The sequence below is a fragment of the Cucurbita pepo genome, chromosome 12, assembly GCF_057944985.1.
Source record: "Cucurbita pepo subsp. pepo isolate OVF chromosome 12, ASM5794498v1, whole genome shotgun sequence".
Taxonomy (NCBI): domain Eukaryota; kingdom Viridiplantae; phylum Streptophyta; class Magnoliopsida; order Cucurbitales; family Cucurbitaceae; genus Cucurbita; species Cucurbita pepo.
The window spans coordinates 2,010,079-2,248,479 of NC_141809.1; the positions used below are offsets into that span (position 1 = coordinate 2,010,079).

At 35.6% G+C, this 238,401-nt stretch overlaps 35 protein-coding genes and 1 non-coding gene across 52 annotated transcripts; 22 read left to right on the forward strand and 14 right to left on the reverse strand.

Annotated features, from left to right (window-relative positions):
• Nucleotides 1–1,514: 1,514 nt before the first annotated feature.
• On the forward strand, nucleotides 1,515–3,010 carry LOC111806992 (zinc finger protein 6-like). The gene has a single exon (XM_087128961.1). It carries the CDS (start codon nucleotides 1,914–1,916, stop codon nucleotides 2,271–2,273), a length of 360 nt encoding a protein of 119 aa, XP_086985087.1. The 5' UTR covers nucleotides 1,515–1,913; the 3' UTR covers nucleotides 2,274–3,010.
• Nucleotides 3,011–5,051: 2,041 nt separating this feature from the next.
• LOC111807277 (uncharacterized) lies at nucleotides 5,052–11,630 on the forward strand. The gene is made up of 7 exons (XM_023692935.2): nucleotides 5,052–5,296; nucleotides 6,205–6,419; nucleotides 6,504–6,562; nucleotides 6,641–8,485; nucleotides 8,648–8,801; nucleotides 8,889–9,581; nucleotides 10,901–11,630. Exons 2-6 carry the CDS (start codon nucleotides 6,308–6,310, stop codon nucleotides 9,551–9,553), a joined length of 2,835 nt encoding a protein of 944 aa, XP_023548703.2. The 5' UTR covers nucleotides 5,052–5,296; nucleotides 6,205–6,307; the 3' UTR covers nucleotides 9,554–9,581; nucleotides 10,901–11,630.
• On the reverse strand, nucleotides 10,933–17,434 carry LOC111807278 (transcription factor MYB8). The gene is made up of 3 exons (XM_023692936.2): nucleotides 17,051–17,434; nucleotides 16,669–16,798; nucleotides 10,933–11,669 (listed from the first exon to the last, which is right to left on the reverse strand). The coding sequence occupies exons 1-3, from the start codon at nucleotides 17,181–17,183 to the stop codon at nucleotides 11,087–11,089; spliced, it is 846 nt and encodes a 281-aa protein (XP_023548704.2). The 5' UTR covers nucleotides 17,184–17,434; the 3' UTR covers nucleotides 10,933–11,086.
• A 2,488-nt stretch (nucleotides 17,435–19,922) lies between these two features.
• LOC111807626 (AMSH-like ubiquitin thioesterase 3) lies at nucleotides 19,923–25,277 on the reverse strand. Of its 2 annotated transcripts, none has more exons than XM_023693430.2 (14): nucleotides 24,910–25,277; nucleotides 24,590–24,654; nucleotides 24,419–24,494; nucleotides 24,134–24,334; nucleotides 23,811–23,896; nucleotides 23,042–23,144; nucleotides 22,903–22,946; nucleotides 22,403–22,718; nucleotides 22,156–22,245; nucleotides 22,005–22,067; nucleotides 21,639–21,713; nucleotides 20,733–20,795; nucleotides 20,436–20,488; nucleotides 19,923–20,361 (listed from the first exon to the last, which is right to left on the reverse strand). In XM_023693430.2, the coding sequence occupies exons 1-14, from the start codon at nucleotides 25,006–25,008 to the stop codon at nucleotides 20,187–20,189; spliced, it is 1,509 nt and encodes a 502-aa protein (XP_023549198.2). In that variant the 5' UTR covers nucleotides 25,009–25,277; the 3' UTR covers nucleotides 19,923–20,186. The 2 variants fall into 2 exon arrangements, with proteins under 2 accessions (XP_023549198.2, XP_023549197.2); XM_023693429.2 differs by having other exon boundaries at nucleotides 23,811–23,911; nucleotides 24,910–25,275.
• A 988-nt stretch (nucleotides 25,278–26,265) lies between these two features.
• LOC111807386 (uncharacterized) lies at nucleotides 26,266–29,168 on the reverse strand. 2 transcript variants are annotated; one of them, XM_023693097.2, is made up of 7 exons: nucleotides 29,037–29,168; nucleotides 28,749–28,815; nucleotides 27,731–27,799; nucleotides 27,606–27,653; nucleotides 27,015–27,071; nucleotides 26,564–26,626; nucleotides 26,266–26,438 (listed from the first exon to the last, which is right to left on the reverse strand). In XM_023693097.2, the coding sequence occupies exons 2-7, from the start codon at nucleotides 28,803–28,805 to the stop codon at nucleotides 26,430–26,432; spliced, it is 303 nt and encodes a 100-aa protein (XP_023548865.1). In that variant the 5' UTR covers nucleotides 28,806–28,815; nucleotides 29,037–29,168; the 3' UTR covers nucleotides 26,266–26,429. The 2 variants fall into 2 exon arrangements, with proteins under 2 accessions (XP_023548865.1, XP_086985027.1); XM_087128901.1 differs by lacking the exon at nucleotides 26,564–26,626.
• A 2,411-nt stretch (nucleotides 29,169–31,579) lies between these two features.
• On the reverse strand, nucleotides 31,580–37,134 carry LOC111806604 (beta-D-xylosidase 1). Its single transcript, XM_023691980.2, has 6 exons — nucleotides 36,699–37,134; nucleotides 35,286–35,567; nucleotides 35,009–35,178; nucleotides 34,833–34,930; nucleotides 33,663–34,427; nucleotides 31,580–32,242 (listed from the first exon to the last, which is right to left on the reverse strand). The coding sequence occupies exons 1-6, from the start codon at nucleotides 37,110–37,112 to the stop codon at nucleotides 31,647–31,649; spliced, it is 2,325 nt and encodes a 774-aa protein (XP_023547748.2). The 5' UTR covers nucleotides 37,113–37,134; the 3' UTR covers nucleotides 31,580–31,646.
• Nucleotides 37,135–41,891: 4,757 nt separating this feature from the next.
• LOC111806660 (calmodulin-binding transcription activator 5) lies at nucleotides 41,892–52,237 on the forward strand. 4 transcript variants are annotated; one of them, XR_002816862.2, is made up of 15 exons: nucleotides 41,892–42,046; nucleotides 42,119–42,255; nucleotides 43,121–43,246; nucleotides 43,479–43,594; nucleotides 44,614–44,702; nucleotides 44,863–44,908; nucleotides 45,677–45,812; nucleotides 46,728–46,847; nucleotides 46,950–46,993; nucleotides 47,363–47,752; nucleotides 49,147–49,847; nucleotides 50,300–50,849; nucleotides 51,225–51,527; nucleotides 51,614–51,800; nucleotides 51,990–52,237. XR_002816862.2 is itself a non-coding variant. In XM_023692036.2 (14 exons), the coding sequence occupies exons 2-14, from the start codon at nucleotides 42,180–42,182 to the stop codon at nucleotides 51,659–51,661; spliced, it is 2,745 nt and encodes a 914-aa protein (XP_023547804.1). In that variant the 5' UTR covers nucleotides 41,892–42,046; nucleotides 42,119–42,179; the 3' UTR covers nucleotides 51,662–51,984. The 4 variants fall into 4 exon arrangements, 1 of the variants encoding a protein (XP_023547804.1); XR_015423153.1 differs by having other exon boundaries at nucleotides 45,683–45,812; XR_015423152.1 differs by having other exon boundaries at nucleotides 41,906–42,046; nucleotides 42,161–42,255.
• A 229-nt stretch (nucleotides 52,238–52,466) lies between these two features.
• On the reverse strand, nucleotides 52,467–54,759 carry LOC111806662 (small COPII coat GTPase SAR1A-like). The gene is made up of 3 exons (XM_023692040.2): nucleotides 54,473–54,759; nucleotides 54,253–54,384; nucleotides 52,467–52,998 (listed from the first exon to the last, which is right to left on the reverse strand). Exons 1-3 carry the CDS (start codon nucleotides 54,599–54,601, stop codon nucleotides 52,678–52,680), a joined length of 582 nt encoding a protein of 193 aa, XP_023547808.1. The 5' UTR covers nucleotides 54,602–54,759; the 3' UTR covers nucleotides 52,467–52,677.
• A 945-nt stretch (nucleotides 54,760–55,704) lies between these two features.
• LOC111807835 (large ribosomal subunit protein eL29z) lies at nucleotides 55,705–56,323 on the forward strand. 2 transcript variants are annotated; one of them, XM_023693718.2, is made up of 3 exons: nucleotides 55,705–55,806; nucleotides 55,908–56,011; nucleotides 56,109–56,323. In XM_023693718.2, exons 2-3 carry the CDS (start codon nucleotides 55,910–55,912, stop codon nucleotides 56,190–56,192), a joined length of 186 nt encoding a protein of 61 aa, XP_023549486.1. In that variant the 5' UTR covers nucleotides 55,705–55,806; nucleotides 55,908–55,909; the 3' UTR covers nucleotides 56,193–56,323. The 2 variants fall into 2 exon arrangements, with proteins under 2 accessions (XP_023549486.1, XP_086984946.1); XM_087128820.1 differs by lacking the exon at nucleotides 55,705–55,806 and having other exon boundaries at nucleotides 55,813–56,011.
• A 1,064-nt stretch (nucleotides 56,324–57,387) lies between these two features.
• Nucleotides 57,388–58,150, forward strand: LOC111807834 (large ribosomal subunit protein eL29z-like). Its single transcript, XM_023693717.2, has 3 exons — nucleotides 57,388–57,533; nucleotides 57,608–57,711; nucleotides 57,824–58,150. Exons 2-3 carry the CDS (start codon nucleotides 57,610–57,612, stop codon nucleotides 57,905–57,907), a joined length of 186 nt encoding a protein of 61 aa, XP_023549485.1. The 5' UTR covers nucleotides 57,388–57,533; nucleotides 57,608–57,609; the 3' UTR covers nucleotides 57,908–58,150.
• Nucleotides 58,151–59,436: 1,286 nt separating this feature from the next.
• Nucleotides 59,437–65,658, reverse strand: LOC111807385 (dihydrolipoyl dehydrogenase 2, chloroplastic). Its single transcript, XM_023693096.2, has 15 exons — nucleotides 65,179–65,658; nucleotides 64,622–64,768; nucleotides 64,320–64,454; nucleotides 64,002–64,110; nucleotides 62,813–62,937; nucleotides 61,928–62,053; nucleotides 61,749–61,829; nucleotides 61,433–61,495; nucleotides 61,265–61,339; nucleotides 61,104–61,182; nucleotides 60,922–61,022; nucleotides 60,601–60,714; nucleotides 60,389–60,502; nucleotides 60,084–60,155; nucleotides 59,437–59,839 (listed from the first exon to the last, which is right to left on the reverse strand). The coding sequence occupies exons 1-15, from the start codon at nucleotides 65,476–65,478 to the stop codon at nucleotides 59,792–59,794; spliced, it is 1,689 nt and encodes a 562-aa protein (XP_023548864.2). The 5' UTR covers nucleotides 65,479–65,658; the 3' UTR covers nucleotides 59,437–59,791.
• Nucleotides 65,659–67,412: 1,754 nt separating this feature from the next.
• On the forward strand, nucleotides 67,413–80,437 carry LOC111806829 (uncharacterized). 3 transcript variants are annotated; one of them, XM_023692315.2, is made up of 24 exons: nucleotides 67,413–67,767; nucleotides 69,411–69,491; nucleotides 69,718–69,817; nucleotides 69,972–70,056; nucleotides 70,137–70,186; nucleotides 73,259–73,338; nucleotides 74,147–74,206; nucleotides 74,328–74,427; nucleotides 74,519–74,596; nucleotides 74,963–75,030; nucleotides 75,161–75,229; nucleotides 75,310–75,387; nucleotides 75,459–75,554; nucleotides 75,731–75,801; nucleotides 75,943–76,020; nucleotides 76,468–76,561; nucleotides 76,994–77,095; nucleotides 77,694–77,908; nucleotides 78,003–78,117; nucleotides 78,399–78,530; nucleotides 78,611–78,718; nucleotides 78,802–78,914; nucleotides 79,155–79,256; nucleotides 79,327–80,437. In XM_023692315.2, exons 1-24 carry the CDS (start codon nucleotides 67,723–67,725, stop codon nucleotides 79,868–79,870), a joined length of 2,664 nt encoding a protein of 887 aa, XP_023548083.2. In that variant the 5' UTR covers nucleotides 67,413–67,722; the 3' UTR covers nucleotides 79,871–80,437. The 3 variants fall into 3 exon arrangements, with proteins under 3 accessions (XP_023548083.2, XP_023548085.2, XP_086985191.1); XM_023692317.2 differs by lacking the exon at nucleotides 67,413–67,767 and adding an exon at nucleotides 68,688–68,763; XM_087129065.1 differs by lacking the exons at nucleotides 67,413–67,767; nucleotides 69,411–69,491; nucleotides 73,259–73,338 and having other exon boundaries at nucleotides 69,762–69,817.
• An 803-nt stretch (nucleotides 80,438–81,240) lies between these two features.
• Nucleotides 81,241–83,935, forward strand: LOC111807190 (outer envelope pore protein 16-2, chloroplastic). Its single transcript, XM_087129343.1, has 7 exons — nucleotides 81,241–81,455; nucleotides 81,579–81,630; nucleotides 81,846–81,917; nucleotides 82,209–82,240; nucleotides 82,343–82,376; nucleotides 82,725–82,792; nucleotides 83,527–83,935. Exons 1-7 carry the CDS (start codon nucleotides 81,354–81,356, stop codon nucleotides 83,668–83,670), a joined length of 504 nt encoding a protein of 167 aa, XP_086985469.1. The 5' UTR covers nucleotides 81,241–81,353; the 3' UTR covers nucleotides 83,671–83,935.
• A 1,618-nt stretch (nucleotides 83,936–85,553) lies between these two features.
• LOC111807191 (uncharacterized) lies at nucleotides 85,554–87,304 on the forward strand. Its single transcript, XM_023692794.2, has 2 exons — nucleotides 85,554–85,713; nucleotides 86,235–87,304. Exon 2 carries the CDS (start codon nucleotides 86,259–86,261, stop codon nucleotides 87,063–87,065), a length of 807 nt encoding a protein of 268 aa, XP_023548562.2. The 5' UTR covers nucleotides 85,554–85,713; nucleotides 86,235–86,258; the 3' UTR covers nucleotides 87,066–87,304.
• A 542-nt stretch (nucleotides 87,305–87,846) lies between these two features.
• ALDH22A1 (aldehyde dehydrogenase 22A1) lies at nucleotides 87,847–96,016 on the reverse strand. Its single transcript, XM_023693104.2, has 14 exons — nucleotides 95,769–96,016; nucleotides 95,618–95,661; nucleotides 94,865–94,969; nucleotides 94,290–94,417; nucleotides 94,034–94,156; nucleotides 93,571–93,724; nucleotides 92,728–92,831; nucleotides 92,572–92,650; nucleotides 91,814–91,909; nucleotides 91,577–91,714; nucleotides 90,537–90,752; nucleotides 89,692–89,883; nucleotides 88,455–88,598; nucleotides 87,847–88,370 (listed from the first exon to the last, which is right to left on the reverse strand). The coding sequence occupies exons 1-14, from the start codon at nucleotides 95,878–95,880 to the stop codon at nucleotides 88,194–88,196; spliced, it is 1,812 nt and encodes a 603-aa protein (XP_023548872.1). The 5' UTR covers nucleotides 95,881–96,016; the 3' UTR covers nucleotides 87,847–88,193.
• Nucleotides 96,017–97,242: 1,226 nt separating this feature from the next.
• Nucleotides 97,243–101,793, forward strand: LOC111806365 (uncharacterized). Of its 4 annotated transcripts, none has more exons than XM_087128773.1 (13): nucleotides 97,243–97,362; nucleotides 97,468–97,613; nucleotides 97,695–97,743; nucleotides 98,572–98,718; nucleotides 98,803–98,936; nucleotides 100,026–100,095; nucleotides 100,187–100,277; nucleotides 100,360–100,429; nucleotides 100,526–100,621; nucleotides 100,732–100,831; nucleotides 100,907–100,993; nucleotides 101,074–101,180; nucleotides 101,269–101,793. In XM_087128773.1, the coding sequence occupies exons 1-13, from the start codon at nucleotides 97,314–97,316 to the stop codon at nucleotides 101,443–101,445; spliced, it is 1,323 nt and encodes a 440-aa protein (XP_086984899.1). In that variant the 5' UTR covers nucleotides 97,243–97,313; the 3' UTR covers nucleotides 101,446–101,793. The 4 variants fall into 4 exon arrangements, with proteins under 4 accessions (XP_086984899.1, XP_023547405.2, XP_086984900.1 ...); XM_023691637.2 differs by having other exon boundaries at nucleotides 101,101–101,180; XM_087128774.1 differs by having other exon boundaries at nucleotides 101,273–101,428.
• A 2,267-nt stretch (nucleotides 101,794–104,060) lies between these two features.
• Nucleotides 104,061–106,257, forward strand: LOC147789803 (TPD1 protein homolog 1-like). Its single transcript, XM_087129329.1, has 2 exons — nucleotides 104,061–104,305; nucleotides 105,825–106,257. Exons 1-2 carry the CDS (start codon nucleotides 104,128–104,130, stop codon nucleotides 106,124–106,126), a joined length of 480 nt encoding a protein of 159 aa, XP_086985455.1. The 5' UTR covers nucleotides 104,061–104,127; the 3' UTR covers nucleotides 106,127–106,257.
• A 1,140-nt stretch (nucleotides 106,258–107,397) lies between these two features.
• On the forward strand, nucleotides 107,398–107,940 carry LOC111807571 (pectinesterase inhibitor). The gene has a single exon (XM_087129121.1). It carries the CDS (start codon nucleotides 107,398–107,400, stop codon nucleotides 107,938–107,940), a length of 543 nt encoding a protein of 180 aa, XP_086985247.1.
• Nucleotides 107,941–108,278: 338 nt separating this feature from the next.
• Nucleotides 108,279–108,821, forward strand: LOC111806993 (pectinesterase inhibitor-like). The gene has a single exon (XM_023692549.2). The coding sequence runs from the start codon at nucleotides 108,279–108,281 to the stop codon at nucleotides 108,819–108,821; it is 543 nt and encodes a 180-aa protein (XP_023548317.2).
• Nucleotides 108,822–115,595: 6,774 nt separating this feature from the next.
• LOC111807639 (ATP-citrate synthase beta chain protein 2) lies at nucleotides 115,596–121,656 on the forward strand. Its single transcript, XM_023693442.2, has 17 exons — nucleotides 115,596–115,796; nucleotides 116,646–116,763; nucleotides 116,873–116,975; nucleotides 117,257–117,322; nucleotides 117,410–117,533; nucleotides 117,697–117,831; nucleotides 118,161–118,221; nucleotides 118,303–118,379; nucleotides 118,638–118,793; nucleotides 118,898–119,026; nucleotides 119,127–119,259; nucleotides 119,358–119,485; nucleotides 120,119–120,224; nucleotides 120,309–120,385; nucleotides 120,482–120,552; nucleotides 120,663–120,947; nucleotides 121,321–121,656. Exons 2-17 carry the CDS (start codon nucleotides 116,664–116,666, stop codon nucleotides 121,394–121,396), a joined length of 1,827 nt encoding a protein of 608 aa, XP_023549210.2. The 5' UTR covers nucleotides 115,596–115,796; nucleotides 116,646–116,663; the 3' UTR covers nucleotides 121,397–121,656.
• Nucleotides 121,657–125,665: 4,009 nt separating this feature from the next.
• On the forward strand, nucleotides 125,666–131,037 carry LOC111807112 (uncharacterized). 2 transcript variants are annotated; one of them, XM_023692687.2, is made up of 15 exons: nucleotides 125,666–125,852; nucleotides 125,940–126,084; nucleotides 126,207–126,719; nucleotides 126,894–127,308; nucleotides 127,386–128,046; nucleotides 128,340–128,380; nucleotides 128,550–128,618; nucleotides 128,737–128,837; nucleotides 128,942–129,020; nucleotides 129,216–129,314; nucleotides 129,411–129,479; nucleotides 129,585–129,634; nucleotides 129,721–129,802; nucleotides 129,971–130,065; nucleotides 130,591–131,037. In XM_023692687.2, the coding sequence occupies exons 3-15, from the start codon at nucleotides 126,256–126,258 to the stop codon at nucleotides 130,715–130,717; spliced, it is 2,352 nt and encodes a 783-aa protein (XP_023548455.1). In that variant the 5' UTR covers nucleotides 125,666–125,852; nucleotides 125,940–126,084; nucleotides 126,207–126,255; the 3' UTR covers nucleotides 130,718–131,037. The 2 variants fall into 2 exon arrangements, with proteins under 2 accessions (XP_023548455.1, XP_023548456.1); XM_023692688.2 differs by having other exon boundaries at nucleotides 125,667–125,852; nucleotides 126,272–126,719.
• Nucleotides 131,038–131,791: 754 nt separating this feature from the next.
• LOC111807113 (DNA-binding enhancer protein-like protein) lies at nucleotides 131,792–133,792 on the reverse strand. Its single transcript, XM_023692690.2, has 4 exons — nucleotides 133,498–133,792; nucleotides 133,166–133,221; nucleotides 132,206–132,272; nucleotides 131,792–132,077 (listed from the first exon to the last, which is right to left on the reverse strand). Exons 1-4 carry the CDS (start codon nucleotides 133,624–133,626, stop codon nucleotides 131,997–131,999), a joined length of 333 nt encoding a protein of 110 aa, XP_023548458.1. The 5' UTR covers nucleotides 133,627–133,792; the 3' UTR covers nucleotides 131,792–131,996.
• A 1,411-nt stretch (nucleotides 133,793–135,203) lies between these two features.
• On the forward strand, nucleotides 135,204–137,420 carry ECHIA (enoyl-CoA hydratase/isomerase A). Its single transcript, XM_023692692.2, has 3 exons — nucleotides 135,204–135,876; nucleotides 136,039–136,321; nucleotides 137,121–137,420. Exons 1-3 carry the CDS (start codon nucleotides 135,467–135,469, stop codon nucleotides 137,220–137,222), a joined length of 795 nt encoding a protein of 264 aa, XP_023548460.1. The 5' UTR covers nucleotides 135,204–135,466; the 3' UTR covers nucleotides 137,223–137,420.
• Nucleotides 137,421–140,448: 3,028 nt separating this feature from the next.
• On the forward strand, nucleotides 140,449–146,179 carry LOC111807115 (putative protein phosphatase 2C 42). Its single transcript, XM_023692693.2, has 4 exons — nucleotides 140,449–141,061; nucleotides 142,432–142,793; nucleotides 143,814–144,050; nucleotides 145,433–146,179. Exons 1-4 carry the CDS (start codon nucleotides 140,743–140,745, stop codon nucleotides 145,646–145,648), a joined length of 1,134 nt encoding a protein of 377 aa, XP_023548461.2. The 5' UTR covers nucleotides 140,449–140,742; the 3' UTR covers nucleotides 145,649–146,179.
• Nucleotides 146,180–150,647: 4,468 nt separating this feature from the next.
• Nucleotides 150,648–153,365, forward strand: LOC111807117 (uncharacterized). Of its 3 annotated transcripts, none has more exons than XM_087129332.1 (3): nucleotides 150,648–150,790; nucleotides 150,870–150,992; nucleotides 151,296–153,365. In XM_087129332.1, exons 1-3 carry the CDS (start codon nucleotides 150,713–150,715, stop codon nucleotides 151,743–151,745), a joined length of 651 nt encoding a protein of 216 aa, XP_086985458.1. In that variant the 5' UTR covers nucleotides 150,648–150,712; the 3' UTR covers nucleotides 151,746–153,365. The 3 variants fall into 3 exon arrangements, with proteins under 3 accessions (XP_086985458.1, XP_086985460.1, XP_086985459.1); XM_087129334.1 differs by having other exon boundaries at nucleotides 151,398–153,365; XM_087129333.1 differs by having other exon boundaries at nucleotides 150,921–150,992.
• A 5,704-nt stretch (nucleotides 153,366–159,069) lies between these two features.
• LOC111807116 (transcription factor bHLH148) lies at nucleotides 159,070–167,193 on the forward strand. 2 transcript variants are annotated; one of them, XR_015423274.1, is made up of 2 exons: nucleotides 159,070–159,264; nucleotides 165,675–167,193. XR_015423274.1 is itself a non-coding variant. In XM_023692694.2 (2 exons), exon 2 carries the CDS (start codon nucleotides 164,416–164,418, stop codon nucleotides 165,022–165,024), a length of 609 nt encoding a protein of 202 aa, XP_023548462.1. In that variant the 5' UTR covers nucleotides 159,070–159,264; nucleotides 164,282–164,415; the 3' UTR covers nucleotides 165,025–165,412. The 2 variants fall into 2 exon arrangements, 1 of the variants encoding a protein (XP_023548462.1); XM_023692694.2 differs by lacking the exon at nucleotides 165,675–167,193 and adding an exon at nucleotides 164,282–165,412.
• Nucleotides 160,084–160,223, forward strand: LOC147789804 (small nucleolar RNA Z247). Its single transcript, XR_015423299.1, has one exon. It is a non-coding gene; the product is annotated as a small nucleolar RNA Z247 (small nucleolar RNA).
• A 12,681-nt stretch (nucleotides 167,194–179,874) lies between the features above and the next one.
• LOC111806651 (putative WRKY transcription factor 48) lies at nucleotides 179,875–181,825 on the forward strand. The gene is made up of 2 exons (XM_023692029.2): nucleotides 179,875–180,243; nucleotides 180,337–181,825. Exons 1-2 carry the CDS (start codon nucleotides 179,933–179,935, stop codon nucleotides 180,845–180,847), a joined length of 822 nt encoding a protein of 273 aa, XP_023547797.1. The 5' UTR covers nucleotides 179,875–179,932; the 3' UTR covers nucleotides 180,848–181,825.
• A 3,360-nt stretch (nucleotides 181,826–185,185) lies between these two features.
• LOC111806931 (flowering time control protein FCA) lies at nucleotides 185,186–195,212 on the reverse strand. 2 transcript variants are annotated; one of them, XM_023692465.2, is made up of 18 exons: nucleotides 194,689–195,212; nucleotides 193,999–194,069; nucleotides 193,301–193,379; nucleotides 190,419–190,501; nucleotides 190,291–190,342; nucleotides 189,867–189,934; nucleotides 189,518–189,584; nucleotides 189,056–189,135; nucleotides 188,900–188,964; nucleotides 188,627–188,686; nucleotides 188,226–188,370; nucleotides 187,638–187,709; nucleotides 187,028–187,528; nucleotides 186,739–186,909; nucleotides 186,477–186,671; nucleotides 185,982–186,047; nucleotides 185,856–185,904; nucleotides 185,186–185,557 (listed from the first exon to the last, which is right to left on the reverse strand). In XM_023692465.2, exons 1-17 carry the CDS (start codon nucleotides 194,936–194,938, stop codon nucleotides 185,863–185,865), a joined length of 2,067 nt encoding a protein of 688 aa, XP_023548233.2. In that variant the 5' UTR covers nucleotides 194,939–195,212; the 3' UTR covers nucleotides 185,186–185,557; nucleotides 185,856–185,862. The 2 variants fall into 2 exon arrangements, with proteins under 2 accessions (XP_023548233.2, XP_023548232.2); XM_023692464.2 differs by having other exon boundaries at nucleotides 188,226–188,373.
• A 797-nt stretch (nucleotides 195,213–196,009) lies between these two features.
• Nucleotides 196,010–198,767, forward strand: LOC147789805 (protein REDUCED WALL ACETYLATION 2-like). The gene is made up of 7 exons (XM_087129042.1): nucleotides 196,010–196,575; nucleotides 196,770–196,861; nucleotides 197,466–197,606; nucleotides 197,701–197,757; nucleotides 197,867–197,939; nucleotides 198,199–198,357; nucleotides 198,564–198,767. Exons 1-7 carry the CDS (start codon nucleotides 196,543–196,545, stop codon nucleotides 198,750–198,752), a joined length of 744 nt encoding a protein of 247 aa, XP_086985168.1. The 5' UTR covers nucleotides 196,010–196,542; the 3' UTR covers nucleotides 198,753–198,767.
• Nucleotides 198,768–198,793: 26 nt separating this feature from the next.
• Nucleotides 198,794–201,792, forward strand: LOC111806932 (protein REDUCED WALL ACETYLATION 2). The gene is made up of 9 exons (XM_023692467.2): nucleotides 198,794–199,073; nucleotides 199,152–199,273; nucleotides 199,629–199,715; nucleotides 199,795–199,883; nucleotides 199,967–200,029; nucleotides 200,111–200,167; nucleotides 200,734–200,830; nucleotides 200,925–201,083; nucleotides 201,517–201,792. Exons 1-9 carry the CDS (start codon nucleotides 198,818–198,820, stop codon nucleotides 201,520–201,522), a joined length of 936 nt encoding a protein of 311 aa, XP_023548235.2. The 5' UTR covers nucleotides 198,794–198,817; the 3' UTR covers nucleotides 201,523–201,792.
• Nucleotides 201,793–204,224: 2,432 nt separating this feature from the next.
• Nucleotides 204,225–206,644, reverse strand: LOC111806877 (desiccation-related protein PCC13-62). Its single transcript, XM_023692387.2, has 3 exons — nucleotides 205,549–206,644; nucleotides 204,766–204,991; nucleotides 204,225–204,684 (listed from the first exon to the last, which is right to left on the reverse strand). Exons 1-3 carry the CDS (start codon nucleotides 205,872–205,874, stop codon nucleotides 204,295–204,297), a joined length of 942 nt encoding a protein of 313 aa, XP_023548155.2. The 5' UTR covers nucleotides 205,875–206,644; the 3' UTR covers nucleotides 204,225–204,294.
• Nucleotides 206,645–206,909: 265 nt separating this feature from the next.
• LOC111806878 (desiccation-related protein PCC13-62) lies at nucleotides 206,910–208,854 on the reverse strand. Its single transcript, XM_023692388.2, has 3 exons — nucleotides 208,076–208,854; nucleotides 207,640–207,865; nucleotides 206,910–207,557 (listed from the first exon to the last, which is right to left on the reverse strand). The coding sequence occupies exons 1-3, from the start codon at nucleotides 208,399–208,401 to the stop codon at nucleotides 207,141–207,143; spliced, it is 969 nt and encodes a 322-aa protein (XP_023548156.1). The 5' UTR covers nucleotides 208,402–208,854; the 3' UTR covers nucleotides 206,910–207,140.
• Nucleotides 208,855–209,321: 467 nt separating this feature from the next.
• RFC3 (Translation elongation factor EF1B/ribosomal protein S6 family protein) lies at nucleotides 209,322–211,579 on the reverse strand. The gene is made up of 5 exons (XM_023692389.2): nucleotides 211,247–211,579; nucleotides 210,781–210,835; nucleotides 210,613–210,669; nucleotides 210,322–210,399; nucleotides 209,322–209,917 (listed from the first exon to the last, which is right to left on the reverse strand). The coding sequence occupies exons 1-5, from the start codon at nucleotides 211,529–211,531 to the stop codon at nucleotides 209,439–209,441; spliced, it is 954 nt and encodes a 317-aa protein (XP_023548157.2). The 5' UTR covers nucleotides 211,532–211,579; the 3' UTR covers nucleotides 209,322–209,438.
• A 621-nt stretch (nucleotides 211,580–212,200) lies between these two features.
• On the reverse strand, nucleotides 212,201–219,520 carry LOC111806957 (uncharacterized). Its single transcript, XM_087129299.1, has 11 exons — nucleotides 219,086–219,520; nucleotides 217,509–218,417; nucleotides 216,960–217,089; nucleotides 216,410–216,864; nucleotides 216,017–216,097; nucleotides 215,822–215,920; nucleotides 215,445–215,597; nucleotides 215,250–215,336; nucleotides 213,057–213,128; nucleotides 212,558–212,955; nucleotides 212,201–212,527 (listed from the first exon to the last, which is right to left on the reverse strand). Exons 2-10 carry the CDS (start codon nucleotides 218,307–218,309, stop codon nucleotides 212,641–212,643), a joined length of 2,193 nt encoding a protein of 730 aa, XP_086985425.1. The 5' UTR covers nucleotides 218,310–218,417; nucleotides 219,086–219,520; the 3' UTR covers nucleotides 212,201–212,527; nucleotides 212,558–212,640.
• A 1,810-nt stretch (nucleotides 219,521–221,330) lies between these two features.
• Nucleotides 221,331–228,227, reverse strand: SFR2 (Glycosyl hydrolase superfamily protein). Its single transcript, XM_023692885.2, has 10 exons — nucleotides 228,026–228,227; nucleotides 227,333–227,672; nucleotides 227,042–227,180; nucleotides 226,592–226,758; nucleotides 225,341–225,562; nucleotides 224,721–224,889; nucleotides 224,340–224,573; nucleotides 222,101–222,250; nucleotides 221,876–222,005; nucleotides 221,331–221,662 (listed from the first exon to the last, which is right to left on the reverse strand). The coding sequence occupies exons 1-10, from the start codon at nucleotides 228,195–228,197 to the stop codon at nucleotides 221,466–221,468; spliced, it is 1,920 nt and encodes a 639-aa protein (XP_023548653.2). The 5' UTR covers nucleotides 228,198–228,227; the 3' UTR covers nucleotides 221,331–221,465.
• Between the last annotated feature and the right edge of the window lie 10,174 nt (nucleotides 228,228–238,401).

Consider the following 238,401-nt stretch of genomic DNA (forward strand, 5'->3'; position numbering starts at 1 on the left):
TAATCGATTGTCGTTTTGATAGAACCCTTCCCACTTTCCCTCTCTCCCATCTCACATTATTGGTTTAAACTCACCCACCACAATAACCAAATAATTGGATCTAAATTATAAGATAAAGTCATTAAACTCGGTATAGCATCTCGACATTTTTACAAGTCTGAGTAAAAATCGACAAAAAAATAACAAGAAATCTAAGTCCACTACCTTATAAGAAATGGCCCGTTTCCTCTTGGGGGCCAGCGTTCTCGTTAGCACACTGCTCGGTGTATAGCTCTGATACCATTTGTTACAATTCAAGTCTACTGTTAGTAGATATTGTCCATTTTGACCCGTTACTTATCGTCGTTAGTCTCACAATTTTAAAATGCATCTGTTATAGAGAGATTTTCACATTCATATAAGAAATTTTTTATTCTTTCCTCTAACCGACGTGAAATCTCATAATAGAAATTCAATCGGATATGCTTTAAAAAATTCAACCCAGACGATAAAGGAAGATAATGGGAAGAATTTAGAAGTAAAAGCGTTTGGTTTTGGGAGACCTCTCAAAATGGAACACGAAACCCTTCCTCCACACATAAATTAGAATGTGATTTTATAAAGTGAATTGAAAGGACATAAATGGAAATTTGGCTTTGTAATTTTAAAATATTTAAAATTATTTTTATAGAATTTTAATTTGTTCCCAAATTTGTATTTAATCATCCAAAATTAATTTTTGAATTATTGTTAAAAGATATAATATTTAAAGAATATATTAATAATTAAATATATCTTAAATATTATATTTTAATTTTTTTTTTATTTTATGATTATTTTATTTTTAATATTTAATTCATTTATATTTTTATTTATTTATTAGTATTAGTTCGTATCTTATTTAAAGGTTATAAATATCCATTATTAAAAATATATTTTATAATTATTTTAAAAATGACAAAAATAATTTTACTCATTTAAAAAAAATACTTGAAAAGTTTTTTTATTTCATTTATAAATATTTATGAATAAAGTTGTCAATTTGAAAATAATTTTAAGATTTATTATTATTATTATTTTTTTTTTTTTTTTATTTTTATTTATCATCTTACTCCGACCATAAATGAATTTAAAATAATAATAATAAGAAAGAAAATACAAAAAAATGGATATGTCTTACCTAATGGATGTGATCGATTCTTTGAACTCTTATCTTTTAGAGTCATATCCCTCTAATTTAAGGGCCAACTTAGAAAATGACAAAATAGGTTTAAGAAAATTAATTTAAAAATAATTATTATTAGAAAGATAGTAAATGCCTAATTGTTCTAAAAATAGAAAAATAATTTATTAAATTTCACACAATTTTAAGCCTTCCAAATTATTGGAATATACATCACGCAATTAACATGTCAAAAGTATTTTATTAATTAAAATGCTTATTTATTTTTAATTAATATTTTATTTATCTAAAATAATTTATTACATGTTCTTTTATTAAAATATTTTGAGCATTTAATAATTATTTAGGTCTCCTATACACCAAAATATCTGTTGGAGAGGGGAACAGATCATTCTTTACAAAGAGGTAGAAACCGAAACCTCTCCCTAATAGACACGTTTTAGAATTAAGTCTGACGGCGATATGTAACGAACCAAGGTGGATACCTGCTAGCGATAGGTTTGAACTATTATAAATAGTATTAGAGCTAGATATCGGGCAGTGTGCCAACGAGGACACTGGGCCCCGAGGGGGGTGGATTATGAGATCTCACATCAGTTTTTAAATCGTGAGATTGACGACAATACGTAACGAGCCAAAACGGACAATATTTTTTTATGTCGGTTAAGCTACTCAAATGAGGAGTCAAAAGTATCTGAGGGTCTATAAAAACATGTAACGTCGGCGTTGGAGAAGTTGTAGAAAGGTGACGATGAAGCTGTTTGGTTATTCAGTGACCGCTAGTGCCGAACCCAGCTTGGGTGCGCCATGTGCGAACCACATCAAGAGATTCCAGTGCCAATTTTGCGGCCGTGAGTTCGCCAATTCTCAAGCCCTCGGCGGCCACCAGAACGCCCACAAGCGCGAGCGCCAGCTCGCCAAACAACTCCTCCCTCGTAATTTTTTCACTCCCACGCCGCCGCCCTCCGCCGCCGGAAGATCTCCTCCGCCAAATTATGAAATGCCGGTGGAAGCGCCGCCCTCGGTTGGCGGCGGTGAAATTAACGGCGAAAATAATGGCGTTGATCTCCATCTCAGTCTCGCACCGTCCTCGACCAGGATCTTCTCTTAACTTAATTTTTTTTTTCTTTAGCTTTCTCTCTCTTATTAATAATAAGCATTTTAATATATTTAAAAATAATAAAATAATTGTTTATTAATTTAAATACTTTTTTGTTTTAAATAACTTAAAACAATTAAGTTAAAAAATAGAAAAAATTCCATAAAATTATTCGACACGTGTAACATCACTAACCAATCAAATTTCATAAAATTACATCATAAAAATATTTTTAAATTATTTAATTAGTCCTAATTAAAGAAATCAGTTGAGTATTTGCGGTCCCCAAAATGTCAGGCGACAGTCAAGGGGTTACCCCCACCGGCGTTTGCCGGTAACCACTTCTCTATTTCTCTCATTATTTGCCTCGTCCACACCTCAATTTCAAATCCCAAAAAAATAAAAAATAAAAAAACTCAAAATTCATTTTCCCCTTTTTGCCCCTGGCTCGCTCGTGAATTTCCAATGGCTGCCAACGGAAACAGAGGCAGAGGAAGAGAGCTAAAAAAACCTTGTAGATCAGATACGTACGTAAGCAGTGAGAACCACCAGCTACCGGCGGCTTCAACGGCGGCGTGCCACGATGAACCGGAGGCTAAAAGGCAACGGCGGGTTGCGAAGTACAAGGCCTACGCCGTCGAAAGCAAATTCAAAGCATCGCTTAGGAATGGGATTCGGTGGGTTAAGATCAAGTGTAGTGAGCTTCTTAACCGTTGATATTTTAATTGAATTATTTAAAATTTTATCAATTTATTTGCTTACATTATTGGTCTTCTCACGCAAAGAAATTTAGAGATTTACCTGTAAATGATATATATTAGCCTTTGTAACCTTCCATATTGGTGGGGAAGAGAACAAACCACAACACAAGAGTGTGGAAACCCCTAACAGATGAGTTTTAAAGCTTTGAGGGAGCCGGAAAGTTCGAAAGGGAAAGTCCAAAGAGAACAATCTGCTAGTGGTGGGTCTGGTCGTTACAAATGGTATCCCTCTCTCCCGAAGGGGGTAGACACGAGGCGGTGTGCAGGAAGGACGCTGGCCCAAAAGGGGTGGATTTGGAGAAACGAAAAAGTGTCAGCTAGGACGTTGGCCCCGAAGGGGTAGATTGTGATGTCCCACATCACATTGGTTTGGGGAGGAGAACAATCCACCCTTCATAAGTTCATAAGGGTATAAAAACCTTCCCCTGTTTTAAAGCTTTGAGGGAACCCGAAAAGTAAAGTTTATAGAGGACAAGATATATATTTATATATATATATATTTTTTTTTCTTTTTTCTCTAACTTATTATTATTTACATTTTTCAATTTAGCAGTGAATCTGTCTAATTATTTTCTCCTCTAAAACTTTATAAATTCACTATAAGTTTATTATTAACAAAATTTAATTTTTACGAACAGCTTAATATTGTTTAATATATATTTTTTAAATTAGGTGAGAAAAATTATTGTAAAACTAAATTATAGAAAATATTTCTAAATATTTACTTTTTTTTTTCTTTATTAATATCCATAAAACTTAAAAAAAATTATTAATACATTTTAATTTTTTTAAAAAAATTCTGACAAATTAAAATAGAATTTTTAAAAAATAAGTGATTTAATTAGATTCATGTTCATAAATATAAATATATATTTGATAGCAAATAAATTTTGAATCCCAATTTAATCAATTAAATTTTATTTACAATATCGATCTTAGTTTAGTAATGGAAAAGTTAGATTAAGTTGAATTTTTTAATTATTTAAAAGAAATATTACTTATTTATGTTAATAACTAAAATTTTATAAATTTAACGTCAATTATAAACGTTGTCATAAAAATCAAATTTAACATCAATTATAAATGTCAAATACATATTTTTGGGTTAGTTGTGTTGACTTAACAAAAAAAAAACCCGCAAACCAATCCAAGTTTTCGATTTTAATAAAATTCAACCTAATCCAAATCTCAGAAAAAATTATAAGTTGAGCCGGTAATATTGGTCGTGTTCTCGATCATATGAACATCTCTATTAGAGGTTTCTCTGCTTATTTATATAATGAAACCGTATGTATTTTAAATGACAAATAACCTAATAATTTTAAAAATTATTCATTTTTTTAAGTTGGAGATTTGTACTTAAAAATGTATTAAAGAGTTAAAAAAAAAATAATAGAAAAAAAAATGTTTCCACAAATTTTCTAAATTTAAAAATTATTAAATTACACCTAAAACTTATAAATATTATTATATTAACCTTTTAATAAGTTTTGTCTCTAAATATAATTAAAAAAAAGTTTAATCTAACCTGGATTTTGTTTCCTTTTAAAAACAGGAATATTTATTTATTCACACGCTTATTAGTTATATGTTTTAATAAAATACCTAAATTAATTAAATTTAATTTCTTGTTAAATTTTGTTACTTTTTTATTTTTCTTTTGAATTTATTTGTTAAAGCAAAGTAGAGAAAAATATTAATTTCGCGGTGAGGTTTGAAAATTTTGTGTGCTTTCTACTCCTTCATACGACACGTTGCTATTCGTGAGTTGGGATTAGCCAATTAAATCTTCAGGAACTGCCCGTCACTAATCGTAGAGACCGTTATCCGTTTGAGGCAGGTGATTTTATCATTGCCTTTCTCCACCAATCAGTGGGTTCCAGCGTTTTGAATTTGAAATCTCTCTCTCTCTCTCTCTCTCCCTTACGATCTAAAGAGACGTTATGAATAAATAAATAGATAACTTTTGAATTTATATATATATTTTTTAAATTAGTTTTTGAAATTTGTGAAAAAGAATACAGAAATAACGTTCTCATTTCTTCGGAGACCCACTTCCTCTGTGCGCCCGTAGTAACCATTAAGAGAGCTTTCGCCTGTTCGATCTCTCTCTCTCTCTCTCTCGACTGCGGCCGATCAGTCTACACTTGTTCCGATTTGCGAATCTCTGTGAATCTTACTCGATTGAAGTGCACTTTGAGGAGAAAGAAAGAGATAGCAGAAGCGAGAAGAAGAGCGCGAAGCTTCTGATTTTGGTACTTGTTTCTGTGTAAGGTATGGCTTTGAAATCTTCCTGTTTAATTTTTGGATGTAGATTATCACTGCTTGATTTATGTAATTCTGTGAACAAAACATGAAACGAGAAGGCTTAGTCGATTGATTCGCCTGTTCTGTTGCTTTCCTTGAGTTTGTTGATAACTTTCTATTCGTTTTCTGCGTTTTTTTCTTTTGTCTTTGAATTTTTTGGACTGGTTAGCTACTGTGAAAGATGTAGTCGTAGTAAGTTTGAAATGATCAATTGGTTTCTGTTCCATCAAATTGGATTAAGAATCTGTGAGTCTGTGGTTTAGATGAGCTGTTGTCATTGCGTTTACATCAATGAGTACTAGACAAGAAGCATTTCCACTAGAAAGAAAGAGATAGCAGCCAGAAGAAGAACGCAATGCTTAACTGATCTTACTTTTATATTTAGGTTTTGGCTTGGAAATCTTCTCGATTAATTTTTGGATTGTAGAATCTCATTGTTTGATCTCTTCGATTTTTCTATGTTAGGTCATTCAATTAACTCGCTCGTTTTATAGTTTGAGTTTCGTCCTGGCTCTCGATTCGTTTTCTGCGTTCCTTCAGTTTCTTTTTTATAATTTTACTGATTCTTATACTTTAAAAGAGGAAGTTAGATAAAGTAAAAAATGATTAAGTAGACGTTATTCCGTCGATTTCGGATTTCGGATTTCGAATTAGTCGCATTTTGGTTTAGTTGAGATGTTACCATCACCTCTACATCGATCGATGCAATAGATGAAATCAAAACGTCCATATCTCATTTTTTTTACTGTGTTTCCATCATGTGTTCGCGGATTATTCGAAAGGCTAACCCTAATTAAATTCTGGATTCGGTAGAATTTTGACAGTTGATGGACTGAAATGCTATTTCATATGCTAATTCATTACGAAATGAACAGGTTACAAATCCAGATGGATCGGTGGACAGAACCATCGATTACTGTATCCTATCTTGTTTCTTTTCCCCGTATCTGCTGATGACCTCTGTTTTCATATAAGAAAATGGGAGTTGAGAAAGAAGGTTTGAAAAGTGGTGTTGGAGGATTCTTCCAGTTGTTTGATTGGAGTGCTAAATCGCGGAAGAGATTGTTCTCTAGCAAACCGGACGTACAAGGTACTATATCAATTTCTGAAGTGCAGTATATGCATGTATATATGTTATATTGTCTTTGAACTACACCTTTGCTTCTCTCCGCAGAGCGTTCTAGACAAGGGAATAGAAGTGCTGGAAACTCTCCATTGTCACAGGTTCATCTGGTAAGTGGAGCACCATTTGTATTTTGATTTCTTTTCCGTTTGTCTAGATTTCTGGTTGATTTCTTCGAATATTTCCAGATAGATTTGGATGAATGTGGAAAAAGGAAAAGTATTAAAGGAAGCAGTGATTATAGTTGTTCTTCATCTGTGACTGAAGATGAAGGATACGGAGTTAAGGCCCCTGGGGTAGTCGCTAGGCTTATGGGATTAGATTCACTACCGTCATCCCATTTTTCAGAGTCCTACTTTGCCCCATCATTTGATACTCAGTCTCTTCAAGAAGCTCACAGTCATAGGGGAAGTTTCAATTATGGTCATGACCGCCAAATCATGTTCTCTGGTAATTTGCTTGATCAGGTTGATGACCGTGCAGCTGCCCTTGCCAGGAAACCTTCAGAACCAAAACCTCAGAAAACTCTCAGCAGGCCAATAGAGAAGTTCCAAACAGAAATCCTCCCTCCTAAATCAGCAAAATCAATTCCAATTACTCACCATAAGCTTTTGTCCCCTATTAAGAGTCCTGCTTTCATACCAAGTAAGAATGCTGCTCTCATAATGGAAGCTGCTGCAAAAATAATAGATTCTGGACCTTCAGCAACTACCAAGAGTAAAATGTCTCTGATTGGATCTTCTTCAGCACCCTTGAAATTACAAGCTCCAAAAGAAAAGATAGATATACCACAAAGACTGCCTTCAGTTAGGTCCTCTTCAGTTAGCTTGAAGGTCAAAGAATTAAAAGAAAGGACCGAAGCCTCTCATAAATCAACCAGGTTTCTTGAAACTTCTAGAAAGCCTACTGAATCAAATGCTTCCAGGCTTTTGAAGGGACAATCTATGAACAAAAGCTGGGATGGATCTCAAGATACATCATCATTCAAGGTCTTACCTGATGTGGAACATGGTTCAAAGAACAAAGGAAAATCCATATCACTTGCAATACAAGCAAAAGTTAATGTACAAAGAAGAGAAAATGTGAATACCGATAGCCATAGAAATTTTACCGGCCAGAAACAACAGACTGAGGTCAAGTCAAGCCAGCCCTTTAAGACACAGACAAACACTAGGAAAAATCTGCATGTGCAATCCTCTGCTTGCAATGCTTCTTGTAACCAGCCTCTCAAGCAGAACAACCAGAAACAAAACTGCCATGTTGATAGAGTAAAATCAAAGAACTCAATTTCCAACACTGAGGGCCAGAAACCGCTTACTGGAGATTCGTCTTTTGGACGTCGAAGAAATGTAGGACGAGCTTTCGTTGGCTCAAGAGTTGGTGTCAGGAAGTCAGCCTTAGAAACATCTGACAGGGAAAAGGAAGACTTGAATTCTAATGCAAAAAATCTCCCTAGGAAGAAACGGTCAATAGATAGAGATCAACGCTTTGACAAGAAACAGGCCACGGAGAATATGTTAAATGATAAAAACCAGATGTCAGTTCATTCAAATAATATTGTTGATAGATCTTCTAGTAGTTCGGCTCAAGAATGCAGAAAAAATGGCACAGATGTTGTTTCTTTTACATTTACTGCACCACTTACAAGGAAGGTGCCCGGATCTGACACTTCTGGGCACATTGAATCAAAATTTAAAGGGTCGCTTGGACCAGATAGTTTGAAGTCATCCTCAATGGAGTGCAATATTATTGGAGAAAATGCCTTGAGTGCACTTTTAGAGCAGAAGCTAAGAGAATTGATTGATAAGGTCGAGTCCCCTAGCCTTGGATCCATCGTTGGGGGATCTGAGAGTTCTTGTTTATCGACGTCTGATTATCTTTCACACTCTCTTGATACACTCGATACAATGTCATCAGAGTTGAATGAGAGGAACCAACACAGTAGTTCTGTTCACAGCAAGCCGGCTGCCCAATATAATTTTGATTGCGCTTCAACTGATTCTTTGTCACAAGGATTAAAGCATGAATTCCCGGTATGTGAACTTTGTTTTCATCTTCTTGAAGATTCATTTGTTAGTTTCATTCAATTCCAGGGACAAGCAATTGTTAATTATAGTTCTTCATGAGTGTTGCCTTAAAATATATCCTTGATATGCTAAAGATCATCTATTTGTTCTGGAACATCGTTTTTTCAGTTAGTTGATGAGATTGAAGAATGTAGCAGCAGTAATAGTATTGTTCCTCACACTGGGCAGTCGCTCAAAGTTCGACATCCGAGTCCCGTCTCGATTCTTGATCATTCGTTTTCTTCAGAAAGCTGTGACTCATCAGATAGTAACAGCAGAGAAGGTAGATGATTTTTCTGTACTAAGAAAAATTTACTCTTGTTTGCATTACTCCAAGTTGATCATTCGTTCTGAATCTTCCAATTTACAGGAAACAAGCTTTGTTCTTCAGTCCAAGGTCAAGATGTTCTTGGCATAGGTTTCTTCAAGTTTAATCCAGTTACTGCTGACACAGAGTTACTAGATTCTGCATCCTCCATAACCGACGAAGCTTCAGCCAGTAAGTTCACTGCTTCATCTACCTCGAAAGGTACGAAACGACAGATCGAATGGGAACTTGAATACATAACGGATATACTCAGCAATGTGGAGTTGATGTTTAAGGACTATGTATTGGGGCGTTCTCATGAAGTTATAAATCCTTATCTATTCAATATATTAGAGAATCGAAACAAAGGATCGGGACAAAGCTGCGACGAATCGAGGCTTAGACGGAAGGCGTTATTTGATTGTGTTCGTGAATGCTTGGACTTGAGATGTAGACAGTATGTAGGTGGAGGATTTAAAATGTGGGAGAAAGGAGTGGGAGTTTTGGGAAGAAAGGAGCAGTTAGCCAAAGAGGTTGTGAAGGAGATTTCAGATTGGAGAGGAATGGGGGATTGTATGGTGGATGAACTGGTAGATAAGGACATGAGTTGCTGGTATGGAAGATGGATGGACTTCGACGTTGATGCGTTTACGATCGGAGTCGAAGTCGAGACTCAAATTCTCGATTCTTTAGTTGAAGAAGTGCTTGCTGATATTGTGCTTCCTTGAATTAAACTCAGCCAACCATATTTTCCAGGTATTCTCTTCCCCCTCTAAATTAAACTGTATTTTGTGAAGTATTTCTGAAATTTTGCTTAGTTGGTGCACAAAGTAGAACTTAGTTGGTGCACAAAGTAGAACTTGCCCCGTGATATTGTCCACTTTGAGCATAAGTTTTCATGACTTTTTGCTTTGGGCTTCCCCAAAAGGTCTCTCGTACCAATGGAGAGAGTATTCTTTTTTTTATAAGCCCATGATCATTCCTTAAATTCATTCCCTAAATTAGCCGAGGTGGGACTTTCATCCAACACCTCTCCTCGAACAAAGTGCGCCTCCTCTTAATCGAGGCTCAACTCCTTTGGAGTCTTAGTCATTTTTTACTGTCTTCGAGGAGGTTTGACTCCTTTTCTTTTAGAGTTCTTTGTTCGACATTTGAAGATTTACCTATCTATTGGCACGATTAAGTTTAGGGCATGGTCCTTATGGCTCTGATACCATGTTAAACTAACACGACTCTCCACAATGGTACGATATTGTCGACTTTGAGCATAAGTTCTTATGGCTTTTTGCTCTGGGCTTCCCCAAAAGGCCTCATACCAATGGAGAGAGTATTCTTTGTTTATACACCTATGATCATTCCCTAAATTCATTTTCTAGAGAGTATTCTTTGTTTATACCCCTATGATCATTCCCTAAATTCATTTTCTAAATTAGCCGACGTGGAACTTTCATCATCAACGCCATTTACACACTCATCCTAGCCACTATTGATAGTTTTTGAGGGCAGGGTACCATAATTTCGTAGGTTTCTTTTTTAGTTGGGAGACATCGTAGGCCCGAAAATTATTGAGAATGCACATGTTTTGTCCACTGTCTTCCATGCTCCTGATAAAATTTGTTGAAATATAACGGAAACCGAAAAACTTAAGCTTTTAGGTTAATGGGTGGTTTAATTTAGTATAAGGCAACAGGTCATGTGTTCAAACTTCTGCAGCGTCGTTTCATCCCTATTTAATGTTGATATTCTCTTGTTGGGATTTTTACAAAATTTTAAGGCAACAAGCGAGCAAAAATATTAAATTTTCAAACCCTATCTAGTGAAGCTTTTGGATGGATTTGTTGAACCATTAAGAGCAAAGGACGACATACAACCAATTCTTCAATTGAAGTGATTTCGTTTTATCTTAAATTCGAGAAATCTAAATTGTGGGAGGAGTCATAACTGTTGTCATGTGAACATGAACAGGTGGATCAAATCCGTGAACTTTGCAAAACTCTTCTCATTTGAATGAATGAGATCGATAATCCAAAAATGTAGATATTAACCAATCCCTGGTCTGATATGTTTCGGTGCAGGTCACGAGGGTGGTACTAGAAGAATCTTCGACTCTATCGAACATGAAATTGGGTGAGATAAAATAATTATTGTCCGGGGGGACACTGGTCATTTTCAAGGACAGTACTTTGACCTTATTACAGCAAATTTGAAGAGCCTATTGACCTTATTCCTTTCCCCATTGGGAGTAGTATTATATTTAGCCCTTAACCTAAAACCCCATCATCTTCCCACTCCCAATTCAGCCATTCATTATTATTAAAGCTGGAATTCATCGATGAAGGCCAAGCAGAGTAGCACCATTCCACACTCTCCACAATTGTGAACCCGTTACCTCGTTTCTCAGCATCAGCCGTGAATTCACATGATCCCAGGTCCCAATTTTCTTCCTCTAGCTTTGGATCCTTCATAGTGGAATTATGGGTCTCTAGTTTTTTCTCCTCATCGTCACAGTCCAATCGAGAAGTGGTGGTGGTAGCCTGTTCTTCTTCTTCTTCTTCTTCTTCTTCTTCTTCTTCTTGATTAGGCTTGGATGTTTCAGGTCCCTCAGGTATGGAATTAGGTTGGGCACCTTCTTCTTTTGGTATGGCCTTCTTCATGTTCTTCTTCTGTAAAATAGATAGTTTGATGCTGCTTGGTTGTTGACCTCGGCGGCTGCTGGTGGTTCGCTTTGGAATGCCAGAATTCTTTTTGGGGGAGCTGTAGAGTTTCTTACTCAAATGAGAATTCCAGTAGTTTTTTATTTCGTTATCGGTTCGTCCGGGTAAATGTCCAGCAATTAGTGACCACCTACACCAAATCATCCACAAGTCATTGCATGAGCACAAAATTCTAGGGGAAGGAAAAAAAAAATAAGATTTTTATTTTTATTTTCATTATTTTACTGTCTGAAAAAAAAAAGTATGGATTTTGGTAGCAGTTTTTTAGTTTTAAATAATTAGAAAAGGAAAAAAAAAAAAAAAAAAAAGGAAAAAGTGAGCTATTTTGTTTTAACAATTATTTGATTTGGTTTTTAAAATTCCTTATATTTAAGAAGTATGGTTTTACGAGATGGTTTTATTGATAAATTAAAGGGTTTGGTAATTGAGATGCGTTTAATAATTTTTACATTAAATTTTAGTTCGTGTGAATCAAACTTGTCCTCTATTATGTCTCTTATTGCAGGATGATTAATCTTAGATTAAATTTTTCGATAAAAACTCTCATAAATTGACCGGAGCCATACTATTTATAAAATAAAGTAGAAATTCTTATTTTGCTAACCATAAATAAGAATAAACCTTTATCCAACCATAGTTGTGACTAAATTTTTATGTACTATGCATCTTATTTATAAAATAAAAGTAGAAATTCTTATTTTTGAAACCATAATATTACCTTTCTCCAACTATAATTGTGACTAAATTTTTATGTACTATTGATGTATTAGGTTAATCTTCCTATCTCTATTTATTGCATTAAGAGAACAAAAATCGAAAAAACTTACTTTTATGTAAAGGGATTAAAATAAAGTTAAAAAAAAATAAAATAAATATGAAAATAGTATTTTGATTAAAAAAAATAAATTAGTTATTTTTATAGCAGCAATAGTAATTCATAATTATTTCTCGAACTATTAAACTCCTTCCAAAAAAGGACAGTAAGTAAGAAAGCGATTGACTCTACAACATTATACTATCACATTCAATACATTACACCAAACAAAAATATACTATCACATTCAATACTCATCTAAAATTATCATATTTTCTTGAGACAACCAATTAAAAATTTTATGTTTAGCTCAAACTTATATAAAAGCTACCAATTTGAAGATTTATTGAAAAAAACATAACGAAAAATTTAAAAATACATATATATATATACTAAAAAAATAATACTTAAATGATGACAAAAAAAAAAAAAAGAATAACATAAAAAAATGAACTAAAATAAAATAAGTTTATGAGCTCTAGACGATTTATTAAGCTAAGTAAATAATTAAAGAGGCCCAGTACTCTTTAATTAGCTGGCATCCATGAATGAGCTAACCACTAAATGACCACACGTGTGGAAAGTTGAAAAATTACCAAAAATACCAATAATAATTATTACTAAAAGAGAAAATTCTCCCTCCGACAAAAATATAAATAAAAATAAAAATATGAAAACTTTTAATAGCACATTTGATTGTTTTAAAGGAGGAGGAGGATGATGAGACACGCAATTCGAAAGGGCATGAAAGTGATGCCTCCTTTCTAGCTTTAGGCCCGTGAGCCCAACACAAAAAGGAAATCTTTATGGCATTACATGGAAAATGTGTTACACGTGGTCGTGTCCTTTTTTCGAAAAAAAAAATTAATTAATTTTATTATCTTTCTTTATAATGTCAAGACATTTAATATGAAAGCGTGAAAAGACTAAACACGACACTCATTAATTTACAACCAAAATGAAGTAAATTTAGTTTATGAATTTAATATAGATATTTATAAAATTTTATTGTTTTATAAACATAAATCTTATAAATTAAATTTTTTAAGTTTATTAAACTTAAAATTATAAATTTATAATTAAATAAACACAAAAGTCAAAACTTAAAAACTAAATTTAAAAATCTCATTTTAATATGAATGTTTAAATTTGATTCATATATTTTAAACTTTTAATAAGTTTTTTTTTTTTTTTTTTTTTTGAACTCTAATAGTAATTTTCATTTATATAATTTTTTTTTAAATGTTAACAATACTAATAATACACACTAATTTTAAGATTTATGAAGAAAAAAAAATAGGAATCAAGAGACAAATAGAATAAACAAGCAAGAGAATCAAATTTATATTTTAACCGAATAAAAAAAACAAAAAAGAAAAAACAACCAATTTTTTAGAGAGGGAAAATAAATTAATTATGACTGCTGGAAAATAAATTAAATAAATTAATTGCCTCAATTTCATGAGCTACAAAACATAAGTACAATTAAAGTTAAATTTAAATTTGGGGAAAAAACAACATTAAACTTAGATTTTTAATTAAAACTTATGAATTAAAGAAAAATTATTTCATAGTTTAGTAATGAATTTTTCAAATTTAATTTTATGCAAAAACTAATGAATTTATGAAGAGTATTACAAAACCTTCCTTGTTTCTAACATCTTCTAACATCTTCCTTGTTACAAAACCTTTCTTTTTAGAGTAAATTCATTTTCAAGTTCAACTGTTTCAGAACGAATTTCATGTTATTATCCATGTTAAACCTAAAATAGATCATAACTGTATATACTAAAATAGTCTAAGATTTACTAGTTTATGATTTGAAGGGTTTGTTACCAAATCTATGATTTTATGGTTTGTTACCAAATCATAGATTTGGAATGTAATCTTCATTATACGCATCTATAAATACATGAGGTCGTGACCCATATAGGTCATCGTGCCATTCAATCTAACATGGTATCAGAGCACGCCTGGTTGCTAAAGGTTTTAAACAGCAGTATGGCGTCGATTATGATGATACCTTTAGTCCAGTTGTTAAGCCCACTACCATTCGGCTCTTATTATCTCTTGCTATTTCTCGTGGTTGGGCTATTCGGCAGATTGATATTCAAAATGCTTTTCTTCATGGCCTTCTTAATGAAGATGTTTATATGAAGCAGCCCCCTGGATTTGTGGATTCTCAACACCCTGGTTATCTCTGCAAGCTGGATAAGTCGCTTTATGGCCTTAAACAAGCTCCGCGTGCCTGGTTTTCTCGCCTTAGCTCCAAACTATTACAGCTGGATTTTACACCTTCAAAGGCTGATGTCTCTCTTTTTATTTTTAACAAAACGGGCATTCAGATGTATATTCTCATCTACGTTGATGATATTATTATCATCAGCTCATCTTCTACGGCTACTGAGAAACTTCTTACACAGCTTCAGGATGATTTTGCCGTCAAGGATCTTGGTATTTTGAGTTATTTTCTTGGGATTGAGGTCCGCCATACTTCTAGTGGACTTATTCTGACACAACATAAATACATTCGAGATTTATTAGCCAGAACCAATATGCTCACCTCCAAAGGTGTGCCCACACCTATGCTTCCCAGTGAGAAGTTGTTATTGAATGGTGGTGAAAAGCTCTCACCTGAGGATACTACTCGCTATCGAAGTGTCGTTGGTGCTCTCCAATATTTGTCTCTGACACGTCCTGATATATCCTTCTGTGTCAACAGAGTGTGTCAGTTCATGTCCTCTCCGACTTCTATACATTGGGCGGCAGTCAAACGAATTCTCCGTTATCTACATGACACTATTGATATGGGTTTGTGTCTTACAAAGTCCAGCACTGATTTGTTGAGTGCCTTTTCAGATGCTGATTGGGCTGGGAATCCTGATGATCGTCGAAGCACTGGAGGCTATGTGATCTTCTTTGGTGGCAATCTTATCTCTTGGAGTTCGAGGAAACAATCGACAGTTTCTCGTTCTAGTACGGAAGCCGAATATAAGGCGGTTGCTGATGCCACTGCCGAATTAATTTGGATCCAAGTTCTCTTGCGTGAGCTCGGGATCTCGCAAGCGCGAGCGCCTAGCCTATGGTGTGACAACATTGGTGCCACCTACCTATCCGCCAATCCAATCTTTCATCGACGGACGAAGCATGTTGAGGTTGATTATCACTTCGTTCGTGAACGAGTATCGACTCGTCAGCTTGATGTTCGACTCATATCTTCCAAGGATCAGCTCGCCGATATCATGACAAAGCCACTGCCAGCTCCTTCTTTTAGCTATTTTAGGCGCAATCTGAACTTAGTAGTACATCGTCCAGATTGAGGGGGGGTGTTAAACCTAAAATAGATCATAACTGTATATACTAAAATAGTCTAAGATTTACTAGTTTATGATTTGAAGGGTTTGTTACCAAATCTATGATTTTATGGTTTGTTACCAAATCATAGATTTGGAATGTAATCTTCATTATACGCATCTATAAATACATGAGGTCGTGACCCATATAGGTCATCGTGCCATTCAATCTAACAATCCACAGATGAATTTCTTTGAAGTTCATAAGGATGTCCTATGAGAAGTTATTAATGAATAGACTATAAAATTTTAAAAAATGTGCAAAACAAATTTATCGATTTCTGTTGATAACTTCGACTAAATTCTTTAATACTATATGTATGAGTCATGCATTGGGATTCTGTCTATAATAATTTTGCAAAATCAAAAATAAAAAGTAAATGATAGTAAAGACAAGTTAAAATGTGCCTAAAAACTGATTATGATGATTAAAAAAAGAGAGAGAGAGAACGATGTGGACAAGAACAACAAATCAGAAGTCAGTTAGTGAAGCTTCAAATGAGAATCTCAAAAAGAAGGGAAAAAAGGAGAAAAAAATTAAAGAAAAGGATCGAATGTGCCAAAAGAATGATTATCGTCAAGAAAGTAACGACTTAGACCAGAACAATGAAGTTGTCAGTTGTAAAGCTCAAAATGAAAATCAGAAGTGGAAAAAATAATCGTACAAAAAAAGAGAATAAAGAAAATGAAATTAAAAGTTCAAATGTGCCAAAAAAAAGTATGATGATCAAGAAGAGAACGATTAGACAAGAACAACAAAGCAAAATGTCGGTTGTTTGGAGTTTCAAATGGTGATTACCTCATACAAATGCCGTTTATTTGAAATTTTATACTCTAATTAAAACCTATACGATTATTTCATCAATAATTATAATCGGGCAGTAAAACTGTTTTGAAAAGAATGGCAATGAGATGCGCAAGAAATTCCATGCTTAATTAAGAGAGGAGAGAGAGAGACGAACCGGTTGCCTAAAGTCGTGTGCAACTTGAGAATAGTTTCGTCTTCCTGAGGAGTGATATTCCCTCTCTTCAAATCCGTTCTCAAGTAATTAATCCATCTCAACCTACAACTCTTTCCGCACCTCAACAGCCCTAAATTTTCACGCGCATATACTCGGATCAGTTCATATTCTCACATAGAACTAGAAGAAGCAATTTCAGATTAATTCATAATCTCAGATAGAACAAGAAGAAGCAGTTTCAGATCAATTAATTCACAGTCTCAGATGGAACGAGAAGAAGCAGTTTCAGATCAATTAATTCACAGTCTCAGATAGAACAACCAGAGGAATCGCAGCAGTTAATTGCACAAAAAATCAAACAGCAAATCAAAATCAATCTCACCAGCATTCTTCGGCAACGATTTCCATGAACCTTCTCCGTTCGCTTCGATATACTTCTTCAGTTTATCATCTTCCTCCGCCGTCCAACGGCCTCTTCTCAGCCCTTCCTTCGCACAGCACGGCGTTTTCCCCATCCTCTTAAACTAAACAAACACTGCCTCAAATAAGATCGACAAAACCTTCTCAAAACGCCTTACAGAGTCTCTTCATCTTCCTCCACAAGCCGCATCAATGGAAGATCTCTCTCTCTCTCTCTCTCTCTAACTTCTCTCTCTAACTTCTCTCTCTGAAATCTCTCTCTCGCTCACTGTGAAATAGTGGAAATGCTCGTGAATGGAAGAGGCAGCAGTACGACTAAGCTTTAGCAATGAAAATGGCTAAGCTATGAGTCTATGAACCTATTCTTTTATATAAAGCAATTTTAATTGGCACTGCCATTGAAAGTTTAGAGACCCTAAAAATTCTCGAGGACAAATTTGCCCTTATAGTCTCATTTAATTCTTTTTTTTTTTCTTTTTTTCTTTTTACTTTTTACCCCAATAATTATTAACTCTAATATCTATTTTAATCAATTTAAATGGACCAAAAAGCTTTGAATTTCCATTGTTTTTTATTTTTATTATCGAAGTCCACCGGTTGGGTTGGGTTGGATTGGATTAAATCGGACCAACTTGACATTTCGGGTTGGTTGAGTTGAATTGTCCGATTTTTTTATTATTATTTAAAAAATACTATTTATCCACGATACATGTTACATTAATGACTTAAAACTCAAATATCAAACATTTACGAGTTACAATGCATTAATAACATTAGTCACAAATGTCAAATATTCTTAATTTTCATAAAAGTATAGTAGGGTAAGGTTAGCTTGTAACATTTTTTCGGGTTGATCGGGCCACCCAACCAAAAAAAATGTCAACTAGCAAACTAACCCGAATTTTCAATTTTAAAAAAATTCAACCATCTAACCATAAAAAAAAAAAAAAAAAAAAAATCAAACTAAATCTGAAATTTGTGGTTTGAATCGAGTAATCTGGGTTGGTCTGTCTTAAGTAATTTCAACCGTAACTTTTATAATAAAAAGTATATTATCATTTTAATTTAATAAATAATTATATATATATTTTAAGTTTAAGTTTAAGGGTATTGTATTAAAGATATTTTTGAGATAAAATATAAAATTCAATGTTTTTTTTTTAATCTAACCTATTTTCGTAATTAGGATAGGCCTTCTACCTCCATGCGACAATGCTCCGTCAGGCTTTCGCCCATTGCAAAAAATTCTCCACTGCTGCCTCCAGTAGGAGTCTAGGTCGTGTCTCAGTCCCAGTGTAGCTGATCATTCTCTCAGATCAATTACTGATCATCACGTTGGTGAGGCGTTGGTAAGCTATTGCCTCACCAACTAGCTAATTAAACACAAGCCCCTCCTCGAGTGGATTCCTGCTTTTGCTCTCAGCGTACGGAATATTAGCAGTTTTCCAGCTATTGTTGCCCATTCCTCTCTTTTCTTTTTTCGCCCCCATATCGGTGTTAATCTAACCAATTTTCGCAAGTAGGATAACAAAAAAAAAAAAAAAAAAAAAAAAAAAAAAAAAAAAATTAGAAAATTAGAAAATTAGAGCAAGTGCTAAATTATATATATATAATTTTATTTTGGATCCATCAACTTTATACTAAAATTCAAAATCATTCATAAATTCGATTCTTTCAAATATTATTTTATTTGCAAGACTTTATCTTAAAAATTATAATTTCATTTATTATTAAATATTGTGTCACATTCATTTTTTCCTTTCTTTAGAAAATCATAATTAATTATCATTCAATAAATTAGTAAAAAACACATCAATAATAAATATAATTCTTATGCATAATCTTTTTAAAAAATGCAATAGGTAGAATGTGGTCCTAATTCTAATATATATTTTCTGATTTAATTTTATCCTATTTCCATTCTAAGCCTTAATCGTAGCGTGCAATTTTGGAGGTGCCACGTCACCCCTAGGTTGCTCATTAATAATGAATCCTAATATTTGCTCTTACATTTCCCACGTGTCAATATTATTATTATTATTATTTATTTTATTTATTTTTTTTTTTTGCTTCAAATCATAAATTCTTAGCTGACCCTTAGATATTAGCTTTTCCATTAATATTATAAGAAAAGTTAATCTCAAAACATAAATTAGAATGCCAAATTTTTTAATTTTTAATTTTCTTTTCTCTATGAGTATTAAAATATTTAAAATTAAATAAATTAAGTTATATTTTTATAATATTAAATTTTATGTCTAATATTAGCTTTAAATTCACAAATTTTAAAAAATATATTAAATAAGTAAAAGTTTTCCTAAACAAAAAAATAAATTTAAAATTTTTATTTGACATAAAATTGAAGGTTTAAAAACTTTTCGAACACCATTTCAAAATTTAGAAACCAAATAAATATCAGAGATATTAAAAAAAAATTAGAAGCTTTTTAAAAATAAAATCAAATACGCCATATTTTCACATATCAACTACCACCGTGGCAATATCCATCCCCAACGAGAAGAAATTTAGAGTCGAAGAATACTTTTTGAAACAAATTTCGAGGTTTAAGGGTAAAAGTAAAATTTATCGAAATTTAGAGACACAACTGAAATGTACTTTAAAATTGACGTGTATTTTGTATAATTTAATCAAATTGAAGAAAGGAAGCGAGTTAAAAGTGTGTTTTCCTTTGACCCGAAGGCTTCATAAATCAAACCGACGACTAGGGCACGAGATTTAAATCTATAACTTGTTAGACAAAGTAGTTAAAAAAAAGTAGAGATGCAATATAACCCAAAATAATATAATCACAAATAACAACAGAAGCTTACATGTAAAGAAGGAAGTCGTCATCTATATTTATATAACTTAGGCTATTCTTTCAACAAAGAGAAGCCTTCAGGCAGTGAGATCTCGGCATAACAATGGCGTCATGGCCAATGCCTGAGGTCTCCCAACAATGGAAGTAACTCAACTGGATTTGTAAATTACAAAATTTACAGAGCAGTCTGTTGGAGTGGGTGAGTGAGTGAAGCTTTTACCCAATTCCATGGTGCTATACAAGTTCTTCCTTTTAAGTAATTTCAGCCATCGAAATCTTACCTCAAGTCGATAACGTCAAACTTCGCATTCGGATTCATCAAAACATGAGAGCAGTGTTCATAGAGTGGACTCCCATCTTCAGGCTCCTCGTGGGGATGAAATCCACGTTGTTGGCAGTTGCGGATGACCGACACGCCACCTGGGTCGGACAAATGAAATATTCCATATGGGCTGCACAATGATACAAATACAAGGTCAGAGAATTGAGAACGGTGAATGTTGAATGAATGGAGGAGAAAGAACACCTTGACGCATCGGTTGGAGCCATGACGATTGCAATCGCTTCTGGTAGCATAATCTGAAGAAGCGAAAATCTCCTTAAAAGAGGCCAAAGAAACTAGAACAGGAAGAACAAATAATGCAAACAGGCAAAACCACAAAGCTTTTCCGTTGATTGTAATGGTTAATGTCTTCACAAGTTGGAACTTCTATTTCATGATGCAAACTTTCTACATTACCAAAATGACCAAACCTGTTCTTTGATTGAACACTCAGAAAAAACACATTCTGAATAACAAAAATCGGTCGAATTGTCATCTTACCTGGTACGAGTAATGCGTGTGCAAATCCACAGATGACATGAAACAGGTTTGTGATGGATGTGTCTGAGAATCAAACAAGAATCAGGGACAAGTAAAAAAAATGTTTCTTGTATAACTAATACGACCAAATCGAAACGTTAAAAACCAAAATTTTCTATATTCTCAAGAACAAAGATTCCAGTTTTATTTAGAGCATTTATCTCAAGACATCACTACAGAGCAAGTCAACTTAAGTAACACTATGCAAGGCTTATTAATAATAAAGAACGGTTGTTCAGGATAGTAAGAAGTGGACTGCTCAATCCAAATAATATCCGATAAGCTAGTGTATGATAACAATTTTAATACAAACTGAAGTCTCCCTATTTACATATTCCTTGAAGTTCTGCACATAAAATCGCAAAGAGTTGGAAAATATTTCTCAAGGAAACTCAAGGTTAGTACTAGGTCACTCGATCAGATGACCGATGAGATGACGGACTACTGAAAGGGTGAATTATAAAATACAAATGACACAATATAATCAGATGAGTAATCTACTGAATCCTATGAGAGGAGCAAAACCAGCGTCCGTTAGACCTCAAGCCTATCACAACTATGCTACGAGGCAAAGATTGTGAAGAAGACTAGAAAGGGTGAGAAAAGTCAGTATTTCGGGTGGTTTTGAGCTGTTATGGGTGGTTATAGACAGTTATCTTGTAGGTAGCTCCGTTGACTTACGTTTATCTCTAGGGTAGTTATGTTTGTCTATACGTGGTTGTTCGTCCTGTTCTATCCGTATTCATAGTGAGACTATGAAGAAAATATGATGAACAGTAAATACAAAGGAAGATTACTTCCAAAGTTTTGTGTTCCCAAATTCTGTAATCATAAACTATCCATTGCATAGAGAGCCAGAAAGCTTACATGGATCCAACCAAGGGGAAAAAGTGATAATCTGTCTTGAACCTCGAATATTTCCTCTTCGTTCAACGTCTGGCACTGAACATTACAAAAAATGATTTCTAAGTTTTGATTAAAGGCAACAGTCGTAACTAGCTGAAGCTAAATCAAGTAATCCTCAAGTCAGTTATTACCATATACGAATCAATAGCATAGGGATGTACATAAAGTAACAAAAGATGAACAATATAAAACAATTAAAACTCAAACATATGCACAACCTAATCAACAGTCAAATGAAAACCAAAATTCAAAAGTACTGAAAATCAATGACATGGGAGGAATGGCTAATTTAAACTTGAAACAGATGAAAAGTAATTATATTCTTACGGAATCTGATGTTGATTCTTGCTTTGGGATTATGAGCGTAGATATGTAAAAAACCCTGTTTTTCTGCAAACATATGATGAAGTATGAGAGCAATATAAGAAAATCTTTCCAAAAAAAAAAACGAACATTAAACCGTTACATTGCTCCTTACCAGAGAGCCAGCTAGAACACCACAAGTCTCCAGATTCTTATTTGTATTTTCTCGAGCCAATCTCAAGAAATCATCCAGCATTTTTACTGGCTGCGGGAATGAGTAAAAGTAACCAATATCATATCGCAAGGTAAACATGTTTGCAGCATAGATATGACAAAAGGAATTACTACATAGCAAAAGAAACTAGTGAACAATTAATTGCCTTTTGAAGTTATATAACGAAAATGAAAAGGAAAAGGCCTACAATGTGTAAACGTTGGAACGACTCGGACTCATCCACCGATTGTTTTGCCACTCCAGGCCTTGGATCCGCAACTTTAGATGGGGGAATTGCCACATATTCCTGCTGAACCTTTGCAAGAACAGGAGGAGGAGGAGGTTGTTTAACCAATGGGAAAGGATCCTCCCTTACTTCTGTTATCAATGGAGTAATAGATATGTCTGCAGGATAAGGCCATCTACCATCATCTAGTGAGAGCACTGATTCCATCATCGACACGACACCTCCTGGACCACTATCTCTATGCGCCACTAGATCACATTGTTCAATTTGATTCAGTCTGAAAGAATTCGAACGTTCCACATGAATATTTCAAGAAAAGATGATCAAAGAAAAAGTAAAGCAACAACACCAAGATATTAATATGATTACGTGTTTGTCATCAGGAAAGTAAACATTAAAAACACAGAAGACGAAAATTTTTAAATTTGCAGATAGTTATACAAGTTATACACGCCTCTAACCTTGAATCTAAAGGAGTAAAGTCCTGATTTCTTGGATAGTGAATCTGTACACAACAATAGGATTAACCAGTTATGGATATCACAATTGGCAGAAACAAGAGAAAACAACAAAATTAAAAAGAATGTGCAAAAAACTCACCTTATCTGTACTTGGTCCCTTCCATTGGCCCTGAAAACCACTAGGTCCCAAAATAGAGTGTCTTGACAGAGTTTCGGGTTTCGGAAGTGGTACATTAAGAGACCTGCAAATTCCCAGCACCAATTATAAGATCATTCGTGCATGTTTATTAGAACAGGTTACTAGATATACGCCCAGAATTGAATTTCTATGGCCTCCATCAGAGAAGAAGACACAAACATTCAAGATATGACAATATATGATTTATAGCACTTGTTCTGAAGACAGTGTCCTAATCAAACATGACACCAGTTGCAGAAGAACTTTGACATCATCATATGTAACGGCTCAGGCCCACCGCTAGCAGATATTGTCCTCTTTGGGTTTTCCCTTCCGGGCTTCCACGTCTGCTAGGGAGATGTTTCCACACCCTTATAAAGAATGTTTCGTTCCCCTCTCCAACCGATGTGAGATCTCACAATCCACCCCCCTTCAGGGCTCAGCGTCCTCGCTGGCACTCGTTTCTCTCTCCAATTGATGTGGGATCTCACATCAACATACTTTCTTTTTTTTTTTAGTCAACTATGTTAAGAGTCGAGTTGTAGCCATTGAAGTTTCTGACTTCAACTCTAACTAGCTACATAAACTACAAAACGACCTTTTGGCTCACACTAAAACATAAATATTGGAATGATTTAACTCCATACATCATCAGAGGAGTATGTAGTACTATGCCGTTAATGGATTCATATAAACAGGTACGAAATAGATGGGCAAAAATTATACTCACAGATTTGATAACCTATTCTCAATCCTTGAGTAACTTGATTGAGAAACTTGACCTCGGCCATCATGATACCTCCATGAAGATTGTGGCTGTGAATTGGCATGCTAAGAATCAAGAGGAGAGGGGAGGATGTGAATTACTAGAGTTAAATCACAAGCAATATAACAATAATCACATGTCCATGGGAAAATTTGTAAGTAATACAAGAACAGAAACCGTAAACAACAAGAATTAAACAAAAAACCTAAATAATTGGTGGAATTTCCATGAACGATTGATACACTTACAAGAATAGAAAGCATCATTAAAAAAATTTGAGTTGATACCTGCTTTTGATCCAAGGCCAATGAATAGTTTCCATTTGCATAGGGCTGTATCATAGAAGACGGCCGCAGACTGTTTGAAACTCCTCCCTGCTCATCGGATAGAGGAAGACGAGGCCGTCCAGACACTTTCTCCAGTTCATTTACTCGGCGATCAAATTCAGGTTTCAAGGACTCAAGTTCATCTACTACACTCAGCAGTTTCTAGTAGGACAACATGAAACAATATTACACAACATTCATACACCGTTCTTGAAAAAAGGAGCGAGATGTGGCGTTTTAACTCACCTTCTTGTAAAATATCTTCTCCTTTGGGAAAAAAGCCTGGTAATCACGATGCCGTGGTATGGTTTCGGAAACCAAGCTGAGAAAACAAGAACAAGTTGAGAAGCGTGTTCCCTACACAAAGAATCGGCATCTCTAGGCAATGGAAAACACAAGTATCAACCATATCCTTACCTTGAAAACCTAAGAAGTATAATGAACAAATCCACAACATTATTCTCCTCCCGATAAATATCAGCCTGCCATTTTAAGGAAAACAACTCAACAACATCAAAATACAATGAGAGGCAAGTAGAAATGGATCCATGGCAATTAGTGCGCAATTCTAATACTTAAACCACCGATAAAGGAAACTGCATTGAAGATCACTTCAACATCCATATATAGAGAAAGAAACGAAAATTAGCAAAACTTCTAATTAATCATCAACTATTAACAATTCAGCATCAATAATCAATTAGAACAATTACGAATAACAGTTCCGAAAAGATCACCTGTTTTAAGAGATTATCGGCGATCCGGAAGTAATTCCGGAGAGGAATTCGATTATCAACCGCAACTTTTCGTGCCTCCCTATCGATGTTGATTTTCATTTTCAATTGAAGGCAAAAGCTAGCAATCAATCTGAAGAACTCCCCGTAGAAACTCGTCTATGAACGGTGTATCTAAACCAGATTATTTGGGGCTGAAGAATTGAAGTTGAAGCTGTCACTCGAATCCCAACATGATGAGGTTGCAGCCTGCAGGAGAGGGCGCGCGGCGCGGGCTTTGGCCGTGAAATTTTCGAGCAGCGAATTCACAAACGCGACTCGCCACCGTGCTCCTTTTTGACTTCTCACGCCACACGCGATGCCTTGATGCAACCAGGACCCGTCCTTCGTTATAAACGATATGTCGTACCACTTTTCGACATGTAGTTTTGTGCGAGAATATCTTTCCCTCCGCTGTAGACCTTTTTAGTCATTTTCTACTTTGGCCTTGAGATACTGTTTACTTACTTTCCTTAAAAAAAAACAAAAAGAATAATAATAAAAATAAATATTTATTTTGGTTTAAAATCTATCTCTATACTTTCAAATTTATAATTATCTAATTTTTATTACTAACGACTCGATCTTTAAAATTTAAAAATAAAATTTAATTATTAATTAATTTATCAAATGAATAAAATAAAGAAATAAAAATAATGTTGATGAGCCCCAAACCTTCAAGGATTTATGTGACAAAAAAAAATTTGAAAAGTCAAAATATTATTTAAAAATAAAATTTTAAATTTATTATTATAAAGTTAAACATTTTTAAAAGTCTGAAAATTTTAAAATTGTTTTCAAAATTGTTTCTAATTATATAAAAATCACATTTAGTTCAATAATAATTAAAGATAAAATAAATAATTTTTTTAAGTGAATAGATTGAGATATTGCTTACTCGTCAAAAGTTTATGGGGGCAATGGACACTTGGAGTGTGCACTGAGAGAGGCCCGATGAGGACAGTAGGACAGTCTATGGGGGCATTTACACAACAGGCATTGTAAATATGTCGTCGGGTGGTTCTTTTGAGGGTAAGGTCCTCAAGATGTCCCCGCTTAGTTGTTCTGAGAAGGTCTATCTGTCCACCCACTTGGTCCGTAGTTACTTCCGTTTGTCCTATTGGGGCTTCCATTTCAATGACCTAGCAGTTTATATGTTTTGGCCCTAGTGTTTGAGGCCTGTGTTGTTCTTCTTTGGTAACTCGCTTCGTTTCCAAAGTGTAGGAGTCTCTCGGCGCTGACAATTACGCTAGGTCTTGGACCTTTTTCTCGTATATTTTTGTTTTACGTTAAATTACAAATTTAAACTTTTTAAAACTATTAATCAAATGTCATTTTTCTCAAAATTAAAATCATAAAATATCTCAAATTCGATTTCGACCATACAAATAATTGCAACAAATTTCATAAAAAAAATTAACAAAAAAAAATCAATGCTTCCAAAGATGTTTTCCTCTAGGATGCCACGTCGCCTTTTAATTTATCTATTCTACCTGCGTTACCATAAAACTCAAAGTCAAATTTTACTAGAAGAAAAAATAATAAATAAAGTTTTATCATTAGAAAATAAACAATTAAGAGCTTTAAATCAGTTTGTTTTTGTTTTTTTTTCCCTTACAATATTGCCCTTCTCAGATGTGCATACCGGCCTCCTTGGTGGAAGCCGTGGCTTAGGGGTCCTCTGGTAATTATCAAGAGAGAAAAAAAAATTCAGGTAATATTTGTATATAAATGTAAAGAATTCTAAATTAATAAAAATACCGCTAAATTTATACTTTACCTCAAAAATTTTAATAATAAAGAATTTAGAAAATACTTTTAAAGTTAGTTTTAAATGAAAAATGTTAATATTTTATTTTTAAAATACCCTAAAAATTAAATAATATTTTAAAAAAATATTCTTAAATTTTATTTTAGTAATATCAAAACATATTCTTACCTTTAATATTATATTTAAAAAAATATTTATTAAATTTTAAACGTAATACTAACACATTTACTTTTACAAACAAAAAATAAATAAAAAAACTAATAATAATAATAAATAATTATGGAAGCCATATGATCACCTGAAGTTTAGGCTGGAGCTTTTCTACGGCCACACTGTTACAGAGCCCTGCTCCTTGCTGCTTACAACACCAGAACACAAACAATTCAAATTTTCCTTTCTTTTACCATGGTTAATAAGGTTGAGTCGATCGATTCTCAACTCGAGTAACTAGTTAAAGAGGACAATTCAATCTAAAACCAGCTCTTATACTTTCGAGCTTCCCGTCTTTTCTTTCTTTATCGGGGTTAAATTGGTCTTTTCATTCTTTATTGGGATCAAATGGGACAATGGGACAAAATGGTGATTTTGGCCCGATAAAAAATGCTTGATATTCGAGAACTAGTAGACGATGAACTTGACAACACGAGGTCAAGAGACTCATGGTCATGACTGACGAACAAGAGAAAGAGAGGGAGAGATCGAGACGAGTGACTAATTGTGGCTGCGAAAAGAGAAAAATCGTTGAACCAGAAAATTGACTTTTTAACGGGTAAACTGGATCGAATCATTTAGTTCTAAATAATCTAACCCAATCCGGTCATTATGATAATTTTTTTTTTATTATTATTTATTTAGTAAAAAACAAAAAAGTGTGGGATGAAAAGGGTACCTTGCATAATGCCCAATCAGCAGAGTCAAAGAAGGCTCGTTCATGGTCCTATATAAACCCCAAATTATGTAAGCAAACGGACTCACAAAGCCCCAAAGGCGAAACCACTCATTTATTATTATTACCTTTGAAATCAATGGCTTCTTCTTTGGACCAAGTCCTCCATATCTGTTCCCACTTCCTGCCGTTGCTTCCTGTATTTAATTTACTTTTTACCATATAAACCTCAATAATATTTACATTAAATCCTAAAAATTGCTCGTAAATTTTGAGACAAATTTCAATTATACCCCTACACAGCTTAACTCGAAAAAGCTTTGTAAAAAATTAAAAGGTAAACATGACATCATTTACCGTATTTATTACTCCAACAACAAACAAAGCTTTTAAGCAAAAATATTTTTACGTGCTGACTTCAACCCAAAGAAACTTACTCACTTGAGAGGGAGAAGCAAGTAACTTTTTTCCCTTTTTTATCCAGTTTTTAAGTCAAGATTGTTTTTTTTTTAGTAAAAATAAAGATACAAAATCGTAATATTTTAAGAAGGAATAATACATTATAATTATGTCAATCATTCAATTTAGAAGGTCGAGGATTATTAGGAGTGAGTCCCACATTGGCTAATTTAGTGAAAGATCATGAATTTATAAGTAAAAAATACTATCTCCATTAGTACGAGACTTTTTAGGAAGCACAAAGCAAAACAGGAGAGCTCATGCTCAAACTGAACAATATCATACGAAGATTTCATAATTTCTAACACAAAATATACTGAATAATTTTTTCATCAAAATAAACTACGGAATAGTTATGGGGCCCACTAATCATAGCCACGCAACATTCATTGGCGGTCACGTATTTGGCATTTTTCTTTTTCTGTTTTCGCAAAAAAAAGAAAAAAAAAATATATATATATGGTTTTATCGCGATTATTAATATTTTACTAAAATTAATAAAAGTATTAAACACTAATTATATAGCGGTTAATATTAAATTAGGTTAGGTTTAAATTTTATTTTAATTTTTTTTTAATTAAAAAATTTATTAAATAAAATTTTTATATTTGTCGTCAATAAATTCATAGAATTTTAATTTTCTAAATAAATTAATAAAAGATGAAAAATAAATTGAATTGAACGTACCTGGTTTTGACGGAAGGGGAAGGAGTTTTCTTCTCCGTCGCTTTGATGATCCGCCATGACTGATTTCCTGTAAGAAAAAAAGAAACGAAATCAAGAACGCCGCCATAGTTAACCAAAAGGATGAAGAAATTCACCGATTCATAAACAAAAACTGAACTCGACTCGGCCGAGTCATCTTAGGGCAACGACTCGCTCTGAAATCGAACTTTATTTGATCGATGAATCGATTTCGTTCGAGTTCGGCCATGGCGAAAAGGAAGAACGAATTCTAGAGAGAGGAGTTCGTACCTTGAGAGAGAGAGAGAGAGAGAGAGAGCGGAAGCGGCGAGGGAGAGATGAAATGAAGAAATGGATAGATGTGGAAGGGGGAGAAAAATAACGGGCGGTTGAGTAAAGAGGATATCTCACAAGAAATTCTACAGGATCCCTTTGAGGTTATATACTTTTTCAGTTTTTTTTAAAATATATACACAATATTTGAAATAAAATAAAATAAAAATTTGTCGGTGACATTAGTCTATTTTTTAATAAATACATAAATAAATAAAATACATACCTACACTAAAAACTATATATATAAATTATGAATGAAATTATACATATTTAAATGAAATTGATTGTAATGATATATAAATTATGATGAATATATGCTTAAAATAATTTATAGTACTACGTATATCAATAAAGTACATCTTAATTTTAGATAGATAAGTTAACTCCAAAACATTTTGAATAAAGACGGAGCGTATGATGTTGAGGATTATTGGGAGTGAGTCTTACCTGGGTTAATTTAGTGGAAGATGGAATACTATCTTCATTAGTATGAGGCATTTTCGGGAAGTGCAAAGCAAAACCATGAGAGCTTATGCTCAAAGTGGACAATATCATATACCACTGGAGAGTCTTGACTTCTAACATGCTATTAGAGTCATGCCCTAAACTTAACCATGTTAATAGAATTCTCAAATATCGAACAAAGAATTTTGAGCCTCGAAGGAGTAGTCAAAAGTGACTAAAGTGTCGAACAAAGGGTGTACTTTGTTCGAGAGCTCTAGAGAAAGGAGTCGAGTCTCGATTAAGGGAAGGTTTATAGTGTACTTTGTTCGAGGGGGATTGTTGAGGATTATTGGGAGTGAGTCCCACGTTGGTTAATTGAGTGGAAGATCCATTGTGAAGTCAAAAAATAAATTTGTAATTTTAAAAGAGTAGGTTTAAGTTTAAATAATTATAGAAATTAAAAATAAATATCAAATTCACTATTGTTTTGACGGATCCAACTTCGAGAAATAAAAATGGCGTTTGAAATGGGTGGTCAAAAAATAAACACGTATTATTTTGAAAGTTAGGCGGAATTAGGAGATTCATGACTATGGTTTCCTTTTAAGCTAAAAAAGCATTTACTTCACCATTAAACCGTCTAAATTCATTTAATGAAAAATATTGTTCGAGTTTTATTGGTAAAAGAAATCTCTCAAAATTTATTAAATAATAAAAACGTTTAAATGTATGAAAAATATTTTCAACATCATTCACTTCGATTTAATTCCATTAATTAGCATATTATTTATTTTTGTTTTTTTTTTTCATGTATCTTTTTTTTTATAAATTCTTAATTTATCATTTTTGAATAGGTGCAATTGAGGTTTGATGAGATGCAACTCTTCGAGTATATATATATGTCTGGTGAGTCGAATAAATACAACCAGCCGAATGCAACTATTACGAGAGAAGAAATTAGAGTCGGTAACTTTTTAATTTTGATTATTTATATTACATTAATTTTAGGTTTTGTATGTTTGTGGATCTCATTTTAAATTTTGTAAATTCAGTTATATTTCTAAAAAAAAAAAAGAAAAAAAAGTTATTTAAAGTTATAAAAAAATAATTTAAATGCATTATATAATTTTTGGATATGTACTTTTGTTTGATAAATCTAGAATTTGTGAGGCTTATAGCACGTGAGTTTTTATTTATTTATCTCATTTATGAGACCCTCTTTATTTTACTTTTTCATTTTAGTTTTGAGAAGAAAAAGAACCTTTCTAAATATTATTTTTAAAATTTTAAATTAAAACTTCAAATTATTACTAATCATTAAAAGGTCAAATAGTTGACCGGATATTGAATTGAATTTTATATATATATATATATATATATATATATATATATATACACACAAAAATAATTATTTATTTATTTTTATTATCTAATTAATTTAATGATAATTATTAAGATTTATTGCAAACTAACCTAAAATTTAAGGTATCATATAACATTAAATTAAATTGTTTTAATAATTTAGAATAAAAATAAAATAATTGACAATAATTGTGTAAAATATGTGTGTCATTTTAAATTATTAAAACAATTTAATTTAAAATTTTACACAATTAATTATTTTGACTCCAAAGGAGTTAAAACACCCTCTCCGCAATAGTATGATATTGTCCACTTTAAGCATAATAGAAGATATTTGAGAATTTACAAATCTATCGGCACCACCACTAAGTTTTAGGTACAACTCTGATACCATATTAGCCCAACACTACTCTCCAACAAAATTAGAGTTTAGGGCATAACTCTATACCATATTAGACTAACACTACTCTCCAACAAAATTAGACGGTAAAATCTTACCTAGAACAAAGATATTTAACTTCAAACATTCTATTTTTAACTATATTTTGTTAAAAATGTTTGAAAATTTGCACCAAATACTAATTTTATAATAAAGCACTTCTTAACATTGAACATGATTATAGTTCCAAATTTCTTCCCAATCAATCATTCCCCCATTCTTCTTCAACCTAATTGATTTTATCCACGATCAATTCTGTAATTTAGCTTTATGTAATTAGGGCAAAACACCATCAACATTTCGACATTGTTCATACTCGATCAGAATTTAACGTTCTTTAAATCAGCGTGAAGAGAAATCAAATGAGTAAGATCTCCAATATGGAGTTTATGCTCACCAGTCGGAATTCTTCGAGTTCCAAACTGATCGACTCGGCTGAGATGATCGCAAACACGGATTCCGATTCGAACTCGCTGCAGAGATCCGGCCATCAGATGAACCTTTTCGAATCGGATCAAGTGCTTTTCCGGCGACCAGATCTCATTTGGAGCCGAGGCGAATACAAGAATGGTGTGAGATCCATCGGCGGTTCCGGTGTTCTTGACGTCGATTTGAAGGCCGAGATCGGAGATGGCGGCGCAATCGATGTGTGAGACTTTGATTGCGTCGAAAGAGGAGGTGGAATTGGGAGAGAAAATTGAGAGAGGAAGTGAGATTCTTGTTGGGGCTTCGGCTATGGAATGGGAGAATTTTGAGTAGCTTAAACCGAACCCGAATGGGAAGACGACTGGGCCCTTGTAGAACCGATAGGTTCGACCCGGGTAGCCGGTTGATGGGTCGGGTCTTAGGCCCATATTTGTCATTGGGACCTTCGCCAGGTAGCTCTGTGGGTACCAAGTCATTGGCAATTTTCCTCCTGAAGAATTCCAAGAGATCGTTAATATAAAGATATTTTTTTTAGACACACGACTATCTAGGCTTTCTGAAAAAAGGCTCATACTAGGCTTTCCCCAAAATCGCTCATACTAAACGAATGGAGAGAGTATTTTTTTATTATAATCTCATGATTATCCCTAAATTAGTCGGGACTTTCCTCATCTAGGAGGAACCCATGATCATTCCCTAAATTAGTCGGGACTTTCCTCATCTAGGAGGAACCCATGATCATTCCCTAAATTAGTCGGGACTTTCATCATCTAGGAGGAACCCATGATCATTTCCCTAAATTAGTCGGGACTTTCATCATCTAGGAGGAACCCATGATCATTCCCTAAATTAGTCGGGACTTTCATCATCTAGGAGGACCCCATGATCATTTCCCTAAATTAGTCGGGACTTTCATCATCCAGGAGGAACCCATAATCATTTCCTAAACTAGCGGACGCGAGACTTTTATCATCTAGGGGGAACTCATGATCATTTCCTAAATTAGCGGACGTGAGACTTTTATCATCTAGGAGGAACCCATGATCATTTCCTAAATTAGCCGACGTGAGACTTTTATCATCTAGGAGGAACCCATGATCATTTCCTAAATTAGCCGACGTAAGACTTTTATCATCTAGGAGGAACCCATGATCATTTCCTAAATTAGCCGACGTGAGACTTTTATCATCTAGGAGGAACCCATGATCATTCCCTAAATTAACGGACGTGGGACTTTCATCATCTAGGAGGAACCCATGATCATTCCCTAAATTAGCTGGGACTTTCATCATCCACTCCCCAAAATGGCTTATACTAATGGAGAGAGTATTCTTTTATTATAAACCCATGATTATTTCCTAAATTAGCCTATGTGTACTTTCATGGTCGAGGAGGAACCCATTATCATTCCCTGAATTAGCACGGACTTTCATCATCCATTCGAGGAGGAACCCATGATCATTCCCTAAATTAGCCGGGACTTTCATCATCCATTCGAGGAGGAACCCATGATCATCCTCTAAATTAGCTAATGTGGGACTTTCATCATCTATTCGAGGAGGAACCCATGGTCATTCTCTAAATTAGCCGATGTGGGACTTTCATCATCCATTCGAGGAGGAACCCATGATCATTCTCTAAATTAGCCGATGTGGGACTTTCATCATCCATTCGAGGAGGCTCGCCTCATTTTCTTTTAGAGTCCTTTGTTCGACATTTGAGGATTTACCAATCTATTGGCACAACTAAATTTTAGGGCATGACTCTGATACCATGTTAGACGAACACGACTCTCCACAATAGTACGATATTCCTTAAATTAACTGGAACTTTCATCCTCCAACAATTTTTATTAATTTATTCTATATCAAAATTTAAAAAAATTAAAAGAAGAGGAAATGAATGAGTACCAGGATTAGTGGCCCCAAACAACACATCGGCAATGGCTGCGCCACCGGCTTGCCCGGGATACCCAACCCAAAGAATGGCACTGATTTCGGCATCATTTTTCGCAAACGAAACATCAATGGGCCCACCCGACATCAAAACCACCACGGTCGGCCCTCTACAAGCCCTCGCAACTCTCGAAACCAATTCCTGTTGATGCCCGGGCAAAAGCAGCCCATTTCTATCTCTAAACTCCGCTTCAATGGACTGGTCCAAACCCACCACCAGCACCGCCGCATCTGCCCCACGCGCCGCCTCCTCCGCCGCAGTGATCAGCTGATCCCCACCACACCCCACGTCGGTACAACCTTTCTCATGGATAGTCTTAACATATTTCGAGATTCCTTGTAGCGGCGAAGTGTATTCACATGCCACTCCTGCGTAATTCCCGATCATTGTTTCGGTGGCATCGGAGTTCGGGCCAATCACTGCCACTGTGCGGTGGCGCGTGGGGGAGAGTGGTAGAGATGCCGCTCGGTTTTTGAGAAGGACTATGCCTTGTCTTGCAGCTTCGAGGGCTAGCTGTTTGTGGGCCGGCGTGCAGACGTCTTTTGGGCCCAAGTTGCCGTAGGTTTGGGCCGTGGGCTCGCCGTCGAACATCCCGAGCCTCATTTGGACGGAAAGTAAGTTGGCTAAGGCGTTGTTGAGATCAGCTTCTTTTAGGAGTCCTTTTCCCACCGCCGTTGCTGTGTGCACCGCCAAGAATGGTCCACAGTCCAAGTCCAAGCCTGCAAATCATTTCTACAATTAGGGCCTTTTATTAATATATATATATATATTAAGCGACGTATGCTCGAGCCTCTGGCCTCAGTTTAAGAGATGGTTTTAGAAAACGAGGGCAAAGAGAGATTTTCGATAGAGACATTATATAAGTAAGCAAGAGAGTAACAACAACGGCTCACAGTATATAACTTTGGGTATGTTAAATTTCTTAGAGGCCTGTTTAAGATATTAGATAGAGGCATACATAAATTATAATTTTTTTTGAACCAATTGTGTTGGGTTGGTGACCTGAACTGAGGTTACAACCTAATCCAACTCAAACCCTCTATTTTTCTATACGGGTCGAGTTAGCCCAACCAAACCTGCCACGTAATGTTGAACTAAGTCAATTTCGAAAGAAAAGTACTTACCAGCTTTGATTGTGGAAGCAGCAGCTTCTTCTGGGGTGCGAGTAAAATGTTGGCTACCGTACAAAACTCCAACAGAATCGCAATCAGATACAATATACCTATTTCACGTGACCATCCGTCAATAAAAACGAGTAATCTAGTGTGATGATGTGCATAGCAATTCCATGGTTACTCACCCATCAAGCCCCCAAGCGCCCCGGATGGTGTTTTTGAGTAAATCACGGTCAGCACAAGTTGGCTTCCCGTTGACCTGATTATAAGAGCACATCACACTCGCCACTTTTCCCTCCACCACACACGCTTTGAAAGGCACATTATAAGTGTCCTCTAAATCCTGTTTACTCACCTGCCCAACATGCAAAAAGCCCATTAAGATTTGGATGAGGAAATGGGCTTAGGCCCATTAAGGCCTTCCGTTTCACTATATGGGCTTTCAAAAGCCCAATATCATACCTTAGCGTTGAAATGGTACCGGTCAACGCCATTCCAATTGTCAAGATCATAGGCAGTATAATGCTTGCAACAAGCCGCCACCTTAAGCCTCTTCCCTCCAGCATTTCCCTGCAGCCCTCGGACATAGTTGGTCGCATATTTCCCGGCCAAGATTGGATCCTCGCCCGGAGTTTCTTGGCCCCGCCCCCACCGTGGGTCTCGGAATATGTTCACGTTCGGGCTCCAATACGTTAAACCTGCCATTCCTCCGTTATACATCGCTCTCGCTTCGTCTGAAACCACCTGTACAGTGTAATTCAACTAGTTTCTGTAAATACCTAAACTTAAGAGACATACTATCTGAACACCTCTCGTGAAAAATAATAGAGTATAAAGCTTAATTTAATTTATATTAAATTAAGCCCAGGTCGTCAGATCGAACTGCATATTCATCCGAACAAAGTACACTATAAGCCTCTCCTTACTCGAGACTCAACTCTTTTTTCTGGAGCCCTCGAACAAAGTATACAATTTGTTCGACACTTTAGTCACTTTCTATTGACATGATTAAGTTTAGGGCATGACTCTGATACCATGTTAGGAATCACGACTCTCCACAATGGTACGATATTGTTCACTTTGAGAATAAACTCTCGTGATTTTGCTTTGGGCTTCCCCAAAAGGCTTTGTAGGCCTGTGGGACTCACTCACAATAATCTTCAACAAATTGTTGGCTATCCAAAAAAATAATTATATTTATAAAAATCTATTTAATATTTATGTCTACATTTTAAAAGTAACATTGAGATTAAAAATTCACGTGTAAGAAATGGAAATACAGTAAAATTTAACTTTTAACCTCCGTAATTTTCCTCACACGTGGGACACGCAAGCTCTGTCAATTCTGAATTTGATAGCAAGACAGTGTCCGATAAATCAATATTATTTATTAAACTTAAATAATATATTTGACAGAGGAATTTTATTAGTATTAAATTCTCAAAATTGGCACTAAAATAAAATCTAAAAACTAATAATATTTTTATTTACTATTTCAATCATCTCAGGGCTAAAATGGTAATTTAACGTGAAACAGTGTTTTAAATATTTATTTAATTTTTAGAAAAATATTGTATTATATTTACAATATTAGTTGAAAATATTTTAAATCTCATAAAAATTATTTAATAAAGTCGTCGTAATGTGAAAAATAATTTTTTATTATTATTTTATATGCTATTTGATAATATTTTTTATTTTTTAAAATTGTGCTTTATAATCAATTTCTATCCTTACTATAAAAAAAATATTTAAATTTTTAAGAAAAAAAAAAAAACAAAAATAAACTATATAATTTCTTTTATATAATAAAGTAATTCCAAAACGAATAATATGAGAGTGAATGTGAAGGGATAAAGAGGAGAGAATTCTGACCCGTCCGATCTCGTGCCAAAGCGATTGATTGAAAGAAGCAACGGTGGTGATGACTTGAGGAAAGCTAGTGGCCCCAGGGAAGGGCCCACCAAACTTAGTACCGGGGCCCACATTGGAGACTCCGTGAAGAGCTTCGGACCACCACTCATAGCCTCTAATTCCAAGCCGCGGCACCGCGACGGCGTTGTTAACCAAAAGCCTTATTTTTTCCTCCGCCGTTAATCTTCCGATCAAATCCTTCACTCTCTCTTCTATCCCCAACGACGCCTTACAAAACCCCATGTTTCTTGTCCCCACATTCCTCCCGTCGCATGTAAACGCCGCCGTCTCCTCCGCCGTCCCCGCCGCCGCCGCTATCACCACCACCACCACCACCGAGATCGCCACCGACTTTCTAAAACCACAATCCATCATAATAATAATAATAATAATAATAATAATATCCTTTGGAGCGAGTGGGCTTTGAATCACGTAAGTGAAAACCCCACCGGGTTTTTATAGGAAATGGGAATTTTCTTTTTTCCTCTTTTATTTTATTTTTTATTTTTGGTAAAAATGTTTTAATCTTAAAATTTTCCAACAAAAAAATCATTTATTAAAATATAAATAATATTATGTTGGATGATGAATGTCCATGTAAGCTACTTTAAGGAATATTCCTGGTTTATAATCAAATAATACTCTCCATTGCTACGAGACCTTTTGAGAAGCCAAAAGCAAAATCAGGAGAGCTTATGAGATAATATTATATCATCGTGGAGAGTCGTGTTCATCTAATATATTGAACGGTACGAAAGTTAAAAGTAATAATTAAAAATTTAATTTTGTTTCAAAAGCTTTTATTATTATTATTTTATTTTATTTTATTTTTTTAAGCTATTCCAAATCCAAATGGTTAATTATCACTTTTTGGAAAAAGAAAATTGTTTAAAATAATAAAGTGAAAATAAAGGGGGAAAATAACTTTTCCTTTTTATCTTTTTTTAGGATAAATTTTCTTTCTTTCTTTCGTTATTTTATGCCAAAGGAAAAAGAATCTCAATTTTTCTCATTGCACTTTGAAAATTCATAAATGTGAGCTCTACTAAGTCCCTATAATTTTAAATATTTTGCAATAAAGTTATTTTTTTTTAATTACTTTGTTAAAAAAAATATTCTCAATTTTGTAATAGCGTTTAAAAAATACTCTTGAACTTTAAAAAATTTCATTAATATCCCTCAATTTTTTAAAAAAGTTTAAAAAAATACATTTATAGTTAGTACCGTGTTTAAAAATACAAAATATATATATATAGCATTGACACAATTAACTTTTAAAAAAAATTTAAAAAGAAAATCTTACCATCAATATATATGAACATAAGACGGTCTACCTCGTAAATTTTTTAAAACTTTGAAAAGTTAATTATTTTTGAAAAGCGGTAACAACATAAATGTTTTTTTTTTTTAAAGAAAATGCTTAAGATATTAGTGACATTTTTTAAAATTAAAAGAATATTATAAAGATATTTTTAAAATTAAAGATATTTTTGTGACTTTTTAAGGTTTAAGAATTTTTTTAAATTTTTTTAAATTTAAGAGTATTATTGAAATTTTCCATAATTGTTTTTTTTTTTTTATTTAGTAAAATTGAAGAATATTATAATATTTTAGACCTTAAATCCAAAGAATTGAAATAAAAAATAAGAATAATAATAAAATGAAAAAAAAATAATTAAAATTGAGGGCGACCAATGAATGAAGTAGGAGGGCAGAGGCATTTGGGTTTGAAACAGTAAAAAAGTCAAAGACATTTGTTAAAGCCTTCTCGTGATGATCTGATTCCAACAGACTAAACTTCTGAAACACTGTGTACTTTGAAAAACAACCAGCCTCGTGAAAAAATAATTATTTTTTTAAAAATTAATTTTCACTCTAAATTTTATTTCTATTTAAACATTAAATTTTTAAATATAATTTCTATTATTTTATAGCAATAACTTATAAGTAATTTAATGAAATTTAAATAAATATTTAAATTTATCCTTCAAATAAAAAATTTAGAATCAGAATCAATACTCTGACACATTTATGGTCAGAATAGATACTCTGACAAATTTATGGTCAAATTTGATTTTTTCGTAAAATTGTTCAATAGTTGAACGGTACAAAATTTAAATCAATTTTACTTTTTTTTCTTTCCTTTAGTAGATTGAACGGTACAAAAGTATGAACGATTTTATATGATATAAATTTTAGTTTCGATATAATGAAATGATTGGTTGTTGTTCAAAAATCATTTATTTTTAATACGAAAACAATCCAAATCAAAATAAATTACATTTTGACCATAGATATGTTTGTAATCACGAGAGTTACTATAAATTCAAGAATTCAAAATTGCTAATTCTTAGACTTAAAAACAGACATAGATAATTTGTAAATTTTATAAAGTTCGGCATGTATGTATGTATTAGAAGTGGCATCGTTTGTAAAGAAAATCTACAGTGTGAACGTACAGCATATCATGCTTTCATAGAATAAAAAAAATTGTATTGTTTTGTTCGTAAAAATTAATCTCGAGATGTAGTCTTTAAAGGGTCAATGCAAAATTGAGGGACGGTTAAAATTGAAATAGATTGAAATTGAGATTCATGTTGATATTTAATTTTTTTTTACTATTCTCAAATTTATTCTTTTAATTTAATTTAATTATTTCTTTTATGTCTAAATTTTAAAAGTATTTAATAAATTATAAATTTAAAATAAAGATTTTAAAAATTAGTTGCTTTTTTTAGATATTAAACTTTAAATCTTTTATTTAAAAATTTAAAAATGGATAATTTAATAATTTAATAATAAATTTAAGGATTAAAATTTTAAAAATAAAAATAATTAAGATTTAGAAGATGCATAATTGTTATTTTTATATATTGAAATATATTAAAATTCGAAGAAAAAATAATTATAATAATAGTTAAAATAGTTTCGATAGACTTTGTTCAACCATTTTTGTTTCTACTAATGAAAGAGTGCATGAATTGTCGCTCTCACCCGAATGAACGAATTGAGGAAGAGGAGGAAGTATCTCGATTCAAGCACCAACGACGTTCAAGTTGGGTTAGGGTTCTCCACTCTCGTTTCCATCGGGAGATTATTTTCAAGAAACGAGTTTACTTTTATTAAAAAATAATAAGTAAATGATCAAAACAACTCGAACCATCCTAACCCAAAAATAAATTTAGGCTGTGTTGGATTTATTATTTAATAATAATTATTTGAGTTGAAAAAATTTTATTCGATACAAATATAAATTTATTTGTGCTCGATTAATATGTCATAATTTAAACACGTATTTATTTTGTAAATAGCTTTTGTAAAATAAATTGTTATTTAATTTATTTAAAGTGTAAATAAAAAAATAAAAAAAAGAAAAGATTCGTGTTTATGACGCGTCTCTATCTATGCTCCCGAAAAGATAGGCAATAAGTTGAATAAACGTTTTTATAGAAAATTGAATAAATATAATTTGTTTGAAAAATAAAAAAATAAAAATATCTTAATCATCAAATGAAACACATGTCCACGTCAACAATATAATATGTAAGAAAAATAAATGTTTCTTATAAAAATACAAATGTCACTAATAATAAGTTTAAAATTATTTAAAAGCGTTAAATATTTGTTTTTAATTTAATATTTTAAATAATAATAATAATAATAGTAATAAATTATTTATACATAAATTATTTTTAATTAAAAATTGGGAATATAATTCCTATCGACGTGGAATTATGGATATGAACAATTAATGCATCCAAAGAAAATGTGATTTGGTCCAGAATTATCGGCCCACGAACGGCCAATTTCCGACACGTGTGTAGCTCTGGTTCCGTACGATGTCGTTTTACCGAAATTGACCTTTCCATATGAATTTCTTTTTTAAAAAAAATTAATATGTATCCTTAAATTTTATTTTCATAATATTATCTATTTAAATTATTTAAATACATAGATTAAAGTAAAATATAAATAATCGAGGGATTTTAAAAGTTAAAAAATGTTTTAAAATGCATATATATATATATATATATATATATATATATATATAACTAAAAATTAATCCAAATAAATTAAAAACTATATTTTTTTAACCCAAGAAATTTAAAATAAAAATAGATATGAAATTGTTAAAATTTAATTACCACAGTTCAATAAATAGAATATTTGTTACATCTCATGAATGTTGATGATTGTATTACGTAACTTGAATGTGTGAGCGTAAACACATATAATTGATGCTAGTGGTTCAATTTTTTTTTTACCTTCCATATTCTCAAATGACACGAGCCCCTTTGTTATTATACGTGTGACTCTCACTGCATACAGCTCGCACGAAAGACTCATAAATCCATCCCGAACCTTTTCCTCCACTTCTCCTCTTTGATCATCAATCAAACTTGCGTTCTATGGGCGAAATGGGGATCTTTATTTTTGCTGCGTATGTATTGGCTTGGTTTCGTGCATAACTAAGAAAGCAGTCTGACGAGTGTGTGCATTTAGGAAAGGAAGGTCGACCACTACATAAGCTAAAGCACAACGATTATAAACAAAATCAGAAGCTACTCGCTTCTATTATGGTTGGGATTGCGTATCGATGAGAATCGGTAGATCTTAGTATTTCGCCAACCTCGTAAACTGAAATACAATACAATTTCACTTAACGCCTAAAAAAAAGAAAGAGCGGAACAATATTGGACCTTCGACATATAATAGTTCCGAATTGAATATCTTAATTCAGAGTATCATTTCCTATTCGATCCCTTTAAATTCATCGTTTATTTTTTCAACCCAATCGCTCTCGAGAGAAGAGAGGAGCTGAGGTGGTCCCCCCGGACCGCCCGGTGCTCTAAATTTTTTAGGGTTTTGATGTGTTATATATTCTCGAATTAAAAAAATATATATTCTATCAACCATTATAAGATAAACTGAAATTGTACGGTACATTTGAAACGGTAACGGATGGTTTATATATATATATATTCAATTTAAGCATTATAAAAACAAGGGTAAAAGCAAGCTTTTTAAGTGATAATTGATTAATTATTCGAATTATATCTATTAATAGATATGAAAATTAATAATATAGAATTAAAAATAAATACATTTCCCTAAGAAGAAAGAAAGATAAAAAGAAAGGACTAAAAATAAGGCAAGGCCCCGCCAGCCCGACCCAGGTAGACGGCAGCCACCGTCTATTGCTGAGTTCCTGTATAGAGAGAGAGAACAGGGAGTCAAAAAGAAGACTATAATTGTGCTGCGAATTCTTCCATCTATTTCGGTCCCAAATCAATTCTGTCCGTAATCAGGTAATCTGCACTGATCGCCTCTGCTTGATTCTGCCGCTTTGTATCATACTCTTCAGTATTCTTTGCTCGCAGGTTCATGTTTTGAAAATCCGATGCATTTGTGTTGAGGTTCAGCTTCTAATAGGAATCATCGATGTCTCTTTCCATGAAAGATGATGTTCAAGGAAGCCTTGTTGGCTCAGAGATTCATGGCTTCCATACATTGCAAGGTACTGTCGTGATCGTAGCCTGTTTACATGTTCTGATTGTGTAGCTTTTTGAATGGCTGTCGGCATATAGGCGTTGAAGTTTTGCGCTCCTGAACTGCGATGGAGTTTTTTTTGAAACTTCTGTGTGTCACTTAGACTGTGCTTAGGAGGACTTTTTATTGTTTCTTAGTTTTGAGTGAGTTGATTGACAAAAGCAAAATCAACGTACTGCTAACTGCTATGCTTAATGGCTACATGCTACTGTTTATGGAATTCGTATTTTTTTTCATTGAACAATTGTTTCGGTTTGGGTTAAAATTTTCGTCATGTGTGAGTTCAGTAGAATTAGGCATGTGTATTTGATTGCTAGAGCTTAATTATTTAAGTCCGAAGTAATATGTGCAAATACAGCACAATAATCATCAACCAGAAGGATAATAGAGAGGGCGAAGAATTGATCTTCCCAGAATGCTTTAAGTTTAGACGAGAAAGAAGGAAATACTCGAAATTTCTGAAGTCAAATCTGGGAAACATTTGAGTTTTGATTTTTGAGTTCGACATATACCCTGCTAGGGGCATGAGAGAAATCATAGAAAAACAGTTAAAAGTGTTTCAAGGTAAGTAAAAACTATCATTTTAGGTTAAACATGCCCAGAGACTAGACAGGTAAAGAACATAGTGGCCATTGGCAGAATCATCACCTCCAAACAACAAGGGGATCCTAATAACCTTTATCGGGCAGGACTTGAAGCTTTATCGACAAGTTAATGAACTACTTTGAACAATTATTGTAATTATCTTTAATTGTTCACATTTAGTATATGTTATCTGCGTTGCAAAAATGCTAGTTTATGAATTCATCAGTTGTTTTCTCTTCTGTGAACAGATTTGGATGTTAAAAACATCAGGGAGGAAGCAAGTGCAAGATGGCTTCGTCCAAATGAAATCCATGCAATACTATGTAACTACAAATATTTTGTCATCCATGTCAAGCCAGTGAACTTGCCCAAAAGTAATTTCGCGAGATTGTGCTCTGCAACTCCTTCCAACTCTATTTTACTAGTAATAAATTGTACTAAAAGAATTTTACTGTTTAATGTCTGATGCAAGTTATATCATATTCAATTATAAGTCTTCCTTGCATTTTGCATGATAATCACATTTATATTTCGATATTGAGTAATATAGAAAACTGGGTGTAGGCAGTGATGTCTCAGAAATCTAATGTTGGAAATGCGCAACAGGTGGAACCATTGTACTATTTGATCGCAAGATGCTTAGGAATTTTCGCAAAGATGGACATAATTGGAAGAAAAAAAAGGATGGAAAGACAGTAAAAGAAGCTCATGAACACCTAAAAGTGAGCATGTCTTGTTTTATTGGGCACTATTTCATAATTGAAAAGCTGGTGGAGACCTCAGATCTGTTTTCATTCTTTACATATACATTTTTCTGACTCAGATGGTTGCATTTATGGCATATGGTTAATTCAATCTCCCCCCTTTGAAATGTTTAAACAAGGAACACAACACTCTTAAAGATTATCTGAAGATCTGATAAAAATATGTTGTCCTAGACTTAGTGGTGGCAGGTGAGGAAGTAAGTCGCGACTCTTTTAACGTTGAAGTCATCAATTAGTTCCAAATGGACTATTGGAATTTGTCTTTTGGTGATATATACTAGCTTGACGTCTTTAAATTTTTGGAGTGACCAATGCTTAAATAGCTCGATGCTTTTGCATATTGTGAAAGAATTTGGTCAGATATGAGGAAGGGGTTTATGAGTTAGGTTACTTCCATTACCTTCAGCATTACCATTGATATATGTGGGTTCGTGTGTTTCTGTATAAATAATTAGATGCTCTTTTTCTATAATATAATTTATATGTCCTTTTTCTCCACAAATTTGAAGTAATTTCTATTGTTTCTGCCAATATTCTCCAAAGCTTATTCGAAGTATAGTTGTATAATCATGTCTGTTTGGATATAGAATATATTAAATAGTTAAACTGAATGTAGTTAATCAGCTTAAGCATTTGAGTCTAGAGTCTATACGAGTGAAAAAATATATAAATTCAAACCCCTACAATTTTATTTCGTAGATCTTTTCAATTTTCTCAGTTATCATCTTCATTTCATATATCTTGTCTACTAGCTATGTCTCATTAATCAACCACCATACGATTCCACAATGTGAAGGGAAGTTGTTGGATATCATTTAAAGTAATTCAATTTATTACTAGTCTTTTCTCGAGTCTATTGGTTGGTCAATGTCTAGTATTAACTGTGTTTAGATTTATGGTAATTGTTCTTCTGTTATAGCATTAATCACCAAGGAAAAACGCTGTTTTGATAAATTTTTTTTCTTTTTCTTTGGCAGGTTGGTAATGTAGAAAGGATACATGTATACTATGCCCATGGCCTTGATAACCCAACCTTTGTTCGTCGATGTTATTGGCTCCTTGATAAGTATGTTATTGTTGAACTTACATTGGTATATTGGTTGCCACCAGTTGTTTTAGTGGGTTTATCCCAATAATGCCACTGGCAAAGAAAAATAAAATCAAACTGTGGCTGTGTAGTATGTCATATTTGTTTAGTTGATGATTTGTTGATGCTTTTTGTTTAGGTCTCTTGAACACATTGTCCTTGTTCATTACCGCGAAACAAAAGAGGTTAGTTTCAGCATAATGCATCTGCAGCTATTGAAATATTATCATGAGATGAGCCTCTATCATTTGGACTACTTCATCTATTTAAGATTTGCTGATTATTCCTCCATGGCTATTATTATTTTCATTCAAAATAGTGTTATCTTATGTTTCTTTAATTTTTTTTTCTTGTAGTCTGGCACCATATAGCAGTCGTGCATGCATCTCTCTCACTCTCTCTTCTCCATTCAAAAACTGGAAAATTACATGTTTGTGTTGTATTTCGATGATTTAATCCAATATTTGTTGAGGATAAAGTCAACCATTGAATACATGTGTTTCCTACTACTCTTTTACATTTTAAGAATTCAACTTTCATCATGATTATTGCCTTTAAGTTTCTGTTAGTGCTACTCTAAATGCCATTGTAATTTATGTACCAATTTTGTTACTCTGACTTAATTTTCAAAAATTAAGGCACCACCTAGATGTAGAGTGCTATATGGTGCTTCGAGTGACGAGGATTCTCTTTGTTCTGATATGCATAAAATTTTCCTGGAATGGAAAAGACAATGATCGGGACACTATTTGATGGGAAAATATTCGTCCGATAATCAGTCTTCATATCATATGAATCAGCTCTGTAGTTCTTTATAGCGTATGGTTAAAGCTTCCTAACATTATGCTCGTGATATTTCTATAGCATGCATTGGAACACTTCATGAACAACTTCTTCCATTTAGTCTTCTGTATTGAGAAAAATTTGCCGTACTAACTTCCTACTGCTGCTAGTGGCAGAGTTCTCCATCCACGTCGATGAATTCAAATTCTGGTTCTGTCTCTAACCCATCAACTCCTTGGCTTTTATCGGAAGAACTTGATTCCAGGGCTACTCATGTCTATTCTGTTGGTGGAAATGAATTGTCAGGTGATACTGGCTGAACCTGTCAAAAAAAAAAAAAAAAAAAAAAGAAAAGTAGTTTGTTTGATCATTCTTTTCTAATATTTCTTCTTTACACTTTAATTGAGCAAACATGTAGTTCATATTTACAACTTTCTGTTGCATTTAAAGTTTATTTGGTAGTCTTGTTTGCTGTGTTTAGTGAGCAAATACTTTAGTGATTACTGAAAACAAGAAATAGAATCCAGATGTCATACCAAATAGAACTTATATGATTGATGACCAAAATGATTTTCTAATTGTGTTGAACTTCAAATGAGATATAATTTTTTCTTTTAAAAAAAGCACTGGAATTGATTTTCAAAGAAGCAGTTAACATTGGCCTGAAGCATCATTTCAATCTCACACACTTTCTTTTACTAACTTCTCTGTACTCTGTTGCTCTTACTAGCTTTCTCTTACACGCTTTATGTCACTGATTTCCCAGAACACACTCTCCCATTACCTTCGTCTTGCGCACACTCTCTCACTGATTTCCATGCCCTTTTCTCATTATTTTTTTACTACACACATATTTTCTGTCTAATTTCTCACCTCAAATACAGTTCCTTTTAGCACTCTCTTTCTACTCATGCACTCTCAAATTAATCTCTCTATGCACACACTGTCCTTGCTTATTTTATTCTTTTTTATACTGATCGGTTATATTCTAGATGGTTAATTATAGAAATACTTATTCAATAAATACTAGTATCCAAAAGAGCACTTTTAACTAGATAAAATCATTGTTGAAATATTAGAACCAAACAGGAAAGTGATTGATTATCAAGCATGTGCTTCAGAGTACTTGTAACTGAAGAAACTGTGGTGAATTCACTTACTTTAAGAAACTTCTGGTCGAGACAAGTTTTTATTTTTATTTTTTTACATGGTAATGAACAGAGCCTAGTGACACTACAACAGTCATGGCTCATGAACAACGGCTTCATGAGATCAACACACTTGAGTGGGATGAACTTCTTGTGATGAACGAGCCTCTCAAACCTGCTATGACTAAAGAAGGTAACGAAGTAAAAATTCTGAATGAGGCAAAAACAACTGCCGAATTGGATAGTGAATGGCTAGATTACTAATTCTTTTAACTCTTTCCTTCTCATTCACCAGACAAACTTTCATGCTTTGACCAACAGAACCAAGTCCCAATAAATGTGAGTAGAATAAATTACTATTTGGAATTTTGATTTCTGTTTGTTCCCTTGCCTTCCTCCTTTTCTTATTCCATTTATCGGAGCATGTTACTCTTCACTGCTCGGTCTGACTCCATGACCAAGCGGATGGGAGGTATAACTTGCTTCACTTTTCTCCTCTTATTTATAAGTGATAAAGAAAGCTGATAGCTAATTATGGTCAAGTTTATTTTGCTTCATTACTTGATAATATTTTTTATCAAGCAATCTGCTACTTATGTTGAACATCTTTCTTTCTGCACAATTTTATACAGGTGCTTAAATTTTCTTCTTCTCTAGTGGTTATTTCCTTATATATGGATTATGGACTCTTATGGTCCATCCTTGCAGGTGGCCAACAAGATCTTCGGGGTGATAACTTCATTTAATAATCCAGTTGAGTCAACTGGGAGTGCCAACAGCATAGGAAGTGTGAATATGTCATTAATGGGTGGTCAAACGAATTTGAATGTTGAGAGTAGGGAATCCATTCCAATTAATTCGTTGGACAATTTGTTAAATAATGGATTGCAAAGTCAGGACAGCTTAGGACAATGGATAAATGAAGTCATCACTGACTCGCCTGGTTCAGTCATTGATCCTGCTATTGAGCCGTCCATTTCATCTGTTCACAATTCCTATTGTGATTCGACATTATATCACCATCAATCTTCAGTGGAGCAAATTTTTAACATAACTGAGGTCTCACCTGCGTGGGCCTTTTCAACAGAAAAAACGAAGGTTCTCTCTTTTACTAGTACCAACTTTTCACATTTTCTTTACTTATTTGACATTATATCACCATCATATTACGGTGTTTATTGGGCTTTTTTCTATTTCTTCTCGTGCAGGCAAGGAAAGCATTCCCTTTTATGTTACACTATTATTATTGTTATTAGTATTATTATTAGGTTTAAATCCTAGTTTGGTCCATGTTTTATTTGATTGGTAATCTTTTAACCATCCTGTTTCATATTTAAACTTCGCACAAGAGTCTGTTACAATCTTTGCCTTTAATCCTAATAAACTATTTAACATATACCAATATGGACCCATATTTTGTTAATAAATTTTTTAGAGGTGATAAATCAAAGCCTTAAACTGTAAGCTATAAGTTTACCTGTAGAAATACATTGATACTGGATGGATGGAGCATTTGCTGCAACAAGGAACAGAGAAAAGAAACATTATCATTTATGAGTTTGTGGAAGTGTCAAACTAGTTTTGTTATCTGATTATATAACCTATTACTGCTATTTGCTACTTTTTTTATTGGTTTTGTCAATTCTACTTTTTGCTAGCCATTGCAATTCGAGAACACGCTTTCTTTTTAATTTTTTGTTGTTTAAATTAAGTTTAGAATTCTCTTACAAAAAGAAAGTCTATGATTGACCTCTTTTGTGTAGCTACTCTTAATTAGTCCCATTACATTTCTGTATTAGGTGAAGTGAACTTTCTTTCTTAAATCGTTGTAGTAGACCAAGTGAATTTAACATGGAGACATCCTTGGGTTTTGAGATCTGTTAGTGTGATTTTTTTCAAGCAATTTACAGTTTGAAGGGCTTTTGAATTTGTTTCCTCTTTTCTAAATAATAGGCACTTCCTTTGAGTAGTTAATTTGGTACTTGCAGTATTACTCTTCCCTGTGAATCCACATAGTTTTGAGTGTCCGCTAGGCTGGTTCGGCCATTTCCCATTTATCCTTTTGAATATTTAGACAGTATTCATCTCTAATTTAGTACAATAGGTTTATGAATTTTGTTGATGGAATGCCAACATTTGAAAACTTAGCTATTGTCCGCTGTTGTTGGGTATGTTTTCCTCCCATGATCAGTATTGTGAACGTGACTGATCAACATTATAAACGTGAAGTGCAGTTGTTTTTGTGGGAATTTATTTTAATAAATATGGTCGATCCTTACCAATTCATTACATGAACTTTGAAAAGATTGACAATATGATCTTTTCATGATCAGTACAGTGAACATGACCCTTGGATGGTTAACTTTTTCTCTGTTGATATGGCGCGTTTTCACTTTAGCGTGTTAAAGTCAGAATGGTGGAATACACCATCTTGCTGCTAATTTGCTTACAACTTGCAAAGATACTAATGGCATTCTTTGTACTTTTTGCAGATTGTAATCATTGGATATTTTTCTGATGAGTACGTACATCTAGCAAAGTCCAATATATCTGTTGTTTGTGGTGATACTAGTATTAATGCTGATTTTGTTCAACCTGGAGTTTATCGCTGTCTGGTAGAACCACATTCACCGGGACTTGTACATTTATACCTGAGCTTAGATGGTCACAAACCTATTAGTCAAGTTCTGAATTTTGAGTATCGTGCACCACTTTTACAAGTGCCTGAAGTTACTTCAGAACAGATCCTCAAGTGGGAGGAGTTTCAAGTTCAGATGCGGCTTGCTCATCTGATGTTCTCTACATCCAAGAGCCTGAGCATCATGTCGACTAAATTGTCACCCACTGCCCTGAATGAGGCCAAGAAACTAGCTGTCAAAACTTCTGGCATTTCTGATGGTTGGATTTATTTGTTAAAATCAGTTACAGAAAATAAAACTCCAATTCCACATGCAAGAGAGGGTGTTCTTGAGATGATATTGAGAAGCAGGCTGAGGGACTGGCTGATAGAAAGAGTTGCTGAAGGCTCAAAGAAAAGCACTGAGTTTGATGTAAATGGTCAAGGAGTAATCCATTTGTGTGCCATATTGGGATATACCTGGGCTGTACATCTATTTGTCTGGTCTGGTTTATCTATAAACTTTCGAGATAAATCTGGATGGACAGCTCTTCACTGGGCAGCTTATTATGGAAGGTACAATGTTATTTGTCAAATTGATAGAAAAAATGGTCAAGTTTTTCAGTTTCATCCAATACCCTCTGGCCAATTGACGACCATTTAATTGGAGAGTTCCCGACATGCAAATAAGTATTCGTTTAATATCCTTGATTGTTCATGGGGTTGCATCAATTACTTAGGGTTATCAGATTCCTAGGTTAACAAATACTCCCACATTGAGGTTGTTGATTCTAAGTGTTCAGTTAAGTCAACCTTTCATGCATATGAACATATTTATCTTCAATCATCATCTATCTTAATTATAATTATTTTACAATACCTTGAACCTGACAGAGAGGTTGATTTTGTGTTGCTGATTGGGAATTTCCAGTGTTTGGGTATTTAATCAAACATAGATTTTTTTTTTTAAGTTGACTTATACTGGTTGGCACTTCTCACCTATTTGGCCCCATTTATTTATTGTGTAGGGAGAGGATGGTAGCTGCTCTTTTATCTGTGGGGGCGAAGCCAAGCTTGATCACTGATCCCACATCAAAGAATCCTCTGGGATATACAGCAGCAGATCTTGCATCCATGAATGGTTTTAATGGCTTAGCTGCTTATCTTTCTGAAAAGGCTTTGGTATCGCATTTTGAAGACATGAGCTTGGCTGGAAATGTTAGTGGCTCATTGGAAACTAGTACAATACCCGATACCACGAACTTTGATAGCGTCAGTGAGGAGCAGATGTATATGAAAGAAACGTTAGCAGCTTATCGGACAGCAGCTGATGCAGCAGCACGCATACAAGCAGCATTCCGTGAACATTCTTTAAAGCAAAGGACTGACGCAATTGAACTCTCCACCCCTGAAGCTGAAGCACGTGGTATTATTGCGGCCATGAAAATTCAACATGCCTTCCGCAACTTTGAAACACGAAAAAAAATGGCAGCTGCTGCGCGTATTCAATACAGATTCCGCACGTGGAAGATCCGCAAAGACTTCCTTAATATGCGTCGTCAAACTATTAGGATTCAAGTAAGCCTATACCCTCAGTTTTTTGATCGGCCAAGTTTATCGTTTCTGCTTGAGGAGATTTGAATAGTGTTATTCTTCGTGTGTGTGTTTGGCATGCCTAAAAAGAAAGTGTTTTCATCCCTATCATATAAGCATTTTTGGAAGAAAAAAAGTAGTCAAATGTTTTCTCTAAAAGAAATTTAATTGCTTTTTTTTAAAAAAAAAAAAAAAAAAAAAAGACGTGCCAAATACAGTGTGATTTATTTGTACCTGGTGATTGTTGTGAAGTGATAAAAAAATTTCATGCAACTATTATTGAACTGACATGCGTGCTAGAGTTATGTTAAAAATGAGCAGTTCAGGAAGATGACTACCAATATTTTTCTATTCTCCTAGGCTGCATTTAGAGGCTTCCAAGTGCGAAGACAGTATCGCAAGATCGTTTGGTCGGTAGGAATTGTTGAGAAAGCTATACTGCGCTGGCGTCTTAAGAGAAAAGGTTTTCGTGGACTTCAAGTTGCACCAGCTGAAGTGACAGAAGATCAGGAAACTGGCATGGAAGAGGACTTCTACCGCGTATCTCAAAAACAAGCAGAAGAGCGAGTTGAGAGAGCTGTTATTCGGGTTCAGGCTATGTTCCGATCAAAGAAAGTACAAGAGGAGTATCGTCGGATGAAGTTAACCCATGCTGAAGCAGCGGTGAGTTACAATCCTCTCATTGAAGTTTCCTGTGTAAGTTCAGGTCGTTTAAATTTTGATTTTGTTTTCTTTTTGAGCTATTTCAGTTGGAATATGAAGAGCTTTCACATCCTGATATGAAACTGAATGGCTGAAAGCACAAGTCTGTGAAAAGTCCTATGATTGTGGCAGTGATTAATGGTTAAAAACAGGAGTTTCCTTAGCTCAGGCATACACGAGGAATGACCGGTGCCAATACTCGTTAGTCGACGACGGGATGAACTTTTTAGATGGGTAAGAACTACTGTCCTGTGTCATAGCAAATGTTTTTGGTAGGAGATGCTTGTAGCCTGTACATGTAGTTATATATGAATATAGTTCAGTCTGATTTTTGCTTTTTACTTCTACAAAACTGTTTCATGGAATTCGATGGCCTTTCTTTTGTCCACGGAATTGGTAAAATATGTAATTTTTATGATATAGGTCCCATTGGAGTGATGCAGCAATGCTGAGTTAAACCTTCCATTGAAGTTTGTGTGCAAATCCTAGCGTATAAACTTTGATTGTCATCTATATTGCAGCTGGAATTAGATAAGCTTTCATTTGATGATTTGAATTTTAGGGATTTCAATGATTGAGGTAGTGATTAGCATTATGTACTATGAACCGTTAAAGATATGGGAATTTCGAGGTCAGACAACATCGGTATATACTATGAATAGTTAAAGACATGAGACTTGAGTTTACTTGAGCTCAAACAACATCGGTATATATTATGAATAGTTAAAGACATAAGACTTGAGTTTTCTCGAGCTCAGACAACATCGAGTATATACTATAAATAGTTAAAGACATGGGATCAGAGTTTACTTGAGTTTAGACAACATCGGTATATACTATGAATAGTTAAAGATATGGATCTGAGTTTTCTCGAACTCAAAACTCATTACAGTATGTATCTTCTCGAACTCATTGATCTACGGACTTTATTGAGAGTTTAAAGCAATATAATGTCACAAAAAACAATAATCAGAGAATATGATGACAACAAAACCTAGTTCCATCACAAAAGTTGCCAAACTTGTGAACAATTTTCTCCCTCAAACTAAGTTCTTTCAGCACAAACGATAACCTATATGGGAACAATGGATGCTAATTACCAATTTTGATACTACTTGATATATTGGGAGAGCCATTTGAAGCCATCCCCATAACCCATCTTGCGGACAATGCTACACATAAAAACCTCGAGCGGTCGAACATTAGTTTGCGTAAGATTAACCTTTCCCTTGCCAGTTGTGAAATTGGTCAAACCCAGGTGAAATCGTAGCTCATCCTCGGATGCCGCATATGGGATGTCGATCTTGTTTCCGAGCAAGAGGAAAGGAACATCAGCTAGCGCTTCATCCGAAAGGAGAGCATCGAGCTCCTTTTTCGACTCGGTAAATCGCTCTTTGTCATAAGCATCAACCAGGTAAACTACTGCATCCACCTAATCATGGACATATGTAACAGTTATTTTCTGTAGACATCCTCATATTTACACAAGCAGAGTGGGACTTCAGAAGCCATAAACTTGTAAAACTCAGGATTAGAAACATTATTCAAATTCCAATAGTTGCAACACAATATTATAAGAACCAAGTAAGCAGAAAGAATTTCGAAATGATTTCAGGTTTTCATCATGCCAGGATCGAAATCCTTGAAGGATTTAATGGATCGAAATGCACGATTTACAGCTATGTCAACGAATTTTGTAATTGAGAAGGTTTTCCAATCCTAGTACGTTTGGAAACAAATAATGTCTAGCAGCGTAGGTTGATGAGTCTGTTTGGAATAACTTTTCAAATGTTTAAAAACGTATTTTCAAGTCATTCCAAATAGGCCATAAATCTAAGAGCACCCTTAAAAGGCATTGTACGGAAGAAAGTAGACAATTTGTCAATGCTCGTCTTTGACGAACGCTATGGAGTTCGAGGAAAATCGAGTAGGTGTTTCCATACTCCCATAGTCAACTGAGTGGCAGGTATGCTCGAGAATTCATTTCACGAGAGAAGGAGACTGAATAAAATAGGATGCATCTCCAACTTCAATTCTTCTTTCGTAACCCGAGAAGGTTAGTGTGTGAGTCATTGAAACATGAAAAGTAACGTTCTGATATCGTCCTCTTTGGGCTTTCCCTTTCGAGCTTCCCTTTCTCCTCAAGGTTTTTAAAATGACTCCACTAGAAGGAGGTTTCCATATCCCTGTAAAAAATGTTTTGTTCCACTCTCCAACCGACGTGCGATCTCACAATCCACCCCCCCCCCCAACCTAGCTCTGATACCATTTGTAACGGCTTAAACCCACCGCTAGCAGATATTGTCCTCTTCGGACTTTCCCTTCCGGGCTTTCCCTTCTGAATTTTCCCACAAGATTTTGAAAACACATCAACAACAACAGCTGAGGGAGATTGAAACCAAAGTCTAAATCCTACGATGAAGCACAGAAAATGGATCTGGTGGGCTTGAAAAGAAGAAAACTCCAACAACCATCAAATTCAAATCAGAAATAAACAAAATCTATATCATAGGTCCAATCAGCTACCAATTTAAAACGGCAGATTACTAATAATATCCGTGGTTGAGGAGAATCTTATTGAGTTGAGACGAATCATAGAGGACGAAAACTAATCCTAGTTGAAAAGATCAAAATATCGACAAAATGCAATCAGAAATTGACCAATAAAAAAAAAAAAAAAAATCACCTTAGCATAATAATCTTTCCAGACTCTGCGAGCGATCTGGTGGCCTCCAAGATCAAAGGCCTTGAACTTAATTTTCCCAATACTCAACTCCTCTGAGGTCGGGTGTTGAGTCGGCTGGTGTTGCACTAATCTCTACACGCAATTCAAATTATTCCTTAAAAGATTTCAATAATCAGGAGTAAAATCCAACTACAGAGCAAGATAAAGAAATGAAACTCACCTCGTCCTTCAACATGTGAAGGAGAGTGGTTTTGCCGGCATTATCGAGGCCGAGGAAGAGAATTTTGGCCTCTTTTTGCCAGAGACCGAGCGATGCTAAGACGCCGTAGAACCAATCGACGAGAAACATAACCGCCGATTGCTAATCCGTGAGAATGAAGGCGAAAAATTCACCGGAGAATAGTTGGCGTCGCAGAGAGTGGAATGAAGACGAACGGAGATTCAAAGGAGCGATGGAGATCTGAGGACGCCATTTGACAAAATGGTTTTACTTTTTAAATGAAAATAAAAATAAAAATAAAAAGGATTTTCCGTTACAACTGTTATGTGCAGGCAGATATATATACACATATAAAACATTAGACAATTTAAATAATTGCTTTGATAAAAAAATAATAAATAATAAATAATAAAAAGGTCTATTTTTATTTTAGTGATAATTTTTTTAATAATTTACATTACATTATTCAATTATTTATTATTTATATAATATTAAAAAAAAGCTTATTTAAAAAATACATATTATAAACGAACTTCTAACCGACAGATTTCTACGGGACAGATCGATTCAGATTATTCCAATCTTTAATTTATTCCAAGTCCAAGTCCAAGCCCAGCCCATGTCCAAGTACAAGCCCAAGCCCAAGCCCCAGACCATGTCCAAGTCCAAGCCCAAGCTCAAGTCCAAGCCCCTGTCCCAGCCCATGTCAAAGTCCGAGCCTAAGTCCAAGGCCTAGCCCGAGCCCAAGTCTAAGCCCAAATCCAAGCCCGTGCGCAAGACCAAGCCTGAGCCCAAGACGAAACCCAAGCTCGACCCCAAGCCCGAGCCCTAGCCCAAGACCAATCCCGAGCTCAAGTCGTCGTAAAACCCTAGAAACAATCCGACGAAGTAAAAATGGAGCCTGAAACTGAAGCCGAGCCGAGCCGAGCCGACGCATCGAGAATGTGGGCCAAGCCCAAAACCATTTTCTTTCTTTTTAGCCCAAGGACCAAGCCCATTTAGAAAATACGGTAAGAATGTGGGCCCATCATTTAGAAAGTAAATACAGTAACTGTGGGCCAAGCCCATCCATTTATAAAGTAATACAGTAATATGGGCCAAGCCCATCCATTTAGAAAGTAAATACAGTGAGAATGTGGGCCAAGCCCATCCATTTAGAAAGTAAATACAGTGAGAATGTGGGCCAAGCCCGTCCATTTAGAAAATAAATACAGTAAGAATTTGGGCCCAAGCCCATGTTCAGCCGCCCACAACATTGAAATAGGTCAACACGATTACTCGAGGCAAAGGAAACTCAGGAAATCACTGCATTTTCGGCCACCGCGGAGTCTAGGGTTTGTTCAAATCCTCTCGTTTCTATCAAATTCTTCTGTAACGAAGATCGGCATAGCATCAGTTTTCTGATTTCACTCTCTCTTGTGTTATTTTTGTTCAGAGATGGCGAAGTCGAAGAATCACACAGCGCATAATCAGTCCCGCAAAGCACATAGGAACGGCATCAAGAAACCGAGGAAGCATCGCTACACTTCCACCAAAGGAGTATGAGATTTACTGATGGAATCATTTCTGTTCTTGTTCAATCGATGTTTTTCTTTATAGAATTACTGATGGAATCATTTCTGTTGTTGTTCAATAGATGGATCCGAAGTTCCTTAGGAACCAGAGGTACGCGAAGAAACACAACAATAAGAGTGGTGAAACCGGTACTGAAGAAGAGTAAAATAGAACGCCATGCAGTTGAGTTTTTGGTTTGCTTCGATTGAACCTTTTTGATATTGTTATTTATTCTCTTTTTGGTTATCACCAGTGTAGTAACTTTCACTTTAATGTAGCGAGTCCTGTTTCTTTCAATGTTCGATTACCTGTTCTTTGCGTTTTCAAATTTTTAGTGATTGATTATGTCTTCGTACTTGTTTGTGCTATTGGCATTCTCTTCCATAACAATTTACGCTGTTCTTAATTAAAATTATAAACACTATTTCTAGTTGATTTCTATACGGATCGATTTCTTTATTTTGTTATATTTCCAAAAAGGTGAAGCCAAAGTTTTGAATACTAAAAAAACAAGAACAACTTAGTTAAGAATTCAAGATATTAGGTAGAAAATAACCTTAAAATCAACCGAAAAAAATGTTCTTCAAAATCATTTCCAGAGGGCGCTTTAATTTAATCTAATAATAGATTTTTTTTAATTCAAAAATGAAAAATCAGAAAAATGGAGGTTGTGACATTTACTCTCAGCACGACAGAAAAAATAATAGTTGAGGGATTTCTCTCATAAACTCTAGTAGCTAATGGTTTATTATTATATGAAAAACCATAGCTTATCAGCGAAATTTTGAATGGTATGTGGTTTAAACTATGATATGGTGTTTTTAATTGGATTCAAATCATTTGGGTGAAATATAAGATTATATGTGGCTTGATTTTAATGCATAAGATGTACCAAACAAATATTTTTGAAGAATGCGACTTTCAATCTGTGCTCTTCTCCATAAGCTTGAGCTAAAGTGTTTTGTTCGAGATGGACGATTAACAAGTTTCGAAGATGAAAGATTTACAAATCTCCTAAAATCCAATGTTTGCAAATTGATTGAAATGTTTTTTCTTTAAACTCAATATATAGATCAATTTTATATTTGAAACGTCATTTGTTAAACACTCACGAATTAATATCTACTAATATATATGTTCGAATTAATATCTACTAATATATATGTTGGATAAAAGTAATTTAGGGAATGTTCATAGGTTTATAATCAAAAAATACTATCTCCATTGGTGTGAGACTTCTAGGGAATGTTAATTTTTTTCATTTTTTTTACAATGTTTTATGACCATTTCCATAAAATCTAAACATTTTTTTTTGGACAATTTAAAATATTAATTTCTTTGGGCCCATTTTAACACATCTCGTTTCCCTGTAGGAGCTATTGGCCCAAAACCAGGCCCATTATAATTTGGAGGCAAGCCCAATTTGAGCTGCCCATAACACTAAATTAGGGCAACACGATTAACTGAGCGACGGAAGCCATAGCATTTGCCGCTACCACAGATTAAGGTTTGTTCAAATTCTCTCTTTCTATCGATTTCTGGGCATATCAGTTTTCTGATTTCACCTTCTTTTTCGTTCAGAGATGGCGAAGTCGAAGAATCACACAGCGCACAATCAGTCCCGCAAAGCCCATAGGAACGGCATCAAGAAGCCAAGGAAGCATCGTCACACTTCCACCAAAGGAGTATGAGATTTACTGATGGAATCATTTCTGTTATTGTTCAATCGATTGTTTTGCTTTATAGGATGCTTCTGCAGAATAGTTTTAATTCTTTATCTCGTTGATCTGTGTTTAGATGGATCCGAAGTTCCTTAGAAACCAGAGGTACGCGAAGAAACACAACAATAAGAGTGGTGAAACCGGCAGTGAGGAAGAATAAAGTAGAACGCCATGAAGCCGGCAAGTTTAGGGTTTTTATGATATAAGTTTGCTTCTATTGAATCTTTTGTTTTTGCTCTTCTTTTGTTCACTAGTCTTGTAATTCTGACCTGGTTGTAGCGAATTCCATTTCAATGTGGAAAGCGCTGCTTCTGATGCCTGATTACGACAATTCATTATCAGATTTGCATTTCTAAGGCTACATCTTCATACATAATCAATTTGTGCCATCGACATTATCTTCTTTCTGGGTTTACTGATTTCTATTATCTTATGCTGTCAATCTTGCTGGAAAGCATTTGACTTGTAGATTTAGATTACTGGGCCTCAATCCCTGCCTCTGTTCATTAAAAACCAGCTTCACAAATTTAGACATGAAATCTCTTATGATTCAATGCCATTAGAGCTGTCTTTTATGATTGAATGCTTTTTTATCTTTGCCAATGGGATATTCTTTTTCAAGTTCATTTGGCTCGACTGTTCTCTTCTTTTTTGTATGCTTCATAACTTGGATTGAATGTTCTTGGCCTTCTTTGATTCTCATTCGAATCGAAATGTGAGATCATAGTTATGAAAATGTTAGGCTACGTTATTAAGATTTTTATGCCTTTATATGTAACCAGCACCAGCAATCTACGTTATTGGATTTGGGATTCATATTTTTTTTTTATCCAATCTACTCAGATATTACGTTATGATGTTTAGATGATGCCGAAAGTATAAATTGCAAGCAAAAAAAGACAACAAATTTAATTTGTTTGGTCCTAATCAAATTAATTTTGATATAATATCAATTTCAATTTCTCAAATTTTGCTTTCTAAAAGTTCCTTTGGCTTACATTTTCATATAATACCTATTTCAATTTCTCAAATCTTGCTATCAAAAACTCTTTTGAAATCTCTCTGCCCTACGTCACATAGGCGACACAAGAATGAATAGGCTTAACTTACTTGTTACTAGAGAACGAATAGGCTTAACCACTTGTTGCTAGGAAGTGAGTGCGGCACACAAGTCTACTTTACTGTCCGCTTTACTCTGTTATAGGATCAATTAGTTGTCTTATATTTGTTACATTAATGTCATTTATAAGCTAATTGTGAAACGAAGGTTGTAAGTGTCAATTAGATATTTCTTAAAAGATTATATATGAAAAATATATCCTTACAATAATATTTAAATTATCAGTTGTGGATTTTGAGGTAGAAGCTGATTTAAAAACCCTTTGATAATTCATATGCTATTTCATTTTTTCCGAAGCAAAAAGGACAATTTGAACGTAAGCTATATATTATATACCATGTTCAGATGTGGTTTTTGCAGAAGATGATTTGAAGCCTGCCTTTATTTTTACACAAAATGTTAATGTCTTCTCCTGATGTCGTTATAAGAATGGACTTGCCTAGAAAAGAACATATACAATGAAAAAGAAATGTGTCCACTCGAGCATAATTTAGTAAATAAGATATTTATTAGAGATATCATTTGTAAGATTGGAGGTTCGATCCAAGCTAAAACGAAGAAAAAAGAAGTGAACCAAAGTCTAAATGTCTGTCAGCTACCATTCTCGACTAATATGGCTTCGTATTTCTAAATTATTTGTCCAAAATCACAAGCAAAAACACATCTAAAAGAAGCAGTTGCAGATTTATGTTCCATTTGTAAGGCATGGGATTAAATCAATAATATAAGAATGACAGAGATACTAAAATATTTTGGACCAAACCAACCGAACGACGTCTGCTAATTCTCTAAACACTTGGTTGTTTCTTCCAGTTTTGTGATGTTCCTGCTGGTCACTCCTCCATCTAGAAATCGTGTAGTTTCTCTGAACTCCCTAACAAAAGCAAAAATCTTCAAAAAGAAGGCTTTGGGCGTCGGAGAAGCTTACACTGCAATCGGTTCACTTACTGCGCTCGGAACATGAGCTTCGACCTGTTGAAAAGGCATTTTTGTATCAAATAAAGATATCAAAAGAACCAGGGGGAGGATAAACTTTTTAGTGTCTGAAATTGAGCAACTCATTCAGTGAACGGAGATTGTGTAATTCAGTGAACAGAAATGAAAACTATTGTATATGCATGAGCTGAATTCCATTGACACGCTTGATATTGAAAAGGAAATCATTAGAACCAGACTTGTAGGTTAAGCATATGATCTAGCAAAATGTTAAGCTGACCTTAGCTGATTTAAATAGTTCATCGAGCACCTCGGATAGGGTTGGATGTGCATGAACCGCTAATTTAATATCCTGCATCAGCATATTGGAAGCCAAATATGAGTCAGGCTTTGAGAAAATTGTGCAACTCGAAGACTGTTTGTTCGTAGGAGTTTTTTTCTTATCAATTAAAGCAGATCTGTTAACCTAATCGTTATAGATTTAAGGAGTTCAAACAGGATTATGTATTCTTCTGGGAGGCGGGGTTTGCATTCCATATCAGTCCTGGCACACAAAAGGATATTGATTTTCACAGTGAAACTTACCTGAATGCGTGTTCCTAGTGCTATTGCGTTTGATGCTTCGTGGATCAGATCTGCAGCGTGCAATCCGAAAATATGAACTCCAAGTATCTCTCCATTATCGGGTCTATATATTAGCTGGATGAGGTGAAAATAATGAAATTATCACCAACTGAAAACCATCATCAACGTATATCATTGAAGAAAGGTGTGATTAGAGGTTGCAGAAATGTAACCTTGGCTAGCCCCTCTCCTTCGTTTTCTGCAAGGGCCTTCGTGTTTGCCTTAAAACTTGTCTTGGCAACACTTACTTCAAATCCCTCCTTCTGGGCTTTCTCCCTGGCTTGAGGCTGCAATAATAATGCATTTAGTTGATCTTTAGATACTAAAACTTGAAAGTACAAGTGAACAAATAGGGGAAAAGGCTTGATAAGATGTAAACGCAAGAATACTGTGCTCACTGTTAACCTAACGAAACGAACAAACGTAATATAACATAATCAATAACGATTAATGATGCAGATCACAAAAAGCTTCCATGATGATTATATTTTTACCTCAGTTAGTCCAACCATACTAATTTCGGGATGAGTGAAACAAGCTGCAGGGATGCTTAAATGATTGAGCACGTGATCCCTTCCAGTAACTTGTTCAACCACTGTCAAAAGGTTGGTTTTAAATGGTTAATTGTTTAGTTGGAGTTTATGGAAAAGATAACGATTGGTTAGCAACTACTTACCTGAAATGCCTTGTGCGCTGGCTGCATGAGCAAGCATCATCTTCCCATTTGCATCGCCTATGCAGTACACATGAGGAACCTAGCATGTAAAATACGTACCAACTATGATTATAGTGGTAAAAATGAAAGGTTAGCCGAAGTAAATTTCTTGTATTACGTACCATTTTTCCATTTGCGTCAATCACTCTCATGCGCTCGTCAACAGGAATGAAACCACGTTGTGTGGCCACATTGATCTGCAAATAAATTTTTAAAAAATTGAAGTTGACTATTATATTAGTGAACCGCTAGAGATGATCTATATGAAATTAGTGTATGAGGAGGCATACATTCTCTAATCCAAGGCCGTTGGTGAATGGGGCCCTTCCAGTTGCAATCAATGCTGCATCTACCTGCGGCAAGGGGAAAGAAGGCTTAATATTTCAAGATAGCATCAACAAAGCAACCAATGCCTTTACAACAGATAACAGCATTTATTCTTGCAGTGCGATGGAGTTCAAGATTAATGTTAGTTTTCTCATCTCCCCTTTATTATCCCCAGAGCCATGAATACTTGGGAAAACTATGTAAAGCAGTATTCCCATTTGAGCATCATCATAATAAAAGGAAACTCCAGTAAAGACAGCTACCAAAAATGTGAGTTACCTCTAAAGTATCTTTAAGTTCCTTAGTCTTTGCATCTATAAGCTCTATAGTAACTGGCTTCCCATCCTTTGCTGGAGTAATCTTTATAAGAACAAAGAAAACACGAGCCAATTTAAAAAAATATTCAAAACAAAAGGGGAAAAAAGTCTTAGATGCTGAAGGATAAAACTATGCATAACCTTAGATGCAAATACTCCAGTATGATAGTCAATTTTTCGTGGATTTATTAGAACCCTCTGGGCCAATTTTCCGATCTCAGGATCAAAACCAGGCATAAGCTGATCAAGCGCCTCAATAAAGGTAACCTGCAAAGAATAGCAATTATGATGAACTACATTACAAGATATATTAATCATTACTTATTCCCTTTTAAAAATAAGTGAAGAATTACATGGTTCACTATAAATTGTAATAGATTGAAAGACACTCCCTGCATCGGTCTTTGTATTCCTATACGTTTTAAATACCTTGATGTCCTTTGAAAGAAAAGGTTTGTTAATGTTTAGACCCTTCTATTTTTGTTTGACATCCAAAAGATCCCTTTCTCCATGCCCACTAGGCTTTGTTAGAGCATCTCTATTACAGAAGAAAGCTTATTCCTTTCTTCTAAGCTTCACTTTTCCTATAAGAGTTGGATAAAAATGCTTGTAGCAAATTTAATTCAACATAGTTTGGTCCAAACTCATGTTATAAGGACAGCCTCATCAGAATGCCAATCAAAAAGTTACCAACATTGTTGTGATTTTCCTCCTTAATCTCAGGCCTGAAAGGATTATGTCGCCTTCTAGAATATTTAAGCAATGTCCTGAAACTATTAAATTTCAGCCAATTTATGTACTTAATTGTTTAGATCCAAAAACTCAACTGTGACACATTTGCCAGAGAACAGTACATGAATTAAGATACAGCAACAAATATTCAACCAAAAAAATTAAAGTAACAGGTTTAGAAGAGCTTCAAGCACTGCCTTGATTTGTACATGATCACGTAACCAAGCAACAAATACATACAAGTTAAAACACTATGGGAATTAGGTCTTCTAATCTGTAGAGAGGAAGACCAACCTCACTTCCTAGGGCAGTGTACACATCGCTGAACTCAAGACCAATATAGCCACTCCCAACAATGGCGATCCACTCAGGAACAAATTCCAGTTTTAGTGCATGGTCACTGGTAATAACAGTCTTCCCTGTATAAACCATCAATTAAGCATTAATTCCTACAAATAAAAATAATAAGTAAAATAACAAAAATTCAATTAAATTGTAAGAAAAAAAAATTAAACCAACAAAAAAGGATTAATTCCTACAAGAAAATGTGTCCAATGAGATGACTTGGCACTAAAAGAATGTGAGGATTGTGAAGTGCTGTAATGGCATATATAAAATGAAATTTTCAAGTAAAACTGTCCCCTTTTTACCAAAAAATATATATATATCCACTTCATTGATAAAAATTAGAGGAATTATCCACTTTTGTTTAAATACTTATTCATTAATCACTTTAGTTGTAGAGGAATTATGTTCAATGAGTAGAAAGTTCTGAAATCTTAACTTGCAGGGTAATACAGTCAACAAACAGCATTAATATCCTAGCCAAACATATATAATACTTCAAGCATCTTTACAAGTGCTCATATAATTAGCTAAAGTCAACAATTCCAAGTTATATCTAAATGCACCAACTTTGACCAAACTCTGAGAAAAGTTCCAACCCAAAAGCAAAGTGGGGCACCTAACTACAAATTCTTGACTAAAGCCATTGAGAAAATTAATCTCTCTACGAAAGAAAGAAGTTCACTCCACCATCTCACTCGACCAAACTTTAACACAAAATTAACAAAAATCAATGAGGCAGACTGCATTCTTAGTTCCAACTGTTAACTTTAAAAACAAATCTAACATTATGCTACAGTTTCATATCTTAAAATTTAAGACTTTGTTTAAAGGACATTTATGCTACACATCCAATGATGATATAAAATTAACATTTACCACCTCCATAAATGAGGTTGAGAATTTTAATTGGAAATTTCTGACCTTATCTGGTGTAACTTTAAGTAGTCACGTCATAATAAACCAATGACTGAAAAGTCAAGCATAAACAACTTCATTCAAATTTGTGACTCTCGCATGGCTTTGTATTCACAAGATTTCGAGAAGGCTTTGTATTCACAAGATTTCGAGAACTAAAACAATTGATATGCTTTGCACAAGTTATATGGATGAGAAAAGGAGGACGATTGATGTTTACCATCAACTTCAATGCCCTTGGGAACAAATGGGACAGAACCAGTAGCAATGATTATGTCTTTTGCAGTAACTATTTTGTCAGAAGAACCAATCTGCACCTTTTGAGGACCCTAAAAATCCAATAAGTGACATGAGTTAAGGGATCAGGTTCAAGACTCAAGAAGACAATAACCAACAATTTTATCAAATAGATCGTGGGGTTAATATCTCAATTCTCAAGATGTTACAAATTGATAGGGTACATGAGGATCGATACCATAAATTCATCTAAAGCTACCAAAGAAAGAAACTCTCTTCATGAACACACAAGTAAACCTACCAAAATTGTACCGACGCCTGTCAGTATATCCACTCCAAGCGCTTTCATCGAGTTGGTCAAGTTATTACGAATTTTTGAAGCAAGATTATTGGCATGATCAGCCACTCCTTGTCTATCGTATCCAGCAGCTGATACCTACACATGAGTTAAAATAAAGAATGGAAAGAAGTCAGAAGAATAATAGTAGTTGATCGACTCCAATCAACAAAACAATAATCAAGCACAAAACTTGTTATCGGTAAGGATTGAAAATGCTATATGTAATTCTAAGTTCAAGATCTCTGATTCCATAAACTCGATACCTGCAAACCCAAGGCCTTCAGGTGATGTTCATTCTGAAGTTCACGCATCCTTCCACTTACAGCCAGAAGAGCTTTAGAAGGAACACATCCTCTGTTCACGCATGTTCCTCCCACCACGTCTCCCTCTACAATGGCAGTTTTCAGACCCTGCAAGAACAGCATTCTAGAGAATTATATCCATGTCGTATTATCTCCTGAACGACAATATGAACGATCGTTACTAGTGCCAGTCAGATGCACAAACTGGATTTAAGTCATATATCATGAACATTACCCAAATATTTAAATTTCGGCTAAAATCATTTACCATATTGCCATTGGTCAGAAATAAAATGATAATGACTGTATTAAAGAGACAAAAAATGATAATGACTACAATGACTGTATAATTTGAACTGGCAACAAAAAACATAGTCGAGCTACATTTGGAAACCCTTTTCGGTCAAACGAGCCTTAAATGTAGTAAACAAAAACGATCTCGGTTAACAACCACACTCGAGCTCCAAAAGTTTCGTCAAGAAGTGAAAGAAACGAGGTACCATAGCTTCTTTTACTACCTTCTCGACAGCGTGAAGCGCTGCTCCATGACCACCAACACCAGCTCCAATAATGAGCAAATCGTAGTCAAATTTGGAGGGACTTCCATTGCCGGAGAGAGCAGCAAAGACCTTCCGCCTGGAACTCGAACCAGCTGAGATGTGAACTCTCTTCGAATCAGAGTGTTTGAGGGATGAAAATCCCAAGGCCTCGCGCCTGAGGCCGCAGAAACGGAGATTGATAGGGGCGAAATGAGCGAAATCAGTGGCGGAATTTGATCTGAGTGGGGCCAATGAAGAGGAGGAGATTGAGGACTGCATTTCGAGATTGGTATGCAGAAGATTTGCAAGCGGAATGTATGAATTTGAGGACGAAGATCTGAAGGAGAGAGATCTGAGGGGAAATGGAAGCTGGTTTTGGTGAGCAGTTAAAGAGAGTAGCCTCGAATAATCCGTTGAGAGCGGGCGGATATTACTAAGCGCGGCGGATGGACAAGGGGCCACTTAGCTGTTCTTGTTCTCGCTTGTGCCTCTGTGGCCTTTGTGGCCTTTATTTTTTTTTTATTTTTTTATTTTTTTTTTTTTTTTTTTGTGGAAAATAAAATACTTAATTTTTATTAGTTTCATATTGCAATAAATATATTTTTAATTATTTTATATCGTGTGACGGTGTTATCGATATATACTGGTTGATAAACAAAATGAAAGTTTACAATTATTGACGTGTTTTTCCATACCCGACAATTTAGGCCTCTTAAATTTCGAACGACGCATTTGCCCTATCGATAGCTTTTGTAGTCACGATTTTAAGGCTCGAGTTTCATAGACTAAAACGAGAGTTGTTTTAATTACTCACGGTTGAAATTGAACATTTGAAACATTCACGTAGTCGATGAACTAAAAAAATGACATGTCTACCCTTGTTATATTAAAAAAATCAAACATAATGTTGCAAATCATTTGTGTTTTATTTAGCCAATGACTAAGTTTCTTTGCAACTCTATGTAGTTTAGGGTGTCATGTAGAATCATTCAAGCTTGACATGATCAATCTTGCTCGTGAAAGTGATTTGAATCTCAAACAAGTGTTGTTGCCTTTAGATATTTCATCAACAAGTTAATCCGAAATTTACTCACCTTGTAGTGATTCCTTATCATTTGACATCAGACCTTTCCATTGGGTTGATTTCTTATCAATAAGGGCGTGAGAAACATTTTTTTTATAAGAGTATTGACTATTTCTAGTAGACGCGTTTTAAAAATGAAAGCTTGAAAGGGAAAGCTGAAGAGAACAATATTGGTTAGTGGTGGGCTTTGACTGTTATAAATAGCATTGGAGCCAAACACCATGCGATGTGTCAGCGATGAGGTTGAGCCTCGAAGGGAGTGGACTAGGGGGTCCCACATCGATTGGAAGAAGGGAACAATGGGCTCCGAAGGGAGGTGGACCGTGAGATCTCACATCAATTGGGGAGGAGAACAAAACATTGTTCATAAGAGCGTGGGAAGCATTCTCCTTAGTAGTAGCGTTTTAAAAACCTTAAAGCTCGAAAATGAAAACCGAAACAGGATAATATTTTGTAACGGCCCAGATCCACCGCTAGTAGATATTGTCTTATTTAAACTTTTCCTTTCGGGTTTCCCCTCAAGGCTTTAAAACGCATATGTCGGGGGAAGATTTCCACACTCTTAATAAATGGTAGTTTGTTCTCCTCCCCAACGAATGTGGGACATCACAATCCACCCCCTTCGGCGCTCAGCGTCATCGCTGGCACTCTTTCCTTCCTCCAATCGATGTGAGACCGCTCCCAAATCCACCCCATTTGGGGGCCAGTGTTCTTACTGGCACATCGCCTCGTGTCTACCCCCTTCGAGGAAGAGCGAGAAGACTAACACATCGTCTGATGTCTGGCTCTGATACTATTTGTAACGGGCCAGATCCACCGCTAGCAGATATTGTTCTCTCTGGGGTTCCCCTTAAGACTTTAAAACGCGTCTCCTAGTAAAAGGTTTTCACACCCTTATAAATGGTGGTTTGTTCTCCTTCCCAACTAATATGAGACAATACACATCTGCTAGCGGCTAACTTAGGTGGTTAGAGTCATGCAGTCTCCTTGGGCAACAAAAGGGCGCGTAAAATCGGCGTAAAGGAAAAAAAAAGAGCGCGTAACTGCACGCGTTCATAATTGGTGAGGTGGCTAGTTTGTTATTTTATGAAAAATGAAGGGCATAACTGCAAATCGAGGTTTCTATTTCCAACATGCGGGATAGATATTTTCTCTCTTTCTTACAGGCTAGAAAAGTGGAAAGACACACACCGGAGGAGGAGCGAGCAGGAAAGAGGAAGAAGACGAAAGATACGGAATTGAAAGCTCCCACTGTCATGTCCATGGCGTATTGGGTTTCTACTTTAAAGTCTCACTGAAATCTCTGCCCCATACTTAGTTTCTTCTGCTCCCTGTTTCATCGTCTCTGAAACCCTAAATTCTTCATGCATCAATCTCCACTGCTGTTCACTCCACTTCAAGATTGCCTTTGAAGTTGAGTCGATTTTGTCGCAGTTGTTATGGGCGCGCCAGATAGATCTCCGGCGACCCCCAATTCTATGCAGGTGAGTTATTTATTATGTTGGGAATCTCGCTGCTTTGACACTGAAAGATACTAGGCGCAGATATCTAGCTAGCCTTGTGATTTCGTGGCTGAGTTATTCAATTGATGTTTAGTATTGTACTTTTTTGCTGTAATTTGTGTCCGTCTGAGGGCTTGTTCGAGTTCCGGCTTTGCTCTACTGAACATTTATGGAAGTTTGACTTGCTCTGCTACTTGGAATTTATTTCTTCAAGTAGTACGAACCAAGAAGCAAATGCTTGCTTCTAATTATCCGCTGTTGATTACTTCTGCATTAAAGTTGACCATGAGCTTTACTATTTGAAGCTTAACTGCCAAGCTTTATGTGTTTGCAAAAAATTAACTCTGGAGGGCACAGAGAAATTTTATAGGCACTGAGAAACATTGGAGGGTAGTCGTAATTATTTGACTTAGTATTTTGTAACTTTTAAGAGTTTAATACTAATATGCCCGTTATGACATTGGAAATCTACCAAAAGGTTAGAGTATCGAATCATTAATTAAGTGCTTCAATTCAAAGCCCTTTGAGTATTTTTTTAGCACTGCTTGGAGTTGCATGAAACTAGTTCAATATAATGCTAGAGCTATCACAACAAATACTCCTAATGCACAGTAATACTGGTAACTCAGTTTTCCGAAACACGGTGCTAGAGCTTGACTTGTGATTAAATTTGTTGGTCAATTTTAAAGGTTAAAATCTCGTCATTTAAAAACTCATGCTAAGGAAACAAACAAGTTACAGTTTCATGGTTCCAAATTTCTAACAAGAATTCAGTTTTTTTAAACCGCGAACATATGTTTGTGAACAGCCCTGTATATTCCAGGGATACTCACATCACAATATAATGCTATAGGTTTACTGGTTATTGATACATGCTCACTCATTTTGAGATTAGTGAAATATTCATCTTCCTCCAGAAGATATTAATCCCAGGACTGCTACTTTAGGATGGAGGGAGAGAATATTCCAGCTTATAAGGTGACTTCCTCATCTAACACCTTCTTCTGTTCAATGAAAGTCTCAACCTTGTGTTCTAATGTTTGGGGAGCTATATTAGGTGCTTTTTTGAAAAGACAAAGACAATATGGTGGGATCCTACGAAAAATAGATTGGACTTGGTCAACTTTCCTTCTTTAGGATAACTTAAATATAGCTCAATTGGTTAAGGTGTTATTGTCGGCCAAAATATCTGAGGCTCAAATTCCCATCCCCTCATATTGTTGAACTCGCACCGTGCATGCCTCCAATAGATAGTCGTGTTTCTTTGTTTTACAAGTTTCACATCACCTCTTCCAACACTGTATCCCAGAATTCAGCTTTATTTGGATTTCCCCTTTTGGTCATTACAAGATTGGATCTGGCACTCTGCCCAGTTGCAAGCTAGTCCAAGTGCTTGTGGTTCACCCCCTGCTGGTCAATACGTCTCTTACAACAACTACCCTGCTCATGTATGTAGCAGTTGATTGTTGCATACATTTGGGTTGTCCATTTAATTGACTTGTCATGTTGTGAATGGGTTTACGATGACCTTGAAGAAGTTCAAACTCAATTCATTTTATTTTATTAATTTCATTTGTTGTTTGATGTTGTGCTTGATCCTTATTGTTTATACCCTCAAATTTCAGCGTGTCAAAGTTTATCGTTTAAATGATGATGGAAAATGGGATGATCAAGGAACAGGGCACGTTACTGTTGACTATTTGGAGGTTTGTGACTGACTTTTCCCCCTTTTCTTTGTTTTGGATGGGAAACTTTTTTTTGTGGTAAGAAATAAATTTTATTGATGTATGAAATTTACAAAAGAAGGATCCAAACCAAAGAAGTTACAAAAGATTTCTCCAATTTGTGAAAAGGGAGGAGAGAGATAAAGGTCTAAAGTAGTGCATTTACCATGATCTTCACTGATATGAATATAAATTTAATTTCACTCAGAGATCGGAGGAGTTGGGACTATGTGTTGTTGATGAAGAGGACAATGAGACTCTTTTTCTTCACCGTATTAGCTCAGACGACATTTACAGAAAGCAAGAAGGTTTTTCTTTCTTTTCTTATAGACTTTAACAGTATCATCAACATGAGTCTTCTTTGTAATGTGTACTTGCACTACTTTAAATTCCTGGTTGGGTTGGATGGAGGCTTATGTTGACTTTTTAAGTACTAACAAAGTTAGCTTCTTAAATATGCAGATACTATAATCTCTTGGAGAGATCCAGAATATTCTACAGAGCTAGCTCTAAGCTTCCAAGAGACAACTGGATGTTCATACATATGGTAATATTGACTAGATACCAGTCACTCTCTAATGTTTTGCCCCATGATAGACTAGCTAAAAGTTGGCTTATCTTATTTAGGGATCACATCTGCAATGCGCAAAGGAATCTCCATTTTAATTCTCTCAACAGTAAGTACTCAATTATTTGAGGCCTTTTACCATTTTACATATCTGATTTTGTTCTTTGCACTACATTCATCATGATAGGATACTTAATGTTGTAGATTTGCTGTTATGGAGTGGAGGCTACATTTACTTAGGTGTTCTAGCTTTTGAGTGGGAAACATACTTTGAACTTAGTACCTAGTTGGAGGCTAAAAATATGAATGGGCTATATTGAGATTGACACACCAAAACTCAAACATAAAACTCTGTTGTACTGAAAAGGGCAGTAGTTAACATGGCTTCAAAATATGACGACCTTTGGCTTTTGTAGGATTAAAAAGAAAATTGTAGTTAGCTGTTCAAATGAAAATTTTAATCTGTTCAGTAGCGTATGTTTTGATCTTACCGATGGGGTTGCATAATTTTTTACTTTCATTAGTTGAATAGTTTTATTAAGGAAAAAAAGTTGAGTAGTTTTCTCTTTCCATTTCCTCTGGACCAAATATTTGACACTCATTTGAATATTGTTTGTAATATAGAATTTGAGCATTGTTTCCCATATATTTTGATTGCAAACACTGCTCAATTTTTTTGTATTTATTTATTTCTAGTGCTTGTTGGTTTCTGTTTTAAGTTTGTGCTGTGAAATTAGAAGAATAGCATTTAAATCTGTCACAATTTTGTAGTAGTCAGTTGAATGTGGAACATGATTGATTTATCAGGATTTAGACAGTAAAAACTTGGTGATTGTTGATGCATGGATGAAAATGGGAAACCTTGGAGAATTATCATCATAAGAAATTTTCGCATGAGGAGATGAGGTAGTTTTGTGGTCCATTGGAACTTCGATGGGAGATATGCTGGAAGTTGGGTAATTTTTTGATTCCTTCAGACAACTCACTGGTTAAAGTTGTTCAGCTCCTTAAATCCCTGAACCTTTTGTGTTAGCTTTGTGGAAGACAAGGATAAAGGCGAATATTTTTCCTCAGCTAGTCTTCTTGGAAAGATTCAACACGATGGATAGGGTTAAAAAAACTGTAAATTTGGTCGTTGAAACAGAGCTGCTGTATTTTGTGCCTTTAAGGTGGGGAGGACCTTCCTCACTTATTCTTTCGCTTTACTTCAATGAGGCTTTGTTTCAAGGTTTTGGATGTTTTTGGGTTCTTGAAGAGAAGGATGAAAATGAGTAATTTCCATCTTTGTGGGTAGCCTAAGTAGGAGAGAAAAAATTCTATGGATTCACAACATGGTTAAGTCAGTGCTGCCAGGTATATGTACAGAAAGGAAACAACGGTTACTTGATGGAAAACAAGATATTTGGGAGGGAAGCCGGTGATTATTTGATGAGAAATGAGACCTCTGGGAGGAAAGGTTTGATCTTGTTAAACTAAAAGTGGCTTTGTTGGGTGCTATCTCCAAATAATTTTTCAATTATTCTTGTTTTGATATTAACGCTAGCAGGGAACTTGGGAAGCTCTCTTTTAGTGTTTGTTTTCTCACATCAGTATTTGAATTTTTGGTTTGAGAGATTTAGTTTCAATTTTAAAAGGAGTTGTATCATTGTAACCTCTTGAATATCAATTAATAGATGTGTTTCTTTGTTGAAAATGAAGATGAAAAGTGGAAGGTTTTTTTTGTTTGAATGGTAGGTATCATGATTGTGGTTGGTGGGACCCCAATAACTTCATTGTTCTGTTTAGAATTCCAGCTTTCGTATGGGAAATCGTTGAGAAATCGATGAAGAATTTCTTGTGGGAAGGGATGGATCGAAGGGAGGTCCTCCCACTGGGTTAAGTCAGTGGTTCTCGAAGCTCTAGGCAATGGTAAACTAAGATCATGTAATGAGGCTCTGTTGACAAAGTGGTTGCAGCCTTTCTTCATGGAGCCCAACGCTTTGCGACATAGAGTCATTGTGAGTAGGTATGGTCCATACCTCTTTGAGTGGGTTTCAGGTTGTGGAGTTGAGATTATGGCAAAACCTCTTGGATGACTGTTGCTTCAGGTTTCTTGTTGTTTGTGAAATGCTTGGTTGAGGAGGTATCAGAGTTTTATTTTTTGGAGATTGCTGGTGGGAGATCATCTCCTATGTTCATTGTTTTTGCGGTTATATCATTTATCGAATAAGAGGCTGCACTAAGTGACCTCTATATTGCCTTCTCTCGATCACTCTTTGCCTTTTGGGGCTTCCACCATCCTCTTTTTTGCTGTGAGGTGATGGAGGTGGTACCTCTCCTTTCTATCATTTTTGATTTGGTTGTTTGTCTTGAGGGGAGGGGAGGGGTTTGAGTTATTGGGCCCGAATCCTTTTGAGGAATTCACATATAGTTCATTTTTTCAACATCTTGTGTTCTCTTCCTCCCTCCAAGGGGCCTCTGCTTTTCCTCTTTTTGAAAGGTAGAAATCCTCTAGAAAGTTATATTCTTTGGTTGCCAGGTCTTGAATGAGAGAATGAACACCCTGGCCTGGATCATATACATAGACACTCTTCTTTTGTGTTGCATCTGCAATGTTGTCTTCTTTGTGGATGACATGAGGAGGATATCAACCATTTATCGTGGGGTTTCCAATATGCTTATTCTCTATGAAGCTGGTGCTTGAGTTTTTGGCTCATAGCATAGATTGACAAATCTATAATTGAGGAGGTGTTTTTAAACCCTCCCTTCTGGAAAAAGGGCAGGATCATGCAACATGCTTGTTCTTTTGCTATTCTGAGGTATTTGGATGGAGTGGAACAAAAGGATTTTTAGAGGGACTTAGAGACCCTGGGAGGAGATTTGGAGGTGTCTAGGTTTGATGAATATTTATGGGCATTCTTTCGTCAAACTTTTTGTAATTACCATCTTGGTCTCACCTGTTTGGATTGAAGTCCATTCTTGTAGCTAGTAACAGTGAAGGGAATCCTTTTGTGGGTTTGTTTTTTTTAGTATTCTCTTGTATTTTTTTTTTCATTTAAAAAAAAAAGGACTTGGTTTTCTGTAGAAAGAAAAGAAAAAGAAAAAAAACTGGTACCATGGTTAATTCATAAAGAAAAAGTTGCATTTATTTTGGCAGATACTAGTTTTGAATAATTCCTTGTCTCCATTACTATATGGCCAGATGATACATTCCACCGCATGAACAGTGAGTTGAGGGAATTGCCTGCAATTGAGCTATCAACACTGCCACTAATACTTAAGGTTAGTATAAAGGTATTAATAGAATACTAGACAAAAACAAGTTCTAAAAATTAATTAGCCAAAACAATTTTGGTAGATAACTGTTTTGGAAACTACTCCCAAACATGTCTAACTTTTAATAAGTGACTATGAGAACATGCTTTGTAGTTTGGGTTTTTTCTTTCTCTAGAAAACATAAAACAATTTAAAAATTGACACTCAAAGAACTACTTCCTTCTCTCTCTTCCTGTACCCTTTTTGGATAAACAAACTCTTAAGGAACACATGAGGAATTTTATATTCAAATTCTATTAAAGGTGCAGTTAATAAGCTTAATCACCTACCAGGACAATCCAAGAACCTTTGCTGATTAATCCAACTGAATCATATACCAATTTACATTCGGCAATTTCCTGTAGTCCTCTCCCCCCTTTTTATATTCCCCTTCCCTACTCTAGCCAGTCATAGGCTGCTTATTCAGTTTAATCATATTCCAGTTAGACTCACATCTTTTAATACTGGCCTAGGTATCCTCATGCTGATTATTCCCGTTGTACCTTACATTACTGAAATGAATTATTGTCACTTCTTTTTAATAATAAGGAACTAATTGTGTTTGGTATTTCATGTTTACACGTTGTGATGTAGTCAATACCAGTATGGCATGGCATTTTAACGACTCTTCAATACTACTCATTTCATGTAATATGAATTATTGACTTAGATAAATATCATCCTTCCCTGGTTGTTGAAAGTGGCATAAATATCGTCCTTCCCTGATTATTTGGGTGCAGACGACCTTTCATATTAATTGATACTTTTTGTTTAGATTGTCGTTGAAAGTGGCATTGCAGATCAGATGCGGTTAGTGGAACTCATAGTTGCCAATGTAAGATTTGAACAAGTTTGTGATTTTCATGTAAATTTGGGTTTTCTTATGACTTCTGCATGAAATCTTTACCTTGGATGAACAAGAATGAGTGTTCGACTGACAATTTTTTCATATGCAGCAAGATTTTTTTAAAAAGCTGATGGACATATTTCTTATCTGCGAAGACTTGGAAAATCTTGATGGTCTTCACATGATATATAAAATAGTTAGAGGAATCAGTCAGTATTCTTTTCTGGTTCTATTACTATTATTTCCAGCAATTATTTTATGTTTTTTGTACTTATTTTTTTTTTTATAAATAAAATGCAGTCCTGCTGAATAGCTCACAGATCTTCGAGAAAATTTTTGGAGATGAATTAATCATGGACATCATTGGTTCTCTAGAATGTAAGCTTTGTTATTTTTTGAATTGATTCTCATCTATAATTGTTTCTTTATATTTATACTAGAAATAGAGTACGGATATTTAATTTTATCTTGTTTTTGCTGCTCTGATTTGGTCCAATTTGTTCAAGACGTTTTGTGATTGTGAACTCTCTACTCCTAGGCTTATTGGAAGGTGGTTTTTGTAGCTCTCTTAATGTGGGTTGGGCGTTCTATACTCTTTAATTTTATATCAAGTCTCTGATTTTGTTGACTGAAAAGTGGGCTTGGTATGTTGTGTATCTTCAGCTAATTTCTCTATCGATATGATATAGGTTTTGGGGACTACCCTCAATGACTTTTTACTTCTATTTTTTATGTGATTGCCAGACGATCCAGAGGTACCTCATGTCCAGCATCATCGTAACTTTTTGAAAGAGCACGTTATTTTCAAAGAGGTAATGCGGTACCCAGCATCCATATTTGAGTGTGAGAGCGAAGGACAGTGGGCCAATGGGTCTCATTATGCAGTCTTATGTGGAGACTCTTACTTTTATATTATATATGTATTCGTTTTCACTTTTGTAGGCCATACCCATCAAGGATCCATCGGTCTTGTCAAAGATACATCAAACATACAGAATTGGCTATCTAAAGGTCTGGGTCTTTGATAGGTGCAATTTCTCTATCCGTTGAGCTAGTTGATAATGTGCTGTTATCTTGGATTACTTTGCCAGGATGTTGTTTTGGCTAGAGTATTGGATGAGTCCACAATTGCAAATATAAATTCCATTATCCACGCAAACAATGCACTGGTAGGTTTTTTGAAAGATATGCTTGTTTTTGAGGTGATGTGTACACACTCTAACATCAGGTTTCATTGTAGGTTGTTTCGTTGTTGAAGGATGACAATACATTTATTCAGGAGTTGTTCATTAGGTTGAAATTGCCAACGACCTCTGAAGAATCTAAGAAGAATTTGGTACTTTTGCTTCTAAGCATTATTTTTTCCCTTGTTATGTAGTGGCTACATGTTCTTGTGCTATAGTTCAATTTAATTTGATCTTTAATGCTGTAATTTCCTATTCTCAATTTCTTGAGGTATATTTTGAGTTATTTTGAAATGATGTTATCATAAACTAATTATCTTTGTGTTAGGTACGTTTTTTGCATGAGTTTTGCAGTTTAAGTAAAAATTTGCAGATGGTTCAGCAGCTACGGCTATTTAGGTACCTTCCACATGATATACTATTATTTCTTTTTGACAATGTAATTTCTATTTTAATTTAAGATGCTGATGACTACCAGTTGCTGTTTTCTTAAGACTCCTTGTTGAGTTGTTTCAAATTGTGAACTTACAAATTCTGCAGGGATCTCATGAATGAGGGAATTTTTGATGTCATTGCTGATGTATTACAAAGTCCAGATAAAAAGTTCGTGTTAACTGGGTAATGTCAACCTTCTGATTAAATTTTGGTTTTGTTTGAGTGCATTTCCATAAACAATATTTTAGAACTGTAAACTGTTTTACGAACCTTTGTTTAAGAAGGAACTTTTACATTGTCTACTTATTTGTACTACCTATTCATTGCCAATTTCTATGGTTCTTAAGAAAAGAACACTTGAAGGTTTTTATCTGAAGAAGACATTGGTTTGTTTCATGAGGTCGTACCTTCTTGAGTTCTAACAATTATATATCAATTCTTTTTTTATGAATCCTCTACTTTATTAGGTTTTCTGAAAGAAAAAAAAAAAGAAAAAAGAATTTGTCTTAAAAATTTAGAAGGCAAATACAAAATTTTTTAGCAGCACACTTGTCATCTGTTTTGTTCAATCTATCTTTATTTCAATATTTTCTTAGGCATCTCAGTAATGCATTGTTTGCATGGGTGCAGGACAGATATCCTTATTCTTTTCTTGAACCAAGATCCAAATCTTCTACGTTCTCATGTTGTCAGGAAGGAAGGGATTCCACTCCTAGGACTGTTGGTACGTGTTTCTAATTTGTTGTCTGATTTGAACTTTAAATGAAAAGGAAAACTTTCATCAAGAAAAGTGGAAAAAAAATACTCGCTGATACTACAAAAGAAGGAAAAAAGATGAAAAAAAGAGCCCATACAAGAGCAGCACAAGCAGAGGAGCCCAACCAAAAATAAGAAGAAAGAAACAAGTATTTCAAGAAAGGGCTCCTGTTCTCATATACATGCTTGTTTGGTTTGTGCTTATTTTCAAGGAATGGGCAATATTGGGGAAAGTGATGCAAGTGAACTTGTGAACACAGTAGGATCAATAACCACAAGTATATCTGATATATAATTATTAAGGCAGAAGTGCTGAGACATGTAGCCCTTTTTTCAAGTAAAATTTTTAATAGAGGATTAAGCCTATGAGAGATAATTTACACCATTTTTTAAACTATAGGTTCAAGGCCTGATTACAGATTTTGGTGAGGAGATGCACTGTCAGTTCTTTGAAATCCTTCGATGTTTACTGGATTCCTTCACACTATCAGGAGCAACCCAGGTTTGCTTAGCCATCCGATTTCATCCATGTTCACTTTGGTTAAAAACTTCAAAATGATCTCTTTCACTTGAGTTGTATTTTTCCATTAGAACGTAGCTTTAGTTAGGTCCTATCACACTCTACTTTGCCTCTACTTAGGTTGCATGGTCTTACCATTGTTCACTCTACTTTGTTCATGCTTAGGTTGCATGTCCTTACTTTTGTTCTCTCTACTTCGTTCATACTTAGGTTGCATGTTCTTAAAAATGCTATGATTATGAAGAGATATTTGTATAGGCCCTTGGCTTTGCCTTCAAATTTCTGACAATGAGGACTTCTAAATCTATTCAGAAGCCTTGTTTCAAGGACCTCATTTTATATGCCACATTGTATGACTTCTCACCTTCTGTAATGGTAGGATGGTACCTGTCGAAGTCCATGCTATCTGTTTGTTTCCTGTTGGGACATTTTTAACATTTCTGATTTATATTTAATTCTACCGGGTTCTTGGAAGTAGTTGTCCTTAATTTTTCATATTAGATGCAATCTATGTTAAACTTGCATAATTTCCGCTGTAACCACTTACGTTGACTGCAATATTGTGTATTTGGTGTTGCAGAGAGAAACTGTTGTCGAGATATTCTATGAAAATCATTTGGGTCAATTAATTGATGTTATAGCAGTTTCATGCCCTTCAGAAGGTCTTTATCGATTAAGCAACAAAGTTGGACACTCTGGTGTATTAAAGAATCAGAGCACAGTAAAGCCTGAAATTTTATCCAACATCTGTGAATTGCTTTGCTTTTGTGTTCTGCACCATCCATATAAAATAAAGTAATATTTTGTCCCCTTTTTGATTATTTTAGAATTGATGTTTATTTCAACCATAAAAGTTATTATTTTTGTGCTATTTTCATTTTGTTTTCAGGTCCAACTTTCTCGTCAATAATGTCATAGATAAAGTGTTATTACTGACTCAAAGAAGAGAAAAATATCTGGTTGTTGCAGCTGTTCGGTTCGTTCGTACTATTTTATCTCGACATGTAAGTTGAACCAGCAGTGAACGAATTTATCTTTTATTCTTTTTATTTATGGGTTTTGAACTGATGAGATTACAGTCCTCTGTTTCTTCTTATCTTCCCGAGGGATTAAATTTTGAATTGTAATTACATTGGAATCACAGTTATTAGGGATCATGCTTCGACTTTACGTCATTCCCTTAGGATTAAAGAACAATAGTTTGCTACTACTAGTTGTTTAATTTTCTATTTATACGGATTGAAATTGGTATATGTACTGAATTGTTTTCTTTGTCAATATGCAGGATGATGATCTAATAAGTCATTTTATCAGAAATAATCTTCTAAAACCAATTATAGATGCCTTTGTTGCTAATGGGAATCGTTACAATCTGCTCAACTCAGCTGTCTTAGATTTATTTGAATACATCTTCAAGGTCTCCATCTTTTTTTCCACACCTTTGCTCTTTGGTGATTCCGGTAGAACATTGATTTAGTGATTTTGTGTTTCATGCAGGAAAATCTGAAATCTTTGGTTAAGTACATAGTCGATTCATTCTGGAATCAGTTGGTTCAGTTCGAGTATTTGACTTCCATTCAGTCTCTAAAAGTTAAATATGAACAGGTATTCTTAGAACTTTCTTGAGGTAATTCCTGTTCTGCTCTCCGAAAAGGGTACTATTTTGTGTATGACATCTTTATTTGCAGTGCCTAGATGCTTTTGGTACAAGAGGCGCAACTCCGATTGTGTTCGACCCTAGAACAAGAATCGAGGAGCGTGCTTTGGAGAAAGAAGAAGAAGACTATTTTAATGAAGAGAGGTAAGCACTATTTCTCTATTTTGTAGGAAATAAATACTTTTTTACCAACGTGGTAAATTGAAATGAAAATTTAAAGGTACAACGGTACCGGAAAAGAGGAACGAGCAGTACTACGAAGCTCTAGTTTTGCACTGAACTGCAGGAATATTTTTTTACTTTTCTTCATTATTTGCAACAGATTTTAGTGTAGTTCTTTCAATAATATTTGAATCTGGCTGTTATTAACTCATTACCTATCAGTGATGAAGAGGATACCGCAACTGCATCTGTTTCAAATTTACAGAAAGCGCAATCTCCAGCTATTCTATGTAATGGAGTTGCTGCGAATTATACTCCACCAAGGTACCGCGATTCGCTTTAACTATAAATTTCGATTACAAAAGCAGTTTTTGATTGTCCTGAACTCGTACAGTTCTCGATCTGGTGGTGGACTAGTTGACTATGATGATGATGAAGACGACGAAGACTACAAGCCACCGCCAAAAAAACAATCAGAAACCGTGGAAGAAGATGAAGGAGCCTTGCATACAGTCCGTTTGAAGCGGAAACCTCTTCACCAGGATAAGGATTCCGAGAAGGTGAAAACGCAGCGACCAGGAAAAAATCTAAAAATGAAAGATGGTGTATTTTCCGCCTTGTGTTCGAAATTGAGCCAAGCTGTTCTGCCTACTAATAATGCAGTAAGTTCCCAGCATTCTATGCCACGTTCGATAGATGGAAACGAAAGTTCCAAACACGAGAATCCAGAAGTGAAGGATCGAAATGCTTTGAGAAACTCAACTGATGGTGAAAGTAGTTTGGACGAGGAGAACCATACAGAAAAGCAACCAATCTCTTCTAAAAAGTGTTCTGATCCATTGCTTAAACCTTCAGATAGTAGTAGACAGTTGAATGGAGAAGACTGTTCATTGATTCCTCCAAACTCCTCTCCTGAAATGACTGTCAATGGATCGTAGGTTTTCTCTTCCTGGCATGATGATTGCACTTTTCTTCCATTTTCGTTTGCATTGTGAATATGCTTTGTGCGAAGAGGGATCGGGTTAGTCTTGGATCGACAACTTCGACAGGGAGCTAGTCTTGGACCGAATCGACTTTGTGGCTTTCCATCAACCTCGACAGGGAGCAAGGGAGCTAGTTGATGTCTGTATAATAGTGTACTGACAGAGTGGTAGATTCCAAGCTTCTTGTACTGCCATTCGAGCAGCACTCGAACGCCCTTGCACCTCGCTGTTGTTTATCGCGAGTTTAGAAACCGTTGCTTTAAGTTGAATAGTTCTTGGCATCAATTTTGTTATCTGATTTCAACCCCTCCCCCACCCCAAACCTAAAACAGATGGGGGGTGTATACAAATATTTATATCAATGGCTCAGATGTGTAAGAACTAATGTTGATTGGGACAGGCAAGTCCCTACGCAACGACGTGGATTTGGTTTGGGTTGGGTTGGATTGGATTTTGTCGTTACGCGCTATTGAGCTTACTCACCTGAAATGTAGACGCCTGTACATCGGTCTTTATCTTTGCCTTTTTAGCTTCATTAATTATGAGCTCTTGAGCGTTGCTGGTTCCAGCCTTAATTCTTGATGTTTGTTTGTAAAACAGTTTTAGTTAGTTCATTACTTTAGTTGACCGTTAATTGACCTAAATAAGTATCGTCGTGACAGATTTGGAAATGAGCGTTTTTGAACAAACACTTACGCTCAGGGCTCAGGTCAGAGTGTTGGTTCCATCGAGAATGAAAACCTTATTCGTTACTCGAATTTGGTATAAATGTAAGATTCAAGAAATGAATGCATGATCTAATGGTTGAGTTGGAAGGATCGAGAATGGAGACGACCATGAAGCGTATTTACTACATTAACTAAGGGTTATTTCGAACTTTGAACTTTGTTCAAACATCACGTTCAATTTTTATTTCAATTCAACAATAAAAAATTTTGAATTTTTATTTATTTATAAAATTTATCTATTTTTACAATGGAATAACAGTAATTATATTAATAAGGGAATGAGTCTATTTAAGGTCTAATTTATTTCAGATTTAAATTAAATTATTTTGAAATAATTTTAAAATAAAATATTTTGGTTGAGAAAAGAAAAATAAAAAAGAAAAGAAAAAGAAAAAGAAAAAGAAAAAGAAAAAGAAAAGAACAAAGTATTTTAGTGTAAATATAGACGAAGTGAAGTCCACGTAACGAATTTCATTCCCTCAAGTTGCCACGTAACCGTCCCTTTCGGAGTTTGAAAATTGACACGTCATACTCTTCACACGTGTCATTCCGTTATTGTTTCTCTCTTTCTTCGCCGTCCTCCCTATATATTCTTCATTTTCCTTACCCCGGGAAGCGCATGCGATCGTTTCGTCTCACTGATTTTAGCATTCAAATCGACTGCAGATTTTCGGAGTTCAATCTCTGATTTATAGAAGCAGAAACAAGAAATGGGAGGTAAATGCTTTGAGAACAGTGGCGGAGGCTTCTTGTACGACTTTGGCCATCCTCTTGTCAATCGCGTTGCTGATAGCTTCGTCAAGGCCGCTGGGGTTCGTAAGCTTTCACGATCTTAATTTCTGTTAACTTCTGTGATATTCTTGATGTGATATTGTTTTGTGTTGGATCTCAATGTCAATGTGGTAACCTTAAGATGTCGATTGTTCGTTGTGCAGATAGGAGCATTGCAATCTGCATCTCGAGAGGCGTATATTACGGTTGCGGGAAGTAAGATCCGTTTTATTTAGTATTAAAATCTGATCCTCGTGCTTTGATTTCACTCGACTTCTTTCTACATTTCAAATTTTCAACTCTTTGTTTTGATTTTGATTCGTTTTCGTGTATCTATTCCTTTGCTTGATGTCACTCGTTTAGGAGACCTTTGAGGTTAAATTGGTTAACAAAAATTTGTAATTCTCGAAAGATTGTTATCGTCCGTACAGGTCTTGATTCGAACAGTGGAGCACCATCTGAATTATCCAGTAGTAGAAAGAAAAGTTTTCCAGGTTTTACAGGTACCCGAATCTTCTTACGAACTCAGCTCTGTTTATCCACAAGCGAAGTCGTTCTTGAGTCCGCCTACTGTGTTTAATTTTGTTTTAAATTGAATTCTAATAATTATATTGTTATAGATCGATACCATTTGTTTAGATGTGCGTTATTTTGGGCAGTATATGGGACATGGATTGCCAAATTATTGTTTGATACAGACTAAAACTGAACTGCCCCTTATTATGTTCCTGAATAATTTGTGTGAAGTCCAAGTTAATCTTGTCCTTAAGCTCATTTCTTCATATGATGTGCAGGTGGAACCAACAAAGAGTCTCTTGAAGCCATGGTGAGTGTTTGTAAATGGTGATCAAGTTTTGAGTTTGTGATGAATTATTTACAGTGGTGGTCAATAAACATGTGATGATTTTTCATTTTATGGGTACATCAGGTGAAGAACGTGGGAAAGGAATCTATGCAATGGGGTCAGTATCCCTTCTCTGAATTCTTGAATACTGAACATTAATGAATGTTAAATTGTACATCTGGTTTATGTTACTTCACCAATTAGATGGATAATGGGTTGAGTGCAATTTTTTGCTTTTGTGTCTATTTACTTCACCAATTGTAACTTTTACAAGATTCTTCTCTTGGAGGTTGCTTGGCAGATTATTTCCTCTTATGTCATTTTGTATTTCACCCTAAAAAGGGTACATCGATTTAAGAATTACCAAGCTTTTGGTTTGGTGGTGTGATTTCATAGCATATTTATGCTGTTTAATTTTATTTTATTGCTCTCAGCTTTTTTTTTCCCTTCTTTTTTTGGGTTGTAGGATTAGCTGCTGGTGTTTATTCTGGTCTCACATACGGTTTAAATGAGGCTCGTGGAGCACATGACTGGGTAAGCCTTCCACCATTTACAAATAAATGTTCATTGTTTTGATCCTAAGTATGGGGTATGATTTAGAGCAGAGGCGGGCTAAAATTCTTCATGGGGAGGGATAGAACTCATCCTTTTCCGATTAGGTATGGCTTCGGCTATTCTTGAAGCCCGCCAATTAGTTAATCATAGACATATTTTAGTTAATGGTTCTATAGTGGTATCATTGCAAACCCTGAGACATTATTACAGCAAAGGATGGAAAAAAATTGAGAGCACTGATTAGTTATGTTGATTCATGAACTTCAATCAAACATTCGTTTAAAACGACGTGGTAGAAAGCAACGTGCACTTGGAAGGACATGATCTACTGTAGATTCTTATACCCACCATTTTATATTATATAGGAATGAAGATGATCTTGACTCACATCGTTTGTTCTGTGCACTAGAGCTCTACTTGAGCTCTAATTTTTTGAGGGTTTTGATGTAAATAGTACACGATTGAGCTCGAGTAGAAAGTATTGATTCATTTATCAAGGTCTGAGATCTAGGGTTAGTGTCAATCAATAAGTTAAAACTACTTCGTAAGAATATGTTCGGTATAGAAATCGAAGGGATGATCCAATTTGATCAAAGTCTATCACATGAGAAATAGGACACTCTATACAAGCACCAAAGACCCACTTAGACGTTTAGTTCTTCTGGTCTCATGTCTTGAAATCTTGATCCATTCTTTCATTCCATCCATTGCAGAAGAACAGTGCAGTTGCAGGTGCCATGACGGGCGTAGCTGTGGCGCTTACATCGGACAAGCCTTCTCACGAGCATATCGTACAATACGCCATCACTGGTGCTGCTGTATCGACCGCCGCAAATATTTTTGCTGGCATATTTTAGGTATGAGTGTGGTACCGGGGAGCCATATGTTCATTCCGTCTTTTATTATTAAGATGACTATGATGTTCATGTTTTGGACTTGTGGTTTAATGTTTAGTTCCTTTTATCCGCTTCTGGTTGGGATAGAAAATGGTTTAACCAATAAATCTGGAAATTTGTATGATTTTAACCAATAACTGAAACCATTGGCCTTATTGGTGAAGGGCAAAATAGGCACAAGCTCATGAAAAATCTATTATTCAAAAGATTGTGGCCATATTTCTTATTTTATCTCTATTTTTTGGAAAAATTATATTTTATTTATTTATCCTCTATTTTAGTAATAGGTTATTAATAATGAACTTTAATTTGTAATTAAATTAAGCCAATGAAATGCAAATTTCCAAACCAATGAGGGTAAAGTCGTCCAAAAATCAAAATGCCTAAATTTTGAAGGAAAAAGAAACACAACAATGACAAATAAACTAATTTGAATAGCAAAATAAATAAATAAAAGTTCATTTTACTTTGTTATAGTCTAATAAATAAATAAATTAGTAAGTATTTCTTTTATAGATAGGACTAGGAAAACTTTTGAAATAAAATTGGAAATTTGAGATATTTTGTATAATTTGGCCTATTATAAATCATATCCCAAATTTACTATCATGGGTCACGGTCGTCTTTGTTGCACATTGTTGAATAAGCTCAAATTCTTTTAAACTTTTCATGAACGTGTCTTGTTGCACTCAAATTCTTTTAAACTTTTCATGAACGTGTCCATTGAGAGCTCGACCATTTCTTGAACATGTCTATTAAGAGGCAACAATCATATCAGCGAGGTGTCTTGAATATCCATCCATTTGGGTTCTATCAAGGCATGAATCCACCCGTTTTCTCAACGCATGAATCCACCTGTTTCCTCATTTCAGGTTCTGTCAAGGCATGTACCAACCTCCAACATTCAAGGCATGTACCAACCTCCAACATATGGGCTGGGGTGGAATGTTTCTGGCACTATCACTGTAAGACTTATTTCAAAGGAAGTCACCCGAGACGCTTGTCTTGTAACACTTAGGTCATATTGCACAGGGGTGGTGGAGAGTTAATACTATATATTTCCTATACATTTTGAGGCATTTTTTTTTTATTCTTTTGGGGAGGACACCAAATTTGAGAAACTTTCATCTTTCATATAGCGGACTTAACTCCAAAGTCACATATATAGCGGTCCTCTCTAAGCTTGTCTTCAACACTTGTGTCACATCCTCTCAAACCTTTCTTATGCCTCAATTTGACTTTAATGCACTCTTTTTGGTATGTTGCAATGCACCGTCCTCTTCGTTATCTATCATTGTTCTCATGTGGCCCGATGGGTGCCACTTGAAAATCACTATCTTGTCGGTCTACATGTCAGGGTCACAACTTATTGTCTTCATAGTATGACGACACTCTCTCCCACTTAAACTAGTCATTGTCATTGATAACTTACTTTAGAGACACAATCGTAGATTATGACCCACAGTGCTATCACTTCCTCCATTTTCTCATCTCCGGTATCCACATAATCACGACCATCACCTACGCCCTCCTCTGTTCTTCATCTCACGGTCGATGCACAACACTCATCTCTTCTTCTCCCTAATCCACGCTTGTCGTCGTTGCTCCACACTCGTCTTCTCCCTAATTTTATATCTGATCCGTTCATTGTTCTAAATTTTCTGATTTTTGTTTTAATAAAGCTTGTGTTTAGCTCTGATCTGATCTGTTTTAATTTTAATTTTTGTTGGAATAAAGCAGATTTTGTCTGGGTTGTTGGTATTTCTCTATTAAAAAAAGAAAGAAATAACATAAAATAAAATAAAATATCCAAAAAAAAAAACTCCCTCTGACCCGACCCAAGCCGAATCGGGTTGGTCCAAAGAACTCCCCCAACCAAATCCGTGTAAATTGTAAACCCTACGTTCCGGCTCCTTTGCGTTCCATTCGAGATCGCCTTCTACTGCGATCCTCTTTACTTCGCATGCGAACTGGATTCCGCTTCATCTTCGATACCTAAGCAAGGTATGTTCTAACTGCGATTCCTCTACTTTCTGCTGATTTTGTGTGCGTTTGGTATCTGCAAACATCGCGTAATTTCACTCGATCTTTCGATTTCCCCTTTGGTTTACGAATCAGATCGATTAGAGTGTAAATCGGCCTTTTATTTCGATTACGATCTTTCAATCAGAAACATGAGAATTTTCTGTGATTATGTTTAAGCTATAATTTGATCTGATTTTCTCGTTTTTCCCCCTTTTAACGGTAAGTAGTGGAAACCCTAATTTTTTCTTGCTTTGTTCTTGGTAGATTTATCTGCTTGTAATTTGGGATTTGCTATGATCTTCTTCTTTCAATTTATTTTTCGCCTGGGTTATTACATTTAGATGTTGAAGTCACGGCATGTCTTACAAGAAGGAAACCTAATACTTCCCGTTTCGTTTTCTTTTTCCGTTGTCTTCTCTTCTCTTAATGTCAATCTGCTCTTAATTTGGGAATTCGTTGCAACCTTCAATTTCTGATCGTTCCCCGCCGGTGTTTTTCAGATTTAGATATTGAAAAAACAAAGCATGTCTAGTAAGAAGGAAGAAAAGTCGCAAGCAGCTGCTGAAAGGATTAAGGCTGCGGCTCTTAGTGCTGCGAAAGGCCTTAGTCGAGCTCAGGCTGAACGAGCAGCTACGGCTGCTGCTCGAAATGTTAATGCTTATGGGCAAAAGGAAGAAGGGCCTAGCAGATGGCAGGAGAAAAGAGAAGCAAAGAGGCAGATGTATTTGATGAGTACTGAAAAGGCAGTAAGATTGGGTGAAAGAAAGGACATTAAGGTCTCCATGTCTAGTGCGGGCGGAGCTGCTGCACAGTGCCAGAAATGTTATCAGTCGGGACACTGGACATATGAATGCAAAAATGAACGAGTTTACATATCCCGACCATCTCGAACTCAACAACTCAAAAACCCGAAGTTGAGGATGAAGATGGCAGTCTCATTAGAGCTGGACAACCCAGATTCTGGTGATGAGGAGAAGAAGACCAAGAAGAAGCAATTGAAGAAAAAAAGTAAAAGAAAGCATCGGTCCGAACCAAAATCCAATAGCGATAGCGAGGCTTCTGTATTTGAAACTGATAGTGGGTCATCATCAGTTACTGGATCTGATGATTCTTCTGAAGAAAGCAGTTCAGATTACAGTTCTTCATCTGATTCGGAGTCGGAAAGGAGTCGAAGAAGGAGAAGGAGAAAGAAGCAGAAGAGGGGGAGGAGGAAGAGGAGGTACAGCTCGTCTTCTGATTCTTCTGATTCAGACTCGGAGTCTGAACCAGAGTCTGATTCTGATCATGAACGTAGTAGGAGGAAGAGTCGAAGGCACAGCAGAAAACGCTAGTCAAGGTAATCTCGATCGATTGAGTGAAGCAAATTAGAACGGTCGATGTATAATTGCAACTGTAGTCAGATTAGAGATGTGAGATCATTCAGCTTCTTGTTTTAGTCGTTCAACAACTCGAACTAGGGGACGCTCTCTGGGGGAGTGTTGTTATGGCGAATTTATGAGTTGCTTTGTGCAAACTGAAGTTTGGGCTTTTTTTTCTTCTAATAATTGAGTTATAGCATCTTCTTCCTTAACTCTTTTTTTTTTCTTCTATTGCCTTGAGTTTATCATTCAATTCGTAAGGATAACAGAAAAGTTAAGATTTGACAAGGTATATGAGATGCAAAAAAATGGAATTAGGCACTTGGTTCTCGTCCATGTGATGAAAGCTTGATCAGAAACGACTGATCAAGCTCGACTAGTCTAGCTTGGCTTGTTCAAAGTATGCATAATTTTTTAAGGAGGAAGTTAAGGAAATTAGTGGCCAAATTTTACAAATCAACCTAATTGTAATTGATATTCAATTAGTTTTATCCGACATGTAAAAACATAAGCCTATTAGTTTCTTCGTTACAGATACCTCTATTGCATACATGTTCAGTTATGAGTAAAAGGTGATTGAAACACCAAAAACAACGACTATCCGAGCTAATGATAGAGGCAAGATTGTTTTGCTCCTGAATCTTCCAAAAGGAAAAAAAGATCCCTAAGAGCGAGATATTTTTTCTTGCCTACTTCTAGTTTGAGTGGGTGCTCGCAAGGTTAAAGTCCAAACATTCGATGATTCGAGAAGAGCTATTCCAACGGAGCCCTAATAGGAGAGTTTTGGGCAAAGCCAAATACTTCCCATTTTCAATCATTTAGAAACAACATAAAAAAAGTGCTTGGAAAAACAAATAAAAAGCACCTTAAAATGCTTATGTTATAGTAAGCATTTGAATGGTGCTTTTGTCTCATCAGCTCAAGTAAGCACTTCCAAAATTACATAATCAAACATCAAAAGTACTAGGTTGTTAAGCACTTCAGAACCCTGGTTATAATCAAAACAAAAAGTACTAAAGAAAGAGGAAAATTCTAAAAGTACCTCCAAGAACACCTTCTAGGTGAATGTAACATATAATCTATTGCAAATCCAATATCCCCTCAATCAGCTCTCTTACTTCCATCATCAACGGCAGAGTTGTCTTTAGCCAGAGTGTTCTGCTCGGAAAGCATCTTTAGGACATTGACCAATGCTCTTAATCGATCCCATATGTTCAGCCCGTATGTTGCTTCAACGAGCGACATTTGAAACTCGAAAGCATTGTCTGCCACAGGATACTAATCGAGAAAGAATACGAACCATTTCAATGAGCATACAAAATAAAGAGCAAAAAGTACTTTTTAAAATTCTTAATGGCTCACCGTAAGAGGCTTAGGATGCTTAGTCTGAATGTACGGCCACCACCTATCTTCAACGACTGCTTTGACGAGACAACAAGCTCGTAATCCTTCAACGCCCGCAAATCGACCGAATCCACTCTCTTTCACGCCACCAAATGGCAAGGACTGAAAAATAAAGAGATAGCAGACTATGATTGAGGTCGATATGCTATTGCTAAGTAAAATAAACTAATGCAACAAACATCGAAGATCCAAACATTGATATAAGACTAACTTCGATCAGCTCGAGTTTTTCCAGCCAAGCATGCATTATTAGATTCAATACAAGTAATTGTCCTATAACACCAACAAATTCTTCCAAAAAAGAAAAATGATTCCTTTCAAGTTATGCAGCACACAAATGAAATGATACAAGCACGACATGGTTTTTAATAAAAAAAATCATAACAACGAGACAAGCAAGAGCATGTTTACATAAGATTATTAGCGTGTTTAACCCTCCACAAAATAGCACAAACACCTGCTAGCCACAAAAATTTTCCTTCCTCACAAAGGGGGGGATGCTACACGAGCAACATTAAGCTACTAGTTAGCTCTTCATTAGCGACACTAACTTCCTATCGAATCATTCAAAACTATCTATAAGACCTAAGAAGAATGTTGCTGTTTGAAATATAAGAACAAAAGTTCGAACTTAAATCTCATCATCAGAAATGAGTTTCTTTTAAAAAAATAGAATACCTATTATGTAAAAGCCCAAGCTTACCACTCGCAGATATTGTTCTATTTGGGGTTTCCTTTTCAGGCTTCCTCTCAAGGTTTTAAAACGGTCTTCTAGGGAGAGGTTTCCACACCCTTATAAAAAATATTCCGTTCCCCTCTCCAAGGATCTCACAATCCACCCCGCTTTGAGGCTCAACGTCCTCGCTGGCACTCGTTCCCCTCTCCAATCGAGGTGAGACTTCACATATTATGTTCACATATTTATATGCTTAAAAAATAAATATCACGTTTTTGTCACACAAAACTTAGTTTTCCTTATATTTCATAACAACTAATTTCTCAAACAAACTAATAAAAATAGGTAAAACAGATTAACAGCTAAAATGTTCAACAAATGCACAATAAATGATTAACAAGTGCCTCTCGTCAGTATCAACATGTGTTTGACGGCTGTACCAACAAATGACCAATAAGTGTACAACAAGCCTGCCAAACATGAACTAGTAAACATAAATAAAGCATGAATGAATTTTACCTGACATAAATAATTTGTGGCGAAGTCATTAATTGCAACACTTCCAGAACGTATCTGCGAAGCAATATTCTTGGCACGACGCTGACTGCCAGAAAAAACAGCACAGCCGAGCCCAAATCTTGAATCATTTGCAAGCCTCACGGCTTCATCATCTGTGCTGAATTTCATTATGGGCAGGATTGGTCCAAATGCCTGTATTCCACCACTCAGTTAGCACATTTTCTTAGCTTTGAAAGTTGAGCAATAAATTATAGGTCAATTTGGAGCCAGAAGATATTTTCTTAGAGATCAATTGAGCTGCAAATGTAATATAAAAGATAAGATGGTTAGTTATATACCACACTAATTTTACTAGAGAACCAATTTCATAAAATTAAAATTTAAAAAGAAAACTTTAGATCACATTCCATAACAATTGTGTTTGTCTTTTATTTTTTTGAAAACTATCTTTGTTTCCAATTTGTTTACCATGACCTTCATCTTTCTCAAAGAAAGATTTAAACTTTTAGCAACATTCCAAAAATAAAATGAGTTTTAAAGGGATTATAAAAACATTTTTTTAATGTCAATAACAAATTAAAGAACCTTATAGGTGGTAACAATGTTGAAAATTAAGCTAAAAACCAAAAACCAAATGATTATCAAATGGGCCTTAGTTGTTTTTTTGTTTCTTTATAAGACCAATAGCTGAATTCAAACAGCACCAGCACGTCGTCAGAGCAAGTATTAAGTAGGGTTCCAAGATCTATTTGACGAATTATTCAAACAAAATATAATATAGGCCGACTAAAAGGGACTACCAAAAGTCTATCGCAATAAAAGAAGAGCATGTCAAGTATTGCTACCTCCTCTTGCATTAACTTCATGGTATGGTTGACGTCAACAATAACGGTAGGTGGAAAATATTGATCAACGGCACCTTCAGGTAAATGTCCAAAAGTTCCACGAGCAACAATTTTTGCCCCCCTGTCTAAGGCATCATTTACGAGGCTTTGAAGTTTCTCAGACTGCTCTTGCGTACAAATGGCACCCATATCATACTTCCCAGCTAATGGTGGACCCTGAAAAACATTTTGATCAAAATAATTTATTCCAGGTAATTAAAGACTTAGTCGAAACCAGATCCTCACTTACAATAGATACAATATGGCACCACCATGGCATACAACCACCAAAATAGATGAGGCATGAATATTCAACCACAAATACATTTTGCTGAAAGACTAGAAGCGTAAACAACAACAATATTGGAAGGAGACGAAGATGCCAGTTTTTAGCAAATTTATAAGAATTTATGTGCCCGTAAGGCATTCAACAATTAGCAGCACAAAAGTAAAGGGCTTATGGAAATGCTGCTGTTGAGATTTTCCAATGATTTTTCCTTTTCGGCTTCTGCTAAAAGTGAATAGGTTCTTTCTATCAATGGTTGAGTATTCTAACCATTTGGAAAAATTTTACCTCGTATATATCAAGTTTCTTAAAACCATAATAATTCCAGCAGATCCCTTGTAAATCTTCTTACTGGCTTCAAAGAGATCTTTTATGTAACCTTCTTTTCTTTCTTTACACTTCGTTTGATTTGCATGTGTGGTTTTTTTAAACGTTGAATTGAGAACTTTCAACAGAACATATGAAGAGTACGGTGAGAACAAAAAAAACTTCTAAGAACCATGAATTTTTTTATCCCTGTGGAAGCATACGTCATAAATTCAGTTTCAGCTGCCATTCCTACTGTCCATTTTGCAAGAAACCACATACCTTCAAAATGTCCCGTATTTGCAGAATGAAAAGTAGAAATTTGAAATTGAAAAAAACCACAAAATCCCTTATACCCAGCAGAAGAATGGACATAATTTTACTATATAAAAAAGAAACTCATACTTACAACTGTAATGGCCTTTACACGTTCTGATATTTTATCCACAAACGAAGAATAAATGTTCTTGTGGACATAAAATCTCTCAGCTCCAGTACAATTATGTCCACTTGACGTAATAGAAGCCCTGAGAGCAACGTTTACAACCTATATTAAGTAAAGAAACTCCCATCAGTTCTCAATGACATGAAATCAACTAAACTACTCGAGCTAATTGTATGTAGTAAAATTGGAGAGTATTCATACATGATCAAGATCTACATCCTCACAAACGATAAATGCGTCCTTTCCACCCAACTCAAGAGTAACTGGAATGAGTGTCTCAGCAGCACTTTTCATTATCTGCGAGGATTCATGCCAAATATGTAACACATAGAGTAGAGGTGGATGCTAGAAAACAAGTCACTTTTTCCATCTCTTTTATTTTAAAAAGACTATAAATAAAAGCCCCACTGTGTAATAACTAGAATTCAAGGGGAAACGACAAATATACTTCCGAGCAGAATGAGTATTACTTTATATGGTAGAAATAAGCAAATGAATTAGTCTACAATAATCATAAATAACGGAAGTCATTTCCTACTATCCTTCTTTCCATTGTTTATAAACTAGAGATAGAATAGAGAAAGAATCCCAACAGACCCCACACGTTCTCCGGTGTAACATATTTGATGAGTCCCATCACTTTTTTGCTTTGTTTTCTATTTATTTATACACACGAATTCGTATTTGATTCTCATTCTTTGTAAACAATATCATCGGTAATCAATTTTGAGCCTGGCTGCAAAACAATCGTAACTACACAAAAAAATAAATAAATAAAAGTAGTTCTCATCCCCGCAACTTTTAATCCAATGGATGCTTTTTTGCTTAACCTCCAAACTCATTCCCTATTATGAAACATGGCTCAGCGTGGATTGCTGTAATTATATATTTGGAAACACCTGAACAACTGAATCAATAAATGATAGAACCAAAAAATAGAGTAAAAAAAGAGTTCATACCATCCTACCCACACCAGTAGATCCAACGAATATCATTTTGTCCACTGAAGATACTAGAGCTTCACCTGTTTCAGCAAACCTGATAAAAGATCATATTAAAGTGGACAACTGAACAGCCTCGTGATGATAGTTCAAATGAAAAATTAAAGTGTGTACCCTGTTATGACATCGACCAAACTCTCAGGAGCTCCAACAGCAGCAAGTGCAGCTTGGATAATCCTGACATAGAAGCATCCTGACCAACTTGCATGTTCTGAAACCTATAATTTCAATCAATTATATAACATAAAAACAAAACCCGTATGAATGCACATTATAGAAGAGGATCAATGGAACTGCAAATTCCTTGGTTGAAGCTTTTAGCTATTTGAAGCTTTTTTTTTACCACAAAGAAAGCTCTAGAATATGTGTCTATTTATATATATATTTAAAAAATTGAGCTAAATATGAAAGAAAGCTCTAGAATATTGAAATTCCTTAAGGATATGCATCCAAATGATGAATAACATCTTAAGAGCAGACTAGGCACATGAAATGATTGCTTGGGATGGTAAGACATGAAATTTCCAGTAAGTAATTGCTGACAGAACATAACATTAAAAAATAGGCTAAATGACAAAAAAATATACCTAAACTTTGCCCTTTGTTTAAAGAATACTCTGCTCTTTCAAAAGTTGCAATATTACCCTTGACCTTGCATAAACGTTTCAAAACTACCCTAGGGGTACAAATACATTAAAGTGTTAGATGACAATTGAGACCTGGAATAGTGTGGCATTGACTTGGAACAAAAATTGCTACAGAAAAATGTCACATTCAACATTCTAATGAATTTCTATTTTAGGAGTAGTTTGGACTCATTTATGAAAGGTCAAAGGGTAAGATTACACCTTTGAAAGCAAAAGAATATTTTTTAAGAAAAAAACAAAGTTCTGGAGTATTTTTTTGCATTTTAGCCAAAATAATATTCCCAAAAGATTTAAGGGAAGACTTCAATACCTTAACTACAATGCCATTTCCTGCAAAAACTGCCGCAAGCACTGGATTGAAAATGTTATGAAATGGATAGTTCCATGGGACTATTGCACCAATAACTCCAAGGGGATGAAATTCTACGCGAGCTTTCTTGTGAAGTGTTGCCCTTCCACATGATCTGCAAATTGAAATAGATTAAGAGATCAAATGCATGATGAATTTAATCATCCAGAAACTTAAGAGCTTTCTTTCTTGATCAAAATATAATTCAAATCCAACATAACTAGGGACATTCGGACAATATCATTTCCACAATGACAACTTGCATGTCCAGCGGGAATGCGTTACAGATGCTAGGTTATTAGTATTCAAGAGCAACAGAGATGACTAAATGTATGAGCCACTATGCTAGTCAAAGGAAAGAAACTGCGAAGGAACGATATAGAAATTGTAATGTACTGTCTGCAACACGAGTAAGAAATGTTACCTGCTCTCAGGCTTCAGCCATTTCTCACCCTCTGAAAGAAGCCAAGTAATCTTTTCACATGTTGCCATTATTTCTCCCATATTAGCATCCACTATTGTCTTTCCAGTGTCACGGGAGGAGATCCTATCCCAAAGGATAAATAATTAGAATGACAGAAACTATCCACATGGCTACTAGTCTCTCTATTTTTATTTTTTTCTCTCTTAGAGAATATACATATATAAATCTACAGTATATTAAAATAACTGGATCTTACTCGCAAATAAGCTCTTGATGTTCAATTATATACTTCAAAAGTATGCGTAAAAGCAAACGCCTTTGCTTAAAGCTACTTTTGGCCCATTCTTTCTGTGCTTTCCTGGCTGAAGCAACACGATCATTGACCTAAAGCGTAGAAATCAACACAATAAGTTTAATCACTAACTTCAGTTTCTACCTCTCCCACTGATTTAGCAATAAATCCTTCTAATAACTAGTGCCATCATTATGAGAAATACTTGTATTATATAGAGATAACAACTAGGTGAATGAAAGAGAGAAAATTGAGGCAGTGTTTATTTGAAGTACAGAGAGCTGCTGGTCCTTCCACAACCATCATTATCAGAAGATCGAGGAAAAAAAAGATCATGGGGGAGGATTGACATGAAAATAAAACACTACAACATGCAGGAGCCTAATAATAGATAGAAACACAGATCGAGTTAACTATGATGAAACGATATGAAAAATCTCCCACCCATCCAAATTCAACAAAAATAATAAGAGGACAAATGCTACAACTCTTAACAAGTTCACTAATCAAGCTATTGCCAGCCAGCAATCAGTGCTCACCTCGTCTCGTGACAATGCAGGAAAATAGCCCAGGTATTTCATAGTTGCAGGCTCGTAACATTGGACTCGCTTGTCTTGCTGCTGTGTCCTTACTCTGGGTGGAATCTGTTTATTAATCACCAACCGAAATTGTGAAATCAGATAGTTTTGCTTAGCAATTTCAAACAAAAATCCCTGCCTTCTGCAAGCTTTGATATGGGAGAACGAATAGTTTGTAATAGCCAATAAATAATGTTAGCTTCAATCGGTAAAATTTTCAGAATAAAATGCGAAAGGATTCCTAATTTTCAAAGTCATATTAGTAAGCTAGTAATTTGCTTAAACCAGGTCCAAGAAGATCGTCTCAAAGAGTATAGTTCCATAATGGAATCAAAGCTTAAGATATAGCTCCCAAATAGAAATTTCAATAGTTTACTTAAACAAACATTAGTTTAAACAATCAAAGCCTAAACAATGGTTCCGGAATAGATATTCCAAGAACTTACTCATCTTTTACTTAACAGTGTAGTTCAAATTCAAGTGAGAAAACACCGACAGTGTAGTTCAAAGAATCGAAGCCTGAGACGGTAGTTCCTGAATACTAATTTCAAGAAATTGCTCAAATTCACATATCTCTGTACCAAATAGTGCAGTTTACATCAAAGTATGAGAATGCCGACTTATTCCATAAACTAACGCCGGAAATGAAGCAATATTGTAGCATCAAAACTAAGTATCGCTAAGATCAATTGTAGAATCTCTGGAAATACTTACGTAGATGTAGCTATTCTCCTGCGTCTGATTACCGTCGTCCATCACTGGAAGAATATTAGTCAAAATAAATGATCGGACACAAAATTAAAAAAAGGAGGAATAAAATGCATTCGAATGTACAGAGAGAACGAGAGAGGATTGAATTTGTCACCATCAGATGCGTCAACTTCGATTGAAGGCACATTCGGAGGGATGAGCATCAAGAGTAACCTACAGATCGCGTAAGCAAATCCTATTACAAGCAGAGTCCACCAAAATGCCATGGCGTTCACCGATGACCTCGAGCTTCTTCAGAGAGTCGATCAACTTTATTGGAGAAACTAGTAAAATGTAGAGATAATCAACGGAGGAGAGATCGCGGGAAACGACGATCCAACATAGTATTGGGCCGAACACTCCTCGAGTGGCTTTTGTGTCTGGTAATTTATTTATTGTCAGCCTTCTTCAAAATAATAATAATAATAAATTAAATTAAATTAAATTAAAAAATATGAGTGCGTGTCAATTAAATTTTTAAAGATATTAAAAATCAAATTAAAATTTGGGCCACTTAGTACATTTAACATAATTATTAGTACTTAAATTTTAAAAAATATTTAATACATTTTTTATTGACTTTTAATTTTATTTTTTTAATTTTAAAAATGTTCAACATTTTTAAAATTTTGCTCTTTATTTATATGAATTAATTAAAAAAACATGAAACTGACGACAATACCTAACAAGTCAAAGCAGACAATATCTGCTAGGGGTAGACTCAGACTGTTACAAAGTATTTAGATTCACCACAACTTTGTATACTTACCTATACATATCCTTCTTAAAGTCTCGGCATCTCAAACCTAAGGTGATAAGATAAGGAATCACTACAAGGGGAATAAGATTCGGATTACCTTGTTGATCGAATATCTCAAGGCAATAACATTGTTGGAGATTCGAATCACTCCACAAGCAAGATCGATCATGTCTAGCTTGAATGATTCTTATTGATAAAATATCTCAAGGCAAGAACACTTGATTGATATTTGAATCACTCTACAAGCAAGATTGATCATGTTTAGCTTGAATGATTCTACATCCAACCTAAACTACATAGAATTGCAAATAAACTTAGTCATTGGCTAAAGAATAGCACAAATGCTTCTTTTAATGTATTTTTCAGTATTTCTTGCAAATACAACATACATGACTTTATATAGCCTCAAAATGAAACTAAAACCACTCCAAGAGTTGTAACATTCATGCTTAATGGCCATAATTAACCATTATGTAATTGTAACTAAAGTAAATAAAAACTCTTAAAATACATTAATCAAATACAATAACTCTAAATTGTAATCTACCCAAAATTTATCACATGAAACTTCATTCTTTTTCAACGTGACATGAATTGAAATATTTTTTTGATAATTTCAACAATATTTTTTTCGCATCTTCATTGAAGCATATTGTATGATTGATGTCTCTTGATTCATAACACAATGTTTGGACTCTGGAACCTCTAAGTGGTTAAACTGGACCGTGACTCGTAGTTCCAAAGTTATTATAGTGATTGAAGTTTATAATTTAACCCAACCATGGTTAGTAGAAGATATTTCTTTTTTTTTTTTTTTTTATAAAAAAAAGTTAAAGAGTGAGCGAAAACAGGATAACGTTTATTTCTCTAGCGGTTGCGGCAGGAAGAATCAATATCAAAATGGCTTTGAGCTTGTCCTGCCATGCCGCGTTTCGCCTTCAACATCAAGGTTCCATTTCCAGCACCCAAGCATCTCTTGATTCCTTCTCTTCATTTTCACATAATCTAATTTTCTTCTTTCTTCTTCTTGTTTTTTGTTCACCATTGTTCTCAGTGGCTTCCGGAAACCACAGCAACAAGAACCTCGACAATGTAAGACGTCTCGTAAATCGAATTGGAATTGCTTCAGTTCAATCTTCTCCTCTTGAATCGCTTCGAGATGGCAACTGGATCAAGCTTATTTGCGGTGCAAGTTTCGAGGTTAAAAGGAAAAAAAATCCTTCAATTCGTCCCCAATTTGCTGCTTCTTTCCATTGACGTAGATGTTTGTTCTCTGTGTAGGATGTGGTTGATATTAGGAATCTCTCTCTTGTTTACACCCTTGCTGGGGGTAAGAACGAATCAATTTATGTTTCAATGGAACTTGCAGTTTATTATTGGATTAAAAACTATTTTGTGTTCATTTTTGTCCATTACTTTCATAATGTTCTTTCTGGCTTCTGTAGCTTCAATTTTTGTTCATTTTAGTCATATTATTTGTGCACTTTGGTCTCTTACTTTTGCCATTTTGATTTCCTTTTGCAAAATTTTAACAAACTTTCATGTACAATGGAAACCTTTTAGTATAAATTTATGGCTACTACTTAGTGAATTGAGTGTCATGCTAAACTTCTGCTCGAAAGAAATGAAGAAATGATAATGAAGGGACTAAAACTCAAAAGATGAAAGTATATGTGTAACAGCCCAAGCCACCATTAGCAGATATTGTCTGCTTGGACTTTTTGGGCTTTTGGGAACTCACAATTCCACTGTTCGGGGCCAACGTCCTCGCTGGCACTTGTTCCCTTCTCCAATTGATGTGGGACCCCTCAATCCACTCATCTTCGGGGTCCAGCAAGGTCCAGCATTCTTGCTGGGACACTCCTGGTGTCTGGCTCTGATACCATTTGTAACGGTCCAAGCCCACCGCTAGTAGATATTGTGCTTTTCAGGCTTTCCCGTTTGGGCTTCCCCTCAAGGTTTTTAAAATGCGTTTGCTAAGGAGAGGTCTTTGTACCCTTATAAAGAATGGTTCGTTCTCCTTTTCAACCGATGTGGGATCTCACAATATGGATGAAAATGAACGTTTTAAAAGTAGATAGATGAGAATGAACCAAAACTGTAAGCATGGACCAATGTGAAGGTTTATTATTTTGTTGACTTCACTGAGGACTTGCAGTTGATTGTATTGACTGTGCTGCTGATGCCTCGGTTGTTAGTGCTGTGAATGAGGGAATTCAAGCGGCAAGGGATATCGTTGACGTTCGCAGGCCGTGGGTGATGATTAGTGTCAATGATGACCAAGATCTTCACTTCCGCAAAGCTGGTAATTTCTTCTATCTTATTGCTAATTGTTTTGAAATGGCTTTGTTTTGAAGTGTTGAGTTTAGTTTAATTGTTTTATTGCCAGAGTTTGATCCTGAGAATTGTCCACTTGACTGTTCAAGGCCTTGTGAAATTGTTTGCCCTGCTAATGCAATTTCAATACGGGAAGAAATAATGAACGAGCCTTCTGAAGTGGCCAGTTTGTCTGGAGCATTGAAGGTTGCTTTTCCTGTCCTCCCTTTCTCTCTGCTTTACTAGGCCTCATTTAATAACCCTTTGATTTTTGAAACTTAAGCTTATAAACACTACTTTCACCTCTGAGTTTTCTTTGTCTTGTTATCTTAGTTTTCAAAATTCAATCCAAGTTTTGAAAAACAAGCCCAATATTGAAAAATACAAAATCAAGAACTAAATGGCTATCAAATGGGGTCTTAATGAACTTGCTCGCCCAACTCCAAGGAGTATTTGATGATGGCTTTGCTTTTGGTTTCCTCAAAAGGCCTTTTACCAATGAAGATGTATTCCTTACTTATAAACCCTGATCATCCCCTTAATTAGTCAATGTGGGACTCCCTCCCAACAATCCTCAACAATATCAAGGTTGGTTGTGAGTATATGTATGGTTAGAAACCACGACTCTCCACAATAGTATGATATTGTCCATTTTGAGCATAAGCTCTCATGACTTTGCTTTTGGTTTCCCCAAAATGCCTCATACCAATGAAGATGTTTTCCTTACTTATAAACCCATGATCATCCCCTTAATTAGCCTATTGTGGGACTCCCTCCCAACAATCTTCAATAATCCTCCCATCGAACAAAGTACACAATATAGCCTCCCTTGAAGCCTATGGAGCCCTCAAACAATCTCCCCTTAATGGAGACTCGACTCCTCTAGAGCCCTCGAACAAAATACACCCTTTGTTCGACACTTGAGTCACTTTTGACTACACCTTTGAGGCTCACAACTTCTCTCTTCGACATTTGAGGATTTTATTGACATGACTAAGTTAAGGGCATGGCTCTGATATCATGTTAGAAACCACGGCTCTCCACAAAGGTATGATATTGTCCACTTTAAGCATAAGCTCTCATGGCTTTGCTTTTGGTTTCCCCAAAAGGCTTCATACCAATAGAGATGTATTCCTTACTTATAAACACATGATCATCCCCCTAATTCGCCAATGTGGGACTTCCTCCCAACAATCCTCAACATGTAACAGTAATGGAGCCCTCTGAGTGGTTCATATCACCCTCAGTACTCAATTATCATAAAAAAACCTTATCAGCCTTGCCCCTCCCCTGCAGGGCGGAGTTATCACGGAGCGATGTTACGGTTGTGGCCGCTGCTCTCCAGTCTGCCCATATGATAAAATAAGTATGTCTTGTCACAGATGGGGAAAATGTAACCTTTATTTTGGATTGGTGCTGCTCTGCTGCTGATTCTTAACTAGTTTGAATTGATGCAGATCTAGTCACATATGTAAGGGATGCAGCTACTACTGCTGAACTTATAAAACGGGGCGACGTGGATGCTTTAGAGATTCACACCAATGGAAGGTATATATAAAACTTAAGACTTTGAACTCTGAATGTTTAATGTTGCACTTTTGAGAATTATTCACTGCTCTCTTTCTTCTAGGCAAACCACTTCTTTTCAAGAACTATGGGATAAATTAGGGGACTCGTCCAAATATCTAAGGCTTGTTGCAGTAAGTGTGTTGATTCTGAGCCTTTTCTCTCTTTTAGAATTTGAGCATTTTAGTCCTCTTCCCTTGCTTAATGTACAGAACTTATACTTAATCCAGGTAAGCCTGCCCAATATTGGCGATTTAACAATATCTACAATGAAAACGATGTTCTCGATCATGGAATCACAGCTCCGTTGTTCGAACTTATGGCAGGTCTGCCTCAAACTTCATGAAGCCAACTGATTTGCTTCCATTTATATTACTATCTCTTAGTTCTAAAACTTTTATTTGTTTTCACCATCATCATTTCATTTAATCTGAAGTTAGACGGTCGGCCGATGAGTGGAGATATCGGACGAGGCGCTACAAGGGAAACAATTGCTTTCGCTGCTCACTTAGCTCTTTCCAATGACCGTCCTCCTGGTTCGTGTAGAGATCCTGTCCCATGAGGCTCATATTCATGTCACTTTACTAACAAGCTTCTTGTTTCCTCTGCAGGCTTCCTTCAACTGGCTGGTGGTACAAATTTCTACACTGTTGATGGCTTGAAGAAACAGGGACTTTTTCAATCCACATCAACTCGTAGTAAGCTCGACCTCTCACCATGTTTCATTTACATCAATATACAGTCTCGCCTCGCTATGTTCGCTCGATTTTCAATCTAGAATCAAATATTTCTCTGCTACATTTAGAGGATTTGATGAACAAAGAGCTATCAAGTTCATTGCACGCGTTGATTGGCGGTACCGCTTACGGGGGCTATGCCCGAAAAGTAAGTTAGTTCATCAAATTTGCATACGAAGTTCAGATTTTTTACTTCAAAAACCTTCTCTAGGATCCATGTTTAATTTATTGTTCAGATAGTTGGAAGGGTCTTGAGTTCAATGCAAGCACAAAGTGGAGATTCCAATATTGAAGACTACCCGGACCATCTCCTGGCTGCACTTGTGGAAGCCTTGGCTTTGGTGGGAACAGTCAAATGCTATGATCCTTCTCTTATCATCTCAGCAAAAGTTAACAACTCCTCAAGTTTGTAGCTCATTTCAAACCACATGTCGGATACTTTTGTTGTCATATCCGTCCGTTTTGTGTTGAAGTACATTTTTTTGTCGACTACTTCAGTAAACAAGCTCGAGATAGGAAGACTTAGACCATAGAAGATCAATTGAAACAACAACCACAGAGCATGCTTAGAATTCCGAGAGATCGTCAAAGTCAAATCCTCACTCTAATACCAACAATTGGAAGCTTTGTTCATAATGTAGCTTTAGAGATTAGTTTGAAGAATACAACATTTTAACTGAATTAAATTTACTGTGGTGAAATAGGGTGGGAGAAATGACATTATGTGGAATAAAAGTGGAGAATTTTCACCTTTTTGGATATTTATGTGATTTTGCAGTAAATTCCACCACATGCTGTATGGCTCTGAAAAGTGCTCTCTCTCTCTCTCTCTTTTGTGGTATTGATACATCTCTTTTGTGAAGTTATTAAAGGTGGCCACGGCCAAGGCCAAGTCCCTTCCAAAATAACACGCAATAGTATATACTTCTATTTATAATTTAACAAAGTCTCGAGTTTAGGGTTTAGGGTTTAGGATCGTAATTATTGGTTTCGAATGGTTGCGTACCCGAGCCATGAGTTGGAAGGAGAGAATCTTTATAATAGCTCAAGTCCACAGCTAGCAGATATTGTCCGCTTTGATCCGTTACATATCACTGTCAGCCTCACGGCAGGGAGCACGTCCTCATTGGCATTCTACCCCGTGTTTGGCTCTGATACAATTTGTAACTGCCCAAATAGCATATATTACTCACTTTAGCCGTCAGCTCACGATTTTAAAATGCGTTGATACCACTTGTAACACCGCCCAAAGAGTAGATATTGTATGTTAGCTCGTTACGTATCATCAGCCTCATGATTTTAAAACGCGTTGATACCATTTGTAACAGCCCAGATAAAAACTGTTGTCCGTTTTGGCCTATTACATATCGTTGTTAGCCTCACGGTTTAAAACGCGTCTACTAAAGGGAAGTTTCTACACCCTTATAATAAATACTTCGTTTTTACTCCAATCGATGTGGGATCTCGCAATCCACCCCCCATCATAGGGACTGACACACCACCCAATGTCTGGGTTTGATATTATTTGTAACAGCTCAAGTCCACCGCTAACAAATATTGACCGATTTGACCCGTTACGTGTCACTGTCAATCTTATAGTTTTAAAACGTGTCTACTAAGGAGAGGTTTCCAGCTTTATAATTGTGAACTTTAAAACTTATATCTATTTGGTACCATAATTTTTTAAATTATATTTTATATCGGATGAATCATTAACTTATTCAACTATTTTTTAAATTTATAAACGTAAAAAAATTATTTATATAGAAACAAAATCAAAACTTAATTATTAAATAATAATAAATTTCCAATCAATTATTGATTCAAATTAAAATGGTAATTAATGATAATAAATTGTAATTTTTGATATGCAATCTTATTGTTTTATTACTAAATTATTATGATTGTATAAGATTTATAAGTATATTAAGACAATTATTAATATTTATTACCAAGTTAAAATTATTTTAATAATTAACCCAATAAAAATAAAATAATTAACCAATTAATTATATAAAATTAAATAACATAATAAAATTGTTAAGAAAATACTTTATCAACATAAAATTCTAATAACATTTATCAATACAACGCTAAACATAATATAATTATTTGATTATCGATCATTCTATTTTCAAACATTATTTTTCGTCCTAAATAAAACTTTAAACCAAACTGTTTTAATCGATTTCTTTTAACCACAGGTCGTTTCAGCCGATTGGAATCACGAGGGATATGACACGACCCACCAACTTTAACACAAGCTGTTGAAAGTGCTTCCACTATACGAGGTCACTGTTTTTGTTCCCCATTCACCACTAATGTCTGTCCCAAATTATTTAAAATTTTTAAAACTTAAATTAATTTAATAAATATATAATGAAATAAATTTTAAAATTTTAAAATTTTTGAAAGATTAAATAAATATAAAATTTTAAGGTTATAAGCTAAGTTAAATTCTCAATTTTATAATTTTAAATTTTCAAACAAGAAATAAATATAAATAATAGAATAATAAATATAAAAATTTTAATTTGAAGTTTAAATTTAAAATTTAACTTTGATTTTAAACTTTCAATAAATTAAATTTCACGATAGGTTATTGAATTTTTTTCAATTTAATTTAATTTTAATCTGATTGATTAATTAACTTTTTAAAATTTTAAATTCACATCTTTTAATTAAATTATAATTTTAAATTTTTTTTAATCTTCAAAATTATATATTTATGTATTTGATAAACTAATTAAAAATAAAAAAATTTCGAATTTTTTTGGGATCAATTATTAGAAAAAAAATAAAATACTATTACTTATTACAAAAAAAAAAAAAATATATAAAACTAAATAAATAAAATTAAAAACTGTAACCACTAAATTGTAATTTAACTATATTTAAAAAAAAAAAATCTCTTAATATAATTAACGGACACGAAATAAATTAGCAAAAAAAGAATTACTAAAAGTGGTAAAAAAAACAAACAAAAAAACCTATAAATCCCCGAACTCTTCCATTTCCTTTCAATTGATTTTGGCTGTTTTATTCTTTTCCATAATTAATTCTTTTTATTTCCACAAAAGAATTACTGGAAAAGAATGGCCATGAATAATCCTCCACATTTTACCTTTTTACTATGCATTCTTTTCATCCTATTTTTCAATTTTGGCTTTCATTCAAAGGATTCAATGGCCTCTTCCTTCAACCACACGAACCCTTCAATTCCCGTCGAGCCCGAGCGAGAGCTTCTCCACCATAAAAAGCCTTTGAAGCAAGGTACGATTGTTGTTTAACGATTCCAAATACTAATGTTGTTTAACCCTGTTTTCTTGAAATCTCTCGAGTCCGTTATTGAAACAGAGAATAGATCTATCATTTATTGAAATCTCTCGAGTCCGTTATTGAAACAGAGAATAGATCTATCATTTATTGAAATCTCTCGAGTCCGTTATTGAAACAGAGAATAGATCTATCATTTCTTGAAATCTCTCGAGTCCGTTATTGAAACAGAGAATAGATCTATCATTTCTTGAAATCTCTCGAGTTATTGATAAACTGAATATACTCCCTCATCCATGTGAGGTTGATATTAGTTGGGGAGGGTCTTGAAATCTCTGAGTTATTGATAAACTGAATGAGGTTGACATTGGTCGGGAGGAGAACAAAATACCCTTTATAAGGGTATGAAAACGGGTCAGGAGAAGAACAAAATACCCTTTATAAGGGTATGAAAACGGGTCAGGAGAAGAACCAAATACCCTTTATAAGGGTATGAAAACGGGTCGGGAGAAGAACCAAATACCCTTTATAAGGGTATGGAAACGGGTCGGGAGAAGAACCAAATACCCTTTATAAGGGTATGGAAACGGGTCGGGAGGAGAACAAAATACCCTGATAAGGGTATGGAAACGGGTCGGGAGGAGAACAAAATACCCTGATAAGGGTATGGAAACCTTCCTGTAACAGCCATGTAACAGCCCAGATGGAAACCTTCCTGTGACATCGCAGATCAGCCCAAATCCACCCCGAGCAAATTTCCTTTCGGGCTTCCCCACAAGACTTTAAAACGCGTCTGCTAAGGGAAAGTTTCCACACCCTTATAAATGGTGGTTTGTTCTCCTCCCAACCAATGTGGGACGTCACACTTCCACTATCAGCCTGAGGAAAAGCACAAAAGCCAAAGCCAAATAAGACAATATTTGCTTCCAACGTGAGAGGCAGGCATGGGACCACGTGCCATAGAAATAGGCAGACAAATAGGACAATATCTGCTACTCATAGGCAGACATGGGACCACGTGCTAGAGAAATAGGCAGACAAATAGGACAATATCTGCTACTCATAGGCAGACATGGGACCACGTGCTAGAGAAATAGGCAGACAAATAGGACAATATCTGCTACTCATAGGCAGACATGGGACCACGTGCTAGAGAAATAGGCAGACAAATAGGACAATATCTGCTACTCATGGGCAGACATGGGACCACGTGCCAAGGAAATAGGCAGACAAATAAGACAATATCTGCTACTCATAGGCAGACATGGGACCACGTGTCAGACAAATCGGACAATATCTGCTACTCATGGGCAGACATGGGACCACGTGCCAAGGAAATAGGCAGACAAATAGGACAATATCTGCTACTCATGGGCAGACATGGGACCACGTGCTAAGGAAATAGGCAGACAAATAAGACAATATCTGCTACTCATAGGCAGACATGGGACCACGTGCCAGGGAAATAGGTTTAAACTAAATGATTTAATTATTTATTTATATTTTGTTAAAGCAGAAAAATGCAGCGGGAGAGACATAAGCATATCGCAGGGACAAGTTTCAACGTCGGGGATTCCACAGTACGCCGTGGAAATTATGAACACGTGTCTCTCCGATTGCGCGCCGTTGGATGTTCATCTGCATTGCGGCATGTTTTCCTCTGCAAACCTCATAAACCCTAGTCTTTTCAGGCGCCTGGGTAACGATGATTGTTTGGTGAACGGCGGGCGGGCATTGAAACCAGGCCAAATCATCAGATTCGTTTACTCCACCACCTTCAAGTTCCCTCTCGCTTTCAAATCCGCCAAATTCTGTTAACACCTTTTTCCTTCACAAATTCACATTTCAACCAATTACATATGAAATTCATTGTTAATTGCTCCACATTTCGTATGTAATAAATCTATGTAATAAATATTTAATAAATCTTATGTTTCCATTTTAATAAATATGTTTCCACCCCCCCTATCTTTAAAATTTTAAAATTAGTATTAACACTTACGTCATCCCGAGTTATGATAGCCGACGTCGTCCCGAACCTCTACACTAGGCCAAGTCATTCGGCTCGACCTTGGCTCTGTTCGGGCCAAGGTCTCTCAATGCAACGTCGCGTCTCATCTCGTCATCTCGATCTCCATCGACATGGTCCATATGTCTTGACGCCATCCCGAGTCTCGGGATGTCGTCGCCCATCATAACTCGCACGGTCATGTCATTGAGAATGGACCTGCGTGTCGTTCATCTCATCGAAACTTCCCGAACATTCATCCATCGGGTTCTATCGAGGCATAGGCCGAGCGAGTTATGATGGCCAACGACATCCCGAGACTCGGGATGATGTCAAGAAATATGGACCCTGTCGATGGGATTGAGATGACGAGATGAGATGCGACGTTGCACTGAGAGACCTTGGACCAAAGTTGAGCCGAATGACTTGGCCTAGTGTAGAGGCAAGTCGGATATGTCGCAGATGATTGAACATGCACGCACATGCGGCGTTTGTGGTTGAACAAACTTGGATTCCGTAGAAGTGATGTTCGATTGGTGAAGATAAACCTTGCTTCTTAAGGTCCGACGAACCCACAAAGCCGGGGCGAAAAATATATATGGGACTTAATTCCCCTTAAGGCTAGTCGTGAGCGTGTGAATATCACCACGCCGCGCAGTAAGTTTACAATTGTTAAAATATCATCGCTAATCCAATAAGGTCAAACCCAAACATTATATGAGTGACTATATTTATATTTAAAAAATGATCTAAGATTTTATTTTTAAAAGTTTTTATTTTATTTTTAAAAGCTATATTCTTAATTTTATTTTTGTGTGACCCACAAATTAATCTATATTCTTAATTTAATTACGTCGAATCCAGATTCATCTCTTCTCTTATTCATGTTGTTTAAACCGACCACGGTTTCAATCGTACTCAAGACGCCCATGGTTTGGTTCATACCTATCTCGAAGTAAGTCTGATGGTTGATATTTAATCGAGATGCCCATTGTTTCAAATTTGGTATGTGTCGGTTTTACTTTGTTGCCATATATATATATATATAAGAACACATTAGTAAGAAGGAAGGGTGAAAAACATGGGTGTCTTCAGCTATGTCGGATTTTTCCTTTGTTGTGTTCTTTTCTTCGGAGTTGTTCTTTCGCATGCAGACACAACGCTCCAAAACGACACTATATCGACCATCTGTCCAAATACCAGTAACCCATTGTTATGCTGGCAAATGTTGAAACCGGTGAGAAACTTAGACTCTGTAAGTCTAACTAATTACACCCTCAACTTTACACGTACGAGCGCCGTCACATGTCTACACTATGCACAGGGGCTTGAGGCAAAAGAGACAGCCAATCTAGAGCTTAAGAAACGATATTCATATTGCTCGAAATCCATAAAGTCTACGGTGACCGACATAGAAGTTGCTCAAGAATATATGGGCTATGGTTCTTATATTGTCGCCGATCTTAATACCATGGGTGCCTTTACGGATTCAGGTGATTGTCTAAATAGCTTCAATCAGCCGCCACCGGAACCGTCGGCTCTTCAAAAGAGCATCAAGAATCTTAATGATATTTGTGAGATTGCCTGTCATTTGACGCATTTTATCGCCGGAGATGATGCTTGAACTTAGTCGTGGTGTGCTCAAATAATGTTTTTTTTTTTAATCTTTCGGGAATGAGATTTGAAAGTATTGTATCGTATTTTGATTTTATTAAGAATTAAAATAAATTATTTAAATCGAACACGAACATTGTCTTTGTAGAACTGTAATTGATTATCATCGTTTAATTTAGTTAATAACTCTGACGCCCATGGTTTGGTTCATACCGGGCACCCATCTTTTTAACATCAATTTTCTTAATTTCAAATTTGGTATCTTTACTCGTTACCATATATATATATATATATATATCTTCAAATTTCATCAGTAAGAACACATTAGTAAAAAGGAGGGAAAAAAACATGGGCGTCTTCAGCTATGTCAAATTGTCCCTTTGTTGTGTTCTTTTCTTCCGTGTTGTTCTTTCGCATGCAGACACAACGCCCCAAAACGACACTGTATCGACCATCTGCCCTCAAACCAGAAACCCATCTTTATGCAGGCAATTGTTGAAACCTGTGAGCAACTTAAACGCCACAAATATGGCCAATTACATGATCGACCTTGCACATACGAACGCTGTCGAATGTCGTAGCCGCGTACAGCGGCTCAAGGCGGAAGAGACAACCAATCTAGAGCTTAAGAAACGATATTCAGAATGCTGGCAATGCATAGACTCTTCGGTGAGCGCCATAGAGAGTGGAAAACAATACATGGAGTATAAAAACTATATTGCCCTCACAATTCAAATCATCGGCGCCGGAAGCCATACCGACCAATGTCTAGATACCTTCAATCAGCCGCCACCGGAACCGTCGTCACTTCCAAAGAACGTCAAGAATCTTGGAGATATTTGTTACATTACTTCTTATGTAACACATATTCTCGCCGGAGATGACTACTGAATTCTCGGGAGTGATCAAATTACTATCTTTTTTTTTTTTTTTGTGTATCACAGTCACTATTATAATTATATATTCCGTTAATATCCAATTTGACCATATTATTAAATAACCATATCAAATTAAATATGGTAAAATTATAATATGCCTACCAATTACTATCATTTATTATAATTATATACAGTTAATATCCTTTAGTATATTGATTATCATAATTAAGTTAATCAACATTCATTTAATTTTAAAAAAAAAAAATCTTTTTTTTTTTTTTTTACTCACACACATGTTTTATTGTTTTTACCGATAATCTGCAACTAAAATTAATTCGACCCATAAAATTTAACTATGCCGAATCTAGATTCATCTCGAGATAGGTATGAATCTGATTCTCAAATTCATTTTATTTAAACTGACCACGGTTTCAACATTACTCAAAACGTCCATAGTTTAGTTCATACCTATTTCGAAGTAAATCTGATGGTTGATATTACTCGAAGTACCTATCTCGAAGTAAATCTGATGGTTGATATTTACTCGAGATACCCCTAGTTTCAATTCAATTTTCTTAATGTCTCTCCAAATTTGGTATCTTTTCTGTTTTAATTGTTGCCACAATATATATATATATATATATCGTGATAAAGGGAAGGGAAAGAAAACATGGGTGTCTTTAGCTCGGTCCGATTTGCACTTTGTTGTGTTCTTTTCTTTGGAGTCGTTCTTTCGCATGCAGACACAACGCCCCAAAACAACACTGTATCGATCATCTGTCACGATGCCAATAACCCATCGTTATGCTGGCAATTGTTGAAACCAGTGAGAAACTTAGATGCCGTTGGCGTAACTAATTACACCCTCAACCTTACACATACGAGCACCATTGAATGTCTCCACCACACACAACGGCTTGAGGCGGAAGAGACAACCAATCTAGAGCTTAAGAATCGATATTCAGATTGTTCAAAACACATAAACTCTTCGTTGCCCGACGTAGAAACTGCTCAATATTGCATGGGTTATCATACCTATATTGTTGCCGATGTTTGTATCATGGGAGCCTCAGTCAATATAGGCGTATGTCTAGATAAATTAAATCAGCCACCACTAGAACCGTCAACTCTTCTAAAGGACATCAAGAATCTTCGTGATATTTTTGACATTACCTCTCGTTTGGTGCATCTTCTTGCTGGAAATGATTTTTGAATTCAGTCGTGGTGTGCTCAAACAATGTTTTTTTTTTTTAAATCTTTCGAAATTGAAATTGAAAGTACTGTATCACATTTTGAATTATATAAATCGAACATGAATCTTGCCGTTGTAGAACTGTGGCCGACAAGGATTCCAGACTTTCCAACCCCCTAATTAGTCCAATCTTGAAACGACAGACATATTGAATCAGCTACAAAAATCATTCTCAGTAAAATAAAAAAAAATAAGTCCTCATAGGTAGGAGTTTAAAGGAATTGACCGGGGCCCGCACAAGCTGTGGATCATGTGGTTTAATTCGATGCAAAGCGAAGAACCTTACCAGGGTTTGACATGCCGTGAACCTCTTGAAAGAGAGGGGTGCCTTCGGGAACGTGGACACAGGTGGTGCATGGCTGTCGTCAGCTCGTGCCGTAAGGTGTTGGGTTAAGTCCCGCAACGAGCACAACTCTCGTGTTTAGTTGCCGACCGTTGAGGTTGGAAACTCTGAGCAGACTATATAACTCACTCCTGATCAATCTCTAAAATATTTTATGGTCCAATTTTATACTAACATAAAAGGATATAAAATTTAAATGATTAATTACGAGATTTTATATTAAAAAAATTAAATAATTAATTGCTTGGAAGAAACCATTACACTTTTAACGGCGTCGTTTTGGCTTGAAGAAAAGAAATTTCAATTTTAAAATTAATAAAAATGAATGGAATGAATTGGGAAATATTTAAATCATTTTAAATTATTTCTTTCCTTTTTTTCCCTTTTTAGTTACTTTCTTTTAATTTCTCTTTTTTCTTTATATTTTCATTTTCTTTTATATTTTCATTTTCTTTTATATTTCAATTTTCTTAATTTCTGTAAATACCTTTTCCAATTTAATCATTAATTTATGTTATTAAATAATTATATCATAAAATTATATGGATTATCCTAGTTTAATTTAGTTAATAATGGTTACGTCCATGATTTGATTTATACTTTATTTCAGGCGCGTTCATCGGTTCAACATCTACTTTCTTAATTTCAAATTTAGTATTTTTCCGTTTTCCAGTTTTACTTGTTGTCATATATATATATATATATCCAAATTTAATCGATAAGAACACATTAGTAGAAAAGAAAGGAAAAAACATGGGTGTCTTCAGCCATGTCCAATTTTCCCTTTGTTGTGTTCTTTTCTTCGGTGTCGTTCTTTCGCATGCAGACACAACGTCCCAAAACGACACTGTATCGACTGTCTGCCCCCAAACCAAAAACCCATCTTTATGCCGGCAATTGTTGAAACCTGTGAGAAAATTAAATGCCATAAAGATGGCCGATCACATGCTCCACCTTGCACATACGAGCGTGTCGAATGTCGCCGCCGCGCACAACAGCTCGAGGCAGAAGAGACAGCTAATCTAAAGCTTAAGAAACGATATTCAGAATGCTCAGAATCCATAGACTCTTCGGTGAACGCCATAGAGTTTGGCAAACAATACTTGGCCCTTGGTGGCTATATTGTCGTCACAGTTCAAGTCATCGGCGCCACGAACGATGTTGACCAATGTCTAGATACCTTCAATCAGCTGCCGCCAGAACCGTCGTCACTACCAAGGAACGTCAAGAATCTTAGAGATATTTGTGACAAGAGATGATTACTGAACTCATTATTCCAAATGATCAAATAATAGAGATTCAAAACTCTATTATTATAAAACAAAGAGAAAAAAATTGTATGAATTCAAAGACGACAATAATGATTGTTTTTTTAAATGCTTATTTTAGAAAGAAAGAAAAAAAAAAAGACAAAACATTATTATCGCATTTTAAAATCGTGAGGCAGACGACAATACGTAACGTGCCAAAACGAACAATATCTGCTAGCAGTGAGCTTGGACTGTTATAAATAGTATCAGAGCCAGACATCAGACGGTGTGCCAGCGAGGACGCTATCTCCAAGGAGGTGGATTGTGAAATCCCACATCGGTTGGAGAGTGGAACGGAACATTCCTTATAAGGGTGTGAAAATGTTTCCTTAGCAGACGTGTTTTAAACCGTTAGGTTGATGCGAAACATTCCATATAAGGGTGTAGAAACCTCTTCTTAGCAGGTACGTTTTAAAACCGTGAGGCTGACGATGACACATAATGAAGCAAAACGAACAATATCTGCTAGTGATGAGCTTGAGCTATTGCATACATATACACACACAATGATACTTAATGAGCCAAAGTTGACAATATCTGCTAGCATATACATACATATATATATATTTCTCAATATATATAGTTACCGTTGAATTTATTTATTTAGGCTTTTGCAATTTTAGGATTGGCTTTGAAGTCCAAACAATTGGAAAAATACGATACACTTCTAACGGCGTCGTTTTGCTTGAAGAAAAGAAATTCAAAGTATTTTAAAATTAATAAAAATAATGGAATGAATTAGGCTACAAACACAGCTGACAATTTCTGGTCTTTAATTTCAGCCAGAATTATTAAATATTTAAATCATTATTCAAATTTGCTCTACATTTTGCCTAATTAAATATATCATATAATTTTACTGATTTTTTCTTATATATTACCATTATTGTAAATATAAATATAATTTACTGCCGTGAATATATGATTCAACAGTATTCAGTGATAATTAACTTTACTCGAAAAAAAAATTACTGACTCCTACAACTCAAAAATCGATATATTTTTTTATTTGTAAAGGTGGAGAATCTAAATTTTAGAATAAAAAGTTAAAATTATTTGTTGACACGTCTTTTACGAAAACTAATTATGTTAAATTAAAAATAAAAAAAGTTGGTAGAACGTAATAAACAAATTATATTTAAAAATATGTAGTAAAGACAAACCGCTTAGGATGGACCATATCATATATTATATTTTTATTCTTAATTTAGTCATTGAAATTTAATATTTAACGATTTAATTTTTAAATTTAAATTTTGTAATAATATAGTTATTGCAATTTAATCTATGTCATAAAAAAATAATCAAAATTAGAACCAAATCAACCCAAATTTATTGTTAATTTTAAAATATATATACATATTTTTAATTATTGTCCGAATTTTTTTTTTAATTATTTGGAAGGTAATTTTAATAATATATATTCAAAATAATTTATGAATGTTAATTAAATATTTAAAATGTTTTATTAAAAAATTTTAAAATTTAAAATAGAGTTACCTCATTTAAATTTTTAAATTTACAAAATATCAAAATATAATCCAAAATTACGTGGACGGAGTCATAGAAAAATAAATTAATTTGGAGGCAATATTTTTCTTTAATTTTTAATTAAATGGTTGAATCTTGAGGATCTTTTATTTTATTAATTGTCAACGTTATGGACAATGGACAACCTGCCCTTTTAAACCCGCAACTAATTAAAAATTAAATCATCACCCCCACGCTATTGGATATTTAAATTTTAACAATATTAAATATTTGCCCAAAATCCCATTTATTTCCACTTCCACCCCAATTACTTGACTAAGTCGCTTTTAATTAATCTTCACGAGCTACGCAAATAAATAATATTTTATTTTATAATAAACTACAAATAAATTAATTTAAAAAACAAAATTCATTATACAACTATATGGTATACATGTATTCATATTCTTAATTTTTCGTATATTTTATTTTAAAATATAGTTTTAGCGTATAATTAGTCATCTGAAAAGTTCCTCCTAGGACGACTCCATATAATTCGAGAAACGTATCCATATAACTGGCGGCTACCTAAATCGTCCATATTAATGGCTTCTATTGATTTTTACTATCTCGAGTTGACCTATCTAGACTGAATTATCGTACTCACGAAAAGACTTGTTTAATTTTAAAAATTATTTAATTATTTAAAAATTAAAAATAATTTTAAAAAAAGTTATACTAGACATTTTAGTGGAATATAAAAAAGAGTTTTTCGAAGGTGCATCTTGTTAGTATAGGTAGTAACTTTTAATTATTTTAAACATTTATTAGTCATTCTATCTTCAGGATTGCTCTCATTCACATGTGATTTTGGTTCATTTATGTATCTCTTTTTTACTCCGGCGTCACATGCCCACTAGCTTCCGCATTGATTCGTCCCCGAACCACATATTATTGGGAGAAGTACCGCTCTGATACTATTTATATTAACTCATGCTTAGGATTCGAATCAAGATTTGACACTTGATAGCCCCGACATTCTTCTACATTCTATGTGATATGGACACATTACTTACTCCTCAGACCAACATAGTATTTTCAGCATGTTTTGTCTTCACTCACACATGTATCTTAAAAAAAAATTCAACAGATTACCTAACATAGAATTGCTTCAAACTAAACACGCTTAACTATATAATTTTTTAGACATCATATATCCTCAGTATTACTCTCATTCAGATGTGGTTGTAGTTCATTCATGTATCCCTCGATTATTCGGGTGCACATAATAATTAGACATATAATTGGAAGTTTATGGACTTTCAGTAGTTTATATATATATATATATATATATTTATATTTTAATGTAGATTAAAAAAAATTATGAACTAAATTTATAATTTAGAAGTATTTTAATTGAAAATTAGGTGGAGAAAGAGGGTATTTTAGGCAATTTAATATTATAAATTGTATTAAAATTATTATAAATATTTATGTAATGGAAGCCCACAAAAGTTAATTATATAAGATCATGAAACATGGGTTAAGTATTAATAATGTAAGTCATACTAATTCAATGGCTAATAAATAATTAAAATAACTCAACGACGGAGACACGAAGTTATATAATTTTAATTAAATAAATTTGAAAATATAGACCAAATTAATTATTTATTAACTAGATTTTTTTTAGAAAAATTAGTTTATTATAATTTTCTCCAATTTCAACGGTCAATTTTCCAATTGTTTTGTTAAATAACGTAAGCGCCGTAGATTAAGATACTAAGGTACTGTCTTTTTAATATTTATTTATAATTTTTAAATTGTCATTTTTCAAGAATTTAATAAAAATAATTACCAAAATGCAATAAAGGGAAAATAATTAAAAAAAAAAAATAGTTTTTCTTTATAATTAAATGTTCGGGTGGATCCATGTAGGAATCAACGAGACACCGTGAAATGTTTTTTACGTCTATTTAATCCTTAAATTTTAAAAAATATTTATTAATTTTATTAATACTCCTAAAATTTTTATAATTTTATTAGACATAAAAATTAATTATATATCTAATCCATTTAACTAATTTTTATAAAATTTTAAAATATTTTAATAATCTATTATGCTCTAAATTAAAAAAAAATTGAGAATATTAAATATTTTAAAAGTTGTATTAACATTTTAGACACAAAATTAATTTAATTAAATAGCTTATTAAACATTTTATAAGGTTTTAAGAATTTTAATGAAATTTTAAAATATCTAATTTATTTTTAAGTTTAATAATTTTTTTAATTACGATAAATTTTAAATTATTTAATTTATTAATTTTAAAAATTTATAATTTTGTTCCCGCCGCGAGAAGGATTACCATTAGCGAAATAAAGCAAAACATGAGAATCACGTGCTGATGGTCGTGAGCCAACTACCAGAGGCAACAGCGACCACGTGCCTGGATCATCTTCTCCGTTGCTTTGTCGCAGCTCCCTCCAACGTTCTCCAGTTTTACCATTTTAGCCTTCTCTATATAAATCCAATTCCATTTCCCAACTTCCAGTATTCAATTTCCCGTTAATCCGCCACCGCCGGACTCCATTCCTTCACTGAGCTTTCAGGTCCGTTCTCTCTTTCCTTTTTTTTTTCCGATTCTATTACTCTATTCTGCTGTTCTTCCTGCTTTCTGGATCTGTTTTTCACTTCTCTTCGATTTGAATTCCTGTTTACCTCTCTTACATTACGTTGCTTTCTCCCTGTTTTACTCCTAGTCTTCGAAGCGTCGCGTTTTCTGATCTCTTTAAAGCTTAGTTTCTTTGAGTTGAGAAGATTTTTAGATTTAAGATCATGTTTCTCGGCGTTTGATTTGTTGATCTGTTGGATTTGGTTGTCGTTTGTGTCTTTGAGGCATTGAACTTGTCCATATGTTTGGTCAAATTGCGAGGGTTTAACTCTCTCCCTTTTTGTTCTTGAATTTGGATTTTAGCAGATGCGTTGTTTCGAGGTAGTATTTCTTTAATTTGTTTCTTTCCTCCAGTTAATTCGGTAGATAATAATGCAATTCATTGAACTTCTTCCCGTTTTCCGAGATCGATTTGTTGAATTATGTACGGATTGAAAGCAGAACTGCTTAATTCTGCAAATGTTATTCCCCCTTTTGTCCACCTGCTCTACTCGTCAATCTTAGATCGCCATGGTTTCTGAATAGGTGTCGTTAATGCATGAAGGGCTTTTAGTCGAAATGTAATAAAAGCGAAGAATCTTGTAATTAGCTATTTAGATTTTAGATAATCGGCTTAGTGATGAGGGAAGATGTATTGAGGAAGGTCATTTATCTTACCTGATTTGGTCATTATGTCCAGTGAATCGTGTGTAGAAACCTTTTTTTTTTTCTGCTTTTTGAAAAAAAAAAAAGTTGTGTATAAAGATCTAGTGAAAAAGGTATGAAGAAACATAGTTCCTATCCGCAGGTTCCTTGGACAGGCACCATGGCCACTGGACAAATATTTTCTCGTACAACCCAAGCTCTGTTCTACAACTACAAGCAACTACCCATCCAACGGATGCTTGACTTTGACTTCCTCTGCGGTATGGATCATTTCTTATAGTTTCCTCTTTTTGTATCTGTTATCTTCTATTCTGAGCACCATCTCAGTACTGCAGAACTAAACTTTTACGTTTTGGACTAATTATTCAGGGAGGGAAACGCCATCAGTTGCTGGAATCATCAATCCAGGTTCCGAGGGATTTCAGAAACTCTTTTTTGGTCAAGAGGAAATTGCCATCCCTGTGCATTCTACGTGCGTAATAACTTACCCGTTCATGATTTTAAAACCATTGCTCAATGACTTTTTTATGCTTCTATATTTTACTACTCCTCCAACCATGTCATAACATTAGCTTGAAATTCAATAAATAGTTTGAAGTGGTAGTTTTACTAATCTTCTAAATTGAGTTAAGCATCATTGACCAGTATTACTTCTTTTTTTTTTTTTTAACAATAATTTTCTTTTCCTGATTCATTTAACTTGTCTAGCACAAATAGATTAACTTCCCAATTTCTTTTTTATACATTTTTCAGGATTGAAGCAGCTTGTGCAGCACATCCCACAGCAGATGTCTTTATCAACTTTGCATCCTTCAGAAGGCAAGTGTTCGATATCGTAATTTTATTATGAGAGAACACAAGATTTCTGTTTCCAATCATAACTAGTTTATGCTGCCAAATGTGCAGTGCTGCTGCATCATCATTGTCTGCTTTGAAACAGCCTACCATCAGAGTTATAGCTATCATAGCTGAAGGTGTTCCAGAGTCAGACACCAAACAGTTGATTGCATATGCACGGGCTAACAATAAGGTGAGAAAAGATTTGATGCTTTTAGTAACACACGGAAAAATATACTTGAGGGTGCATACATATACCAAATGACGAGTGAACTGAAATATAGCACAAATAATCTGCAAATCTTAGGGTTTGTTAATGAAATTGAACAGTTTCTCTCTGCATGATTCAAATGCAGGTTGTTATAGGTCCAGCTACTGTTGGTGGCATTCAAGCTGGAGCGTTTAAGATTGGTGACACTGCTGGAACAATCGATAATATAATACAGTGCAAGCTATACAGGCCTGGATCTGTGGGCTTTGTCTCTAAATCAGTATGCGACTGTTGCTGAACTTTTTGTTTAGAAATTTTCTAACTTTTATTATTGACTTAGTTATTTCAACCAAAAGTGTGCACCTGCATGGAAAAGAGTGTGCGACTAATTCGTGTTGGCATTCTGGATTTTATTTCTATGTCTGATAATATCATATGTCCTTGCTATTTAATGAATTTTCTCTGTGCATTGTCTGGTTTTCCCAAGATGACATCAATTTTTTTTTCTTCTTGTTAATTAAAAGAAATGTCAAAACTTGTTTCCACCCTCTAAGATAGGCGACTTACTGAGAAATGATACGAGTATGATAATGTTTTATGATATCGCAGGGTGGAATGTCCAATGAGATGTACAATACTATTGCCCGTGTTACAGATGGAATTTATGAAGGTAAACTTCCTAACTTATCACTATCTTAGTCTAGCAGAGTTTTGAAATATTCAATCTGATTCACATTCTTTAATTGAACAGGTATTGCAATTGGAGGTGATGTGTTTCCAGGTTCCACTCTTTCTGACCATATTTTGCGGTTTAACAACATCCCACAGGTATTGTGATTTGACACCTTCTGTAGATGAACTATTAACTCTTTGTGCATGCCAGAAGTCATGTCTATTAAGGTCCCTAGCCACACAAGGACCACTTCCACTTCTCACAAACACACAAATGCGCACAAAAGTAAAATACTCGGTTTAACTATCATAGATGGTAGTGATGATAACACTTTAATGGAGTCGTTACTAAATTGGCTCCTTATGTACTTTGTTCTCTGCGTCTAATATGCTTATCTTTTTTCTGTTTCTTAGATCAAGATGATGGTTGTACTTGGAGAACTTGGTGGTCGGGATGAGTATTCTTTAGTTGAAGCCATGAAACAAGGAAAAGTTACCAAACCAGTGGTTGCCTGGGTCAGTGGTACTTGTGCAACACTGTTTAAATCTGAAGTTCAATTTGGACATGCTGTAAGTTTACACTGGACTCGTCCCGCTTACTGTATTTTTATTGTATGATAGGATTTTCAGACACATATTATTAACTCCTTGACCATCTCTGACGTTGACTACAGGGAGCAAAAAGTGGTGGTGAGTTGGAGTCTGCACAAGCTAAAAACCAAGCTTTAAGGGATGCTGGTGCAATTGTTCCTACTTCATATGAAGCCCTTGAAGATGCAATCAAGGAAACATTTGGAAAATTGGTAAATTCATTAATTATATGACTTCCTTCTCTGAGTCCAGGAAGCTCAACATTTATCTGACTTCCTCATAATCTTATTTTTCCATCTGATTTACGCGTAGGTCGAAGCGGGGAAAATTACTCCAGTCAAGGAAGTGAAGCCTCCACAAATCCCTGAAGATCTTAACTCAGCAATTAAGAGTGGAAAAGTTCGAGCCCCAACCCATATTATTTCCACCATTTCTGATGACAGAGGTTTGTTTTTAACCTAGTAACAAAAGTTTCTTTCAGTTCCCTTTAGGATGTAATAGCATTAAATATTATAATTGGTTTTTGAAAATAAAAAATAATAGGTGAGGAGCCCAGCTATGCTGGAATTCCAATGTCTTCCATTGTTGAGCAAGGTTATGGTGTTGGGGATGTTATCTCACTATTATGGTTCAAGCGCAGTCTTCCTCGGTACTGTACACATTTCATTGAGGTAGGTAGCTATTGTGCTAAGCCTCTTCAATTTAATAGCTTTTATTCTTTTGCTTTTCCACTTTCACGTACACTCAAGTGGAAGTTGAAATTATAGTCTTGAATCTATGTAACAGCCTAAGCCTACCGCTAGCAGATATTATCCTCTTTGGGCTTTCTCTTTTGAGCTTTCCCTCAAGGTTTTTAAAACGTGTATGCTAGGGAGAGGTTTCTACACCTTTATAAAGAATGCTTCATTCTCCTCTCCAACCAATCAATCCACTCTCCTTTAGGGCCCAGCGTCCTCGCTGGAACTCATTCCCTTTTTCCATCGACGTGGGACCCTCCAATCCACCCCCTTCGGGGCCCAACATCCTTCCTGGCACACCACCTTGTGTCCACCCCCGTTCGGGGTTTAGCCTCCTCGCTGGCACATCGCCCAGTGTCTGGCTCTGATACCATTTGTAACGGCCTAAACCCACCGTTAGTAGATATTGTCCTCTTTGGGAGCCCTTTCGGCTTTCCCCTCAAGGTTTTTTAAAACGCGTCTGATAGGGAGAGGTTTTCACACCCTTGTAAAGAATGTTTCGTTCTCCTCCCCAACCAATATGGGGATCTCACAATCTAGGTTTGAGAAGTTTCGTGTTCTTTTCAGATATGTATCATGCTCTGTGCTGACCATGGTCCTTGTGTATCTGGAGCACACAACACGATAGTAACAGCTCGGGCTGGAAAAGACCTCGTGTCCTGCCTTGTCTCAGGTTGTAATTCAACTGCTTTGGACACGGATGTTATGTGGTCTATGCTTATTGTGCCTAATCAATGACATTGACATTCTGAAATAGGTTTGCTTACGATTGGCCCTCGATTTGGTGGTGCCGTTGATGATGCTGCTCGATATTTTAAGGATGCATATGACAGAGTGAGATTTGTTCATTCATTGCTAAAGTTTAAATTAAGTTGGTGCTTTTTGAGTCTTTTTTCTCTAAGATATTATGTTGCTTCTTGCTTCTTACAGAATCTTACACCATACGAATTTGTCGAAAGCATGAAAAAGAAAGGGATTCGTGTGCCTGGAATTGGCCACAGGTACAATGATAGTCTTTTTACAAGTTACAACATCTTAGGTTGTTCTCAGTTTGGATTTTCTGATTGGTTATTCAAGTGGTTAATCGATGGTTTGATTATCGTTGAATAAGGATCAAGCGAGGTGACAACCGAGATAAGAGAGTGGAGCTGCTCCAGCGGTTTGCTCGGACACATTTCCCATCTGTGAAGTACATGGAGTATGCCGTGCAAGTTGAAACATACACTCTCTCGAAGGCAAACAACTTGGTTCTTAATGTAGACGGTGCAATTGGATCCCTTTTCTTGGATCTTCTTGCTGGCAGTGGAATGTTCAGCAAACAAGAGATCGACGAGATTGTCGAGATCGGCTATTTGAACGGGTTGTTTGTGTTGGCTCGATCCATCGGTCTGATCGGGTGAGTATCTGAAACCATTATTATCCAAGTTTTTCTGCTTACTTTTGAACTCAGAAGCACAAATACATATACATAGATACGACACGACACGACATGTTTACAATTCAAACTAAGTTTACACATTTCTTATGTGCCTGTTTAGTAGACTTAACGCAAGTGTTTAATACGTGTCTAACAATATCAAACCTATATTAACTTTGTAGCACGAGTGTCTAACACATATAACAAGTGTTTGAGACGTGTTCAATAAGTATCAAGCACGGACACACCGGCTAAACTAAAATATCCATGCTTCGTAGCTTTTGAAGTTCGATATTTGTGTATCGGATCTTCTTTTACCTGATAGCTTTGTTGTTGTAATTGAAATCTCCAGGCACACATTTGATCAGAAGAGACTGAAACAGCCACTTTACCGCCATCCATGGGAAGATGTTCTCTACACCAAATGATGAATCCAGCAATAGCAGGAGTAACAAATATCAATCTCTAGAAGTATGTTTCTTTTCAATATTTATTATTGGTGCTTCTATTTGGTGGAATCTCCTTTTCTTCTTACACTCATTTCCTTAGTTACTTCAAATTTCTTTAAGGTTGTCTAGTTCATAAAGAATTGTACTTGAGTTTTGAAATAAAAGTGTCAATCTACAACAGTCCTTGTGTAAAATTATGTCTCTTAGACCTTTAAAGTCAATGGAAATTATGTTCTGAATGTTTTGGTTTCCCGTTATGTTTTACTACTACTTCTGGATGCTTAGGTCACTACTGCTACTTCTTAGAGTGGTACATGAATGAACCGAGACCATTTCTGAATGAGAGTAATTTTGAGAATAGGATGGTTAAGAAATACTTAAAAGAATCACAAGTTACTACCTATAGCAACAAGGTGCACTTTTCTTTTTGGTGGCTCAATCATAAAATGTGAGATCTCACATCAGTTGGGGAGGAGAACAAAGCACCATTTATAACGGTGTGGAAACCTCTCCCTAGCTGATGCGTTTTAAAAACCTTGAGGGGAAGCCCAAAAGGCAAAGCCTAAAGAGAATAATATATGTTAACGGTGGGCTTGAGTAGTTTCAAATGGTATCAGAGTCATACACTGGGCGGTATGTTAGCGAGGAGGCTGAGCCAAGAAGGGGGTGGACACCAGGCGGTGTGCCTGTGAGGACGCTGGGCCCCGAAGGAGGGTGGATTCTAAGATCCCACATCGAATGGGGATGGAGAATGAAGTACCATTTATAAGGGTCATACCCATTTTATAAGGGTGTGGAAATCTCTCATTAGCATACGCATTTTAAAAAACTTTGAGAGGAACCCCAAAAGGAAAAACCCAAAGAGACAATATTTGCTAGCGGTGGGCTTGAGTTGTTACATAAAAACTACAAAGTTAAATGTGTTTTGTTTGGAATAATTCTATGTTGGGTGACTTCTTGGAAATTCTCCTACGAAGCATATAGGTGAGGACAAATAATGCTGAAATGACTCGTATTAGTATATGGAGTCTCGGGGCCATTTGAATCTGAATTTGGACATGAGTTAGTTACATTGTATTTTGAGCTTATCACAATCTAAGCAGTTTTTGGTTAATGTTGATGTGGGTTGGACAGTGGTTGAAGGTTGAGAGTAGGAATTTCATGGCATTTATATCCGATGCAGAGTGCTCAAAAGTAGACATTGGGAATTAATAAAAGCTTTTGGTTATTATTATATAGAAGAAAAAAAGGGCATCGCCTCCAGAATTAAAGCCAAGGACCTACAATTCAACTTTATAAGTGTAAAATAAAGAAACCAATTTGATTGGACATTTTGGAGTCTCTCTCTGACTTTTGATGTCACATAATCAATTTGGTAAAAACGAAAAATATAATAATAAAGTTGGCATTGTGGGCTGAGTATTTTCCTTCATTTGTGGCTGCTAGGTTGTACAGCCTAATGGTTACTTATAGGTTAAGTTTGAGTCCTACATGTTGTTTGTACGAGTATTTTTCTTCATTCGCGACTGTTAGGTTGTACAGCCTGATGTTTACTTATAGGTTAAGTTTGAGTTCTACGTGTTGTTTGTACGAGTATTTTTCTTCATTCGTGACTGTTAGGTTGTACAGCCTGATGTTTACTTATAGGTTAAATTTGAGTCTTACATGTTGCTTATACGAGTATTTTTCTTCATTCGTGACGGTTAGGTTGTACAACCTGATGTTTACTTATAGGTTAAGTTTGAGTCCTACATGTTGCTTGTACGAGTATTTTTCTTCATTCGTGACGGTTAGGTTGTACAGCCTGATGTTTACTTATAGGTTAAATTTGAGTCTTACATGTTGCTTATACGAGTATTTTTCTTCATTCGTGACGGTTAGGTTGTACAACCTGATGTTTACTTATAGGTTAAGTTTGAGTCCTACATGTTGCTTGTACGAGTATTTTTCTTCATTCGTGACGGTTAGGTTGTACAGCCTGATGTTTACTTATAGGTTAAATTTGAGTCTTACATGTTGCTTATACGAGTATTTTTCTTCATTCGTGACGGTTAGGTTGTACAACCTGATGTTTACTTATAGGTTAAGTTTGAGTCCTACATATTGCTTGTACGAGTATTTTTCTTCATTCGTGAAGGTTAGGTTGTACAGCCTGATGTTTACTTATAGGTTAATTTTGAGTCCTACATATTGCTTATACGAGTATTTTTCTTCGTTTGTGACTGTTAGGTTGTACAGCTTGATGTTTACTAATAGGTTAAGTTTAAGAGTGAAGAAAACTTAACAGATACGTAATTTAAAGTATAAGATAGAATTTTATCTTATCTTATCTATTCTCCAATGTAGTTTTTAATATGGAATATCTGTGACTACGGGAAGTTATCTATAAATAAATCCTAGCCTTGTGGAGTTTTACATTCGGATGTCTCTCTGTATAATTTTCCTTGCATCTTCTCTATGTTCTTCATCTAGATCAAGCGTGAGAGTTGTATGATCCTAACAGGGACTTTGGTTGACTTGTCTCTACTTTAGGACAAGTCTTAAGGTTCAACATTGTCTCTACTCTAGGCTAAAGTTCTTTAAATACAATGTTGCACCCCATTTCATCAACTTAGTTCCCAACGACACGATCCCCGTGCATGTACATTGATTTAGGATTTCATTGAGATGATATTGAACCCTTTGTTGGGTAAAATAGGCTTATAACACTTTCGTGGATGATTTGTGTACTTATCAAGACCAATACTTATTTGGATAATTAAGACAAATATCGTGCCAATTAGGAACTATCGAGTCTCACTAATGTTTTGTGATGTCACCATGAGTATCGAAATGTCATTTGCTTTTGCAATTCACTCGGGCATGGTGATCAAGAACTGTCCCATGAGTTGTTTTCATATTTGAGATCTCGAGAACATCCATCCAATAGGTGAGACATGAGCTCTTTTGTGTTTATGTCGAGTCGTTTTTGCTCATCGTGTCGAAGCTCAATCCAGTAACGCAACCTCCAACTCATGGGAAATGATCCCAATATCAACACACCCGTGCCACCTGAAACCCATCTTCGAACTAAATCTAGAGTTTAATTTGATTAACTTAAAAAAATTAAAAAAATGATCCTTCATTTAACTGGGAAAAAAACAACAAAAGTAAAGGTTCAAAGGTTTTAGAGATTCCATGAATTTGGTCCAAATGTGATAGACGTATAAGTGTTTGAACTTCAAAAGAGGATGCTTTTTCAAGACCCATAATCATCAAAGGATAAGTATTGCCTTTATAAACAACCAAATTTTGCCTTTATCTTCTCTATTTTTACCCATTTTCCTCTTATGTCCATACTTCCAATAAAATTTATTACACTTAAATAAGTACTCGGGTCAGATTAAATTAGGTTGGAAATTTTTTTCAGACGCACCCGAAATTTCAAATGGGTTAGTCGGTGACTCGAATAACCCGTTTAAAGTTCACAAACTAACCCAACCCAACTTGGATAATCCAGGTTGGTCGAATTCTCGGACCATTTGAACTCACCTACCTCATATTTCCAATAAATTTTAATATTAATACTTAGGGTTAATTCAAAGCAAATAAAATTTTCAATAAAAGATAATAAATTATTAACTAAAAAAACATGATTACCGAAATAAAATATTATTCTAAACAAGTCCTGTCACGTATAGAAATAAGTACGATCATAAAAATTTGCATCTATAAATCTTCCACCCGACCTTCTTATCAAATTATTATCATTTATTTATAAACTTCATATCTATTTAAGACGAGTAGATAAAATCAAATTAGATTATATAATTATTATAAGGAAAAAAAAACTCATAATTAAACAATAATAGCATTAATTAGGCAGACAATGAATGAACCAATAGAAATTTAAGCAAACTAAATTAAAATAAATAATTTATCATAAAGTTAGCAAAAAAAAAAATGTCAAAACAAAAATAGTGGAAGTCGCCCACATTTCAAGGGGCCATTTATATTTTATTTATTTATTTATTTATTTAATTGGATATTCCGACCGGAGAAGTTCCCGCCGTAATAAAAATATAAAGTGAAAAATTGGAGGCGTGTGATTGGCCACGACAGTGCTTTTTTTTTCTTTATTTTTTTAATATTATTTAAATATTTTAGATTTGGATGATAATGATAAGATAGAAAAATAAACCGCCCAAATTGAACGAATAAGAGAGAGCAAAATAAAAATACCACCAAAATTTATTTATTAATAATTAATTAATTTTTTTAAAAAAAAGGCGGAGGTCTGGAGGAAGGCTAAAGTAAAGAGGGTGAGAAGGTTCTTGACCCAGCTGGAGGAAACCCTTCATTCTTTATCAAATTCAGTCTCACCGATTGACTCGGCCACCAATAAGAACATCGGGGATTGGATTGGATTGGATTGGGACTGGATTAGACTGGATTGGTAGTTTTTTCTGTAAAGATTTGTTGATTCTGGAGTTGAGCAGAATTGGTTGAGTTCGATATTGATTTTCTTTTTCTTTTGGTACAGACTGGAATCTCTCGTCTCTCTGCTGTGGATTTGGAGTTGTGCTTGTTGATTTGATGATTGTTTTTGAGGAAGGGAGAGATTTGGAAGATCGGAGGTGGATTGAAGAGAGGAGGAAAGAGGAGTAGAGAGTTAATTTTTGAATCTGGTACAAGGTTTTTGGAATTGTAATACAGAGCATTGTTTCTTTTGGATTTCTGTGTTTGTTTCTTTGAACTTTTCTTTTTGTTGTTGTTGTTGTTGTTGTTTGTTTTTGTTTTAATCTTCAAGATTACGCCAGTGGGAAGTGTTGAATATTGATCCGTTGTTGTTGGTTTTTATGGGAACTCCACCAGTAGAGGAGCTTCTGAGGAAGATACAAGAGCTGGAGGAAGGTCAAGCGCATCTCAAGAAAGAGATGTCCAAACTTCTTCTCTCTGGAACTGCCGCGGATTCCAATTCTGACCACCAAATTCGCCACCATCATCATCACCATCAGCGTTCTCAATCGATATCGCCTCAGCGTTCTAGGTTTGCTACGGCTCGGAGAAGAGGCGGCGCTGCTGGAGGTTTCGACGGCGCTGCAGCTGCGTGGAAGAGAGGCTCTTCGTCGTTTCGATATTCTTCTCCACTTCAGAGAGAGAGTAGGACTTGTGAGCCTTTAAATGCTGCCGCCAGTGTCGGAACCGGCGGTGGCTCTGGCCCCGCCGCCGTGAATTTCACCAACAAACAGTATCTGAATATCTTGCAGTCAATGGGACAGTCTGTTCATATTTTTGACCTTAATTATCGCATAATTTATTGGTACGCTGCCCTTTTTCTTTCTTCTCCTTTAGTCCCTTTTGGTAAACTGCCTTCTCGTGACAATTCTTTCAGGTTTTAGATTAGATTTGATGGGTTCTTCAATAGCTACCTGAATATTGCCTTCGTTTTGTTGGTTCTTTTATAATGATTTTCAAACAATGTTAATCTATGTAGGAACCGAGCTGCTGAAAGCGTGTATGGATATTCTGCGGTGGAGGCTCTTGGTCAAGACGCCATTGAGCTTCTAATCGATCCCGAGGACTTCGCCGTTGCGAATGATGTAACTCTTCGTGTCATGGGTGGGGAGAATTGGACTGGTCAATTACCTGTAAAGAACAAGATGGGGCAAAAATTTATGGTTGTTGCCACTAACACTCCATTCTATGACGATGGTGCATTGGTTGGGATCATCTGTGTATCAAGTGATTCACGGCCATTTCAAGAATTGAAGGTTCTTTTAGCATCAGGTTCTAAACAGCAGGATGCAGATTCGAACACGATCCGTTCAAGAATCCCGGTTTCAGCTAAACTTGGTCTTGATCCTCAGCAGCCTCTTCAAATTGCAATTGCTTCAAAGTTATCAAACTTGGTTAGTCTTTTTGGCTTCATTTCCCTATGTTTTATTGTAGTGTGCGTATCTTGATAGTTTGTAGCCTTGGGGGACAGGCATCAAAAGTAAGCAACAAAGTCAAGTCCAAAATTCGAACTGGAGAAAACAGTTTGGATCGTGAAGGTGGAAGTGCAGATAGTTACCACTCTGATCATGGCTTTCCAGATGCAGTGCTTTGTGACAATCGGGAGGATGCAAATTCAAGTGGAGCTAGCACGCCTCGGGGCGATTCCACGGCTCATGGTGCGTTATCCCATGTTGAGGAGAAGTTGTCTGGCAAACTGGTCAGGGATTCTGGTGATGAGGTTGTAGGAAAACCTACCATCCAGAAGATCTTATCCTCAAAAGCAGAAGAGTGGATCACTAAGAAAGGCATATCTTGGCCATGGAAAGGGACCGAGCAGGAAGGAGGATCTGAAACAAGAACAACCCGTATTGTTTGGCCCTGGGTACAAATTGATCAAGAAGCTGAACCAGCAAATCATAGAAGTTCTTCTTCATCTGTGAAACCAGATATGCAGCAAAACGATGGTCATCGAGCAGTCAATAACGAGGCGTCGGGATCTTGGTCATCATTCAATGTTAACAGCACTAGCAGTGTCAGTAGCTGTGGAAGTGCCAGTAGTAGTGCTATCAACAAGGTTGACACGGACTTCGACTGCTTGGATTATGAAATCTTGTGGGAAGACCTTACTATTGGGGAGCAAATAGGGCAAGGTAAGTGATAGTCTTTGGAATGAATTGGTTTATGTGGGCATTCATCATTTTGTTTCAACGTTATCTTTTACTGTCTGCTTTTTTTCCATCTATTGTTGCATTACAATGTCAACAAAATATAGCTGGAAATGGGATTAATCTTTGTAACTTATCTCCCACTATTTATGGGTTTTAGTTCTCTATCTGTCTAAAAGGACACAAATCAGGAACTCATGAAACTGGTCTTTGTGTTTTGTTTAATACTCGTGTTAATCGATTTGATTTTAATGCATGACTTGCCTTCATCTCTACAGGTTCTTGTGGAACTGTCTATCATGCGCTGTGGTATGGATCAGTATGTTCACTTATCCTTTCAATTGCTTCAATTATGCTGTTGTGTCAATTAGGATTCTGAGATTCTTTAGTCTTTTTCCTTGTTTTATCATGTAGGACTAAAGAAGTACAAAACATTAAGGAACTATCATAATATCTATGTTTGAAAGTGATTTGAACTGTTCTTGCAGGACGTTGCCGTCAAAGTGTTTTCCAAACAAGAGTATTCAGATGATGTGATTATCTCCTTCGGACAGGAGGTGTGCTTTTCTTTCTGCTTCTCTCTTTACTCCCACGTCCCTCAAAACTTTTGTTTTTAAAGGTAACCCTGATGAAATGTCTATTCTTAGAGCTAAGTGCAACCTTTTGTTTTCAAAGGTATCCCTGATGAAAAAGCTTAGACACCCCAACATTCTTCTCTTCATGGGAGTTGTGACTTCACCTCAGCGTCTCTGTATTGTCACAGAATTTCTTCCACGGTTTGTTCTCGACTTCCGTTCTTGGTTTAAATTAGTTTGATTTAATCTTCCAAGAGAAGCATTGTTCATAGGCTGATTGAAGTATCTGGTACCTATAAAAACAGTGGAAGTTTGTTTCGTTTACTACAGAGGAACACGGGCAAATTAGATTGGAGACGCCGTGTTCATATGGCTTTGGACGTTGTAAGTATTTCCACACATTAGTGATTATCTTCTTTTTTAGAACTGATTGTTGAACACTTCCTGGCATAATGGTTCTGGATTCAATTTTCTCTTCTTGGCATCATCATTAAGTTTTCCATATTGCTCTCTATCGTGAATTCATCTGTAGTCATTTCATGATATTTCATTGTTTACGTGTATTACTATTTTTAATAGGCGAGAGGCATGAACTATCTTCACCATTGCAATCCACCTATTATTCACCGAGATTTGAAATCTTCGAACCTCTTAATTGATAAAAACTGGACTGTGAAGGTATGCTGTTGTTCCATAACTATTCTACTTGTCTGAATCGATATATACAATACAATTACAATTTTTAAAGTCTTCTAATTTTTATCAATCCTGCAGGTTGGGGATTTTGGTCTATCTCGACTTAAGCATGAGACTTATCTAACGACTAAGACCGGAAAGGGCACGGTAAGCCTGACATTTTCTTGTTTGCAAGTTGCATGGGCATTCGATTCTAGAGTTTCTGCTTTGTGCTGCAAGCATTACCTATTCAGTTCATTTTCCTTTATGTAGCCTCAATGGATGGCGCCTGAAGTTCTTCGTAATGAGCCCTCGGATGAGAAGTATGTGCTAATAAGTTTCAAGCTTCATTCTATTCCGACTCATGAAACTTAAAGATAAATATGCTGATTATGATTGCAATATTCAGGTCTGACATATACAGTTTTGGAGTCATATTGTGGGAGCTTGCAACCGAGAAGATCCCTTGGGAAAATCTCAATACAATGCAGGTACTAATTTCTTTTCAAGTGATATCTAGAAAGATCCCTTGTTAGCTGAATGTTCTTCCATTTGGGCATTCCATGCAGCAGCCAAGTTTCTGTTTGTTCTTGTGCCAAACGTTGGCATTGTGGATGATGTTATGGCATTGCATATTTGACAAGTTTCGAAATATGTAGGTGATTGGTGCTGTTGGGTTCATGAACCAACGACTTGAAATCCCCAAAGACGTGGATCCACAGTGGGCTTCTATTATTGAAAGCTGCTGGCACAGGTACATAGAGTTGGCTTTATTTATAGTTTCTAAGATAGATAGATGGTTCAAATTCTAGTTTCGCATCTGATTTCTTTACTTGTTCCATTATGGTTGCTGAATTCATTTAGTTGTCTAGAAACATGATTTGAAAGTAACTGGCATATGTTGGGACGAGTCCCAGGAGTCCCACATTGACTAATTTAGGGAATGGTCATGGATTTATAAGTAAGGAATACATCTCCATTGGTACGAGACCTTTTGGGGAAACCAAAAGTAAAGCCACGAGAGCTTATGCTCAAAGTGGACAATATCATACCATTATGGAGAGTCGTAATTCCTAACAGTTTCAAAACTAGCCATTAAGTAGAAACCACATTGGAACTTAAACGGCGTGACAGTGTTTGGGTCCCCATTTCTGTTTCGGTCTCCATTTTCATCTAATACTCTAACTTTTGAAAGAGTCTAGACTATTTTCGGAAGAAAATGTGTTTGCAAATAGTTTTAATTTTTTTTCTTTTTATCTTGGTTGTATGTGAACAACAGTGAACCCGCAAACCGGCCATCATTCCAGGTTCTGATGGAAAGGCTTAGAGAACTGCATAGAAAGTTTACTATTCAATTACAAGCAGCCCGTAACGGTGGAGATAATATCAGCCAAAAGGAAACATAAAGAAAACCAACAATTTTTATGGGTCTATTTTATCATATAATTACCAATTGATGAAGGCAAGTCATAGGTGTGTATGATCAAGGTTTTGATGGTTCATAGTTGGTGAGCAGATAGTGGGCGTAGGAGGTTTAAAGGACATTATTTGAACCACAAAGTGGAATGTAAGTTAATGGGTGGAAAGGATTTTCGTCACTTTGGAATGGAAAATGACTCCTCGGAGTGGCAGCGTGGGCAGTGTCTCATATCAACTGGGCCGAGCTTGGTGGTGGGGGATGGGGGTGCCATTCTTTTTTTTTTTTTTTTTTTTTTTTTTTTTTTTGCCCTTTTTTCTAAAAGTAAAGAGCCATAATTAAAGACCTTTCTTCCTTTTTAGGTGTCGATAGTGCTGTTTGATAGGGCAGGTTCATATGTCACCCACTTGCTTCATTTGCTGTAAATGAGTTTCGGACCACTTGTCATAAGTTGTACAAAGAAGATATGAAGATACGACACAATTTTTTTGAGAGTTTATATTCTGTAACGTAAATGCTTCTGCTTGGTTGCTTCTCTCTGCTTGTCTAATTGTCTTTTGTTTTGGTACGATAATAAAGCTCTTTATTCGTACCTCTCGGGAAGTTCGATGGTTGCATCTAGATGCAAGTTGACTAGTTGTAAATAAATTCAGACAGTGGAACAAAGGATTATCTTAGATCTACATCAAGATATTGATCATGATTCTTTAGTCCGATAATAAAGCTTCCACTAGGTGCTCTTCGAGTTCTTATGATTTCATGTAATTCCATATCATGCCTAGTTATAAACTATTCAAACTATAATGCTACATGTTTAGTAACATGAAGTTGTATCAGATTTTAAACCAAATAGACACAAATTTCAAAGAAATAAAATTACAAATATGACCCTATGAATTAGGTTAAACTCGGGTTTCATCGGTTCTTTTCGGTCTTTTCCACCTCGGAAGGAACCATTTATGGGGTATGTGCATAAATCCCGTGAACGTATTGAAACCTTTTTAAACACCAACCTACCACAGATAATCTGGGTATCATCAAATGGCTTTAAAGACATGGCCACTTTCATCGAATCACCCTTCAGCAAAGAGATTTAGAACTAATATTTAAGGTTTACAAAGAAGAAAAAAGAAGAAACTTCCAGCATTTCCATACAATCTGAACTCACAAAAAGTATGTTTATGATTCTCACTTGTGCACTTCAGAATAGTTTTTCCAGTAAAACTTTAAGTAATAAGTAAACAGAGTCTCTTCAAACACCTACTGAATCAGCGTAGTAAATACCGTATAGCAGCAACCGCGTCGCCTTTGTGCTCTCGCAAGGTTCTCTCGGCAACCTTCTTGTCCAACTGTAAACAGTACAGGAAAAGATGGGAATAAATTAGAACTTGAAACAAGCTGATGCCATGAAGCTTGTAATAAGCTGTTATCTATCTACTACATTGATGATTGGAGACAGGACAAATCTGAATCAAACCTCGAGTTCGTTTGCGATTATGTCGACATCAGCTGCGTTTATTTTGACAGCAGCAAGCTCCTTCTCTCTGAAAGGCAAAAGACAATGACATCTTAGAAAAAATCCATGCTAAGAATTCAACAAGCATCGTAGCTGGAAAAACATAGCTGTGTATGGAAAACACTCATCAGATCTTCACAAACATACAAAAGACAGTTCGAAAATTCAAATCTTCGCAGTTTTGTTGGCAAGTATTGAAATTTGGACAACCAAACAAGCAAGTTATTGAATATTGAAGCAAAAAAAAGAAAAAAGAGGACGATTACTGTGAATGAACATCAACCATCAAGTTTATATGTGTAACAACCCAAGCCCACCGCTAACAAATATTGTCCTCTTTGGGCTTTCTCTTTCGAACTTCCTTTCAAGGTTTTTAAAATGCGTCTACTAGGGAGAGGTTTCAAAACCCTTATAAAGAATGTTTCGTTCTCCACCCCAACTGATGTGGGATCTCATGATCCATCCCCCTTCGAGGCTCAACGTCCTTGCTGGCACTCGTTTCACTCTCCAATCGATGTGGGATCTTACAATACGACATAACGTTTTGTAGCTCAATAGAAATGTGGTATACGATATAACACAAGAGGCACTACAAGGAAGAGGCACCGCAAGAGGCCCTATTTGATAACTATTCGACTTCTATCAAAACTTTACTTTCATTTTGAAAAACTCTAAAATTAGATAACATGATAACAAAACAACGAAATCAAGCTCAATTTTCAAGAACAAAACAGAGTCAATGGGGCCTGAAAAAACATAAAATGGAGCAAAGTTCACACAATAAAGAGTCCCAATGATCTTAAAGAACTCATTATTTGCCAACAATTCCAAGTCTCTTAATAACCAAAATTTCACAATAACATGGCGTTCATCATTTGGCATATATATTAAAGAGGGGAAATCCAGGATTTCTACACCTACCTCAACATCATCGCGTTCCAATCGGCTTCGGCCGATGCAGCAATAGATGCCATTGCCTGCCATTCGATCACAAAACAAAAACATTGAATTGAAAAACTTGTTCACGCTATTAATTTCTACATGAGATTCTAAACAGCGTAAATTCGAAGAAACTGATAACGAAATGACAATATATGTAAAATTAAAATGAACAAAAATACAAAGTTCCTCTCAACTCCCGAGGCAAGATTAGCATTAACTCCCAACTTCGTTAGGTCAGCTAAATTTCTAGTCAATTCCTTCCTGTTCTAAGCAAGAATGCAAAAGCGAGGCGTATTGGCAGAAGTAAATACCTCTTGAACACGAGTGGAATCGAGTTGCCGGTCTTCAACGCGATCAGTGAGCTTATCGAAGGCTTTGCTCTGTTGCTGCATATCCTTCGAATCTACCAGACTCTCGACTCCATCGTCTCCCGCTTCCATTTTCTGTGAATTCTCAAACTCACAACGTAGCAGTATTTTCTGTGATTTTTAGCAACACTCGAAGAACCTGCTGCAACTGAGAATCGTAACAAATCGGCGACGGCAAGGAGCTAAGAACAGCTAACCCTCGGTTACAATTTCCAACTCGACGACTATTGGACAATCCACTGAGACAGACTACAAAGAGCGTCGTCCAGGCCCAAATTAAAGCCCAATAGTCTTCAGCGCGACCCCAAAATCAAGCCCAATAAGTAAAGAGCCCAACTCGAGCCTGAGCGCAAAGCCCAATTCTTAGAGAAAGCCCACAAGAACTGATCCGCTACTACTTCAAGCCCAACTTCAAGCCCAAAAATAAAACGTAAGCCCGATCCAGATGAGCCCGAACGTCGATAAGCCCACTAAAGTTAGTTGGAGAAAAGCGGCGTCCATAAAAGTACAAAGCCCAAATTTCAGCCCAACCTAAGCCCAAATAGTAAAACGAGCTGAAGCCCAAGCCCAAGCTCAAGCCCAACCCAAAGCACAAACAGTAGAACGAGCCCAAGCCCAAGCCCAACTCAAGACAAACTGTAGAACTAGCTCAAGCCCAAGCCCAAGCCGAAAGCACCCAGTAGAATGAGCCCAAGCCCAACCCGAAGCACGCTGTAGAACGAGCTAAAGCCCAAGCCCAACCCAAAGCAGACAGTAGACCAAGCCCAAGACCAAGCCCAACTCAAAGCACACTGTAGAACGAGCTCAAGCCGAAGCCCAACCCAAAGCACACAGTAGACCGAGCCCAAGACCAAGCCCTACTCAATGCACACTGTAGAACGAGCTATAGCCCAAGCCCAACCCAAAGCACACAGTAGATCGAACCCAAGTCCAACTCAAAGCACACTGTAGAAACGAGCTCAAGCCAAAGCCCAACCCAAAGCACACAGTAGCACTAGCCCAACTAAAAGCACACTGTAGAAGGAGCTAAAGCCCAAGCCCAACCCAAAGCACACAGTAGACCGAACCGAGCCCAAGCCCAAGCCCAAGCCCAAGCCCAACTCAAAGCACGCTGTAGAACGAGCTCAAGCTCAAGCCCAAACCCAAAGCACAGAGTAGACCGAGCCGAAGCCCAACTTAAAGCACGCTGTAGAACGAGCTCAAGCCCAAGCCCAACCCAAAGCACACAGTAGACCGAGCCCAAGCCCAAGCCCAAGCCCAACTCAAAGCACACTGTAGAACGAGCTCAAGCCCAAGCCTAACCCAAATCACACAGTACACCGAGCCCAAGACCAACTCAAAGCATACTGTAGAACGAGCTCAAGCCCAAGACCAACCCAGATAACACAGTAGACCGAGCCCAAGCTCAAAGCACACTGTAGAACGAGCTCAAGCCCATTTTTCCAACCCAAAGCACACAGTAGAACGAACCCAAGCCCAACCCAAAGCATACAGTAGAACGAGCCCAGGCCCAAGCCCAACCCAATCTTATCATTTGCTCAAGTTTTCAATGGATAAACTTCTACATTTATGATAAACAAAAGTCAAACTCACGTAGTTGAAATCATTATTTGTACCAATGAATTCAATTGTAACTCATTTTTCATTAATGGCTACGAACTTATGAAACTAATAATTTTTCTAATCTTCAAATATTTGATCGATTTTTACCTGACTGGATTTATGTGGAGAATTTCCCGAACAGATAAGTCATATGGGTGAAATTTATCCTTTGTTCATGATTTGCTCGTTTTCCAATACGCAATCTTGCAAGAACTACCCCATGCCTACTTTTTTATTCAATCTCCACTCCCCAATTTGATCACGCCGACTTCCACTTTCTGCTGTATTCGCTCCTGATTTCTTGGCCGGAATGGATCGATCATCGCCGGAAAAGCTCATCCTCGTCAACCGGGAACCAAACGGGATCGCATTCGTTACGATCAACCGACCGAAGTCGTTGAATTCGTTAACGAGAGCGATGATGGCAGATTTGGCTCAGGCGTTTAAGAGCTTGGACCGCGACGAGTCCGTGCGAGTTATCGTGCTCTCTGGATCAGGCCGAGCCTTCTGTTCCGGTGTAGACCTTACTGCGGCGGAGGATGTTTTCAAAGGAGATGTGAAGGATGTTGAAGCCGATCCGGTTGTGCAAATGGAACGCTGCCGGAAGCCGATAATCGGAGCGGTTGCAGGTTTCGCCATCACCGCTGGATTTGAGATCGCCTTGGCTTGCGACATACTCATAGCTGCCAAAGGAGCTAAGTTCATCGATACTCATGCTAGGTTTGTTATTTTCCGACTCAATTTTTTTGTAATCTCGAGTGATTCTTGCTGCTAGGAATAGGATAAACACGGATTTAAGATCAATAAACCAAGTAATTTTCTGAAATCTCCTGCCAATTCTGTTCTGTTGAAACTCCGAATTTCTGGAAAATTTCGTGATAGGTTTGGGATATTTCCTTCATGGGGATTATCTCAGAAACTCCCGAGGATCATCGGAGTTAGCAAAGCTCGTGAAGTATCCTTAACGGCGATGCCTCTAACTGCAGAGGAAGCCGAGAGGAAGGGTTTGGTGAATCACGTGGTCGACGGAGGTGAATTGTTGAAGAAAACTCGAGAGATTGCGGAGGCCATCTTGAAGAACAATCAGGATTTGGTGTTGAGATACAAGTCCGTCATTAACGATGGCCTGAAGCTGGATCTTGGCCATGCTCTTGCGCTGGAGAAGGTAATTTCCTTGACAAAATTCATATTCCAAATCTGTTGATCATTGAACCTTGAAAATTGTGTTCTTATTTCTGTTAAACTCGAGTTTCTCTTCGAATTTTTGTGCCAATAACTGTCTGGGGATGATTTTTTAAGTACTTTTTGGATGAACAAAGCTTGTGTAGTAGCATCCTGCAACTAGGGATGTCCAATGTTCATTTACACCATGGGGAATTGCTCCGAATGGGGTTTTCCTCTTTACACAGGAAATGGGGAAGGAGGAGCAGGGAGAATTTTCAAAGAATATTCATCGTCCCCGCTCTTGTTCCCGTCCTTGCCTCGAATGGAGTTTCCTCCCTACACAGGAAGTTGGGAAGGAGGAGCAGGGGGAATTTTCGAAGAATATTCGTTGTCCCCGCTCTCGTTCCCGTCCTCGCCCCGAATGGGGTTTCCTCTTTACACAGGAAGTGGGGAAGGAGGAGGAAGTTGGTTTTTAGTGTTCGGTGGTGTTCGGCATAGGGGAGAACATCCAAGCCGTGGAATTCACACGAAAGGGAACAAGGAATAATCAACGAAAAAAGTGCTCTCTAAACGTGAAAGTTTTCCTACTGGAAAAGTCTTCCTCGACACGAAGTTCCTTACCCTTCCAGTTTCACTTTCTTCCCTTGTTTCCGCTACTCTTGTTCCCGTCCTTGCCTGTTTCTTTTATCTAAATGGAGAATAATTCTTGACGAGGAATCCTCATCCCAATCCTAAACTTTGCGGGGATGGAAACGAAGCATTTCTACCTATACAACTGACTGTTTGTTTTGTTGATGCAGGAGAGAGGTCATGCATATTACAATGGAATGACCAAAGAGCAATTCAAGAAAATGCAGGAATTCATAGCTGGTCGGAGCTCCAAGAAGCCTTCCAAGTTATAAGTCTAAACGATGTAGCTTACTGTCTGTTTCTACACTGCAACAATAATAAGAAGAACTTGCCTCCTAAACGGTCAGTGGATTCTTCCCTACTTTTATTCACTTGTAATTTGATTTTAGTGGATCAGAGATAAAAATGACTGTTTTGAGAAGAATTCAGGCTGGTTTCTGAGCAATAAATGTTGGGTATTTTATGGATAATGGCTGAATATGAACTCATTGGATGGCAGTTTATGGTTGATTTGATATCACATTGAAAGGGTAAATTACAAGTAACAATTATTTGTGAAGGAAAAGTTCATAAGACTTTCAAAAGAAGCAAGACACGAAGCGGTACGCCAACGAGGATGTTCGGCTTCTAAGGGTGGATGTTGAGATCCCACGTCGATTGGCCAGACACTTGGCGGTGTGCCAACGAGGACGTTGGACCCCTAAGAGGGGTGGATGGATTGTGAGATCCCACATCGGTCGGCCAGACACCGAGCGCTAAGCCAACAAGGACGTTGGGCCCCCAAAATGGGTGGAATTATGAGATCTCATGTGTTGGTTGGAGAGGAGAACAAAACATTTCTTATAAGGGTGTGAAAATCTCTCTCTAACCTTTAATACCTTTAGCGGAAAGTTCAAAAAGGACAATACCGACTATTGGTGGGCTTGGGTTATTACATGAAAGCATTAACCCGCTGATATGTCTTTGAGTTTAGTCAGCAAATAACCCGAACCCGTTGAGTAGCAATGAAATTAAACCACAATTGAAAGAGAATGACTCGCCATACTGTATAGAAGTTTCTACTAGATCAGGCAAAAAAAAAAAACCTTCTACGTGGACCACTAGGCCTTGCAAAAGCAGGGGCATTGTTGGTCGTGCATGTAAGACAACGTTGTTGGGTATGTGAAGACGTGTCTCCAACAAGACAAGGTCACAGACTCTTATTGGGCCCAAATACTATTCTTTTAGCCCAAATAAAATGATTAGATGGGCCAAGAGGCCCAAGTCACAACCATAAAACTGACCCATACATGATAATGTTTGGAAAAATAGCACACATTTTGTGTATGGAGTAAAACAAATTATTATTTTCTGACCCATTATTTTCAGCTTTAATTGATAATAATTCTTGTTTCTTAATTAAATATTGAAATTCTTAGTTAAAATTTAAAAAAAAAAAAAAAAAGAAAAAAAAAGTCATATTGAAATTGTTTTTAGAAAATATATAATAAAATAAAGAAATTAAGTCGCATTTATAAGCTTAATAATCTGTTTAGAATACCTTCTGTCTTAAACATTTTTATAAGTATTTTTAATAAATTTATTTTATTATCTTACAATAAAAAAAAATACTTTAAATAATAAATTATTTTGATTTATAATTTCTTTTTGTTAATCATTTAAAATTGATTTTTTGATAAACCATCTCGCTTTCAATAAATTCAAATTTGTTCAATTTTATTTTATTTATTTAAAAATTAAAAAGCACTTCAAGTTTTGGTTGAAATAAAACCTTAAAATTTTCATTAAAAAACTGTTGAATTAATATGATTTTATTTATTTATTTATTATGATTATTGTTTATTTATTAATTATAGTTTAAAAGATGGATGTGAAATGTGGGGGAACTAAATGCAATAAATTAAATTAAAATGAAGTCAATATTAAATAATGACCCATCATATCTAAGTTTCTATAATTAATAAATCAATTTATTAGTTGAAAAGGGCTTTTAATCCACCAATAATTACTATAATTAAATAATCATTCAAATATAATAATTTTAAGCAACAAAAAATATTACAACCATAATTATTGAATTTATTTCAACAGATTATTACACAAAATGAATTAAAATCCAATTATTTAATTGTTTTATTTAAATTAACGATATATAAGTTGGTCTATTTCTTTTATGGTAAGGATCCACTAATTTTTCAAGCTATTTAAAGACTTAATCAACAAATCTAAGTAACAAAATCTTTTTAGTACAAACTAAGTAACAATTTCAAGGCTCAATAATTATTATTAATTTTTTAGATTTTAATGCAACGTGATGGTAGGATCTACATTAAATTATTAAAATCAATCCATAAAATTGATTTGAAAATCTCAGGTCGTAATCAATAAATAATAAGTAAATTCACAAACCAAATAAGAAAATTTTAATTATTTAATCTGAGGGTAGATGTGTGAATTAGTAAAATTATATTTAAGTTAACGAGTAAATGTATTTTTAAATTTAAAAAAAAAAATTGAATGGTATTAACGTAATTTGTTAAAATTTGAGGGTATTTTGAAACACCATAAAATAAATATTTTAAGTTTAGTTTAGAGTTTTTTTTAAAAAAAAAAATAATAATATACAAAATTTATCATAAAAGTATACGGATTAAAATGGTATTGGGCCGATGATTGATGGGCCAAGCCCATCTTGGCTGAAGGACAACAGAGAAAGCCCAGCCCAGGAAGAGAAAACGTGTAATGTGTAGAACGTATGAGCAGGTAGAGAGAGAGAGAGAGAAAACGCGGCTGACTTTTAGCTGTTTTTCCTTTTCTGAAAAAACAAGAAAGACAAAATAATAATAATAATAATAATAATAATACCTTTAATAATTTCCAATACGCGCAAAATCTAAAAGGAAAACTATAAATAAATTATACGAGTAGAACGAAACATTCTTCATAAAAGTGTGAAAAACCTCTTCCTAGTAGACGCGTCTTAAAAACATTAAAGGAAGCCCACTTGAGCTTCGACTCTTACAGATATCACAATCCATCCCTCTTCCGGTCCCGACGTCCTCGTTGACACTCATCTCCCATCTCTCTCTCCAATCGATATGGGATCTCACAATCCACTTCTTTTGGGGTTCAGTGTTCTCGCTGACACTCGTCCAGTATCCACCTTCCTTTGAGGCTCAGCGTCCTCGCGATGTGGTATCTCACAGACTCGACTCTTTTATTTACCTTCCGACCCCTCACTCTTCTTTTGTATCGTTGCATCAATTGGCTCGACTTTCCCAAATGCCCACCACCGACCCTTCTATTGTCCATATTTAGATTTTTTTCGTATCGTTTCGGTCGTCATGGTCAACGCGGGAGAAAGAAATGAATAAATGAATGTTTATGGGAAATGTTGTTATTATTTTGTAATTAAACAATTTTTTTTTAGTATATGACCTTAAAATATGGAAAATAAAAAAAAAAATAAAAAAAAAAATAATAAATAAATAATGGTGAGAGAAGACATTGACAATAACAGACTCAAGAGAGGGATTCCCCACAGCACCTTCTTCCCCACAAGAGAATGAGGAGAAGACCTTCTGTGTTCCTCTACTACCGAACACAAATCTTCAACTCCCCTCCGTCTTCCTTCCCTTCACGCCTTCATCTTTCCTTTCTCTGATTTTCTAGGGTTCCATTTGTGTTTTCTTCCCCTTCTCCCCACTGGGATTTCTTCTTCTTTGCATTCACAACCCCCCCAAGAAGGTTCTAGGGTTCTTACTTCCGGGTTTTCATTACTAGAGATGTGGGATGCTCCGGGGATTGATGAATCTGCTCTCCCTTTGCTGGAAGCCGTTCGGGCATGCTACTGAGAATTTGAGCTCTGTTGGAGTAATTGGAACCACTTGTGGTGGTAAAGATACTAAGGATAGCTTGCTCTGGTTCTATGATTATGGTAAGTATGCTTCCGGTGAATTTTCCATGGCTGTTGTACAGGCCAACCAAGTGCTTGAAGACCAGAGCCAGATTGAATCTGGTCCTTTTGGCACTTTCGTCGGAATCTACGATGGCCATGGCGGCCCCGATGCTGCTCGATATGTCTGCGATAATTTGTTTAGGCGTTTCCAAGGTTCGTGTCATTTTTCAGTTCTCTTATTTTCTGTAAGTCTTGTGTACTGTTTTTAATTACTTATCATCATTCTTCCTCTTCTCCTGTTGTTTTCAACGCCTCGTGTATCTTTTTCTGTTGGATGTTTTCCTTTTGATTTGTGGCTTATTTATTAATCATTGTCACTACTGTTACTGATCCTTAGATCCATTTTGATTTTCTTTTTTATTTGATTGTGGATTTTGCTTTTTGCGTTTTTTCCATTCAAATGATGTACACTTCGCGCTTGGTTGCTGTTCTTCAGTTAAGAGTAGATTGAAGCTTAGCAACAGTTGATTGTGGATTTTACTTTTTGCGTTTTTTCCATTCAAATGATATACACTTCGCGCTTGGTTGCTGTTCTTCAGTTAAGAGTAGATTGTAGCTTAGCAACAGTTGATCGTGGATTTTACTTTTTGCATTTTTCCCGTTGAAATGAAATACTCTTTGCGCTTGGTTGCTGTTCTTCAGTTAAGAGTAGATTGTAGCTTCGCAACAGTTGATCGTGGATTTTACTTTTTGCGTTTTTCCCATTGAAATGAAATACTCCTTGCGCTTGGTTGCTGTTCTTCAGTTAAGAGTAGATTGTAGCTTAGCAACAGTTGATCGTGGATTTTACTTTTTGCATTTTTCCCGTTGAAATGAAATACTCTTTGCGCTTGGTTGCTGTTCTTCAGTTAAGAGTAGATTGTAGCTTCGCAACAGTTGATCGTGGATTTTACTTTTTGCGTTTTTCCCATTGAAATGAAATACTCCTTGCGCTTGGTTGCTGTTCTTCAGTTAAGAGTAGATTGTAGCTTAGCAACAGTTGATCGTGGATTTTACTTTTTGCATTTTTCCCGTTGAAATGAAATACTCTTTGCGCTTGGTTGCTGTTCTTCAGTTAAGAGTAGATTGTAGCTTCGCAACAGTTGATCGTGGATTTTACTTTTTGCGTTGTTCCCATTGAAATGAAATACTCCTTGCGCTTGGTTGCTGTTCTTCAGTTAAGAGTAGATTGTAGCTTATGCAGTTGAAGGAGATAGAGATTGCTAAATAGAATGGAATTATGTATTGGGTTTTGGTTTATACATGTTTACTCCGATGGCTGATGATTTACAACTTCGTTCGATGTTTTGAGTACATAGTCTAAAAATTTTATGCATATTGTTTCCAAGTAACCCTCGTCGTTATGTTCCTTTGATTATTCGTGATTTGTACTTTACTTTTTCAATATTGAAAGGAAAAAAACTGAATTTGGAAAAACTGAAATATGTTCCTGAATGTCACAAATTTTCTTTTTGATTGCTTCCCTCTTGAATAAAATGGGTTGGTTGACAGTCTTGTTTACTTCCCTGATGATTCAATTGCAGATGAACAACGAGGAGTTGTGACTCGTGAAACCATTCTGAATGCTTTTCGTCAAACAGAGGAAGGGTTCACAGCCGTTGTGTCAGACTTGTGGAATACTCGACCCCAGATAGCAACAGTTGGGACATGCTGTCTAGTAGGGGTGATACATGAGCAGACACTCTACATTGCAAGTCTAGGAGATTCTCGTGCGGTGTTAGGGAAGAAAGTTGGCAACACTGGGGAGATTGCTGCCATTCAGTTATCAACAGAGCATAATGCAAATCTTGCGGATATCAGGCAAGAATTAAGAGACATGCATCCCAATGATCCTCAAATTGTGGTTCAAAGGCATGGAGTTTGGAGAGTGAAGGGAATTATACAGGTAAAATTAACTGTTATGGTGTTATTAGATTGCAATTCTTAGGTATATCTAGCCTACAACTTTGGGAACTGTTTTCCTGTTTTGTAGCATACTTATCTTGATATGATCGCTCGTATAAGATGATTTAAATTTCAGATTATATACCATAAAAGGGTAAAGATGTCGCAATGTTTTCCCCCGAGTCTGTTGAGCTTCTCTAATTTGAGTGAATAGTGGCCATATTTCAGAATTCTAGCTATTTCTCGAAGCTATCAAAACGTCCATCCCGCTACTTGTTATCACTAGGGAATCATTGCATCATTGACTTTGATTTTAGAAGCTTGGTTCTGGACTAGTGCCTTAATATAAAATAAAATTACCATATTTTTGAAGGCTGTAGTCTAGTTTTTCCTGTCGTCGAAGCTGAAATTTTGTTTGTTTTTCACTGAAGTGCATCTTCCTGGTACTGGATTAGTTATTTCATTGGTGTAATTCTTATTGATGTTATTTCTTTAGATAGATAGGGGAAATTGTTTCCTGTAATTTACTGTATTCAAGAGTAACCATAATGCATCTTTCTCCATTAATTGTTGGTAAAACAAAGTTGTGTCTGAAACACCATATCTCTATAGGCATACGGTCGAGTTTTTCTTTACGTTCAAGCTGAAATCCAGTTTATTTGTCACTGCCATCCATTTATGTGGTACTTGTTATAGTTATTTCATTGGTGTAATTCTTACTGATTTATCCTTTTAGATAGATGTGGGAAATTGTTTACTGTAATCTACTGATCATGAAGAAGAACCAAAAACGTTGCTGCTTCCTTTACCATAATAATTACTCGCTCGAGTCTTACATGTGGTTCTAGTAGGTCGTGAGAGCGCTTTTTGCAGTCCTCTGCTATCTGTTAACTTGAGTTCAATTTCTTAACTGGCTTTTTTCTGCAAAACCCTTTATTTTCTCATTATTTTTAATTCATTTTTATCTGTGTGGATAATGGTTATATGTTCTAACTTTGTGATGATATCTCATCTCATGCAGGTTTCTAGATCCATTGGCGATGTGTATATGAAACATGCTCAGTATAATAATGAAAGAATCAATGCTAAATTTAGGCTTCCGGAACCAATAAATAAGCCTATATTGACTGCTGAACCTACTATTATTGCTCATCCTCTTCACCAAAACGATTCGTTTCTCATATTTGCATCCGATGGACTTTGGGAACACCTAACCAATGAAAAAGCTGTGGAGATTGTCCATAATCATCCACGTGCGGTAAGTTTCCCTCCACATTCAGTTCTTTAGTTACTTTCATATTTAAGCCTTCAAGTTTGTATCTATTTGGTCGTTTTGATCTTTAACTCTAAAAGGGTATCTTATGGGTAGGTTTCTTAGAGCCTCTTTGGTAGCTATTTGGTTTTTGGTTTAAAATTTCTGAAAATTATAGCTTATAAACACTACTACTACCTATATTATGTTTGTTCTATTATCCACTTTCTACTAATGTCTTAGCATTCAAAGGTGAAAACTAGTGTAAGATGGAACTTTGGAGGAAGCGAAGTATAAATTTTAAAAATAGAATACTAAAAACGAAATACTTTCATGTTATGTTTATGTGGTCATCGAATTTTTAAAAGTGTCTAAAATGTGTTTAAACTTCCAATTTTGTGTGCAATAGTTCCCTACAATTTCAAATTTGTGTCAAATAGACTTACTTGGACGTTTTCTTAGACATAGAATTCACTTTTACATCTAGTATATCAGATAATTTTTAAATTTAGAATATATCGGGCACATATTAGGCACAATTTGAAAGCTTAAGAACCTTTTAGACACTAAACGAAAAAAAGAAATACTATGGGACTACACACTTCATGAAACATTGATGGGTGTTAGACGAACACGACTCTCCACAATGGTATGATATTGTTCACTTTGAGCATAAGCTCTCATGGCTTTGCTTTGGGCTTCCCCAAAAAGCTTCTTACCAATGGAGTTAGTATTCCTCACTTATAAACCCATAATCCTTCCCTAAATTAGCCGATGTGGGACTTTCATAATCCAACACCTCCCCTCGAACAAAGTGCGCCTCCCCTTAATCGGGCTCGACTCCTTTGGAGTCTTAGTCATTTTTTACTGACTTCGAGGAGGCTCCTTTTTTCTTTTTGGAGTTCTTTGTTCGATATTTGAGGATTTACCAATCTATTGGCATGACTAAGTTTAGGGCATGGCTCTGATACCATGTTAGACGAACACGACTCTCCACAATGGTATGATATTGTCCACTTTGAGCATAATCTCTCATGGCTTTGCTTTGGGCTTCCCCAAAAGGCCTCATACCAATGGAGTTAGTATTCCTCATTTATAAACCCATGATCATTCCTTAAGTTAGCCGATGTGGGACTTTCATCATCCAACAATGGGTTGATCTTATCCTAAGGTGTTATGAGATATCATCTTTCTTTTCCTTTCCCATTGGGTTTTGTTTGCCTCAACGAGAGGTTGTTTTTGTTGTGGTAAACATGATGCTTTAGGTTCTGAGTTTCTGCCCCATCTGCAACATGTTGGTAAACATGATGCTTTAGGTTTTTTCTGATGTGCACATTGCAATACGAAATACATTTGATTTGGTCCTCCTTGCTATTTGCTTGACGCAGGGAAGCGCGAAAAGGCTCGTGAAGGCAGCCCTTCAAGAAGCAGCTAGAAAACGAGAGATGCGATATTCAGATCTCCGAAAGATCGATAAGAAGGTTCGGCGTCATTTTCACGATGACATTAGTGTTATTGTTTTATTTTTCAACCACGACCTCATATCCACAAGCAATGTCCTCCTAGATCAGCCATTATCAGTAAGAAGTGCTCTTGATCATTGATTAAAATTTTTGTTTCTAAATATTAATAAACAGATAGAAAAAAAAACGAGCCAAATTACAAAAAATACCCGTTAATTTTTCTCTTTGTTTCAAAACTACCCATTTTCTTTCAATAGTTATCAACTTATTCTCGACCTTTCGTAAATGTTTCATAACATCTTTTGGAGTAGAAATCCTTTAAAACGTGCCACAAATTTTTACTCCAAAAGTTGTTTTGAAGCATTTATGAAAGATAAGGATAACGTTGCAACTTTTGAAACAATAGGGGTAGTTTTTAAACGAGCGAAATTGTGGAGTACTTTTTATAATTTAGTCGGAAAAAGAAAAATAAAAAACCCATGTAATTTTCACATTAGATACAATCCCATTCCATGATAGAGAGGTTTACTGATAGGAAGAAACATATTGTGTAACTCATTGCCAAATATTACACTGCAGCAGACCCTTGTAGAACCCGGATTAGATATTAAAGCTCATCTGTGCTGTTCTTTGCATTCAAGTACAAATTTCAGTAACCCATTTTTTCTGATATTCACTTGTGTTTCTGTGTGTATTTAAGCTTATTTGTTATTGAATTTAAAGATGGGAAATTTCTTTTAGGGGTAATCTTTGTTATGTTCGTAGGGCGTATAAGCTTTTAAGCTTTTAATGTTGTGTCGTATAGGTCTCCATTTTTAACAATATGTCTATTAGGTCGATGAAAACTCAATTTTGTGTACATTAGGTTCGTAAATTTACCGAAAATGTTAGGAAAATCATGAATTCAGAGGCTTATTGGGGCTTCACTTCAAACAGCGTACTAATTTTTTTTTTTTTTTTTTTCTACAAAGTTTTTAAGTGTTAATGTTTTTTTTTAAAGTTCGGAAGGTATTAATGAATTTTTTTAAAAGTTTAAGGGTATTTTTGAAACAAATTAGTAACAGACTATAAGATTATTTTTTTAGATTATTTTTTAAAGGTTTAAGATATTATTAGAATTTTAAAAATTTTAAGAGTTATTTTTATTAATTTAGGGTATATTTTTTAATATTTACTAATTAAATATAAACAAATTAGATTGATAATTAGAAAATATATATATATATATATATATATATATATATTGTTTATTATTATTTTTGTCTTATTGTCTAAAAATTAAAATTTTAATAAGTGATTGTATTTAAAGAGAATTATCTTTTTTTAATAATGTTGAATAAACAAATACAATTGCTTCCTATGTTTATTTAAGATATTGGTTGATAATGCGCTACAGCTTTGATTGGATAATCATGTATTTGTAATAATCCTTTGATTTAATATGTATATGTATATATTATTTTAATGAATTTAATTCCTCTAGATGGCGATAGTATTGCAAGTTGCATTTCTATAAAAATACACGCGTGCACATGATTTGATTATTTAATTAATCAATGCTCAAGTGGTAGCACCATTTCTTATCCATTCCAAATTCAAAACTTCATCATCATAAATAGATGATATTTTGTTACATTTTTATGTTTATTATTTTCGATATGTATTCTTTTATTTGAAACCGAAAGGTTACGTTTACTAAAAAAAAAGTCGCTTTGACTACCGAATTTGAGTTCCGCTATTGTTTTGACAAAACTTAAGCTACGAGTTCATTCATACGACTCAATGAATTGATATTTCGAAACCCAGCTAGCTCAAACTTGAACCAACGACAGTTTTCGTCTTTGTAACGACTCTTACCTAAGATTCGAAATTCGAATTTGGCACCTGATGGTCCCGGGATTCCCTTGCGTATTGGTCACGTTACCCACTTCTTGCTTCTTAAAAGTAAAGACTATTCTTACCGTATGTTTTGTGTTCACTCACATGCATCATAGAAAAATTTACAGATCCTATGATTGAGCCATCGAAAAGGAAGGTGCAGTCTCAGTTCATTCATGTACCCCTCTTTACTTGGATGTCACATATCACTAGCTTTCGCTATGATTCGTCTTTAAACCATATCTTACGAAGAGAGGCACCGCTCCGGTACCATCTGCAACAAACCATGCACAAAATTCTGAGAAGGTACGGTCGCGTTACCTACTCCTTACTTCTTAAGAGTAAATACTATTCCCACTTATATTTTTGAAAATTCTGAGATCAAATAGATATAATATATTTAAATTTGAGATACTAAACGTGTAATTTAACCTAATTTAATTTATAATTAACACTAAAAATGAATCTTAAATCATTATAAACTCGAATTATATTTTATTAATAACAAGATTATTACCAACTTTATATAGTAATTAATAATCCTCCCTTCATAGAACTACAAGCCAAATCATATCATATAACACACGACAAGCATCACTGTACAAGTTAATTTTTTCTTTACAGTCGACTACCTGGGATGACGATGACGACGGCGATAACGATAATCTTGAATGCTTTTCTAAGGTTCGTATGGTTTGTCACTTGAGAAGTAACGGTGAGTTTCGATGTCAGAACCCTTTCCGTAATTTTTATAACCTAGATTTTCATCATCATCGTCTACGTTATTGTTATTGTCGATATTAGTTACAACATCAGCAACAACAACAACAACATCGACATCTTCAGGTCCATGCTCATTTGCACCGCCAAAAACTTCCGGAGTTGTTTGGCCACCGAAGCTTCGAGCTAGCTTACGTGCATGCTTCTTCTCGACCACGCCGTGCATCGTAGCGTCCGCCATCACGAGAAGCAACGAGCCAACGAAGAGAAGGAGCACCTTCTTCATCATAATCACCACAAAAACTGAAAAGAAAAAAAAAAAAAAACAGAGCTTAATTTAGATAAATAAAAGCCAAAATTAATGGTTTTAATTAAAAATTACCTTGTTATTTGTTTGGTATTTAAGGATATGGCGTGGAGGAGGACAAAAGGAAGCATATATATAAAGGGAAAATTCAAGCCACTGTTTTGGACACGTGTAGAGATATATATGGAGGAATAATAATAAAAATAAATAAATAAATAATATATATATATATATATATATTTTTTTTTTTTTAAATTAATAAAGATATTCTTAGTTATAATGTCAACTTAAGTATAATTCAATTGAGTAACACATTATCCTCTGAGATTTGAATTCTTATCTATACGTAATATTATTGAACTAAAAAGAAATTAAATCCCGACCATTTGTTATTTCCTCTATGATATTGAATCTGTGACACCCGAGTAAAGGAACAGTACATGAAAGAATCGAGACCACATTTGAAAGAGAGCGATGTACCACAATGAAGGGATTAGATAAGGGGATATACCACAATGCCCACCAACGAGGTAGTTATGATTAAAGCAATTTCCATTGATTTAAGTTTCAACGTTTTAATAATTAAACCATTTAAATTTTCCGAATTGCAATAATTATGAATATATTTTTTTTTTTAGATATTAGAGGCTTTACGCCGTTCCAACAATTATGTCCATTTTCGATGGTTCAATTACTTATCGATTCAAGTTTTTTCTAATCCATATTTTATAATTTCTTCAGAATTGTCTGCTCATACCACGATGGAATTGTTAGACTATCGTGCATCTGCCTCCAACTTTCTATTGTGTTTGCTGTTAACTCTCGTTTTATCTTCCTTACGTCGCTGAGCCTTTTTTCTCCTCAATCTACGGAGACAAAATGGAAACGGTCTAAACAAACTAGCTAGTTCAGCTGACCTAAACATGATAAGATTGAAGTTCTGAATCATTCACTCGGCGTGTTGTTTAACTTATACTCGAACGCTCATAAGTTGGATGAATTTCCAATCATAATCCATTTCAAATGAATTTTATTGCGCGGTTAATACAACAAGGCAAATTGTGTTTCTATGGGTAAAGAAAATAATTCTAACTAATATAAGGATTTAGAGGCAAATTACTCATATACCCAAAAGCGTACTTTCAAAACTTTCAATAATACTTTTAAATTTTTTAAAAAAAGTCACAATATATATATATATTTTATATATATTATCGTTAGTTTTGGATATAAACTATTAATACTTTATTTTAAAAATATAAAAAATACATCTGAACTTTAAAATGTTTCATTAATGCCTTTAAACTTTATAAAAATGTTCAAAACTATCCTTAAATATCCATGAAAATTTAAAAGTAGCATTAAACACCTTTAAATTTTATTTAAAAAAATTATAAAAAGTTTTTACTCGATATATCGACTGAGACCATATGCTAAATTATATTTGAATTTTTAAAAAAATTTAAGGGTATTAATGAAACTTTTGAAAATTCAAAGTATTTTTTAAACCTGAGTGTTCAAGAGTATTTTTGAAATAAATTATTAACTGTTTGCATCTAAATCTTTGTACTGGAATTGACGATCAACCACTACCAATTTACTATTAAAATTTAATTTTTCAAATTCAAGGATATTTTTTAGATTTTTAAAAAAATTTAAGGGTATTATTAAAATTTTAAAAAATGTATGAATACTCACCCGTGTAGTTATGGGGGTGGGCACGAGTGGTCTGGTGTCCGAGCCAATTGGTCAGACAACGATGACTAAACTTATTAGATTAGTATTAGCCTTCTATCCCGAAAGAAAATGGGATAATAGAAAGAACGGAAAGCGCGGGAGCTATAGGATTGGTTTTCCCCGACCGGTAGCTGCTAGATTTCCCCATCTCTCCTAAACTTCCCCCGGTCTTCGGCCCAAGCTGTATGAGGCAGAAACTCGTCTCACGTACGGTTCGGAGGCCGAGCTAAAGTTTAATAATATTTTTAATAATTCATTATATAATTTTTTTTCAAATTATATGATATATAATTTTCAATTCGAAAGTAAAGAAATATAATTAATTTTTTATACAAAAGTATTGAAGTTTTTTAAAATAATGAATAAAATATTTAATTATATTACTGGAAAAAAGTGGCAATTAATTTTCAATTTTTAGTCCCTCGTATTAAGAATGCCCCATATAAAAGCAAAAATTTAGTGAGATTGCATACCGTTATTTTATTTCTTTCATATGTTGCACGATATTCATTGGCGCCAAAGATTAGGTTCAGAACGTCCGAAAATTTTCCCGCGATATCAAGATGGAGAAAAGGATGAAAGACTCCCAAACTCCTCAGAGAGATCAAGCGGCAAATCGTAGATCGAGGAAACCTCTGAAGGTATGATTGATTTTTATAGGTTATTCTCAATCGCTGTCATTCTCTAGCTTGATTTCTTGTTCGTTCTGCTTCCTTGAAGATCGCCAAATGCTTGACTGCCACATTTTCACTTTCCGATGATAAAATCCAGCAAAGTTCGAAGCAAGACTTCTCTTCGATTTCTGTTGTCTCAGACGTCAATCAAATTCCAGATATCGATCGAGTAAGTTCCGATTCTATCAGTCCGACTTAACTTTTCATTTCGTTCTTCTATCTATACTTTGTGTTTTCCTGCTTCTTCTGTTTCGTTTATTAGTTGATATCAATTGTTGGAGTAGATTTGTAGTTTATTCATTGATCGAGTTATATTCGTTTTTTTTTTCCTCCGTTTATAATCTACTGCGACTGGAGATTCACTTGATGTATTAAACGTATGCTCAAGCGATGAAACGAGGTATATGAGAGATTTATGACCCTGGAATTTGATAGATTTAAAATTTTGCTAAGTTAGTTTCCTCAATTTCAGTGTTTCTTGCATGATGTTAATCCGGCTCTTTCTGCTTGCTGCGGGAGCTCTCTTATCCCCGATCTTTCTCCATCTTCAGTTGTCACTTTTGATAATGGACAGCTTGACAAAGTTCCAGTTAATTTTTCTGGATCTAATGATTTGGGTGAAAGTAGCGCGGGTTCAGTAGGAGCAGAGATTGCTGTAAATTCTTTAAGTCGTGCTCTAACTCAAGTCCTGCAATCCACGGATGTTGATCATCAGGCCAAGAAGCTTATAGATGCATCCATAAGGATCATTGTAGACGATTTCCTTGCCATACCTCAAGATCGAGACCAGATTTTTCAACTTATTTCTGCCAAAAATCAAGTTCTCTCTCTATCTTTATTCGTGTGGATCATCGTCTTGGCATTAGCTTTCTTTTTCAACTCGGAAGTCAAGAGCTCTTTCATCGGGCCATTGCCAACTTAAACTTGCTGTTCAAGCATCAGAGGTCTGATCTTAATTGATTTTGTCGTAACATGTTACCTTCGAAATGGACTTTGCCTGTTTCATCTTCCTACATAAGAAACCTAAGCCGTGAAAGTTTGCAGTCAAAAGTTAACCGTGCATAACCTCACGGTTAGCGTACTATGATTTAAAGCTATTTGAAATTTCATAAACTTGTGGGTGACCATTTGACTTCGATCTTTAGTAAACCTTTAGCATTGCATTTGATTTCGATCTTTTAGTAAAGCTTTAGCGTTACATTTGACTTCGATCTTTTAGTAAACCTTTAGCATTACATTTGACTTGGATCTTTTAGTAAAACCTTAGCATTACATTTGACTGCTTATTTGTGAGTCTTCACTTTCTTATTTGATTAATTAGCGAATATTTAATGTTGTTTTCACTTTGCAAAGATATATTTTGCCTAGAGAATTCAGAGCAATTTGTTTTGAATTCGGAACTATTATGATGCGAGTTAGAGAAGATCCAAACTGCTCAGCATTCTGGAGATGTTGTTGCATTTGATAAGGACTCGAGCCTGATTTGTTAATAAACAACGATTTATGATGAGGCTGATTTTTTTTTTTTTTTTTTTTTTTTTTTGCATATCATTCCAGCATTGTTGCATATCTTTAGCAACTCCTTCCATGTGCATTATATGCAAATCAAGTATGCTATTAGAAAAAGCTTAACAGAAGATGATGACCTAAACAATGAAATCATATGACTGATTGAAGAGAACATGTCAGTGGTTGGCACAACTCATACTGATAATGACAAGATTACTGCCAGCTGAATGTGAATTTAGTAAAAGAAAACGTTTTGGACTTTCCATAGAAGATATAGATTATAATTAGTTTTTTTCAGAAGACAAGCATTTGTTGCATATTTTTGGCATCTCCTTTCTGGTACATCAACTCAAGTATGCTGTTATAAAATGTATTTTATCTACAAAAGACGATGAGCTAAACAATGAAGTCATATGGTTGATTGAAGAGATATGTTAGCGGTTGGCTGGCACACCCTGATACTGGTAATGTCTAGAATAGTGCCAACTGACTGAATATAGTTGGAAAACCGTTTTGGGTTTTTTTATTGAAGAACTGGATTGTAATTAGTTACTGATTCCATCTGGTAACTTGAAATCTGAGTTGATGACTTGTCAGCTACAACCTTGAACAAGTCTCTGGTTTGCTCTTTGATTGTGGTTTGATTTGAACTGCAACGACTGGATTTGTTACACCAAATGAACATTGTTTAAGGTTTTGATACCTATGAATAATGTGGGTCAATCCTAGTTCTCTCAATGACAGGACATTTACATGTTACCTACCGCGAATGGTAGATAATGATAAGCTGCTGGTCATTTAGGTGACTAATTCTATTCAGTGGCAAAACTAACATCTTTTAATCAGATGGGGTTTGTTCTCTATCCATGATTGAGTAATTTGGGGTAATTCCCAGGGAATTCTCTTTACAGGAAACCTTGACCATCTACATATGCCTCATTGAAAAGATTCATTCTGTCATAAATAGAAACAGATGGAAAGAAGAAAGAATTACTTCCAGGGGATTATGTCAATTGCAAAGGAAATCGTGGAAAGAGGTTAGAATAGATGGTTTTGCATTTCATTGTTTTAAATTATTTTATATTGTTTTTATTTTCTTTAAATTTTCAATGTTTTCGACATTTATACTATAGATGATGTTTTTTTTTTTTTAATTATATTCATATTTTAGAAGAGTATGAGGCGTTAGTAGCAACTCTAAGTCGTTACAAGTTTACAGTTTTGAGTCACTAAGATCTTATAGGTTGACATTTTAGCAAGGTCTTATTATTGTTGCTCCTCACGCCTCACTCACCATTTCTTGCTCTTAAGCTTCAACACACAATATGTAGCATCACTATTGCATGAGTTTGTTGTTAGGAATCACGACTCTCTACAATGGTATGATATTGTTCAGTTTGAGTATAAGTTTTCATGGTTTTGCTTTAGACTTCTCCAAAAGGCCTCATATCAATGGAGATAGTATTTCTCACTTATAAATTCATAATTCTCTAACATTTAGGTTGGAGAGGCAAATAACAATCGGCCGGTGGGGTCCTCATCACCAGGCTTTTCTCTGATGCTAACGTGCATTATATACATCTTCCAGACCTACATGCATGCAGCTGCCAGGTATGTGTATAGCTCTCTCACATTCATCTTTAATTGATCATTTCCCCCTCCCCAATGTGATTGGTTTTGACATCTTATTTATGATACTTACTTTTGAATCTATTAAACGCTCCAGTCCTCGCTACTTTATTGTGTCTGACACGAAGGGGGCAACCTCTCCTCTAAATCATAATGGCTGTTATAGTAAATTAAACTTTAGCGCTATAATTTAAGGTTTATTTTCGGTGGCTTGTTCTCTTGTGTATTGATTACACATGGTCACAATGATTTCACTAAGAAAGAGGATTAGGTTATATATAATATTCAAGCCTAGAGCGTCATAGCATTATTAGGGCCTATGAAATGAAATTTTGTTGGTGGAATGCTGACAACATCACCACCAACAAGATTGGCTCGCCCGAGAGGTGGGGTCTGAAAGCCGAATTGGAGAAAATAGTTAAAATTCCTAATAGTTGACACTCTGGTGTTGTAAAATATGTTCGATTCATATTTGGTGATGTTAGAATCTTTGAACATAAGAGGACAGTGGGGGTAGCTGTTTGAATTATTGTTTTATTCAGTCTGGTCCAAATGCCAATATTAAAATATTAGGTTTAGATGGCATGTACTTAGATAGGGTAAAGGGTTAGGTTGTAGAAATTTGTTGATTATAAAATAGTTTAATTAATTAATTAATACATTACTATTTTCTTTTCAAGTTGTAATTTTGAGTTTTTACTGTCCCACGTTCCCTAATTTAGGGAATGACCATAGATTTATAATCAAGGAATGGAAATGAAGTCTTTTGAAAAATCTAAAACAAAGTCATGAAAGCTTTCTGAATAATATCATACCATTATGGAGTAAATTACAAATTTAATTTTTTATTTTTGAGATTTGTATTGGTTAGTCTCGAACATTTAAAAGTTTTTAATAGTGGGGTAAATTTTTAGTTGGGTCTAAATATACATATATAAATAGATTATTAAAAATTCAAAATTTTAATACAATAATTTATTTATTAAATAACATTAAAACATTCTAGTAAATTCAATAATGAAAGTTTAGATACTAAAATTATAAATTTTTAATGGTATAATCTATAATTTTTTAAAAAAATTAATTTGTTAAATATGAATATAAATTTTATATTCATTGAAATCTTGTATTTTAAATTGTTTATCTAGTAAATTTGATAAATTTTAATTTAATTTGTTTTTTTTTTTTAGTTTAGAGATTTTTTTTTTTTATAATTTTAAAAGTTAAATACAAATAGATATCGATTTTAAAAATTAAAAACTAAATTTATAATTTAATCTTTAAGTTTATTGATAAGCACGTATGTATTTGTGTTTTATTTATGAATTTATATGTTGTATAAATTAGAATGCAACTACAAATTAGTTTAGAAATTAAGATTTATGTGGAATTAAAAAATTTCCAATTAATAAATTGTTAATTAGAGAGAACAAGGAATTATGTGAAGGAAATATGGAGGCAGGGGCATAGCTGTACACACTCCCCATAAAAGTGAGAAAAGTCCAAAAAGCCCACAAAATAATTAAACAAAATAAAACGGAGTTGGAGATAAAAAGACACTGCCAGATAGACGGACCCACATAGCACGTGCACTTTTTAAACTTATTTTCCCTATTTTCTAAAAACTCTCAATATTATTTTTCTTTTTTTCTTTTTCTTTTTAAACTCTAAATTTTGTGTTATTTTTAAATTTGTTTTAAATAATGAAATATTAAGAATTAAGAAGTCAAAGGCAGATGGCACGTCATGAAGGCATAAATTCTTTAAAAAAAAAAAAAGAAGTCAAACCACTCCGCAAACCACGGAGCTGTTCGTCCTATTCAGATATTCACGATCAAGAAACACCGGATTCTCTTTTGGATAGGCCCTGAAAGGAGAAGGAATGTTGGAATGCCAACAGGCGTCTACAATTGAAACCACCCGACCCAATAGTACCCTATTTTTGAAACGTCCAGTGTCAAAGTCATTGAATGGGTAAGTCGCTCGACTAACTTTTCCTTTCTCTTCTTTTTCGGGAGAATGCCACTGCTCGAAACAAGGGACAAAAACAAAATCACAAGCTTATGATAAAAAACGAGCAAGAAAAGGCGAAGCGTTCTCTTGGTTGTCCTTTTAAGATTTTTCTTTTAGGCTTTCTCTCTCGAGATTTTTAAAATGGGTTTAGAAGTAAACAAATATAATAATAATAATAACAACAACAAAAATATAGGTGAAAAAGTCTAAAATGAAAGAAAAAGAAATCCAGTTTATGATGACACAATTTTGTTTTGATTTTAATTACAAGAACATTTGACGTATTTTTGAAAGAATTAAATTATATTTTAGTGGAAGTTGTGGAAAGTATATGTTATTTAATTAAAATTGATATGTTACGTAGCCAGTAAGGAATGGAAGCTGATTTTTAGAGGAATGAAGATGAAGGGGGCAAAAAGGCAATCATTCGCTACAGAAATCGCAATACATTAAAGACTCAAAGGTGGCAAAAGCTAAGCTCTGCACTCCCACTCCCACATAATTCGATATGATTTTGAACTTTTTCTGCCATCGACTATCTTGCTTCTTGGTTTACCTTTCATAAAGCAATTAAAGATCGCCACAGAAAAGTATATTAATTCCACCGTCACATCAATTTTTTTTTTCTTTTTCCTTTTTATACACAATATTTATTTTCTATTTTTTTTTTATTTTGAATTCTTATTTATAAAATTTTATCAACTTATATTATTAATTTATTTTGTTTTTTTCTAATCGCATTTTGCAATTTTCTTTATTTCGATTCGTAGGTTAAGAAATTTCATAAACTGGTTTTTTTTTTTTTTTTTTTTTTAATCTTTTGATAGCCTTTCCATTCACTCGGCTCCTCTCTTTTCGAGAATCCATACATCCCTTATCAATATATGAACAGTTATCTCTCCAGCAAAGGTTTAGGTTTGGCCTCAATGGGAAAATAAAACGGAGCACCTAACAACGTATCTTCACAGACCAAGAACTACGAGATCGCCCCTTTCATTCTGGGGTGACGGATGGATCGTACCATTCGAGCCTTTTTTTTTCTTCATGCTTTTCTCCGAGGTCTGGAGAAAGCTCCAATCCGTAGGATTTTCTTAATCCTCCCTTCCCGAAAGCGAAAGGAAGAGCGTGAAATTCTTTTTCCTTTCTTCCTCAGGGACCAAGAGATTTGAAAAAGGATCTTAGAGTGTCTAGGGTTGGGCCAGGAGGGTTTCTTAGGATCTCTTCTGTTTCATCGATTTTGTCTGGATCCTCATTTTCTTCCGAAAAAAAGGAAGGAGAAGTATCTTTTTCAGTGGATCCCTCTTGTTCCTGTTTAGTCCCCCTCTGTTTCCTCTGTTTCTTCCAGTTTCTTAGTAAGAATGGGTGACGGTATTCTACCTAAATAGTAGATACAAGTAATAAATAAGAGAATACTAAAGATTCGAGTCATATAATTTTTCAATTCTGCCCCAAGGTATTTATTTGATCTAATATAATTATTTTGGTGTATCCAGACTCATATCAATCTTATGAGGGAAGGGAAGCTGTAACATTTAGATTACCTTGATCAAATATCTCAAACTAAGAATACTTGTTTTAGATTCAAATCACTCTAATAATGTCAAGCCCAACTTAAAATATATATTTTAATATCAAATTAAAAGATGAATTTCTTATTTATATAATTATTTTTTTTAATATAAAAAAATACAAAATATATATATATATATATAAAACTTTTGGATAAATATTTTTAATAGTTGATGAAATAAAATAAATAAATAAAGATTTTTTTTTCAAACTACATTTAAAACCTAAACTTATGTCTCTTATTTATTTATTTATTTATTTCTTGAAAGAAAAAAGAAAATAATGAAATATAATTGATGTAGTAGAAAATTATAATGAAAGCCTCCGGGCGCTTAAATGTCAACTGTGGATGCATTGAATATCCACAAAAGTTTGGAGCCAGATCATCGGACACGTGTGTATTTTCCATTGGACCACGTTGCTTTCTACTATCATTTTCCACTCATGTCTTGATGTTCCTTTCGTAAGGGTTTTTTTAATTTTTAATTATTTTTATTTTTATTATTGCGTGAGAGAAAATATAAATGAAAAAAATAAAAATTGTTTAATTACCCCCATACCCTTTTAATAAAATTTAATTATTAAAAAAAAATTATTTTAGAAGTTAAACAGAATTAAAAAAAAAAAAGATATTGTCCACTTCAACCATAAGCTCTCATGACTTTACTTTGTGCTTCCTCAAAAGGTCTCGTACCAATAGAGAGAGTATTGCTTAATTATAAACCTACGACCATTCTCTAAATTAGCGGACTTTTTTCATCATCCAACAATTATTACTTTTTTTTTTTAATAAATAAGGGATTAATTACTATTTTAAAAATCTAAAAAAAAATAAATAATAGTATCTGAAATTTTATTTATTAATGTAATAAAATAATGGTTTGAAAAAAAAAACACAAAAAAAAAAAAAAAAAACACGCAATTGTCGAAATTTACTTGTTGAAGTTGACAGGGCAATGTATAAAAAAGGATGTTGGTGTTGGCCCAAGGAATTTGTCAAAATGGATGCAAAAGAATAAGAAATTCATTTTATTTTATTTTCTTCGTTTTTTTTTTTTTAAAAAAAGGAAAGTAAATCTATATTTTAATTTTTGTTTTTGTTTTTTATTCCAGTCGGGTGTTGAGATTCGGACATTAGATTTTTTAATCGAACATAAATATTTTATATCAATTGAGCTATGTTTTCAATTATACGTCCCGTCTTTGAACTCTCCAGTTTTTTTATTTTGTAAAGTCTAATTTTATAATAAATTTTTGAAAAAATTAAGAAATTAATTTTAAAAATATTGAATTTATGATAAATATACAAAATAAAAAAACATCAATTTAGATATAAAAAAAAATTAGAAATTAAATTAATTGAAAAGGGGTAAATAAAGAAAGGCACGAACCCGAGCTGAGTGCGGACCCAACCGAGCCATTATAGACCATCAGACGAGCCCCAAGCCTTTGGCTGTGGCTGTGGCTGTGGCTCTATAAAATACGAGTCATATGGTGCAGAGTCGAAGCAATAAGTCATAGTTTTGGTTCACTTCTCTCTCTCTCTCTCTCTAACTAACTACTTGCAGAAGGGGACGCCTTAAGATCGGGTTCCATATATATCCTCTTCAATCACAACATTCTCTGTCTTTTCGCTCTCGTAAAGCCGTGATTCCATCTTCTTCAGAGTTCTTCCTGTTTCTGTTGATCGAGAATTTGTTGTAGAAGGAATTTCCCTAAAGGTACGCATCTTATCATAAGTTCCTAATCTTCTTCCTGCTGTTATCGTTGTTAAACCTAAAATAGATCATAACTGTATATACTAAAATAGTCTAAGATTTACTAGTTTATGATTTGAAGGGTTTGTTACCAAATCTATGATTTTATGGTTTGTTACCAAATCATAGATTTGGAATGTAATCTTCATTATACGCATCTATAAATACATGAGGTCGTGACCCATATAGGTCATCGTGCCATTCAATCTAACATGGTATCAGAGCCAAGGTTTATTTTTTAAACTCCTCGCCATGTCTTCTTCCTCCTCTCCATCCACCATCTCCAACACCGTCTCAACTACCATGGCGACTTTTGGCCTTAAACAATATCCAATCCCTCTACACCATGTTGTCACAATTCGTCTAACCAAAAACAACTTCATCATATGGCGTGCCCAGCTCCTCCCCTACCTACGGAGTACGAAGCTTATGGGCTACCTCGATGGCACCAATGTTGCACCTGCCAAGCTGATCCCTTCCTCAACTGCTGCTGGTGCTGAGCTGGTCTCTAATCCGGCCTATAATCAGTGGTATGATCAGGATCAACAAGTCCTTAGCGGCCTTCTCTCCTCCATGTCTGAGGAGATTCTTCATGATGTGGTTGCCGCTACTACGTCCAAGGAGGCGTGGGATACCCTGCAGCGGATGTTTTCATCGTCAACTCGTGCTCGCACTACTCAGATTCGTGTTGAGCTTGCCACGTCCAAGAAACGAGATCAATCTGCTGCAAATTATTTTTGCAAGATCAAAGGGCTAGCCACCGAGCTGGCCGCCGCCGGCTCTGCCTTGCAGGATGATGATGTGATCGCGTATCTTCTCGCTGGTCTTGGCCCTGACTATGATCCCTTCGTCACCTCAATGACTACCAAGAGTGAAGCCCTCACCCTTGATGATGTGTTTGCACATCTAATGACGTATGAAGCTCGCCAACTACAACACCAGGCTGAACTTCAGTTAAATCTTGGATCTTCTGCCAATTATGCTAGTCGTGGTGGTCAGCAGAAGAATCGTGGGCGTAGGGATCGCGGTCGTGGTCGTTCTCAAGGTTATGCACCCTCTCGTCCTGCTGGTGATCGTCGTGGCCCTTCTGCTCGTCCTTCCTGCCAGATCTGCGGCAAAGTGGGGCATACTGCTATCCGCTGCTGGCATAGGATGGATGAGTCCTATCAAGATGAACCTTCTTCTGCTCCTCCTACGGCACTGGCGGCTACTTCCTCTTACAAGATTGACCCAAATTGGTACAGCGACACAGGCGCTACGGACCATATCACCAGTGACCTGGATCGTCTCGCTGTGCGTGAACGTTATCATGGAGGTGAACAAGTTCAAGTCGGCAATGGAGCAGGTTTGCGTGTTTTGCATACTGGTCATTCTCTAATTAATACTGCTACTCGTCCTCTTGCGTTGCGTAATATTTTGCATGTGCCTGAAATTTCCAAACATCTTCTTTCTGTTCATAAATTTTCTCGTGATAATGACGTATTTTTTGAATTCCATCCTTGGCATTTTTCTATAAAGGATCGACAGTCGAGGAAAAGTCTCCTAAATGGGAGGTGTGAATCTGGTCTTTATCCTATTAAGCCATCCGATGTCGATAATCTCAAGCACGCCTTGGTGAGCAGATCTACTACTCACGCCCAATGGCATGCTCGTCTTGGACATCCTTCATCTCAAGTAATAAAATCCATTTTGCGTCTAAATAATATTTCGTGTGCTAGTGAGTCATCTTTGTCAGTTTGTAATGCGTGTCAGTTAGCAAAGAGTCATCGATTACCATATACTAGTTTTTCCCATAGGTCTTCGTCACCTTTGGAACTTATTTTTTCGGATGTTTGGGGCCCTGCACCTCCATCTGTTGGGGGTTTTAAATATTATATTAGTTTCATTGATGATTTCAGTAAATTTTCGTGGATCTATTTGATGCATGATCGTACAGAAGCTCCTCGTATATTTTTGCAATTCCAAGCTCATGTTGAGCGCCTCCTAGATACTAAAATCAAGTGGGTTCAATCTGATTGGGGTGGGGAATATCAGAAAATTCATAACACATTTTTTCGTTCCCTTGGAATTGGTCATCGTGTTTCGTGCCCTCACACACATCAACAAAATGGGTCTGCTGAACGCAAGCATCGTCATATTGTTGAAACTGGCCTAGCCCTTCTAGCTCATGCTCATGTACCTATTAAATTTTGGGACGACGCGTTTCTTACAGCCACATATCTCATCAATCGTCTTCCTACTCGTGTCATCGATAAAAAATGCCCCTTAGAGCTTCTTTTTCATACCCCACCAAATTACTCCTTATTAAAAATTTTTGGGTGTGCCTGTTGGCCTCATCTTCGTCCTTATAACAAACAAAAGCTCTCTTTTCGATCAAAGGAATGTGTCTTTCTAGGCTACAGTTCTTCACATAAAGGGTATAAGTGTCTTGACACCGATTCTGGTCGTGTCTATATGTCTAGAGATGTCATATTTGATGAAAATGTTTTTCCATTCAAGAGAGCCTCACCTAATTCTTCCCCAATCATGCAGTCGACGCATAATGCCCCTGATTTGTGCACCTTGCATTTGGGTAATAGCAGTACTAATTTGGAGAATGATCACATGCATATGTCTGGGCCTACTAACTCTTTGGATGCAGAAAATTTGGTGTCTACATCAGCTTCGGAATTGCCGCAACAATCCTCCGCGTCGCTGCCATTCGAATCGGCGTTGGTTGTTCCGCCAATGATTGAGGCATCGGCTTCTCCGCCAGCAGATGATATTGCGCAATGCCCGGTCGAATCCTCGGCCGTTGGTCAACCAACTGCTGTAGCATCGGTTGCTCCCCTCGCAACGGCTGATACGGCCGTCCCCTCAAATGTGGATCCTGCACCTACTACTCATCCGTATGGTACTCGATTGAAGCACAATATCAAAAAACCCAAGGTGCGTACAGATGGAACAGTAACATATCTTGTAGCTCGGTCTTCTGCCTCTGAACCTACTTCACATATTACTGCTATGGAGCATCCCCTCTGGCGTCAGGCAATGAATGATGAATTTCAGGCACTTCAAAAAAATAAGACATGGCACTTAGTTCCTCCTCGTGCTGGTCTTAACGTTATTGATTGCAAATGGGTTTTCAAACTCAAACAAAAGCCAGATGGCTCTATTGATCGCTACAAAGCACGCCTGGTTGCTAAAGGTTTTAAACAGCAGTATGGCGTCGATTATGATGATACCTTTAGTCCAGTTGTTAAGCCCACTACCATTCGGCTCTTATTATCTCTTGCTATTTCTCGTGGTTGGGCTATTCGGCAGATTGATATTCAAAATGCTTTTCTTCATGGCCTTCTTAATGAAGATGTTTATATGAAGCAGCCCCCTGGATTTGTGGATTCTCAACACCCTGGTTATCTCTGCAAGCTGGATAAGTCGCTTTATGGCCTTAAACAAGCTCCGCGTGCCTGGTTTTCTCGCCTTAGCTCCAAACTATTACAGCTGGATTTTACACCTTCAAAGGCTGATGTCTCTCTTTTTATTTTTAACAAAACGGGCATTCAGATGTATATTCTCATCTACGTTGATGATATTATTATCATCAGCTCATCTTCTACGGCTACTGAGAAACTTCTTACACAGCTTCAGGATGATTTTGCCGTCAAGGATCTTGGTATTTTGAGTTATTTTCTTGGGATTGAGGTCCGCCATACTTCTAGTGGACTTATTCTGACACAACATAAATACATTCGAGATTTATTAGCCAGAACCAATATGCTCACCTCCAAAGGTGTGCCCACACCTATGCTTCCCAGTGAGAAGTTGTTATTGAATGGTGGTGAAAAGCTCTCACCTGAGGATACTACTCGCTATCGAAGTGTCGTTGGTGCTCTCCAATATTTGTCTCTGACACGTCCTGATATATCCTTCTGTGTCAACAGAGTGTGTCAGTTCATGTCCTCTCCGACTTCTATACATTGGGCGGCAGTCAAACGAATTCTCCGTTATCTACATGACACTATTGATATGGGTTTGTGTCTTACAAAGTCCAGCACTGATTTGTTGAGTGCCTTTTCAGATGCTGATTGGGCTGGGAATCCTGATGATCGTCGAAGCACTGGAGGCTATGTGATCTTCTTTGGTGGCAATCTTATCTCTTGGAGTTCGAGGAAACAATCGACAGTTTCTCGTTCTAGTACGGAAGCCGAATATAAGGCGGTTGCTGATGCCACTGCCGAATTAATTTGGATCCAAGTTCTCTTGCGTGAGCTCGGGATCTCGCAAGCGCGAGCGCCTAGCCTATGGTGTGACAACATTGGTGCCACCTACCTATCCGCCAATCCAATCTTTCATCGACGGACGAAGCATGTTGAGGTTGATTATCACTTCGTTCGTGAACGAGTATCGACTCGTCAGCTTGATGTTCGACTCATATCTTCCAAGGATCAGCTCGCCGATATCATGACAAAGCCACTGCCAGCTCCTTCTTTTAGCTATTTTAGGCGCAATCTGAACTTAGTAGTACATCGTCCAGATTGAGGGGGGGTGTTAAACCTAAAATAGATCATAACTGTATATACTAAAATAGTCTAAGATTTACTAGTTTATGATTTGAAGGGTTTGTTACCAAATCTATGATTTTATGGTTTGTTACCAAATCATAGATTTGGAATGTAATCTTCATTATACGCATCTATAAATACATGAGGTCGTGACCCATATAGGTCATCGTGCCATTCAATCTAACAATCGTTAGAATTTTTGATCTTCTTCTCTGATTCTCAAGAATTTTCAATCAAGATTGTTAATCCTAGTGATTCTGATTGGTTTACTTTTTTCCTGATTTCGTAATACCTCTTTTTTTTTTTTGCTTCATTTCTTTGTAAGAATCGGTCTCGATTTGATTTGTGATGTTTTGCTGTAAATTCTGATTTCGTTAGGGAGTTGACGTTTCTGTTCGGCTAAATCTGTTATATCCTTTTGTTTTACTCTTGCTCAGGATTTTTTTCTTTGCTTGCTTTGGAACGCGTTGTGTAAATTTGGAGGAGAGAGATTAGATTAATGGTTGATCATCTTTGAATCATCGATTTGTCGAGGGAATCGATTTTTCTGAGATCGGATCGGTGCGTCTCGATGGCGTCATCTGTTCATTCGAACTCCGATCGCGCGCGGGAGTCTTCAAGGAGGCAGAAGAAGAAGAAAAGCCACGGCAACAGAGATCATCATCAAAACCAGAACCATATTAAATGGAAGTCTCAAGCGCAGCAAGAAATTTACTCGTCCAAGCTGGTCCGAGCATTGAATCAAGTGAGGCTCAGTCCTCCGAACGAGGCGCCGCGCCGCGGCAGAGCCGTACGCGAGGCCGCTGACAGAGTCCTCGCCGTCGCTGCCAAGGGGAGAACCAGGTGGAGCCGAGCCATCTTAACGAACAGGCTGAAACTCAAATTCAGGAAGCCGAAAAGACAGAGATCGGCATCCACCGCCGGAAACAACCGCTCAAAGAAACCTAGAGTTAGCGTATTGCGGTTGAGAGGGAAATCCTTACCGGCGGTACAAAGGAAAGTTAGGGTTCTTGGACGGCTAGTTCCCGGTTGCCGGAAAGAACCGTTGCCGGTTATCCTGGAAGAGGCTACCGATTACATAGCTGCACTTGAAATGCAAGTTCGAGCCATGAGTGCCCTCGCCGAGTTGCTCTCGGCCTCAACTTCTGCAGCAGGCTCTAGCTCCGCCCCACCAAACTGATGACTCGCTTTCCTACTGGTGTTTCCCTTTTCCCGACAAATCCTACCATTTTCCCGCTTCTTCTCGCATCTTTGCTTTGCTTGCCTCTATGCAAGTGAAGTAACTGTCTGTTAAATATGGTTGCTGCTATTTTCTTCTTCCTCCTTCCCCGTGGTATTCTATTTTTTCTGTTCACTCTTCCCCTCCTCCTGAATAACTTCTTTGGAATCCAATGCCCAAAAAGAAGAGAAAAAAAAAAAGGAAAAAAGAACTTGGAATCCGTACATAATTTGTGCTGTAATCTTCGGCCTCGGCTTGTCTGTTGTTTTACATTCACTTCGTGGATTTATTAACCCCTCTTGTTGATTTCTGCAAAGTTAATGAGAAGAAAAAACAGTTTTCTGGTGAATCTTAGGCAGTATATACTTGGTGCCCATGTCTAAGCTGATCCATGGAAAACAAAAAGAAGGGGGTCAAGTATATACTCGGTGCGTTTGAATTGGAAACTGAAAGTTGCTTTGTCTGAGAATTTGGGTTCATTTATATTGAGCTCTAGGATCCAACTTCTTAGCTTAGCATCATTCCTACCCCTCTAATAATTTAAGTTTCTTGTTCTGTTTGTTTTGTTTTGTTTTTTGGTGGGTAAAGTTTTGAAATGAGGAACTCTCTAGTCGTCCAGTGGGGCTAAAACCCAGGCAGGGGAAGAGACAATGGAAGAGGAGGAGAAAGGATCTTGTCATGTCTGAGTTTAGTAAAGCGCTGCTTGTGGGGGCAGGGCAAGGCAGGGCAAGGCAGGGCATGGCATGGCATGGCATGGCATGGCATGGCAGAGCAGGCAGGCAGGCAGGCCAAAATTTGGTGCTGAGAATCATGTTTTGAGTAAGACAGGAAGAGGGCTCTGGCAATCATGTGGGTTATAGAGACTTATAGTACACCCACGCTGAACAGTGACAGCCCTAGATTTTTGGGGCATCCATGTGAGTTTCAGATATACAATTTCTTTTTCTAAATTTTACATGTACTTATTATGTGTGAGGTATTTCTTTGTAGCTTCACCTGCCCTACTTCATATCCAAAGGAGGAGGACCTTGTTTGGCATGCAGACAGATAGATACAGCTCACTCCTAGTGGCCTCCCATTTCCTCCCCTCTGTCCTGGCTCCCACATCCCCATTCTTCTTCTTTTTAATCTCCCATCCCTCACCTACCTCCTCCTCCTCCTCCTCTTCCTTTGCCTATTTCAAGTTTTTTTAGAGTAGTTTTACGTCTAAAACTAGAAGTTCTTCGTATAGAATTCGGTTTGGAACGATGTGGCGGTGAGATTTAGAATGGTGTGCCGATTCAATCTATTGTTCTACCTCACTGCCACACCGTTTCACATCCAATTTTGTGTCTGAAATTTTAAATGGTTTCAATTTTGTATCTTCGTATTCTTGATTTCGGTAAAATGAGGTTCTTTATTCTATGCTAGGGATCTTTCATCCTTCCTACCACCTTTGTGAGATTATGTTCATATAGTTGTCCTTACTTTTATTGTGATGTCCCACATCTTTTAAAAGGTGTAGAAAGCTGTCTCTAGTAGATGCGTTCTAACAATTTTGAGGGGAAGTGGCCATTACATTTATGTTAAGAATCTAGAGAGGGGATTAGTTAGTTGTTCTCGTGTTTTAAACAATTGAATGGTTCTTCTTCCGAATTGAAAGCCTAACTAGACGAGACCTCACTCGGGTATTAAAATAAGAAAAAGATGCTAAGTGGGTGGGAAGTTTGACCAAAATTTGACAGCACATAGAACATAGACAGACAATTTGTCCAATGAACCAAAGTATGTTTGCATCAACAAATGTTTGAGCTAATCTTGTCTCCCAGCTTCCACTCTCTTATGTTCTCCCCTAACCTCTCTTTTTCTTGAATGAACTGAATTTCATTTTGGTTTCGTTTCCTAAGCCTTCCATTTCAATCCAAGTCTTTGTTTAATAACATCTCCGGCCGACAGTCAACTCCCAACAGCTTTGCCTTCATTCCCACGTTTGAGAAGTTATTCCACCTAAACCCGAACTCAAAAATTATATTAAGATATTGAGTTTATCTGTTTAGGTCGAGTGTCGATGTGACATAAATATATGTTATCGATATCCGTTTGGTGTACCTAAGTTTATATAAAAAGTCGAATATGTTTCAAACTGTCTCACTTTATATCAATACTTTTTTAGTAGAGATATGTTCATATGACCTAATAGTATGATTAACTCAAACTACCCAACTTAAACCATAAAGGTTGACTTGGGTTGGGTTATAATTATTTTTCGTCTTGAGTGAGTTGAATTTTTGTAAAAACGAAAATTTGCATCGGTATGCAGGTTGACAACCCAACTAATCCGACCAACCCAAAATAAGGTCACAGTCTAACTCTACCTAACTTTTAATATTATAATGAAGATCAAGAATATTTAACGTTTTTAAGTGATGATGTATGGTGGATAAATAGGTTACAAAACAACTTAACTTAAAAGTCAAGGGTGGAGTTAGGTTGTAAACTCTATTCGTGTTGTTCGGGTCACCAACCCAATCTAACTCAACTTGTGTACAACCTTATTTTTTAGTTCATTCAACAGGTGGGGCGGGGAGAATCGAACTTCTGACTTATGGGTTTTAGAGCACATGTGTTAACGAGGCAAGGTATTTTCAGGTATGTTCTAAAACAAGACGGATTGCAATTGACAATATTGTGAATCATTCATCTAATCCTTGTCTCCCACCTTCCACTACTTTTGTTGTGACCAAAGATTTGAATGCCTTGCAATTCAATTCAGGTATTTGTTAAATCACACAGCTCACGCCCACAAACTAAACCCTAAAACCTTCTTCTATTATTAATCTTCTCATACATTTATTTATTTATTTATTTTTAAATTAATAAATCCCATCACATTTTAAATCAAATATTTAATTTAAAAAATAGGGACTAATATTTATAAAATTGAGTGCTGACGTGGCAGAAGCTCCACATAATTTGATATATGATTAGACCACATGTGATGGCTGATGTGTCAGTAGCATACTCTTAGTCCCTAAAACATATTTATAGATAATGTTTCCCTTTTTTCTTTTTTCTTTTTTTTTTTCTTTTTCTTTACCTTTTTTTTACGTACAAGCAACTCAATATTCAATACTTTTTTCTTTTTGGTTCTTTAATTGATATTTTCAAATTTTAGTTTCTTAAATAATATATTTCTCATCACAAAATCATTTTAAAATAACTATCTAATAATTTATTTAAAACAATAAATAAATCGTTCAAATACAATTTTTCTTTTTTTTTTTTTCATCGGTATGTCCTCGCTTATATGTTTAACTTATGAGTCTTTACTATATAGCTCCCTAAAAGAACGGTGCTTATTGCTCGTATAAGTAGTAACTATTTCTTAATCATTATATCCCTAAAATCATTCGTACTAGAATGTCGTCTTTGTTCATTCGCGTAGTCATCTTTTACAAACACGTCATAAAAACTAATCGAACATATTATTTAAAAAAAAAAAAGTTTCATATAAAGAGCTCAAATTTATAGAAATGTGGATGCAAAAGTCATTTACACCCGTAATATTGTATGCTCATTCATAATTTATATCTCTAATTTACTTATTATATAATCTAAAATTGTGTTAATTAAGATTATCGAATTTAATCGTAATTTATTCTAACCTTATCGAAAAAAAAGTTTGGTGAGTTATGTAAATAGAAAATATTTAATAATAATTCAATATTTTATTGGGATTTTGTCTCATAATTAATATTTAAGAATAAGATATTCTATAATAAAAAGTGATTAAATAAAATAAATAAAAAACCTATAATTAGAGGCATTTGTTCACAAATTACATCAATCAATCCTTTGCATTAATGACAATTTTATTAATTTGGTGATGCACCGTTTGCTTTGACATGATTGATGCCTACTTTTTTTTTTCTTTTTCAATTTTCACTCACAAATATAAACAATAATATATATATATATATATATATAGTTTTTTTATTTCAAAAATACCCTTCAACGATATCATTATGCTTTAATTTTTTTAAAAAATTCTAAATTATGATATCGAGGGTTTCTAAAAGTTTTAGACTATCAATAATTTTTAAATTATTGATATTTTTTAAAAATTTATGGGTATTTTTTAACAAAACGGTAGTCGTTTCAATTAATTTATATTTTTTAATATTAATGATTTTTTATAAAAAAAATAAATATGGATAATATTATTAAGAATACTCCCAATTTAGAATTAATTATTAATTATTAATTATTTAAACCATTTCCTATTTATTTAAGAGATAATGTTGCATTATTGATTGAATTTGCAAGGGTATATGACGTGTCTATTTTATAATTTTATAATTTAATTTCTAGCCTCTAAACTAATGGACCCATATTGGTTGGAGTTTGATTCTGGACTTCAATTTTGTTTTAAGTTGGGCCTGTATTGTCTTTAAGTTCGGCCCATTTATCCGGCCCAACGGGCCCATATAACTGATGGATCACAAGTACTGAGCCCATATAAGTGCTGGATCTCCGGCCCAATGGGCCTTCTGCTCTACGCAGCAAGAAGTGAGAATGGATCTCCGGCCCACTCTTATTGTTGTAGCGTCCCGCTCATCTCTCCATCGTTTAGTGTTTCAACTAAACCACAAAAGTGTAGTTGTAACGTGTAACAGTCCAAGTCCATCGCTAGTAGATATTGTTCTTTTTGGGCTTTCTCTTCCGAGCTTTCCCTCAAGATTTTAAAACACGTATGCTAGTGAGAGGTTTTCACACCCTTATAATGAATTATCTGTTCCCCCTCTCGAATCGATGTGGGATCTCACAATCCACCCCCTTCGGGGACTAGCGTCCTTGGGACCTTCAGGACTCGCCCAGTATCCTCACTGACACTTGTTCCTCTCTCCAATTGATGTGAAATACGTCCCACTCATCTCTCCATTGTTTAGTGTTTCAGCATACTACAAACCGCTAGTTATAACGTCCCGCTCATCTCTCCATTAGTGTTTCAGTCGACTTCAAAGTGCTAGTTGTAACGTCCCGCTATCTCTCAATTGCTTAGTATTTCGTAGACTTGTTTCAAAACGAGGGAGTAAATTTCTCTCGAGTTTTTTCCTTTCTAATTTTACTGATCTATTTGTCACGAAATTAATAGTTTATAGTCCAAATAGACACCGACTTCAACATTCATGGACTAAAAAACCTATAATTTCATAGTTTTTTTAAATTTGATAGTGAGCGGGAATTATCGAGGGAACGGAATATAAGTAGAGGTGAGGGGCAAAATGGGCATTAATGAATAAGGAAGAGAGAGAGAGAGAGAGAGAGAGAGAGAGAGAGATGGAGATGAAATGAAAAAGGGTTTGGGATTTTAGGGTAAAATGTTGGATGTTGTGAGATATGTAGAAAAAGGTGAGTCCTTTTCATTTGTATATCACACACTGCCCCAAAGCAACGCGCTTTCTTGGAAGCATTTTAGGGTTTGGTTTGGGCAGCCATTGTTGAATTTCCCTTCCACCATTTCACTTCTTTCTCCATTAACAAAACAACAACATATATTCATTCAAACACAAACCCTAAATCCAACGTGGATCAATGTTAGAGCTCCAGAGATTCTTCGAGAAAAAGTTGTCACTGTGTCACGAGATAGCTCGAGAAATTTTTGAGAAAAAGTTGTCATTGTGTAACGAGATAGCTCGAGAAAAAGTTGTCATTGTGTCACGAGATATAGCTCGAGAAATTCTTTAAGAAAAAGCTGGCATTGTAACACAAGATAGCTCTAGAAATTCTTCGAGAAAAAGCTGTCACTGTATCATGAGATTGCTCGAGAAATTCTTCGAGAAAAAGGTGTCACTGTGCCACGAGATAGCTCGAGAAATTCTTCGAGAAAAAGATGCCACTGTCTCACGAGATAGCTCGAAAAATTCTTCGAGAAAAAGTTGTTACTGTAGCACGAGATAGCTCGAGAAATTCTTCGAGAAAAAGTTGTCACTGGGTCACGAGATAGCTCGAGAAGTTCTTCGAGAAAAAGTTGTCACTGTGTCACGAGCTAACTCGAGAAGTTCTTCGAGAAAAAGCTATCACGATATGGTCGACAGTTTTTGCTGTTAGATATATGAACGAGAAATTACAAAAAGATAAACATTCAATTTGTATTCAGTGGTCTGATTTACATCTAATAGATACAAAAACACGCAACCTTACCGAATAATTTTTCGAGAGGTAGGGAAAGTTCAGTCCATGTCACGACGATAGTGATATTCGGAGTCCGGATTTTTTAGGAACCGACCTATTTGACCATCCACCATAACTCAAAGTATGGTCCCTATTTTTTTAATGACTAAATTACCCTTTTCCCTTACATCTCTCTTCTTCTCCATCCCTTTCCAATTCCCTTCTTCCATCATTCCAACATTCCATATATGTCTCAAACCCAATACCCCTCCATGTCTTATGGTGAAGCATTTGGACAAAAAGGGTATTCTATTTTAAAAAAACGTCCCCCCGAGCTCGGTTTAAAAATTACGAGTCAGTTCGAGCACGTCTCGATGAATAAGATACCAATTATTATTAAGCCAAATATTTCCACCCTAATTCATTATTATTAAATAATTATACACAAAATTTAGTGTAGGAAACTTCCCTTCTTCATAGATTGATGTCGAAGGAATATTTAGATATGGTGACTTTTCGAATTCCCGACATTATCACAAAAAAGTTACTTTTATAAAGACAAAAAAAAAAATAAAAGAAACGGTGAGAAAAAAAGGGACGAGATCGAATAATAAAAGGAGAAAACGGTACTTGAGTTGGGTCGGAAAAAAAGTTTCTTTTCATAAACTCGAAAATTCAAGTTGATTGAGTTGGTGACTTGAATGACTCGAACAGGGTTCACAATCCATCACTAACCCCTGTTGTTATGACCCGATTTAAAAGTGTCAACCTATAAACCGAATCAAATTTTCGATTTTTTAAAAAATTCAACTTAACCCAAATCAACCTATTAGATATAGGTTGGACGGTTTAGATTGTTCGAGTGATTGGGTCATTATCGAACGAGTTGAGCTATGTTCGGGTCGAGTTTGAGGTGCAATGATGAGGGCATAAGAGGAGTGAAAGGAATCCTATTTTGTATGTATGGGGTTATAGTGTTTTGGGGAGAGACGTGCACGCAACCCTATGGTGATTGTCCTCATTGTCCTTCTAAACGCCCTTTTTTCTTTTGTCCATTTCCCCTAAAACGCGTTTTACTTTTTTCACATTCATTACTTTCCCCACTCCTTTTACACTTCCAAACACTTCATTTAATTATTCATTTTTAAATAATTAAATAGAATTTTGAATAATTATTTATTTTTTTATTTTTTTATAAAATATTATTATTAATTAATTTTGTAATTAATACTTTAATTATGACGTGGATTAACATTGTTGACTTTGACTTACTTCTCCATGTGCTGCTGTTTTTTTATTATAATTTTATTATTATTCTTTTCGGGGAAGAGAATTATATATAAAACATGTAAGAATAAAAGTATTTTTTTTAAATAAAATAAAATAAAAAAAATATATATATATATTGGAAAAATGGATTCGAGTTACACTTTTGGCTTACTATAAGTTTGGTTGTAGGTGACTGTTCCCCCTATTGACTCGTTTTTTACGGAGCTAATCGAGTGTTTATAATATGAAGTAAAAAAATTTCTTACCACTTGACTATACGGAGAAGTAGGCTCGAAGAATAGATCTAGAGCAAGCAACAAAATGTAACAACCTAATTTCACCGCTAGCAAATATTGTCCGCTTTGGCTCGTTATGTGTTATTGTTAGTCTTACGGTTTTAAAACGTGTCTATTAAGGGGAGGTTTCCACACCCTTATAAGAAATGTTTCGTTCCCCTCTCCAACTGATGTGGGATCTCACAATCCACCCATTTGGAGACCCAACATCCTCGCTAACACACCGTTCGATGTCTAACTCCTAACAAATATTGTTCATATACGTGCTTGATAGCAAAATGGGTTCGAGTTACACTTTTGGCTTACTATAAGTTTGGTTGTAGGTAGTCGTTCCCCCTATTGACTCGTTTTTTAAAGAGCTAATCGAGTGTTCATAACATGAAGTAAAAAGATTTAAATTTTTGCATGTTAGTACCAAAAGTCTATGTCTTACCATTTGGCTATACTTCATACGACTTTGTTTACAAAGGGAGAAGGGAGAAGCAGGCTCGAAGAACAGACCTAGTCGTGCAAGAAAGTGGAGATATAGCAAGTAACGAGATGTAACAACCCATGTCCACCGCTAGCAGACATTGTCTGATTTGGCTCGTTATGTGTTGTTGTCAGTCTCGCGGTTTTAAAATGCGTCTATTAAGGGAAAGTTTCCATACCCTTATAAGAAATGTTTCGTTCCACTCTCCAATCGATGAGGGATCTCACAATCCACCCTTTTGGGGGCCCAACGTCCTTGCTAACACACCGTTCGATGTCTAACTCTAATACCATTTGCAACAGCTCAAACTCACCACTAACAAATACTGTTCGTTTTCGTCCCTTATGCTTCACAGTTTTAAAATGCTTCTATTAAGAAGAGGTTTCCATATCGGAATGGTTCGTTCCCCTCTCCAACCAACATGGAATCTTATACGAGATCGTTTTTTATTGATTAATATATATATATATATATATATATATATATATATATATATATATATATATATATATATATATATATATATATAAAGATTAGGTGAAATTGGGAATGGCGCAATCACGGGCTTCTAACCCTACTTTCTTTCTCTTTCCTTACGGTCAAGTCAACTCATTCATTTGTTGCGCTTCATATTATATTATATATATTTATTGATAAATTTTATTTTTTTCAATCATTAAATATATGATTAAAAAAACAATAATTTTTCAATCTCTTTCATACTCATACATCAAACGCATTAAAAGTGATAGTTACATATATCAACCTAATAAGTCATCAAATTTTAATTTTTTATTTTAATATATACATATATTCCAAACGAAAGAATGATAATTTGAATAACTGAGGACGTTCGATTTGAATCTTTGACTTCTTGATCGAAAATTTGGAATTTAGGTTCAGTATCTGATGCCCCGACATTCTCCTGCATTGACATGATCGTGTTACTTAACTTGAACCATCTCTAAGACCGAAGATTGTTCTTGCAAACAAACTCGTGTCCTCTTAGTTTGTTTTGTCATAACTCACATATTTCACTCTACTAGGTCACTGAACATAGAATTGTCCCACCGAAAATAGAAGGTGCACCGTGTTAGTATGGGTATTAACTATCAATTCTTTTCAGTCTTTCTTAACCATCATGTTTTTAGGGTTACTCTCGGTTCGTTCATGTAACTTCTTAAGTCCACCGCTAGTAGATATTGTCATTGGTCTGTTAGGGAGAGGTTTTCACACCCTTATTAAGAATGATTCGTTCTCCTCCACAATGATGTGGGACAATTCAGATGAGCTGTGTTCAAATTGGAATAAGGATATAAAATCTTAAGTCAACGGTATGTTTGTTTTGGGTCAAAGGATAGATGAGAATGAAGACCAAAAGTCAAAAGAGAGAGAGAGAGGTTTGGATATTGATCAAGCATGATAATAATGTATAGAGAAGGGATAAGGCTAAAAAGTTGATGGAGATTTGTAGTTTCCTAGAAACTTCTCTCTCTACACAATATCAAACAAATTTCATATGAATCCTCAACAAAAATGCATCAAAACACCTAATTTATTGCACTTTTGTTTGTATTTAAAGTCACTTTCTTAATATTTAATACTAATCTTATCGAAACTCTCACGCCCCAACCAAAATTTGACTTAGGAACAGTTCTGTAACGACCCAAGTTCATCGACGCGTCTATTACGGTGAGGTTTCCACTCTCTTATAAACAATGTTTCGTTCTCTTCCCCAACCGATGTAAGATCTCACAATCCACCCTTTTCGGGTCCCAGCATTCTCGCTGACACTCGTTCCTTTCTCTAGTCGATGTGGGACCCCTCAATCCACCCATGTTCGGGCCCCAGCGTTCTTGCTGGCACCTGGGGTCCTCTCCCTTTCAAGGCTCAACCTCCTTACTGGCACAACACCTGGTGTCTGCCTCTGATACCATTTGTATTGGCTCAAGCCTACCACTAGCCGATATTGTTCTCTTTAGGCTTTCCCTTTCAGACTTCCGCTCAAAGTTTTTAAAACGCGTATGCTAAGCAGAGGTTTCCACGCCCTTATAGTCAATGTCCCCTTCTCCTTCCCAACTGATAACGGATCTCACATTTTCAATGTATTCTATTTTAGTCTCGAAATTTGTAAAATATTGATTTTCGTTTATGAACATTACAAATAAAAAAAGTACCTTAACCGTTACTTTTCTATATATATATATATATATATATATATATATATATATATATATAATCTTGTAATAGTATAAATATCTCGAATAATATTAAAATTTATTCCTTTTGGATCATATTATATTTAGACACGTGAAGTAAAATATTGAAAATACAATAAAAAGATCCTCTCAAGAAGAAAAATATTAAAAACGTATAAATAAATTAAGCTTATCTCTAAGTAGTAATTTGGTAGGTCGGAATAAAAAAAAAAAAGTTAGGCGACAATCAATTTAACGATAGAAAAGGGATAAAATTGAACGGGACCAAATATCAATTCATAGTATGAGTTGTAACGTGTAGAAAACTTAGCTGCTGACTCATCAGATCGAGAACGTGAAGGGATGGGGAGGGTTAGAGGGGGGAATAACACGTGGTTTGGAAGGGCAGTGGGGGCGAAAGAGGTCCCTTTTTGGAGCTGGCTTTTGAGTTGACTGAGTAGTAGCTCAACAAATCACTATTAGTCAAACATTTGACTTCTTACCTTTGACCGCTGCGTTTTAGGCTGTCTTGATCCCTCATACCACGACATCTTGGACTGCCTTTCCCATACCCTTCCCTCTCACTAAATTATTTTATATTATAAAAAATAAAAATAAAAAATTGGCTGGGGCCCACACTTTTTTTTTTTTTTTTTGCTAAATTATTTAATAAAATTAATTTTTAGTTTTAGAATTTTATAAATTTTAAAATTTTAGAAATTATAATTATATTATTTGTTTAGAAAATACTAAAAATATTACAATATTATTCTTTAATTTTTTAAAAGTTGTGCTTTGGGTCGTATTTTTCATATAAAATTATACCATTTTTTTAATTTCAAAAAGTATTTTTTAAAAAAACATTTATGAAAATTAATTTTTTTTTTTAATCAAATGATTAAATTGAAAATGTTTTAAATTAGCCTTTTTCCTCTCGATCTAGTCGGTGACCTGTCCTTTTTTTTCTCCTTAAGAACCACGCTCCACTTTAAGTCGTGGAAAACACGTGGATTTTCAAGGGGGCAAAATATAGCGCGTGGATCTCACGATCAATACTTCGCGAGTGGGATTGGTTTAATGTGAAAGGAATAAAGACGATTTAAAACAATTACTGTGCGTTTATTTTTGGTCAGGACGTGACTCTTTGCTTTCAAACTTTGCATCTTTGAATATCGGGGCATGAAATATGGTACCTTTTTAAAAAAGTTATTAATTAATAAAAATAATAAATAAATAAATAAATAAGACCCATTCAAAGTCAACCAATTAGAGAATTTTGAATTATTAAAATTAAAATAATTAAAGGAATTTTTAAAAAAATGAAATATTTGGATATAATAGCTGAAATTCCAAACAGAATCATGTGGATCGGAAGAAGCAGACAATAATGTATTTTCTTCTTTATGGTCCAAATGGGTTTTTGGCTGACAATACTGACCCTCCTTGCGTCCTGCAATTTCATTCTCAATTATTTTATTTTATTTTTTCATTTTCAAATAATTTAATTTTGTGTTGCTCGAGATTATCGAATAAATAATTCATTGTTATTCGAGTGTATCTATTGGTAAGGATGTACGTGGGTCGGTTACGTTTGAATAAATCTTTTCGACTAACTCAGTTTCGAGTTGGTTAAGTTGGTGACTCAATCTACCTTAATAAAGTTCACAGTTCAATTCAGCTCAACTCAACTCAACCCTTTATTTTTGTGTTGGGTTGTCGGGTTATGTTTTTTTTTTTTTTAATTCCCTTTGCCTCGGGTTGTCTCGCGATCCCTTCTACAGCTTGGCCCGCTGCAGTACCTTGACCAACTCCAGGTCCAATAGAAGCAAGCTCGACGACCAATCCAGCAGCGAGTTACCACATCGGTTGGAGAGGGGAACGAAACATTTATTACAAGGGCGTGTAAATATTTCCCTAACATATGCGTTTTAAAATTGTGAGGCTGACGGGGATATGTAACGAGCAAAAGCGGACAATATCTGTTAGCGGTGGGTTTGGATGGTTATAAATGGTATCAAACCTGGGCAGCGTGTTAGCGAGGACACTGAGCCTCCAAGGAGGGTTTTTAAGTATTACTTACAAAGGTATGAAAACTGTGAGCGGACTAGATATGTAATTGGCCAAGATAGACAATATCTACTAATAATAGTATCAGACCCAAACATTGGACGGTGTGCGAGTGAGGACGATGGGCCTCCAAGGAGGGTTTTTAAGCATTTCTGATAAGAGTATGAAATTGTAAGCTGACGGTGATATGTAATAGACAAAACCGGACAACACCTGTTACAGATGGGCTTGAACTCTTGCAAATGAAAAAGAGTGAGGGTGTATTTGGGTTGCGGTGGAAGCAACCATAGAGAATCAAAAACCACATTAAAAAGAGCACGTTTACGTTAGGAGAGCCGTCCGATCGGACACGTTGGAGACAGGGTCACATGATGAATAAAATTCGAAATAGTGGATCCACGTGTAAGCCAATTATTGGCTTATTTTCGTTGAATTAAACATTGGGCGGTGGGGACGGCGGCCATGGATTGTGGCCAAGATCTATGCGCTTCACGTACCCACTTAAACGGTCGGCTGGAAAGCCAAATGATTATTACAAAATGGAAATATAATTTTGGTTAAATTACATTTTTAGTCACACTCCCAATTTCATATTTATTTAGTATTTTAAAAAATATTTAATAAATCTTTAAATTTTAAAAATTTTAAATATAGGTATTAGATAATAAATTGTAGTAAAGAATTAATAAAAATGGTTGCTAATTTGGAATTTTATTGGTTAATTAGTTATAATGCGTAAAATTATTAATTTTATATATAATAAACCCGTGTTATGACTATTAAAGATAAGAGACAAGTTAAAGAGCTTGATTAATTGAAACACGATAAGGACAAATTAAGTCACCGAATCATAATGGTGTTGTAATAGCCCAAACCCACCCCTGCTAGATATTGTCTGTTTTAGCCTATTACTGAGCACGTCTGTTGGAGAGAGGTTTCCACACCCCAGTAAAAAATGTTTTGTTCTCCTCTCCAACCAATGTGAGATCTTACCTGTATACACTGGTTGGGTGGTTGGACTGTCAGGGGTGGCGATGGTGATAGTAAGGACGAGGAGCTGCATCTACAAGGGGCGTCTTATCTGCATCTGGTGACAATGGCAAGGACAAGTCGGGGGATTACGTATGCGTTTGCAAGGGGTGAGATATATTGACACATCGTTTCTTCTTGATATTGGACTAGTTCGGATTCGATCGACCTGAACCTTTGGCCAATGAACTTGAAATCCAAACCAAACGAGTTTGGTTTCAAAAAAATTAACCCAACCCAACCTAAAATGCTATCTAACCTAACTCGACACTTAACTTTTATTCGCTATAATTTCCTATTGTCAAAATCACTCTTATTCGAATATCTTCTCCGTTTATCCCATCATAAGTACATTAAAATTTTAATTTGCATCCAATTTAAAATGTGAATGGAAGGTTTTGATTCACTAATAAAGAAAAGAAGTTAGTCTATTAAGTAATCATAAATTATTTGACTTTTATATTTAGCTGATATATAATTTTTTCCACATAGTTCGGTATACACGCAAAATTACATAGCTTTTACACGTCATATAAATGCTATACATACACATATATACACATACATACACACACATATACATACATTATATATATATATATTTTAAAAAATATTAAAAATGAGAGAGAGAATTTATTTTATTTTATTTTATCTCGAACCATCCTCGTTAAAATTTATTTAATTTTAATCAGAGTATTTTTAGTTTGTATTAATTTTTTAAAAAATTATTTATCTATTTTTTCTATAAAATATTATTATAAATGACATAAATTTAAGATTTATTTAAAATAAAAAATGAGACGCAAAATATTGTTTTAACCAAAACAAAATTAATTAGTGAACAACGCGACATACTTGCGCAGCACGAAAATCGGGGGAAAATGGTTTAAATTTATTTTCAATATTAATTTTGAAAATAAACCGAGTAGGGTAAATTGGTAATTTAAACGGAGACGTAAAAGAATGGAAGAAAGGAAAGAGGAGGGGGAGTAATCAGGTGTGGATGAGAGTATTATCTATACCGAATGCCACGTGTAAAGGCGGCCCAGGGAAGAAGAAGGGGTGAATCGGTCAAAAAATCCGCGTATGAAAGAAAGTGAAGCAGAGCCCCACCGGTGGTCCTCGTGCATTTAATGCTAAACACCGTCCCTCAGTCGACATATTCCGTACACATAACAACCGACATCTGCCGGTCTTCCTCCCTTTCTCTCTCTTAAAGCCCCTTCCCCCCGCCTCTTTCACACTCTCCCACCACCACCCTCCACGGCCAGCGCCGCTCCTTTCTCTCTCTCTCTCCATTTTCTTTTCACACCCCAAAAAGAAAAAAGAAAAAAAAAATTATTATTATTATTATTTAAATTATATATTTATATATATTTATTTGTATGGAGGAGGTGAAGAAGGAAGAAGAATTGAGAAAAGGCGATCAGAATTTGATGGGAAATTCCGGATTGTTATTCGACATCCCATTAATGGATTTATTGGCCGGACAAGATTTCACCCCTTCCTTGTTCGATCTCTTGTCGGCTGCGCCACCCACTACCACTCTTCCTCCGCCGTCCTCCGCCGTGCCGGAGTCATCCGAAGTTCTCAACACCCCTCCTACTCCCAACTCCTCCGTCTCTTGCTCCTCCAATGAAAAGGTTTTTGACGCCGACGACGGCGATCTCCGGGAGAAATCCCCTTTCAACAAGCAGTAAGTTGGTTAATAATTTATTATAATTTGGTTGTTATTTGATTTTTTTTGAAGTGGGTTTTGATTTAATTTAATTTAATTAATTTTTTTTAGATTAAAAGCGAAAAAAAAGAATCAAAAAAGGGTAAGAGAGCCGAGATTTGCGTTCATGACTAAAAGCGAAGTGGATCATCTCGACGACGGCTATAGATGGCGGAAATACGGTCAAAAAGCCGTTAAAAACAGCCCTTATCCTAGAAGTTATTACCGTTGCACCACCGCCGGTTGCGGCGTTAAGAAGCGTGTTGAACGTTCCTCCGATGACCCTTCTGTCGTCGTTACCACTTACGAAGGCCAACACATCCATCAAAGCCCAATCATGCCACGTGGAGCTTTATCAGTCGCCGCCGCCGCCGCCGCCTTCGCCTCACCGCAACCGTCTCTTGTTTTCCCACAGCCGCAATATACGTACACTCCGGCGCCGCCAGTGGATGTCCGATTTGATGCGGCGTTTCATAGTTTTGGAGAAGAACGACGTCGTATTGAGGAATCTTTCCAAGACCATGGCCTTCTGCAAGATATGATCGTACCGTCCTCCGCCTTACACATCCCCGAAGAAGAATAGAAAAAAAAAAAAAAAATTAAATTAAAAAATTAATTTTCCACGGTACGTCGTCGTATACTCTTAACAAATTTCATGGCATTTTCTCCATTAATCATGTTCAGTAATCACACAATCCCATCACTGTATAATATTTCTATAATTAATTAGTTTTTTTTTTTCTTTTTTTTCCCTCCGTGTCGATGGAGGTGACCAGATTTACGTAGCTGGTTCGGGTTTTGGTTTCGGTTTGGTCTTTTTTTTTTTTCGGTTCAAAGAATCCAGTTCCTTGAAACGGTTCGATTTATATATATCGTTTTATTAAATATTTTGTGTATTACCTATTGACTTAGATGGATCGTGTTATTGATTATTAGTATTACGTAGCTCTCGAGAGGGGCGGGTTTTTAGGGTTTAGGGTTTTAAAAGCCATTAGGGAAGGCCAATGCAAGTAGTGTAGAGTTATAGTTTTACTTTTTGATTTGTTGTCTATCTCAAAGAATTAGGGTTATAGGGTTTTGATTACTAGAGAATATGAGAAATTTAGGGTAAGGGATGAAATTTCCGAGTGTGGGCGAGGAAACCTAGAATTCGGGGTCGGGGTCGGGTTCGAGGTCGAGGTAGAGTATAGGGTTGTTTTGGGTATATTGTTTAATTGGGTCATTGTAACGTGACTGTCTCGTAATAACCTTTAGGTATGATTTGTGATTACTAATGGAATGTAAGTCGAAATAGACGGTGTCGTTTCTCGGTTGTGCCTGTGCTTAGTTTCTTCCCGAGTTCGACATGCTCTCGTGTATTTTATCTGATGTTTTGACGTTGACACGAGATGCCCTCCGTCTATTTCGCTTTGCAAAAATGCCCCTCTTTGGAATTCTAATAGAATAGGTGTAATTAATATCTCTTCCATTCAAAACTTTTCTACTAGAGTTGTTGAATTTCTAATAATTATTTTTGTACTTTATTTTATAATTTCAGTCAGTAAATTAGCAGATTAATTTATTTGTTATGTATTAAAAGAAATAAATGTACCTTAAAAAATACATTTATTATTATTATCAATTAATTCATTTAAAAAATTGTTAAAAAACACGTTTTGATTTTAGGAGAATCTATTCCGCTCAAAGTGGTCTATATCAATATACTGGATTAGGATGAAGAACATGATAGAGTCGAGCTCACGCTCGAGAGCTCACGCTCGAGAGCTCAGAAATGGAGAAATAACCAAATAATATTATAGAAATGAATGTATAATTTTTTAAATCTAACGGTTATTAGAGAGTATATCTGTAAAAATCGAGCACATTGTGACGGGCTCATCTATATATATATATATATAGAATGATCCAGTTTTTTATTTTATTTATTTATTTATTATTTTTTTTAATTTGATGAAATGGTGAATATTCTATTTAGCTTTATTAATTATCTTATTGATAAATATGGGAAATTAAAATAATAATAAATAATTTATTGTATTATTTGATGAAAAATAATGCATGCAGATTGGCGATAATAATGTGAGTGTGCTTTGTATAATTAAAAATTAAAAAAAAAAAAGTTATAACTTCAAAATATTATATTTTAAATATGAAATAAATTCAAGAATGAAATTTGGAAATTATTTTAAATTATTTTTTATGTTCAAATCATCACTCCAAAACATATTTTTAATAATTTAAAATTAAATTTGATGGTATAAAAATTAGGTTTAGAAAATTTTAATCCGACATTTAATTAATTTAAATATGATAAAAATCAAAATCATCGTCGAACTTGTTCTTAACCAATTTTTTAAACAAGAGATACCATTCGAATAATGTCAAAAGATATATTTGTTGTCATTGCATGTGATATTAGAATCATTGTAAACCCTAATTTTAGCTCGTGTTAAAAAAGATAAAGCTCTTATATCTATCGAGAAGTCGTATTCATCACTTATATATTCATGATCTTTCTTTTCGTAGCCAATGTGAAGCTTTGATTGCACTTCCAACCCATCGTCTCGTTTTTTCTCCAGTCCAATGCTTTTAAAGAGTACACTGTCCGTGTCTACCCAATAGAGTTCAATGACAAACTAGACATGACCGTCTTTTTCGTGACTCACCATATTTGCTCAGTTCCTGATAATTGAACGTGAATATAGCAGATCAGGGCATATCTCAGAAACCAACGCAATTAAACCGCTTCATTTCTTCATGATCTTATGATATTATCCATTCCAAACCTACGTTTTCATGGATTTTGTTCTACTTTCACCCAAAAGATCGATCATATCAGGTACGAAGCTACCTCTAACGTATTAAACTCGTAATCTTCGGTTAGTGGGAGGGGAATCTAGAGTTATTGGTGTCTAAAATAGGGATGACAAGAATCAAAGAGGAGATAGAAAGGAAGGTAGGGGGAAGAAAGCATTGGCAACAAAAAGATAGAACATTGATAAAATGGTATCAATATGGTATGAAAAATGATAGCTAATCACACAAATTCATAGATTTGGACATCCACTTCCATCCCATCAATACCCATCAATACCAACAATCAATCAAATAGGATTATTGAACATCAAATCATTTTCAACAACATTTGGATGAAATAACAAAACTATCATCTTTTCTTCATCAAATCCAAGCTCTCGACCAACATTTTGGGCACAAACCCGCTTTTTATTATCACCCATCAACTAATTTTGAGGCTAAATTATAAAGAATTATCATCTTGTTCGTTCTTCTTAACGAATTGAAATTTAAACACTGTTATGTTGTTCCAAGTAACTGTCGCATTTGTTCTAGGTCTTAATTTTCAACCAACATTCTAACGAATTTTTATTTTAATAATAGTTTTTGAACGTTTTTGAAGAATTGAGAATAATATTTGCATCGACATGACCCCCGTTTGCCTAGAGGTAAAAACAATCATCTCCTCGTGGGTCAAACCATCGTTTCCGAGAACCACCGAATGGCAGCATCTCTACGTCGACTCCACTTCTACCAACTGGTTTGTCAATGAAAATCGTTGTTTTTCCCTGCTTTCAGGATGCATCGATAGCTTCGTGTGAATATGAATCAATTTCTTGTTTTCAGTGCATCTGTTCTGTTTTGCTCTGTTAGGGGATTAGAAGTGAATGATGCCATGAAATCTGAGATCCAAGCTGTTTGCCCGCAGACATTCTAGCAATTGCTGCCAGAGACTGTGCTGTGCTGCAAGATGATGTCAAAGCAGTTACAAACAATGTTATTCTGACAATCAAGTTACTTTTTCTGTCTCTTTTCCAAACAATTTGCAGTCAGGAAGACGCTTTTGGAAAGTGGAATTCAGAAGAGATAGCCTAAGTGCTAGCAGAAACAACATTCCCTGGCCCAAACTCCACTGTGGCTATCCTCTACAACCTGGCCTCTCTCTCAGAGATATGGTTGCTGTAAAAGATTTTGGCTTTTTCATTGATCTTACTTTTCTACACACTTATGTGAGGCTGATGTGCGCCCCGGAAAAGCAGATGTATTTCATTCCGTTCTAGACTGCATAGCTCGACATCGTAAGGCCAGTGACATATTATGAGATCCTACTTTGGTTACTTTGGTTGAAGAGGATAACGAAACATTCCTTATAAGGGTGTGAAAACATCTCTCTAGCATATGCGTTTTAAAAACTGTGAGGCTTATGGCAATATGTAACTCACAAAAGCAGACAATATCTACTAGCAGTGGGCTTAGGCTGTTACAAATGATATCAAAGCCAGACATCAAGCGGTGTGCCGACCCCCAAGAGAGTGGATTGTAAGATCCCACATTGGCTGGAAAAGGGAACGAAACATTCTTTATAAAGGTGTGGAAACCTCTCCCTAGCAAACATGTTTTGAAATCGTGAGGCTAACGGTGATACGTAATAAGCCAAACATTTGACAACCATTATAACATGAGTCCTCTCTTTGAAGTGGTTTCTCTAGTCTGATCAGGTTCATGCGACTGGGGACGAGAAATAGTCAGAACCTACACATTCGACCCAGTGGTGAAAATGGGAAGCCTCAAACTACCCACCGAAACACATATCCTGATCCAAACTTCCTACCGAACTTTAGCTAGACTATGTTCGAATTCAATATATACCGACCCGGAAAAAACGAACACTTGGAGATAACTTGCTATATTGGAGAAGGTACTATTCTCGACTAGTATAAATGAATCACAGCTATAAAAGAAAGTCTACATATTCTCTTCAACTCCAATTTCTAAGATGTAATGAAACAAAAGAGCCGCCGGTATCTGCTGAGACACTAAGATGTAATATATAAGGACAAACACGTTTATGAGCAATACATAAACAAAGGTACTATTCTCGACTAGTATAAATGAATCACAGCTATAAAAGAAAGTCTACATATTCTCTTCAACTCCAATTTCTAAGATGTAATGAAACAAAAGAGCCGCCGGTATCTGCTGAGACACTAAGATGTAATATATAAGGACAAACACGTTTATGAGCAATACATAGACTTTTAGCAATATGATACATTCATAGCATTATGTTGTAACTAAGCCGATGCATTTAAATGTTCTCTACAGTGCCACGCTATTAACTGCAACAGAATATCATCCTATATGTGGTTTTTGTACCTTACAAAGCTGTTCTCTGCCTTAGAACTTCAAGGCAGCAGCAGCCTAATATCTTCATCTCACAACTTCAAAGGCAGATGCACCAGCTGACCTGTAGATCTCATTGATCCATTTCGAGCTCCTGAAGACCAAATAGTTCTACCATGGTTAACGTAGACCCAGTTAACGTTTCTCAAGTAAGGCTTAAGTTGTCCCGTTATAAAGAACGTGTAATGAAACATCTCGAACGTTGATCTGACAATGTGACAGTGCACGTGACGCTTCGTTAATTCATGTCTTGTCAGTTAATATAATTAATCAGAAGAAACATCTTGAAACGACCTCTTTTTTGTGTCTTTCGTATCCATCCTAATCCCAATCCCAATGGACTCGACTCTTACAAGCCAAACATACACGACATATGGAATTAGAAAACCAACCTGTTGATTATTTATTCTTCCATGCCCATTCATGACTCGCTTGAAGTCCCTGAGGCAAGTAGTCATTTACGTGATGTTGACTCGGGGAAAGAAAGGTAGTCGCGTTAAAATATAAGTACAATGTACCTGGTGGAAGCGAGTAGGATCATTTACTGAGCTATTAGCTGTCTGCAATTTTGTATAAGTGCCTTCCTGCATAACGACAGAATAAATTATGTTCAAAATACATTAACTGAAGAAGATCGAAGTGGTAGCAGTGTAAAGGCCGTTGTACCCCAAGAAAAATCAAAGGAAAATGAGTTGATGAATAAAGTCGTAAAAGAATCTGTAACAGTCCAAGCCCACCGTTAGCAGATATTGTCCTCTTTGGACTTTCCCTTTCGGGCTTCCTCTCAAGATTTTTAAAACGTGTCTGCTAGGGAGAGGTTTCCATAATCTTATAAAAAATGTTTCTTTTTCCTCTCCAATAGATGTGGGATCTCACGAAATCCAACAAAGATATTGTACTATCTTAAAAAGTCTACCGTCTACAATAAAGTGGACCAATCAGAATAAAGATACAATTGCCAAAACTCTCAAATGCAATAATGAAAACTGGAATTGCTAATAGAATAGACAGACCTGTGAATGGAATGAAGGTTGCTGTAGCGGCTGAGGGTGGGACACCGGTGTCTGGAACCGAGTTTGAAGCTGGGCTTGGGGAGTTTGAGAGAGTTGCTGGGTAGGTAGTAGTTGAGGACGTGACTGGTTAAGAGGCTGCATTACTGGTGGCTTTTGTTGTTGCTCGATCGCTGAAAGCTCTTGAGGTCTCTCCCACTGCAGGTTACACACATGAGAACTCTAACCACACAAATAACAGCAAAAGCTTCAAAGAAACTCTCACCTTACTCTCACCAGTAACACTATTATAATAGTATTTATAACCATCAGGAGAAGTGTGCTCTGTCCAATTGCTGGTATTTATAGCTACAGGAGGAACCGTAGATTTATGTGTATCTGATGTTGCAGAAGTGGCCCTGGTATCTGTGTGTGGCATAACCCCTGTCCAGTGAGACTGCACGGGCATTTAAAACGACAGACAATATTTATCTTAACCTTAAGTTGGGATCAAAATGTCCTATATACCTCAACGAATCCAAACATGTTCTAATAGTATAGAGATAACTCGTTACCTGCTGATTAATAGTCCGGGAACTCAGCTGCAACGTTGAGCTTTGATTTGATGGTTGTATCGACTGCAACTGCTGCTGTAGCTGAGAGAATGCCTGCTGGGAAGACTGAAAACTAGCATGGAGAGTTTGTTTTTGTTGTGACAACATGTGTGCTAACTGAGAAGGTGAATTCTGCCGTGGCTGAATCGGTGTAGGACGTTGCTGTTGATTAGGGGCAGCTGATGAGGCACCCGGCTGGACCATAGCCTGAGATACCGGAAACTGTGCACCAATGCTAGGTAACTCTTGGGAAGGTGCGGGCTGACTGAACGGCAGTTGACCAGAAGAGTTGAAATTTTGTGGTTGATTATGCTGTTGTGCTAATGCTGCAGTTGAATGTGGCTGAGAATAGGAAGGACCATGAGGGTGCAATTGACTTGAAGGCGGCAACTGTGTTGTTGACTGAATGGCCTTTAGCACGGGCGACGCTTGGAGGCCAAGTGATGGATGCTGGCCGGCAGACTGATAAAGATTCTAACAAATTCAGATAACATTGGAGATTTTTGGGAATTCCTAGGATATAATCTAGCAGGTAGAGTAAAAAAAAAATCATAAACCGACGTCTATTTACCTGTTGAGAAGCAGAGGATGCTGGAGAGGCTAACCCAGGATTGAGACCTCTAAACCCACTACCAGGACCACCCTAAAAATTATGCGTGCTTATACAACTAAGGGCGTGGAAACCTCTCCCTAGTAGACATGTTTTAAAAACCTTGAGGAGAAGCCCGAAAAGAAAAGCCCAAAGAAGACAATATCTGCTAGCGGTGGACTTGGGCCATTACAAAGTTTTCTTGCGAGGTTTCTTATCTAGAAAAAAAAAATGGAAATATCCAATACGAAGATCATACAGAAAAGGTTCCACAAAATCCTTGCGTCGATGCCTTTTGATTTATAAGTAGGTCCCCACATCTAACGTCGAGATAAAATGCATGTTAACTATCATAGGTCAACCACTAATCCTCAGAGGAAGTTAAAATTTTGAGGCTGTGAGGTGGCTACGTATTAAAATATTAATATCCTACAAGTTCCCGATTACAAATATGGTTTAGTTAAAAGGGAGTAAATTGACCAAAATGCCACTTTTGCTATACATAAACCTACGTAATTCACAACACGAACAGCACTTGAAATTACATGTCAAAAGGTAATAATAACTTACCAAATTCAAAGATAGTCCCGTTTCGCTGGACCTAGGAGGCAACTGACCCCCAAAGGGAAAAGCACCAGCATCAACAGGTGGCCTGAAACCTCGTACATCGGTTGGAACTCGATCACCCATAAATTCACCAAAATTAGGCATTGGTCTGCTAAAAGCACAAAACAATCAACAGCATGATCAGAAAATGCTTGGTACTTCGCCAAATTTTTGGCTCTAACTGGAGCTCCATTTCAAAACCATTTTGCAACTATGATCATAGCAGTTTGTTTTAATTCCTTGGGGTTACACCATTTGTTGGTACTTCTCATTTGATCAATGAAAAATTGTGCTTAGTTTTCTATTCATTCACACACACTTAAAGACAATGGCCAGTGAAAGGTATCTCCCACAATGAATTTTACCTCGGACCAGGTGCTTGAAAGCGAGAACCAAAACCCGGACCTCCAAATGCAGGAGTGCCCCTGAAAAAGCAAGATCCTTAAGTTATAAGGTTCTTAGTCATAATATATATATATATAGGTTAAAGGTGGACCAAATTTCAGAATAAGACATTAAATACTACCCACCAAAGCCATGTTCAAATAAAGGTTTAAGATAATGCTAGAAAAGAAAGGCCTTCAAAGGATCTATTTTCAATTTCAAAATTTGATCATAAAGGCCACATCATATCAAACCTTGAATCTCCAGATCTAGGCTTCTTTGGGTCAGCAAAGCGAACGCTTAATGGTTGATCACAACCCTAATTGTAGTCGAGGAAATTCATTAAGTAATGGGTTTTGCAATAGATACTGCAGAACAAAAAGATATTATAAACTCAAGAATAGACTTACTCCCATTGTAAACCTTCCATTAAGTGCATTTATAGCCGCCAATGCCATATCCCTTTGTGAATACTTCACAAATCCACACCCTTCAAAATAACGCGACTCGTAAAGATACGGAAAACCAGAATAATGGAAGAGAGAGTAATAATGACGGTGATGATAAGTTTGAATCTAATAGTCGAACGGCCTAGCATAATCTTCTTTCTCTTAGAATTTCACAGAAAAAAACAAGTAATCAAATCCTAGAATTCCATATTGATAAATGCTGAATGAAAGTCGAGTATCATCCATTCATTTAAACCATTCAGCATCTACAACTCCGTTCCGTATCAAATAATTAAAATCCCTAGCCAACAGAGCCTCAAAATCTAAATCATTTACCATACAACAACATGCATTCTCCATATCGAACAAGAACAGGGATCGAAAACGTTTATTAACAAGATCAAATAGATTTGAAAAGCATACCACGACTCTGTTTCATTTCATCCCGCATAAGGTAAACATCGTCAACTACTCCATATGGAGAAAAGATCTGAGAACAAAAATATTGATTAATTTCTTGAACTATTGGAAGTTACCATATGATCTTACTCCATGCAAAAACACTAAGAAGAAAAGGCATACACGTCTCCACAGCCAAAAAAACAAAGGGCAATATACGTAAGTTCGAAACTAAGACGAAAATAAATTTCTAAGAGCTCAACAGAGCCCAAAGTTCATAATTTATTTGATGGCTGAAAAAAGAAAAAGGAAAAGAAGCAGAAATGGATAACAATTGAGATGAAAAGTGTTTAACGACACGGTTATAACATACTTCCTTGACTTCTTTTTCTGAGGCTTGTTTATTTAGTGAACCAACAAACAATTTGAACTCAACTGCACCTGCAGAAAATAAGTAAAGAAAAAAATCAATAAAATGATAGAAAATGAAATTGTTTTAGCAGACAGGTCGATTCACCATTCTACTGACTTGGAACGCTGACATTTCTGAAGTATTAATGCTTACAACACATTATACTTCAATAACGCTCAGTCCAGATTGAAATTCATATCTTACTCCGACTTTCTATTTGTCGTTTCAAAAATGAATTTTTCCAACATAACAACCAAAGGTTCAAAAATAAACGAAGTTATAGTACTGCCTCGGAAATTTAATCCTCACACACAAAAAGAAAAAGATGACGATGATGGATGAAGGTTAATAAATAAAACAAAAGCCAGATCCATGAGTCAATTACCGAGACGCTCCTGCTCTCCATCAGCATATCGAACTTGAATTGGGCCTGCTCCCTGTAAACATGTTTAAGATACATAGTAGCATTGCACACGAGATATATATAGATAACATTTGGGGGAGGAAACTCACCCCAGGAAGGGTATGTTGATTGTGCAAGTTCCTAATTGCTCTATCAGCTTCTTCTGAGGTTGTATATTTTACAAAACAACATCCTGCATGAGTAAAGGATGTTCTGATTTGACTACATTGGATCATAACTTTGTATTAATGGTGTTACATTTATTCCTAACCATAACCACGAGCAAATGAAGAGGCTAAAATACAGCGCACGTAAAATTAATGCTACATCCACATTTATCATTTCATTACAATCAAATGAAAGGCCAACTTTACAGTTACCATTACAAAGAATATGTCAACTACGAAATCAGGAAAATCTAGTAGAAAATGATACAAACACACACACAGAGATGAAAAGGGAAAATTAATACACATAGATGTTGGTTACAACCTGCCATCTACAAACACACAGGAAGATATAGGTAAAGAACACCAAGAATCCCTCAAGATTCATAAGGATTTAAAGGCGGTTTCCTACTAAAGACGCCACAAAATCCATCCAGAGAATAGCACACAACATGAATTCCATTCGTTCAGTACAAACAGGACCAACCATAGAGATAACTATAGCATGTTTCAGCATGAGGTCATGGCCATAGTACACATTCCATGGTCTATAGGAGATTAACCAACTTAGGCGAAACAGAGAAACTATAGGACGGGCTATCAAGAATTTCTCAACGCCAAACATTCGGAATAAGCTAGTAAAATCACTAGCGTGCACATTATGACTGCCTAAATGATCTTTGTATCGCAATCGTTGCCTTCAGCACCACCACCACAACCAACATTGGTAACAAATGATTATGATGGTACAAAGAATCCAAAAGCTCGCTATTAGGAGGTCATCGATAATTTTTTTACATTTCTACGACATATATATCAGTCTTACATTAGCTAGAGAATGTCTCACTTTAAACAAACTTGAAGAAACTATCATATCCCAGCACTAAAAATATCATTTAATAGGCTAAGCTAGTAATAACGAGGTCAAACAACCTACCGTCCTACAAACTCGTGAAAATATTAATCACAATCACTCCCTCTATCAGATAACACATTCACTCGGTTAATAAATCCACAACTTGCTGTAATTGAATCACAAAATGTACATTGATCATCAGCTACATACAGCCATGAAATATGTTAAGTAAAGCCATCAGAAACTATAAACTCAACAACCACATTATTCTGCCTTATCAAAACCCTTAAATAACAATATTGCAAAAGGTTTAATAATGAAATTACACAGTCTTCTCCTATCCAACTAAAGCGGAAAACTTGAATAAGAAGACACAATATCATGCAAAATAGAGTAAACTTCAAAATGTGTAAATTCAGGGGATTAAACAAGTATCCATCCAACAAAAGTATCGAAATTTATACTCAGCATAGAACTCTCAACACTAAAAATGCCACTCAGCACGCCAGTGCAATAAAAATGAACCAATCTGAGTAGATGGAAGGACATATCCCTCAGAAACTCAGCATAGTTGCATTAACAGCTGTATCATTTTGCTCAAATCAATTCTGCAGTGAGGCTTTACCAAGTATCCTAAGGTCTAGGTCTTTGTATATTATTATTTTTTACGTTTTACAAAATTACTTGTTTCCAGAAAGAAAGATACACAAGATAGTGTTGATAATAATAAAACAATTTATATGAACCAAAAAAATGCATGATCATACACCACAACCAACAAAGATACAGGATCTCCTTCTGCAAGAAGAAGAAACGGTCAAGACTTCAAACAACAGGCAATAAACATCAGTGCTGAACGCTAGAACGAACTCACGAGTTCATGAATTTTGAAAACAGGGCAAACCAGATAAAACTAATCAAGAACAACAATCTCCTAAAAAATATAACACAGCAATCCATACACAAGCAACAGTGACAAGTTTGAAGCAAAGCTACTTGTTCTGTTTAGCAACACGCTACTAAGCACAGGTACAAAAGGGAATTGTGAAAAATCACAAGAGATATGTGGGGTAAGAGAGGATGAGTTTCACGTGGTCAATAAGGCAGAGTTTCATGTTGCAGCAGAACTCCCAAAGAGTCTGACTTGAGACAGAATAAGACGTTACAAAATCACGTCTATTATCAAACATGACAGGTCTTCTTCCATTTGCTTGGATAAAAATGAAGATATCATCAACAAGGCAACAAAACAATCCATGTGCCTCATACTACAATAGACTAAACCAACTCAGAGAGACATACAAGCAACCTGAAAATCCTGAGACTCATCCATTCATTCAATGGATAACGTAAAAAGTGAGCTATCAGTTACCAACTATCCAACAACACATACACCTCACAAAATCCTTTGCAAGCCACTAGGAGATGAAACTCCGTACCCATCACCATTTTATATTCCACATCAATAACAATTCAAAGTTTGAAACCATTTAAACGAATCACATTCACCACAATTTGAAAAAACACACACACATTCAAATCTTCCAAACTTACAATATATATTAACATAAAAATTTTATAAAAAAAACCAGTATTTTCTAATTCTGTACATTTGTCTTACTATAAATCCTAAAATAAAAAACCTAAACTGCTGGCAGCAGACACTCCCATTACAAAAAAAAAAGGGGGTTATATCCTCATTGCCGCAGCACCAGCCACTATCACAAGGCACGGTCTTTTGTGCTCCACTGCCATACAAAACTTGATATTATAGCAGGTTTACATGCCTTGTCCTCTTCTTGTTTGAAATGATGGACAAAAAGTTAGGATCGCAACGAAAACCAACAAGCACCAAACTTGTTGCAAAAACAAACGGAAACGAGCTCACGGTTTCTTCGAGCCTCTCAAAACCTGAAATGACATGTGTATGAACCAAAAGTGATTCATACAAAATAGAAGTTATGCTTACCTTGTTGCTGGCCTGTTCTCTTATCCTTTATCAAAGCTACTTCAATCACATTTCCATGTTCTTCAAACAATGGGCGAATCTGGTATCAAACAAGCATAGTTTTATCTAAGAAACCTATTTACATGAAAAAAAATCAAAATAAAACCAAATGAAAGTCACTCGTAAGCACATACCCTACCACTAACTGAGCCCAAAAAACAATTATAAAGGCTCCAGGAGTAAGTGTTCATAAACAAAGAAGGATGACAACAACAATACTTGGTCACATGAACCCAAAACGTAGAATTGAAAATGAACTAAACATTTCTTTTTCCAAGATCCCTCACTCCTAATCCTTTTATCTCTCTCAAACCATATGTCCTCAAAAGGGTAGAACAAAACCTAGCTTGCCAAGATAGACATTTGTCCTACTTGTTCTCACCACTTCTAAACAAGAGATCCAATAGGAATCTCATACAACAATAATGTCTGAAAACCTACAACTTTTAAAGCCTCCCAACCCACCAAGCGCTCCCTTCAATAATGCATGTCAAATAATGCGAAAACATTTCATCTCTAGGAGAAATGCCACACCTAGACCTTCTCATATCAATAGAAGAATGCAAGACATGTCTGACAGCAATGTGTAAATACAGTGTACAAAAGTGGGGAAATGAATTCATGGCTTTTCAACAATTTAATGAATACTTAAGACTTACATCTTCTTCTGTAACTGTCCTTGGAACAGATCCAACAAACAGCTTCGCAAAACTGCTTCTGTCCGAATGATCTGAAGATGGAAGATGTTGATATTAGCAAGCTGCAAGATTAGTGAAGATGCTGCGTGAAATATATGAGAACTACCCTAAAAATATCTCCTATATTGATCACACTGAAAGTTGAAATGAATTAACCTCTTAATGAGAGTTTTTGTTTCTTGATAGCTAACGGTTAGAAGGGAACTTCCTTTTTCTTTTCCCCCTTCAAATGGGAGCTAATTATGATAAAGGTAATCAATAGAACTTCACACTGACAATAAATTCGATTTTTCAAGAACATAATTCAGACATTGGATGAAGTTTTAACCATATCTCAAACATCCCAGAAAGGTTAGAGAAAGTGAGGGAAAAAAAACACTCTTTAGAACTGGTATGATACAGGAAATATGCAATCTAACTCCGAGGTTCTTAGCATACATCATGAGCACCATCCTCCAAAGAATGCGCTCTTTGACCTTTATAACATAAATTCTATGTGATTCGTGTACAGATTTGATAGAACTAAACTAACCAAGGGATATAGAAGCAACAAAGCGAAAACCAGCATGAAAGTAACTGAAAAAAGATCGACTGGTGTTCTTATCAACAAAAGAAAAGAAACTGCAACTAAATTAATCCACAAAATCTAACCTGGAGAACTTCCACAGCCGGCGAAAGGATAGCCCCGTTTCTGTCCTGCAACAGGAGGCGGCTGGAAACTGGACCCAAAACCACCGCCAGTACCAGGAATTGGACGGAACCCCCCGCCAGTTCCCATAGGGCGAAAATTAGCAGCACCGGGAGTAGAGAAGCGCGGCGGGCTGTCGAAAGGCCGACGGTTACCTCCGGCAACGCCGCCACGGAAGTTATTGGGGCTCCAGCGACTGTCTTGATGGTTCATCGGGGAGTCCGAAAAGCGAGAAGGAGCTGCAGAGTGACGGTACGGGTGGGAATCTTGGTCGGAACCATAGCGGTCTTCTCTATGCCTATCCAGCTTTGCGGAACTGAGAAATCGAAGCCCAAATTTGCGCAGTCCTCTTCAGGAAAACGAATCAGTGAAGTGAAGCGAAATTCCAGAATCTTAGAACTCGCGAAGACAAGACGGAGTCAGACTCGGGAGGAAGAAGAGGAATCCCGCGCTGTCGCGGAAGAACTGAAGAAGGAAAGTACAAATAATTGTAATAAATAAAATAGTAAACAATATATATATATACTTAATATGGGCCCGACAGAACTTTGGGCCGGAAGGTAAGTGGGCCCATTAAACCCAATCGGCTTTATTTTGAGCCCATCAAGGATAAGATTTATAATTAAAATCGCTAAATTACGAAAAATAATAATAAATAAATAAATAAACTTCCAAACTTTCTCTTAAAAATATTTCTATTTTTTATATAAATTATGGTATTATATTTAAAATTCCTTAAACATTTCAAAATTATTTATTAATAAAAATCCTGACTCTATTTCTGAATCATCGTTATACTCTTTCCACGTCACAGCTTATGGTTTGAGACATTTGTAAAAGGTTGAGGATAATATTGTAATTTTTAAAATAGTAGTAGCGTTTTTATTCTCTTCACGATTTTCTTCCTTGTTCCACCCATTTATTGCTTGTTGCTTGTTCTTGCTCGGCTTGTAACGAAGGGAGGAATCCCTTCGTTTACATCAAGGACGTCTCCGTAATTTTACTACTAATACATTAACATTGATATCTTAAATTAAAAAAAAAATTAAAATACTGTTAATACATTTAAATATACCGATGAGTTGATAAATAGTTTCCAAATTTTTATTTTTTTTTATACAATTTAGGGTTATTAATTTTAATTTTAAAGGAGGAGAAATTTATTTATTTTTTTTATTTTTTATTTTTTTTATTTTAAAATTGAATATATTTTTTTATTATTATTTATTAATTTAGATTAAAAAGCTTCAATTCTTTGAAAATTATGGTTTAGTAAAACTCTGCATGAAACGTAGGAAGTAAAGGGACCGAGGTTGACTGGACCGTTAATGTGGCATCCTCCGTGCCGTCGGCCATGGCCGTGCTAAATTATCTCCGCCGAGAAACTCCGGCAGCGTCTCCAAAAGTCGAAACCGAATTCATCTCAGATTCACTGCGGTTTTCCGAAACCAAATCCATCTCAAATGCAAACTAGAAGTATTCTGTAATGGAGATCTTCGGCGTTGGTAGCGTTTTCTCTTGAATCGGTTTTACTCCGAAACTTCAACGTTAGAACTTTTTAATTTTTGGTTATGGTTCCATTAATTGTTCAGCGCTTTCTTCTTTCTTGTATTGATTGTTCGTCTTTCTTTGCTGCATATATATACTTCCAATGGAACACTTCTCTTCACTCATCCTCTTCTTTTTTCTTGTTTTCAATCCATTTCACTTGGATTGTTCTTGCGAGCGCCAAAACGCCGGTAATGCTTCTGGTTGTCTTGTAAGCATTTCTTCTGATCGACTTCTTCCATTCCGGATTTTGTCGGTAACTTGTAGCAATGGCTTTACTAGGCCCTGTGACTCACGCTCAGGTTTGTATTCTAATCACTTCTCAACTATTTCAATTCGTTCGATTATTTTAGTCCTGTGATTCGAAAGAAGTGCATTTCTATTGTGGATTTTCCTATAATTTCGCTCGCCAGCTCCACTATCAGTTCATGCCATTTCATTATGAATTGAACGACGAGTATGGATTTATACTGGTTCTTTCACTTGATCGATACAGGTTTCGTTTCTTATCGGATTTTTAACCATTGTCGTTGCTTGGATTTATTCGGAGTACTTAGCATTTAAAAAGAAGTCGATCGCTTCCAAACTGTAAGTTGATTGATCCTTTTAACCATAAATTTTTGCTGTCTTCTCTGTTTTCTCAAGACATGTTCATATTTATGTATTAATCATGATATGAACACACACATATACAAACAACATTAACAAGACAAGGAATACAGTGAAGAGGAAGTAAGAGGAGCCCTGAAATTAGTTTTATCAGGAAGTGTCAATAGAATCTGCACGAAAGCTTTTTGACTTAGTACATATCTATCCTTTCCAACAATTCCAAATTTGCATCTACATCTATAATTTCTTGCCAGCAACAATCTTGCAAATCATTTTACGAGCTACATTACTGATATTAAGAACAACTGCTTGATTATTATTTTTTTCCTTTTTGAACCCTCCCTGATTCTTGCTTCCTTTAAACTTTTCATCGATCACTGAAAAGATTTGTTTCTTATTGAAAAAGTAAACCAGCTTAATCAGTAAAAAAAACAATAATGATGAATAGAATTGATAGAATATTGTTAGAAAGTGACAGTATTTGTTGCTTTTAGTCATATATGTGTTCTTGTGAGGATATTTTGGTAGAAAATTATTCATTTTGTAGCATGTTGTTCCATACTGAAACTGGATTCTTTTTTAGAAGGCACAGTGATGTTGGGTTTGCTGAGGTAGAAAGTGATGCTGGAAAGGAAGATGATAAAGCTGTTTTATTAGAAGGGGGGGCTATCAAGTCCATTCCTTCTGGAGCTCGAATTCCACCTACCTTCTCTACTGTTGTCAGGTTCACAAAAGGAAGCTTTAGTTCCTTCCAATGGAAGCTGCTGATTCTTTAGGTTTACTTATGTTTGTTTGCTTGTGTTTATTTCGCCTGCTAGGTTCATTACGCTGGAAGAGTCATTCTTGATAGAAAATCGAATGTTACTCCGAGCAGCGTACGTAAAACCCTGCATAGAATTTAAGCTAAATATTTATGTGACATCTCTTGAATGTTGAGTTTTATCTCTTTTTTGTTAATATATTTCTCTCTTTTTTCACTTACAGATCTGAACTTGGTCTTCTTTTAGCATACTTCTACATCTGTGACCGTACTGATACATTTGGATCGGCAACAAAGGTGTCTTAATTTCCGGAGCTCTTTTCTTCCAATTTCTTTTAGTAATATTTCTAATACATTGTTCATTAGAAAACCATTTAGATATGTTCTTATTGCATTGTACTTCCTCAACATCAATTGTATTTAAAAAAAAGTTCAAATTTTTCTTTCTTTTTTTTGCTTTTAAGATTGAAAATTGTAATTTTTGTGAACTACATTTTGTTGATTTACACCAGTTCTCCCCGATCTAATATCTCTCTTACATGGTTAATTTTTGCAGAGTTACAATCGAGATCTTTTCGCCTTCCTCTTGATCCTTCTTATCTTAGTTGCAGCAATTACTTCGTTCAAGATACATCTCGATAAATCACCGTTTTCAGTGAAACCTATACTCTTCTTGAATAGGCATCAAACTGAGGAGTGGAAAGGATGGATGCAGGTCAGTCACTCGCACACATAATTATTAGTGTTCGTTATTTCTCTGAATGAAAGTGCAGTTTCTTACCATATATATATATATATATAGAAGCATGATTCCTAATTGCGTTTTTCCTTGATTTCATCTCAAATCTTGCAAGTCATAATGTGAAATTGCTTATAAAGTTACCCAAGCTAACTTCATAAGCTTCTTTTGTTTTTCTATAGGTGATTTTTTTGATGTACCATTACTTTGCTGCAAGAGAAATTTACAATGTGGGTCGCGTATGTGTTGCTGCATATGTGTGGATGACTGGATTCGGGAATTTTTCATATTACTATGCTCGGAAAGACTTTAGCCTTCCTAGATTTGCTCAGGCATGCTCTCCTATTCATCCTTCAATTTCTTGCTCGTAAGAAAGAAAAGTTATTTGTGATCAAAACTATTATTTCATTGACATTTTACATTTTCTGCTGAGCAGATGATGTGGCGTCTTAATTTCTTGGTGTTTATGTGCTGCATTGTCCTTGACAACAGTTACATGCTATACTACATCTGCCCCTTGCACACTTTTTTCTCTCTCGTGGTATATGGTATTGTTGGTGTTATGCACAAGTACAATGAGCTTAGAGCCGTCATTGTCGTGAAATTTTTCGTTTGCTTCTTGGTCGTTATCATAGTGTGGGAAATACCTGGAGTGTTTGAAGTGCTTTGGGAACCATTTACCTTCATTCTAGGTAGCTCTTGATCTATTTAACTTTTCAAGGATAAACGATTTTCTCCAACCAATCTAACATTTCAAATTATTATTGCAGGATATAAAGATCCAAATCGACTGAAAGAACAGTTGCCTCCTATGTATGAGTGGCACTTCCGCACAGGACTTGATCGCTATATTTGGATATTAGGCATGGTGTATGCTTACTATTATTCAACTGTAAGTTTAAACGTGCTTGACTTGTACTATCATCACATTTTTTCTACCTGAAATTTGTTAGTTTGTCTCATGCCATCATAAGGCGTCCTTCATGTTGAGGATTGTTGGGAGGGCGTCCCACTTTGACTTAATTTAGGGAATGATCATGAGTTTATAAGTAAGGAATACATTCCATTGGTACGAGACCTTTTGGGGAAGCCCAAAGTAAAGCCTTGAGAGGTTATGTTCAAGTGGACAATATCATACAATTGTGGAGAGTCGTTATTCCTAACACTTGATTGATCCAATCCAAATAAGGGCATCATTATTGCATTTTCCCTTTAAGAAATTCTTAATAATGGAATGATTTTGACAGATTGAGAAATGGATTGAAAAGCTAGACGAAGCAAAACTGAAGCGCAGGATACTGATCAAAACGACAATTGTTGTGACATCCGCAACGGTAGAATGTTTTTTAATGTGTACCATATTCATTTCTTGGTTTTTTCCCCTCTAATTCAAGCCGTTTTGTGACTTTTCAGGCCGCATATCTATGGTTTGAGTACGTATTCAAATTGGACAGCCTTACTTACAACCAATACCATCCTTACACTTCTTGGATTCCCATCACGTATGTGAACCTTTTCTTATATGGAGCTTGAAATAGAAAAGCTATATATGTTAGTTAAGCATTGTTTTGTTCATGTGGAGCAGAGCCTACATATGCATACGAAATGTCAGCCAGAGTACCCGTAGCTATACTTTGACCGTTTTCGGGTATATCATTTTGTTTTTTAAACCCATTTACTTCTTTGTTTTATCATATAATTAACTTTTAATTGCTTTAAACCCATCCAGTTGGATTGGAAAGATTTCACTGGACACATACATCTCGCAGTTCCATATTTGGTTAAGGTATGAGCCTCCTTTTTCAGCTGGTGTTTTGTTCCATGCATAAAATAGTTGGTGAATAATGTTAAATTAGCTATAACTATTCCTAGGTTCTCCTCAGCATGACACACAAAAAGATAAATGGCAAGCTTTAAGTATTACAAATAATCATCTAATGGTTCAATTATAACGGGTCAAGCCCACCACTAGTAGATATTGTCTTCTTTGAGCTTTTTCTTTCCGGCTTCGCTCAAGGTTTTTAAAACACGTCTGCTAGGGAGAGGTTTCCAAACTCTTATAAAGAATGCTTCGTTCCCCTCCCCAACCAATGTGGGATCTCACATCAACTTACCCAAAGGCAAAGCCAAGTTCTGTAACTAGTATTTGAAACCCGAAACTGAATAAAATGATAACCAACCCACTTTGGACCTTTCTTAGTTAGTTTACAAGAACCATAGTACGTTTTTTTGGATCTATAAATCCAACAAGTTTTGGTGGCAAATGCATTTGTTATTATAGCATAGGTAGAGACAACAATCATTAACCAATCCTACACTAAAACATCTCTACAATTTAACCTTATCTTTCAGATCAAATGCTCCGGACGCCCAGCCAAAGCTGTTGCTCACTATCATCCCAGATTATCCTTTACTGAACTTCATGCTTACAACTATCATACTTCTGACGGTAAATATTAGTTATTTACTTTTAACGTCATGAAGATTTTGACTGTGCTAAATTTTGATGATCCCCCGTTTGCTTGCCTTTGCCTTGCTTGCAGACTTCTTACAGGCTCTCTGAGCTGACAAATACGTTTAAAACGGCCTTTGTACCTAGCAAGGACAATAAGCGTATTATGTATAACATGATTGCCGCAGCTGCAATCATGGCCATCTTATACGCCTTGTCATTCGTATTCCTTAAAGTCCCTCCAATGATGGTAAGAGTCCCGAACACTAACAACGTTGATATCATTACAATCACTTTTGTCGTATTCAAAATCACTTCTATACATGCTTTTAATAATTCAAAATCGATTTAGTGTTTAGTTTTATGTTTTTAGACACGATTTTCGTATCATAAAAATTGATTTTGAAGTATGAGCACACGTTCGAGAGTGATTTTAAACCTGACAAAAGTGGTTTTAACCATTTTAAGATCGACGGTTGTCATCGACTTTCTTCGGTTGGATGATGAAAGTCCTAGATCGGCTAATTTAGGGAATGGTTTATAAGTGAGGAATACTAACTCCATTGTTATGAGGCCTCCCCAAAGCAAAGCGAGCTAATGCTCAAACTGGACAATATCATACCATTGTGGAGAGTCGTGTTCGTCTAACATCTTCTTCATTCGTTTTTGTATTCAATATGCAGGTTTGAGAATTGAAGATAATAAGAGATTGTACAGAAGGGCACTACAATTTTCTGTGGAAGGATGAAATTTCGTGATGAAAAAGAAGGGAAGAAAAACAAGAAAATTGTGTTATAGGGTTAATCCACCGTATTGTTAGTGGGTTATTAAATGAAATAAGCCACTACTTTAGGGCATAGTTTATTCATAATTTGAGGCCACGGTCTTTGTATTCCATTGAGTTTGTTGACTTTCAATAAAAATTCGTTACTTTTAAATAGTGAAATAAATAACAAATCTTCACATTTTTACGTTTATTTCCATTTATTTTAAATTAACATATATATATTATATAAAAACTGTATAGTCAAAATTATTATTATTTTTTTTTTTAACTTTTAAAAATTTCAAACAATATCTTCCAATTTTTTAAAAATAATTATAATATTTTACTGTTAATTTTAGATAATACTTTGTTTAAAATTTACTTGAGAAGAGTTTCAAAATTGTTAGAAATTACAACTATTCGAAACTGTATGATATTGTCTACTTTGAAAGGCCTCGGATTCTATTGACATAGCTACTCTGGTACCATGTTAAAAATCACAACTCTATGGTATGATATTGTCCACTTTGAGGATAAGCTCTCATTTGCTTTGGATTTCCTCAAAAAGTTTAATAGAGATAGTATTCTCACTTATAAACTCATGATCAATTAACCATGGTTTACTCCCAATAATCCTCAACAAAAATACCTTTTAATATTCAAATAAATTAAAAAAAATAAAAATACCCTTTAATATTCAAATAAATTAAAAAATGTAAAAAAAAAATGTTGGGATATAGAGTGACTGCAAGAGATATATTTGAAAGATAATAAATATGTACTTAAAGATTGGATAAAGATATTCTTTTGAAGCTATATTTAGTAAATTAAAACCTTATATATACCTGTAAAAATCATTTAAATTTAGAAGCTATATTTAGTAAATTGAAATTATATATATAATTAGCGGTGTTTTAAAAATGTACTTTCTCCTACTACTATGTATAAAATGTACTTTCACCTTCGGTATACTTCTCTGTATAAAACTTCTCTGTATAAAACGTACACTTTCTCCTTCTCTATATAAAATGTACTTTCTCCTACGTACAAAACCTTCTTTGTATTCCGGTTGTACAATGGTAATTGATATTAAACCTTTAGCCGCCAATATATTCCATATATTTTCTCTCTTCTATTCTTTGTGTTCATCATCGAGTGTGTATTGTTGAGCGATCCTAACAATTGGTATCAGAGCTAACAACTGGTATTGACCCTAAAAAAAAGTGTTTGAAATTTTCATTAATACCTCTAATAAACAACTTCGAACTTTATTAAAAAGTTAATTGTTTGAATAAGAATGATCCGATTGATACTGCACGCAAGGTGTTTGTTGAAATGTCAAGTAAGGCCTGCCCACCTGACGACGTTTGCTGTACGACTATGGTGTCTTCAGTGTGTAAGTAGGTCAAATTGATGTTTCTAGAGAGCTAGCGGGAGGATTTTAAACCAGAGTTTTACTGTTTATCATGCTTTGATTGATGGGATGTGTAAACAAGAAAGAATTGAGGTAACAATCTAAGTTGTTGGGTGAAATGGGTGAATTGGTGGGTAATAGAGCTGACCCCAACGGGGTAACTCTTTATTGGTACGAGACCTTGTAGGAAAATCAAAAGTAAAGTTAAAAGTGGACAATATTATACCGTTATAGAGGTATATGATTCCTAACTTGATATCAAAGTCATGCCCTTAACTTAGTCATGTCAATCGAATCCTCAAATGTCAAACAAATAAGTTGTGAGTCTCGAAGATGTAGTCGAAAGTGACTCAAGTGTCGAACAAAGGGTGTACTTTGTTCGAGGGCTCTAGAGGAGGAGTTGAGCCTCTGTTAAAGGGAGACTATTCGAGGGCTCTATAGGCCTCAAGGGAGGGAGTCTCACGTTGGCTCATTTAGGGAATGATTATGGGTTTACAAAAAAGGAATACATCTCCATTGGTATGAAGTCTTTGATCATGGGTTTACAAGGAAGGAATACATCTACATTGCTATGAAGTCTTTTAGGGTCTTAAGGGACAGAAAAGAGAGTCGCAGCTTAGATCATGAAGTCTTCTAGGGTCTTAAGGGACAGAAAAGAGAGTTGCAGACTAGATCATGAAGTCTTCTATGGTCGTAAGGGACAGAAAAGAGAGAGTTGCAGCTTAGATCATATGAAGTCTTCTAGGGTCTTAAGGGACAGAAAAGAGAGTTGGAGCTTAGATCACTCTCCTTAGAAACCCGAGAAAGATCCTTATCTACTAAGATAAGGATGCGAAAAGAGTCTACAATTAAGCTGCTTATATTCATTCCTTTCTACTTTTTTTTTTTTTTTTTCAGGTGAGTGATGTCATGGATCGAAACGGGAATGCACGATGAATCTTAACTCCACAGAGGAGTGTCCTGGGGCATCTAGGAGTCTGTGCATAATTTGTTTAGATCTGTCATGCATTGTTTTGTAAACCGTTTACGTGCTTTTCATACTTGAACACCTTGTTTCGGATTTCAAACCTTTTACATAATTGGTAAAGTTTTTTTTTTGTTTGTAATCTCATCTTAGCTTCATTGCATAGTCTGTTGGTCCAGCCCTGATTTCGGGATTTAAATTTTGAGTACAAAGTAAAGCTACGAGAGCGTATCCTCAAAGAAAACAGTATCGAAAATTCCTCTTTATTGACGTCCACTTTATTAATGATCTAGAAATAGAAAACAACCACAACAACATTACTCGGTAGGTGCCATGATCGCCAAATTGGCTTTAGCGATGTTGCCATCGGCGCCCTTTGGATAGAAGCCCCCAGGAACACGCTCATTACCCCCACCATACACAATCCTCAGAATCTCCTCGGGTGTTCTTGCGTATGAGATTGAGTACTCATTTCCAGCAAGCACGTTCCCTGAGACCTTACCCTCAGCACCCTTGTCTTTGGGTACCACAATGCCCTCATCTTTAACGCCTGCACGTCCTAGCTTATTCCGCAGTTCTGATATGCGCTGTGTGAACTCTGCCACTGTCACTCCATATGGTTCAACCCTCTTCGCTGCACGTTCATAAAGAAGGGTTCTGATCACTGCATCTTGACCTGATTCAACTCCTAAAAGACCTGCAACAAGCTGAACCATTGGCTCGTAGGATTGTGTTTAGTGTTATGTATGTATAAAAGATTGAAATTATGTTTGAATTTCAGGGAATACCCTTTTGGAGGCAGCAGATTTGAGCTTTGGATTTGCTCCGACATACCCAGTGAGTCCAACGTAAGGGACGATGTAGCTTGCGAGAAGGAAGTTCAAGTCATTAGCATATGGGTCAAATGGTGGTTTCAACTTACTGTCAAAGGCTCTGTCCATCACTTTGCCAAATGACTCTGAACTCAAGTTCAGTAATGGCCTTGGAAATCCTTTCACTGTGTCTTTAATTGCCCTGCATAAATTGTGTGATGTGAAATGAGTTACTGATAAAGATGTATTCTTCACGGTAACCTCTTAATTAGTCGATGTGGGACTCCGAGCCTCTCTTGAGGCCTATAGAGCCCTCAAATAACCTCCCCTTCTCTAGAGTTCTTGAACAAAGTACACTATAGAGCCTCTCATGAGGTATATGGGAGCCCTCGAACAACCTCCATTTAATCGAGACTTGACTCCTTTTCTCTAGAGCCCTGGAACAAAGTACACTCTTTGTTCGTCACTTTTTTACTACACTTTCGAGACTCACAACTTCTTTGTTCGACATTTAAGGATTCTATTGACATATCTAAGTTAAGGGCATGACTGTAATACCATGTTAGGAATTACAAACCTCCACAATGACATGATATTGTCCACTTTAAACATAAACTCTCATGACTTTGCTTTTATTTTCCTCAAAAGTCTCGTATCATTACTTACAAACCCATGATTAACCCCTTAATTAGCCGAAACTCCTCACCCAACAATACTCAACAAAATGACCCGCGGAAGTAAAATCAACTAGAAAAATACCTCAAGTGACCAACTTCCTGGTAGGCAAATTGCATGATGATGTCCTTGATGAAAGGACTCAAATTGGCCATCTTAGCGCCAATAGGCGATGGCCCTCCCATGGTTAAATATGGTGCAACTTTATCCAAACCATATCCAACAGAGCCAAACAAGAAGAATTCAGCTTCCAAGTACTCTAAATTCAGTGGGAATTCTAAAAGATCAACATCTGATTGGGGAATCAAACGGTCTGCTCTTCTGACACTCGCAGCACAAGGAGTTAGCAGCTGCAGGGCAACGAGGAAGCTTACAACAATGGCTCTAATACTCATACCACACCCTGCCATGCTTTGATATCCACTTCTCTACCTTTGTAATGATATTGTGTCCATTTTATAAGCTCTTTGCTTGTAGAATAGATGGCAGGCTAAGGATGCAGACTTGAAGTTCCATTGCCACCTTCTTTTGGATGCCGACAGCTGCTCGTGCTACAAAACAAGCTTAGTAGGTGGACCCTAACTTAGACATGAATGGATGTTGTCTTTGCATGGCCATCCGACGGCCACGCTTATTGATTATTAAACTAAAATTTGCACCCAAATTCAACTTTCATTAACGATGCTTTTACTTCTCGAACTGGGCATAGTTGATTGACGGATATTTCTTTCCTTGAGGTCGGAGTTTAAATTTTTATACCCACTTGTTATAACGAAAGAAATACCTTCAATAACTGTGCAGTAAAACGCTATTATTTGTCGAGCTGATTGACAGGTATTTCTTTACTCGGGATCGAAGTTTAATTTTCATACCTCATTTATTATACTAAAACAAATGCCTTCAATAACCCTGCAGTGAACCACTTCTATTTGTCTACGTAAGCATAGCTGATTGACAGGTATTTCTTTCCTTGGGGTCGTAACTTCTATTTTCAAACTCTCCTTGTACTAAAAATATCTCCGAGACTTGACCAATAGAGAGTTGGAAACTTAATTTCATGAGATGAAATTCACTCATTCTCGATGTAGGGTAAATAGATGAGTAATTCCCATATGTACTAATTTCTGGACTTGAATAATTGTGTCTCACGGCTCGAGAGTTTATGGTTAGATCATAAACAAATTATTTATTAGAGGATCAGTAATATTTAATATTTAATGAGAGTGGATGACCTTAAAAGAAATATAAATAAATTAATTATATACACTAAAAATTTTAAAAATTTAGAATGATTCAAATTAATATTTAATATATAAAATATAAAAAATATATATATTTAGTTCGAATGGTTCTTAGCTCCAACTCTTGGACGTAGGTCTCCTAGCAAGATTGATCAGGTCAAGCATGAGTGATTCTAAACATGCAATATAAAATGGCGTAGAAACTTAGCACAAATATAACATACATGACTTTATATTGCCTCTCAAAATGAAATTCTCGACTCTTCATGAGGCATTTCAAGAATTTTTAACATTCATTGTAACACGATCTATAGTTTATAACCTTCATTTTAACGTAAATCTTGATGAGTACGGAAAATTACCTCTTTATTGATGACCACTTTTTTGGTGATCTAGAAATAGAAAGCAACTGCAGCAACAGCAACAGCAGCAGCATTATTTGCTATGTGTCTTGGTCGCTAAGTGGCATTTAGCGATCCGACCATCGGCACCATTCGGATAGAAACCCCCAGGAACATGCTCATTACCTTCACCATACAAAATCCTTAGAACCTCCTCGGGGGTTCTCGCGTATGCCAGTGAGTACTCATCTCCAGCAAGCACGTTCCCTGAAGTCCTACCCTCAGCACCCTCGTGTTTGGGTGTCACAATGCCACCGTTGTCTTTGGGTACCACAATGCCTTCATCTTTTGTGCCTGCATGTCCTAGCTTATTCATCAGTTCTGAAATGCGCTCTGTGAACTCCGCCACTGTCACTCCATATGGTTCAACCTTCTCCCCTACGTGTTCATAAAGAAGAGATCTGATTACTGCATCTTGACCCGATTCGACTCCTAGAAGACCTGCAACAAGCTGAAACGTCGACTCGTAGGAGTGTGTTTAGTGTCATGTATGTATGTAAGATTGAGAAGTGTCTTTGAATTTCAGGGAATACCTTCTTGGAGGCAGCAGATTTGAGCTTTGGATTTGCTCCAGCATACCCAGTGAGTCCAACATTAGGAAGGATGTAGCTAGCTAGAAGGAAATTCACGTCATTAGCATACGGGTCGAAAGGTGGGTTCGTCCAACAGCCAAGGGCTCTATCCATCACTTTGGAAAATGATTCTGAACTCAAGTTCAGCAATGGCCTTGGAAATCCTTTCACTGTATCTTTAATGGCCCTGCATAAATTCGTGTGTAAAGTCTAGTTAGGATTGCACAAAAACGCACATACTCGATCTAGATGAACACAAAGAGCAGAGAAAATGCAAGAAATAATATTCGCTAAAGGTTTATATGGATGACTTCAAGTGAGAGAGGATATAAAGAATTGAATAACCTAAAATAGACAGCAGGCTCCATAACCCGACAAAAGACAACTAGAAAAATACCTCACGTGACCAACTTCCTGGTAGGCGAATTGCGTGATGATGTCCTTGATGAAGGGGCTCAAGTTGGCCTTTTGAGCACCAACAGGCGATGGCCCTCCCATGGCTAACTCTGGTGCAACTTTATCCAAACCATGTCCCAGAGAGCTAAATAAGAAGAATTCGGCTTCCAGGTACTCTAAATTCAGAGGGAATTCTAAAAGATCAACATCTGATGGGGGAATGAAATGGGCTGCTTCTCTGATACTTGCAGTACAAAGAGATGGCAGATGGAGGAGGATGAGGAAGCTTACAGCAATGGCGGTAATGCTCATACCACATTTTGCCATACTTTGATATTCACTTCTCAATCTTTGTAATAATATGAGTTTCAGCCCTCTCTTATGAGCATTATATAGGCTGTTGCTCGTAGAGTTGGTAATATACAAATTTATCTCTTTCGAACAAGATAAAAATAAGTTCACGATGTAATGAAAATACAGAGACTAAAATAGAATAAATTCAAAGTATAACGTATTCCTTAAAAGGTTCGGAGTAAACTCAAAATATACAACAGACCAACTTTGGAAGAAAGATGGGAATGAAGGGAAGAACTGATACTCATCAAAAGCAGCATTCATGATTCAATCAGATTTCCAGTTAACAAGAAGCAAGAACAATCCCAGTATGTCTAACTTGGGTCAATAATGAATAGGTAAAGTTTCCAATCGGGCAGAGTATTAGAAATTTGAAATTAGATAGCTATGATCCATCTTACAAACACATCCAACTTTGAAAGCTCAACTCAGCCAGAAAATTGTAACTAATTGTGCATATCATTTACTTCCAACCATATTTTTCCACTTAAATTGCTAATGCCTCAACAAATTGGTATGAGATTAATCATTAGTCTAGCTCTACAAACCCAACCGAAAAACAGACGCATCATAATGTTTCTAATAGGATTTTAAATTTTCGCCAACATGTTGACATTTTCAGATATTCATAAGTTTGAAATCGACATGAAAGATGAATTACATTTAATAACTTGGTTCCCATGGAGAAACAGTTGCAATGAAGATAATTCGACATCGAGTCACGTGTGGTTTGTTGACATGACCTAAAACCTACAAGTATTTTAACTGGTGAAGGGCATATAATTCAGGGAAAATAATGGCAGTTTCAATAACTTAATACCTGAGGTGAAGCAAAACTCCATCACAGAATTGTAGAATTAGCTCAATGCCTTCACGGCCCACTCCGAAGCCAATGCAGATGGTATCAATCATGTGCCATTACGTGATAAGGACAAAATCTAACGCAGCTAAAACAAACCTCATTACATGAAACTCACCTCAACTTCTACTGCCAAATTGAAACTATCCAATTATTTTTTAGTTCTATTTCTCAAGTCTCTGCTGCCTGCAGAAGATTTGATGGCCTTACTTCCGCTGTCGTCATCGTCGTCGTCGTCACCGTCAACAATAATAATCCCATCTTCAATATCATCACCATAATCATCCAACTCATCTTCACCATCCCAATCCAGTTCATCCTCACTATCATAATCATCCATGTCCTCTTCCTCTTCTTCTTCACTGTAGTCATCTCCTGCACGAAGGGAATGAAACTCGGGAGGTGGAGGGCAATCTTCGGTGATAGCAGCATCCCTCTTAATCACAAGGTGTCGAATTACTCTTTCATCCATATCTAACATGCTCTTAAATTCATTAATCCATTTGGCCTCCAGTTCAAAATTCATCAATATGTAATGTGCATAATTGGCTTTCTTTATCTTGTATGCCAGCCTTCGCATTCCCCAGTCACTCAGTCTCCATATCTTCCCTTTCTTCTCCCTTATAAAACCTGCAACAGAATTTTTATTTTAATCAGAAACTGAAGGAAAATTCAACACAACTCCAAAGAAACATTGATGCAACTCGGATCAATAAGCTGGCCTTGAGTTGCTGAGCCTGATGGTCAAAAGTTATGACTTGCACAAGACATGGAATTTACATGTAACAGCCCAAACCCACCGCTAGCAGATATTGTCCTCTTTGGGCTTTCCCTTTCGAGCTTACCCTCAAAGTTTTTAAAACGCGTCTGCTAGGGAGAGGTTTCCACACCCTTATAAAGGGTTTTTCGTTCTCCTCCCCAACCGATGTGGGATCTCACATTACATGTTCGCTACAACACCGTTTAGAGAAAACAGCCTTGCAGGCAGCACAAAGTCGCATAAGAGAGCCAAATTGTCAAGATAGTTGCCTTACCTTGAACTTTCTCATTTACACTCTCAACCTCTTCTGCGTTCTTCTCGTGAATTAAGAAGACTACCTCATAGTGACGCACTGCAGTGACAAGAAAGGAAATACACCACTTGAAATATAAACAAATACAGGATGAAACTATTGCCTTCTTTAGACAATAGTTGGGCGAGAAAAATTACACAAACTAAATAAATACAACCTTTTTCTTCCTGTGTTAATGATAAAAACATCAACTCCCTATTCATTGTGTTGTATTAATCATACTTGACCAGAACAAGCAGAAAGTAAGCTTACTTTGTAGAACTTTCGATTCACTTTCCAACTGAAGGTTCAAATATTCATAAAGCTTTTCTGCAAAATTAGGGCAAAAGTGAAATTGATATCTCCTGTTCATAGTCACCATAATCTTCTAGAAGGAAAGGAAAGCCAAAGAATGGATCAAAATGGAAGAGAAATGATCACCTTCTTCCGCATCAGCAAATTCGGGGAGAAATTGACCATCTTCAGCAACTTTTTTCTGCAAATCAAAACCAAAAGTCCACTCAAGAAATTTCTCACACTCACAAAGTATATAAGCAGGTTAAACGTCAGTATATCTGAGCAGCTTCCTATCAAATTTTTGTACTGGCCTCCAATATCTACGCTTAGGAGTTTCAATTCTCGATTCTTAGAAGTTCCTCGAGTAGCATATCAGAGAACCTTCAAAAAGCACTTGAAGCAAAGAAGGTATCGAAGAGAATGACATTCAAACAAACCTCCACAAATTCTCGGCTTCTAAAATTTCCGCTTCTCGGCTCATAGATTCAAACCAGTTGGAAATAGTTCAAAGAGCAAAGAATCGCCGAAATTTGAAGATAATGAACAGATGACGACAGACACGTAAAAATATATAAAGATTAAAAAGAAATGAGAAGCATTAAAACTGCACCTCCTTAAGCAGAACAGCTTCAGGGAAGAAGCCGGTAGTCTCATCAGGTTTGGGAACGGAACGGTGGCCGTCGTCCTTGTTAGAATTGGTTTTCTTTGCCGCGACAACCACGGATTTTCTTGCGAATCCAGTCGGTGGATTGAGAGTGCGAAAGGAAGAGCATACATTGGGAAAATCAGAGAAAAGGGTTCGTGATCCCCAGAAGCCATTTCGAGGCAACAGAGAGGGAGCCTTGAGAGAAGGATAAGCTGAAGAAGAAGAAGGGGAGAAAAGAAGAGTATCCATGGTGTACGGAAATGGCAGAAGCCGGGATGGACTGAAACGATACCGTTGTAATCGTCTTAAGATATTTATACTCAAAAAAAATTAAATGCTCCATTATTAAAAAAAAAAAAATTAAATTAATAAAAATATTTAAAATTGTGTATTTGTTAAAAAAAAAAAAAAAAAACATTTTTTCAACTTTTTAATTTTCATTAATATCTTTAAAATTTATTCTATTAATATCCTTAATTTTTTTAAAAAAAATTTAATCTTATTTATTCAAAGTAAATATTAATTTCTTTGAATTTATAATTAAACTTAATTTCCATAATTGAATTTAAATATATATATATATATATATATATTGTTGAAACTAGTTCATGTTTAAGATTTTTTGAAACCGATTATAAAGTCAAACTCTCCCGAATTAAAACTATATTAATTATAAAGTCACAATCGCACTATGATGATAGCAGACTTGCGATTGTGCAACATTCACTTCCCAGCAACAAGTGAGTTAAGACTATTTGTCCTTGCGTCGCCCACGGCCAAGCGACGTATGCTCGAGCTTCTAACCCCAATTCAAGAAGAAAGTGTTAGAAAACGGGACAGAGAGATTTCGAAAGAGAGTTTTGAAAGCAAGATTTGAGAAATTGAAATTTGTGTTATATGAGAATGTAAACAAAAAAGTCAACAACAACGACTTACTGCATATAACTATTGAGAGAAGTTGACATCTTCGGTCTCATAAAACAAGACCTCTTTTGCATAAGGAAACGGAGGCAGACTTAGCTACAATCTAACTAAAATGATTCCCTACGAACGAAGACTAGACAATGGCCTTTATCGAGTAATAAAAAATGCAAACGAAAAGGCTCGGGGGCAACCGACGAAGCAGAGCCATACCGAGTCCATCTTCCAGATAATTCTTCATATTTAAGGTTAGTGCAATACCTTAGGGCTGTGGACTTACTTAGTGTAAATCAGGCCATATATATACAAACTCTTGATGCCATCCTTACCTTACCTTACCTTACCTTACCTTACCTTACCTTACCTTACCTTGTACACTTCAAAATTAGTAGCAGCAGGTTTAACCAAATAACCTCAATAATAATCAACTATATTCCCTACTTCTTTCCCTTCTTCTTTTTCTTGTTCCCACTCCCACTATTATTGCTACTACTTTTGTTAAAACTTCCTCCTGCTTTAGCAGGTGAGCTCTCCGTGGCGCTGCTGCCACCGACGTTGTCGAACGCACCTGTCTGCACGGCATTCTGAAACCACTCGAAGAATTCTTCTTCTGTCATGTTCTCTTCTATGTTTGATGCAGGCATTTGGCCTCCTCTTTGGCTGGAACTTGATCCTCTGGTGTTTTGCTTCGAGGTTACGCTCGTGTTTACGTGAAAACTCGGCCTGTGGGTGTTGGCTGGACATCTCATTCCCTGCACAAATATACAAAACCGTTGCGGGATCGAGAAGAGCAGCATGACATCAATATTACACGAGGTGTTAAATTTGAAAGCGACTGTTTTATCGACGTTACCTGACAAATATACCATCCAGTAGCATCGTATATTCGGCTATCTGCACATACGTAGGCAGAAGGAGCATCTACCTGAACAGAGAACATGGTGTGTTTATGTGAGACTCCCAGTGATGCGAACATATACATGAAAAGGCAACAAAAAAAAAAAAAAAAAAAAAAAAAAGAACATAGCTCTTTTTCTGTGTTATTGTACTGTGTTTGGTTCCTTTTCAACTAAATCGTCCACAAAAGGGAACGAACCACAAATTTCCAGAAAATGATGGCTTGTTTTCGGCCCGAGAGGACCTCGAAGACGCACCCTTAGATAGATTTAGGCAGAAAAACGTTCAAACTGAAAGTATTGAAAGATGTTGCAACCTTTGATAGCAAAAGGGCAATGGAAGAAAGATGTGGTTCACATTCTCTTTACTATTCAGGCAGAGGAAACAAACAGAGGGGGATGATAAAGACCAATTTTTACACTTTGTTCGAAACCGCTCGTGCCCGCTCGTGCGTGTTTCTAGCTACCACGTTCTAACAATCGGAAATAGTGACATCGTGCTTCATCGAGAGAGAGAGAGAGAGAGAGAGAGAGAGAGAACAAAATATCTGACAATCTCTCCTTTAAAGTGAAGTTCCCAACCCATTTATCCTTCAAAAAACGGATGAAATTTTCTTTCTTGGCCAAGAAAGTCAAAAACCAGAAGGAATAATTGCTAGCAATATTCTAACAATGCCAATGGTCTTGATAATCTTCCACCCATTTGGCTTTTCACCGTAAGTACTAAAGATAACTCTACGCCAAAGAGCACTCTTTGCTTGAATAAATCTGAACTACTACTTGAGTAATAAGGCATTTTTCCTCTGTTGAAAAGCACCATTACCGAGCCCTCCATAACACGAAGGGAGGAAAGTTTCCCGTCAATTCACCGAGTACAAGACCGAGAAGGTTCCTGTAAGCCAACTCATCAAGGTCAAGGGGCACTAATGGAAGAGTCAAATGCCTCGATTTTATATATATATCCGGAACGGAAAGACATTGCATTGGAGACGGACGATTGACAGGAACGAAGCAAAAAGCCCACATACATGTACCAAGGTTTGTCAAAGATAGTGCCTTAAGCAAGTACTCAAGGTATATACACTGCTCTAAGATTAGGTAGGAGCCGATTTCAGAAACATAAGAGCTTGGAGACTAACCTAGCTGCAACAGATATTGTCACGTCTTACCTGAGAATATAAAGAAATTTCCGACCAATCTATGAATCTCAATAGTAACTTCCTTTGATGGTTTGAGGATCGAAAAGAAGAACGAGGGAGACTACAAATAACTGATTGAGCGAGGGTAAGGCGACCTCTCTTACAAATAACTGATTGAGTGCCGGATCCCGACTTCTTCCTAAAGTCCCCCCACCTACCCCCGAAGGGATGCTCAAACAAGAGAAATCAGCAGCTCAATATCAACATTAATGTCGATGATAGCAGTATTGAATAAACAAATTAAACGAATCTCCTATAATAAAAGGTCGCGACTGCACAGGCAAAAGAAAGGTCGTGGCGGTGGCAACAACAACACAATAACAACAAGAGAGTAGGAAACTAATGCAAACTCCTCGGATGCAGGCTGCAGTGGCACAAGAAGAAGAACGATAAGGGGGGAGGTGGTGGCCTGGAGCACGTGATATTGAGTGGAAGAAAGAGTTCAGGCTTTCCTTTCATCTATTATTTGTGTTGATTGACAGGTGAATGTCTATACGAATACCTAACAGTTTAGTGTTAAGACATAACATACATCCTTCAACAAAACCATATTTCACATGATTTTTCTACAGAAACTATATTCAGAGACCACAATAGGTACAATGTAGTACCGATAGGCCGAACCCTACATAAGAATATAACTATTAGCACTAGAAACGTAAGTTATTGCACGATGTGTCTTGGGGAGTTCGAAGCTCTCGAAAGTCAATTATACTATATCTTTCCTGAATTTCTCAGTAAAGCACACTACCTAGTTTGTGTTCTATCAAATACATCGATGTGAATACGCTAAAAACTAACATTAGAACAATTGGTACGAGCACCATTATAGCTTTTTTTATAAGCCTTATATAAGTGAGAACTGGTAAGTCGAGAAATTCAACACGTATCCACACATCAAATAATGCAACGTTTTGATAAGAAGCCAATCCACGTGTAAGCGAAACATACCTTCTGCAGCAATCCAAAAAGAAAAGGCTGGGAAGATTGCTCCACCCACCCATCTCCATCCTTTGCTTGATGAAAATCTTTGCATTCCTTTAGAAAAAGTAAATGTACAAAACACGATACATAGAGCATCCAACATGAGGATATTAAATCAAACCTAACAAAATCAAGAGTGAGTCTAAAATAGAAGAGAGAAACCTGGCACCATCTAGCTTGAGATTTCGATTTGCTAGTGTATCTCCATAAATGAAATTTGTTGCACTTTTTGCAAGCTATTCGTCTTGATTCACCGAAAGGATCTTCTCTATCCGTTGTTGAACGTGAAAATGCAAATGGACCACTCCCTCCACTCTATAAAATAAATGCATCGTCTTTGTGAAAAGCCAAATAAGATACTCGAACTAAAAATTTGGACGCATAAGCTATCATCGAGTATTTAACTCATTGCTCAAGTATAATTTACCTAGAAGTGTATTGAACTGAAAAAATTTCTGGTGTTATACCTTTTTCCTAAAAATAATTTGCTTCCCACCCTCTTTTCTTTTTTACCATTCTATAAATGGATGGAGTTATACCTTTCGTGAAGCACTCTGAAACCTGCGGAAAATGTTTAGCAGCTCTTCCCTTCTAAGTTCATCATCATAGGTTTTTCGCTTTGTCGAATCAAGTAACACCTAGAAAAAAAAAATGCATACGACTCTCAAGAAACAATATAATACAAAACTCAAAAGTATTGCATAATACCTGCAAGATTAAAAGAAAAACGTTACCTCGTATGCATTTTGAAGTTTTTTAAATGCTTCAGCAGCCTTTTCATTCCCCATGTTTTTATCAGGATGGACCAACATTGCCTGATAACCAGTTTACAAGCTCATTCAACAAACTAGATATATACCATTACCACTTCTGCAGATAATCAAGATAATATTTCAAAAAATATCAAATTTCCTGGATGTATGACACCACTTATAAATAAAAATGAGATTTTCTTCCATTAATCTATACAAAATGCAGTGTTGAATAACAGAAGACCACAACATTAAAAACAAACAATAAGCCGATCCATCAGGAAAATACATGAGACAGAGCATAATGAATATAACAATGTGAAGGGTGAATACTAATAGATCATGCAAACTGTGGCAATATTAATGCAAATTTACCTTTCTCCTATACTCCTTCTTGAGTAGGGACGGATCCATATTCTCATACTGAGACAATCCCAAAACTGCGTAGTGGTCTGTACAATTCAGCAAACGAATGACTTCATCTTCAGAAGATAGCTCAGAATCAGCTCCACTGGTTGAGGGCGTGCCTGAACTCCGATCAGCAGCAAAGCCCGCACCACTAAATTCAGAAGATGATGCTTGCATAGGATCATCATGAAAGAAGCGAGGCTGATCTGGCATCCCAGCAGTTTGTTCAGGATATCTGTTCGATCTCCTATGCTCATTTATGTTGTTCTTTAGGAAATAAATCAGAGCATCACTTGAAACAAATGACAAATTCAGGCCCAAAAGCAAACCAAACCATCCAGTGCATACCCATACACAATAAACCGAATACAATGTGGTGATAAAGAGTGCAACTCGTTCGTGGCTCAATATAAATGCCAGCCCTGAAAATTGTGATGCAACACTACAATGAATGAGCCTTGACATGATGATAGTATAAATGGAAAAATTGTGGACGTTCTAAAGGTAAAAAAATCACCTCCAAGACAGATGATCAGCATTGTTATCCAAAAGTTTCCAAAAAACCAAAGGAAAGCTGCTCCAGAGATGGCGATGACCAGAATTGCAAAAGCAAACCCAACAAAAATTCCAAGGGAAGCAGCTACCACCTGATTAGATTTCATAAATTAATTGTCATTAGAGGATTTTTAAACTGTACTTCAACTTGAAAATGGATAACACCATCTTACTTAAAGTAACTATTTATGGAAAGCCCACAAGGAATCTAAATTAAAAAAAAAATGCTTTAAAACAGCCATCCGTACATCCACACAGTATAATTTTTCTTTAATCCCATGCTTCAACTGGTATCATCCATATAACATCAACTACATGCTTAGAATAAAAAATAACTTGGTGATTTAATTCCTTTGAATATCCATAAGCTATTAGAGACTTTCTCTAAGGGGAAAATCACTATTGTTATTTAAGATAATAAACAAGACAAAGAACGAGAAAAAATAGTAAATAAAACACGTTAAAACAAGATAGGAACTAACATCTATGCAAGAGTATTGGAAGTGCTTACCAAGATCACAAGGAATTTAATAATTCCAACCATTGCAATTGTTGAAAGAATGGAGAACCATATAACTGAGAAGAAGGATGTTGTCCCCATACGTACAAAGGAATCGATGCCCCTGAGGGCACAGTCCAACCATACAATTGATAAAAGAAGCATTACATTCCCCAAATGCATCATCCATTTCAAAACAATGGGATATGCTTTCATAATCTTCTTTCCAACATAGGCACTTGCGTTTAGCAAGTTGTTCTTCATAGAATTAAACAAAGGTCTTTGTTGCTCCAGCAACACATGGGCTGCTTCCAATACCGATGACATAGATTCCACAAAGCTTTTCACGAAAACATTATCTGAAAATTTTAGATTACCCATCACATTTCTGATGTGTTCTCCGTTCAAAAAGCAGCTGAAACTACCATCTAAAGGATCCTGCTCCTTATCAGACCCATTGTACTGTTCTCCTATACTAGAATCCTCATTATTTCCATTGCAGTTCCCGGATTCTTCGGGGAGACATGTTGGCTCGTCTGGAGAATGAAATCCTTCCACTCCTTGTTTTTCTTTTCTCAAGGACTTCTCAGATTTCTTTAGATTCTTTATACCCTCCCCAGAGTTTCTATTCACCATACCTTCCTCAAAGGCTCTACTATGGTGGTGGTTGTCATTCGGTAGTCCCTCTCCGGGGAATACCTTTATCTCTCGTGCTCTCCCCTGTCCCTTGGACTGCAAGTCTGAACCTCTCTTTTTATTGTTCGATACATGGCGCTCGGACCCTGTTTTCTGTTGGTTACCCTTACGAGCCATTGATTCGTAAATTTAAGGTTCAATTTCAAGAAGTATTCGATTAAATCATTTCTAATGACAATACATGGTCCAAAACAAGCAAGCAGGATAATGTGCAGGGGCTATAGCCTGTAGACAAAAGAAGTAAACAATCAAAGCTGAATTTTTCTTCCTTTGATGATAATTAAAGTAACAAATATGTTCACGAGAAAATAAATACATAATTGCCAGAAAAACGAAACAAGAACATTAATGGATTGGAAACGTAATCTAGCACTTGCAGAACAGATAATTAAACGGAGGGAAATCAACAGGGACAGAAAAACTTCCAAATACATGGAAAATAAAAAAATTAGAGTCAACTAATACGAAAATCACACTAATTGATGATATATGTTCATAATCCATATTTAGGGAAATGCCTCATTTCCAGTACCAGTGTAGCAGAGCGTTGATTACAAGTGACAAAAATCAAGAACAAAGTTAATTCCAAGAGTACCAACTGCATAAATATTCCATATAGAACGCTATTCAAGAATAACATTTTTCCGAATATATTTCCGGTGGCAGACACTTTTTTTTTGTTCTTCTGATTTCTCTGAATTGCTGATTCCAGAAAGACTGTAATTTTGAGAAGGAAGCAAATTTCAAACCGAAGTTGAATAAGAACCAGAGAGAAAGTCGTTATTTCCGATGAATCCAATGAAAAGAGAAGGGGGAAAAAAAAGTAAACAGCAGAAGAACCTCAAATGTCAAAAGAAACAAACATGAAAAAAAAAAAAAAAAAAAAAAAAAACCTCGAATTGCAGTATCTAGGAGATGAAGTCCGCCGCCGACGGAGATGAGAAAGGAGCAGCCCAGGCGACAGAAACCCTAATAACCAGAAGTCGAGAAGAGCATAAACAAAGCAGAAATTGGAGGCTAGATCTTCATGAAGTATGCAGTTGATATGGAGGAAGTTGAAGCGACGGATTCAATGGCGGACGAAGAGTTGGATACTGCAGCGGCGGCCGGAGAGGAGTACCGGGAAGAGGCCCCCTTGTCCGAAGACCAAGGCAGCAGAATGGGATTGAAGAATAGGACCCGGTCCGGCTGAAATCCGTCGCAATTCGAATTGCTGCGTTGAAAGCACGACGTGAGAATTCCGTACGCCGATTAAAGCTATGTCGCCGTCCCCATTATCAACGGCAAGCACAAGAGTTGGAGATCAGCCTGCTCCAATCAAAAATTAGATAAATTTAATCATTTTCTAACAACGCGTCAAATGTCACGTGACTAAAAATTCCCACATGATTCCTTAAATAACAATTTTTTTTTTTTTATTAGAGTATAATATTTATTACATTTAATTTTTTAAAATATATAATTATTGGTTACTTTTTTAAATAAATTTAGAGTATAATATTTTTTTTAAAGTATTTTAATCAAATAAAAAATATAAAATAAAATATATTTAAATTATTATTTTAGTTAAAAGTTACGTTCATGTGATTCAATAATACATTTCATGTGGTTAAAAATATGAAAATCATGACATATAAATTATATAAATTATCATTATGGTTTTTATTTTTGTTTAGTGCATTATTATATTTAATTTTTCAAAATCTTATTTTAAACACGGGATGGTGAGAGAATTTAAATATTTATCATCTTAATCGATAATATATGTCTTAATTAGTAAATAAAATTATATAAAATATTCAATTTGATATATAATATAAACTCTTGTATAGAAATATTTAAAGTTTAGTAAAATACGTAAATATAATTAATTGATTATTTTATAATTTTTTATTTTCATTAAAGTATTGACAAATTTTTATAATAAAAAACTACTAATTTATACTTTTATTGCATATTGATTGATTAATTTTTATAAAATTGTAATTTTATATTTATTTTGTTAAATACTATTAATTATGAACTGTTAAAATAAAATATTTGTATTAAATAATATATATACAAATAAGAGTAGTCTATGTTTTTCTTATAAAAATTACTTCCATAATTTTGTGCACGTTGTCCGTAAATATTAAATATCACAACAATTAGACTAAATTATCACAATAATTTTATCTTTTAGGTATAATTATTTTTATAATAAAAATTACACTAAATTAATATAAATATCAACGAACCAGTAAAAAAATACATTTTTAACTTTCAAAAGTTTCAATTATAACTTTCAAAAAGAAAAAAAGAAAAAAAAAAACTTCAGAAACACATTAATCTTGGATCGAACCCGTTAATATTTTGTTTTTAAAATACCTTAGTTCTCAAAAGTTTCTAAGCATTAAAAAAAAAAAAAAAAAAAAAAAAAAAACTTAAAAATCCCATAGATCTATAAATTAAAAAAAAAATTAAAATTTAAAATTTAAAAAAAAAATCGAAGATTCATATATCTATTAGACAAAAAAAACTAAAAAAATTTAAAATTCAATTAGACATTCAAAAATTCAAAGACCAAATAGATACAAACTTCAAAATTTATGAAAAAAAAAAAAAAAAAAACACCAAGCCTAATTCAACTCGTATTAAGAGGTTCAAATCCACCACCCTCGTCACTTACGAAAAATAAAATAACCTTTACACAACAAATAAAACATGATATTCATAACACCCAAACCCTAAAAACAAATCCTCCAATAAATGTTTCACTTTCTAGAAGCCCCAAATATTAAACACACTAACAAATAACATCTCCATCAATAAACAGAGTCGTTCATAATTAATTAAAAAAGAAAACGATTCTCAATATATTCAAATGACATCTTACATTTTCTAGAAAGGTAAAGGATCTTTTGGATATGGCCTTAACGTACCACCCTTTTAAGAACGCAAAAGCCTACTATGGAAAAACTTCATCATGACTCTCAAGAAAGAAATCAAAGAATATTTGCATAAAAGACACAAACCTACACAAAACTTTTCAACAATGTTGTTTACCAAGCTATTAGTGTAGACTGTGTAATATTTCTTACCTCGTCTTTTGTAAACACCATGGATAACACGTCCCTTTTGTAAATTGCAAGAAATTAATTAAAGAAGAATAAGATCTACATATTATTAGGCAAGTATACTATTGGAAATTTACTTTACATTGATTAAGTTTAGTTTTATAGACTTGTAGTACATTACCTGATACGAGGAGAAAGACCATAGAATGAGTTGAGTTTAGAATTCAAGAGGTCTAAGAAGCAACCTTGTCTTATCCTTGGCGGTCTTCTTTTTCTTTTTTTTGAATACAGAGAAAGTCCAGAGAATGGATCTGCATAAGCGACTTAATGGATCCTGCAGGCCTTCCATCTCATAGTGACCAAACCGCCAGTCTCTTTTGGCGTAAGGCCGCTGAATAGGCTCATCGAGGCCTCCTGCAGCAAAAATTAATCATAATTGTTGAGGATCGTTGGGAGGGAGTTCCACGTTGGCTAATTTAAGGAATGATCATGAGTTTATAAACAAAGAATACATCTCCATCGGTACGAGGCCTTTTGGAAAAAAAAAAAAAGCAAAGCCATGAGAGCTTATGCTCAAAGTGGACAATATCATACCATTGTGGAGAGTCGGAACTACCTAGAACTCACCTGCATACATCAAACCATGTTTATTAACAGCCCGATAAAATGGCCGGGTCTTCTTCTGTTTGGCAGCTCTGTGCAGATCATTCCATGCTTGTATACGATCTTCACGGGTAACTTTACCAGAGGTTGCTATCTGTTTATGATAACCACCAAGTGTTCTAAATATCAGGAAACAATTTTACGTGAGGGGGATTTTTATTGGGAAACAAAGAGAAGGATATCATCTACTTTAGAGAATAGGTGGTACGATTGACGTGGTATTCGGGCGAGATCATTAGCACGATCAACTGCTACAAGTCCAAATTTAGGACCATAACCATCAGCCCACTCCCAGTTATCAGAGATGGTCCAAAATAAATAACCAAGTACAGGAACACCCTACAAAGGTAATAGGCAGTCCGGTAGTAAATTATATATTATTTTGAACAAGAGACATGAAAGGGAATAAATGTTCAAGGGATACAAGCTCCCAAAGGGAGTGAAAAAGAACAAATACAAACAGTAAATACAAAAAAGTAGAGATTAGCCATGAAAATAAATAAATATTAAAAAACTAAGAACTTTCACATAAACTTAGTGTGAAAGACAGAGAGCTTGCATATGAATGGTGAAACTATGAACAAGACCTCCACAAAACATGGGAAATCGATAGCTAATTCAAATCTTTGAAAGAAAACCAAGAACCGACCACCAACCAACAAAACCCTTTTTAAAACTCATCATAAAGCAACCTCTAAAAAAACTAGTCAGCTTTAAGAAAACTGTTAACTCATTGAAAAAAGGTTTGGAAGAACCATCACCACAAAGAAATAAAGAAAATCTCTTCACGCAAGTCGGTCCAAATATCTCAGAGAAGACGACATAAAACTTTACAAAGCTAAACCATGACACTTAAGGCCACGTCTTCTATCGATTGAGCAAATTTGGTTGGCATGGATGAAGAAAAAGGAGGTGTTTTTTTTGTCACAATCCTCACCTAGAACTGGATTTAAAGAAGTGCAAAGAGTGCGAGTATTTCCCACAAAGAGTTTTGTTCAACAATCTGGTATCAGAGTGAGGTTGGTATAGGTTGTTTGATCTCTTGAAATTCTTAATATACTATGTGGTTGCAGCTCTGTCTGATTTTCCACATCAAAGACGATTTCTTGAGATTATTAGTGAGTGAGTTTCTTCGTGTCGTGAGTAGTTTGTGACTCTGCAAGTTTTGTGTCGAAAAAACTTGTTTGGTATTACTGGGGAATAGTCAACACAATAGGTGATTTCCAAATCGTTGAAGGAATTAAGAAACTCAACAACAACTACAAATCATGGGCAACATGCATGATGTTCTATCTACAAGGACAAGACTTCTGGGAGGTCGTTGGCAGAAGTTATACTACGCTGCCAGAGGAGGATCCCAATGGCACCTTGCGCAAATGAAGAATCAAAGCAATGTTTGCCTTGAAGACAACGATCGAAGAAGAGATGTTAGAGAAAAGTTGGGATGACAAGACACCGAAGGAAGTATGGGACACGTTTGTGATGTTGTTCTCAAAGAAAAACGATACAAGGCTACAACTTCTGGAGAACGAGCTGTTATCAATCTGACAACGTGACATGACAATTGCTCAATACTTCCATAGGGTCAAGTCGATTGGTGAACTAGATCCGACTCGAATGAAGAGGATCATTATCCATGGATTGCGACCAGAATATAGAAGCTTCGTTGTTGTTGTACAAGAATGGTCTGCTTAACCATCACTTGTAGAGTTTGAAAATTTGTTACCCAGCTAAGAAACCATCGCTAAGCAAATGGGAGGCATCACGTTAAAGAGTGAAGAAGAAGCACTCTACACAAATGAAAGTCGGAGCAACAATAAGCTGTCTACCAGACGTGAATACAAAAATGGTGATAATGAAAGAATTCACCAAGGAACTGCACAACCTTGGAGAGCTCAGAAGAACGAATAAGAATTTTCAAAGGAAGAGATTTGAAGGTATTTACTGCAATTGCAGAAAGAAGGGCCACATATCCAAGGATTGTTGGTCAAGGAAAAAGGTCGTCGAAAGCAACATGAAAACCTCCAAAAAGGAAATGGATAATGAATGGGATGTAGAGTTATTATGTGGCATAGAAGAAGATAAGCTAGTGCTCATGGCGCTGATAGGAGAGCATATCGATTACAAGAATGACTGGATCGTTGATTCAGGCTACTCAAACTACATGACTGACAATCAAAGTGGCGCAATGGAAGCAGGTGGCCTCGGAGAAGAAAGTATTACCATACTTGGACAACATTGAAGAAATTCTACCACAAAAGACGGAGGAGAAATCTAAGGAATATGAAGAATGATTTATAACACTGAAAGTTAGACAAAGAATTCTACATGAACCAACCAAAGGAATTTGAAAATGGAGTTGGAGTATATGCTAAGTCTGAAATATAAACTAATTTTTATAACAATAATCTGAACTCAGAAACAATACCTTGATCATGGCAGCATGTACAGCAAGCAAATGTTCAATCAAATATGGCCGACGGATCAAATCTGTTTCATCGGATACCCCATTTTCAGTAATTATAAATGGTATATTTAAATGTTTGTACCTTTCATGGTACCGAAGCAACATGCGATATAACCCATCAGGATACACCCCACGTCCAGATTCACTATACTCGTCTGAATCTACGAGTTTAAGTCCAGTCCCAGATACCACTTCCTGATTCATGGAAAGCAATCTCAAGACATACATGGATGAGTATAAAAACATTACTCTACAAGTGAACTTGATATGAGAAGAAATGAAATGATAAAAACAATATTAATAATAATCAAATATAAATAAATAAATAAATAAATAAATAACCTGTCCGTAATAGTTTATGCCTATGAAATCAAGTTTGTCTGAAATGCTATCCACATATGGGAAAAGTGTCAAAGAGTTTGCCAACGTAACAGCAGGAACATCAAAAAGACCATACGGCCGCATAAAAGAGACATGGTGTGCGATTCCGACAATGGCACTTGACGAGTTACTGAAATAGTAAAACAAACGAACTTCAATTAATAAATGTGGGAGAAAGGACACATGGAAGATAGAAAAGAAACAGAATGAAATATGAATTCCAATTAGACAGCTCTTTTTCTAATCTCCACTTTCGCAGTCAGATAGGACCGTTAAAACCTCCTGATCACAAGCAAATATCGCCAATTTTTAAATGTATTTGTGGTTTTATTAATAAAAAAAAAGTACATGGAAGCCATTGATAATTTGCGATGAGTAAACAGAACAGAGGTTAAATGAAGTTCTTCCAACTGTGTTGCACCATTGCAACGAATTACGAAAATTGGACATCTTAGAGTGAAATATAGGTAACCAGAAAATATGTGCATAGGTGAGCATGCGTCTCTAGAGATATTTAGAGAACACATTGGTGCTCAAAGTATTTCTACACATTTTCGTTTGTTTTTATGAGTGAAACAGACCTTTTTTCATGGATATAGTCATAGGCCTTCAAGTGTGCAATGGCTATCCAATGCATAGCCTGTTGAAAAACACCAGTAGGCAGTGCGGAGGTGGCAACTTCAAGCATATCAGGATGACCTCCAGGCCAGGCACCAGCACAGTAAGTAAGCATACAAAAGACATGAGGCTCATTAAACGTCACCCAATAATCTATCATATCCAATGTGCTGTCAACTACTAGCCTGCAAAATAGGAGCCAATAGTATTGAAACCAATACCAAAACAAAAGAACCAACGGGTGATAGCTGAGCTACACAAGTACCGTCAACAAACAGATAGTATAAACCGAAACTTCACTCCATAAGCCTGCATTTTATTACATTCATATCTCTCAAAAGGTGCCACCTAAAGTAGCTTCAAATGTGTTCCCTTGCATCTCCAAAAGAAGAATCATAGAAATAGATCACTGAAACTTATACAGTTCACTACTGTCGGACCATTTGCTTAGAAACAAAGGAAAAAGGCCTAAATGTTTACAGTAATTTAGACTGCAAAAGAATGATATATTCGTCAGCAGCATTTCCAGCAGCTACAGGGCATATTGTAACTTTTCTATTAGCTAAAACCCATCATAGCATTTCCAGTAGCTACAAGGCATCAACGCCCTAGGATTGGAACACAATCCCAATCATAATCATGCCCTAAAGATAGAATTTAGTGGAACCACCATCATTCACAAATGCTAACCAACTGCATTGCAAGGACATGTATTTTGTTGCCTTTCACGACAGAGTTCCAATACCATTTTCACAATCCACTGTCATTGAATGTGTAACTAAAACACCCTTATCTTGTATCAAAAAAGGGAGATTAATTTTCTTGAATTCACTACCTATAAGGTTATAACCTTTTGAAGCCCTCATCTCCAAATCTTTCAATCATCTTGATTGGTTTGATACATGTTCTAATTAAGGACTACTGGGATTGAACCCCAATCGTTTCATGCAACAAAAATATCAAGAAAACTATTACCCACATAAAAAGGAGGTACTAGAAGAAACAAAAAAAAAGAGTAAAAAACAGCTAAACCCAATTAGCAACAAACTACCATATTGTACAGTCAAACTCAGATAGTTGAATAATATTTTTATTTCTAGTCCTACATATAGCATAAGTTCATCTACATGATACGTTGCGCATACAGCCCTTTCAGGCACTTAACAGTAGAGAAGGCAAGTAAAAGCACCACCAGAAGGAATACGATTACCAACCTAGTGAATTCCAAGAAATAATCAACGGTTTTTTCTAGCTTCCACCCTCCATAATCCCCAGCCCATGGGGGAAGGGAATGATGAAACAGTGTAAGCATCACTTTCATGCCATATGAACGAGCCTTGTTGATGATCCATTTATACCGCTCCAATGCTGCATAATTAACCTGAAAGGTAGCATCATGCAACTGACTTGAACCACGATATATCAATTAAAAACTGTCCAAATGTTTTCTTTGGTGCATAAATCATTTATGAAAAAAGAATAGGTCATTTAATGTGCCTCACAAAAATTATTCAGCGTTGACTAATTGTATTATCCCTAAGTAATGATAAATGCATGCGAGCAAAGATATGAAAGAGTATTTGTGTATCACAGAATCTGGACTCGATATAAGGGATGAGAGCAAATCAAAGTGTAGCTAGGGTAACAATTAAAATTGGACTCACAGCAGCTTTAAGCCCATTAACTGGTTCCTGAGTCATGATTCTAGACCAATCTATTCCCATTCGAAACACACTGCTCCCAGTATTTTTAGCCAGTTGCAGCTCTGTAGCAGGATCAGACCAAAACCTAAGTCTCTCTTCTCTGAAACAAGCCCAAATAACTCATTCATCATTTTGAAATCCATAAATAATGTTTTGCATTTACTTAATAACCAATCGTAATTTAGCAAGATATGTTAAACCATGACGTTGATTTCAAGCATCGAGACATCAAGCTAAAGGATTTGGGCTTACGGGTGAGGGACATTGTGCCATGCAGCTACGTTATGATGGCACTCATCACTTGGCTCAACCTCTTCTTCTTCTTCTCCAACATACTTTTTAAATCCTCTAATCATGGCTTCCATAGCTATCTTAACAGGCTTGCCTTTATCAGTTCCCTTTTCAAAATTTGCAGCCTTCTGAGACCCACCATCGCCAGCAGCAGATCCCATCAAGGCAACTGCTGGCTGCATGCCCTGTTCTGATGTATCACAGGGCTGTTCTTCAGCAAACTGAAGCCAAGCATCGTTGAGGCGATCCTCAACATGGGCAGGGGCTGTCGCAAGGCCGAAGAAGAACTCCCGTTCGCCCTCTATACAGAAGTACAAACAGACAGAAACAGTAAATCAAAATTGAAAAAGAACAAAACCACATTGAACATTCATGCGCGCCAACTCTAATTACATATTCAATCTCAATCCTATAAACAGCAAGAAACACTTGGAAAATCATATGCGTCGGAGTAGAATCAAACAACAGATATTTTCCCGCTAAAAGATCAAAATAACACCATAAAACAAGAAAACGCCTCAGAAATGAAGGTCCACTCACCATTCACGGCACAGCGCATAATAAACACCAAATTCTAGGGTTTTTGATTGAAGAATCAAAAGAATTCGTACGGAATTGAAATGAGACGTTGCGATTGGAAGAGAAGAGAAATACCGGTAGATGTGAAGTCGGCGAGAACATCAGAGGACTCATCAATGGGGGAACGGAACGGGCGGAGATTCTTTCTCCGGTAGCGATTGAAGGAGAAGGCATTGGCGGCGACGGTGATAGTAACCAAAACGCCGGCTAGCTTAGTCGCAGAAGCAAAGAGGGCCACAAGCGTCATGAGAACGCAGCAGAGAGCCGTGAATGTGAAGGGACCAATGGCGATAATTTATGGACTAACTGAAACTTGGATGCTGCCGCTTCTGTCATGTATATCCACGTGTCACTACTAAAACGAGCCGTGGTTTAAACGCGCCGATTTTTTTATCCGGCAAAATCCACTCGGCATTCCAATTTTGGTTAAATTACAAGTTTAGCCCCTAAATTTTGAACAGGTAAATTATGTAAATTTGAAGTTACTGACTCCAACCTCAAAAAAATTGGTACATATCGACAACTTTGAGTCACGCTCGTTCATGGTCCAATGCAGGTAAACCTAAATTTATGGAGCCATATCAATTTAGTTAAATTACAAGTTTAGCCCCTGGATACTCGGACCTCGAAAAAATTAGTACATATCGACAATCTTGAGTCACGCTCGTTCATGGTCCAATACAGGTAAACATAAAACGCTAAATTTATGGAGTCATATCAATTTAGTTAAATTATAAGTTTAGCCCCTGAATTTTGAACGTGTAAATTTGAAGTTCCCGACTCCAAACTCGAAAACATTAATACATATCGACAATCTTGAGTCACGCTCGTTCATGGTCCAATGCAGGTAAACATAAAACGCTAAATTTATGGAGTCATATCAATTTAGTTAAATTACAAGTTTAGCCCCTGAATTTTGAACATGTAAATTTGAAGTTCCCGACTCCAACCTCGAAAAAATTAGTTCATATCGACAATCTTGAGTCACGCTCGTTCATGGTCCAATGCAAATAAACATAAAACGCTAAATTTATGGAGCCATTTCAATTTAGTTAAATTACAAATTTAGCCCTTTAATTTAGAATTTCGTGTGGAACTCTCCCACTCTTTTTGTCTTTTTTTGTTCTTTAAATTTTGTATTATTCACAAACTTCATATTTTAGCCATTTATTGAAAATAAAATATAAAATACGTCAAATAATATATAAAATAAAGTTATATTTAAAAAAAAAATTAAATAATGTACCGAATTTAAATTCGGAGTCGCGGGCAGATCACGGGCCGTATTCAGAGCGCAGAAGGAGGTTGGTCCATTGGGCTTAGCTTAATGGGCCTATTTTAAAAAGCCCATAACAATTTAAGAGAGGCCCAAATAAACTCAGGGAAATGCGATACGACATGACGGCAACCGAAATCCAAGGGTACGATTCGTCGGATGCCATTTCCCTTTCAAGGCTTTTGAATGCTTTCCGCTTTTTCTTGATTTACAACATTATTGGTTTCCTGATTTGGTTTTTTCTTTTTTAATTATTTTTAATACCAATTTGTCTATTTACGTAAATACCCTCATTCACCCATCAATTCCACTTTCCTTTTGTGGATTGCCCTTCTAATTATTTGTTATTCCCTTTCTCCATTTATCCAATCGTCACTTCTTTCTCCAATCTCGTTTTTTTTTTCTTTTATTTTATTTTCAAAAATATTAAAAAAAAATTAGTATTTTATTTTAAAAATAAATTTTAAAAAAATACGGAATCAAAACAGTTAATATTTTATTCAACGAGTGTTCTTGAACTTTCAAGACCGTTTAAAAAATATTATTTTAATTTTCAAAAAATATCATTAAAAGTTCCATTAATACTTTTTATTTAAAAAAAAACTTCAAAAACACCTTTAAATATTTTTTAGAAAAAATAAAAAAAGATTATTCGTTTAAATAATACTTACAAATTTTTAAAAAAATATATTGACAATAATAATTTTATAAACCTGTTAAAAGATATTTTTGAAGTTTTTTTTTTCATATTTTTAAAGATTTTTTAATAATTAAATGTAACACGACTGTTTTTTAAAATATTTTTTTTTAAGGTTTAAGAGTATTTTTTAAATAAATTATTAATTATTTTCATCTCAAACTAATAATAATAATTTTTTCTAATTTTTTTTAAAAAGTTTAATAATATTACGTTACGAGTTACAATTAAGTTTATTAGAATATTTCAAAGTATATTAGAAAATAAAATGACCGACTCAAACGATTATTTAAAATTAATAATTTTTTAAACTACATATAAAAATGAAAAAAAATAATAATAATAATTAATAATTATTGTAAAAATAAAGAGAGAATTTAAAACCCATCCAACATCTCTATTTTTTTCCTCGACTTGAAACGGCGTCGTTTGGGTTGGCTCGCATTCCCACCATTTACAAAATCAGATTTTTGTTTTATTTTATAAGATTGAGATTCTAAACATATATTTTATTTCTAATATAATATAATATATATATATATATATATATATATATATAATTTAATAGTTTGACATCCCAGGTTGATAATTCATTTATTTGTGAAAAAAAATTAATTGAAATTAAAATTTTAACCTTTTAAAATATTGCAAATTAAGCTCAAATAAAAAAAATAAAAAATATTAATACACAAAATTTTACGACAGTTTGAACCTCGGACATCGAAATAACAGTACTGTAATTTGTAATTTATTATTTTATTTATTTTCTTTAGGTGAGTTCATTTGCAATGTTGTGTTTGTGATGCACGAGCAGACGTTTAAATAATGCTACTTGTGTGCACAATCCAAAAGATGCCCTTCTAAAATTATTATTATTTTAGTTAGCGGATTTTTCGGGAAAGAAAAAGGTAGTCGTACTCTTACTCTTTTCGGGACAGTAGGAAAGTTTGAACTTAAATATTTAATCACTCGGGATAAGAAAGGCCGGGTTAGTAGATTTTCCGAACATATAAACAAAAAGAGGAAGCAGTGTGTGCTAAAGAGGATACCAGTATGCATACATTCTTGCATGGAATAACCTAACTGAACCGGATCAAGGGTCGTAACCGAGTCCGACTGACCTTCTTTGGCTAACCCCCTACAAAGATGTCAACCCGTACATGTTTCGATATAGCTAAAATTGAAATTAATTAAATAATAAATGATAAAGAAATGTAGAATTAAATATTTAAAAGTATATAAATAAAAAAATGTTAGAGCGCAAGCCAAGGCCAAGAATCGGCTGTGTGTTTATTTGACTTTGACTTAGCCTCGTCCTTCGAAGACTGTGACTTGTGACAGTGCGGCTTCGCGCAATCTCCTAAACAAACATTAATTTAATTAACATTTAAATATCATATTAATCTTTAAAATACAACCACTTTCACATTCCCTATATCAATTTTTTTATATTTAAATTTACGCTCGTATTAACGTAACGATGAACAAGTCACGATCTTTACTTGAAATCTGATCAAATATATCATGTCGAGTGCTTTGAGCAGTGCTTCTATTATCGACTTATTAGAAACTCGAGCCAGTTTGATTGTGCAGCTTTGAAGCAGTATCGACACTGATAGGAGTGTTCGTATGACTTGAAAATCCGACCAATCTGGATTACCCAACCCAAACATGGATTATGTTGGATTTTTATTATTTCGGTTTGAGTTTAGTTGAAAATTTTGAAAAATTTTAAATTTCGAAAATAGGGTTATGAGTTAACGGACCCCAAGTTCATTTTTAAGATTATTATGAAGATTAAGAATATTTTACGTTTGTAATCGATGTTAGTGATGCATTGGACGAGTGAATGTTTGATATTTAAGTTTTATAAGATTTTAATTATTAATATGATAACCCGACAATTCAACACGAAAAATATAATGTTAGATTGAGTTGGATTGTGGACTCTATCTGGATTGCTAGGGTCACTAATATAACCATCTCGAGATATCAGTTGGTTCAAAAGATTTCTCGGATCCAACCCAACTCGACTCAACCTCTATATATATATATATATATATATATATATATATATATATATATATATATATATATATATATATAATTTTGCAATCGTCACAATAAATAGGCATAGGATTTGAATCTATATATATATATATTATAAAACAAAATATCAATTTTATTATTTTTATCTTAAATTTACGCAAAAATTATCATTTTTATCTTAAATCTTTAATAAATATCATTTTTCTAATCTATGAAGAATTGCAAATAAAAATGGATTAAATTAATAAAAATACCAAAAAAAAAATTAAAAAAATATTTATTATTGACTTCTGTTTTTGGAGTTATATTTATTATTGACTTGGTCCTCTGTTTTATTTATTTAATTATATTAAATTAAAAATATATATTTATTTAAAGCCGAATATATTAGACGGATAAAAAGCCGGATGTTGGGGGCAAAAGATTTGTGGAAATCTTTGAATTAGAGACCAATAGCAACGTCGGCACGGATTTCGCTCCCTTAATATCTTTGACCAAGTTTATAAAGGAATAAGTTTGATTTTGAAACAGCTTAATTTTCAACATGGTCACGTTGTTTGCTCGTTTAGCCTTTAAAACTCTTATGATTAAGCTATCGAGCACCTTATTGGTATAGATATAGGTTTTTCTTAATCACTCTATCATTGAGATCGTTCTCATTCGAATAGGCCTTCTTTAGTCATTATATCATCGGGATCGCTCTTATTCAGATGTGATATCGATTTATTCACGTACCTCTCACCTCTCCTGTGCAATCCCACGTTAGTTGGAAAGAAGAACAAAACGTTTTTGATAGGGGTGTGGATACCTCTCCCTAATAAACGTCTCCTTAACAAAACATTATTTACAAGGTATGGAAACCTCTTTCTAATACACGCGTTTTTAAACCTTGAGGGAACCTACTAGAGAAAATAAAAAAAGAAAGGACAATATATGCTAGCTGTGGGCTTGAGCTATTACATCTCTTCTACTCAGGTGTCAACACATAGACTCTTCTATTCCTAAGACCAACAAAGGGTAGAACAAGAATATTCACCGTCCATCAACTGTGTCTTTCAGTTGAATCCCTGGTCCATCAACTGTGTCTTTCAGCGGAATCCCTGGTCCATCGACTGTGTCTTTCAGCGGAATCCCTGGTCCATCGACTGTGTCTTTCAGCTGAATTCCTAGTCCATCGACTGTGTCTTTCAACTGAATCCCTGGTCCATCGACTGTGTCTTTCAACTGAATCCCTAGTCCATCGACTGTGTCTTTCAATTGAATCCCTGGCCCATCGACTGTGTCTTTCAACTGAATCCCTAGTCCATCGACTGTGTCTTTCAACCGAATCCCTGGTCCATCGACTGTGTCTTTCAACCGAATCCCTGGTCCATCGACTGTGTCTTTCAACCGAATCCCTGGTCCATCGACTGTGTCTTTCAGCTGAATTCCTGGTCCATCGACTGTGTCTTTCAGCGGAATCCCTAGTCCATCGACTGTGTCTTTCAACTGAATCCCTGTTCCATCGACTGTGTGTCTTTCAACTGAATCCCTGGTCCATCGACTGTGTCTTTCAACCGAATCCCTGGTCCATCGACTGTGTCTTTCAACTGAATCCCTGGTCCATCGACTGTGTCTTTCAACTGAATCCCTAGTCCATCGACTGTGTCTTTCAACCGAATCCCTGGTCCATCGACTGTGTCTTTCAACCGAATCCCTGGTCCATCGACTGTGTCTTTCAACCGAATTCCTGGTCCATCGACTGTGTCTTTCAGCGGAATCCCTAGTCCATCGACTGTGTCTTTCAACTGAATCCCTGTTCCATCGACTGTGTCTTTCAGCTAAATCCCTGGTCCATCAACTGTGTCTTTCAGCTAAATCCCTGGTCCATCAACTGTGTCTTTCAGCGGAATCCCTAGTCCATTAACTGTTAGGCACTGACTCACTCTCCATAGACAAGCATTGCATAAATTTATATCTATTCCAACCGAGGAGTGTTAGTTTTGAAAGCTATGTTGAAATTTCAAGGACCAAAAATATATTATACCCGGGTCGAGAAAACCCGCGACGTGAACGATGACGTCACCAAGCCCATTCCCATTGTTAATGGGCCTTTAGATGGGCAGCCCAATCCCACTTCTTCTTGTCTCCCCCTTCCAACCTCCATATAATCCCATCATTCCCCTTCTCATCTCTCTCACTCCAACAACCATCTCTCTCTCTCTCTCCGCCTCTCTCTCCGGCAAAACCAAATCTCTCCTCCAATTCTCTTCCACAAGACCTAAATTAACTAAATTTGCAGGTAAGCCCCTCAGATTCAGATTGGTCGCATGCATGGACCAACCAACCCAGCCATGGCCGCCACCGCCGCCGCCACCGTCTCTCCTTCCACACGACGACAACGACAACAACGAGCTCAACAAACCAACAACAACAACAATGTCTCGTGGGTTCGCCATTTAGCCCCGAATTCCCGGTAGCCATGACGCTATCCTAACTGAGCTTTTACCCCGTTTTTTTTTTTTTCATTCACTTACAGAGTTTCTTCTTGACCTTGTAAGACCTTTTCTTGACCTTGTAAGACCCAACTCTGAACTCCTTACCTTTACCATCCCTTTCATTTCTTACTCTATTTCGGGAAATACCCTTATGGAGTTTGAGTACAATCTATCCCTATTTCCACCCAACTCATCTTCTCCTTCCTTGTCTATCCCTCTTGAGCTGCATTTAATTAATTACTTATAATTAATAATATTATTATTAAAAATTAAATTAAATTAAATTAAATTAATCCCTCCAAGCCAGCCAACCAAAGAAGCAAGCAACCAAAGCGCAGGGTGATGATGACGATGATCAAGTAGAGAAGAATTTAGAGTTTTATTTTTATTTTTATTTATTTATTTATTTTTGTTTTAAATTATGTAATAATTATTAAAAAAAAAAAGGAAAATAAACAGTGGTGCAGAGTAATAGGGTGTGAGCGCGAAGCATCAGATCAGTGGCTTGGTTTGGTTTTGTTTTATGTGTTGTTTTTGTTGTTTCTTATTGTTGAGGAAAGAGAAAGGGAATAATAAATATTCTCTCTGAGAGTCCCACTCGTGACTGCTCAATTCTCATCCCTTTGTACGTTTGTGTATAACCCTAACCCTAACGAGTTTATCGTTAATATTTTCAACGTTTCTACGTTCAAATTTGATGGTTTTGACGGGTAAAATCATTGACCCAAAACACCCAATTTCACTCTCCGTCACTAATTTTTAATTCTTTTGTTCGTTTTCTACTCGAGTACCGTCGTTGGTTTTTTAGTAGGTTCGAAGACCGAACACCCAATTTCACTCTCGATCACTAATTTTTAATTTTTTTTATTCATTTTCTACTCGAGTATCGTCGTTGGCTTTTTAGTCAGGTAGTTTCGAAAAGCTTCTTTCTCAGAGAAAATCCATGAAGCTTTTTAGTTTTCCGAGTTTTGATTAGGGTCTTTGTTTCGAAATATTACAATTTTACCCTTTAGTTTCAAATTTTATTTCATTCATTAATTAAAAAAACTCATACTAAATAATTTTATGTATAGATAAATAATTTAATTAAATTTTAAAATTTTATTTACGATAAAGACTAAATCGTCACTTAGTGAAGTGCATAAACTAAGTCGATACGAGGACAAAAAGGTAATTTCAGTATGAAAATAATTTTATTTATTACTTAAAAATAATAATAATAAAAAAAGCAAAAACTTTTTGAGGTAGCTGAGCATGTTTAAAGTCAATGTCAATAATTATTGGCTCATGTGAGTCACTGGCTCAAAATGTTAGTTAGCAAGCAAAAAGGGGTTTTTATTTATTTATTTTATTGTTATTTATATTTTTAAATAAATTTATTTATTTATTTATTTCTTAAAAGTAAAATAGGAAATTGGAGGAAATTAAATAATATTTATTTGAGGACTCCTAAGAAATAAATTAGTAAAAGTTTGACCGTCAATGGACTAAAATAGAAGGGCAAAAATGGAAAAGAATATTATTTTAAATATTTATGAAAATATTAATTAAATGACAAAAAAATAATAATAATTTAATTATGGAATTGATATTGACGCCCCACTTGCCCGAAATACAAAGGGGCAATTAGCAATGATTCACGGGGTTTCGTATTTTTCGTGAAAGAAATAATAATAATAATAATTTTTATTATTATTATTTATTTATTTATTATTATTATTTCATATACAGGACGGTTGAGATGGTGACCCTTTTTTTTTTCTTTACCCAAAAAATATAATTTTAAATTTATAGTTTTACTCATAAAGATTCCCACTATTTAAATAATTGACTAATTAATTATTTTAAAATTCCAATTTTTTTGTGAAATTACCTTTTCGTCCCTATACATTTTAGCTTATCCTAATTTTAATTAATTTTTTTTTTATTTTCTAAAAATTCTTTAATTGTTAACTAAATTTTTTAATTTTTTAATTTTAAAAATATTTTCGAAAATAGATATTTATTTAGACTCGTTTCTATTTTTAAAATATAGGTACGGCCCATCTTCTCGTGATAATGAAAATGTGTCGATATTATAATTTTAAATTAAATTATTTTTTACTGAAATTTTTATTTTAAAATTTACGTTTTATGAGTTTGCCTAAGGTTTACTCGTGTTTAATAAATTTTCATATGATATTTCATAAACGCTTCAAAATTATTATTAGAATATAATTTAAATATTTAATATATATATATATATATATATATATATATATATATATATATTAAAGATTTTTTACAAAAGAATTATGGAGGGTAAGGAAAGGTTAAAAAAGGGAGGGAAGGTAAAGCTGCAAAAGAGAGAGAGGACATAGTGAGTAGTGGCAGATAATGATTATGTTGCACAAGTGGGGTTGGGTAAAGCTAAATTCCTTTTATTAATTTGTCTTTAAGTGGAGACGAGAACGGAGGAGCTAACTTCAAACACGTGTCTAAGTCGCTCGGTCAAAAGTCAAAGTTTGATCGATCCGGTTTTATGGGTCTAAGTCCAACTTAAGCTCGACTCTAGCTTACGAGCTTAAGGAGTCTATGTCTAACTTAAGCTCCTCAAATGTCAAAATTGGACCAATTTGGTCATGTCCAAACAAAATAGGAATGACTATTTTGAAGATTAAGTTAACCAATGACCTAATCCTATAGATCGGTCTAAGTTAAGTTTAGGTGTTCGGTCATGATCTTAGTTATTGAAGATTTAGTTGATCTGATGCGGATTCTAACGTTGCTTTAGGGTTGTTGCGCTTCATTGACCTTTAAGATCGAAATGGTCCAATAATGAAAGTGACGAGAATCACGAGAAGTGACAACAATAAAGCTACAAAGTTCGAGTTTCAATTCACCATTCTCATCATTTCATTCCCAATCATCCAAATTCCCCTCCACTCAATTTTTTTCTATTTTGAAAATAATAATAATAATAATAATAATAATAAAAAAAGTTAAATATGTTCCCATATATATATATATATATATATATATATATATATATATATATTTGCAAATATCTAAATTATTATTTTAATTTTAGGTTGCTTTTTATGGAATTTGATAAAATCATGATAAAAATATTTCCAAAGAAAATAATAATAATAATAATATCAATAATATGCTAATAATGCATATTTATCTTTCTTTTTTTATGTAATAATTATAAAATGTTTCCTAATATACTTCATATTTTATTTTTTCAATTAAAATATATTAGAAAACCCATTTTCTTTAAATAATAATAATAAAAAAAAAATCCCCACACCCGACCACTCGTTACATCTTACATTCGGACGAGTCACCTGCTCGAAAAGCAAACGAGATAACAAAAAGGACGAAAAGTAAAGGAACATGGGATAAGCTTCGATTTGTAGCTGTTGATTTTCTCTATCTCTCCTGAACTTTTTCCAGTCTTTTGCCCGAGATGTATGAGGTAGAGACTTATCTCACATACGAATGAGAGGCTGAGACTCGGAGTAGTTGGCTGTAACAGATTCATTTTTTAACTTACAGTGTGAAAAGTCGGTTGAATTTTACACGTGTGTTCAACCAATTGTGATAAATTCAAATTTTGTATGACCCGAACATATAAAAAAATTAATAATATATTTTTCTCAATTTATAATTTTAAAAAATTTGTAATATATAATCGCGAGAAATTTATTTATCGACAAATAAATAATCGCTACAAATAAGTAATACACGTCGACAACGGTCGAGTATGATTCAGAACTTTTAAAATTACAATTTAGTCCCTGAGCTTTCGTTTAAATTTCTTAAGGCTCACGGACCTTCTAGACACAAAATTGAACGTTGAGGATTCTCACGGGCCTCTTGTAAAAAGGCGCTGCCCATTTTCACTTTCATTCCACAGCTTCTAGCCCAGACCACATGCCTTTGACTCTCGCCCAAGCCCAATTAT

Coding starts and splice junctions, on each gene's coding strand:
- SFR2 (XM_023692885.2), bottom strand. CDS start 228,197: ATGACGCTTGTGGCCCTCTTTGCTTCTGCGACTAAGCTAGCCGGCGTT. Junction 225,563..226,591: donor TATTTCTTGGAATTCACTAG/GTTGGTAATCGT, acceptor CCTATTTTGCAG/GCTAGTAGTTGACAGCACAT. Junction 222,006..222,100: donor CGTACCACCTATTCTCTAAA/GTAGATGATATC, acceptor TATCATAAACAG/ATAGCAACCTCTGGTAAAGT.
- LOC111806365 (XM_087128773.1), top strand. CDS start 97,314: ATGGCTTTGAGCTTGTCCTGCCATGCCGCGTTTCGCCTTCAACATCAA. Junction 98,937..100,025: donor GTTTGTCTGGAGCATTGAAG/GTTGCTTTTCCT, acceptor CCTCCCCTGCAG/GGCGGAGTTATCACGGAGCG. Junction 100,096..100,186: donor CTGCCCATATGATAAAATAA/GTATGTCTTGTC, acceptor GAATTGATGCAG/ATCTAGTCACATATGTAAGG.
- LOC111807571 (XM_087129121.1), top strand. CDS start 107,398: ATGGGTGTCTTCAGCTATGTCGGATTTTTCCTTTGTTGTGTTCTTTTC.
- LOC111807386 (XM_023693097.2), bottom strand. CDS start 28,805: ATGGCGGATCATCAAAGCGACGGAGAAGAAAACTCCTTCCCCTTCCGT. Junction 27,800..28,748: donor TCCCCTTCCGTCAAAACCAG/GTACGTTCAATT, acceptor AATTAAATACAG/GAAGCAACGGCAGGAAGTGG. Junction 26,627..27,014: donor AGCTCCAGCCTAAACTTCAG/GTGATCATATGG, acceptor GATAATTACCAG/AGGACCCCTAAGCCACGGCT.
- LOC111806932 (XM_023692467.2), top strand. CDS start 198,818: ATGATGTGGCGTCTTAATTTCTTGGTGTTTATGTGCTGCATTGTCCTT. Junction 199,716..199,794: donor TTGTTGTGACATCCGCAACG/GTAGAATGTTTT, acceptor GTGACTTTTCAG/GCCGCATATCTATGGTTTGA. Junction 200,831..200,924: donor CAACTATCATACTTCTGACG/GTAAATATTAGT, acceptor CCTTGCTTGCAG/ACTTCTTACAGGCTCTCTGA.
- LOC111807113 (XM_023692690.2), bottom strand. CDS start 133,626: ATGGAAGCGGGAGACGATGGAGTCGAGAGTCTGGTAGATTCGAAGGAT. Junction 133,222..133,497: donor ATTCCACTCGTGTTCAAGAG/GTATTTACTTCT, acceptor ATCGAATGGCAG/GCAATGGCATCTATTGCTGC. Junction 132,273..133,165: donor TGGAACGCGATGATGTTGAG/GTAGGTGTAGAA, acceptor TTTGCCTTTCAG/AGAGAAGGAGCTTGCTGCTG.
- LOC147789803 (XM_087129329.1), top strand. CDS start 104,128: ATGGCCATGAATAATCCTCCACATTTTACCTTTTTACTATGCATTCTT. Junction 104,306..105,824: donor TAAAAAGCCTTTGAAGCAAG/GTACGATTGTTG, acceptor TTGTTAAAGCAG/AAAAATGCAGCGGGAGAGAC.
- LOC111807115 (XM_023692693.2), top strand. CDS start 140,743: ATGCTCCGGGGATTGATGAATCTGCTCTCCCTTTGCTGGAAGCCGTTC. Junction 141,062..142,431: donor TTTGTTTAGGCGTTTCCAAG/GTTCGTGTCATT, acceptor ATTCAATTGCAG/ATGAACAACGAGGAGTTGTG. Junction 144,051..145,432: donor TCCATAATCATCCACGTGCG/GTAAGTTTCCCT, acceptor TGCTTGACGCAG/GGAAGCGCGAAAAGGCTCGT.
- LOC111807117 (XM_087129332.1), top strand. CDS start 150,713: ATGGAGAAAAGGATGAAAGACTCCCAAACTCCTCAGAGAGATCAAGCG. Junction 150,791..150,869: donor GATCGAGGAAACCTCTGAAG/GTATGATTGATT, acceptor GCTTCCTTGAAG/ATCGCCAAATGCTTGACTGC. Junction 150,993..151,295: donor AAATTCCAGATATCGATCGA/GTAAGTTCCGAT, acceptor CCTCAATTTCAG/TGTTTCTTGCATGATGTTAA.
- LOC111806662 (XM_023692040.2), bottom strand. CDS start 54,601: ATGTTTCTCGTCGATTGGTTCTACGGCGTCTTAGCATCGCTCGGTCTC. Junction 54,385..54,472: donor TTCACATGTTGAAGGACGAG/GTGAGTTTCATT, acceptor AATTGCGTGTAG/AGATTAGTGCAACACCAGCC. Junction 52,999..54,252: donor GGAAAGATTATTATGCTAAG/GTGATTTTTTTT, acceptor GTCCATGATTAG/GTGGATGCAGTAGTTTACCT.
- LOC147789805 (XM_087129042.1), top strand. CDS start 196,543: ATGGCTTTACTAGGCCCTGTGACTCACGCTCAG. Junction 196,576..196,769: donor GCCCTGTGACTCACGCTCAG/GTTTGTATTCTA, acceptor TGATCGATACAG/GTTTCGTTTCTTATCGGATT. Junction 198,358..198,563: donor AGTGGAAAGGATGGATGCAG/GTCAGTCACTCG, acceptor GTTTTTCTATAG/GTGATTTTTTTGATGTACCA.
- LOC111806660 (XM_023692036.2), top strand. CDS start 42,180: ATGTCTCTTTCCATGAAAGATGATGTTCAAGGAAGCCTTGTTGGCTCA. Junction 45,813..46,727: donor TGGTGGAAATGAATTGTCAG/GTGATACTGGCT, acceptor GGTAATGAACAG/AGCCTAGTGACACTACAACA. Junction 50,850..51,224: donor GTCAAACTATTAGGATTCAA/GTAAGCCTATAC, acceptor CTATTCTCCTAG/GCTGCATTTAGAGGCTTCCA.
- LOC111806829 (XM_023692315.2), top strand. CDS start 67,723: ATGGGCGCGCCAGATAGATCTCCGGCGACCCCCAATTCTATGCAG. Junction 74,207..74,327: donor TGGAACTCATAGTTGCCAAT/GTAAGATTTGAA, acceptor TTTCATATGCAG/CAAGATTTTTTTAAAAAGCT. Junction 78,531..78,610: donor TATTTGAATACATCTTCAAG/GTCTCCATCTTT, acceptor TGTTTCATGCAG/GAAAATCTGAAATCTTTGGT.
- LOC111806877 (XM_023692387.2), bottom strand. CDS start 205,874: ATGGCAGGGTGTGGTATGAGTATTAGAGCCATTGTTGTAAGCTTCCTC. Junction 204,992..205,548: donor CAGGAAGTTGGTCACTTGAG/GTATTTTTCTAG, acceptor CAATTTATGCAG/GGCAATTAAAGACACAGTGA. Junction 204,685..204,765: donor AATCTGCTGCCTCCAAAAGG/GTATTCCCTGAA, acceptor CCAATGGTTCAG/CTTGTTGCAGGTCTTTTAGG.
- LOC111806931 (XM_023692464.2), bottom strand. CDS start 194,938: ATGAACCATCAAGACAGTCGCTGGAGCCCCAATAACTTCCGTGGCGGC. Junction 190,502..193,300: donor GAGAACAGGCCAGCAACAAG/GTAAGCATAACT, acceptor TTACTCATGCAG/GATGTTGTTTTGTAAAATAT. Junction 189,585..189,866: donor CAGAAAAAGAAGTCAAGGAA/GTATGTTATAAC, acceptor TTTTGTTCTCAG/ATCTTTTCTCCATATGGAGT.
- LOC111807277 (XM_023692935.2), top strand. CDS start 6,308: ATGGGAGTTGAGAAAGAAGGTTTGAAAAGTGGTGTTGGAGGATTCTTC. Junction 6,563..6,640: donor CATTGTCACAGGTTCATCTG/GTAAGTGGAGCA, acceptor GAATATTTCCAG/ATAGATTTGGATGAATGTGG. Junction 8,486..8,647: donor GATTAAAGCATGAATTCCCG/GTATGTGAACTT, acceptor TCGTTTTTTCAG/TTAGTTGATGAGATTGAAGA.
- LOC111806604 (XM_023691980.2), bottom strand. CDS start 37,112: ATGATGGATTGTGGTTTTAGAAAGTCGGTGGCGATCTCGGTGGTGGTG. Junction 35,568..36,698: donor TTTGGCACGAGATCGGACGG/GTCAGAATTCTC, acceptor TACACTGTACAG/GTGGTTTCAGACGAAGCGAG. Junction 35,179..35,285: donor GGTACCATTTCAACGCTAAG/GTATGATATTGG, acceptor CATGTTGGGCAG/GTGAGTAAACAGGATTTAGA.
- RFC3 (XM_023692389.2), bottom strand. CDS start 211,531: ATGGATACTCTTCTTTTCTCCCCTTCTTCTTCTTCAGCTTATCCTTCT. Junction 210,836..211,246: donor AAGCTGTTCTGCTTAAGGAG/GTGCAGTTTTAA, acceptor TTTGATTTGCAG/AAAAAAGTTGCTGAAGATGG. Junction 210,670..210,780: donor ATTTGCTGATGCGGAAGAAG/GTGATCATTTCT, acceptor CTAATTTTGCAG/AAAAGCTTTATGAATATTTG.
- LOC111807190 (XM_087129343.1), top strand. CDS start 81,354: ATGGGAGGTAAATGCTTTGAGAACAGTGGCGGAGGCTTCTTGTACGAC. Junction 81,918..82,208: donor AAGTTTTCCAGGTTTTACAG/GTACCCGAATCT, acceptor TATGATGTGCAG/GTGGAACCAACAAAGAGTCT. Junction 82,241..82,342: donor AAGAGTCTCTTGAAGCCATG/GTGAGTGTTTGT, acceptor TGGGTACATCAG/GTGAAGAACGTGGGAAAGGA.
- ALDH22A1 (XM_023693104.2), bottom strand. CDS start 95,880: ATGGCATTTTGGTGGACTCTGCTTGTAATAGGATTTGCTTACGCGATC. Junction 92,651..92,727: donor TTGGTCGATGTCATAACAGG/GTACACACTTTA, acceptor ATCTTTTATCAG/GTTTGCTGAAACAGGTGAAG. Junction 89,884..90,536: donor TGAAGTTAATGCAAGAGGAG/GTAGCAATACTT, acceptor GGTGGAATACAG/GCATTTGGACCAATCCTGCC.
- LOC111807116 (XM_023692694.2), top strand. CDS start 164,416: ATGGCGTCATCTGTTCATTCGAACTCCGATCGCGCGCGGGAGTCTTCA.
- LOC111807834 (XM_023693717.2), top strand. CDS start 57,610: ATGGCGAAGTCGAAGAATCACACAGCGCACAATCAGTCCCGCAAAGCC. Junction 57,712..57,823: donor GTCACACTTCCACCAAAGGA/GTATGAGATTTA, acceptor ATCTGTGTTTAG/ATGGATCCGAAGTTCCTTAG.
- LOC111806993 (XM_023692549.2), top strand. CDS start 108,279: ATGGGCGTCTTCAGCTATGTCAAATTGTCCCTTTGTTGTGTTCTTTTC.
- LOC111806651 (XM_023692029.2), top strand. CDS start 179,933: ATGGAGGAGGTGAAGAAGGAAGAAGAATTGAGAAAAGGCGATCAGAAT. Junction 180,244..180,336: donor AAATCCCCTTTCAACAAGCA/GTAAGTTGGTTA, acceptor AATTTTTTTTAG/ATTAAAAGCGAAAAAAAAGA.
- LOC111806878 (XM_023692388.2), bottom strand. CDS start 208,401: ATGGCAAAATGTGGTATGAGCATTACCGCCATTGCTGTAAGCTTCCTC. Junction 207,866..208,075: donor CAGGAAGTTGGTCACGTGAG/GTATTTTTCTAG, acceptor GAATTTATGCAG/GGCCATTAAAGATACAGTGA. Junction 207,558..207,639: donor AATCTGCTGCCTCCAAGAAG/GTATTCCCTGAA, acceptor TCGACGTTTCAG/CTTGTTGCAGGTCTTCTAGG.
- ECHIA (XM_023692692.2), top strand. CDS start 135,467: ATGGATCGATCATCGCCGGAAAAGCTCATCCTCGTCAACCGGGAACCA. Junction 135,877..136,038: donor TTCATCGATACTCATGCTAG/GTTTGTTATTTT, acceptor ATTTCGTGATAG/GTTTGGGATATTTCCTTCAT. Junction 136,322..137,120: donor ATGCTCTTGCGCTGGAGAAG/GTAATTTCCTTG, acceptor TTGTTGATGCAG/GAGAGAGGTCATGCATATTA.
- LOC111807112 (XM_023692687.2), top strand. CDS start 126,256: ATGGGAACTCCACCAGTAGAGGAGCTTCTGAGGAAGATACAAGAGCTG. Junction 129,021..129,215: donor TTCATATGGCTTTGGACGTT/GTAAGTATTTCC, acceptor TATTTTTAATAG/GCGAGAGGCATGAACTATCT. Junction 129,480..129,584: donor CTAAGACCGGAAAGGGCACG/GTAAGCCTGACA, acceptor TCCTTTATGTAG/CCTCAATGGATGGCGCCTGA.
- LOC111807385 (XM_023693096.2), bottom strand. CDS start 65,478: ATGCAGTCCTCAATCTCCTCCTCTTCATTGGCCCCACTCAGATCAAAT. Junction 61,496..61,748: donor AACTTAAAGATACTTTAGAG/GTAACTCACATT, acceptor CCCTTGCCGCAG/GTAGATGCAGCATTGATTGC. Junction 61,340..61,432: donor ACGGCCTTGGATTAGAGAAT/GTATGCCTCCTC, acceptor ATTTATTTGCAG/ATCAATGTGGCCACACAACG.
- LOC111807626 (XM_023693429.2), bottom strand. CDS start 25,008: ATGAAAATCAACATCGATAGGGAGGCACGAAAAGTTGCGGTTGATAAT. Junction 24,335..24,418: donor AGAAGATATTTTACAAGAAG/GTGAGTTAAAAC, acceptor TTGTCCTACTAG/AAACTGCTGAGTGTAGTAGA. Junction 22,947..23,041: donor AGGGACCAAGTACAGATAAG/GTGAGTTTTTTG, acceptor TGTTGTGTACAG/ATTCACTATCCAAGAAATCA.
- LOC111807191 (XM_023692794.2), top strand. CDS start 86,259: ATGTCTAGTAAGAAGGAAGAAAAGTCGCAAGCAGCTGCTGAAAGGATT.
- LOC111806992 (XM_087128961.1), top strand. CDS start 1,914: ATGAAGCTGTTTGGTTATTCAGTGACCGCTAGTGCCGAACCCAGCTTG.
- LOC111807835 (XM_023693718.2), top strand. CDS start 55,910: ATGGCGAAGTCGAAGAATCACACAGCGCATAATCAGTCCCGCAAAGCA. Junction 56,012..56,108: donor GCTACACTTCCACCAAAGGA/GTATGAGATTTA, acceptor GTTGTTCAATAG/ATGGATCCGAAGTTCCTTAG.
- LOC111807278 (XM_023692936.2), bottom strand. CDS start 17,183: ATGGGGAAAACGCCGTGCTGTGCGAAGGAAGGGCTGAGAAGAGGCCGT. Junction 16,799..17,050: donor ATCGTTGCCGAAGAATGCTG/GTGAGATTGATT, acceptor GTGAAAATTTAG/GGCTGTTGAGGTGCGGAAAG. Junction 11,670..16,668: donor CACACGACTTTAGGCAACCG/GTTCGTCTCTCT, acceptor GATTTGGTGTAG/GTGGTCACTAATTGCTGGAC.
- LOC111806957 (XM_087129299.1), bottom strand. CDS start 218,309: ATGGCTCGTAAGGGTAACCAACAGAAAACAGGGTCCGAGCGCCATGTA. Junction 216,098..216,409: donor AGAAGGAGTATAGGAGAAAG/GTAAATTTGCAT, acceptor ACTGGTTATCAG/GCAATGTTGGTCCATCCTGA. Junction 213,129..215,249: donor TTTTTGGATTGCTGCAGAAG/GTATGTTTCGCT, acceptor TTCTCTGTTCAG/GTAGATGCTCCTTCTGCCTA.
- LOC111807639 (XM_023693442.2), top strand. CDS start 116,664: ATGGCCACTGGACAAATATTTTCTCGTACAACCCAAGCTCTGTTCTAC. Junction 117,323..117,409: donor AACTTTGCATCCTTCAGAAG/GCAAGTGTTCGA, acceptor CCAAATGTGCAG/TGCTGCTGCATCATCATTGT. Junction 118,222..118,302: donor TACAGATGGAATTTATGAAG/GTAAACTTCCTA, acceptor TTAATTGAACAG/GTATTGCAATTGGAGGTGAT.